The sequence below is a fragment of the Felis catus genome, chromosome D4, assembly GCF_018350175.1.
Source record: "Felis catus isolate Fca126 chromosome D4, F.catus_Fca126_mat1.0, whole genome shotgun sequence".
NCBI lineage: Eukaryota > Metazoa > Chordata > Mammalia > Carnivora > Felidae > Felis > Felis catus.
In genome coordinates, this window is record NC_058380.1 from 24,918,616 (window position 1) to 25,164,587 (window position 245,972).

General features: G+C 38.2%; 3 protein-coding genes, 2 long non-coding RNA genes and 1 pseudogene across 14 annotated transcripts; 2 read left to right on the plus strand and 4 right to left on the minus strand.

Moving 5' to 3' along the window:
* Positions 1-1,449: 1,449 nt before the first annotated feature.
* GKAP1 (G kinase anchoring protein 1) lies at positions 1,450-86,052 on the minus strand. The gene is made up of 12 exons (XM_006939126.5): positions 85,919-86,052; positions 72,433-72,685; positions 70,857-71,000; positions 60,863-60,940; positions 56,721-56,844; positions 54,319-54,341; positions 25,579-25,728; positions 13,940-14,041; positions 9,078-9,141; positions 4,835-4,905; positions 3,966-4,043; positions 1,450-1,772 (listed from the first exon to the last, which is right to left on the minus strand). The coding sequence occupies exons 2-12, from the start codon at positions 72,640-72,642 to the stop codon at positions 1,725-1,727; spliced, it is 1,092 nt and encodes a 363-aa protein (XP_006939188.1). The 5' UTR covers positions 72,643-72,685; positions 85,919-86,052; the 3' UTR covers positions 1,450-1,724.
* A 13,302-nt stretch (positions 86,053-99,354) lies between these two features.
* On the minus strand, positions 99,355-201,162 carry KIF27 (kinesin family member 27). 9 transcript variants are annotated; one of them, XR_006588695.1, is made up of 20 exons: positions 201,025-201,159; positions 194,575-194,943; positions 184,460-184,687; positions 180,293-181,251; positions 172,753-172,896; positions 163,081-163,287; positions 157,435-157,601; positions 155,447-155,550; positions 153,578-153,733; positions 149,368-149,573; positions 144,248-144,445; positions 133,348-133,461; positions 129,745-129,921; positions 121,978-122,193; positions 116,942-117,148; positions 115,382-115,580; positions 112,046-112,210; positions 107,292-107,383; positions 104,038-104,183; positions 99,355-99,491 (listed from the first exon to the last, which is right to left on the minus strand). XR_006588695.1 is itself a non-coding variant. In XM_045043005.1 (20 exons), exons 2-19 carry the CDS (start codon positions 194,870-194,872, stop codon positions 104,127-104,129), a joined length of 3,894 nt encoding a protein of 1,297 aa, XP_044898940.1. In that variant the 5' UTR covers positions 194,873-194,943; positions 201,025-201,159; the 3' UTR covers positions 99,358-99,491; positions 104,099-104,126. The 9 variants fall into 9 exon arrangements, 8 of the variants coding, with proteins under 8 accessions (XP_044898940.1, XP_044898939.1, XP_044898936.1 ...); XM_045043005.1 differs by having other exon boundaries at positions 99,358-99,491; positions 104,099-104,183; XM_045043004.1 differs by lacking the exon at positions 99,355-99,491 and having other exon boundaries at positions 103,886-104,183.
* LOC109493763 lies at positions 99,431-114,736 on the plus strand. Its single transcript, XR_002148122.2, has 2 exons — positions 99,431-99,588; positions 114,441-114,736. It is a non-coding gene; the product is annotated as an uncharacterized LOC109493763 (long non-coding RNA).
* A 65-nt stretch (positions 201,163-201,227) lies between the features above and the next one.
* Positions 201,228-235,287, plus strand: LOC109493764. Its single transcript, XR_006588697.1, has 4 exons — positions 201,228-201,357; positions 230,786-231,792; positions 232,476-232,674; positions 234,413-235,287. It is a non-coding gene; the product is annotated as an uncharacterized LOC109493764 (long non-coding RNA).
* On the minus strand, positions 217,708-231,502 carry CD4H9orf64 (chromosome D4 C9orf64 homolog). 2 transcript variants are annotated; one of them, XM_019815823.3, is made up of 4 exons: positions 231,370-231,502; positions 230,141-230,400; positions 222,451-222,646; positions 217,708-218,530 (listed from the first exon to the last, which is right to left on the minus strand). In XM_019815823.3, the coding sequence occupies exons 2-4, from the start codon at positions 230,312-230,314 to the stop codon at positions 218,298-218,300; spliced, it is 603 nt and encodes a 200-aa protein (XP_019671382.1). In that variant the 5' UTR covers positions 230,315-230,400; positions 231,370-231,502; the 3' UTR covers positions 217,708-218,297. The 2 variants fall into 2 exon arrangements, with proteins under 2 accessions (XP_019671382.1, XP_003995488.1); XM_003995439.5 differs by lacking the exon at positions 231,370-231,502 and adding an exon at positions 230,914-231,250.
* A 3,580-nt stretch (positions 235,288-238,867) lies between the features above and the next one.
* LOC109493574 lies at positions 238,868-242,633 on the minus strand (annotated as a pseudogene).
* Between the last annotated feature and the right edge of the window lie 3,339 nt (positions 242,634-245,972).

Consider the following 245,972-nt stretch of genomic DNA (forward strand, 5'->3'; position numbering starts at 1 on the left):
TGTCTAGCTGGTTCATATAAGACATTAGAAATTTGATTTTGTTCATCACTGGGTTGAAAAATATGGTATCATGGAATATTACCATATATATTTATTGAATTGATTAGGCTCTGATAGTACCTATTCTTTTTTTTTCTAAGTTTATTCATTTGAGAGAGAGAGTGAGAGAGCGTGAACAGGGGAGGGGTAGAGAGAGAGAGACGGAATCCCGAGCAGGCTCCGCACTGTCAAGCGCAGAGCCTGATGAGGGCCTTGAACTCACAAACCGTGAGATCACGACCTGAATCAAAATCAAGATGCGAATGCTTAACTGCCTGAGCTACTCAGGTGTCCCTGATGGTACCTATTCTTTTTTTTTTTTTTTAATAGTTTAATAATGCACAACTAAGGTAATAGTTCTTTAGCATCTCAAGACACTTTCTTCTCCTTTCTCCCTCTGTAGAAGGACTGTTGAAAGCTAATCTCAGCATACATCAAGAGGTGAGTTATAAATCATAAGCCAAATCTAATGGATTCATATAGACTAGAAAAACTCAACAAGGCACTTTTTCTTTTATGCAATAGTGAATATACACTTCAATAAAAGTAAGATTTTTTTATTTTCTATTTGGGGGCTTATGAGGTCTGATGGTACCTATTCTTCATCAAAGGTAAAATTAGTAAAGGTAAAACTATCTTAAAAGGCTTTACCACTTTATTAAATAATTATCCAGTATCTATTCTGTGCCACACAAAGGACTAAGTGCTAGGAATATAGGGAGAAATAAGAAGTCCCAATTCTTTGCAAGGTTCATTTAGCCTCATGTTAGAAGCCAAACATAAAAGCAATGATGACACTATTTTTTTCTTCAAAAAAAAGAAAAAAAGGAGGCCAACACCAGTATTTATGTATTCAACTCTGATGTAAAACAAACAAGCAAAAAGCCTCTGTATTTTTAGGAATCATATTTGTGTTTCACTGACTACACTAAAAAAAGAAAAACATCAATTCCACAAACCACTAATCACTCTAGTGATTGATGATACCAGTGAAAGATCTCTCATTCACTCCTCCCCAACTTCAACACTCTATTCTCAGTGTGTCATATTTTTGTCCTCAAGACATACTGTTCTTTAAACAAATATTTCAGCACAGACTTTGCTCCCTCTGCCTGGAATGCCTCCCGGCAAATTTACAGAATAGAGATCCACCCTGCAGAAACTAGCTCATGCAAGTGTTCTCAATTTCCAAACAATGTGCTATCAACGTTCTAGTCACTCTAATGCATACGTATTTTTCTGTCGTCCCCAGCTTCGATGCCCACAGGAGGGTATCCACCACTTTTCACTCATTTTGTATGTCCTGTAGAGTTTAGCATGCACAAAGTGCTGAGTAAATGGTCACTGAACTTCAACAATCCAATTAATACTACTTTCACACCGTTTCTGAAATTTAAAAACTCAAACATATTAGTGGAAGAGTAAATTTTATTGACTGATGAAAAACTAAAGTGATAAGAAGTATGGATAGTAAACAATAATCAGTGAATTCTGCTGGAATTCTATTTTTCTTCTTTTCACTTTAAGCCAAAAGGACATAAAATTATAGACTGTTAGTGAGCTAATCACTTTAAGTTTCTTCAACAAAAACTGCATAGTTTAGCAGTTGCACAGCATTAAATATATACATTTTTGCAAAACCCTGAAAGTGTTAATTTTTGTGTTGACCTCAAAGGCTAATGCAATCACCTACACTGGTCGGATTCAGAGTTTCTTTTCCCTTTTCTGCCACCCTGTAAAGAAAAATAGGGCAAATTATTTAGGAAGTACCATTTTGGGGGCATTTTCATTTTAAGAATAAATGAGACCAAAGGCATTTTTGAGTATGAGAAGGAAACATTTTTTTTTTTAGTTTGTTGCAAATCTGAATGTGCAGACCACTAAATTATTTTTATAAGGTTATTTTTTTGCAAATGGTTAAAGCAGGTTGTATGAAGTAGTTACTTCTACTTGAACTAGTTTAGACTTAGTAAGACTACCAATATTTTTTAGACCTCATTTGGACTGTCCCAGGTTTTTTTAAAAGTGTAATTTTTGATCACTTCTAAAATAAATAATTTGCTCCATATGATCTGCAAATCTGGTAATTCAGTTATTACCTTCTCGGATAATTCAATTTTTAATTCAAGTTAGTCTTGTTCATATTAGCATCAGAAATCTGATTTTGTTCATCATCAGGTTGAAAAGAAGACTATACTTTTCATATTGCTCAGTGATGTACATGAATCTGTGTTTAATTTGCTCCAAATGAAACTCCGTCTATGGTGTTTGATTTGAGCCAAGCAAAGAGGTAGGAGCTTAAAATATAAGAAGTATTTTACATTCATTATTTTTAACGTATCATTTTCTGCCTGACTCTGATTTAAAAAGCAAATACTCATTGTAAAAATACAGAAAGTACAAAGGTGCAAAGAGGAAAATTAAAATCATCCTGAACTATTCTACCCCTCATTTTAACCACAAAATAATGGTTCCTTACAATAATTTTACAGTTTTCTTCTCCATTTTTATAAATTATGGCAATGATGCCTAAATTTAGTTGATCAACAGAATCACCTAAGTGGTGATATTTTAAAAACTCTGAAGTCTAGACTTTGTCCCAGATCCGTTTATTTATGATTACTAGAAATGGGCTCAACAATCTGTAATTCAAAAAGTTCCTAAGTGATTCTGATGGTCAGCCAGGTTTAGGAACCAGTACTTGGCTGTGGTTAAAGTGGTCAGAGGCCCATGGAATCCAGACCCATTTACTAGTGTTGGCAGCTATTCTCTGTTGCTTTCATCCTTGTTCTGCCTATAACTTCCCTCCTAGCGGTCAAAAACATTTCTTCATCAATCTTTTAAATAAAAAAATCAAGTATGAGAATGTCATGATTCATTCCTGACCAAATAAAAGTTATGCACAGATTTGTCCAGAGAAAAAAAAAACGTATGAAGAGGTTATGTGGGACCTGAGATGTGTAATGCCATGTATTAAAAATAAAATTTATTTCCTGTAGCAGGAAAATACAAATACACTTACTAAAAGCTTTCCTCAAAGTAGATACCCACTCTGCATAGGTACCAATGTCACGTAGCTTAAAACTCTTACCTTGCTTTTCCACAAGATTAAAAAAAAACCCCACACACAAAATGATCAATGGATCAATGATATGACTTTTTCAAAGTCTCCCAGGCAAAGGGAATTCTTCCGGGAATGATGAGATGTCAAACCTGGGGCTGTTACAACTTCTCTGTTCTCCAGGCCAACAGTGGTGGCTTTCAAACCTTTTTGACTATGACTCCCCACATTAATTAACATATTTTATATCATGACTTAGACACACATACATAAAATGCTTTATGTATGTGTGTGTGTATATACACACACACATACATATACACATATACTGAAACAAATAACTGATTTTTTTACTGCTTTGTCCAGAAAAAAATGCTGAATGCCAGGTGTAAATGCAGAAGAAATAACAGAATTAGAAAAATCACCATCAATGGATGCTAAAACCATTTAGTAAAAAGAAAAGGATATTCACACAATCTCCAAGTATCACTTCACATATTTATTAACTATAAAGGGAAAAGATATCTTTACAATAAAGATATCTAGGAGAAACTGCTGTACCCATGTGATCAAATTTATATAATAGGATAAATGTCATTATGTACCTTCCCTCGATATGATTCACTGACACATATGCCACATCACATACCAAGGATTTTTCTGAATTTAGTTAGTACTGTAAATACCAATATCTAGAATGACCCTAACATTTTCTAAAGTGTAAATGATATGTCCAATAATAACATTATTAATATGTTTGGCGAATAGATTTTAGACTGAATAAAATAGTACTTTATTCTCACACAGTATCTATCCTAAGTGTATTATTTGTGATGAGAACACTTTCGAAATTAGAAACGCATACCTGGTATTTGGCTAGTTCTGCTTGTAATACTTTCACTTTCGATCTTTCTTGTTCTAATGCGGCATGAAGTGAAGTCACCTAAAACCAAACATTCAATTTAAAAAAGACTTCGTGTCTTCAGGCAAATACTCTTAATTCTTAACACTTACTCCTGGGGATGAATTTGACTACTAGATGACTAGGGATCACAGGAGAACCACCTTCCCACCACTGAGCACACACACAATTTCAATTAGGCATTTTACTCAGTAGTCTATTAAAAGTAGACAGGAGAAGCTCAATATTCCAAGAGAAAATGACAAAGTAAGGATGGGAAAGGAAGAAAGTCACGGTTCATGACTGGGTAAGTTCTACCTGCCCTTTTTATCTCTATATTTAGAGTTGGCATCAACTGAAATACAACCTTATCCTCCCTTACTCTTCAGGACACACCTAACTTTCTCAGCATGGAAAACAGAATCTTCATCCATCTGCTATTACATAATGATAAAAAAGTGTAATTTATTTTTTTTTTATTTAAAAAAAAATTTTTTTAACGTTTATTTATTTTTGAGACAGAGAGAGACAGAGTATGAACGGGGGAGGGTCATAGAGAGAGAGGGAGACACAGAATCTGAAACAGGCTCCAGGCTCTGAGCTGTCAGCACAGAGCCTGACGCGGGGCTTGAACTCACCAACCGCGAGATCATGACCCGAGCTGAAGTCGGACGCTTAACCAACTGAGCCACCCAGGTGCCCCTAAGTGTAATTTATATCACTTTACTGCAGTGTTGATGGGCTGTATTTTTGTTTAATCAAGTTTCATAATTTAGGACTAAAGTGTAATAGCTTAAGGAAACCAGTCCTGTATATTCCATAGTTTTTCTTACCTGTATAGTTAGCTCATTCTTGATACTTTGTGATTCATCAACTTGCAGCAGTATTTCTGCTTTATCTTTCACTGACAAGAAAGGAAAAACAGCAGTGTAATGTTTTCAGTCACTCAAACACTTGAATAATACTTTAGTGAACCAAGACAGCAGTGCAATTGGGCAAAGATTTGTCCTTGTACTGAATCAATGTATTCCTTAGTTCTATATAGCTCTTATTTTTCACTGGTAAATTCTAATCATTATTATTACTATAGCAGTTTTTCTTGGAAATTTTACATTTTCTGTGGCGTTAAAATATTAATTGTAAAGGTATCTTGAAAGATTAATTTTTTCCAACTATACTACAGAGAACAAGGGCATAAACAATTTCTCAAAGGGATAAAACAAATACTTTGACTAGTCTTAAAGCAAGATTTTAAAAACAACGTAGAATGTTTTTGTTTGTTTTGTTTTGTCAAATTGTCAGGGCGAGCAGTACTGTAAGGCCCACAAAAATGATTATTATCTGACTGTTCATATCAATACAGCACAGTCAAATAAATGTAGCTCATATGATCATAACTGATTACATAAGCCTGTGGACTTTAAAACTATTCCTTTGTTGAGAGGTTTTCCCTCTTTGGGGAAGCACGAGCTCTACATTTTGGTGCCAAGGTTTCCTAAGCCTTAAAAATCCCCACATGGCTAACAACTCCTTAACCCATGGTAATGGCCAATGCATGAAAAACTAACTCCTGAACTCTGAAAACAAGCTAGGAGAAACCGAACAGGTAAGACTGTAATAAATTTAGTGAAGGAGGAAAAGATCAACTACATGAGTACTGATATCACCACAGCTCTACCAATATAACACTGTAATTAAAATGTATTTTTTATAGTTTAATGAAGGTGAGACACTGCATCAAGAAACAAATCATAGGCTCTCAAGATTCAACTTGGTAATTTTTTTTTTTAATTTAAGCAATCTCTACACCCAACGTGGGGCTCAAACCCATGACCTTGAGATTAAGAGTTGCACGCTCTTCTGTCTGAGCCAGCCCAGGTGCCTTTCAACCTGGGAATTTTTATGTATTATGTTTTCTACTCCCCAACCCCCAGAATTACACACACTCACTGAGAACTAATAATTTTTAATAATTATGTAATATTTCAATTATAGTCAGTTTTATAATAATATTTGTTATGAAATATTTGTTTTGAAAACACAAATTTGTTTCACTGAGATTACTGTACTGGGGAACAACTTGAACATAATGCGAACTTTACATTTGCTTGAGCATTATTTCACGAACACAGAAAACTGCACCCATGCACACACCTCAAATATCTCTCAGCTATCTCCATTCCCTGAGTGTTCAGAACTATACCAACTTTCCATCCTTCCACTGCTTCACAGTAAACACAACCTGCAGATCTTCTGAAACCTATTTTCTCAAGCAAATTTCAGGTCTTTCAGGTAAAGTGCCATACTTATTATAGTATTTGTGTTTAACCATTTTAACATGTATAAAACTGTGTTACTGTTTTAATTAGATTCCTATCTTTTTTTTTTTAACACGTCTCTGATGAAGTTTTTTGACTGTTGTGCACTCCTAATCCCACTCCCCCATAATCCTTGTGGTTTTAATTGTGTACTTAGGCAGAAATTGGTGATTGTTAGGAACATATGTTGCATTATAATAGAACTGACTGTATTTACATTCACATTATAAATTTTTTTTTAATGTTTGTTTATTTCTGAGACAGAGAGAGACGGAGCATGAGTGGGGGAGGGGTAGAGAGAGAGGGAGACACAGAATCTGAAGCAGGCTCCAGGCTCTGAGTTGTCAGCACAGAGCCCGAGGCAGGGCTCGAACTCATGAACCCTGAGATCACGATATGAGTAGAAATCAGAAGCTCAACCGACTGAGCCACCCAGGCGCTCCTACATTTACATTATAAATGCTAGAGTATGTATGCTCTAATGTACTCTATTTTTCATGTAATGGTTCTATATAAAATTCTTCTATTAGGATTTTTTAAAAAGTAATCTCAGGCACCTGGGTGGCTCACTCAGTTAAGCCTCTGACTCTTGGTTTGGGCTCAGGTCATGATCATGTGGTTTGTGAGTTCAAGCCTCACATGGGCTCTGAGCTGACAGTGTGGAGCCTGCTTGGGATCTCTCTCTCTGCCCCTCCCTGCTCTCTGCCTCTCTCGAAATAAATAAATTTAAAAAAATTAAAAACATAATAATCTCTACATCCAATGTGGGGTTCAAACTCATGACCTTGGGTTCAAGAGTTGCATGCTCTCCTGACGGAGCCAGCCAGGTGACCTCATTTGGATTTTTTTATAGTATAGCATGGACACTGAAGTCATTTACTGGTAGCCATTTTAAATGATAGAAAGCTTTTATCATTTAACTTTCTTACTTTTCATAAATGTTTCTCTAAATAGAAATATTACTTTGTTTTTTACATATTTAAAAATCATGCATCCAATGTCCAATGATACCCTTAATTTCTTTAATTAGAAATACAGCTCAGATGGCTCAGAGCCTGGAGCCTGTTTCTGATTCTGTGTCTCCCTCTCTCTCTGCCCCTCCCCCGTTCATGCTCTGTCTCTCTCTGTCCCAAAAATAAATAAACGTTGAAAAAAAAAATTAAAAAAAAAAAGAAATACAGCTCAGAGGGGTGCCTGGATGGCTCAGTTGGTTGAGTGTCGGACTTCAGCTCAGGTCACAATCTCATGGTTTGTAGGTTTGAGCCCTGCGTCAAGCTCTGTCCTGACAACTCAGAGCCTGGAGCCTGCTTTGGATTCTGTGTCTCCCTCTCTCTCTGTCCCTTCCCTGCTCATGCTCTCTCTCTCTCACAAATGAATAAACATTAACAAAATTTTTTAATAAAAAAAAGGAAATACAGCTTATAAACAATTACTTTATTTTCATAATTTTATTAAATGATCTGCACAGAACTCAGTAACATGCACAGATCTAAAGTGATTTCAGAATGTTGGTATCTAATTGTGCAAATAATACCTTTCCCCATTATTCTTTAACTTCCATTTCATCATAGTTAAGCTGTATAAATTATATTACAAAAAACAGTAAAGTTATATAACAGTAAGCTTGAATCTATTTCAACACTATATATTCTGTTCAATTGAACATAATTTCTGGTTTTTACTCATACTGTTTTGATAACTGTTTTTTAACATAGTTTAAATTTTGACTAGACAATTATACTCCCAGGATATTCAATTTCTGTTATCTTGCTTATTCTTCAAGGTGATTTTCACCATTTCTTGAACACTATACAGTACTCGTAAGAGATCTATTTGGTTTATCACTGACACTTATTAATAGGGAAAACTGTTTATAGGCCTTAATTTTGTCTGTTCAGAAGATTTTCTCTTATTCATATCTTTCTATATGTCTTTTATTATTTATAATTTCTTTTGCATAAGCTTCATATTAAAAACTTAACACACAGGGGCGCCTGGGTGGCTCAGTTCATGATCTCATGGTTCATGAGTCCGAGCCCCACGTCGGGCTCTGTGCTGACAGCTCAGAGCCTGGAGCCTGCTTCAGATTCTGTGTCTCCCTCTCTCTGCTCCTCCCCCACTCATGTGTGCATGCTCTCTCTCTCTCCCCCCTCTCTCAAAAATAAATAAAGCTTAAAAAAAAATTTAAAAACTTAACACACACTTCCTTTTCTGTTATGAGTGGAAAATCTTCATAGAACTTTCAAGGTAAGTATCATTAGGTATACGTAATCAGGAGTGCAACTGATGTGGGGAGGGGCTTCACATAGCATCTACTTTACTAATCTGATTATTTCTAATCATTTTTGAGTGATTTCCTTGGCTTCCTGCTGGTGAACTACTGCCAAAGTTTAGAGTTTAGAACAAAAGTATAAGGAGTTGGGGAGAAGGAAAACCCAAAATAATAAGCATTCTCCTCTAATAATTAAAAAGAGAATCTTAAGCAAGGTCTATTCTTATTTTCCTGCTGAATGTAGTCCAGTACTTTAGAAGAACGGAAATTTCAAGCTTTCTCTTACCCAAATAGTCATAAACCTGTATAATACTAAGGTGCTGTAAGAGTGACTTGTAATAATAAAATTATCAGAAACAATTCAATTTGTATCACTCTGAGAAAATTTTTAATTTTGTTGAGTTAATAAATCATATATCTTGAAAAATTATCTTCAAATATTTTTTAAGGTTAACTTTTAATTCTAAAAACACACAAATCACTTACTTTCACCTTCCTGAAGCATTTTCAATAACTGTGCATTTCTTGCCTTTACTTCTTTATACTTTGCCTAATAGTCAAAGAAAAAAGATTTAATTTTTTAAAAGTAAATAATGTAATTAATGATTTACTATGAATTATGAAGTTATGAATTCTAGGCTTGCTGAAAGACAGGAATTACTTTTGAAAGAGGAAAATGTATTCATAACTGTCTACTCCTAAATTAAATCCCTGGTACAATAACAGAAATTAATGTTATAGGATATTGAAAAATCAAGGAGAGAGAGGTAAAACTGGACAAAATTTGGGACTAAATTTTCCTGGAGTCTTTCTCTTTTTTTCCTTAAATAAAATCCTTACACAATTCAAAATAATTAGGTAAAAACAAAGAAAAATGATTCACAGCTCTAGACCAAGACTGTCCAGTACTATACTAGAACTTTCTGTATCTGTTCTATACCTGCCACTGTCCAAAATGTGGCTACTAAACTACTGAAAAAGTGCCTAGGTACACTCACATAGTGGTTACTCAATTGTACAGTGCAGTACTATGTCTTCTCACTATTTCACTAACTATATATTGTTAAAGTAAATTTGGATGGTATGAATTAATAATTTACTGAAATACCTTCCAATTCTTTTTCTATTTTTCTAAATGACTTAGCTTCTTCTCATACTACATAATGGCACAATTATATACTTATGAACAAGAGGAACTGTGTTCCCACATTAACATCTTTATTCCAGGGAATTTGCCCACTCCACTACACTTATTCAACATATCTTAAATGAACTTAATTATTTATAAATATTTAACATATTAGTACATTAGACATAACACTATATTTAATACAGTATGGAAAAACAAGAGATCAGCGAAAGAAAGCAGATCAGTATAAGAAACTTGTCACTTCTTCTCTTAACATGTACATAGGTAAGTACAGAAGTTACCGATTCAAAAATCTTTCTTATAAAACATATTTAATGTATTTTAAATCAAGTTCAATAAAGATAAAAATGGCTTTTACTAAATACTCTATTCAGTAAATTGCTGATAACGAACCAGTAATGATACTCAGTAATAACTGCAGTCAATACGTCGAACAGAAGTAAATACCACAGTAAATATAAAAGGAATAGAACTTCTGAGAATCTTAGAAATGAATGAGGGCAGTAAGTCAGATGGACACATGGAAATATGAAGGGGAAAACCATACAAAGTCAACTATAAGTATATTCACTATGAATATAGAAATATATCCCCTAAGAATATGAAACTGTAAGAAATTCTCTCAAGACTTTAATCAATGTTAATATCTTGCTAAAGGCTACCTCAGCTCAATCCTTTTGTCCAAGGTATAGATCAGTGTACACAGAAACACCTCTTATTCCAGGCTTAGAGTCTAAAGTTAGCTCATAAAACAAAAATCGCAAATGAGCAAAATTACCCGTGAAAAATCTTTATATTGCCCATAAAAATAGCATATATAGTTTTGTACATATAACCCTGAATAGCAAATGTATCGATAAAAACAAAATGTATAACACATGTGTCATGCAATTTGTAAGAGCACAAATGAAACATATAGTGCCTTATTAGTATTTTTAATTTCATGAAAAAGAGAGCACTTAAGTTAAATGATACATACGTTGTGAGTCAACTGTGTTCAGCTACATCCTGAACATCTATGCCTACATCTACAGCTATTTCAAACTAAGCATATACAAAATGGGGTATTAGTTCCCACTGCCCAAACCAGCTGAAAATGTGCTCTTCCTCTCACACACAATACCTGTTCATTGTTTTACCAGACTACCTTCACTCAAGGCTTCAGCCATGTGCATTATTCTCCCACAAAACAATTCTCATGCCACTTCCCTTTCTAAAGACCTTTACTAAAATCCAAATGCCTTCAGGCAGCCATTAGAATAGAAGACATCTGCAAATGACATATCTGATAAAGGGTTACTGTCCATATAAAGAAATGATACAACTCAAGATCCCCGAAAACAAATAATCCAATTAAAAAAATGGGCAGAAGACACTTCTCCAAAGAAGACATACAGATGGCTAACAGACACGTGAAAAGATGCTCAACATCACTAGTCATCAGGAAAGTGCAAAACCACAATGACAGATCACCTCACACCTGTCAGAATGGCTAACTTAACAACAACAAGAAACAAGTGTTGGTAAGGATGTGGCGAAAAAAGAACCCTCTTGCACTGTTGTTGGGAATGCAAGCTGGTGCAGCTTGGAAAACAGATGGAGGTTCCTCAAAAAATTAAAAACAGAACTACCCTATAATCCAGGAATTGCACTTGTGGGGATTTATCCAAAAAATACAAAAACACTACTTCAAAGGGATACATGCACCCCTATGTTTATTGCTGCATTATTTACAATAACCAAACTATGGAAGCAGCCTAAGTGTCCATCGATAGATGAATGGATAAAGAAGATGTGGTGAGTGTGTGTGTGCATCTATCTATCTATCTATCTATCTATCTATCTATCTATCTATAATGGAATATTATTCAGCTATAAAAAAGAATGAAATCTTGCCATTTGCAACAACAGGGATGGAGCTAGAAAGTTTAATGCTAAGTGAAATAAGTCAGTCAATCAAACACCATATAATCTCACTCATAAGTGAAATTAAAAAAAAACAAACAAATGAGCAAAGGGGAAAAAAGAGAGACAAACCAAGAAACAAACTCTTAACTACAGAGAACAAATTGATGATTACCAGAGGGGAGATGGGTAGGGGATGGGGGAAACAGGTGATGGGGATTAAAGAGTACACCCACCATGATGAAAAATATAAAATTAAATAAATAAAATTAAAAAAAACAAAGTTTCATAAATTATGAGCAGGAAAAAAAAAAGAACTGCAGTTAGAACCACTAGATTGGTGCTATATGAATATATACTTCAATTCTTATCTAAAAACTTGGCCTAAATATATTTATAAGATATAGATGTATATAGTACCTGACAATTTCTTTTTACCTAGGGCCCAGACTGATGTGAATAAATATAAACTAAATGTTAAAAGCTGTCACCAGAAGGGAAATGTTCCATTAAAAGAATTACATCAAAGAACAAAAAGGTACTTAAATTTCTTGGCTTATATATATATTTTGTTTAGCCATGGTCGACTAAAATTTTACTGCTTTCAATAGTAACTTTAAATTTTAATTTTCAGTTATAAATTCATTTGATGAATAAAAAAAAATCTGTTGGACTCAAGTTGCTAAGATCTTGTTAAGAATTTCCGCATGTTTGTTCATGGCTGATATTGCTCTGTGGTTTTACCTTCCTGTAATAAAATAAATAAATAAAATAAAATCCAATTGCCTTCAAATACTGACCCCAAATAACATCTCCAATATAACCTTTTACAACTTTCCATTTCTCTAAATTTCAGCAACAATATATTTCTTACCATTTCCATGCCTTTGTAGGTACTGTCTCTACCTGGAAACACCATCTCTTCTGTGAAAAGCTTAGCAATTTTCAATAGCAGCAACTAATTCAGTATTATTTCTGTGATTTGGGAGCACTCTGTCAAATCTCTATAAATTCTACAATGTACTACAACTATTTACATGTGTATCTTCCTCATTAGACTATGAGCTTCTTGGTAGCTCATATTTGTATTTCTTCTCTGTGCCTGGCACAGAGGAGAAAAGGAAAAGGAAAATATAAACCACAAGGAGAAAGCTAAGGGAGATGGGTGGATGCAGTCCAAAAAGGTTTTAGCAGGGATGATTCCTAAAGGCATAAGTAGAGGAGAAAGGGAAATGTAAGAACCATCAGAGCTCGAACTTGAGTTATCATTTTTTTTCACCACTGCATATGTGGGGCCCAGAAAAGCACCTGGCACATTATAGGCACACAACAGATAACTGTTGAGTGAATAAATATTAGTCAAAAAACAATGACACTTGAGATGAATAAGAGATTAAAAAAAAAAAGCCTAAGGAAGCAAATCAAAGAGTAATATGCAGGTTTGTGGTTAAAATAAACTGTATAAATAACAAATGTTGACAAGGATGTGGAGAAATTGGAACCTTCATGTATTTTGGTGATGGGAATGTAAAATGTTGCAGGTGCTATGGAAAACAATATGGCAGTTTCTCCAAAAGTTAAACATATAATTACCATGTGATCCAACAATTCTACTTTTAGGTATATACCCAAAAACTAAAAGCAGGGACTCAAATACTTGTACACTAATGTTCATGGCAGCATTGTTCACAATAGTCAAATGGTGGAAACAATGCAAATGTCCACAAACAGATGAAAAACAAGATGTAGTATATACATACAATGGACAATTCAGCCATAAAAGGAATGAAATTCTGATACATGCAAAAAACATGGATGAAACTTGAAAACATTATGCTAAGTGAAATAAGCCAGACACACAAAGACAAAAATTATATTATTCCATTTATATGAAGTACCCAGAATAAAGCAAATTCATTGGAACTACAGGTAACCAGTAGCTGCAACAAAAGAAGAACAGGAGTTATTTAATGGGTACAGAATTTGCTTGGGATGATGAAAAAGTTCTGGAAGTAGATAGTGGTTATTCACATAGCACTGTGAAGATAATTAATGCCAATAAATTGTATACTTAAAAATGGTTAAAATGGAAAATTTAATGTTATATATATTGTAACATGAGAAGAAAATTACACTGTCATTCAGATTTTATATCATTAATGAGAGTTAAAAACCTGAACAGTAGAAATGTTATTTCTATTAATCAAATATTACACATATTTACATATAAGAAAAACAGAAAAGTACCATGTAAGAGAATTATTTTAGTTTACAACAGTAAATAAATACAAACCTCCCATTGAGTGATCACATTTTTCAGCTTCTGGATTTCAGCATCTTTCCTTTCAAGTTCCAACTTTAGTCTTTCAATTCTTCCATCTTTCAGAACTACTTCCTAAGAGAGAAAAACACTATTTTAGAACTAAGATAGTTCTACCATTTCTGGTTTACAATATTTACAATATTTGTGAATGTTTAAGAGGAAAAAGCCTGATTTTTCCCAATTTTAATTCATTTTCTAAAGCAACCCTAAACCGTTGACTACATTTCCACTTCTACTCAATTATAATTGTAATTATTACAGTAAAAGCAAATAAGATATTTATGATTAATCTCAAACTACAAGCATAACAGAATAATATCAAACTTTGAAATATTTCTATACTGGGATAAACATATTAAAAGTGCTCTGTGACGGGGTGCCTAGGTGGCTCAGTTGTTTCGAGCATCTGACTTCAGCTCAGGTCATGCTCTCACAGTTCTTGAGTATATAAAGCCCCATGTAAAGCTCTCTGCTGACAGCTCAGAGCCTGGAGACTGTTTCAGATTCTGTGTCTCCTTCTCTGTCTCTGTCCCCTTCCCTGTTCATGTTCTGTCTGTCTGTCTCTCTCTCTCAAAAATAAATAAAACATTAAAAAAAAAAGTGCTCTGTGACAAGTTGCTATTAGTCTATCTTTAAAACTCAAAAGAATTCAAAACGTACTTATAATTTAAGTATTTTATAAGTATTATAATTTTTATTATATTTTATAAGTATTATTTTATTATATTTTATAAGTATTTTTATAAGTATTATTTATATTATTTTATTATATTTTATAAGTATTATTTAAGTATTTTATAAGTATTATAATTTATACTTATTTTATAATTTATATTTTATACTTGATTATAAAATATAAGTAACAAATAATAATAGAACCCCAAAATTAACAGCTTTTCTGTATATCAGCAATTACTAGGCAGAAAATATAACTAGAAAAACCAATTCCTCTTCAGTAGCTATAAAAAATACCCCTAGAGGCACCTGGGTGGTTCAGTCGGTTAAAGCATCCAACTCCTGATTTCAGCTCAGGTCATGGCCCCACATTGGGCTCGCACTGAGCATGGACCTGCTTGGGATTCTCTCTCTCCCTCTCTCTCTGCCCCTCCCCCTGCTGATGTATGCACATGCTCTCTCTCAAAATAAACATTTAAAAAGTATACCTCTAAAATTAAAATTCATATATGTTTAGGATCTATAAAGAAAATTATAAAATACCAAAGAGGACATGGAACAAAGTATGTTTGCAGATGAGAACACTAAATATTATTTAGGTAGTTCAATAAAATTTCAATTGAAATTCCAGTCAAAACTTCATCCAGGAGAATACAGAACAGAAACAAAACGTTAATGCAATGAAGAGGAATTTGTCTACCGAATAATTGTACACTATACTGCAAAAATAACTAAAGTAGTGTGGTCAGGGCACCTAGGTAGACAGAGCCATTGTGCTAGAAAAGAAATTCCAGAAAGAGACTTAAGATATAAGAATGTTTTTTTTAATGTTTATTTATTTCTGAGGGAGAGACAGACCATGACTAGGGGAGGGGCAGAGAGAGAGAGGGAGACACAGAATCTGAAGCAGGCTCCAGGCTCTGAGCTGTCAGCACAGAGCCCCACATGGGGCTCGAACCCCCGAACTGTGAGATCGTGACCTGAGCCGAAGTCGGGCACTTAACTGACTGAGCCACCCAGGCGCCCCTAAAATGATTATTTAATTTGCACAGTTAACTAGAAGTTGGTAGATGTTATCTCCAGTTTGTAGATTCAGTGGGAAAAAATGACCTTAATTTTATTCACCTGGAGAAAACTACTGATAATTTGTTGTGGTCCTGCTTTTCTAATGATATATACTTTTTTCCTCCAATAATGTGGAAACCGTTCTATGGACCACTTTTTAGCTAAATAAATATGGTGAGCATTTTGAGTTATTCAGTAATAATTCTTATACATTAAATAATTGAGTATTTTAAAACACTAAATTGCTTTCAGTTACCCACATTGAGAAAAAAAAATATTTTAAATGTACCAGTTTGAGATAACATTTCTTTGCTTACTGGCGAAATTGTGTACTTTCTCATGTTTATTGGTTATATGCCTGTCATATGGTTGTGACTGTTTTTTTCCAGTTTCTCATTTACCTTTTGATTTTGTTATAGTATTTTTGTGAAAATTTTTCATCAAGTTAAATCTATCAGTCTTTTCCTTTCAGTTTCTTCTCTTTGGTATGTTCAGAAGTACTTTCCTACTCAAAGATGATAGATATTCATCTAGATTTTCATTTTTTCAAAACTAGAATAGTAATTCATATTATTCCATACTCAGTATAAAACAATTTTGATAAAAGGAAATTTTAGTTTTTTTAAATGTTTATTTATTTTGAGAGAGAGAGAGAAAGCAGGAGAAGGGCAGAGAAAAAGGGAGAAAGAATCCCAAGCAGGCTTCACACTGTCAGCACAGAGCCTGATGCGGGGCTCGAACTTACAGACTGTGAGCCAGCTGAGCCACCCAGGTACCATAATAAAAAGAAATTTTTAAATGATAAAGTGAAATTTCTATAATCTCACAAGAATAAATCTCCTAAGAGTTATTACATTTTTAGTGTATATCCTTCCAAATTTCTTCTTTGCATATGGTATCATAATATTAAGACCCTGTGAATGTTTTATAGTTCTGTATCATTTTTAGTGATTTTGGAGTTTTCAGTTTTGTGAATTTACCACGTGTTTAGTCTGTATCCTGTTGTTGGGCATTTAAATTGTATGTCCAGGGGTGCCTGGGTGGCTCAGTAGGTTAAGCATCCAGCTCTTGGTTGCAGCTTAGGTCAGGTTATGATCTTATGGTTTGTGGCTTTGAGTCTGCTGTCAGTACAGAGCCTGCTTGGGATTCTCTCTCTCCCTTTCTATTTGTCCCTTCCCTGCTCACTCTCTATCTCCCCCTCCACCTCTCAAAGTAAATAAACGTTTAAAAATAATAGGGCTGCCTGGCTGGCTCAGTTGGTTAAGTGTCTGACTTCAGCTCAGGTCATGATCTTGCAGTGTGGGAGTTTGAGCCCCCACATCAGGCTCTGTGCTGACAGCTTGGAGCCTGGAGCCTGCTTCAGATTCTGTGTCTCCCTCTCTCTCTCTGCCCTCCTCTTCTCAAAAATAAACATATATATATATATATATATATATATATATATATATATATATATATATATATATAATAAATTGAAGTCCAGTTTTTTTGTTGTAATAAGTCTTCAGTGAACACTCTGATATTCTCCCCATGTCACTTATCTATTGAAGGTAAATTCCTAGAAGTGCAGTTCTTGGGCCTAATATATATATGTCTAATTTGGACCCACTCCCCTTATTCCTTAAACTAGAATCTTGAAGCCTATCATCCTCACCTGCCACATTCAACCCCCAATAAATACTGTAGATTCTGCTCCCAAATAGTTTTTCCTATGATATACTTCTCTCTATCTAAATTTCTAATCTCAGGCATAATCTTTTCTGACCTGGGTTTGCAGTTGTTATTAAAGGGTCTTTATACCTTTCCTACCCACTCTAATCCATTTTCCACAGCAGTCAAAGTGATCCCTGAAAAACATAAATGTAACATAAATATAAATCTGATAGTCCTGCTCAAAATCTTTCACTGCTTCACAAGGCCCTCCAAGATTAGGTCTCTGTCTTCTACTATCTTCCCCCTCACTAAACTCCAACCATACTGGCCTCTTTCCCCTTCAAATTCAGGTTCTCTCCTGCCTCAGAGCCTTTAAACATACTGCTCTTTCTACTTGGAAATCTCTTACCTCTACTTTTTGCTTAACCAGTTCCCTCCCATCTCTCAAAGTTCATCTCTTTTTTTTTTTTTTTTTCCAAAGTTCATCTTAAGTGTCACTACCTCAGAGAACACTTCCCTGATCCACCAGGGAATAGTCCATATTATTCCCCTTACAGCACTGTGCTGCTTTTCTTTATGGCTTAAAACCTTGCATTGATGTTATATCTGCCTCCTCTGGGACAAGTCCCAGAGAGCAAGAGTCAGTACACACAGCAGCTAGCAGTTAGGTGTAGAGTTTCTGTAGAGTAAGTTAATGTTGCCACATTAGTCATTAGAATAATAGAACCAATTTATACTCTTATGTGACTGTAAGATGATTTTTTGCATTTAAATTTGTTTTGGTATGTGGTGCAGGATGGCAGGGATTTATTTACCTTGATTTTTTCCCCAGTTAGCCATTTATCCTGTAACCTACATTTGTTCTGTAATTCAGCCTTTTCTCACTTCTTTAAAATACCGTAAGTATGTTACAATAAATTCTTATATTCCCTGCTCATGCTCTGTCTCTCTCTGTCTCAAAAATAAATAAACATTAACAAAAAAAAATTTTTAAATAAAAAAAATACTTTTCTCAATGTGGGTAACTGAAAGCAATTTAGTGTTTTAAAATACTCAATTATTTAATGTATAAGAATTATTACTGAATAACTCAAAATGCTCACCATATTTATTTAGCTAAAAAGTGGTCCATAGAACGGTTTCCACATTATTGGAGGAAAAAAGTATATATCATTAGAAAAGCAGGACCACAACAAATTATCAGTAGTTTTCTCCAGGTGAATAAAATTAAGGTCATTTTTTCCCACTGAATCTACAAACTGGAGATAACATCTACCAACTTCTAGTTAACTGTGCAAATTAAATGAAATAATCATTTTAAATAATGTTTAATATATGTTAACCTCTCAAGTACTAATTTTTGCTATTATCATTTCTCCACTTTACAGAAAAATCATACTGTTTTTTTTTTTAATGTTTTATTTATTTTTGACAGAGAGAGAGAGCATGAGCGGGGGAGAGGCAGAGAGCGAGGGAAACACAAAATCTGAAGTAGACTCCAGGCTTTGAGCTGTCAGCACAGAGCCCGACGTGGGGCTCGAACTCACAGACCACGAGATCATGAGCTGAGCCGAAGTCCGACCCTCAACTGACTGAGCCACCCAGGCGCCCCGAGAAAATCATGCTGTTTTAATGTACATTCATTTTTATAAAATCCTGTATTTCAAGAAATAACTTTAAAAAATATCTTCTAAGTAGAAAATATTATACTATAATGAAGATACAAGGATGTAGAAGATAAAGTCCATGTCTACAAGGGATTTGTAATCTGTTATAATAAAAATGTGCTCCGTGAAATGTGCCATAAGAAAAACAAAATGCTGTGTAGTAAGAAAAAGAAGGAAAGATCACATCCAGATTTTCTATGTTTCGCGTGTAGGGTGGGGCAGTGAGAGAAAGCTTCACAGAGAAGATAGCATGTGACATGAACCTTGAGCAAAGCTAGGGAGGCTTGAGCATTCTGTGACAGGTATGCTCTGCTCTAGCTATGAGAAAATCTGGGAAAGAATATAGTTGGAGTTAATTAGGTTGAAACTATATCACAGAACAATGCTTTCCAACTTATATGACAGTGACCCACATTAAGGAATGTTTTAGATCATGACCCAGAATGCACATACATGTCAGTGTATGTATGTATATGTTGTGTATGTGTACATATATGCATTGGAACAAATTTCATAAAATACGAGTAGGTAGATGGTTTATATACTCTTGACACTTTTTTTCTATTATCTACTATATTTTTCTACTATCTATCTATAAATGTACTAAATTGATTTCTGGACCTGTTAAATGAGTTGGAACTCTCAGTTTGAAAAGCACAGACTGAGGACTTTACATATCAGGTCAAGGACATTGTACTTGATTCAACAGACATTGACATTTAAGGGCTTGTGTGGCATGGCGGAGTCACACTTTTTAAAAAGCCATCTGGTGGCAGTGTATAAGAGGAATTACACCTACCATTAGAAGGCAGGAGGCAGGAAGACTTGTCAAAAATTACTGAAATAATACCAGTAAGACATAATGAGGGCCTAAATTAGAAAAGTATTCATGAAAATAGAAGAGAAGATAGATTTGAGAAATATTTCAACGATTAAAAACTCCCAAACCCTGAAAAACAGAAAAGCAGTAAAAGAAGTTTAGAGTCTGGATATCTGGATAAAATGACAGAACCAAAAACAGAAATGATGGAAGTCAAGCCAAATGTTTGGTTTGGAGAGTAAATGATGGGCATGAGTTTGGACATAGTGAGTATGGGTATCAACTGAACAAAAGAGCAAGATATACCACAAGGGCAATTAATAAAACAGCCCTCAAGTCCATAAGACCAAGAGTGGATGATCTACCCAATGCTGGTAATGTTAATGGACAATCTAGTAAGCTCATACCCTGCTACTAGAAGACAATGTTGATACACATCAAGAGCAACACAGATGTTTATATCCTTTGATTTAATTATAATTACTACTTTTAAGAATTTATTTCAAGGAGGGGTGCCTAGCTGGCTCAGTTGGTGAAGTGTGTAGCTCTTGATTTGGGGGTTATGAGTTCGAGCTCCACATTGGGCGCAGACATTACCTAAAATAAAATCTTTAAAAAAAAATGCAAGAAAATAATTCATCAAAAAAATTAAACATAAGAAGATGTCCAATGAATATCAAGTGACCAATTCTCAACCATCTAAATATTCAATAACAGGGCAATGAATGACCGAGTGAATTATACTGTCTTGATTTGACAATATAATGCATGGTTTACAAAAGGGGCTACAAAACTGTATTCCCTATTGTTATAATTATTTTTAAATACTCATGCATGTGGTATTTTCCTCGAAAAGCAGTATTCAAAAATGAGACATGTTGTGTTAAGGATGGTTGAATTAGGAGGGGATGCCTGGATGGCTCAGTTGGTTAAGTGCCTGACCCTTGATTTTGGCTCAGGTCGTGATGTCAAGGTTTGTGGGTTCGAGCCCATGTCAGGTTCTGCGCTGACAGTGTGGAGCCTGCATGGAATTCTCTCTCTCCCTTTCTCTCACCTGCTCATGCTCTCTTTCAAAATAAATAAATCAACTTTAAAAAAAAAATGGTTAGGGACATCTGGCTGGCTCAGTCAGTAGAGCACATGACTCTTAATCTCAGGATCATGAGTTCAAGCCCCACGTAGGCGTGAAGCCTACTTAAAAAAAATACAATAAAATAAATTAAAAAGATGGGGCGTCTGGGTGGCTCAGTAGGTTAAGCATCCAACTTCAGCTCAGGTCACGATCTCGTGGTTTGTGGACTTGAGCCCCGCATCAGACTCTATGCTGACAGCTTAGAGCCTGAAGCCTGCTTCGGATTGTCTCCCTCTCTCTCTCTGCCCCTTCTCTGCTCACGCTCAGTCTCTGTCTCTCTCTCAAATAAAACATTAAAAATTTTTAAAAAACAGAGGTTTATTAGGATTGACTTATTTTCTACCTTTGAAAATTCCTGGCATATTAATGTATAATAAAAGAGGATTTTCACCTTGGCAAAAAGAAGAGTTTTCTTTTTCTGAGAAAGGAGCACAATGGAGAGAGGAAGGAGGTAAAGAGAGAAAAGTATTTTTTATTTAAAACAAAAAAAATTTTTTTTAACGTTTATTTATTTTTGAGACAGAGAGAGACAGAGCATGAACGGGGGAGGGTCAGAGAGAGGGAGACACAGAATCTGAAACAGGCTCCAGGCTCTGAGCTGTCAGCACAGAGCCCGACGTGGGGCTCGAACTCATGGACCGCGAGATCATGACCTGAGCCGAAGTCGGCCGCTTAACAGACTGAGCCACCCAGGCGCCCTGAGAAAAGTATTTTTTAAATGGTCTCAATCTTTTTCTTTTCCCCGTTACACTCAATGATATACTATGAGAAAATCATAATTTTTTTAATTTTGAAAAATTTTGCATATGCAGAAGTAGTCTATAATGACACACATAAGGTAAAAAGAAAATAACCTGAAGGCAGACTAAGAAGTTGAACATTACTTTGGCATTCCCTTCCCTCCTGAGAATATCCACTATTATGAATTTTGTATTGTCTTTCTCTTCCTTTGCTACCTCTTTTACTGCATATATCTGTATCTCCAAACAATATATTAAATTTACTATTTTTTGAAATATATATAAATGGCATCAAACTATTTGGTGACTTGCTTTACTCATTAAACATTGTGTTTTTGATATTCATCCATGTTGCTATTTGTAACAGTAGCCCACTGATTTCTCCTATCCATTTGGTTATTACAAACAACTGACTTTTGAACATTCATCTTGAACATGTCCCCAGGGTTTAATCTTAGGATAGAATTTCTAGAAAATGTGGTCTGCCCATCATCTTCAATGTTAGTGGAATTAGAGAGACTGGTGAAACAGCCCAAACTTTTAGCTATAAAATGAATTAAAATTGGAGGATCTAATGTACAAAATGGTGATTATGGTTGATAACACTATACTGAATAATTGACCTTTTAAGAGGCTAGAACTTAAATAGTCTAAGAAAAAAAAAGGAAATGTGAGGTGATAAATGTGTTAATTAACAAGATGGGAGGAAACTTCCCACAATGTTGAGGTACAGCAAATCATCATGATGTGCATCTTAAATATCTTACAATTTTATATGTCAATTAAAACTCAATAAAGTTGAAACAAATATTGTTGCATCTTTAACATAAATAAATAAAAAGTTAATACCAAATTGTTTTCCAAAATGGTTATACCAATTTATACTATACCACTAGCAGTATGTTACTGTTGTTCTATACCCTTAATAATACTGAGTACTGTCTTAATTCCTAACACTCGTCTTCAAATTCACTCAGTTTTTCCTAGGCACTGTAGTGAAATTATCATCACATATTTTGTTCTCTGCTCAAAACTTTCAAAAATTCTTTACTGTCTATTGACTAAACCAGAAATCAGACCTTTAAATCCTCCACAATACCTTCTAACCCACCTTATCAAGCTTATACCATACTCAATGGTCCTTCTGTTTTAATTGAACTGGTTTAACTTCATTGCCTGCATATTTTTACTCATGGCCTTCTAGTTTCTTCTCCCTCACCTGTGCATAATCAAATTCTACTTTTACATTCCAATACAAAAGCCATTTTCTCCTAAGAGAGCCATCTCTGATCTCCATTCTTGCGAATTAGTATGGCACTTTACCAGCATATATCCTTTTTTGGACATACCATTTTCTACCTTGTACAAAAATAATTATATATTAAATAAGTACAGTGTACAACATGGTCTGATAAACATTTTAAGTCATAACTGTTAATTAATCATAACTCCTAATAACAGTACATGAAAGGCAGGTAATTTCATCTCAATGTAACACAGCTGGTAAGCTACAGAAGCTATAGTTTGTGTGATTAGGTCTCTTTGATTTCAAAGACTGTTGATCTACTCTACTGCACTGTCACTTTAGTTTTACTAGACCATTAATGTTACTTAATCATTTAAGTGAACTTATATATGCCCAAATTTGTTCTACAAAGGGTTCTGAGAAACCTATTTGTTGAAATACACTTAATATAATTTTTTCTATACAAAAATGATCTGAAATGACTTTAAAAAAATAAGATACGGACCACAAAGGGGAAAATCATGGTCAATGAAAAAAGAAACACATATGCTAATGATAAATGTTAACATAGTTTCTCAGACTATACATAAGATTTGACAGTCAAGGCAAGACAGGAATATATTAAAATTCAACACTAGAAAGGAAGAAATTCACAAGTGCTTCTGGGCAGACAAGGATTTCCTGCTACTAAGGTGAAAATAGAGGGGTGCCTGCCTGGGTGGCTCCATCAGTTAAGCGCCTGACTTCAGCTCAGGTCATGTTCTCACCATCCGTGAGTTCGAGCCCCACATCAGGCTCTGTGCGGACAGCTCATAGCCTGGAGTCTGCTTCAGGTTCTGTCTCCCTCTCTCTCTGCCCCTCCCCCGTTCACGCTCTCTCTCAAAAATAAACATTAAAAATTAAGAAAAAAAGAAAATAGATATCATGTGGAATTATGTTAGTGTTATTTATAAACCATCTTACTGCTACATTAGAATAAAAAGTTCTTAAAGGTCTGACTTCTTTTACGTCTCTCTATAACACAACACAGTAGGTGTTTAATTTGTTAAATGACTATCTTAATGAAACAAATAGATAATGTCAACAGAAGAGTAAAAGGATAGGAAACAGGCTTTTAGAATTTGGAACAGCTAGGGTGCTTGAGTGCCTCAATGGGTTAAGCACCCAACTCTTGATTTCAGGTCAGGTCACGATTTCACAGTTCGTGAGACTGAGCCCCATTTCCGGCTTTGTGCTGATGGCTCAGAGCCTGCTTGGATTCTCTCTCTGTCCTTCCCCTGCTTGCGTGCTCTCTCTCAAAATAAGTGAGTAAATTTTTTTTAAAAGTTAGAATTTGGAACAGCCACTGTAGGAATCTTTCAAAGTCAAAATGTACAGACTTGTTATATCATTATATTGCACACCTGAAACTAATATAACATTGTGTACTAATTATACTTCAATTAAAGAGAGAGAGAGATGAACCAAAGGCCTGTTAAGTAGAAATGAAGATATGGCAAAAGTTACATAGCACTTATTTTCAGAGGAGAACATTACACTGTTTTAAAAAAAAACAGGTTGTCCAGCAATACCTGGAAGCCCAGGAATTAAATCAAAATAGAGGAAGTAGGTAATATTGTGAAAGGCAATGCTGTGCATCTGAAAGGGAAGAAGAGAAAATCAAGGAGGAAGGTGTTTGTGGGCACAATACTGAAATTACTACAAGTTCCAGGCTAGGAACAGTTACTGATGGATCAGAGGTCAATTTAAGTTAAAGAACATATTCAAGTTTAAGAACCAGTAAAACAGAAGACTAGCAGTTGTGGTGAGAAAAATAAAGGCAACTTATATGTCTCTACATGATAAGATCTTTACTTTCTTTTTTGGTTTTTGAGTGTTTTTAAATGTGAATAGCATTCTTAGCTTGCGGGCAATAGTTTGCAACCCCTGGTCTACACGTTAAAGTTCCAACTTCTTAGTTCCAAAAAAAGACCTTCATAATCTAAACCCAATCTATTTCCCCAGCCCTGTTACCCCACCTTCACATATCCTGTACATATCTCAGTGCAGAATCTTCTATTTTCTGAATATTCGGTCTATGGCTTATGCAGCTCTGGGCCTCTGCTCTTGCACTTCTCGCAGGCTCCCTCTATTTCTCTTACAGTTTATTCATCATTCAACATCCATCCCAAATGTCAATTCATCAGACACCTTTCACAATTCCCCCAGGGAGGGAGCTAGTACCTTCTCTATTCAAAGCCTCGTGTTTATCGTGCTTCTCTCTCTCAAAGCCTTCATCATGCTGAATGATCCTGTATAGGTCTGCCTACTCCTATCCGCACTGCTCTGAGTATCTAAGTGAAGGACAGTCTCACCCATCTCGGTATTCCCACTCCCTGTTCTGGTGCCTAACAGTACCTAGCACATAGCACACATTCAGCAATATTCAATGAATGGAGGACCTCACACTTGATAACATAAGAATCTATGTGTGATAATGACTAAGATAATACCCTAAAATTGTAGCATCATATCATAATTGGATTCCACTGCTTAAGTTTTTTTTTTTTTTTAAAGGAAAATTGCATCTTAATTTCACTGTGATTTTAAGAGAATTTTCTATTTTACATGCCTGGTTGTGTTCATGAGCTGCGCAATTATCTGTTCCATTATATTCTGTAAGCTGTTCTCTTCTTTTTTCTCTAATAAGAATTTTATGAACATCATCTTCCAGTCTATTGAAGAATCCTCCATCATGTGATAAAGTCTGAGAACTCAATTCCTGTCAAAAATGAATTAGGATTTACTATCATTCAACACAAAAGTGGATGCATTTAATAAACCTAGTCAGCCACTACAAGACTAGAGAATGAAAGAAAAATGGTAACTAAGAGTTAAACAACCATCTGATTCTTTTCTGTCTCCAGAAGATAAATAGTAGAGGCACATTCTTAGATGTCCTTCTCTTCATAGTTTTTTTGAGTTGGGTACTGCTTGATTAAAAAAAAAAAAATTGTCCATATACCATACAATTCACCCATTTAATATGCACAATTCAATGGTTTTTAATATATTCACAGGTGTGCAACCATAACTACAATAAGTTTCATCATCCCCAAAACAAATCCTGAACTTATTAGCAGTCATTCCCCATTTCCTCCTAATACCTTCACCCTTAGTTGTCCGCTGCATGACATTAATCTACTTTTTGTCTGTATAGATCTGCCTACTCTGGACATTTGATATAAATGAAACCATTCAACATGTGCCCTTTTGTGACTGGCTTCTTTCACTTAGTACAATACTTTCAAAGTTCACCTATATTATGACATGTATCAATACTTCACTCCTGATTACCAAATAATATCCTACTGATGGATACACTACACTTTATTTCTCCATCCATTGGCTGATGGACAATTTAGGTGGTTTCCACTTTTGGGCTGTTATGAATAATGCTACTATAAACATTTAAGAACAAGTTTTTGTGTGGCTATGTTTTCAATTCTCTTGGGTTTATACTTATGAGTAGCTGGGACATGTGGTAACTCTATGTCTAACTTCTTGAGGAATTGCCAGATAGTTTTCCAAAGCAGCCACACCATTTTATAATCCCATCAGTAGAACTCATGAGGGTTCTAATTTCTCCACATTCTCACCAACACTTGCCATTATAGTGAGTGTGAGCGGTATCTCACTGTGGCTTTGAGCTGCATTTCCCTGATGGCTAATGGGGCTGAGCATCTCTTTCATGTGCTTATTGGACATTGGTGTATCTTTTTGGAAACACGTCTACTGAGATGTGTTGCCTACTTTTTAAATGGATTGCCTTTTATTTTTGAGTAGTAAGAGTTTTTTCTACATATTCTGGATACAAGCCTCTTATCCAATATATGATTTGGAAATATCTTCTCCCATTCGATGGGTTGTCTTTTCACATTCTTGATAGTGACCTTTGTATTACAAAAGTTCTGAATTTTGACAATGTCCAATTTATCCAAGAAACCATGACCTAACTCAGTTATGAAGATTTACTCATATAATCTCTTCCAAGAGCTTTACTGTTTTAGCTCTTACATTTATGTCTGTAATCCATTTTGAGTTATTTTTTTATGTGTATGATGTGAACAAAGGGTCCAAACTCATTCTTTTGCATGTGGATATCCAGCATCATCTATTGTGAAGATCATTCCTTCCTCCACTGAATTGTCTTGGCACGCTTATACAAAACCAATTGAACATAAATTGGTTTCATAAAGAGTTTCCTTCTGGATTCACTTCTATTATGTTAACCTATATGTTTACCCTTATGCCATACCACACAACCCTGATTACTGTAGCTCTGTACTGCTCAATCTTTTATATTTAAGAAATAACTTTTACATAAATTCTACATACCAGTGATAAAGAAACAAGATTTTATCACAATCTATTCAATTACATTAAATTAGAAATTTTACATGTTCTCCAATAAAAGCAGCATTTCCTCTACAACTTCTTGTCATAAAGACAGAGACTAAAGAAATGTTCCTCTTATTCTCCTTGGTTTCACAAATGTCCCACATTCTTGAGCTGTAACACTCAAACTTTACCCATTTCAGTTGTTTTTGTAAGCAAATGATCCAACAGTTCAAATTCCTTTCCTTTCATATTATCTTAGAAAGCATCTGAAAGAGGGGTGCCTGGGTGGCTCAGTTGGTTAAGCATCTGACCCTTGCTTCCAGCTCAGATTGTGATCTCACGGGTCTTGAGATCAAGTCCCTTGTAGTCAGGCTCTGCTTGGGATTCTCTCTCTGCTCCTCCCCCTCGCGTACGCATGTGTGGCCCTTTGCGGGGCCTCTCTCTTAACATAAACATTTAAAAAAAGATAGCATTTTACAGAAATAAAGATGTGTATTGCTGCTTAAGAAATAAACAAATGGCATTAAAAAGTTTGTGTATCACTTTGCATTTTGCAAAACACACAAGCATCACTTTGATTCTCATTACCATAAGAGATTAATAGAGCAAGACTTATTTTGTCACAAAGTAATCATGGCCTCAGGAAAGTTGAATAACTTGCCCATGAGTCATTCTATTGTTACATGGTACAGATATAACTCTAAGTCTACTGCTTAATAAAATATGTCCGGTATATTCTGGTAAGGTTTTACTTTAAAGCAATAAATACAACAATGCTTAAAACAGCTAAGCTTTGATGGAAGGAATAACATGATGGCAACTAATAGGCCTCTGGATGTCACTTCTCTAAAGAGTACAGTTCTAGTCAACATCATTGTTTTTTGAAGGCTACTACCATTAGCTGTAGAGGGTTACTACAGCATGCCTGTCCCAAAGGTACTCTGTCCTGGAGTATTTTTCAGTGAAGCAGAAAATGTCTTTGTAGAATAAGGATAGAATTTTTCAAAATATAGTTTGATAGGAAACTAGGGAGAAAAGAAGCAAAAAGGAATTACCCACAACTCCCCTTACCACACACACATCCCAACAGAAAAAAGGCAAACATGTGGCAAATGTAAGAACACAGACTCTTTAATAAGTTGAGCCAATTCAATTTCAATTTAACTCAAATACTGAACATCTATTATGTGCCAAGCATACAGTGAGAAAGACAGTATGGTATTTGTGTAAGTATAGCCTTATAGTTCACTGGAACATAACTGAGACTCTAGATCCTAGCTTTCACATTTATGGTCAGTTTTTTAAAAAGGAGTCAAGGTATTCCTTTAAGGAAACAAGAGTATTCTCAACAAGTGGTGCAGGGACAACTGGGCACACACACGCCAAAGGTGAATTTGACTTCTTTTTGCACACTGAATACAAAAATTAACTCAAAACATATCATGGAGAGGATCCTGGGAAGATGGTGGAGAAAGAAGCACCTCATCTAGACAACTGCACTGATAGAATCTATCTGATGTAACTATTTTAGAATTCTGGAATCTGTTGAAGGCTTGCAACTTCCAGGGAAAGACTTAGATGGTAAACTGAGACGAATTTTGGTTAATTTTAGCTCTTAGTACAGTAGCAGCTACTCATCCCCTGTCCTCAGTCGTGTGGCAGGCAGCTGTGTGAAATGTTTGTGGAGCAATTTGCACAATTTATGGGAACTAGGGTGGGCAAAAAAGGACCCTGTCCTCCAAATAATGGGAATCTGCTCTAGTCACTGATTGCGGCTCTGATCACAGAAGTGCAGACAAAGAAACAAAGAGGCAGGCAGCCATTGTAGTTGTACCTCCTCACACTGTTGCAAGCTCCTCCCCCTCTGGCTGAAGTGACTTCCACTGGATTCAAAGGGTTGGTGCCCTTTTTCCCTTCCTTCATATTTTGCTTTTTCACTTTTGGGAGCCAGACATTAAAAACTAGGACACTCAAAAGCAAATGTCTAGAAGGGGAAAATTAAAAAGTGACTGTGCACGTGCAAGGTAAAAGTCCCAGAAAAGACCTAAGAAATTAAGTTTACACCTCATGTTGATCCTTTGAACAGAGATAGCCTACAACAATTTTAAAAAAAAGGTGTGTTTTTTTTTTTTTAAGTAAAACCCACCACTATCCAAGGAAGGAGAATTTGATTTCCAGAGTTACCACATTATTAGTTTCAAATGTCTAGCACTTAACAAAAAAAATCACAATGTATTCAAAGAAATACAAAAGTACAGCCTATTGAGAGGCAAAAAATACATCAACAGAAACTGTCCCTGAAAAAGACATATGACAGTTATATGTGACAAAAACTTTAAAATTCTTTTTTTTTAACATTTATTCATTTTTTTTTTTGAAAGGCAGAGAGACAGAGCACGACTGGGGGAGGGGCAGAGAGAAAGGGAGACACAGAATCCGAAGCAGGCTCCAGGCTCTGAGCTATCAGCACAGAGCCCAATGCAGGGCTCGAACTCACGGACTGTGAGATCATGACCTGAGCCAAAGTCAGCCACTTAACTGACTAAGCCACCCAGGCGCCCCGCGCCCCTATGTGACAAAGACTTTATAATAACTATCGTAAAAAGATGCTCAAAGAACTGAAGGAAGTTGTGGAAAAAATCAAGAAAACAATGTGTGAACAAAATGGAAATATCAGTAGAGACAGAAAATCTGAAAAGATACCAAAAAAAACCCTCTGGAGCTGAAAAGTACATCTGAAATGACAAATTAAAGGCAGAACTGAACTAGCAGAAGAATCAGTGAACTTAAAGATAGGACAATGGAAATTACATAGGCAGAAGACTAGAAAGAATAATTGAAGAAAGTAAACACTCTAAGGGACCTATAGGATACCACCAAGGAGGACAATATACACATTGTGGGGGTCTCAGAAGGAGAAAAGACAAAGAAACAGAAAATATTTGAAGAAACAATAAGAAAATTTGCCATATTTGATGAAAGACATGAGTATAAACATCTAAGAAGTTCAAAGAATTTCAAGTAAGATGAACTCAAAGAGAGCCACACGAAGACCCACTATAAACAAACTTTCAAAACACAAAGAAAAAAATACTAAAAGCAGTAAGAAGTAAATTACCAGATACAAGGGAGCTTCACTGAGATCATCAGCAGATTTGTCTTCAGAAACGTTGGAGTCCAGAAAACATGGGCCAATATATTCAAATGCTAAAAGAAAAAAAACTTTCAACCTTTTTTTTTTTTTTTAAAGTGAGAGAGTACAAGCAGAGAAGAGGGGTAGAGGGGGAGAGAGTCTTAAGCAGGCCCCATGCTCAGCATGAAGCCCAACGCAGGGCTTGACCGCATGACCCTGGGATCATGACCTGAGCCGAAAACAAGAGTCAGATACCCAAATGACTGAGCCACCCAGGTGCCCCATAACCAATTATCTGTCATTCAGAAATAAAGGAGAAATAAAACTGTCATTCAGAAATAAAGGAGAAAAAAAAAACTGTCATTCAGAAATAAAGGAGAAATCGAGACATTCCCAAATAAACAAAAACTGAGGTTGTTTGTAAACACCAGACCTGCCCTGGAAGAAATGCTCAAGGGAGTCCTGACAAGGTAGAAAGAAAAGACAGTGACTCAGAGCCATTCAGAGAAATATAGACCTAAATAAAGGTAAATATATTGGTATGATAAAAGCCGGTGTTACTATAACAATGTATTTAACTAGGTTTTTTTTTTCTAAAGATTTAAAAGATTAATATATTTAAAGAAAAAATAATTAGGGGTGCCTGGGTGGCTCAGTTGTTTGAGCATCTGACTTTGGCCTGGGCCACGATCTCTGGGTTTGTGAGCACAAGCCCTGCATCAGGCTCTGTTCTAACAGCTCGGAGACTGGAGCCTGCTTCAGACTGTGTCTCCCCCTCTCTCTCTGCCCCTCCCTAACTCGTGCTCTGCCTCTCAAAAACAAATAAACATTAAAAAAAAATTTTTTAAGAAAAAACAATTAGTGTAAAAGCTAGTATTACTATAACTTTGGTTTGTAATTCCCAATCTTGTTTTCTATATAATTTAGGAAACTAATGCATTAAAAAAATTTTTTTAACATTTATTCCTTTTTGAGAGACAGAGAGAGACAGCATACAAGTGGGCGGGGGCAGGGTGGGCAGACAGAATGGGAGACACAGAATCCAAAGCAGGCTCCAGGCTCTGAGTTGTCAGCACATAAGCACAGAGCCCAATGTGGGGCTCGAACTCATGAACCACGAGATTATGACCTGAGCCTAAGTCAGATGCTCAACCGACTGAGCCACCCAGGCACCCCATAAAATAATCATTAGTTTATGTTTTGGGGCGTGCAATGTACTAAGATGTAATTGTGTAACATCAACAACCAAAGGGCTAGGGATGGAAGTGTAAAAAGCAGAGTTTTTGTATGCTAATGAAGTTAAGCTGTTATAAATTCAAATTAGAGTGTTATAGCTTCAGGATGTTAAATGTAATCCCCATGGTAATCACAAAGAAAATAGCTACAGAATATACACAAAAGGAAAAAGAAAGGAATTTAAACATTTCACTACAAAAAATCAACTACACACAAAAGACAGTAATTCAGGAAATGAAGGACAACAAAGCTATAGGGCATATAAAAAATAAACAGCGCACTGATAGAAATCCCTCACCATCCATAATTACTTTAAATGTAAATGGAGTAAACTCCCTAATGAAAAGACAGAGATAGGCGGAATGGATAAAAACACACATCCAACTATATGGTCTCTACAAGAGACTCACTTGGGATCTAAAGACACAAATAGACTGAAAGTGAAGAGATGGAAAAAGATATACTGTGAATATAGTAACCAAAAGAAAGCAGGAGTGACTATAATGAATATCAGACAAAATAGACTTTAAAATCAAAAAAGTTTACAAGAGACAAAGCCGACATTATATATTAATAAAAGGTCTAATACAGCAAGAAAATATAACAATTATAAAAATTTACATACCCAATGACATACCCATAAAAATATATGAAGTAAAAACTGAGAGAATTGAAGGGAGAAATAGGCAGTTCTATAGTAACAGTTGGAGACTTCAATAACCCGCTCTCAATTATGAAGAGAATAATTAGAAGCTAAGTAGGGAAATAAAGAACTTAACACAATAAACCAACTAGATCTAACAAATACAGAACACTCTACTCAACAATAACAGTATACACATTCGTTTCAAGTGCACATGGGACATTTCCTAGGACAGCCCACATATGAGGCCACAAATGTAGTCTCAATAGCTTTTAAAAGACAAATTATATAAAGTATCTTTTTAGACAACAACGGGATGGACGTAGAAATCAAAAACAGAGAAAAGTGGAAAATTCACAAAATTGCAGAAATTAAACAACACAGTTTTAAATAATTAATGGATCAAGAAAGAAATCACAAGGGAAATTAGAAAAATACTTAGAGACAAATGAAAACCAAAACACACCATACCAAACCTTACAAGATGCATCAAAAGCAGTGCTAAAGGGGAAACTTATAGCTATAAATGCTTGCCTTAAAAAACAAGATCTCAAACCAACAACTCAACTTTACAACTTAAGGAACCAGAAAAAATAAAAAACTAAACCCAATGCTAGCAAAATGAAGGAAATAAGATTAGAGGTAAACAAAATAGAGAATAGAAAAATAAGAGAAAATCAATGAAACCAAAAGTTTGTTCTTTAAAAAGATCAACAAAATTGACAAATCTTTTTAGCTAGATGGACTAAGACTCAAATTGCTAAAATCAGAGATGTAAACAGGACGTTACTATTAGTTCTACAGAAATAAGGATTATAAAAGAAGACTATGAACAACTATATGCCAAATAAACTGGATAACCTAGATCAAATGAACAAATTCCTAGAAACAAAAGCCTACCAAAAAGAAATCACGAATAATAGAAAATCTGAAAGACTTATAACTACTAAAGAGATGTAATTAGTAATCAAAATTCTCCCAACAAAGAAAAGCCTTGGACCTGATGGTTTGACTGGTGAATTCTATCAAACATTTAAAGGACTAGGGGCGCCTGGGTGGCGCAGTTGGTTAAGCATCCGACTCCAGCCAGGTCACGATCTCGCGGTCCGTGAGTTCGAGCCCCGCATCAGGTTCTGGGCTGATGGCTCGGAGCCTGGAACCTGTTTCTGATTCTGTGTCTCCCTCTCTCTCTGTCCCTCCCCTGTTCATGCTCTGTGCCTCTCTGTCCCAAAAATAAATAAACGTTGAAAAAAAAAACAAAACATTTAAAGGACTAGTATCAATGCTTTTCAAATTTTTCCCAAAAATGGAGAAAATGCTTCATAAAGCAGCATAACCTTGATACCAACACACAAAAACACTTCAAGAAAACTATACACCAATGTCTTTTATAAAGGGATGTAAATTTAAAAAATAAAAAATGTCCCTACAAAATATTAGCAAACAGAATTCAACAACTAATTGAAAGAATTATATACACCATGACCAAGTCAACCCATAGAAAAAGAAAAATATTTGCAAATCATGTATCTACTAAAGGATTCATATCCAGAATATACAGAGAACATCTGAAATTCAATAACAAAAAAACAAAAAACCCAATTTAAAAATGGGCAAAGGACTTGAATAGACATTACTCCAAAGAAGATCTATGAATGCCAATAAGCACATGAAAAAATTTTCAACATCACTAATGATTAGGGAAATGCAAATCAAAACTACAGTGAATTACCACCTCATACCCATTAGAATGGTGTGTCTAGAAAGCAAGTGCTGGCAAGAATGTGGAGAAATCAGAACCCTTGCAAGTTGCTGGTGGGAATGTAAAACTGTACAACCACTGTTTAAAACAAGATGACTGCTCCTTGAGAAATTAAAAGCAGAATTACCATATGATCTAGCAACTCCACTTCTGGGTGTATTCCCAAAAGAATTGAAAGCAGGGTCTCAGAGGTATCTGCACACTCATGTTCACAGCAGCAGCACTCACATTAGCTAAAACATGGAAGCAATCCAAGTGACCACTGACAGACAAACAGATAAGCAAAATGTGGTAAATACATACAATGGAATACTACTCAGCCTTAAAAAGGAAAATTCTGCAATAATGTATAACATGGGTGAAACTTGAGGATATTAAACTAAGTAAAATAAGTCACAAAAAGACAAATACCAAATGATTATACTTATATGAGGTACTTAGAGTAGTCAAAGTCATAGAGACAGAAAGTAGAATAGTGGCTGCTGTGGGGACGGGAGAATGGGGAGTTATTATTAAGTACAGATATTCAGTTTTATAAGATGAAAAGAGTTATTTATGGGGATGGATAGTGACGATGGCTGCACAATTTGAATGTACTCAGTATCACTGAACTATACATTTAAAATTGGTTAAGATGGTAAATTTTATATGTATTTTCCACAATCAAAAAATGGATCATAGGCTTTAAAGGAATAACTGAAACTATAAGGTTTCTACAGTAAATCACTGTGGACTTGGGTTAGGCAAGAGTATTAAATGAAACACCAAAAGCACAATCCATAAAAGAAAAAAATGATAAACTAGACTTCATCAGAATTAAAAACTTCTGTGTTTCAAAAGACACCATTAAGAAAATAAAAAGGTAAATCACATCCTGGGAAAGAATATTTGCAAATCATATATTTGATAAAGGACTTATATCCAGAATGTGTAAAGGAATCTCACAAAACAGTACGACAATATACTTTAAAAATGAACAAAACATATGAATGGACATTTCACCAAAGAAGATGTAAGGCTGGCTGATGAGTACATGAAAAGATGCTCAAAAATCACTAGTCATTAGGGAAATGCAAATTAAAACAATGAGATATATGTTCTAGTATGGCTATCATCAAAACAAAAGACAACAGCAAATGTTGGCAGCGATGTGGAAAAACTGGAACCCTCATACATCACCGGCGGGATTGATAAATGGTACATTCTGGAAAATAGCTTGACCTTATTACCCATCAATTTCACTTCTAAGTATCCACCTAAATGAAAACAAATATCTACACAAAGACATGTATCAAGTATTCACAGCAAATGTCCATCAACTGGTGAATAAACATTTATACAATGAAATGCTATTCAGCAATAAAGTGAGATGAACTATTGACAGATGCTACAATGTAACATGGATAAATCTCAAAATAGACTATGGTTATGATTGCAAAGTTCTTTAAATTTATTATAAGTTACTGTATTGAATTATACACTTAACAAAGGGTAAATTATAGCTCAATAAGATTCTTTTTATTTATTTTTATTATATTTTATTTATTTTGAGAGAGAGAGAGAGAGAGAGAGAGAGAGAGAGAGAGAGAGAGAGAGAGAGAGAGAACACACACACAAGCAAGGGAGAGGCAGAGAGAGGGAGAGAGAGAATCCCAAGCAGGCTCTGTGCCATAGTGCAGAGCCTGATGTGGGGCTTGAACCCACAAACCATAAGATCACGACCTGAGGTGAAACCAAGAGTCAGTTGCTTAACTGACTAAGCCACCCGGATGCCCCAAGACTGTTTCTTTTTAAAAAAGGACATCCATGATAGCACCATTTTAGTTAAAAACTAGAACATTACCAGTACCTTGTTCCCTACATAACAGTAACTGTTAATATAAGTTTAGGATTTATTATGTCCATATTATATTAGTGTATTATGGATGTATTACTAAACAATATTCATTTTGCATGGTTTTTATTATAAAATTTTCACCCACATACTTTACACCTGCATTTAATAATTTTTAAGGTTTTCCTTCACAATTTATCCCACCTCCTTTTGATTTTTACATTCTAGACATCATTTCACCTTAAAATTCACATGCAATTACAAAAAATTTTCTACTTTAACCATATCATCACACTTAACAAAAATATTCTTTAATATTATCTTATACCTAGTTTAAATTGCTTCATAATATTATACCTAGTTTAGATTGCTTCAGTTATTATCGAAATGTCTTTTATTGCTAATCTAACTAGGGTTCAAAATTATATTGGTCATCTCTTAAATCTCCTTTAATCCAGAACACTCCTTTCCCACACTTCACTGTTCCTTCTCCATAATACTTTCTTATTGAAGAAACCAAGCCAGTTGTCCTGCAATTATCCATCTCCTAGATTTGCCTGACTGCTTCCTTTGGGTATCACTTAATTTGTACATGTAATCCCTAGATTCCTAAAATGGAAGTCAGATCTTAAGGCTTACTTCATCTGTGACTTAAACATATTTGGCAAGAATAATTTCTTTTGCTTGATTTTAAGATTTATAATTTGGTTATCACTCTGATGTAGTCTGAGACCTTTCGATCACCGTGCTCTTTTGGATTCATCCATGTTACATATGCCAGGCTCCCAGGACACACATTAAGTATCTCTAGGGCATCTATACCTATGAACAAGTAAACTACTAAATCATAAGTTGTATCAAGGGTTACCAAACTATGGCCCAAAAGAAGCTTGTTGCCTTTTTTGCAAAAAAAGTTATATTAAAACACAGTCATGCTCATTCATTTATGTATTGCCTGTGGCTGCTTTTATACTACAGTGACCAAGTTCAGTAGTTGTGATAAAGATAGGATGTGTCCCAAAGCCTAGAATATTTGCTACCTCGGTTATAATGTATATTCGACTTTACAAAAACACAACATTTATACTAATTTATATTCCCTTCAATGTAAACTGACCTATAATCAATCCCATTCATCTAGAACCTCTGACTCTTAAGATTTTCAAACTTCGTAATTTTTGCCTATCAGGTATTGCAGAGTGGTCTTAATTTGCATTTCTCTGATAGTAGCAAGGTTGGACATTTTTTACGAGATTTTTTTGGCTATCGTATTTCCATTTTATAAAATGCTTGATGTCTTTTACCTATATTTAAAATTTCTATCCTTTGAGATAGCAAGAAAACAAGACAGCCATTTCCTTTTTAATCATGTAATAGTTCTTTCTGTATCTGGATAATAATTTTCTAGGAGTTCTGTTTTGAAAATACTTTCTCTCAACTTTGTTTTGTGGGTTTTTTACTATCTTTTTGCTCTTTTTGTAAATATAAGTTTTGAAAATATAAGTTATTCATTTTGAATAACAATTTACCAACCTTTCACTTTACAGTGTTTTTGTTAAGATTTTCTCTATGTATAGAGTCAAATATATATTCCATATTTTCTAGTTGTATGGGGTTTACAATTAATTGCCTTTCACATAGAAGTATTTAATCTATGTGGAATAGATTTGAATTAATGATAAAATAGCGAAATCAATTTGACTTTTTCCCAATATGACTAACAACTGTCCCTTGCTTTTCCACATGTAAGACATTATAATGTTAACTAATGAGCACATTGTGGAATTAGCACAGGAACAAATCAATCACCGAAAATGCCCAAAAACAGACCACGGCATATGTGGAATATTGATGAATGATAGGTAATACATTAAATACAGTTCTTCTTTAAGGAGCTCTTGGCTATTATGTAGCCTTTGTTCTTCAATATTAGTAATCTGTTGAGTTCTTAGGGGGGAAAAAAGCTTTTAGGATTTTCATTGGAAATGCAAAGACAATTTGGGAAAAATTGTTACTTTTATTATAATAAAGCTTATCCACACAAACAGCATGTTTATCTATGTAGATCATCTTTGTCTTTCAATAAAATTTTATAGTTTGTTCCATATAGTTTCTGCATACTTAGATCTTTAAGTATCTTGTAATTTTTTTTGTTGCTACTGAAAATAGGATCTTTTGGAAAAATAATTTCTCTTTTGCCACTTGCATAAAGAAAATCCAATTCTAAGCTTTTATTTTTTTGAGTTTTTAAATTTGAGTATAGTTGACACACAATGTTATATTAGATTTAGGTGCACCACATAGTGATTCAACTTCTCTATATTCTGTTATGTTCACAAGTGTAGCTACCATCTGTCAACATACATCGCTATTACAATATCACTGACTATATTCCCTATGCTGTGCCTTTTATTCCTATGATTTATTCATTCTAGAAGTCTGTTATCTCCCACTCCCCTTCACCCATGTTGCCCATCCCCGCTCCCCCATTCCACCGTCCTCTGGCTACCATCAGTTTGTTCTCTATATTTGCAGGTCTGATTCTTTTTGTTTCTTTATTCATTTATTAAATTCCATATATGAGTGTTATCATATGGTACTTGTCTTTCTCAGTCCGACTTCTTTCACTTAACATAATACCCTTAGGTCTACTCATGTTAAGCACATACAAAGCATATATACAGTTTGAAGATTATAAAAAATGACATGCTTACAAGTTACTGTCAAGGTATTTATAAAACTCTCCTAGCACCCCAGAAGATTCCTTGCTTCTCCTTTCTTCTCTATTAAGGGGGTGACTATCTGAACTTTCTGTGATAATCTCTTTGACTTTATTGCCTGTCAACCTATGCATGCATCCCTAAACATTAAGTTCAATTTTGCTTGTTTTTGAACTTTTTATGAAATCATGTTGTTCCTGATAACAATAACTCATTCACTTTCAATGCTGACTAGTATTCCATTGACTAAATTTGCCAGTTTGTTATTTATTTCATGGTTGATGGGCATTTAGATTCTTTACAGGTTTTGATCTTAACGAACAATGATGCTTTAAACTCTCATATAGGTATAGTGGTCCACATAAGCACACATTACTACAGAGTATGTACTCGGGAGTAAAAGTGCTGGGTTGTGGGTTATGGGCATCTTCAACTTCAGTTTGGAAAACTAATTTTTACTTACAATTTTTATTTAATTTTTAATTAAATATTTCTTATTGAGGCATAATTGACAGAGCATTATGTTAGTTTCAGGTATATAACATAATTCATTTGTATATACTGCAAAATGATCACCACAGTTATTTAGTCTAATTAACATGTTACCATAGTTACAGAACATTTTTTCTATGATGAAAACATTTAAGATTTCAAATAAGCAATACAGTATTAACTGCAGTCACCATGCTATACATTATATCTCCATGACTTACTTTACAACTGTAACTGTACTTTTTGCTTCCCTCCACCCATTTTGCCTGTTCCCTTACCCCCAATCAGTTCTCTGTTACTATGATCTTGGCTTGGGGTTTGTTTGTTTTTTGTTTTAGATTCCACATATAGGTGAGATCATATATTATTTGTCTTTGACTTATTTCATTTAGCATAATGCCAAAGTCCATCCATGTTCTCATAAATGGCAAGACTTCATTTTTTTTTTTTATGGCTGAATATTCCATTGTAATACATGTACCATGATTTCTTTATCCAATCATTCGCTGGTGAAACTTAAGCTGTTTCTAGGTCTTGGCTCTTATAAATAATGCTGCACTGAACATGTGGATGCATGTATCTTTTCAAATTAGTGTTTTCTTTTCTTCATATAAATACCCAGAAGTAGAATTGCTGGGTCATACAATAGTTCCATTTTTAATTTTTTAAGGAACCTCCATATTGGTTTCCATAGCAGTTGCACCTCTGCATTCCCACCAACAACACATAAGGATTCCCTTTTCTCCACACCTTTGCCAACATTTGTTATTTCTTGTCCTTTTTGATAACAGCTATTCTAACAGGTGTGAGGTGATATCTCATTGTGGTTTGAGTTTGCATTTTCCTGATGATTAGTGATGTTGAGCATCTCCTCATGTACCTATTGGCCATCTGTATGTTTTCTTTGGGAAAATGTCTATTCATATCCTCAGCCCAGTTTTTTAAATGTTATTTATTTTTGAGAGACTGACACAGAGACAGAGAGACAAAGTACAAGCGGGAAAGGTGCAGATAGAGAGGTAGACACAGAATCCGAAGTAGGCTCCAGGCACCGAGCTGTCAGCACAGAGCTTGATGTGGGGCTCAAACCCACTGATCACGAGATCATGACCTGAGTCAAAGTCGGATGCTCAACCAACTGAGCCACCCAGGTGCCCCCCTCAGCCCATTTTTTAGTGAACAACATGTTTGGGCTTTAGCTCTTGAATTGTACAACTTTTTAATATATATTTTGAATACCAACCCCTTATTAGATATATGATTTGCAAATATTCTCTTCCATTTCTTCCACATCATTTTGATGATGGTTTCCTTTGGAGTGCAAAAAGTTTTTACTTTGATGTCGTCCCACTTGTTTGTTTTTGTTGCCTCTGCTTTGGGCATCAAATCCAAAAAATCATTGCCAACAGTGGCATCCAACTTGCCACCTAGGTTTTCTTCTAGGAGTTTTTTTTAAGTTGAAGTATAGTTGACATACAATGCTAAATTCATTTCAGGTGTACAACACAGTGATTCAACAATTCTATACATTACATGATGCTCACCACAGTAAGTACAGTCACCATTCCGTGTTGTAATACAATGCTATATTATTATATTCCCTATGCTTATAGAACTTATATGTTATGTCCTATAACTTTTTCATTTTATAACTGGCAGCTGTATTTTTTTTTCAGTATTTATATGGTCCTTTATTTGCCTAGAGTGTTTCAACCGCTTCCTCACACATAATTTTTTTAATTAATTTATTTTTATTTTATTTTTTAAATTTACATCCAAGTTAGTTAACATATAGTGCAACAATGATTTCAGGAGTAGATTCCTTGATGCCCCTTACCCATTTAGCCCATCCTCTCTCCCACAACCCCTCCAGTAACCCTGTTTGTTCTCCATATTTAAAAGTCTCTTATGTTTTGTCCCCCTCCCTGTTTTTATATTATTTTTGCTTCCCTTCCCTTGTGTTCATCTGTTCTGTGTCTTAAAATTCTCATATGAGTGAATTCATATGATATTTGTCTTTCTCTGATTAATTTCATTTAGCATAATACCCTCTAGTTCCATCCACGTAGTTGCAAATGGCAAGATTTCATTCTTTCTGATTGCCGAGTAATATTCCATTGTATATATATACCACATCTTCTTTATCCATTCACCCATCGATGGACATTTGGGCTCCTTCCATACTTTGGCTATTATTGATAGTGCTGCTGTAAACACTGGGGTGCATGTGCCCCTTTGAGACAGCATACCTGTATCCCTGGATAAATACCTAGTAGTGCAATTGCTGGGTCAGGGGTAGTTCTATTTTTAATTTTTTGAGGAACCTCCATACTGTTTTCGAGAGTAGCTGCACCAGTTTCCATTCCCACCAGCAGTGCAAAAGAGATCCTTTTTCTCCACATCCTTGCCTGGAAGTTGTATTTCTTAATCTCTCCATTTTACCTATTCCTCCACCACCCTCCCCTCTGGCAGCCACTAGTTTCTTCTCTATTTATGAGTCTATTTATGAGTTCTGTTTCTTAGTTTTGTTTTTTAGAAGCCACATATAAATGAAATCATATGGTATTTGTCTTTCTCTGTCTGACTTGTATCTCTTAGCATAACACCCACTAGGTCCATCATGTTATCACACATGGCAAGATTTCATTTTTCTTCCTCCTTCTTTATTTCTTCTTCTTCTTGCTAACTTTTCTGGGAATTTTATGGTTTTAGGTCTTACATTTATATCTTCAATCCATTTTAAGTTAATTTTTGTGTATGGTATAAGACATTGGTCCAGTTTTCCCAACACCATTTATTGAAGAGACTGTCCTTCCCCATTCTATAGTCTTGCTTCCTTTGTCATCCACATATGTGTGGATTTATTTCTGAGCTCTCTATTCTGTTCCATTGATCTGTGTCTGTTTTTATGCCAATAGCATACTGCTTTGATTACTGTAACTCCAGTACAGTTTGAAATCGGGGAGCATGATACTTCCAGCTTTATTGTTCTTTCTCAAGATTGCTTTGGTTATACATGGTCTTTTGTGATTCCATACAAATTTTAGGATTGTTTGTTCTATTTCTCTGAAAAATCCCACTGGAATTTTGATAGAGTGCATTGAAACCTGTACATTGTTTTGGGTTGTTTGGACATTTAAACAATATTAATTCTTCCAATCCATGAGCGTGGGATATCTTTCCATTTATTTGTGCCTTCCTCAATTTCTTTCATCAATTATAGTTTTCAGGGTACAAGTCTTTCAACTCCTTGGTTAAATTTATTCCTATGTATTTTATTGATACAACTGTAAATGGGATTGTGTTAATTTCCCTGATAATTTGTTATTATTAGTATATAGAAACGCAACAGATTTTTGTATATTGATTACATACACTTCATTAGTTCTAACAGTTTTTTGGTTGAAGTCTTTATTGGGTCTTTTCTATACACAACATCCTATCATCTACAAATAGTGACAGTTTTACTTCTTCCTTTCCAATCTGGATGTCTTTTATTTCTCTTTCTTGCCTAATTGCCCTGGCTAGGACTTCCAGTACTATGTAGAACAAAACTGTTTGTAACAAGTCACCTTTTCATAAGCAGTATATACCATTATTTCGTATCCTCACCAACAATTCAAATCATGAGATGCTTTGGTTTTTGCCAAACTGGAGGTTAATTAATATTCTCACTGTGGTTTTAATTTGCATTTTCATGATTACTACTGAAGTTAAACATCTTTTCATATGTTTTAGGCCATATATATATATATATATATGTGTGTGTGTGTGTATGTGTGTGTGTATATATATATATACACATACACATACATATACATGTATGTATATATATACATACATACATATATATATATATATATATATACTCTTTTGTGAGTACTTGTTTTTTCATCCATTCTTCAATTGAGTTCTATTTTGGAAAAAAATCTTTTCCTATGCTGAAGATTATCCTTTCACTTTTCTAATATATTTTGATGGAAAGAAGTCCTTAATTTAATGTATAAATTTGAATCTAGTGGGTTTTGTGTCTTTCCTACCCTAAAGTTATAAAAATATTCCTATATTAGCACCTAAAAGCTTTATAACATAGCCTCTGACTTTTAGGTTTTTGATCCACTGTGGAGAAATTTTTATGTATGATATGAAGTAATAATCAAATCTTGTTTTCCATAAAAATACTCAATTGCTCCAAAATAATTTATTTTAAAAAGTTCATCTTTTACCCAGTACTATTCCACATCACTCTGTTACAGATCAAGGTTACACAGTGGTTGCCCTGTTTCTGTGCTATTTTTGTGCTAATGGCTATTTATTAATCATTGTCCCTATGCCTACTATACTAATTATTAATTTTATAAAAAATCTTGAGGGACACCTGGGTGGCTTAGTCAGTTAAGTGTCTGACTTTGGCTCGGGTCATGATCTCATGGTTCGTGGGTTTGAGCCCCGCATGGGGCTCTGTGCTGACAGCTCAGTCTGGAGCCTGCTTCCGAATCTGTCTCTCCCTCTCTGCCCCTCCCCAACTTGCAACCTACCTCTCTCTCAAAAATAAACAAACATTAAAAAAAATTTATGAAAAATCTGGTATCTGGTTGGGCAAATTCTCCTATCTTTTTCTTCAAGAATGTTTTGGTTATTCTTGGTCCTTTGCATTTCCATATTAATGTTTTACAAGTGCTTTAGTTTTCACTTTAAAAACTAAATTGTCAGGGCGCCTGTGTGGCTCAGTCGGTTAAGCATCTGACTTCAGCTCAGGTCATGATCTTGCCGTCCGTGAGTTCGAGCCCTGCATCAGGCTCTGTGCTGACAGCTCAGAGCCTGGGGCTTGTTTTGGATTCTGTGTCTCCCTTTCTCTGCTCCTCCCCTGCTCACACTCTATCAATCTCTCTCTCAGAAATAAACATTTAAAAAAAAAAACCTAAATTGTCAAAACAAAACAGAAACAGACTCATAAATGCAGAGAACTGGTGGTTGCCAGAGACAAGGGGGTGGTCGTGGGAGACACAGATGAAGGAGATTAATATATACAAGCTTCCAGGGGTGCCTGGGTGGCTCAGTTGGTTGAGCATCTGACTTCAGCTCAGGTCATGATCTCGCGGTTTGTGAGTTTGAGCCTCATGTCGGGCTCTGTGCTGACAGCTCAGAGCCTGGAGCCTGCTTCAGATTCTGTGTCTCCCTGTCTCTCTGCTCCTCCCATGCTCATGCTCGGTCTCTCTCTGTCTCTCTCTGTCTCTCAATAATAAATAAACATTAAAAAATTTTTTTAAAGATACACAAACTTCCAGTTATAAAATAAATAAATCATGGGGATTTAAAGTACAACATAGGCAACATTCTCAGTAATATTGCAATAACTTTATATGGGGACAGATGGTAACTACACTTACTATAGTGAGCAGTCTGTAAGGTATACGAATGAATGTTGAATCATTACGTTATATACCTGAAACTAATGTAATATTGCAGGTCAACTTTACTTCAATTAAGAAAAAACTGAATTGTGGGGTGCCTGGGTGGCTCAGTTGGTAAGGATCCGACTTTGGCTCAGGTCATGATCTTATGGTTCATTAAGTTCAAGACCCATCTGGGACTCTGTGCTGACCTCTCAGAGCCTGGAGCCTGCTTTGGATTCTGTGTCTCCCTCTCTCTCCCTCTCCCTGCTCATACTCTGTCTCTCTCAAAAATAAACAAACATTAAAAAATTTTAATAAAAATTCAAAAAAATAAACTAAATTGTGATTTTGATTGGGATTGCACTGATTTGATAAATTGAGAAAAAGTGACATCTTCATGACAATAAGTCAAGGTATATTCCTCCATTTAAGTCTTTACTCTCTTGCAATAAAGTTTAAAATTTTCCCAATATAGGCCTTCCACATCTTTATTAAATTTATTGCAAGGTGTTATTATAATGTATTATTATAAAAAAAATACTGATTTTAATTACACTGTCTGCTGTTAGTGGCATATAGAAATACAAACAATTATTGAAACTGCATCTTCATTTATAGTGAAAGGAACTAAAGCTAGCATCATAAAAACCTTTTGTCAGCCTCCCTACCAGGAATGCAAAAATAACTTTCCTTATTTCATAAACTCCTATAACTCCACAAGGGTAAAATAGTACATCTACTTTGAAAAACTGTAAGTAGTTTCTTACAGTTGAACATACATACATCAAGGCAACAAAAGACTCAGCATAAGGAATATAGCCAATGATATTATAACAATGCTATATGTGATAGCTACACCTGTGGTGAGCACAGCATAACACACAAACTTGTCAAATTACTATGTTGTACACCTGAAACTAATATAACATTGTGTGCCAAATACACTCAAATTTAAAAACAAGAAAGAAAAATAGGGGCACCTGGGTGGCGTTGTTGGTTTAGTATCAGGACTCTTGATCTCAGCTCGGGTCATGATCTCACAGTTCATGAGTTCGAGCACCACACTGGGCTCTGCACTAATGGCACGGAGTCTGCTTGGGATTCTTTCTCTCCTCTCTGCCCCTCCCCTGCTTGTTCGTTCTCTCTCTCAAAAATAATAATAAATAATAATAATAATAATAATAACAAACTTAAAAAAAATAAAAAATAAGAAAAAAAACAAACATACATCTACCCCATGACACAGCAATTTCATTCTTAGGTTTTTACCTAAGGGAAATTAAACATATGTTCATAAAAAGACTTGAATGTTCATAGGAGTATTATTTATAATTTAAAAAGTAGAAACAACCCAAATGTCCAACTGATGAATGTGTAAATAAAATCAAATACAATGGAATACTATTAGCAATAAAAAGGAATGAAGCACTGATACATGCTACAACATAAACGAACTTGTAAAAACATCATGCTAAGTGTTAAGAAATCTAAAAAAAACCACATTTTGTATGATTCCATTTATACTAAATGTCCAGAACAGGCAAATCTATGCAGACCACATATATTACTTGTTACTTAAGCTGGTGGGGGTGGGGGAGAAGCTGGTGGCTGGCTGGGCAAAAGGGGTATGGGGAATAACTGGTCATGTGCACAAGGTTTCTTTGGGGGTTATAGAAATATTCTAAAATCAGATTATGGTAATGGCTGCACAACTCTAAATAAACTAAAATCGACTGAATTATACACTTAAAATGGATAGCTTTTATTGTATTACACCTAAATAAATTGATTTTAAAAAATGCTCTAACAGCCTTATTCATAATGGCAAAAAATGGAAACTAAATGTCCATCAATAGAATAAACACATTATGATATATTCACACCATGGAATACAACTTAGCAATGAAAAGGAAAAAAAGTACTGATACACACAATATCGATAAACCTTCAACATTTTGGGAGGGAAAGAGCCAGTCCAAAGAATAACATATTGTATGCTTTACTTTAAATAAAGAGGCAAAATTAATCTATGGTGATAGATATCACAACACTGGTTGCCTGTGGGAAGAGGGGGCAGACGAGTACATGAGAAAATGGCATAGGGCAGCAGGGAACTTACTGGTGTGATGGAAAATGTTCTTTACCTTGTTAGGGATGTAGGTTCGTATAGTTATATTTATGTGTCAAACTTCATCAAACTGCACACTTAAGACCTGTACATTCTATTGTGTGTAAATTATACTTCAATTAAAAAAACAAACCTCAATTTCTTTATCCATTCATCAGTTGATGGACATTTAGGCTTTTTCCACAATTTGGCTATTGTTGAGTACTACGTGGCAATGAGAAAGAATGAAATATGGCACTTTGTAGCAAGGTGGATGGAACTGAAGAGTGTGATGCTAAGTGAAATAAGCCATACAGAGAAAGACAGATACCATATGTGTTCACTCTTATGTGGATCCTGAGAAACTTAACAGAAACCCATGGGGAGAGGGGGAGGTGAAGGAAAAAAAAAATGAGGTTAGACTGGGAGAGAGCCAAAGCGTAAGAGACCCTTAAAAACTGAGAACAAACTGAGGGTTGATGGGGGGGGTGGGAGGAAGGGAAGGGTAGGGGATGGGCATTGAAGAGGGCATCTTTTGGGATGAGCACTGGGTGTTGTATGGAAACCAACTTGACAATAAATTTCATATATTAAAAAAATAAATTAAAAAAAATAAAATAAAAAAACAAACCTACCTTCCTATTGAGTCATTTCCTAATTGAAGAACACATCATTTATAGAATAAACTGACAAATATTAATGCTTGATCAACATTCCTTTTAAACTTCCAGGGGATGCAAGGCACCTTTAGAAGAACAGTCTCCCAGCTTTACAGTTTTAAGATACATTAATATATAGTAACATGCAAACCTCAAACGCTCTATCTACATGCGCGATTTCTCTTTTGATACATTTGAGTGCTTTTAACTTATCCAAGGGGAAATCTAAATAATGGCATTATTAAATGAGCTATTATATTAAAGATGACATTATATATGATGTAAGTCTACTTTCTTCTCCTCCCTAAGATAGATCCTGGTAGATTCAAGTCTTAAACTTGAAATATTTACTTATTAAGCCCTTATTATGCTACATATGGGCTACTCTCATGGAACTCATTATCTACTGAAAAACACAAAAATTAACACATAATAATAAATACAATTAAGTGCTCTTCTACAGACATGTCACAAATAGCAAGTATCTATAAGACATGCAGCCACTTCTTCCTCTTTATAAATGGCACACATAATTAATCAATAGTGGAATTTTTTCTTGCTGAGTAAGGATGCAGTCTCAGAATTCTACCTACATGCAATGTTCCATTAAATGGAAGGCCCTAACAATGTGCTTGAACAGACAGAAGAAATAAAATCAATGTGCTTCTGATATATTGTAAAAATATATGGGAGAAACAGACCCAAAAAAGGCTAGAGAAGGTTTTAGTGAGAAAGCAGGACATTCATTCATTCATCAAGCAACTTCCATTTATATTACCTACTATGTGAAGGGAATTAGAACTAACAGGAAAACTAAATCAACAACATATAGTCCCAGACCTCTAGGAACTCATTCTAGAGAAGAAGCAAAACAATGATAAAAGTGTTGAGTGCTATGAAGTACATACAGAATATCCTGGGCATCTAAATAAGACCAGGAAAAAAATGACTCTTTAGCCAAGTTCTGAAGCATAGTTAGCCAAATAAAGATGGAAGGGGAGTGACATCACCAAGACGGCGACATGGGTTGTTCCTGACTTCGCTCCCATCCCAGAACTAACAACTATTCATGCATAAGATACCACTGAGAAAGATGGTAGGGAAGAACACATAGGTAGACAAGGCAGCATGAAAAAATACAGTATGTTCAGAAAAGCTCTAAACACTTTTGCATGCTTCATGCAGGGTCAATCATGACATATGAGAATGATTTTTACAAAGTAGTAAGGGGGGCCACCTGGGTGACTCAGTCAGTTAAGCGTCTGACTTCGGCTCAGGTTATGATCTCACAGTTTTTGAGTTCGAGCCCCACATCGGGCTCTGTGCTGATAGCTCAGAACCTGGAGACTGCTTTGGATTATGTGTCTTCATGTCTCTCTGCCCCTCCCCCACTCACGATCTGTCTCTCTCCCTCTCTCTCAAAAATAAACATTAAAAAAAATTTTTTTTAAGTGTAAGGGAAGGGCAATGGCTGGGAGACTACTGGTTTCATAAATTCTCCTCTACCATTCAATTATTACTATATGCATGTATTCTTGAAGTAAAAATTTTAATTTAATGAAAAATATGCTCTAAAAACATAATGGATAAAGGAAATAATCATTAATAGTTGCTAAAAGCATTAAGGGGAAACTTTATGATGGTTGACAACACTTGAACCCACTGATCAAGTTTTAAAATAAACTTTTTATTTATTTATTTTCAGAAACCAGAGCATTGGGGAGGGGCAGAGAGAAAGAGACAGAGAGAGAGAGAGAGAGAAGGAGAAAGAGAGAGAGAGAGAGAGAGAGAGAGAGAGAGAAAGAGAGAGAGAAGGAGAAAGAGAGAGAGAGAAAGAGAGAGAGAGAGAGAGAGAATCCCCAGCAGACTCGAGTCAACACAGAGTCCAACATGGGGCTCAAATTGATGAACGGCAAGATCATGACCTGAGCTGAAACCAACAGTCGGACGCTTAACCAACTGAACCACCCAGGTGCCCCTAAATTAAACTTTTAATTTTAAAATACTCTTAGATTTACGTAAAATTTTGGATAGTACAATTTCCATATATCTCTTACTCAGTTTCCCCTGTTGATAACATCTTACATTATTATAGTATGCTTTCCCACTAAACAACCAACATTGGTACAATAGTATAACTAGATTCCACGCTTTATTTGGATTATACTAGTTTTCCCCTAATGTTCTTTTTCTGTTCCAAGATTCCACCTGGGATATACTACATTTAGTTGTCATGTCTCCTTAGCCTTCTCTGGTCAATGTCAATTTCTCAGACTTTGTTTTTAGTGACCTTGATAGTTTTGAGCAATACTAGTCATTCAGGTCAGGTATTTTGCAGAATGTCCCTTAATTTGATTTGTCTAATGTTTTTGTTTGACTGGTTTTATGTGTTTTTTGCAAGGAAAATCACACAAGTATAGGTCATTCTCATCACATCATATCAAGATGGCATGCTATCAACATGAAATATCACTAATAATATTAATATTGATCACCTGGTCAAGGTTCTGTTTACCAGGTTTCTACAGTGTAAAACTAATTTTCCTCCCTTTCTGTACTCTATTCTTTGGAAGCAAGTTACTAAGTACAACCCATACTCAAGAAGAGTGGAGGGAGTTAAGCTCCCTCTCCTGGAAGAAGAATATCTACGTAAATTATTTGTAATTTTCTGTATGGAAGATTTGTCTCTTCTCTTTTATATATTTATTCAATCAGTTATTTATGTAAGTAATAGCCAATTCTTCAAGATCAATTTTATTATAAAAATAACCATTCTACATCCCCTAATGTGATATAATAAACCATACCATGTAGGGAATATTTCTGCTTCCCTCATTTCCTCAAAGAAAACTTGAACTTCAATCTGTCAAGCCTCAAAAGCTAACAGTTTATAGGAAAAGCTGTAAAGATGTACCCCAGGATCCCCCAGTAACCATGCGATCTACCATGAGGTGAAGCCATAGATAGCAACTGAGACTTGGGAGAGAAATGAAAAATCCTAAACCTCCATAAATCCCTGGATCCAGTCAACTATGAGGCCAGTTCTTTCCCTAACCTTCCATGGTTTGGTTATACCAATCAAACAAGCAATTCTTTCTTGCTTGTGCTGGACTGAGTTGGGCTTCTTACTTACAACCAAAGAGAACTAACAACAAATATAATAAATACAAATAAGGAAAGGGATGGGAGCAAAAATCAGTTCAGGACATTGAGAAATAGGAAACAGGCTTGAAGAGCTAATGTAAAGCCAGATTTTAGGTGAGGTATTTTGTTTTGTTTTGTTTTGTTTTTAACTTGGTAGAATTTATTTGCTTTTAAAATTTAATGGTCTAACTAGTTTTGGTAGTGTTAACTATGGCGTTCAATTTTTAGCACATAATATTTGGTCACATACTGATCATTTATAATTTTGGAAATGTTACTTTTCATCTAACATAACTAAGGCCTAAAATGAATAAATTATTCTTCCAAACTCATACATCTAAGGTAGACATACAAGAAGCACTGTGCAACAAAAATGAAACAGGCTATGGAGCCAGATAAGACCAGGTTTGTTCCCTAGTTCCCTCACTCATCCATTGCTTTTTATTTTTGATATAATTTTTAAATACATATTACACAGACATAATAAAAAACTTCAACAATTTACACTGGGAAAAGTAAGCCTTTTTCCTATCCCAATAAGCCCTCCTTCCCCTCCCTTTGCTAACCACTATTACAACTTCTTGGGTACTCTTTAGAGATAGTCTATTCAAGAATATTGAAGACTTGACCTTTTAGACTTCAAGACATATGATGATCACTAAAAATTTTAAAGCTACTGAATGGTACCAGAAGGATTGCGGTTGGGAAGGCAAGATAAAAGTGGAGCTAAAGAGAAAGCAGTACCTGTGAGACACTCCACCTTGCAGCACTGGTGTTTAAAAAGACAACATAATAGGGGCACCTCAGTGGCTCAGTCGGTTAAGCATCTGATTTCGGCTCAGGTCATGATCTTGCAGTTGTGAGTTCAAGCCCCATGTTAGGCTCTGTCCTGACAGCTCAGAGCTTGAACCCTGCTTCAGATTCTGTGTCTCTCTCTCTCTCTCTTTCTGCCCCTCCCCTGCACGTGCTCTGTCTCTCGCTGCCTCTCAAAAATAAATGTTAAAAAAATTTTTTCAAAGACAACACAATAAAATTAAAAACAAAAACAACTTTAAGGATCAAATAATGCTCCTTAAAAGGCATGATTAGTTAAGGTTTCTAAGAGGTATATACAAGCACCTATTCTATTATCCATTCTTCTTGTCTAGAATTCTCATGGGATATTCTTGACTATACTGTAGTGAAGAATGGGTAGGGGACTGGTATAGCAGTGGCAGCCAATATGTCCTGGACATTTAACGAAGAAAACTTGTTCCCATCTTCTAGTCCTGACAGTGTCATTTTTATTCTAAATGTTTCATGGTGAGAAAGATTATAAATAATTGGGACTAGAAAGAAAGCACTGAGATTAGTAACACAAAATCAAGATGGATGGAATAAGCAAAACGGGAATGATGTAACCCAAGAACAAGTTTAGTTGGCAGTTAGAGGAATATACCAGAAGTACCCCTCATCATCTATAATAAAATAAAAAATCTTTTCTCTTTTGAATTTTATCCACTAAATACCTGATTTAAGAAGGAATGGATGAGATGCATATTGTTCTCAACAGAAGTTAGGAATTTTAAAGTTCCCATGGGAAAAAAAAAATCTCTTGGCGTAAGTAACATATTAGAGATAGGAAGAATTAAGTCAATTATTGAGTATACACTGTAACAAAGACTCATACATTTTTAGGAGTAGAAAGCAGATCTCATTTCAGACTTGAAATCAGAAATATTTTTTCAGGCTTATTTTTGAACTCTCTGAAAAAGTTCATCTAGATTCCCAGAGCAATGGCATAACCATTGCAACATTTAAATATTCAAGTCATAAGAAAGTGAGTAATACCTCTAATGGAAATGGAACATAACTTTGGTATATTTTTAACAAGTGTCAAAGGATAATGTGAATTACATGTTCTTTTGACCAATTTCTTAAAATAGTTACATAGGAAATAAATTATAATTAGACTGCATTTACAAAAGTAGGAAATGTCTTAATCATTAGGATTATTCAAAGTGAATTTTATTACCTATCAAATTATTTTTAACAGAAGATGATCAGAAAACAGCTGTAAAATATAAAGACAAAATATATGCTGTGTCACATACCTATGCTTGTTTAAATACAACTTAGATTGAATACATTAAATAGATGAGATCCTGTCATTCTGCATTATTTTTTCCTCTTTCAAATCAGGAAAGCAGGAAAAATAAGCATGGAACAGTTTATAAAAATTATTTTTCCCTCTACTAACAGTTGCTGGTAGTCTCTTAGGAATAGGGAGTACCATTTGTACCTGCTTTCTCATTTGCATAAAGTTATCCTCCAAAGAAGTCAATGGATTAAAAGACTCAGTTTTTCAAAAGTACATGTTTTCCACACTTCAGACATACGATGAATACTCAGACTGTATTTGTGGTCATTTAAATTTTAATCTAAGAAATGGTGACTGTGGTTTTTAAATTAAAAAAAATTCTACCATCTGTTTTAATAAATCAATTTTCTGCTTGTGTGCAAAGTTAAGGACTATATTATTACTATAGTCACAGAGCTATTCAGATGTGGTTTTCTTAGAGATGATTTCATTTCTCTGACCTGTCAAGTAAATACCTGAAACAACACCAAAAATGGTCAAAAACCATTTATATACTATAAAGTGAAATCAAGGAACATCTCACCATGAAAAAAAATCAACTGATAGAATTACTAACAAGAATATATACATAACAGAATAGCAAAGCTTTCAAGTTAGTACCTAAAGAAGTGAAAATAACACTAACATTTTATTAGTACTTCCCTCAATATTAGAAGATATTTTATAGTAGTACCTCCCAATTCTAAAAGGTTTGTAAAATCTGGTATTGGAGTCTTTTTAAAAAAAAAATTATTAAAAAAATTTTTTTTAAATCTTTATTTTTGAGAGAGACAGAGCATGAGCGGGGGAGGGGCACAGAGATGGAGACACAAAATCCAAAGCAGGCTCCAGGCTCTGAGCTGTCAGCACAAAGTCCCACACGGGGCTCAAACTCACAAACCACAAGATCATGACCTGAGCTGAAGTCAGGACATTTAACTGACTGAGCCACCCAGGCACCCCTTAAAAAAAAAGTTTTTTTTTAATGCTTATTCGTTTTTTGAAAGACAGAGAGATAGAACGTGAGGCGGGGAAGGGCAGAGAGAGAGGGAGACACAGAATCCAAAGCAGGCTCCAGACTTTGAGCTGTTAGCATAGAACATCCCCACTTTGGAGTGGGGCTTGAACTCACAAACTGAGAGATCATGACCTGTGCCAAAGTCAGCAACTTAAGTCCAGGTGTTCCTGGAGTCTTAAAAAAAAGAAAACCAACCAATAACCCTAGGAAGTTACGTGTGGGTGGTGCTACTTGTGATGGTGAATGGTAAGAGTAGCACATGATACATAGGTATAAACTACAGAATCACAGCTAACCTCATAATTTCCAAAATTCCTAAATATCTTCAGACATGGTTTCAGGATGTTTTTAATAAAGATTGGAGTGTTACACCACTTTTCCCTAAAATTTTAAGCTTACATGTGGTAACCTTTTGGGGTGTGTATGTGTGTGTGTTTGTGTGTGTGTGCGCGCGCATGCACACGCAGACACAAATTAGGATACTAAAGCCAAATAATATACTTCCTTCATGCAAATAGTATTTTCAATCTACTGCAATATATTTTACATCCTTATAATTGCCAGACATGACTGGATTCACTCACAACAAACCTACTATGGGTTGTCCTTTAAATAGCTAGATCTGAAAAAGCACTGCCAAACACCGACTTATTAGTCTTAAAATCATCAAGTATTTTCTAGAATAAAGATGGTTACAATAACACTTACCTCAGTCTTTTTACTAAGGTGATCTGTAAATGAAAAAAAAATGGTGACATTTCACTGAAGAAAATTAACAATAATATTAATACTTTATTAATATTAATAATTAATACCCAGTATGTAAAAATATTCAAACAAAGTAATTGAGAAGACTTTCAAAATTATAATAAGAGTTAAAGAAGTCATTTGGGGGTTGTCTAAAATATCAGATTTCTTCTCTAGGGATAAGATGTTAAATTTCAACACATAATTACTAATTTGCTCAGCTTAGGGACTACGTTTTATATCCCAGTAAATGCCACCCATACCACAGGGTATTATTAAATTTTACACATTTGAATTCCAAATAATAAGGTTTTTGGTTAAAGAATTTTTTTTTTTGGCCAAAGAGGTGAACAAATATATCTAAAATCAAATCACAGGGTATTATAACTGGAAAATTGTACAGATCACTGCCTTTGTGGGGGGAAAAAAGTAGAAGAGTAATCTGGGTCCTTTAAACTTCTTAGTTTGTTTTAAAAATATACATCATAGTGCTTTGATAATAATGTAAAAAAATCCTAAAAAGTGACATATATTTAGAAAATGAATACAGAAAAGAAGGCAATAAGAAAAATACCCAGATCCACAAATCATTGACTTAGTAACAACACAGCATTTTTGGAAAAGGATTACAGAATGAAGAAAGACATAAGGGAGTCCACACAGATACAAGGCTGAAATCAAGTACAAAGAGGGAGCAAGAGGTCTTATTTAAATTACAGATAATCAGGATATCTAATATCTAACATTGCTTCTTATGCACAGCAGAAATTTTCTATTCTCAAGGACTAACAATAATTTAATAGAATAGCATTCTTATGACTGAGAATTTAAAAGCTGGCCCAGTTCTCTAAAGCATTTGTTGATCGGAACAGAGTCTACAAGTATGGTAAATGTCAAAATCACAAGTTTCAGCTCAAACTACCAAATCCTATTTATTTCTAATTTCCTACTTATTCCTAACATCAAAGTCATTCTTCTAGTGTGTTCTACTTAGCATACAATGAGATGCAAGAAACTGAGGAATAATCATAACTTTTTAAATCATATCTTGAAATAGTTGTCTAGCTTCCCCAGAACAGCATCATATTGATGTCTTTCTCAATCCATTTAATAAATTTACATAGTACTTACACTCAAACATATGAAAAATAAAGTTTTAAAAAGCTTTCTTTTCATGTTTCTGACTAGTTTTTAATAATACATCTTATATAAAATCTTTCTTACCAAAACTGAACTCTAACATACACCTGTTTCTTTTAACCTCAAATAAGAAACTTAACATACATCTCTTCTTTTAACTCCTAAACAAACAAACAAAAAAAAACCACTTAATAAGAGAGGCAGACTATAGGAAAAACTGTCTTGATCCTTACACCAAAGCAAAACAATGCTCTAAATGTATTCCAAATTTCACAGATAGGCTTGTTTCTGAAAATTGTAAAGTATTTCACTGTATTTTTTTTTTAGATTATTGCTATCATGTTATTAATCCTAACAGAACAAATGCCCAATGTATTAAGAGCTAAATTCATATGAATCAAATAGATCACTGTGTCAATGAACAAACGCAGTTCATTTTGTCAGCAACTATTCTGACATAAGCACAGCACCGTCCAATAAAATTTTCTGTAAGGATAGTAATGTTCCATACCTGTTCTAATGTAGAAGCCACTAGTTACACGTAGCTACTGAGCACCTGAAATGTGGCTGACACAACTAAGGAATTTTTTATTTTAGTTCATTTTAATTTATATTTAAATAACCACATATGAGTAGTAGCTACCATATTTTACAGCACAGACTTAAGGTTTTCACCATTTCTCACATCAAAAGTAATGTGTTTTATGATCTGCCTTTAATTTATCTTTCTGTTCAATAAAAAAATATAAATATTATAAAGTTTTCTGGTAATAAGTCTCCTAAAAATTTGTATTTTAACTTTCTAAGGTGTAGTTCTAGATAATTTGAAGAGGTTGACCAATAGTGGATGAAATCTGAAGATACTATTCCAGGTGTACTGTAAGTCCAATCACTTTATGTATAAGGACAACAACGTTTCAAGATGACTCAAAGACTACAAGTACAATTTTTATTTTCAGTGAGTTTTAGAAAATGGACAAATTCAAATACAAAAAGATAAATCCATACTGAAGCTTTATGGGGATTTAATGACTGCTTTTAAGTTACACACCCCCTTCCCCCCAATAGTTTATTTCCAAACAGGGCTCCATTTTTCACAATCTCAGTAACACATTAAAAAAACAATTCTTACTTACTTTAAAAATTAGCAAGGAACTTACATCTTACATATAAAAAGACTTAAAATAGTTTCTCTAGCATAATAGATTTCATACATATATTACCTTCAGATTGAAAATCTTTTAGTGATACTGTAAGAGGCCTGTCTTTTCCCTGATGATTCTTTCTTTTATCTTTTTTATTCATAACCTTTGATTGAGTTGAAGCACTTTCAGCATTTTCATACTCCTAAAAAGAATTACCAACAATTAAGCTTGGTTAACACTAGTAAAAAAAAAAAAAAAAAAAAAAAAAATCAACATATCATTAGGTAATATGTTTCTTAAAGTTTTATTTTTTAAAGATAAATAGCAAATTAAAAAGTCAACACATTAGGGGCAGCTGGGTGGCTCAGTCGGTTAAGCATCTGACTTGATTTCGGCTCAGGTCATGATCTCAAGGTTCAAGAGTTTGAGCCCCGCATAGGGCTCTGTGCTGACAATGCTGAACCTGCTTGGGATTCTCTCTCTCCCTCTCTCTCTGCACCTTCCCTGCTCATGCTATCTCTCTCTCTCAAAATAAATAAACTAGCCAAATTGTATAAAAAGATAGCTGTTTTTTTTTTATTTTTCAACTCAATCTCTTGCCTCTTAAACATTAAAATAAAAACAAAAAGCTATACCTTGGTTTATAACCTCTCCTAGTTGCCACCTCTTCTTCTTTATTTCAGGACCAAACTTAAGACAATCATCTATAGTCAACTTCCTTTCTCACCTCCCCATCAAATCTGGCTTCCTCTGTTCTCTGCCACTAAAATTAAGGTCAACCTCCCTCTCAATGCCAAATCCAAAGACATTATTTTTTCAAACACCTCTTAGTTTCCTCAATACACTTCTAACTACTCTTCAGTCTCCATCACTGGCTTCTTTTCTCCAAACTCTTCTCATTATTATTTCACTCTTAAGCTATTCTTTTGCTTTATGACCCTTGTTTCTCAAAATTTAAAGCTCTAATGATACACTCATGATTTTGGTATGTACAGACAACTCAATTGGAATGTTCAGTAAACATCTCCAAGCTAAATATGTTCACCCTGCCTTCCCTACTGGATCCTCTTGTTAAAGCACCTGTTTAATGCTACCATCATCACACAACTCTGTAGACTAGAAACCTGAGTCACTTCTATCTGTTCTTCCTACACACTATATACAAATTAGTCATGAGGTCTTGTTGAGTTTATCTCCTAAAGATCTCTTACATCTGTTCTCTTCAGACCTTCTGCCATTTCTCTATCTTCTGCTGGACATTGCAACACCCTCTAATTTTAGCCCCTCCATCTATCTTCTACACTGCTACAGCATGAGTTTCTAAAATGAAAACCTGAAATAAATCTAACAATTAAAAATATTCAATAGCTCTCTGACAACAGATTTATAAAGCCAAATCTCCTTAACCTGGTGCTCAAGATTCTTTAGATCCTATCCTTCAGAAAGTGTCTCTAGCAACTCCGAATCAACTACGCTATACCCTTTCATACACACATATCCTGTATTCTTGCCACCCCTTCTCTGACAATGCCTACTTTCTCTTGCCTACACTGTGACCTTTTATACGACTTGTAAGACTCCTCTTTAAAAATCCTGTTCTAGGGGTGCCTGGGTGGCTCAGTCAGTTAAGTTTCTGATTTCAGCTCAGGTCATGATCTCACAGTTCATGAGTTCAAAGACTGGGCTGCCTCTGCTGTCAGCACAGAGCCCACTTCAGATACTCTGTCCCCCTCTCTCTCTGCCCCACCCCTGCATGCAGGCATGGGCGTGTGCACACACACTCTCTCTCATAAATAAACATAAAAAAAAATCCTTTTCTAAAACTCATCCCCATCAAAGGCAAAGAAAATTCTTCCATCTTTCTGAATTACCACTGCACTGAAAACATTCATCTGTCAATACTATACACAGTAATTACGTGTACATCTCCCTCTACTAAATTCAAGGGCTGGGACCATATCTTTATCTTTGTATTATGTGCCTAGCACATTTTGGTTACTCAAAAAAATATTGGTGAATGAGTAATAGAACAGAATATAAAATGCCATCCCAAACTTTAGTTAATATAAAGATAGTTAGGCTAAAATAATTACAGTAATTTTTTTTTGGATATTGACTTAAAACTCAATGACTACGTTAATGTAATCACATCAAACTAGCTACTGCATACAAAAGGAGTTCCTCCCTTCTCTGAGAGTCATTATGGTCTGACAGAACCAGTGCTTTTGGGTAATAGGCCTATGATTGTGCTAAGAAAACCGGCAGGGATCAAGATATTTTTTTTTTTTTTTTAATTTTTTTTTCAACATTTATTTATTTTTGGGACAGAGAGAGACAGAGAATGAACGGGGGAGGGGCAGAGAGAGAGGGAGACACAGAATCGGAAACAGGCTCCAGGCTCTGAGCCATCAGCCCAGAGCCTGACGCGGGGCTCGAACTCCCGGACCGCGAGATCGTGACCTGGCTGAAGTCGGACGCTTAACCGACTGCGCCACCCAGGCGCCCCAGGGATCAAGATATTTTATCAACACCATCTACTCTACTCCTCTAAAGATATAGCTAATTCTTTTAGCTTTAGAATCTAGACATGTATCTCACAACAATAAATCATTATTGTATGATAATATTCTATTTGATAAATTTTATCTCTGATTAAGCAAGTCAGGAGAACTTTTTTTTTTACACTTTTCCAGTATAACTGAAAGTCCATTTAAATTATTAAATAGTAGGGGCGCCTGGGTGGCTCAGTCGGTTAAGCGTCCAACTTCAGCTCAGGTCACGATCTCATGGTCCGTGAGTTCGAGCCCTGCATCAGGCTCTGGGCTGATGGCTCAGAGCCTGGAGCCTGCTTCCAATTCTGTGTCTCCCTCTCTCTCTGCCCCTCCCCCGTTCATGCTCTGTCTCTGTCTCAAAAATAAATAAACAAAAAAAAATTATAAAAAATAAATAAATAAATAAATAAATTATTAAATCGTAGTAAAGCTAGCTGTATCCATTTTTCTAGTTGCCAGCTTTGTGCTTAAATGGACAACTAATAATAAAGATTATAGTTAGTCTTTATTAATTAGGGTAACAGGAATAGGGACATGGAAAATGAAACTAACATACACAATGCACAAAGTCCACTTTACTGGCAACTTTCATCCTTTTCCCTTGCGCTATAAATAAAAAGCAAAATCATCTGCTGTGAATTTTAATTCCTCTCCTCCCTTCATCTTAACTGAAGGAGCTGGTGTACAATGACATAGTCTAAAGGCCCATAAGCATGATCAGGGTCATTAATGATCAACTATAATCACAAACTGAATACATTTTATGGACCAAAAAAATTCCCAATACATATAAAAGACTAAAATGTCAAATTATATGAAAATAATAAATGTTCAACTTAAATACAGACACTAGAAGGCAACACTACTTTAACTTAAATGTTCCTATAGTTACAAGCTATACAATGCTTTTCAGCACATAAGCCAATACCACAATTTAGTTACACAGTTTAAGCGTGCAACTCTTGATTTCAGCTTAGGTCTTTTTTTTTTTTTAATTTTTTTTTTAATGTTTTTATTTATTTTTGAGAGAGAGAGAGAGAGAGAGAGAGAGCATGAGCAGGGGAGGGGCAGAGAGAGAGGGAGACACAGAATCCAACGCAGGCTCCAGGCTCTGAGCTGTCAGCACAGAGCCCAACGCGGAGCTCGAACCCACACATTGCGAGATCATGACCTGAGCCGAAGTCGGATGCTCAACTGACTGAGCCACCCAGGCGCCCCTCAGCTTAGGTCTTGATCTCATAGTTTGTGGGACTGAGCCCAGCGTCAGGCTGTGCACTGACAGCGCCGAGCCTGCTTAGGATTCTGTCTCTCTCTGCACTGCCATCCCAGTGTCACCCACTCTTGCCCTGGCTCATACTCTCTCTCAAAATAAATAAATAAACTTAAAAAAAAAAGGAGTGGGAACCTTTTTTTAAGGAAGAATTTCTTAAGGTGCAAGAATTTCTTAAGGAAACATTCCAAATCACCAAAGTTCAGTCTTCATGTTTTTGTTGCCTCTCAAAACTTGAGGAGTAATCTTATAAAAATTTCATAATAATACTGTTATGATGATGAATTTTTAGGACAAGCTTTAAATGGAAAACTTTTATATAAAATTCAGGAAGGATTGGTCCAAACCTTTGAACAATTAAACTTCTGAAATATCTAAATCAATAAATGTGTAAATACCTTTTTGTGCTCTTCATATTCTAATTTACTTAGCAATAATGCCTTCTCAAGATCTGCTTCAAACATTTCAGATGTCAGCTAAAACAAAAAGAAAGTTTCACAATTATGCCACACAAGCAAAAGAACTATGACTATATATACAGAAAGGAAAACAAATGCATCAAAAAATAACCTGGGTTCTCCAAAGTTATCTCTCCATGCCAAAGTAGGGAACCCTGTATTTTACAGAAGATACCAAAGCAAAACTTCCAATTTTGATATTTCTACTTCCCTATTCACTGTCAATTATGTTTTATATATCAATTTTTCCCTTTAGCAAAAAAAACTTACAAAGAAATTGACAATATATTAGATGTCGATGATGGTATCCAGTTTAAGACACAGAAAATTTTAATAGGGATTACTACTCAGAAATACTAAAAAATAACACAATCAGCATTATAAAACATACCATTCCCTTAATACAGATTAATCCATGGGTACAGAAACTTTAAACAGGTGACCAAAAAACTTTAAAAGGTGACCAAATGTCCTGGTATATCCCTGATGTTATAGCATAATTATTCATAGTGCATCTTTTTACTCATATCCTTTTATTTGGTTGCCCTACCTTTTAAGGTAATCTAATACTATAAAAAATGATTCTTTAATTTTTGATCTATATCTTTTGGTTCCTCTTTCCCACCAGTCAGTCTCATCTTAACTTCTTATAATACAGCTTCCATTACCCTCTAATCAAACTACTCTCCAAGAATTACTTTTCTTAATTGCCAAACAGAATTGCTACAGTAGTTGGGTGGGACTTCGGGTTTCCACCACGGAGATAAGGTTATATCTGCAGCTGTACACAGGAGAGTCACAACATAAACTTCCTGGACTTGTGTACATGTATGTGTTGACCTATATGGACTAGATAGTAAAAGCACACATTTAGTGGATATTTCTTGTTTCTGTCTGTTCATAAACCATTCCTTTACTCCTGTGAATAACTGTATTTCATCCCAAAGTCCTATGATTCTAGTAGGACAGCCGGTTATATAATCCTATATACCACCCACCAACAAACCCACACAAAATCCAAGCTACCATCATCAACGACAGCGTGGGGGCAAGGGATCCAACTCTTCTTTTGATCTCCTAGCAATTAAATTTTGAGAACAAACACAAAGCAAGCGGGGTCCAGTCATGTGACAGCCCTCTACAAATGAGCATGTACTAGTTGTACTAGGTCACTCCTCTAAGTGCTCCAGAATTCTTAGTTTCCATCTTCCCCAAGGCCTACTTGTTTGGTTCTTAATTCAGATCTGTGAAACCTTTCAACAAATGATCTCTGCCAAGTTAATCAGAATTATTTCTACTGCTTGATAACAACAACAAAAATCTAAACCAAAACAGAAACCAACTCCAAAAAGGAGTGATATATTTCCAAGCGATAACTTAAAAATTGGAAAAATAGTAACACTGGACACAATGAACTAAAGCTTTTATTCCTAACCAAATCATACCTCTGAAAGCATCTCATCTAAACCTATACTAAGACAACAAAAAGGGGGGGGGGCGGAAAGAGTAGGTTTATCACAGAAAAAAATTAATCTAATTCAGAGAAAAATGCAGTTAGAATTAAAATGGTAAATAAGGGATTATAGCACTAGAAAATACCATAAGCCCAGAGTAAATTGTACATAGTTCTATAAAACAACTAAAACAAACTGAAGGATTAATTCAACCCAAATTAGTAATAATCAAGAAAAATAAACTAACCTTTTAAGTAATTTACCATACAAAGGGACATTCAAAAACAATATACAGTTATAAGGTAAAAAAGAATTGGATTCATGTGTTACACAAGTTTATATCAATTTCTCCACCTAAACTCATAGCCACTGAGTACAAATATTTCTCTGTATGTAAAGCCAAGAAGTCATCCCAACACGGAAAAAGTAACAAAACGACTTGAGTTTATTCTGAACAAAGTTGTTTCAATTTACCACTAAACTTTTAATCCACATTAATGACATTTAACATTTATAAAAATTGCATTTAATATTATTTCCAATATATTACATATTCTGACCGATATTCTAAAAATAAGTTAGCAGGCAGGCAGAAGAGGTTAGAGAGTTGGGAGTCTTGCAAGATGTCATTATTCTTTTCTCCATTAACTAGTAGCACTTGAATATTAAAGTAGCTGATTCCAATAGTATGATAAAAACTAAATGAGATAGAACTTTTAAAGTGAAAACTATGGTTCTCTTCAGCATTTGATTCTAAATAGCAGTTTAGAACTTTTAATTTTTAACATCAACTAGTATACAAGGAAACATAAGTAGGCAAAAATGATTTAAGTTTCAATTTAAGTTTCTAAGAACTAGAACAAATCTTCCAAAAATATCTGTATGATCCAACAGGATAACAGAGAACCTGGGGCGTCTGGGTGGCTCAGTTGGTTAAGTGTCCAACTCTTAATTTCGGCTCAGGTCGCTATCTCAGTTTCATAGGCTCGAGCCCCATATCGGGCTCTGTGCTGGCATTCTCCCTTTCTGTTTCTTTCTCTGCTCCTCTCCCACTTATGCTGTCTCTGTCTCTCTCAAAATAAATAAACTTAAAAAAAAAAAAAAAGGTAACAGGGAACCTTCTATGTGCTTTGCCTGTAGGGCTTTAAAGAAACAGCATATGTATGGGTTTTGCCCTTAAAGAATTTCCACTCCAGTTGGGGACTAACACATATGAAGTGCAGAAAATAGAATAAGATGTTAAAAGTGCTGCAAAAGTGGTGGGAAAAAAACATATACAACAAATAAAATTTAGAGAGGCATACAGAAAAGACATTGATTTAAGTCTGTCCTTAAATGACAGATATAATTTGGACAGGTAGAAAAGGGAATAGAAGAAGTGCAGGAGGAAAGAGCCAAGTGAACAAAGATATGATATTAAAAATAATGTATTATGGGTGACACTGATAAAGAAAGGGGATACCTGATAAAGTGTGAATTCAATACAAGAAAGATGTGGACAAAATCCAGGCTTGGGGAGATCACACAGGTGGATAATTTAAATTCCAATTCCATGGGGGCGCCTGGGTGGCGCAGTCGGTTAAGCGTCCGACTTCAGCCAGGTCACGATCTCGCGGTCCGTGAGTTCGAGCCCCGCGTCAGGCTCTGGGCTGATGGCTCGGAGCCTGGAGCCTGTTTCCGATTCTGTGTCTCCCTCTCTCTCTGCCCCTCCCCCGTTCATGCTCTGTCTCTCTCTGTCCCAAAAATAAAATAAAAAACGTTGAAAAAAAAAATTTAAATTCCAATTCCATGTATGCTAGCTGTGACCTTGGGCAAATTACAGAAGTTCTGTAAATTTCAGTTTCTTCACATATAAAAAAGGAAATAGAAATATCAACCTTACAGAGTAGTTTTCAAGATTTAAAGCTATTAATACATGTAAAGTACCTAGCACAGTGCCTGCCTGCCACAAGAGTTACAAACAGTGAATTAGAATTCCCCTTCTCTATGTTGGAGTATAGTGGAAAATGAGGTTGCTTAGGTAGGGTAGAATTAGATTCCAGACACTCCCTAAAAATTACAGACTAAGGGCAGCTGAAGGAGAAATGCTGATAAAAGTAATTTTAAAGAAATAAACTGAACCCTTATAAAAATAAAGGCTTAGAATCAATGTGTTTGGCTAACCCTCTGTAATCTCAGCATATAGAACCAGAACATAAAAGTACAGAAAATAAAGGCTATATCTTAGAAAAGAATAGCCAAGTTTTAGAAGACTAACTGAACATGAAGTATGAAAGAAGAATGAATTAAAGATAAGTTTTTTGATCCTAGATAACAGGGAGAACGGTAGCCTAAGACTAAAACTTCAAGAAAGAGAAAGAAAACATGATTCTAAATTCTCTAAACATATCTTACAGCATTAATTAATCATAAGACTACTATAAATACAGTTGTCAACCTAATTCATCAGAACACGTACAGGCAGAACAGGGGAAAAGAAGTCTGGGCCTAAAAGACAGATACCAGGCAAGAAAACACAAAAATCACCATGATTTTTAAAAAGTATCTTCTATTAAGCTTGCAAATAGAGAATTCCTCATTTATGAGAAGAGGAGGAAAGGAAGAAAAAGAGGAAATGGTAGGTAGGTACTACAATGCCTATAGGATTGAAGAAAATACTTACATGTGCCCAAGATGGAGTACTTCAGAACCCCTTCCTCTTGGCTTCCTTCATTGACTCCTACTCCTCATCTAGTAGTAAAACATTTTTTTTTCTATTTAAACAAACCTATAGCTCAAGGGCTTATGATCAGTTAAAGAGTATGAAGAACCAATGAAAAACGGAAAGGATGGTAAACATTTTGGAACTAGATTTTTAAAAATTGATCCGTAAGCCTAAGTACCATAACAATTTTACCCATTTTAAATTCAAGCAAAACCAATTCTAAATGAAGAGTTACTCCTCATTTCCCACAGGCATCATGGGAACAGGATTTTATAACACAACACAGAACATCATTCTGAAGACCTCTCACACTTGCAGCCAACTGTTTATTTAGTCACAACAGCAGCAGTGCCCTGTCATCCTCTAACTACATGATCTTCTGAGTGTGGACCACCTATCTTTCACTAATTTGGAAAGCAGAATTATCTTCCCAGAAATCTTCTAATAGTCTTACTGAACATAATTATTTTAAAGGTTGTCAATGTTCTACAAAAATTGGATCTATGTGTACACACTAATTATCAGGTTCAGTTCATTTTAGTTGATGTATCTTGATGTCTTTTGAGTGTTGTTTACATTTTTTTAATGTTTTTTTACTTTTGAGAGAGAGGAAAAACAGAGTACAAGAGGGGGAGGAGCAAAGAGAGAGAGGGAGACACAGAATCGGAAGCAGGTTCCAAGCTCTGAGCTGTCAGCACAGAGCCTGACGTGGGGCTCGAACTCATGAACTATGAGATCATGACCTGAGCTGAAGTCGGACATTTAACCAACTGAACCACCCAGGTGCCCCTTAAAAAAAATTTTTTTTTAGTATTTATTTATTCTTAGAGTGTTGTTTACATTTTTTGTCTGCATTTTTGTTATATGCTCTCTTGTATCTCTAAGGAACAAAACTGGTTTAATCATATACTGAGGGATTAAAAGTAGGAATGAAAACAGAACTATAAACATTGCAACTTATAAAAAACACCATGAATTTTTAAATGAACAGGACACAAATACAGTGAATACAGAATATATATCTGTTTGTGTCAGGACAAGAGCGATACCATATAAGCAACTGAAAAGGAAAATTATAAATAGAAAATTAAGACAGTGACTATTTGAAATTTTGATTTGTTGAGTCAACCTATTTGTTCCTAGCTGCCTGCTATGAGACATGGTCAGACCTGTAGCCTGAAGACACCAGTTTTTGTTTCACTTTCAAAGCACTATTGTAGGAGTCTTTTCCAGAACAAGTACCAAGTAATGCTTTTTCCAGAAGAAAAGTGATGAATTTTGTTGCTAAAGAGCCCCAAAATACAGAGGATTCATTTGAATTTGCACTCCTTATAGAGATATAGAGACACACATGCAAGTCAAACAATTGCCAAGGGTCTTATTATACCAGCCATCAGGTTAATGACAAATAGTATACTCACAAACATAGAACAAGCTATTGGCAAAACACCTTTAATCAAATGGAGTAGAGGATTCAATGTGAAAGAACAATTACTATTGTGCACATGCTAGCAGATAATCCACTTCGGAGTCAGATAAAACCAGTGATGTGCAGTTTGAATCAGTAAGAGGAAGAAACACACAAATTTTGATTGGTTTATCACTAAAAACTTACCATGAGAAGAAATTTTTCTATTCAGTTAATTATTTTTGAGCCATGATGTAGAGTTACAAAAAGGTACACTGGAATCAGTAATATCAGTGTATCATGAATAAAGGAGGTATAACTATACCTGAACTCCACAGATTTATTCCCATGATGTAGAGTTACAAAAAGGTACACTGGAATCAGTAATATCAATGTATCATGAATAAAGGAGGTATAACTATATCTGAACTCCCCAGATTTATTCCCATGATGTAGAGTTACAAAAAGGTACACTGGAATCAGTAATATCAATGTATCATGAATAAAGGAGGTATAACTATACCTGAGCTCCACAGATTTATTCCCAGGCAACAGGTATTACTGAACAGTATGTCTCTTGATCTTAATTCAATATTAAAAGTAGTAAAAATTATAAATATGACCAAATCAAAGCAGGCCTATTCATCTGTTAAAAACAGCTTTACTAAGATATAATTCACATACTTCATATATCACATAAAACTTGTGCATTTCAAGTGCAAAGCATATACCTCCTTCTGATGTATACCATTCTGCAAAAAAATAGGAAATATAACACTATCTTTCCAACTCTGAAGTATGCTGAGATGGATACAAGTCTACGAAATGGAAAATGAGATGCAAACATTTCTTAAGATACTAATATTGCATTGAAGATTATCTCTACAATTTCTAGCAACTTCCATAACATACCTCAGCAAAATATATAATATCTTGAATAGTCTGAACCTATTCTTTCAGGTCACTGTGTCACAACTTTTAATGTTAAGGAAAAGATAAGAATTAGGATCAAAATATGTTCTAGGCAGTTTGCCCCCGTTGGTCTTTTAATGGGTAAATTCAACTATTTATATTTATTTATAAAACAAATTATTTGTCTATTATCCTTTTTCATATCTTATTTCAAAGGCTTCCTTGCATCTTCCTTTACTTTATAACTTCTGCTTATATGGACCAGGTTTAATTCTTTTTCTTCAACTGATTTAAAACTTATAGAATGAAAAGTCTTGTGTATAAATAGTTCTTTTAAATAAAAAAAAAAAATCACACTTGGAACTATGTATCTTGTCATCAATATGAAAAATCTTAAAATACCTATTGGCTTCCCCAACCTACTTCCTTACCAATTTTTGTGTTCAAAAACAGGGGTTCCGTTCCATTTTAGACAAATTCTTCATGTGAATTATGTTCTCATTAATAACAATTTACAAACACTACTGAGAGTTAATTATGTATTGAACTAGCTTCAATGTTCGCCACTGGTACTTTCCAATTGTGCTCTTTATTTAGATTTGTCTTAATTGGCAAAGAGTGTATCTCAGAAAAATTTGCAGAAAGAATAATGGCAGTATGCCTCCTTAGCCCTTGCATGTCTGGGAATATATTTCTTTAGCATTCAAAAATATGACATCTTGGCTAGATACAGAATTCTTGGTCCTAACATTTTAATTCTGCCATTTAAAGTAGCTGGTCTAATTTTTTACCTGTTTTCTCCCATGCATATATTTATAGTATTATTTTTGTGTCTCTTATTCTTAAAATTAAATACTTTTAAGAGAATTTTTAAAGTTTTCCCAAAAAATCCTTTGAAAAAGGCTTAAAAGTTCTTTCAAGCTCAGATTCAAGTCCTTTAAGAAAATTTTTATCAACATTAATGATTGCCTCTATTCTATTTGTTTTAGGGACCCTAACTCTGCCTCTGTTGGATTTCAGTTCTGTGTTCCAATCTATTAGGTTGATTTTATTGGCAAAATTTATCTCAAATTTTCCTTCATACAATTGACTCAATTTTCTTCAGTGTATAGTCTGTTCATTAGTCTTTCTAATGAAATTTTAGATTCTATGATTTTACTTCCCCCAAATTTTTTATTTCACCCACCCCTCTTTTCAACTTCTTTGGCACTTTTTCACCTCACCTTATATATATCATTACTAATCCCCTTGACTTTTACAAAATGGTCTAGCTCCTTGGTTTTTATTAAAAGAACAGGTGCTGTCTATAATCAACTTTTGCTCCCTGTAATAAATATTTTCCAAAGTATGCTTTCACTCTGGAGACTAAGTACAATGTTCTTTTCCTTTCACATGGCACAAACTTCTTCAGCTGTGATGAGATCAACTAAGTTCCACCGTTTGCTCATATGTAGACGGAGTAGATGCTTGTTTACTATCCACCTGGTTGCTGTTTAATGCCAGCTGTCAGATTTTATGCTGAGGCTCTGTGAAGCCAAAGTCACCTTGGTGATTTAGGAGTAGGAAAGTTTGTCTTAGCATAATTTCTCTTTTGTGATTGAAAAAAGTAGCCACATAACAGGCTAGCTTTCTATAGTCAGCTTTTTGTCTGGCTCAGCCCTCAATACTGGAATTTCTCACTGTGCTATTTATTGTGTCAGGGAGAACACCCACCATTCTACAGGCTTTTTGCCTAGTTTAGTCACTGCCTGGTCCCTACTTTTAAAATTTGTTATTCCACACAGTAAAATAGATTCCAAATGGTTTACTGTCCATCTGTTCCAAGGTCTGCCTTTATCTCTTTGCCATTCATCGGTGTTAATTATCCTAGCATCTACTCTACTTCTCATGACCTTGATTATTTTCTGCAAGTGAGACTTTCAAATATGCTACCAGGTTTTCCTAAGTGGCCCATCAATAGCATATCCAGCAGAAGTTCCTCAAAGTTTCTGAGCCAGGGATGATATTCTTGTATAGGGCCAGGGCCGTGTCAACTATTTCCTTTTCATAATTACCTGGTCATTCTGGCAGCAATCAGTAGGGGCAGGAAGAAGGGCAATCAAATATCTGTGCTCAGGTTCCCACATTACACAAAATGGATTTTGGTGCAAATTTGAGTAGTTTTCCTTCATTAATTTTCCAGTGCTCTTAGGGCCACTGGGAGAAATTCTCTCCGGTGAAGACACTGGTAAATTCTATTACTGTCTAAACAAAGTAGATCATTACATTTACACTTGTAAGAATTTGTCATAATAAATGCCATAGAAGGAAAAAAAGAAATAATCAAATAAAAACTAGAGGGTTTAATACAAGACAATGTATCTAGTATCCACTGCCTGGAAATATCTTTTAAATGGCATCTGCAAACAGCTCTTGTATAATAACTGATGCTTGTGATGATGAGCCTAAGGCACTACACAATCCTAATGAAAATGTGATAACTAATACAGCTGATGTGTTAAGAGCACAGTTTAGTATACTCTAAATCTTTTAAAACTAGTAACTGAAGCATGATAGGTATAGCACTCTATTAAGCCAAATATCTGATAAAACAATACCTCTTCCCAATGGATTAAATGACAGTTTAACAAGTAAGCAAATAAGTAACTATTCATTTCTCATACATCCAGTATCTCCTAGAGTACATTCTAGGCTTAGTATGTTATTTTCCTGAACATCACACAGAAAAAGAAACTGACTGGTCTTAAAAATTACCTGATTTGGTTATTACTGATATCTATTTAATAGAAGCACAAAATATCATATAAATAAGTTAAACTAACAAATGTCATATACTATGTTACATCAAAGTTGAAGAGGAAGTTTACCTTCAAAGTTTTTCTTTTTTAAGCAAAACTGTGACTAAGTATTAACAAGAGACCTCTGACTCTACAAATACTCATCTCTTGACATGAAAGAATTTAATCCTGTTGTTTTACCTTCTGTATCTCTCCCTCACTTGTAAAAAGGCATATAAACTGAAAACTCACAAAATAACTGCTTTGAATTACATAAAATAACAAATACATCAACTTTTTCCTAGATAAAAAACAGAGCCTCTCAGTAAAAGCAAAAGATGTGTGAATTAATCCAATACAATATGCTCATCAGAATAGTGTTGTCATGGATTCAGATACACTGCCATTTTAAAAATGCATAAATTTGGGGTGCCTAGGTGGCTCAGTCAGCTAAGCCTCCAACTCTTGATTTAGGCTCAGGTCATGATCTCAAATCATGAGCTCGAGCCCTGCCTCAGGCTCTGGGCTGTCAGCACGGAGCCTGCTTGGGATTCTCTCTCTTCCTCTCTCTCTGCCCCTCCCCCACCAAAATAAATAAATAAACTTAAAAAATAATTAAATAAAAATGCACACATTCATCAAAATACAAAGCAAAACAATCTGATTTACTTAGCTGTACCTGTTCATCTCTTTGCCTCCACTCTTGCCAATTCTCTTCTCGTGAATCCTTCTGCACTGGGTTTGGTAATGAAAGCTCATGGTGAGCATTACAAATGGCATGGGAGGATTTCTGGGGAATTTTCTTAAAAGCAAGATTCCTGAGCTATGAAACAAATGAACAAAAATCATTAAATTCAGTCTACTAATTCTAGAATACTAATGATTTTTTGTTAAGAAGTCAATAATGTTTCTATTCCACTCATTATGCTCAGAGTCACTATTTGTGCTTTTCTTAATCTTTATAAAATAATAACTTCACAGGTATTTAGATAATATTGGTGGGTTTCTAAATGAAACAATAAGTGAAAATGGACTGTATTCTATTATACCATGATTTTAATGATTCTGCTTTACTTAAAGGAAGAAGTTTATAGAAGTGAAAAACAGGATAACAGGTGTACTTTTCACTATGTTGTACACCTGAAGCTAATATGGCACTGTATGGCTTGTGGTGAGCATAGCATAATGGATAAACCTGTTGAATCACTATACTGTACACCTGAAACTAATGTAACAGTATGTGTCAACTACCCCCAAGTAAAAGAAAAAAATTTTTAAATGGGGATAATGATACTATATCATTACTGATTATTACAGGGTTGTTGTGTTGTTATTAACCGTGTCAACAGATGCAAAGTACTTAAAACATACATACGTGACATACATGACACTGTATGTCAACTATACTTCATTTTTTAAAAAAGCAAAAGAGTGGGATTCAAAAAGATTAAAGTTGGGGTGCCTGGGTGGCTCAGTCAGTTAAGTGTCCAACTTTGGCTCAGGTCATGATCTTGCGGTTTGTGAGTTCGAGCCCCACGTCGGGCTCTGTGAGGACACCTCAGAGCTTGGAGCCTGCTTCAGATTCTGTGTCTCCCTCTCTCTCCGCCCCTCTGCCACTCATGCTCTGTCTCTCTCCCTCTCAAAAATAAACATTAAAAAAATTTTTTTAAAAAGATTAAAGTTTAATGGCTTACAAATTTAAAAGTTTAAACAACTCCAGCAACTACTTTGCTAGTCCTTAAAAATACAGGGCCTAGTCCACAAAATAACATGATGAGCTAAAATTGGACTGGCTAAACCAGTCTCAAGTAACAGTCACATCATCATGATCTGAGATGCAGCAAGTGAAACAAGAGATAAAACTATTAAGAAGTTGTTATGGATTGAATTGTAATCTCCCAACAGATATGTAGTAGGCCTAAAACCCTCAGGTGTCCGTGAATGGGACCTCATTTAGAAATTAAGATCTTGCAGAGGTAATCAAGATAACTTACAATACAGTTTCACTGAATGAGAATGGGCCCTAAACCAATATGACTATTGTCCCCACAAGAAGAGGTGAAGACAGAGACACACAAAGGACGCTAAGTCACAGCAGAGGCAAAGACTGAATGATGCAGCCACAGAAGCTAGGAAGAGCCTAGGAAGGGCTCTACTCAGAGTCTCAGAGAGAGCCTGGCTCTCGCTGACCCCTTGGTTTGGACTTCTGCTCACAGTCTATTGGGAGAGCAGACACAAATAGTTCTAATTGTTACCTCATTTGCTTCACTCTGTTGTTGTTCCTTCTTTTTTCTTCTTTTTTCTCTCTTTTTCTCATTTGTAGTTGATTTGCTTGCTTGAGACTTTCCAGTATTCCGACCTTTGCCTTTTCCGGGCTCAGAATCAGAACCACTGCCACTATCTACTTGCAATAGGGCAAAACGAGAAGCAGTAGTGGGAACAGAACTAAGTACTGCTGAGGCCATTGTAACGATTTCTATTTTAAAATACTTTTGTCAAGAATAATTCCTGTAGGGAAGGAGAAGAGGCAGATGAGTAAATATGCTCAGTAAAATCTGTTCTAGATTCTAGAACAACACACACACACACACACACACACACACACACACACACACTTCTCCCAACATTGGATTTAGTAATGGGTTTTTTGGGGGTTTGTTTGTTTTTTTTTCAAGTAGGCTTCACACCCAGTGTGGAGCTCAATGCACAGCCCAGCACCAGGCTTGAACTCATGACCCGGAGATCAAGACCTGAGCTGAGACTGAGTTGGAGGCTCAACCAACTGAGCCACCCAGGCGCCCTTGGATTTAGTAATATTTGGATTCATACCCATAAGGCCTACTGGCAATAATATTCTTTTCTAATTTAAGTAAGCAATATACAACTGTAAAATAGAAAATAGAGAAAAGATACGAGATTTCACAACTATTGCAAGACTACCACCAATAAAATGTATTCATTTTTCCATATATGGTTTTCAAAAATTCATGATTTTTTTTTCTTTTTTAAGTGTACTGCTGTAATATATACATATGTACAGAGAACATGTTAAACCAACATGGTTTACAATGAAGTAGGAATATTTTTTACATTGCAGAGACCCTCAGTCCAACTAACTACATGTTAATCTCCAACTTCCAAGACAGGAAAAAAGGAGTAGAAAAGGAAAAACACTCCTATCATTCACAAAATACTACCTTAAAATTGATTCTGGAGACTGCTACTAAGTCACAGAACTAACAACAAAATAGAGAACCAAAGGAAACTTTTTCAAATCACCTTCCACATTATCTTCTGGTTCACTAGCTTCAGCATACCTTGAGTATACCTATACACTTAGGATATTAAAGGTCTTGCAGTAATATCTAACCCAAATCATTTAGTTTTACAGAGGAGGCAACTGGTACTTAGACTGGTTAAGTGACTTGCCTAAGGTCAATCTGCAAGTTATTGGCAGAGTCTCGACATGAACCTAGGTTTGCTGAACCTTGCTCTCCAAGTTCAAAGTAAGAAGCCCCGTAACTACTAGAAGACTCTAGAAGACTTGGTACTCTTTCAATTTAAAAAAAAAAAAATTATTTTTTTTAATGTTTATTATTTTTGAGAGAGAGACAGACAGACAGACAGACAGACCACAAGCACAGGGGAGGGGCAGAGAGAGAGGGAGACACAGAATCCAAAGCAGGCTCCAGGCTCTGAGCTGTCAGCACAGAGCCTGATGCAGGGCTCAACCCCTCGAACCCACAAACCTTGAGATCATGATCTGAGCTGAAGTTCACAACCAACTGAGTGACCCAGGTGCCCCCAAAAGAACCACATTTTCTTAATAGATTGTGAAATTAAGAAATTTATTCATTTTTATTTTGAAATGTATCAAGTACACAACTCAGTAAAAAAATTTTTTTGAATAAATGAACATTCCAGTTACCCAGCACTAAGATTAACAGAATGTTAACTCACCCTGTGCCTCTCCCCAATAGCATCCAACTCACCCTGTCCAGAGATAATTATCCTAATTTTCGTGTTATTCATTTGCTTGTCTTTATAGTTTTAACATGTCTATCTGGAGGCACAGTACTCATATCCAAACCAGCTACTGTCATTTCCAAAATATCCTATTTTTTCCACAGGTTCCCCCCTATTCAGTATGGTAGAGGACTATGCAAAAGTACAAATACTAGAAGTGAGAATCACTGAGGTCCATTTTGAAAGCTAACCACACACTATAGTTTACATGTTTTCATGAGGGAACGAAAATGAGAAGCATGCATTCAAACTTCCATCTTAACCTAAGAATCCGGAAAATTATTTGGAAAGCTTTCAATTTTTTTGTGAAACAATGCACAAAAATTAAAAAAAAAAAAGAGCTGATATTTGAAGATGCTACCTAGTAGCTACTAAATCAGAGTATTTTTATTATAAAACCATGTTAATACTTATTGCTCCTATACCCAAAAATATGCAAATTAAGATTGAATACCATGACATATAGAGATGGCATCACACTGATAAATTATGACATATTTTTATATTTTTTTAACGTTTATTTGTTATTGAGAAAGAGAGAGACAGAGCAAGAGCATGAGCATGGGAGGGGCAGAGAGAAGGGGAGACAAAGAATCTGAAGCAGGCTGCAGGCTCTGAGCTGTCAGCACAGAGCCTGACGTGGGGCTCAAACTCAAACTGCGAGATCATGACCTGAGCCTAAGTCGGATGCTTAACCGACTGAGCTACCCAGGCGCCCCAATTACGACATATTAGTAGACTTAATCTTTGCTGTAAGCATGAGAATTAAGTTACTACATGGGAGAATATACTATATTACAAAATGAAAAAGAAGTTCAAGACTCAAAAACACTATGGAAAGCATTAATACTGCTTCAACTTTAACATGCCACGTTAAAATCCTTTTTTTAAAAAAAGCTTGTTTATTTTTGAGAGAGAGAGAAAGAGAGTGCGGGTGCTGGGGAGAGGCAGAGAGAGAGAGGGGGACAAGGGATCTGAAGTGTACTCCACACTGACAGCAGAAAGCCCTATGGAGGGCATGAACTCAGGAACCGTAAGATCATGACCTGAGCCAAAGTCAGACGCTTAACCGACTGAGCCACCCAGACACCCCAAATCCTCTAAGTTTTAGTTGCTTTGAGCACTTGAGGTACAAAGATCCTGTACAGTTTTTCAACAACTATTGCCACATTTAATGTTAACTCCTGGGACTATAAATTGCATGTGTCAGCCATTCACAAATACTTACTGCCCCTCCCTGAAGGAGAATTACATACCACTCTCCTACTGAATGGGAGGCATGACCATGTCATTTACTTTGGCCAGTGAAATATAAGCTTTAAAAAGCTTTAAAAGCCAGAATGTGGTTCCTATTTCTGTGATTGTGGAAATATATGCTGAGCTGGAGTCTCCATCAGTCAAGTCTGATGGAGTCTGAAATTACAATGAATAAAATCTCCTTATTAACCTGTAATGGATATGTAGCTTAAGCAAGAAAGCAACTTTGCTGTTTTAGGCTGCTGAAATTTTCAGGTTGTTATTACAGCATAATCTGGCCTTATCGTGACTGATTTCTTGCACAAATAAATGTATTTTCCATTCTAGGACTAATATCAAAACCATGAATTTCACATTTAGATTGTTCTACATGAGCTAAATGTTCACAATTGTCTATCTAAAACATCTTGGGGCACCTGGGTGGCTCAGTTGGTTAAGCGTCTGACTCGATTTTGGCTCAGGTCATGATCTCACAGTTGTGGGTTCGAGCCCTGCATCAGGTTGTGTGCTTACAGTGTGAACCTGCTTAGGATTCTCTCTCTCCCTTGCTCTCTGCTCTTCGCCCTCTTACGCTCGCTCTCTCTCTCTCTCTCTCTCAAAATTAATAACCTTAGAAAATATTTAAAAAAAATAAAACATCTCCACAAAGCTCACAGAAATTTTCTTTCTGTGGCATAGGGCAGAGCTTTCTGACCAACATATCCTCAAATATTGTTTCCCTCAGTCCTTAGGGCACCTAAGAAGACCTTGGAGAATTCAGAGATGCTGGGCCCATCACCATCAGCTGCAGGCAGCCTCGTGTGGTGCTCCCTAGAGGACAGCGCCTGCACATGCTGCTCTGCAGTTATTTGTCAACTGTGAAGAGGGCAGTGCAGGAGCCCCTGGAAATCTACTTCCTCAGACAAGTGTAGAAGGCACCGGTGCCCATCAGAGTAGGCAGGTCCAAGGAACTGTTGGAAGAGTTTGTGTTCCAGGTGCCCCAAATGCAAGCCGCGCAGTACAGGGAGCAGCGGCTGCTGTGAGGAGGGGCAGAGCACAGAATCTCCTAGTGAGCAAGGTTCCAAGTAATGGCCTGAAAGCTCTATGTTCACAAGTGGCAGGTACTTCCTCCCACTTGCCGGTGATATGCCTTTTTAATGGCATAAATCTAGCTGCAAGGTGACTGCTCAAACAATGCACATGCTTTCTGAAAAAGCATTTGCTTTTTCATTTTTGTCATTTAAAATGACAAAAAGAGTTTTGTCATTTTAAACACTTGTAGTTACAAAGTCTTATTGAACTACTTCCATTTTATCACAAAAAAAATTCTTTATTACATTTTCAGAGAAATGCTTTTAAATTCTCTAAAAATATTTTCAATTGTTACAAATTATTGAACAGTTATACAACAAAAATGTTTTGTTTTGTTTTAATTACCTACTCAGCTAAACAAAATTTCAATGAGAACTCAATTTGAAGAAAACATCATCTAAAAGTCTGGGTCAGGAATAGTATATTTTTTCTGATTTCAGGTTTTTTTTTAAATTCTAATTAGTTAATATATATGGTAAAATTGGTTTCAAGTGTAGAATTTAGTGATTCATCACTTACATATAACACCCACTTGTATATTCTTATTTCATGGATAAACCTGTTTAAAAATTTATGTTCATAGAAGGAAGCACAATTTCTCATTAGAAACCCTGAAAAGATTCTGAAGTTTTATATAAATACAACATTTAATATCTTTCCTAATACTTTATATTTTGTCTTACTTATCCTAATCAAATACTATAAAGAAAATGTAACACCTTTTTCCACCCAGCTCTTTAAAGACGCTGTAGATCTCCTCCCAGTTTGGGGACAATGAGATGCTCTGGTCTTTTATGTTTGTACTGCAAAAGTCAGAGGGCAGGAAAGCGCTACCTTATGAGTGCTGACCTGGAGCAAGAAGGCCTAGTCAAACCTGGTCAACTTGCTGCTTGCTTAGAGCTCCTGAGCAATCCACCTGCTTCCTCTGTGAAATAGGGACAAGAGTGCATAGCTCACTGGGTTGTTGTAAAGGTTAAATAATATATGTGAAGAGCTTAGAACAGTAGCCAGTACAGCAGAAGCACTCAAATACAAACATCTACTGGTGTTCTTACTATGATTTTTAACTAAAGTATGTCTCCAGGTCCTAAAAGGCACAGAACTGGCACAAGCTATTTAAAAATTTGGCTAAGCTTGTCTGACTCCATTGCAGAAAGTGTTATGAAACTTAACATCCAGCCCTTCTCAAAGCTAAGGCTTTAATTTATGAAAGGAAAAAGGATTTAGGCACTGAGAAGTAGTGGTCAAGCAGTCAACCACTGAAGACAGTCAAACACCTGAAGATTATGCCTAACAAATGGCAGAAGGGAAACACCCATCTACCTGAAACCCAAGAATCACAGTAAGGACTACGTCTTAAACACAGCAGACAAACAACAAACAATTCCTGAATGAATGTAAAGAAATAATAAAAGAACGACAAAGTGAAAAGAAAGCATTAGAATAGTGTTAACTGAAAAACAGTGAAAAGACAAAAAATGTTTTTCTGAGGAGGCAGCTACCTATGCTACACTTCAGCAACCATGTGTTAAAATACTTTTTTAACTTAAGAATGGATAGCTAGAAAGAGAAATGTTCATGGATAATGTTTCCTTGTTTGGTCAGAGGCAAGGATGTAAAACAGGAGAACAGAATAGGGGGTAGGGAAATGAAACAACTGGAAGGGCTGGATCATCTGTGCTACACGTTGTACTTAAAAAATTGGGCTACTGGGTGGCTCAGTTGGTTAAGCATCCAACCGACATCAGCTTAGGTCATGATCTCAATTCATGAGTTCAAGCCCCACGACGGGCTCTGTGCAAACAGCTCAGAGCCTGGAGCCTGCTTTGGATTCTGTGTCTGTCTGTCTGTCTCTCTCTCTCTCTGCCCTCCCCATATCTCTCTCTCTCAAAAATAAACATTTAGGGGCGCCTGGGTGGTGCAGTCGGTTAAGCATCCGACTTCAGCCAGGTCACGATCTCGCGGTCCGTGAGTTCGAGCCCCGCGTCGGGCTCTGGGCTGACGGCTCAGAGCCTGGAGCCTGCTTCTGATTCTGTGTCTCCCTCTCTCTCTGCCCCTCCCCCATTCATGCTCTGTCTCTCTCTGTCCCAAAAATAAATAAAAAACGTTGAAAAAAAAATTTTAAAAATAAAAATAAAAAAAATAAACATTTAAAAAAAAAAAAAAAGGTAAGAGCTAACACATCATCTACCTCAATAGCCATGAAAGAAATCTATGCACCATGTCAAAGGGTACACTAATTAGTACTTCAGAAGTGGAGGAGAAAGGAAATGTAAATTTTAAATGAAAGAAGGAAATAAAAATATAAAAACAATCCCCAATTTGTAAATATGAATATTATTTCCATACATACCAAAAACAAGGAAATCCATGGGATTACTCAATATGCTTACTGTCTTTTCTACAGTTTTCACTATTTCCCTAAATATTCTATAATGACCATATTTCTTCTATAAGAAAAAAATTCATTTTGAAAAGGGAAAATGGTCATCTACACCTAAATTCAAAAGGGTAAATATAAGGTAATCACTGCAATATTGATTTTTTTTCCTGCCCTGTATCAAAACTTAAAAAGGGCCAACTACAGGTCAGATTGACATTGAGATGCCCCTGGTCTTCATGTTAGTGATGAAGAAGACAAATGACAGACGGCAGTTGTCAAAGACTACACACTTGTAGGAGAACATTACCTGCATTAACAAACTTTTCAGAAGTTACAAAAAGATAGTCATGTTATACAATCCAGGGATTCATTTGAAACCTTTTTTTTTTTTTGTAAACCTTGAAGAGAAAAGGGGAGAAACAGGCAGACCATGAAAATATCAGGCATTTTAAAGACACTAATTCAGGGGCACCTGGGTGGCTCAGTCGGTTAAGCATCCAACTTCAGCTCAGGTCATGATCTCACAGTTCGTGGGTTTGAGCCACACGTCAGGCTCTGTGCTGACAGCTCAGAGCCTGGAGCCTGCTTCAGATTCTGTGTCTCACTCTCTCTCTGCTCCTCCCCTGCTCATGCTCTGTCTCTCTCTCTCATTCTCTCAAAAAATAAACAAACATTAAAAAAAATAAAAAATAAAAATAAAGACACTAGTTCAGGGAATGGCTACAGTTACTATTCCTTCAGAACACTATTCTTTCAGTCTTGTGTCCTAAACTTCTACATCTCCATCTATAGTCACAGCTAAGAGATATTAGGATAAACAGGTTCAAATAGAGCTCTTCTCCCTCCCCCTACTATTTCCCCTTTCTTTCTGTCTCATATGGTCTTTAAAATCCAAATACTCAAATGTCCAGATGTTTATATACCCTTAAGTGACATGGACATAATTAAGATACACAAGGCAAAAAACACACGCCAGACATCCTGTAAGCTGCCAACGTTGGTCAGTCTATGAATGTGGTGGCTAGTGCTGGAAATTAAACAGCCATTTATCTATTACTAAAATACTATACAAATCACGTTGTTAGTCCAGAAATTTAATGATTATTTTGTATATTTCCCCTCTTCCCTTTGAGTCTCCTTTTAAAAATAACTTAAAGGCAGGGTGCCTGGCTGGCTCAGAGCATTTGACTCTTTATTTATTTAAAAAAAATTTTTTTAATGTTTATTCACATTTTTGAGAGAGAGAGAGAGAGAGAGAGAGAGAGAGAGCGCGCGCGCGCGTGAGTGGGGAAGGGGAGAGAGACAGAAGAAGACAGAGCAAGCTCCAGGCTCTGAGCTGTCAGCATAGAGCCCTACGTGGGGCTTGAATTCACAAACTGCGAGATCATGACCTGAGCATTAGTTAGTCACCTAACTGACTGAGTCACCCAGGCGCCCCAGAGAGCATGTGATTCTTGACCTCAGGATTGTAGGTTTGAGCCCCATGTTGAATGTAGAGATCACTTAAAAATAAAATCTTTAAACAAACAAAAAGGCAATCAGAAAGACAAATTAACAATCCCCTCTACAACTACATCAAAAAGAATAAATTTAACCAAGCAGCTGAAAGACCTATACACTAAAACCTATAACACACTGATGAAAGAAATTGAGGAAGACCCAAATAAATGGATATTTTGTGCTCACAGACTAGAAAAATTAATATTGTTAAAATGTTCATATTACCAAAGCAATCTACAGATTGAATGCAATCCATATCAAAACTACAATGGCATTTTTCACAGAACTAGAACAAATAACTCTAAAATTTGTATGGAACCACAAGAGATCCCAAATAGCCAAAGCAATCTTGAACAAAGCTAGAGATATCATGCTTCTGATTTCAAACTATATTACAAAGCTACAGTAATCAAAACAGTATAGTACTGGCATAAAAACAGACACACAGACCAACAGAATAGAGCCCAGAAAACCCACACAAACATGGTTAATTTACACAAAGGAGGAAATACACAATAAGCAAAGGAGAGTCTCTTCAATAAATGGTACTGGGAAAACTGGACAGCCACATGCAACAGAATGAAACAGAACCACTATCTTATATGGATTACTATCTTATACCATACAAAATACTAACTCAAAATATTAACTCACATTTAGAAAGACCTAAATGTGAGACCAGAAACCATAAAACTCCTGTAAGAAAACATAGGTGGTAAACTCCTGGACATTACCCATGGCAGTATTTGTTTTGGATCTGACTCCAAAGGCGATGGCAACAAAAGCAAAAATAAACAAATGGGACTACAAAAAGCTTTTGCACAGCAAAGGAAACCATTATCAAAACAAAAAAAGCAACCTACTGAATGGAAGAAGATATTTGCACAGCAAAGGAACCATTATCAAAACAAAAAAGGCAACCTACTGAATGGAAGAAGATATCTGATAAGGAGCTACTATTCAAAATATATAAAGAACTCATACAACTCAGTAACAACAACAACAACAACAAAATCCAATTAAAAAATGGGCAGAGGATCTGGATGACACTTTTCCAAAGAAGTCAGAAGGATGGCCAATGGGCACATGAAAAGATGCTCAACATTGCTAATCATCAGGGAAATGTAAATCAAAACCACAATGAGATGTCATCTCACACCTGTCAGAATGCCCATTATCAAAAAAGACAAGAGATGTGCCTCGGTGGCTCTGTAAATTAAGTGTCCAACTTTGGCTCAGGTCATGATTTCAGGGTTTGAGTTTGAGCCCTGCATCGGGCTCTCTGCTCTCAGCTCTCAACACAGAGCCAGCTTTGATTCTCGGTCCCCTTCTCTCTCTGTCCATCCCCCTCTCATATTCTCCCTCTCAAAAATAAGACGTTAAAAAAAAAGAAGACAAGAAATAACAAGTGTTGGAAAGGTTGTGGAGAAAAGGGAAGCTTTGTGCACTGTTGTTGAGAATGTAAATTGATACAGCCGCTATGAAAAAACAGTATGGTGATTCTTCAAAAAATTAAAAATTGAACTGCCATATGTTCCAGCAATTCCACTAGTAAGTATATTATAACTGCCAAGATATGTAAACAACCTAAGTGTCCAGTGATGTTTGAATGGATAAAGAAAATGTGGTTTATTTTTTTTTTTTTTTCAACGTTTATTTATTTTTGGGACAGAGAGAGACAGAGCATGAACGGGGGAGGGGCAGAGAGAGAGGGAGACACAGAATCGGAAACAGGCTCCAGGCTCTGAGCCATCAGCCCAGAGCCCGACGCAGGGCTCGAACCCACGGACCGCGAGATCGTGACCTGGCTGAAGTCGGACGCTTAACCGACTGCGCCACCCAGGCGCCCCAAGAAAATGTGGTTTATATACCACACTTACTATTCAGTCACATAAAAGGAAATCTTGCCATTTGTGACAACATGGATAGACCTTGAGAGTATTATACTAAGTGAAATAAATCAGAGAAAGACAAATACCATCTGATTTCATTTATATGTGAAATCTAAAAAGCAAAAGAACAAATAAAACTCATAGATACAGAGAACAGATTGGTGGTTATCAGAGGGGAAGGGGTTTAGGGGATAGGTGAAAAAAATGAAAGGGGTTAACTGTATGATGGCAGATAGTAGGTAACTACACTTATGACAATCACTTTATAGTATATGCAAACAGAAATTATGCTGTACACCTGAAACTAATGTGTTATATACCAATTTTACCTCAACAAAAAAATAAAAAATAACATATGCTAACTTAGGTAGCTGAAGGAAGACAAAAGAAAATTCACAAAACAATTTAAAAAATTTTTTAATGTTTATTTATTTTTGAGAGAGAGAGACAGAGCGTGAGCAGGGGAGGGGCAGAAAGAGAGGGAGACACAGAATCCGAAGCAGGCTCCAGGCTCTGAGGTGTCAGCACAGAGCCTGACGCAGGGCTTGAACCCACAAGCCGTGAGATCATGACCTCAGTCAAAGTCAGTGGCTTAACTGACTGAGCCACCCAGGCGCCCCCAAAAACAATTTAAAAACCAATGTTTCAGGTGAAAATGCACAAGAACACAAATGAGTTCACAAATGTAAATATACAGGCAGCTTGTAACATATAAGTGCAATATTCTATAATTTCTCAAAGACTACCATTAGTAAAAACTATTAATTGCTCTATACTTGAGATGACAGCAATATCAAATTATAGTGAAATCTCCATTTAAAAATATACTCACTATTCAAAAGGCCAATTATTTGACTTATTAAATATTATAGCATACGTTAGGGCTTTCTATAGCAACTGTCCTTCCTCCGATGCTATAACAAAATAAACTACTTAAAAATTTCCTGAACACACTTTTAGTTTTACTTGTTTATATCTTTTTTCTGTTCCCTTCACCTAAAATGCCCTCCCTCTCTTCCACTTACAACTTCTATTCATTCTTGGAGTGCCTGGGTGGCTCAGTCGGTTGAGCATCTGACTTTGGCTCAGGTCACGATCTCATAGTTTGTGGGTTTGAGCTCCACATCGGGCTGTGCTGACAGTTCAAAGCCTGGAGCCTGTTTTGGATTCTGTACCTCTGTCTCTCTCTGCACCTCCCCCACTTGTGCGCGCTCTCTCTCTCTCTCTCTCAAAAATAATAATAAACATTAAAAAAAAAACACACCTTCTATTCATCCTTCAAAATCCTACTCAGGGGCCAGCATCTCTATGAAGCTTTCTCTGACCTGCCTCAAATTAATCATTCCCTCTGTAATATTTCTGTATGTTTATATTTACTTTATTGAATGGATTCCATTAAAATTATCTGTTAACCCTTGTGCCTAGCCACCTACAATCATGATGTCAACATTCTGAAAGTCAATCCCTAACAAAACCACAGGACCGGACACACAAAAGATAATTTCACTGAATTAAAAAAAAATATTTATATTCCCCAAGTACACAGCTCTCTATGCAATATGTGTCTTCAAGAAGAATGCACAGCAAAAGAAAATGCAAAGTGCACTATAGATAACCCCCCATTCCCATAATGCAAATGTGAACGAACAATGATTATTAGCAGTTCAAATTTGTTTCATTAGAAATGCCATTCTAGTAAGTGATCATCGCAACCGATTTTGTTCAGGAAACATATTTAAGAAACATACTGGTTAAAGTGTTGATTAAAAAGAATTAGGATATACCAGGTACTTAATTAAATAAACTCTTTCTAAAAATGAATAACCTAAACTGTAAACAGCAGGATTAATGGTTAGTACTCTCAGGCTCTTCCACCAAAGTTCTGAGGACTACTGCCACTATGACCTCATTCCTCTAGACTGTGAGCTCTGTAGGGTCAAGAAAAATGGTAGCAGTAGCCCTATCTCAGTCCTGGGAACCACAATTAGGGCAATCCAGAATTGACACCTGTATAAAATCCTCAATCAACAACCAAATATATTTCTTTAATAAAATGATAATAATCTTCCATTAACACTATCAACCAGTTTAGCCTAATCAAAAAAAGAAATTAATACAAGGTAGTGGCCTCCTTAAAATATAACTTAGATTTAGGAAAACAGATTGAGAGGAGCCTGGGCGGTTCAGCCAGCTGAGTTACCGCCTCTTAATTTTGGCTCAGGTCATGATTTGAACCCCTTCATGGGTTCGTGGGATTGAATCCTTTGTTGAGCTCCCCACTCACAGCACGGAGCTTGCTTGGGATTCTCTCTCTCTCTCTCTCTCTCTCTCTCTCTCTCTCTCTCTCTCTTTCTCTCTCTCTCTCTCTCTCTCTCTCTCTTTCTCTCTCTCTCTGCCCCTCCCTCACTTGTGCTCTTGCTCTCAAAATAAACTTAAAAAAAAATAATAATAAAATAAAATAAAAAAACAGAGTGAGCATAAAATGAAATGGCACTGAGTATCAGTAATTCAGTACCTGGTGAAAAAAATTTTAACGTATTATTTCATGTTCTGTTCCTCAAGGCAACACAACTAAGCAATCTTTCACTTTGGCTTCTTATAAAGTTCACAACCAACACTTGCCAAGTACATACCAAAACCTTGCTCCCAACACACTTACTACAAACAAGCCACGTAAATTTAATGGGTATGTCCTAAATTCCACTTTTTCTTCATAGTTAAGTACTGCTTCCCTAATCCAATCTGCGCCTAATTTTAGCAAAAAGTACAAGCAAGTACTAAGTGTATTTTCATTTGCTCCAATATGCTTTTGGTCAACTTCCAGTTTCTTGCTCTTAGTCCACAGAGTGAAGTCACTAAATTGGTACCTTATAGATAAGTCTGTTATAACCACTTATAACAATTAAGAATACCTCCCATTAATTAGGGGCGCCTGGCTGGCTCAGTCGTAGAGCACACAACTCTTGATCTCAGAGTTAGGAGTTTGAGCCACCCGTTGGGTGGGTGTAGAGATTACTTAAAAAGTAAAGTAAACTTAAAAAAAAAAAAGAATATCTCCCATTAATTAGGATATATGATTAATATCAACGACGGTTACAAACCTGTTGAGAAATAAAATCTGTATTTCCACAGATTAAGTATTTTTTAATATTTCAATTTCCCATAAAGTTTTTCCAACATTCCTATTGCTGCAAGTCAAATATGTTAAACTGATGATTCAGGTTACAATCACAAGCACCGTTACTACATAAAGAAACAGACAACAGTGAATGATGTAGAAAAAATGTCACTGGCTTTTGAGTAAAAGAAAGATGATCTTTAATTAGTGCTTCTAATGAAAGCCGTAGCACCCACTCAATCGTAAAATCTGACTAAGGTAAGAGTGAAAAATCAAAGAAGCTGAGAGAAAAGACAATTGAACAAGCCATTTTTGTCATTACTGTTCAACATCTACTAAACCCCCCAAAGGCTAGAGATCTGACAAAAATTCTTTGACGGCTGTTCCAAAGAAAAACGGCAAGAAACAAAATTCAAAACCCTTCTCATTTACTTTTCAACAGCTAGCGGGGAGGAGGAGAAGGAGCACTTTATTCAAAAAGTAATACACTATACCTCATTCGTGAACGAAAGCCAAATTTCACCCAGAGGCTGTCAACCGAGGCTCCAAAACTTATTCGCACAAAGTACACGGAGAAAGAAACAGGGCTGGGCGAGACCTAACTCGGGCAGAGATGCGGCTTCCAAACCTGAAAGGAAGAAAACAGCGAGTCCGGTCGTGGCTCCAGAAATTTCCGAGCGCCCGGCTCGACGAGGCAGCGCGATGCCCGCGGCGGGGAGGGGGCGACGGCACCTGTCACCCGGCGGCCCCGCCACCACGGTAGCCCCCGGGCCCGGGCCCCGCGGAGTCTGGGGAGGCGCAGCCACGGCCCGGGCGCCGGGGCCTGAGGAGGCGCGGGTCCCTCTCCGCGCCGAGCCGCGGGGCCGCGGCCCTTCCCGAGGAGCGGCCCTCCCCGCGCCCTCTGCCCAGCGGCTCCGACCAGCGGAGCCCGTCGCCTCAGGCCGAGTCCCCAAGCGCCGAGCCCGAGGCGCACGGAGCGGCGCGGCCGAGGCGCCACCACCGCCTCAGGGGCGCCGGAGCCGTCCCCCGCGAGGCGGGCCCGCCCTCCGCGTACTCACCGGGCCTCCCCGGCCGCCGGCTCGGTCCTCCTCTCCCTCCTCCCCACCGCCGCCGCTCCCGCGGCTCCTGGGGCGGCCGCACTGGGCGTTGGGACTAGGCTGGGTCAAGGGGCAGGGGCGGGGGCGAACTCGCGCCGGGCGGGAGTCGCGCGGCGGCCCCGCGAGCGGGCGCCGGGCACTAACGGGCCCCGCGAGCGGGCGCCGGGCTAGGCGGGCTGGGCGGCCCGCGGAGAGGAGCGCGGCTGCAGGCTGCGGTGAGGGGCGGGGAGAGCGCGGTTGCGAGCCGAGGGCGGGAGGGAAGTCCCGGCGGAGGGGGCGGCGTGAGAGCCGCGGGGCGGAGCGGGGGCGGGGCCAGGCGCGCCCGCCGCCGCGCGCGGGGGTTTGTTTATTTTCTCGGTTGGTTGCGGCGCTGGCGCGTGGGTAGAGGTTCGCCGGTGACGTGAGCGCCCAGAGTTGGGGGAGAGAACCAGAACCACCTGCTGGAGAAGGGGAGCTACGGGGGCCGGGCAGGGTCCAAACGGCTCGCGTAGGCGGCGGCGCCGCGGTCCTCGGGGTTACCGGGAAGAGAAGGGCTTTCCCTGGGCGTTTGGAAGGAGGGAGGCCTCCCGAGGGAATAGGGCTCCAGGCCACTCCCCGCAGTTGGGCAGTTTCACCTGCGTCGCGGAGAGCAATCTGGGGGGCCTTGGAGTGGAAGAGGGTCGTGGGACTTGGTGGACCGGGTTTCACGTCCCGTTAGTGAAGTGGGGATGGTTCTGCAAATCAAGATTTCAGTAACAAGACTGCATCTGCTCTCCCGTGAGGAAAATAACCAACGTTGCTCAGTTTTCTGTAGAGTTACACAGCACTTTAGCGTTCTCTGTCTCTTGGTGCTCCATCAGGTAGTAGGATTCTCATTTTACAAGCCAAGTAACTCACCCAAAGCCTCACAGTTAATAAAGGTCAGAGCCGGAACCCTGCTGTACGGACTTCAAATTCTGTACTGCTTACCATCGATCACAAAATCTCCCTAAATCACTTTGATTTAACTAACAGTAGACACACACACTCCTATAGGTAACATCTGCAGAGTTAGGGAGGCTAAAGATGTTATTCTTGCCTTCAGAGACTAAGAAATAAAGATAAAAGTTACAATAAAAGACAAACCGTGATAAGTGCCTTACGAAAAACACAAAGAGTACTGAAGATTAAAAAAAAAAAACAAACAACTAATTGTGTGGGATATCAGGAAAGAAAAGGCAGCATGGAGGAGGAGGCATTTGGGATTGACCTTGGAAGAGATGGGAATGGTTTCACAGCAAGAAGGATAGCATGAGAACATATATGAAGACTGATAATGAAAGTCATGGTCAGGAAAAGCAAATGGTTAAACTCCAGGACATGTTGAGAAGTGGCACAGGCAAACAGGAATGGGGCCCTATGCCAAGTGGGAGAATTTTGTATTTAATACAGTACTTTGAGTTTTCGTGGTTTAAAAGCCTTCCTTTTCTTTGACATCTCTGTGAATGGATACAGAAATCAGAGGTGGGAAAACTGCCAAATAGACCTGCAATAGGCCAGGTGAAAGGTAATGATGAGTCTGAACTAAAGGTAAGGCAGGAAGGATTTAAAAGAGCTTGGTTAGAAGATGATGCGGAAGCAGCATCCACAGAATTTGGCGATTGATAAATTGGTTTTACAGCGAGAGGGGATAACATGAGAACATATATGAAGGTGGAAGAGGAAAATAGAAGATAGTGGAGGCTTTGAGTTTAGGTAATTGTAGAAGAAATAGAGATAGAAGTAGGAACTGCTTTTTGAAAGATCAGTTGAGATTTGGACACTTTAAGAGTTTGAAAGATTGTTGAGACAGCCAGATAGAGGTGGATAGTAAGAAGTTAGAAATAAAAGCTTTGAAATATAGGAAAGAGGGTTGAACTAGAAAACAGGTTGGTAAGTTAGCAGCCTATCAATGATATCACTGTGAGAGAAAAGAAGAAAACAAAGGGTAGAATCTTGGAGAACATCTTCACTAGAACTTTGCTACTTGAAGTGTGGCCAGTGGCCTAGCAGTACTGGCATGACCAGGGGGTTTGTTGGAAAGGTACAATCTCAGTCCCCCTCATCCCCAACTCGTGCTAAATCAGCATCCTTAACAAGAACCCCAAGTGATTTGTATCACATTACAGTTTGAGAAACTGTGACCTAGGTAAGAGAAGCCAACAAATAAAGAAGGGATCTAATCTAGATGAGGGAAACCAGCAAAGAGAGAGGGAGGAGAAAGCAGGAGGGGAATCAGGATAATGCAGAATCACCAAAGCAAGGTAAATTGGAGTTCCATTAAGGCAGGGGCAGGAAGAAGTGTTTATTGACAATATCTAATACCACAGAGGTTAAAGTGTATGAGGAAAGAAGGTATACTTGAATTTTGTAATTGACTGGTATGATCCTCTGACCGACCATGTTCCCATTGAAAGCTTGGAAATTGCTCCTTTGTGATAGGGGACGACAGCCTAGAAATATAATCCCACCTCCCATCCCCCAGTCCCCACATATATGGGACATATGGAAGTAGGTAGGCTTATGGATTTGATAGAAATTCTTTTCTAACTGCTTCTATTTTCTCTGTGAACTAAGAAGCAAGATCATTCTGGCAGACTGCTAATTGTCCGTCACAGGCTCTTCTCCCCTTGTTCCTGGGCAAACAGACTATATTTTTCTCAGCTTTTCTTCTAGTTAGTATGGTCAAGTATTAAGTTATTGCTAGTGGAATGTGAGCAGAAATGATGTCTGCCACTGCCAGGCCAGCGTGTCTTCATACATTTTTCCTTTCCACCAGCTGGATTGTGCAGATGACTACCAGCCCCTGGGGGTGACAGAGCCACAAGAAAGAAGGTGCCTGGAAGAAAGAGAGCTGCCCACTGACCAGGAACACCCACTACCAATTATCATGTGAGCAAGATATACATTTCTCTATTAAGTTGGAGCTGTAACATTTTGGGGTCTACTTAGCCTCCTCTAGCTAATGTAGTCAATAACTGAAGGGGGGGGTTGGGAGGGGGAAGAAAGGTGAAATAGTCTGACTGTGGGAGAGACAATTGACTAGGGAAGCATAGTAGGGTTTTCAGGCACTATTAAGGGTCTGCCTGTGTGAGTGGTCGTGAACTTACAGTCAGACCAGTCAATATGGTTGTGCATTTTCCTCCAGCCATATTCTGTTGCTTATGTGCAAACACTGAGTAGGTGGTTTGGGATTAACCAGGACAGTGATTCAGCCAGGTAAGTATAAATGGGGAGTGATAGACAAAGAGGCTGAGGGTAGAAGGAAAGGAGGCATCATAATTTCAGGCCAAATAAGAGGTAAGACTATGAGAGGGGTAGGGAAAAGTGCAAAGATGGTAGGGTGTATAGACTGGTGTTTCTGATCAGGTTGAAGAATGGAGTTTTGGTACTCTAGAGAGTGACCTGAAAAGATAAGAGATGGATTGGAGAGGAGGAGCCTTGAAATTAAACTTAGACGAAAATTAGACGTGGGGCTGTAGTTGTCAGCAATGTCAAGGTGCAGGGAATGATCATGATAGTGGGTTGCTGAGATAGCAGATGGCATAAGATCATTTGAAGGGAGCTGGTCAAGGAATTGAAAGACAGGAAGGGTTTGAATGTATTTATCTCAAAAAGAATTATCAAAGGACTGTTAGTCATGTTGGAGTAGTGAATAGCCTTGGAGAGAGTGGTAATGAGCCTGGTACCAAAATCTTCAAAGAATGAGGGGTTGAGTTCTCTGAATTAGGGTGTTCAAGGCCATCAGTGCTTTAGTGTGTTAAACTCTTGCAGAGGTCATGTTTCATTTAAACAGGCGCTTTTAAGTTTTGTGTTACTAATGTGGGATTTGTGATTGCTTCTCTTTGACCTCTCAGATTACAGATGGTAACTGCTTTCTTTAAGAGGAAATGCCCATCTGTCTGTATTATAAAACAAACACATGCTAGGCTTCCCAGTTTAAATGAATGCTTTAAAATTTGTCATAAACTACTCTGTTCTACCTCCAACATATATCCTCAAATAGATACATCAAATGTGATACTAGCTAACTATGCAGCATCAAATAATGGGCTGTAAATGTTCAAAATCTGCATAAAAAACCTTAGGTATAACTTAACAATAAATAGCAATTCACTAGAAACCTGACCAATTGAAAATAACAAGATTACCTCTAGTTTAGAAAATGATGCACCACATTATCTACCTACGGGCTCTGGAGTCAGACTGATGGGGGTTGAATCACAACACCTATCTCATGGGTTATTGTGAGGATAAGATATATAATATATAATATACAATACATAGAGGCATTTAGAAGACTGCTTAGCACATAAAAGCACTCAGTAAAAGTTATAGTTATTGTATCTAATTCTTATGGAATTGTCTATAACTATACTTTGACTTTTCCAACTTAGAAAATATGTGCATTACATCTATACATGTTAAGACCTAACAGTAAGGAGACTTCCAGTTAAACATGGTACATTGAACACAATTTTTTCTCCACTTACTCCAGACACCTCATTAAAATGACAGTGAAGCAGGGGCTCCTGGCTGGCTCAGTTGGTAGAACCTGCAACTCTTGATCTCAGGGTTGTAAGTTTAAGCTCCATGTTGAATGTAGAGATTACTTAAAATAAAATCTTAAAAAAACAGTTAGGCAATAAAAGTATAAACCCATAACATGAACCAAAGAGGAAAAGATCCCTGCTGAAAAAGGATGTCAACAAACCTTAGGAACATGGAAAGCAGATGGATGAATAATAACTTACCGAAACTGAGAAAATTAATACCTAAGCTTTTGGGAGGGGGGGTAGAGCCAGCCAGGGTGGACCCATTCACATCATAGACTCTGATGAGGAAAGGCTCTGAAACTAGAGTTGCCATAACTCTGAAAGCAGAAGTGAAATGGGGCTGAAAACTGAAATTTATTGTGAAAGTTGTATAAAGAACAGTCAGATCCTTCCTTCCCCCGAATCCCTTCTCCCATTCCACACTGCCTTAACTCAGTAGAAGATAGGATGTTTACTTTCTGAAGAGGTTGACTCAGAGCTCCGCTGGATACCAGGCAGAGCTGAGGACAGGGGTGACTCACTCCACAGAAAAGCAGAATTAAATGAAGTCATACATATTAAATCATGAGACATATTTCCCCTGTGTTATTCCCAAATTCAGGTTCTAGGTATTTGAAGAAACCTTCTCACATGAAAGGTCCTAAAATGAACTAACAGAAGAAAGAGAAGTAGAGAGAGTAAGGGGGAAGGAAGAAGGAAGGAAGGGAGGGAGGGAGGAAGGAAGGAAGGAAAAAAAGAAGAAATAGAGCAAATAGAGCTAATGCAGGGAACAGAAAAAGATGTCAAAATGAAACAAAAATCTCAAAAAATTTAACTCACATATGCTCAGGTAGCTACTGGAGGGAGATACCCCACCAAGATCAGGGTGTAAAATAAGACACGGAAACACATAGGACCTGATAAACAGGGGCTACAACAAAATGAGAAAACAGAGAATTCCTGAGATGAAGGTGAAGAGAGAGGTTCCAGGATAACACCTATGTAGCAGCCTGGAGAGTAGCCAGTCCATTCCAACACAGGACGATGGAAGGCTCCAGAAGGGATGTCACCAAGAAAAAACAAAAACACTGAACTGATCGATTACCTAACATGTCTGAACCTTAGGAACAAAACTTCAAAGCTCTGATAGAACATATAGAGATGAAATGGTGACAAGTATAGAGGAAAGTAAGCAACCCCAGAAAGAGGGGATTATAAACTCCAGGGGAAACAAAAGATTGGTGGTGGGCTGTATGACAGAATATTTGATGTTACCTCCCTGGAGGAGAATTGTACTTCCCTGCTCCATTGTGAATTGCAGTGGCCAGTGACATAGGGGCACAGTGAATATGTCACTCCAGCCAGAAGTTTCAGGAGCCTTGTCTCTGTCCTTGAACAGATGGGCATTGTTCAGATAGAGGCTGCCTCTGGCCATGTAAGTCCTGAGTAAAGACACCATGGAACAGAACTGCAGCTGACCTGCCATCAGATAGGCAGTAGAAATAAGAAGTCAACCTTTATTGTCTTAGGCCACTGAGGTTTTGGTGGTAGTTTGTTAAAGCGGCATAATTAAAAAAAAAAAAATCTTTTTTAATGTTTATTTATTTTGGAAGGAAAGAGAGACAGAGTGAGCAGGGGAGGAGCAGAGAGAGAGGGAGACACCGAATCCGAAGCAGGCCCCAGGCTCTGAGCTGTCAGCACACAGCCTGATGCAGGACTCGAACCCATGAACTGTGAGATCATGACCTGAGCCAAAGTCGTACGCGTAATTGACTCAGCCACCCAGGTGCCCCTAAGGCAGCATAATTAATCTCTCCTGACTGACACAACATGGGGCACTGTGTACAACATATAATAGACATTAAAATATATATGATAAATACTGAACAGTGTGATAGAAACATACTGGGCAATTAGTAAATGGCACAAAGTGACTAAAACTGAAAAACTAAGATGTGGCAATAGAAATATGATCTTTCGAAATGTGGAATTAAGTAGCAGAACAACTTTTCTTTGGAAACAGCCATGAGAGTAATGATAGATGGAGCAGGGACTTCTGTTTATTGTCATGAGCCTAGTAATTATTTGACTCTTAAACCATATACATTGTCACTTTGAAAAAAATAAAAATTACATCTTTTAAAAAAATTAATGGTAAGTGGAAGGAGGGGAAGGTTGTATTGTTGTTTTTAATTCAACCAGTTTAACAGACTGACAGTTTATCATCCCACAGAATACTAAGATTGTAAGTAGAACCTAATTTTTGATTAGGACTTTAAAAATACCCTTTTTCCCCCCAGAATATTGAATAAATTGAGGCACTGAAAGCTAACCTTTTTCATTCTACCTTCACACTGTCCACTGCAAAATAGAAATGTTAATGCTATATTTTGATTCAGCTACCTCCTTCCCTTGCCCTTACTGTGATGTTATTTATAGTGTACTATTTATATGAAGTCAAATGTCACTAACTTGAATTTGAAAAATGACCTACATGTATATGGAATTATGTTGTGAAAGATTATTTTATACTTCCAAAAATAATTATTTTTAAAAATATCCTCTTACACTAGACCAAAAACTTTTTTCCTCAGACACCTTACAGTGATTAAAATTGATGTTATGTATAGTTACAGATATATATATGTACATATATATATATATGAATAGAGATATATATCCTGTATATATATATGGACAATGGGTATATATCTGAACTATAGGTGAACAATGGATATGTATCTGAACTATAGTTAAAAATAATATAAATGACTTGTAAATAAATTATTTGTAAATAATTAGTTCTACTTAATGGGTTTGTAGCTCTCTTCTGGTATTTTGTACATCATTTGTCTATGTCTAAAGGATCTGGAGCAGCAAAAGTAGACCAGTCCAAATTGCTGTATAAATTGGACAGAATAAATGTAGTAGGCTTTCCATACTTTGGATTCTTTGGTGTGGGCCCATTGTGGTCTGAGCTGTCTTCCTATCCTCATTCCCAGCCATCCCCCATACCCAGCACTAATTCAGCCATTCAACAGATACTTATTTGGGGTCCCCAATGTATTAGCATGCGGTTCCTTGAGTATGTGATGTTTTCTCCCACTTAGCCTTTGCAAAGTGGTTTCCTGATCTAAAATGATATTCCTCTCCTTCCCATACCTTCTAAAAGCCAACTTTTCCATTAAGATACAAGGAGCACCTTCTTGAAGCCACTCTGGAAAACAGCATGGAGGTTCCTCAAAAAACTAAAAATAGAACTACCCTACGACCCAGCAATTGCACTACGAGGCATTTATCCACGGGATACAGGTGTGCTGGTTTGAAGGGACACACACCCCCCCCCATGTTTATAGCAGCACTATCAACAATAGCCAAAGTATGGAAAGAGCCCAAATGTCCATTGATGGATGAATGGATAAAGAAGATGTGGTATATATATATACAATGGAGTATTACTCAGCAATCAAAAAGAATGAAATCTTGCCATTTGCAACTACGTGGATGGAACTGGAGGGTAGTATGCTAAGTGAAATTAGTCAGAGAAAGACAAAAATCATATGGCTTCACTCATATGAGGACTTTAAGAGACAAAACAGACGAACATAAGGGAAGGGAAACAAAAATAATGTAAAAACAGAGAGAAGGACAAAATAAGAGACTCTTAAATCTGGAGAACAAACTGAGGGTTACTGGAGGGGTTGTGGGAGGGGGGATGGGCTAAATGGGTAAGGGGCATTAAGGAATCTACTCCTGAAATCATTGTTGTACTATATGCTAACTAATTTGGATGTAAATTTTAAAAAATAAAAAATAAAGTTTAAAAAAAAGATACAAGAGGCACCTTCTTGGGGTAGCCTTCCCTTACCCCTAAAAGTTAAAAGCCATTCCTCTATACTCTCATAGTACCCTCTATATTTTTATCAGAGCCATTATATTCTCCTTTATTTTGTGAGCCCCATTAAAGCAGGAACTTGGCCTGTTTTACTCACTCGTATGTCACTACAATGCCAGGCTCATTGTGTACATTCAAATGGTCAAAATGTTATTGTCTGTCCTTCCTTAACATACCATATGCTCTTTGGTGGATGGGTCTGTGATTTATTCACCTTTTTTTTTTTCCTTTAGCATTTAGCATTTAGCATTTAGCAGAAGACCTAGCCCATAGAAATTTGTTGAATAAGTTAGCTTTTTCTGCATTATCATTAATCTTTAAAATATACACACTGAGGACTATATAGAAATATCCTCATGATACAGAGAGATGGGGTGCTGAGGATTATTCCTTTTGTGTTTTACTTAAATAGGAAAAGTACATGTGAAAGACCTAAAACTGGAGATTACAAATGCCAAATTACCTAGCTGTGCTCTATGATCTTACCACCCTTAACCCAGATGAACAAAAATAGAAATAATTCTTGGAGGAATAATTTTAAAATAACCAGCTAAAAATTTATCAACAGAAGCAACAACAGGTTGGGATTTCTGCTCATTTAGTCAGTCTGTATGGGTAAACATTACCTAAATCCCTTGATTTGTGGTATGGTGTATTTCTAACAATCAATGGAAACCAAATTATCAATATACAAAAATCAGTTGTATCCCTACACGTTAGCAATGAACAATCTGAAAGGGAAAGAAAGAAAATAACCCCAGGGCCCCTAGGTGGCTCAGTCGGTTGGGCATCTGACTTCAGCTCAGGTCATTATCTCATGGTCCATGAGTTAGAGCCCTGTGTCGGGCTCTGCGTGACAGCTCAGAGCCTGGAGTCTGCTTCTGATTCTGTGTCTCCCTCTCTCTCTGCCCCTCCCTCAGTTGTGCTCTGTTTCTCTCTATCTCTGAAGAATCAATACATGTTAAAAAAAAATTTTTTTTAATTAAAAAAAGGAAAATAAGTCCAGGGGTGCCTGGGTACATCAGTTGGTTAAGCTCAGGTCATGATCTCATGGTTTGTGGGTTCAAGTGCCGCATCAGGCTCTGTGCTGACAGCTCAGAGCCTGGAGCCTGCTTCTGATTCTGTGTCTCCCTCTCTCTCTGCCCCTCCCCCCTCCCCCCATCTCTCTCTCTCAAAAATAAACATTTAAAAATTATCTTAAAAAAAGAAAACAAGTCCATGTATGGTAGCATCAAAAACAATAAAACATTAAGGATCAGATTACCCAAAGAAGCATAAGACTTTACACTAAAAACTACAAAACATAGTTGAAAGAAAACAAGATCTAAATAAATGGAAAGATAGCCCATGTCCATGGATTGGAAGACATAATACTGTTAAGATGATAGTACTCACCAAATGGAGCTAAAGATTCAATGCAATTCCTATCAAAATTCCAACAGGCTTTTTTTTTTTTTTTTTTTTTTTTTTTTGCAGCAATGCACAAGCTGTTCCAAAATTCATATGGAAACTCAAGGGACCTGCAGATAGCCAAAACAACATTGAAAAATAACAAAGCTGATGGACTGACACTTCCCAACTTCAGAATTTACTACAAAGCTACAGTAATCAATATAGTGTGGTACTAGCAGAAGGAAAGACATAAGCCAATGGAAAAGAATCAAGGGTCCAAAAACAAATCCAAACATCTGTGATCAATTTTCAACAAAAGTGCCAAGATAATTCAGTAAGGGAGAAACAGTTTTTTTCAACAAATGGTGCTGGGACAACTGTATATCCACATGCAAAAGAATGAAGTTGGATCCCTATCTCACATCATACGACAAAAATTAATTCAAAATGTACCCAAGATATAAATGTAAGAGCTAAAACTATAAAACTCTTAGAAGAAAACATACATGTAAATCTGTATGATCTTGAAGTAGGCAATGGTTTCTTAGCTATGACAACTAAAGCACAAACAACCAAAGGAAAAAATATAAATTGGATTTCATCAAAAGTAAAAACTTTGTAATACAAAGGCAACTATCAAGAAAGTGAAGACAACCCACAGAATGGAAGAAAATATTTGCAAATCATAAATCTGATAAGAGACATATCTAGAATATATAAAAAAACTCTTACAACTCAACATTGAGGAGACAAATAATTTTAAATGGGCAAAGGTGTTTGAATAGACATTTCTCCAAAGAAGATATGCAAATGGCCAATAAACACTTGAAAAAATACTCAGTGTCATTAGTCATTAGGGAAATGTGACTTAAAGCCACAGTGAGATACTACTTCACATCTGTTATGATGGCCGTAATAATAATAATAAAAGCAGACAAACAATAATAAATGCTGATGAGCTGATCCTCATACACTGCTGGTGGGAATGTAAAATGATACAGCTGCTGTCAAAAACTGTTTGACAGTGTCTCCAAAAGTTAAACAGAATTACCACGTGACCTGGCAATTTCACTCTTAGGCAATACCCAAGAGAATTGAAAACATATTCACACATTGGGGCGCCTGGGTGGCGCAGTCGGTTAAGCATCCGACTTCAGCCAGGTCACGATCTCGCGGTCCGTGAGTTCGAGCCCCGCGTCAGGCTCTGGGCTGATGGCTCAGAGCCTGGAGCCTGTTTCCGATTCTGTGTCTCCCTCTCTCTCTGCCCCTCCCCTGTTCATGCTCTGTCTCTCTCTGTCCCAAAAATAAATAAACATTGAAAAAAAAAAAGAAAACATATTCACACAAAAACTTGTACACAGATGTTCATAGCATGGTTATTCATAATAGCCCCAAAGTGGAAATAACCCAAATGTTCATCAGCTCATGAATGGATAAACTGTGGTATATCCATACAATGGATTGCTATTCAGCTGTAAAAAGGAGTGAAATACTGTTACATGCTGCCTGAGTGAATCTTGAAAACATTATCCTAAGAAGGCAAATGCTAAAGGATACGTACTATATGATATTGATATGAAATGTCAAGAATAGGCAATTCCAAAGAGACAGACAGTAGACTGGATAGTTGCCAGGGGATGAGGGAAAGGGGAAATTAGGAATGATTGCTAATAGGGAAAGATTTTCTTTTGTGGGGGTGGGGGGGGATGAAAATGTTCTGGAATTAGTATGATTGCACAACATACTAGGTATACTAAAAACTACTGAATTGTGCACATTAAGATGATAAATTTTATGTGAATTATACCTCAATTTGAATTTTTTTTAAGTGAAATGTGATCCTAAACTTGGAAAAATATCATAAGCAATTGTGAGCAAAGCAGTAGATCTGGAGCAGTTTTCTATTTATGGAAGGGCAAAATGGCCCTGAAAAATTAGTGCTCTTGCCCTCTGAAAAAAATGGTTGGATGTGGGGGCTCCTGGATGGCTCAGTTGGTTAAGCATCTGGCTCTTCATACCCACCCACGTCATGATCTCACGGTTGGTAAGATAGAGCCCTTCGTGGGGCTCTGTACTGACAGCGTGGAGCCTGTTTGTGATTCTCTCCCACTTTCTCTGCCCCTCCCTCATTTGAGCTATCTCAGAACAATAAGTAAACTTAAAAAAAAACCGGTTGGATATGATTTCTGTGTTCAGATACAGTTTTTGATGCTTGCTGCTTTTGAGCATGTGTACCTTTGGTCAATTGAAAAGCACTTTTTATGTCTGTGAGTTTACAGCTTTATGTGTGTGCCTGGCTCAGAAGCATATTTCCTTCTAAAAAAAAAAACCTCCTTGGAGCACCTGGATGGCTCAGTAAGTTGGGCATCATTAGTTGGGCATTTGCTCTTGATTTTGGCTCAGGTCATGATGTCATGGTTCATGTGCTCAAACCCCACCATCAGACTCCATGCTGCTGCTTGGGATTCTCCCTCTTCCTCTTTGTCCCTCCCCCATGTTCTCTTTCTCTCAAAATAAATAGACATTAAAAAAAATAAAAATAAAAAACCCTCTTTGATTCTCTTTTCCTTACACTGCTTTATCTTCTCCATAGTACTTATCATTGGAATGTAAGTTCCCTGACAGGGCTAGAGTTTCAGCTCTGTCCTCAACAATAATAGGTTAGTTAGTAGAAAGCACTAAGCAGGAAAAATGCTTTATTTATAAAATAAATACTATGGAAAATTTCAATCTGTTGTATATAGATGCCCTTTTTGTGATGTTTTCAGAATACAAGTAACTTCCGTTACTGGTTCACCCTTTGGAAGAGGCACAGATCCTTCCCCACATAAGAGTTAAATCCCAGGACGCTGGCCCTGGTTCTAAGGGGTGTTTTGGTTTGCTGTGGCCTGGTCAATTAAACTCACACAATCAATTCCTTATACCTACTTCCCCTTCTCCTGGGAGATAGTAAACTTTGTAATAAACCTTAATGAGAAGACCTCAGTACCATTGAAGGTAACTCTTCCAGGGAAAGTGTACATTAGTATTCTTCCCTTCTGATTTATTTGTTCACAATCCACTAGAATACTTCTGACTGTAGGTTCCATTACTCTTCAAGTCTTGGCCTGTTCTTTGATTACTTGGCTGTGCAGGTCTTGGGTACTCTGATCTAAAAAGAAACAAAATATTCTGTAACACTGGCAGATACTTGCAAACTGAGAAGAAGGAGCTTCCCTCAAAATGCATATGAAGGAGAGACCACCATGGTAATGTCAGATTTAATTCTAATCTGCTTCTTGTATATAGTAGCCAAGAGCATCAAATGCCAAACAAAGACTAACTTTGCTGTTAATTTGATCACATACTTATACATGTACCCAAAATTAACTTACTGTTTTAGATTCCTTGAGGGGAAAATTTGAGTTTAAAACATCTTTGTGACTACCAAATGGAAAACATTCTTCTCAGTTTTAAGAAGTTACTTTCTGCCAGATTTCATTAATAACTCACAAATGTAATTGTTACTTAATAAATAAGGAACAAATAGGCAAAAAAAAAAACTGGTGGTTAAAAACCCAGTGAAAACATACTCTTTCGTTCATAACTCAAATTGTCATGAAGCACTTCTTACGCCTATAAAACAGACTCAGCCAAGTCTTTAAAATATTTTCTTGGGAGAATAGATTTCACATGAAACTTTTCCAGAGAACACCATTGTTTCGACTGTTGCTAACAAATGTAACTAAAACTCTGATAATTTGTTTAAAAATATTTTAGGATATATGTATAAGATAAGCAACCACATTTGTGCTAAAATGTCCCACTTTGACAGCCAATTCTATGGAAAACCTACTTATAATTCCATCATAAACATATATGATGCTTTAGTTTTCAAAGTGCTTTCATGTATTTGATAAAGTAACAGACTATGTTCCTTATAAAATTAGCAATTTCCCTCCCAATTAATTTAATTACTTTGAGTTGCATTTGGTAAGATTTTGATTTAAAACACAAGGGAGTGATTCATAAATTGCTTTTTTTTTTTTAAGAGAAGGCTGGTGTTTCAGAAAAATATTATTTAATGCACTCCATTAAGATGTTAACCTGAGTAATTCTGGTCATGTTGTGGTTGTATTTTACAATCGGTGACACCTGGTACTAGCTGGGAAAATGTCCAGTGAAACAGATAGGCTTAGCTCCAGGCTTCAGATGGAACAATTCAGACGCTGCCCAACCCCCAGTTTGATGGGGATTTCAAAAGGAGATCAGCCTCTCAGTATATAAACATGTTGCCCTGTTCGCATTCTTCCCATCTAGAAAAATCATGCTAGAGAGTAAAACAAACAAACAAAAAACTTTGACCATTTTAATACATATCATTTATTACATAAGTCAGCCAAATTCATGGTGGACAGTGAAATGCCACTGCAGACCACAAACAAAAATGAATAACATCAATTCAGCCTCTCAGGCAGGCCAATAGCTGCCGGTTTGTAATCATGAATGGGAGTCTTTTATCCAGAGGTTTTTCAGTAGAAATATTCGAGGATATTTTAGCAGACAGAAAAACTAAGCAAAATGGTTACGTGTTGTATAAAGATAAATCCTGGCAATTTTGCCTACGGTGTTTGTTTTGGCATACTATTCATGGCTCTTCAATGGTAAAATCGCTTAACTTTATTTTCTTTGGTTTATGTCTTGGCTGTTGGAATCTATCCAAAACTGTTTTTTGTAATTCTCTATTGAATAGCTCCACAATTTCCATCCTATCAAGGATGGCTTCTTTTATATAATCCTGAATTTTAGCAATCATAGGAAAAGGAACTGGTATAAAAATTGGGATGTATATTTTCAACTGGCAAATTCAATACTAACTGAGAGTATTCTTCAGGGTTTAGAGATAGCCGAAGATTGAAGTTAAGCTTTAGTGTTGTTGCCAGAGAAATAAAATATATTCTCTCAAAATATTTTTTAAAACTCTTTTCTGGTCTACAGAATGCTTTAAAATAAACCTTTTTACCTAGCGTTCTTATCAGAGCTATTTGAATCCTAGAACATTATGGGAAATGAGGATTAAGTAAGCCGTAATTGTCCTATAATTTGTTGTTGATAATTGGGAAAGAGGGGGGAGGGTCTAAAAAGTGGTTCTTTTAAAAGACTTTCGGATCAAATAAATTCTAACAATATTTACTACTTTGCATTTAAAAAATACTTCCCTTTGTATATACTGTAATAAGCTTGAAAACACATTAATACAGTATACAAATATTGTTTTAAAATACATTTTTGTTCTACTTGGATTACACAAGTATTAACTAATAAATGGAGTTTTAAATTTCCAACAATCATAAGTATGAAACATTTTTTTAAGTTTTTTTAAACATTTATTTATTTTTGAGAGACAGATACAGACAGAGCATGAGCAGGGGAGGAACAGAGAGAGAGGGAGACACAGAATCCAAAGCAGGCTCCAGGCTCTGAGCTGTCAGCACAGACCCTGGCGGGGCTCAAACTCATGAACTGCGAGATCATGAGCTGAGCCGAAATTGAGTCGGACCCTTAACCGACTGAGCCACCCAGGCACCCCTGAAACATTTTTAAAAATGTTTATTTTTTTACTCTTCTGTTGTGAATGAACTTGTTCCTTGGGCATATAAGGATCTTGCTCAGTATTAACAGCCTGTGGGATTGTTGTATTTTTCTTTTAAAGTACTATAGAGGGGACACCTGGGTGGCTCAGTTAAGTGTCTGACTCTTGATTTTGGCTCAGGTCATGATTTCATGGTTCATGGGATTGAGCCCTGTGACAGGCTCTGCGCTCACAGCGTGGAGCCTGCTTGGGATTCTCTCTCTCCTTCTGCCCCTCTCCTGCTTGCTCTTGCTCTCTCTCAAAATAAGTAAACATAAAAAAAATAATAAAGTACTGTAGATAAAACTCAGTAGAAGTGTGTATCACAATTTACCAGTAGAACATAATAGCTAAGTCTAAGTCAATACATTTACACTCAATCATATTACACTGCTAGCATTTCACATAGGGGCTTTTCTCTTGACTCATTATGGAAATTCCTAGGGAAAAAAATATTAAAAGGGACAAAGAACTATGGAAAATATCAAAAGTCAATATTATAACATCAATTTTTTTTGTAAAGTTTATTTTGAAAGAGAAAGCATGTGTGAACAGGGGAGGGGCAGAGAGAGAAGGAGAGAATCCCAAGCAGGTTTCTCACCACCAGCACAGAGCACAGCCTGAGTGGGGCTTGAATTCATGAACCATGAGATCATGACCTGACCTGAAATCAAGAGTCAGATGCTTAACTGACTGAGCCACCCAGACGCCCCAACATCAAGTTTTTCTGAGCTTTCTTTTGATAATTTCTCATGTTCTAATTAACTCCATGTTGGGGTATTGTTGGGGTCAACACAAAGGTCATGATAAAAATCAAACACCATGTATGCACTGCATTCCAAGAGCAAGGAATGCAGGCAGTCCCTCCTGGTGCCAATGACAAAGGGGTGCATTGTTTGTAGAGTATTTAAAACATTGAAACTTATGAAAAGTCAGCTTGCTTTTAATTGTCAGCATGGAGATAAACAATGACAGTGATAAAATATTCCTCCCCGCTGGGCAGATGCCCCTACTGCCCTTTGAAAACACTACTGCCCATACGAGCTCAAAAGTATTACATATCTAATGCACTTGAGATGTTTATTGTGGAAGGATCCATTCCTACATTTCTTTTAAAAAAAATTGTTTTTATTTATTCATTTTTGAGAGAGACAGAGCACAAACAGGGGAGGGGCAAAGAGAAAGGGAGACAGAATCCCAAACAGGCTCAAGGCTCTGAACTGTCAGCACAGAGCCAGACACAGGGCTCAAACCCATGAACGGTGAGATCATGACCTGAGCTGAAGTCAGATGCTTAACAGACTGAGCCACCCAGGTGCCCACCTTTGTCTTCAATTTTTGAAAATTTAAGTGTTGAAGAATGTGTTAGTACTAATGAAGGGAGCCTTTGGCCTGTTATAAATTTAAATGTAAAATATACATAGTTAATATTTTTTAATATTCCAGTGAAGTTGAGAGAAGAATGGTACACAAGCAGACACTGAACTTTCAGATATTGATGCACCAGTGTTTTAAGAGTCACATGTACCTAAGGGAATAAATGAAAGAGCAAAACGGGTCATTCTTGCATTTGATGCATGAGAATTTAGGTTGACTATAGAATCAAAACTCCCACTAAGGATGTGACTCCTTAGCAATTCATTCTAAGACTTACTATAAGACCTCTATTAACTTCTTTCATATAAGACACCTATTCTTTTTTTTTTTTCAAGTTCTTATTTATTTATTGTGAGAGAGAGAGAGTGCAAGCAGGAGAGGGGCAGAGAGAGAGGGGAGTGGAGAGAGAGAATCCCAAGCAGGCTCCACACTGCCAGCACAGACCCCGAAGTGGGACTCAAACTCACAGGCTGGTAAAATAGCTACTCTTAAATAAGCATTTACCACATTATTGACCTGAACTAATACAAATAAGCCAACGACTAATGGCAATAAAGTCCACACTACTGAAGATCATTTGTATTTTTGCTGACTCTTCGGGCAAAGTCCATAAAGATATGAAGAACAGAGGGACCAAAAATCAAAACAAAAACATCACAACCAAAAAACCCACTGGCAAAAGAAAACAAATATTAAAGCACAAAATCACCTTCATTGATATTCTCGCCACCCAGAATTCCCATACTTATACGATTCTCCAACTCTGTTACCTGTAACACTCTGATGTTACAGAAGGAACTAGTACTTTACAGAGGCAAATATGTTTCCTTCCAAATGCTCTAAGTGGAGAAAAACCTGTAATGAACAAAAAAAGAAAACCACACACATATTTTATATACACTCTAAAAGGCAAATACAGTGACAAAATTGTTAGACTAAGGAAAGCATATGACTGAGTAAAATTTATTAGTAGCATTTGTTAAAAAATAAGTTTACTTGCCTTGGGGGAAGGGTCATAATTCTTCTTTCCTTTGTGAGGGCACTAAGCTAGAATGACATGGAAGTTCACTTCCAGAACATATTTATTGTTCAGGACATTACTTATAGGTATGTGTTTGTGTAGGTACGTGAAATCTATTATAGCATATAAAGGATATATGTTTAACCAAAAGGAAGAAAAATTGTACCTTTCTTATTTAGAAGTCAGTTCACATTTGCATTATCAAATCTAATCACCGTTGGTTTGATATAAATTTTTTTGCTTTGTTAGTGCTTTTAGAAAATACTTATTTGCTTTTAGAAAATACTTTTATGTTTCCACAGGCAAAACAAGTATATGTCAATTTCTTAGGGAAGCAAGATTCCAGAGTTAGAATATATTCTTATATGAATAATTTATAAATCATTACTTAATTTATAAGGAATTTACAATTAGGACCTTAATTAATAACTATGCATTCATTAATAAATATATCATTGTTGTGCTTTGTTAAGGCACTGGCCTTTGCCATTATGTGTGTGTGTGTATATATATATTACACATACTATATATTGAGTATATATCCTACAAACTAAAGGCAAAAAGAAGAAACTAGCTTAAAACCAGAATCTGACTTGAAATAGTCTCTGCTTAAAATATATTTTCCAAGTTAGTTTGTAAATTCCTTGTCTAAAGTTGTTTCTCATTGGGCCAATATTGGACATTGTGGTAAGTCCATTCCCAGGTAAGTCCACAGCAGTCTATTTAACCTACATTTTTTTTAATGTTTGTTTTTGAGAGAGAGAGCAAATGAGGGAGGGCAGACAGAGGGGACACCAGAGGATCTGAAGCAGGCTCTACACATTCAAAACAGAGCCTGATACAAGGCTTGAACTCACAAGCCATGAGACATGATCTGAGCCAAAATCAGATGCTTAACCAACTGAGCCACCCAAACACTCCTATTTAATCAACAATTTAAATGAATTTCAGTACCATGCTTAAGAGATACACAAACTAGTCACTGATTTAGAAGTTTGTTTTGTTTTGGTTTTCTTCTCCTCTAGGAACTGGTTTTTAGCAATGAGAACAAGGAACCCTACTCCCCAGGGCCTAGAAACCAGAAAAACAAAACCATAAGTGTTTGAGCACAAAGGGACAGTTTGGGTCTTAGGTAAGAATGGGTAGGGTCAATAACAACAGAGGAAAGGACAAAAGAAAAATATTAGTAGCAGCATCACATAAGAAAAACTGGAGTCAGCAAGGAAGTGGGTGACTCTAATTGAGTAGACATCCATAAGTCAGGGTGGTTTTACTACTGCCCCACCCAAACAGTAATTAGTTTAAGAAAAAATTTTATTTTACAAGTGAAAATGTGGAAACGTAACACAAATGACAACAGCAGCAACAAAAAGTAACAAAATACCTCTGGTCATTATAATGGGATGTTTTCGTGATTAAAAAGTATGATGAAAAAGTACAAACCGTTTGTTGGGCCAATCAGCGTTCAGTTCTTAATTCCAAACTGAAGTTTAGATTATATAGTAAGATCTAGACTAAAAAAAATCATGAAGAAAAGTTTTCATTTACATATTTACAGTCCCAATGCAGTCTGGCCTGCCTGTGTGCATGACCTGACCTAGCAGGCCGTAGAAAAAAATCTCCCAGTAAGCCCAAAGGATCATTAGCTATAGAGCCTCTGGTTAGACGTCAAGTTTATAGTCATACTCCCTGTGACCAGGTATCTTTTCCTTGAAATGCTGTAATGCTTTATTGTTATTCTATTATTGCTTCCCTGTGGCAAGGAACTGCATCCTTTCCCCCAAATCTAGTAGCCTAATGAGACATATGTTGAATAGACAGGGTGGGAGAGAGACGAAGACTTACATTCCATAATATTAGCAAACCAACAATATGACATTCTGAAAACAATCTCAGAAAAAGCAGAGAACCATGTTTAAAAAGTCAAGACTGATCACCTAACCTCTGTGGACACTGAGGACCATAAATTACCTTTAACCATAAACCTAATCAATTACCTTCATCCACAGACCGCATTTTGGCACAGATTTTCAGCTATGCCAAAACATATGCAGCAGGAGACTCCCCTGCTCATACAAGCAATATTTAACTGCATCTCTCCAAAATAACAAACACATATTTATATTTGAGAATGATAATAATATGAACTTGTAAGATATAATTAATGTATTAAAACATACTTTTATATTATATGGCAATATACATTTGATGGATATTTTAGTTTATAATCCTACTTTTATGTTTTGTTCTTTATATATGCCTGGAAAGAAATTTTAAGCAAAGTTATAAGGGGAAATATTTAAATATTCCATTATTTGATACTATGGGAAAACGTGTTCATTTCGTTATTATGGAAATATCTGCAAGTCATTAAAACTCCCCAAATATACCACAGAAGATACACACGTCTATAGTATATAAAATGATTCCTTCCTTCCCTTCTTCCTTTATCCTGAGGGAAGAACTAGTGAGCATAAGCTTTAATTTCTAACAGGTTAGAAAAAGGAATCTTACACCTCTACTAAATTGAAAATTGTATTATCAAATGCCTATGTTTTAAAGTCACTCGGCTTCCTAGCTACTTCAATGGAATCAGGAGTCATAGATCCAACCCCAACTCCAAGACTGGAACGCCGTAGTGATAGTTCCAAGGCAGAAATCTGACGTAACTCTTTACGACATAACTTTACAGATGTGACACCATGAAGCTGTCCTGCGTTTCCCACTGGCTGGATTTGGGGTGATGGTCGACTGTGAGAGTTTATGAAATGATACTCGTCTATTTCTTTTTTATCCTCATTGTTTAGCAAATGCCCACTAGTGGGTGCTAAAGAGCTACAGATTGGAGGTAATTCCGGGGCCTCTTCCAAGAGCTTCTGAGGATTCAGTTGTGTTCTTAAGCTGCTTGCTGAACTGTCTAATTCTCTTTCTCTTCCACTTAACTTTATACTTTCAGTTCTGGATGCCCATTTTAATTCTTCTGGAACCATGACTGCTTCTTCAGGGTTCAGGACTCCATCTCCAGCATCACGATCTTAAAAATAACCCAAAAAGCAAAAAAAAAAAAAAAAAAAAACAAAAATTAGAGATTTCCTCAAAAACAGGAATTTTAATGATATCCTATTATTATCACTCAATATAAATGATGTCTTTCAGATTAAAAAACAATGTTTTTAAATCTTTATTTACTTTTGAGAGAGAGACAGAGTGTGAGCAGGGGAGGAGCAGAAAGAGAGGGAGACACAGAATCCAAAGCAGGCTCCAGGCTCTGAGCTGTCAGCACAGAGCCCGACACGGGGCTCAAACTCGTCAAACTGAGAGATCATGACCTGAGCCGAAGTCAGATGCTCAGCCGACTGGGCCACCCAGGCGCCCTTTAAGTGACTTCTTTAGACAAACAGAAGTGTGAATACGAATTATTATTTCACTTATAGACATTTTGAATGTGAATAGCTGAGAACTTTTAATTCATGGAACAAAATTGAGAAACAGTCACCTACTGATTTTGTTTCTCCTTGGAAACACAGGAGTACTTTGGGCCTCTCTGGTGCCCTTCCATGCCTGCCCTCCACTGGGCTTGCCACTGTGAACCACAGTCCAAACCTTGGCTAAGTGAAGCCAGCATTGGAGAATACTGGCTCTATGTCTGGGGAATCTTTGGGGACATGGCATCATGTGTGTGAAAATCTAATCTTGGTTAGAAGTCCCAGCATGATGGCAGGGTTATGCTCTCTCAGGGTATTCTGGGGATCCACCATCAAAATGGAGGTGACAGTGTATCTCCTCAGTGGGGATACCCTGATGGAATGACTGACAGGAGTGAGCGAAGAGATCAAAGCTAGAGGTCTTCAAATCAAAGAACTATCTAATATCAAAGATAAAAATTTACTTAAAAGAAGTCCATATAGGCCCTAGACCTAATATGATGAAAAATGCCAACTCTAACATACACTGGCATGTGATTAGTACTTTTTGTCCTATGAATACCAAGTTTAAAAACAGAAGTTGCACACTGGCAGCTTCCAAGCCAAATCTGGCCCACAGATGTGCTTTATTTAGCTTATGAAACATGTGACCCCAACATTTTTTTTTATTTTATTTTTCCTTACTGTGTGTATTTTATTTATTTTTGTTTTGTTTCTTTGGGGGGGGGGTTGGTTTTTGTTTTGATAATTATTTTTTCTTTTTAACCCCAACATTTTCAATTGGAAAGTTACATATAAAAATATAGATTTCTGGGGCACCAGGGAAGCTTAGTCAGCTGAGCATCTGACTCTTGATTTTGGCTCAGGTCATGATCTCATGGGCATGATCCTGCGTCAGGTTCTGCACTGTGTGTGGAGCCTGCTTAGAAGTCTCTCTCTCCCCCTCTCTCCCTGCCCTTCCCCCGCGTGCTTTCTCTCTCTCTCAAAATAAATAAATAAACTTAAATAAAGAGACTACTATCAAAAACCAATGAACTGAATACCAAGCCAGCTATGTATTAAGGAAACTGAGTACTAAATGTATAATACTTTTTAGGGAATTCAGAATTTGATATATTTAAATTGCTGTATTTATAATTCAAACAAACCTTGTTTAATGTCATTATATTAGAGTAGCATTTTGAGATAGGATATATACAGTACAAGCTATATCTCAAATAGGATTCCAACTGTAACTTTTTTGACATTTGTATGGGGACAATATTGAAAAGAATTATGCTGTTAATGGTTGTGGGTAGAATTATGGGTGATTTTTTTTGGCTTTGTCTCTATATTTTCAAAATTTTCTACAATAACTATATTACTTTTTAGAGCCAAAAAAATAAAAGTATTTAAGATGTTTCTAGGGGCGCCTGGGTGGGTCAGTCGGCTGAACGTCTGACTTCAGCTCAGGTCATGATCTCATGGTTTGTGGGTTCGAGCCCCACATCAGGCTCTGTGCTGATAGCTCAGAGCCTAGAGCCTGTTTTGGATTCTGTGTCTCCCTCTCTCTCTGCCCCTCCCCCACTCACGCTCTGTCTCCCTCTGTCTCAAAAATAAATAAACATTAAAAAAATTTTTTTTAAAGGTGTTTCTAGGTGGGACAGCAGGTTAGCTGAACTAATATCTTCAACATTACTATCAAGACTAGCCTTTTCAGGGCATCTGGGTGGCTCAGTCTGTGGAGCATGTGACTCTTGATCTCAGGGTCGTGAGTTTCAGGCCCACATTGGGAGTAGAATTTACTTAAAAACGGATAAACAAATAAAAAAGACGAGACTTCCCAAGTAAGTTGGTCAGACAGGTGTCATCACTTTATATATTTTCAAGATTATTTAACTTTTTCAAAGTTTTTTGCATTTGTCTCATTGAAGAGCAGGACAAGGATCCAGGACAAGGATTAAAGCTCTATACCACCATACCACACTGGCATTTTAAGAGATGTCTAGTTGACTCAGTAATACAAACATGGGACACTGAAACATTAAATATCTAATTTCAGATATCTCGAGTTCGAAAGTGGATTTTTTTAAAGCTAAAATGGCCTTATGCTGATTGTTCTGTTCGCTACTTAATACCTGTTTCCATTTCAAATTTTTATAAGTCATGTTTCAAGTACAAGGTTCAGCTATATAGTGCAGGCAGTATTTCAAGTAAATGTTTTAATTATATCAGCACCTCTCCATTACTACCTTGAAAATAAAAAAAAAATGTAGTCTCTTTGGCAGGATCTGCATGTTTGTATCACATTTCTATCTACAACAACTTTTATCATAGAATATTGAACCAGGAGTCGTTAAGACAAAAGACCTTAGACCATGTTCTAATTACTGTTGTGTTTGTAAGTTACTTGACCTAAGTTCCAATTCTCTTCTCTAAAAATGGGATTAGCAGACACTGGCCTACCTTGAGTTTGAGGGTTGAATGAACTACTCATGAAAATGTCCATAAATTATAAATATCATAAATATAAGGTAGTATTAGAACTACTTGTCTAAGATATTACTGTTTTAAACTTTAAAGCTATGTTAATTCTGCTTACATTATATATTCAGCATGTATCTTTTCATTATGCATATATATAATTTTTCACTGGTCTCTTTACAATCTTGTTGTACCCATCTTTAAGTGGTCTTCTTTATAGGTACAAAATAGGTGTGTGTTCCTAAAAGGTTGTAAAGTCAACTTGCATGAGCCATACTTGACTTATTAGAATACTTTCTCTAAAGGAAGGCTAATTCTTTTACGAAATGTAAAATATATTATTTTAGAAATAGTGATTCTTCTCTCATTGGCAGACTTGAGGAGGGTATATTTTAATCATGGCACTTTCTACTTTTGCAAGATTTTGTATCATTTCATTTAGGAAGGTGCTACTTCTACATAACTACATACAATTAGGCAAGAAAGCATCTTTGTCTCAACAGTGAGTTTTATTATATTTTTGAATTTCAAGAGGTATGGTGAAAAAGACCTGACTGATCTTAGAAATATACACAATATACCTTTACTTATAGTATTCACTATTTATTTTACATTTTTGTGATAATCACAACACTTAATTTACGATAATATAGGAAACAACAGCTACCTTAGATTATAGGGTTATTTTAAGTAAGGGGATACAAAAGCCCATGGCACATGACAGCCAATAAATATGTGACATTTCCTTCATACATCTACATTTGTTTCTTCGTTCACTTCCCCTGTGATTCTGTGGCATCCACAGATTAGACAATTTAAAAATTTTAATTCAGTATATTAATATACAGTGTTGTATTAGTTCTAAGTGTACAATACAGTGATTCAACAATTCTATATACTGCTATGTTAAGTGTACTCTTAATCCCCTTTACCTATGTTACCCATCCTTCCACCCATCTCCCCTGTGGTAACGACCAGTTTGTTCTCTATAGCTAAGAGTCTGTTTTTCTGGTTTGTCTCTTTTTCAAACATTTGTTTTGTTTCTTAAATTCCACATATGAGTGAGATCATATGGTATTTGTCTTTCTCTGACTTTTTTCACTTAGCATTATACCCTCTAGATCTATCCATGTCCTTGCAAATGGCAAGATTCCATTCCGTTCTTTTTTATGGAATATTTTATGAATATTCCATGGTATATATGTATGTATATATTTATATATACATGTATATATGTATGTATGTACACATACATACATATGTATACATACATATATACCATGATATATATGTACTGGACACTTGGGTTGATTCCATAATTTGGCTAGTGTAAATAATGCTGCAAAAAACATGAGGGTGCACATATCTTTTTGAATTAGTATTTTCAAACTTTTGGGTAAATACCCAGTAGTGGAATTACTCAATCATATAGTAATTCTGTTTTTAATGTGAGGAAACTCCCTACTATTGAGGAAGTCCACAGTGGCTGCACCAGTTTGCATTCCCACCAGCAGTGCATGAGGGTTCCTTCCCCGCATCCTCGCCAATACTTGCTGTTCCTTGTGTTGTTGATTTGAACATTACATATAGTTCCTGACAGGTGTGAGGTGGTATCACCTTGTAGTTTTGATTTGCATTTTCCTGATGATCAGGACTAGACGACTATTTTTGTTTACCGAGACCAATACAAGTTAAATATCGAATTCTAAATAATCACATCAATTGGAAAAGGCTAAACTCCAAGTCAGTCACCAAATACCAGATACACCAAATACTGTCAGCGTGACAGGTAACACTAAAGGTCTTACGTTCAGATGGTACTTGTTGCCGCCGAACTGTTTCCCCTACCAATTCCTTAAGTTTCTTCTTAAGATCTCTGCTAGTTTTCTTATAGAAATAAAGGTCTTTTTCCAGCTGCTGGATTTTATCTTCATATGTTTTGAAAGTTTCCATAATGCCTTCCCCCTCTTGCTCTATGAAATAGAAATTTACACTTCAAATCAGTTTAAAATAAATGGCTGAAAATTATGTTCTAACATAGTTTCCAGACTATACTTAATGAGTCAGAAGTATGTTACCTGTATCTGGTACCTGAAAGGATTTGTTTTCAGCTACAACTTGGATTCTTCTAGCCTTAGTCACCTTCTCCACCCTACCCCCTATCAATTACCACATTTTCACAATTCATAACTGCTTTTTGAGTAGCACTCACTAGATTTATCCTTAGAACAGCATAAATAAGGTGTTTTCCATTAAAAGTTCATGTTTGGAACCTGTCCATCAGTTGCATCACTTAAAGTTCCTATCAGGAACTGTGGATGTATGGAAAGTCATAGGCTCAAGAAATCTACAGCCAAGCCTCTACCTCTAAAAAAAAAAAACTCCAAAAACCTGTCAAAAGAGGCTACAGAAAGATTAAATAACAAATCAAATACCCATACAAAAAGACAGGAAAATAGCATAAGTTGTAGTTTATGCTACAATATAACTTAAAGCTTCTAATTAATATTTATGAATGTCTAATAAACTGTCCCTATTGGGTATGTTTTAGAATCAGTAAAACCTAGTTATTGACCCTCTGAAAATAAATACTTTCCGACCTACTTTTTCCTATTGGTAAATTTACAAAATGGTCCTACTGTTTGTAATGATCCTTTGTTGTAACTGGCTGTTTTGAAAAATGTGATCTAAGTATATTGGATATTTTAAATTAACTCATTATCTTGTATTTAAAAGTACTTTAGGGGCACCTGGGTGGCTCAATTGGTTGAGCATCTGACTCTTCAGCTCAGGTCATGATTTCACAGTTCATGGTATCGAGCCCCGTGTCAGGCTCTGATTCTCTTTCCCTCTCTCTGCTCCTACCCTGCTCACTCGTGCTCTCTCTCTCTCTCTCTCTCTCTCTCAAAAATAAATAAATAAACTTTTAAAAATACTTTAAATTAGGGGTTCCTGGCTAGCTCAGTGTAGTGTGCAACTCTTGATTTCGGGGTTGTGAGTTTAAGCCCCATATTCAATATAGAGATTAGTTAAAAAAAATCTTTAAAAAAAATCTTTAAAAAATACTTGAAATTAGGGGTGCCTGGGTGGCTCAGTCGGTTAAGTGGCCGACTTCGGCTCAGGTCATGATCTCGCGGTCCGTAAGTTTGAGCCCTGTGTCGGGCTCTGTGCTGACAGCTCAGAGCCTAGAGCCTGTTTCAGGTCTGTGTCTCCCTCTCTCTGACCCTCCCCTGTTCATGCTCTGTCTCTCCCTGTCTCAAAAAAAAAAAAAAAAAAAAGTTAAAGAAAATACTTGAAATTAATAACACCATAAATCAGGATCCTCATAAAGAATACATCTGGGCATCTGGGTGGCTCAGCCAGTTAAGCGTCAAACTCCTGATTTTGGCTCAGGTCATGATCTCACAGTTCATAAGACTGAGCCCCGCATTGGGCTCTGTGCTGACAGTGTGGAGCCTACTTGGGATTCTGTCGCTCCCTCTCTCTCTGGCCCCTCCCCTGTCTGTGTGTGCATGTGTTCTTTCTCTCTCTCTCTCTCTCTCTCTCTCAGAATAATTATTTAAAAATATTATGTCAACTTAATTTTATATACCATATTTAGTTGAAATTAGAAAATTCATAAATTATTAACATTTTGTTATGAAAAACTTATCCCAGCTATAGAAATGAATGATTTTTAAAATGTTATTTGGCTATAGCGTGAGCTTTTGTGGTACAATGCATGTCACTTGAAAAATGCATTAAAAATTCTAATAAGGGGTGCTTGGATGGCTCAGTCAGTTGAGCGTCCAACACTTGATTTTGGCCCAGGTCATGATCCCAGGGTCATGGGATCAAGCCCTGTGTCAGGCTCCATGCTGGGGGTGGAGCCTGCTTAGGATTCTTTCTCCCTCTGCCCCTCTCCTCCACTCTCATGTTCTCTTTCTCTCTCTCTCTAAAACAAAAACAAAACAAAAACCCCACAAATCTATTAAAATATCACTTTATAGAGACTTAAGACAGAACTAAAATAAGGTAAGGAGAGCTGTTTGAATGAAGTGATGTATAGGATCCTGTCAAGGAAATCCTATCATCAGACAACCGCTTGCTAATTAACTGGTTATAGAATTAACTTAGCGGCACACTGTTTCAACACTCAAATTTATATATTTCCCAATTTTCTGCGTGCTCAGGTTGTTTCTCCATTGTTTAACCCATTTCCAGCTATAGATTCACAAGAATCAAGACCAAGCAGCTAAGCAGCCTGGATTGAAGCATTACTAGCATCGCCAGGCAGCGCTTCTGTTGCCATGGCAACTACGTACTGGCCAAATGCCAGGTAACATGAGGACCAACTGCTATGACTGCTCTTTCCACACCAGAGTTGACGGCTGAACTACTGTGCACTGACTAACAGTATGTGTCCACTGATGGTAGACTAATTTTGACCTAAGAAATAATCTTAATGTGTAAAACTTACAACTAACTGAGAATTGTAACAAATATAACTAGAAATCTGACAAAGCCTATTGCTTTAATTTTCTGGAGGGAAAGTAATTTAAATATCAAGGTACTATATCCTTGGGCGACAGAAACTTTTCAACTGTGTACCACAAAGCTAGAAGTCATCCCACATTTGTACATAGAAAACAGACCAACAACAGGGCACCCAGGTGGCTCAGTAGGTTAAGCATTTGACTCTTGATTCGGCTTAGGTCATGATCTTAGGGTTCATGAGATCGAGCCCTGTGTCAGGCTCTGTGCTGGTAGCATGGAGCCTGCTTGGGATTCTCTCTCCAGTCTCTCTCTGCCCCTCCCCCATTCATGCTTGCTGTCTCTCAAGATAAATAAACTTAAAAAAAAAAAAAAACAGACCAACAACAAACTGAGGGGGGTTCTTGTGTGTAGCACTAGGGACAGGCAGAGGGATGGCATTTCAAGCATGAATAGCCCTACATCACAGTCAACTCTCCCCATGTGTGGTAACCCAACTATCCCCTACGTGTGGTAAACATGCAAAGCACAAAAACAAGTACAAGTCGTAACTATTTATTCATGTTTGACTTTTCATGTTGGAGTTTTCAATAATCAAATTCTGTCCTATCTTTCTTTCCTAGCCCCTCTGACACATCATTTTTCCACAACTGACCAGAAGGGGCAGGTACCTTTAAAATGATGTAACAGCAGCTGCAGTTTTTGCTCATGTTCCTTTTGCTGGAGAGTCAGTCTCCGGTCGCACTGCAATTTCAGATGTTCCAATGCAGATTCCAACTCACGAACCATATTATCCCGCTCCAGAATCTTCATTTTAACTTCTTCATTCTCTAAGTGTAGTTTCCGTTCAGTTTCTCGCAAAATGACCACCTAGCAAAGAAATTTTTTGACCTTTTAACTTTGTCTTAAATAGCCTAATATAATAAGCTACTTCTCTCAGTATACCTAAAGAACTCCCTTAGTCCCCATGGAATAACTAAGCGAATGCTTTATAACATACCCACAAAATAACCCAATAGTCTTTTGAGTTTGTTGGGATTCTGAACTGGTTACAAGCTTCATTTTAAATATAATGTGGCTCTATCACCCCCTCCATCATCTCTTAGACATGGTCTCTGCAGTTTATATTTACAATCCAAAACTATTTCTCTAGTCTAAGAAGATAACAGGAACCTAAAGACTCTTGTAACATCCAGGTAATTCCCAGTTTTAACTCCAAAATGGATGTTATAAATAAGTAACAGACTCTTCTGAAACTATAAATACAGAGTTCAGCCTCAGACTGTGCATTTAGTCCAATGGGTTCTTCTCTGCACTGCTGTGAAGTGAAGATACTTCACAGAACTCACTAATGTAATGACCTTCTGTCTAGAAATAAATACTCAGGTTCCCAGGGTCAGAAGACCCACTGACCTTAACCTGGGTGCTTTGGGTTAAGAACCTGTGCTCTAACCCGTGAGCTCTCTATATCAGAGCCTCAGACAGCACCACACCATTTTTCTGCCCTTCGTACCTGTGGTAATAAGGATGCACTCTGATCAATGATAGTAGCTTACTACTGACAGTCATTATTCAAGAAGAGGGCTGTGTATAACATTTCCATTAATTTTTTCATCTTTATTTCACTTGTCTAACAGAACTAGAATTTTATCTTAAAACTCCAGTGTTTTATTTTTCATTAATTGTCTGATATTCCTTTACACTGAATATACCTTTCAGAGAAAAGAGTTATCTGTTTAACACTTCATAATATATACCTTAAGAGAAGACATCGTTCAGGTTAATGCTAAAATCTACTATTATCTTCATTTCAGTTCACAGGTCTGATGATAATGTACAGGTACAACCCCCCCCCCCCCCCGCCCCCAGCAACGAAGGAAAGGGAACCCAAAGTTGGAGGGCCCTTGATTTTTCATGAATGCTGAGGAGCAACAAGCAAATCTAGAATATATCCAAGAAATAGTAACTGAGGAATAGAACTTGAATTCTTCGGTTTTTAAAACTATTACCAAAAGCCCTTCTTTCAAAAGGCCCTTCCAACTTTAAGAACCTCCCGAAGTTGGACATGCACAAAACTTTCAGATGATTACACTCAGTACTGGGAATGGGAAATCATACTTCAACGGTATTTATGCCATCAAATTTTTAGGCCTTTCAATTTCTTAAATGTGAGACATATAAGCATCCTGACCCACCCTTCTATAAGAAAATCCTGTCCCTCAGGAACAAACCTTATTGAAATATCTGAAAAGAATAGCTCTAATCTCAATGGGACTCAGGCAAATTAGTTTTTCCAAGACATTTGCTTCACTACAAGAGAGGTTTTGGAATGAAGCTCTGAGCGAGTTCTGGCGACTCCGGATACTTTCATTCTTGTATTCAATTGCAGCTTCCAAAGCTTCAATCCCTTCTTCAAGTTGGAAAAGAACATGTTCTTCCTAGATGTAATAGAAATCACCCATTTTAAATGTAATACTACAACTTGGACTTGGTCATACACTAAGATCTCAACTATGCTATCGGAGTCTAACGAACATTACCATTTGTCTACTGAATTTTAATAACGTTTATCGAGTGCCTGCAATGCTACACAATGTATGTGTATACACACATATATAAAACATAGAATCATTGAATCTTTGCAATAAACTTTGTGTAGTAAAATGGAAGAGGCAAAAGCTAGGTGAGTTATGAAACGTCCCAAGGTCATACGGCAAATGCCAATAACCAGGAAATACACTTGAACAAAGCCTCAGCCTCCAGGACCAGCACTATTGCCAGGTGTCTCCTTCCACAGCTCCTAAAGTGTATATTATGCGTCCGAGAGATCTGGATACTCCCTAGTATCCCTTCAAAGAGCTATCGAAATAACAGACTGCCAGGAGGGAAAGAAGAAATAGATTTAGAATAAATTATTAAGGACTAGTCATCAGAAGAGAATCTCTTAGGGAGAAAAGATTATGGCATAAAAAAAAAGTAGTGAGAATTTAAGGACATGAAACATTTCATAAAATTCCTATGAGATGTCATTACGGGGCAAACAAAGGCATTAAAAATGGTGGTGGTACAACTTTTTTCATATGCTAGAGAAGATTTCCTTCGTAGGAAGAAAGAAAAACACAACACACCTGATGAATCCCTGTCAGTTCTTTGGACTATCCAAACACATAATATTTGGGAGTGTCCAAATTTCTGGCAAGAAATTATTTTAAACTTGGTGAGACTTGGATAAATATTTCTGTATACCTGTATGTGTGGTGGAGGGTTACCACAACTTTGAGTTCCTTGAAGGCAGACCATCTTGTCCATACTCAAGTCCTTACTGCCTGGCACAGTACCTATCATACAGTTTAAACTCAGTAAGTATCTGCTGAATGAGTTAATGAGGAAAAAGGAGAAGAAAATATTTTCATATGTCTGATTATGTGATCGAAATATTTCTTTCCACTCCTTCCCCCAGCATTTCAAGAGAAAATAAGGTTAATATTTCTGATCTACCTAAAGAATAGACTGACTTTCAGAACTCCTTTTCTGGAATCCAGGGAAAAGGTATGTAATAGCTCATTCCAGTGGGAGGTTGAGTAATACTTATTAAAAAAATTTTTTATAAAATATCTCCTGAAAGAGCCATTTTGTTTCTCTGTGCAATCACTAACCATCAAGGATTTGATGATCTGATAATCACTCCATCAGGAAGAAAATAATATTCACCTTTTTAAGAAAAACAAACTTAAGTCCTGAAAGGTACATTGGTGAACGGATAAGAGGAACCAGAAAATAAAAGTGGACTATCCAAAGAACATATTTAACTTTTGAATGCATACTATGATATTTTCCAAAAACAAATGTGGCAAGAGTTTACTTTTATATATGTCTGAGAACAATTTGGCCCAAATTTAGTTTCTATAGTTTGCATCTAAGTTAGGGAAGTACTGAGATAATATAAGGCAGTATGACTACAGAACCCTGAGGATGGCCCAATCCAGTGAGGCTGCAGCGTATAAATATTCGTGATTCCCTTGAACCCAGCAATAGGTGTGGGTTGGCAAGATGAATGGCAATGGGAAACTGTTCCAGGATGAAAAATGGCCAGGAGGCAAATGACAGATTATCAAGAGTTGACTAATGTTTTATCACAGAGCACTGCTTTTTCACACATGCACCAGGGATCTTGTTAAAATGCAGATTTCTGATTCAGCAGGCCTGGGTGTGGCCCAAGGCTCTGCATTTCTAACAGGCTCCCAGGTGAGGCTGCTGCAGACCCAGAGAGCACACTGAGAGCAACAAGCACCTAAAGCAGGGGGTCTCCAAACAGTTTAGATCACACATCCCTATCAGTGAAAAACCAAAACCAAAAACAAACACACATAAAATAAACACTTTTAAGCACTGTATATACGTATATTTCTATGCACGTTAGTGATAAAACATGAAATTGAAAGTACAAGTGAAATAAACATAATAGTGCTTATATTTTCTCCTATGCCCCTCTCACTGAGCAACTGCTGTGTATTATTAGAAAAATGGAGTTGAAGTATTTTTTTAAATTTGCTTACGGAATTCACCCACAGAACGAAGTATTTGTCTATATTAAGTTGTTGCAGAATCCTGTACTAGGATAATCTAAAATCTTTCTATCACTTCCCATTATGAAAACGGTTTTAATCTATTGTGGCAAGAGAAAATAATTCTAAGCTAGTTTAAAGACATCAAAACAGCCAACTATTGCACCTAGATTTTACTGATGTCTTGTGTCACATCACAATCTCATGTTCCTGATCACCTGCTATTGGCAGATCTGTTTGGTAATGTTAATCTTGGCATTAAGACAGTAGTGAGAGCAGAGCCCACTTGAGACTGACACTAAGAAGAACCAACCTTGTGGAAGAAGGCTGCACGGAAGCTCCCATGGCTGACGGAACCCCACGAATTGTAGGAGGCTCAGCATTCCCTCAAACCAATCCAGACTGGCTGCTACACAGGTATTATGCATGGTGCTGTGTTTTCCCCACAAAACCCTAAATAATGTTTTTTAGTTACAGAATTCTATATGAAATAGAAATGTAGGGGCGCCTGGGTGGCGCAGTCGGTTAAGCGTCCGACTTCAGCCAGGTCACGATCTCGCGGTCCGTGAGTTCGAGCCCCGCGTCAGGCTCTGGGCTGATGGCTCAGAGCCTGGAGCCTGTTTCCGATTCTGTGTCTCCCTCTCTCTGCCCCTCGCCCGTTCATGCTCTGTCTCTCTCTGTCCCAAAAATAAATAAACGTCGAAAAAAAAAATTAAAAAAAAAAAAGAAATGTAAATGTTTCTTGATAGTGACAATGGAACTTCTACCCTTTCTGCAAAAATAATTTGCTCGTTCCCTTCTCCATGCCTTATTTATGGTGTTCTATCTACAACGGCCTTCTTTCTTGTATCTACCAGTATTGTGGTTTTCATAATTCAGCTCAAGTTTCTTTAAATTTTTTTTTTTTAACATTTATTTATTTTTGAGAGAGCGAGACAGAGCCTGAGCTGGGGAGGAGCAGAGAGAGAGGGAGACACAGAATCCAAAGCAGGCTCCAGACTCTGAGCTGTCAGCACAGAGCCCGATGCGGGGCTCAAACTCATGGACCGTGAGATCATGACCTGAGCTGAAGTTGGACACCCAACCGACTGAGCCACCCAGGCGCCCCTCAGCTCAAGTTTCTAATGCACCAAAGTTGCCTTGATGAATCTTCCCCCCACATGATCACTGCATTGCTTTGTATAAATAATATAATAAGTATAGTTTTATTACATTATTATAACTTGCTTTTTTTATGTTCTTCAGGGTTTAGAGTTTTCTTATATTTGTCTCTTTTCCCCAGATAGAGTATGAATTTCTCAAAAGAAGCATAATGCTTTTTACTGTTTTGGTTTCTTCTATAGGGTCTGGTAACAGTCTTGGGCAGGCAAGAATTCCTTAAATACTAATATTACATTTTGCAGTATCTTAGGCTCTCATACCTTTCGATCTACAAGGCCAGGCTCCAATTTAACAGCCCCAGGAGGACAGTCTGATTCTGTGATCCTCTCAGCTACTCATGTTATTAAACTGGGCAGTGAAGCTTATAATGCCACATAGCCCCCAATCAAGTTAGTCTTCAATTTCTTTCATCCACACAGTGAACAACAATCTCACTTATGAAATCTTTGCTCTTGTTCCTTCTTACCCAGCCCCCTTAACTTCCACCTCCCATTTGCTCCAATCTAAAACCATACGAGATTCGGCAAGGTGTGTGATCCCCAGCTACTCATTTTCCCTTAACAATCTTCTCTTGCTTTGGTCATGACAGGACAGCAACAATAAATATTTGCATAGAGGGGCATGTGGGGGGCTCAGGTGGTTAAGCGTATTACTCTTGATCTTGGCTCAGGTCATGATATCACAGTTCGTGAGTTTGAGCCCCATGTCCGGCTCTGCGCTGACAATGCAGAGCCTGCTTGGCATTCTCTCTCTCTGTACCCCTCCCCTGCTTGTACTCTCTCTCTCCTCTCAAAATAAATCAATAAACTTACAAAATATCTGTAGAGAACATGTAGGCTCAAAAATTCATACTTGTCTGATAAAGTAAGGGATAAGTACCATTGCCAACTGATGTAAAATTTTGAAAAAAGAGACAGTCTGGGACAATTGTGACAGCCAATAAATATACTATCTTTTATAGAGTTTAAAAAAATAAAGGTGAGAGGAGCCATAAGCTCTCCCAAATGAAAACTGCAACTCAAAGGTATTTTTATTGGGATTTGAGTTCTATGCATCTACTTGGGCTGGAATATGCTCCTGCAGGCTGGGCCTTTCTGAAGGAATTAACCCTTAATGTCCTAGTCATTCATGTATGTAACGAATTACCTAGTATCGTTCAAGAAAGTTGCAGAGAGGAGGTAGGTGCTCTCTTTGGAAGAACTGAGAAAAAGAGTTCTTCAGCTCATCTGTGTTCTGTGATGTCAGATGAGAAACCCCAGCTGAGAAAGTCCCTACTCAAGGTAAGTGTTAGTTTCCCATCCGTGAAGATGCCAGTAGGAGGCCATGTTCACGGACCCCTGTGTGAGGATATCACAGTCTCTGGTCAAGCATGGCTTATGGCACCTAATGGGTGCCAGCTCAACTCATTACATCTGACAAAGTCTCAAGAAAACAGAGTTTACCAGATTTATCCATTTTTATGTTTAAGTTAACAAAGACGGAGGAAATCATCCAAGTGACCCATCATAGAGCACTTCCAGTTCTAAAGAATACTGACTTACTTCAGGTGACAACACACTACCATTTTTAAGTTTCTCGTCCACACTGTTTCTTCGTCTCTGTAGCTGATCCTTCTCTTTCTGGAGGGCCTGAACTTGTTCAGAAATCTTTATTTTCTCCTCAGCTGTGCTGCGTTGCAGCTCTACATTCTTTTCAGACAACTCTTGGTCCAACAAGTTCAGGCGAGTTGATATTTTCAAACTATCTGTGTTTAAGACCTAAAAAGACACAATCAACCAAACACCCCAAAAACAGTTACTAGAAACCCAAACTGCATATAAATTAGGAAAAACAGAAAAAAGTTACTAACTGAATATATTTTGAGCTTCCACATTATTGTTTTCTCTTATGGAGTTTTTTGGGCTGGGGGGTTCATTTTTTAAAATCTTAAGTCGAATGCCCTTTTTTTTCTTTTTTTTTTAATGTAGATTCCAATGATGAATTTACTGCCAAGTATTGCTTGGCGATACCAGACTACAGAGTATTGGTTTTAAGAGGTAATATTTTTTGGGGGTGTCTGGGTGGCTCAGTCGGTTAAGCGTCTGACTTCGGCTCAGGTCATGATATCACGGTCCGTGAGTTCGAGCCCCGCGTCGGGCTTTGTGCTGACAGCTCAGAGCCTGGGGCCTGTTTCAGATTCTGTGTCTCCCTCTCTCTATGACCCTCCCTCATTCATGCTCTGTCTCTCTGTCTCAAAAATAAATAAACGTTAAAAAAAATTATTTTTAAAAAGAGGTAATATTTTTCTTTTTTATTATTTTTTAAATTAAACTTTTCTTCCTTGGCCTGTTACACAGTTATATGGTCTGTAACTATAAGTTCTCTATAGGTTGAGATTTGGTTTGTTGTTTAAACATATAATTTGTTTCTGCTCTTATTTCATTCTGGTCAGAAAATATGGCCAATTAGAGTAATGGAGATCTTCATTATGGCCTAACTTAAAAGAATTTTTTTTTTTAAGAAAATTTTTAAGGTGCACCTGAGTGGCTCATTCGGTTAAGTATCCAGCTCTTGATTTTGGCTCAGGTCAAGATCTCACAGTGAGTGTGAGCCTTGCGTCAGGCTCTACGGTGGCAGTGTGGAGCCTGTTTGGGATTCTCTCTCTCTTCCTCTCTCTCACGACTCCCTGGCTCATGTTCTGTCTCTCTCAAAATAAACAAACATTAAAAAAAGAAAATTCTTAAAATGGATTTTCATCTAAGTAATTACATGTATATATACCACAGGTTTAAAAGTTTTTAAAAAAGCAGTCTCCCTACCCCACCCTCTTACCTGAGTCCCACTCTCCAGAAACAACTATCTTCAACCTTTCTAGCTATTTCTGCTTGTGTTAATGTCCATGTTTCTAAATAACATAACCAATTTCAAATAGTGCCCACAGATGGACTATTATGGAAGACGAGCACTTGGCACTATTATGCCTCCTCTGCTTCCCCTCCCTCTAGTCTCCCAGTATAAGGTGTATTACAGTTTTATGTTAAATCAATATTCAGTTCACATAGCTTTGTATTATTCACAGCTCAAATGTCTCGTATAAAATTATCATTTTCCATAGGGTATGACTGCTGGTATGTCCTACTAATTCTTCTCCAATACAATTATACAGTTCCTCTCAATACTGTTTTTTTTCACTTGACCAAAACTTATATCAGGTCATCTTTTTGTTCTATTCTTTTTCTGGAAACATTTTGCCTGAAATCTCCATCCTCCTGCTCCAAACTGGACTAGTTATTCTGGAACTTCCTTTTAGTATTATCCCTGGAATTTCCATGTTGGGTCACACTTTCAGCACCCCAAGTCTTCCTTTTTCATAGCCGATGCCCTCATTTTTGTGGAGCATATCCTCTAGTAGTTTCCTGAGAGATGAGGTCAGAGATCATTCTTTTCACTTGAAAATGCCCTTATTGTGCCTTCATATTTGATTCAGAGTTAGGCTCAAAAGAAGTCTTGATTGGAAATAATTTTCCTTGTGAGTTGGAAGACTGCTGCAGGTCTTTTAGTGTCTACTGAAGAAGGTTGAGAAGTCCAATATCATTCTGATTGTTGAGATTTACAAGTGACTCATGTCTTCTATCTGGTAGTTTTCAGGATCTTTTTTTTTTTTTTCCTCAGTATAAACTTCACAGTGATAAGCTTTTGGCACTCATTTTGCAGGCCCTTGGTGACCAATTTCCATCTAGAGTCGCACATCTTCAGTGCTGGGAAAATTTTTTGTATTGTCTTTGATAGTCCCCTCTTCTGTTTTCTCTGTTATAGCTTTCTGAAATTCCATTTCTTGGACGTTGGACTTCTGGATTTATCTGCCAATTAAATTTTTTTTCTCTTATTTTCTATTAATTTATTCTTTTATTTACTTTCTGGGATATTTTCTCAATGTTATCCTCCAACGCTTTAAATTTCCAACAGTTCTCAGGGTGCCTGGGTGGCTCAGTCAGTTGAGCATCTGACTCTTGATTTCGGCTCAGGTCATGGTTCCAAGGTCATGGGATTGAGCCCTGTGTTGGGCTCCGTGATGAGTGTGGAGCGTGCTTAAGATTCTTTCTATCTCCCTCTCTGTCCCTCTCTCCCTCTCGCATTCTCTTTCTCTCTCTAGAATATAAAACATATGTTGAAAAAATTAAAAATAAAATGTTTAAATTTCTAGCAGTTCTCATTTTATGGATAGACTATATAATCTTTCAACACCTTGAGAATATTAAAGGTTTTTTGAAAGTTTTTTTCAGCTCCTTTCTCTATTTCTGATGTCTCTGAGCTTCTTTTTTTCTTTTGGACTCTGACTTTCATGTTAGTAGCATTCCTGACATGGATGTCACATTTAAGAGTTAGGTATGAGGGGAGCGCCTGGGTGGCGCAGTCGGTTAAGCGTCCGACTTCAGCCAGGTCACGATCTCGCGGTCCGTGGGTTCGAGCCCCGCGTCGGGCTCTGGGCTGATGGCTCAGAGCCTGGAGCCTGTTTCCTATTCTGTGTTTCCCTCTCTCTCTCTGCCCCTCCCCCATTCATGCTCTGTCTCTCTCTGTCCCAAAAATAAATAAACGTTGAAAAAAAAAATTTTAAAAAAGAGTTAGGTATGAAAATGCTGATAAGTTCTGTAGTAGGTATACTTCGTCACCATGGGATGTATCTGGGGTCTGGCCACTTAGTTGGGGGCCCCCCAAGGGTGTTTTTAGGTCTTTCTTCATGGACTGTTTCAGAAAATCCAACAATGTCTTATTTGGAAGTATAAATCTGGCTGTCAGCATTTTGGGATCCAAGTAGGTGTTAGGAAATGGCTATCTCAGGATTCCTATGTAGACTGACTTTTATTCATTACCTCTTTTGAGTATTCTGACTTACCGTGACCATCTGCTGTACCTGGTTCAAGCTTCAGAAAATAAACGGTCTGGTCTTCAAAGTGAGAAAAGGGTGGTTTCCTGATGATGTCGTTTCCATCCTATGCCTCACTTCTGCCTTCTGAAAATCTTAGTCCCTTCATTTCGGAGTCTTTTTGTATTCTATGTGAATTCTATCTCATAAAGGTATCATTACTAAAAAAAAAATGTTTTTTTACATTTATTTATTTTTGAGAGACAGAGCACAAGTGGGGGAGGGGCAGAGACAGAAGGAGACACAGAATCCGAAGCAGGCTCCAGGCTCTGAGCTATCACACAGAGCCTGACGCGGGGTTTGAACCCACAAACCATGAGATCATGACCTGAGCTGAAGTCAGATGCTCAACCAATTGAGCCACCCAGGCACTCCTCTCATAAAGGTATTATTAAAAAAAACAAAAACAAACAAACAAAATACTAGGGGTGCCTGGGTGACTTAGTTGGTTAAGGGTCTGACTTTGGCTCGTGGTCTGTGAGTTTGAGCCCCCACTGGGCTCTGTGCTGACAGCTCAGAGCCTGGTACCTGCTTTGGATTCTGTGTCTCCCTCTCTCTCTGCCCCTATCCCGCTCATGCTCTATCTCTCAAAAAAAAAAAAAAAAAAAAGCTCATGCTACAGCTCTCATTCATGTCCCTCTTAAGCTCTCAAGGCATTTGGATTCCAGCCTCTTCTGCTAAGTAAGTAACTACTTACCTATACCTTCCCATCTTACATTTTTTGGTAATCTTTAGTCTTCTGTATCTTTTTTTTTTTTTCCTTTATGGGCTTATAGCTTTTTTTTTTTTGAGTAATAGCTTTATTGAGATCTAATTCACATACCGAACAATTCACCTAATAATTTATTTTTAAAGATTTTATTTTAAGTAATCTCTATACCCAATATGGGTCTTGAACTCCCAATCCTGAGACCAAGAGTTGCACACTCCACAGACTGAGCCAGCCACGCGCCCCTAAGTCCCCGATTTAAGTGTATAATTCAATGGCTTTTAGTATACTCACAGAGTTGTGCACCCATCACCACAATCAATTTTAGAACGTTTTCACTGTCCTCAAAAATAAAACCCCATGCCCCCTAGCAGTCATTCCACTCCCCATTCCCCACTCAGCCCTAAGCAACCATTATTCTACTTTTTGTCTCTACAGACTTGCCTCATCTGCACATTGATATAAATTACATGTACATACAACATGGGTCTTTCGTGACTGGTTTCTTTCCCTTAACACAATGTTTTTGGGGTTCATCCACGTGGTAGCATGTATCAGAACTTCATTCTTTTCTATAGCTGAGTAACATATCCTAGTACGGATATACCACTTTCTGTTTATCCCATTCATTGGCTAATGGGACATTTGAATTTTTTTCATTTTGAGGCTATTGTGAATAATGCTGTTATTATGCACATTCATGTACAAGCTTTTGTGTAGACATGTGCTTTCACTTCTCTTGGATATATACTTAGGAGTGGAGTGGCTGGGTGACATAGTAATGCTATGATTAACCTTTTGAAGAACTGTAAGATAGTTATCCAAGGCAACTGTACCATTTTACAATCCCACAAGCAGTGCATTAAAATTCCAATTTCTTCATATTGTCGCCAACACTTAGTATCTATTTTTCTGACTACAGCAATCCCAGTAAGTGTGAAGGAGTATCTCATCTATGTTTTGATTTGCACACCCCTGATGGCTACTGATGTTTCATATGTTTATTGGCCATTTGTATATCTTCTTTGAGAAATGTCTACTAGATCCTTCACCCATTTTTAATTGAATTGTCTTTTTATTACTGAGTTAAGACTTCTTTATATATTCTAGAGACAAGTCCTTTATCAAGTATATGATTTGCAAACATCTCTCCCCATTCTGTGGGTTGTCTTTTCAACACCAACTTTCTTGGTGTCCTTTGCATAACAAATGTTTTTAATTTTGATGAAGTCCAATTTATCTAATGTTTCTTTTATTGCTTTTGCTTCAGGTATAGCAAAGAAACTATTGCTTAACCCAAGATCACAAGGATTTACACCTTTGTTTTTTTCTAAGGGTTTTATAGTTTTACCTCTTACATTTAGGTCTGCGACTTACTTTGAGTTGAAATCGTATATGGTATGAAAATAGGTTTTTTTATATCACATTCCATGTCCAAAATGCATAGGATTGAACCTTATAAATATTTCTTAAAACACTGGAAAAAAATGTAATCTATTCACACCTTTTGTTCAGAAAAGAACCCAGCAGTATAACATCACCAAGTTTCTCTTCTGTTTCCTTAAAACAATCTTCAAAGAATCAATTTTGCTTTGCTCTGCTGTGGGTTTCATTTATTTGTACTCTCTACTTACCTCAGTATGTTCTTGCTTCCTAAATTTTACATCTTGTTCAAAGTAGAAAACTTCAATTTTTTCCCCCCTGTATCATGAAGTAAACTTATTTTAGGAGAAAGTTTTTTTTTTTTGTTTTTTCCTCTTTTTTCTTTTGTGATATGGAACATATAGTAAAGGTCCCAGTTTATTTTCTTCTATTTACACATTGATATTTAAATGTGTTCATCTCTCTTGCTGTCATTTACATGTTTTGAGGGGTAGCTTTTCAAACTCGGCCCTGACAGGGGCATCTGGCTGACTCCACTGGAGGAGGGTGCAACCTGTGATCTCAGGGTAGTGAGTTTGAGCTCCATGCGATGTGTAGAGACTACTTAAAAATAATAATAAACTTAAAAAATAAAAAAATATATAAAAGTAAAAATAAAACTTGGCCCTTACAGCCAGCGTGAGCAAGCTACCTGATATGGCACCAACAACAAGCCTGGTTAGAGGGGCTGCCCCTATCCCTGGGTGCCAATAGCTATTCAACATGAATGGGGAAAGGAGGACAGAGCAGAGGTAAGTTCAGGTTTCCACACTTGTCTGCCTGTTGTGTTGAGGTGGAGAGGCTAAGAACACACGACCATCATCTCAGATCTTACTGGTCTAGATGCAGCCTGAAAGGAAGGTCTACTAAGAGGCAGGCCATTGATCCTTGCTGTTCAATTACTCAATGTATAGACTGTCCTCGGCCTGATGGGCAGAAAGTCCTCCTCAAGTCTGGGGGAAGCCAGCTTCATTTTCAGATGCTGTTATTGCTATAGTTGAAAATATACATAGCTACATCCAAAAAACGTATCCCCTGGTTCTTCTATTCCTTCCATAATCATTCCTTTTTCAAAACCTGAAATTGAGGCAAACCCCTTCATAAAAATCACTTCTTTGGCTCATAAAACCCACGTTCTCCAGCAAAAGTTCTTGTAAAGGTCCCCAAGTCATTATAATTTGAAAACTGAACAAATCTTCATCACGTAAAATCTCTTTTACAGCAACCCTGCAAACCCCTAACTTTGGGTAGTAGTGATAGCTAGATCATTTTTTTTTAATATTTATTTATTTTTGAGAGAAAGGGAGAGACAGAGTGCGAGGAGGGGAGGGACAGAGACAGAGGGAGACACAGAATCTGAAGCAGGCTCCAGGTTCCAAGCTGTCAGCACAGAGCCTGATGTGGAGCTTAAACTCACAAATGGTGAGATCATGACCTGAGCTGAAGTAGGACGCTCAACCAACTGAGCCACCCAGGCACCCCAATAGCTAGATCATTTTTAAGTCTATTTTCCCAAATTACCAGCGTTCTCTATACAGCATCAAATGGTACAATTTATTTCTTTTTTTTAAACTTTTTTTTTTCAACGTTTTTTTTATTTATTTTTGGGACAGAGAGAGACAGAGCATGAACAGGGGAGGGGCAGAGAGAGAGGGAGACACAGAATCGGAAACAGGCTCCAGGCTCCGAGCCATCAGCCCAGAGCCTGACGCGGGGCTCGAACTCACAGACCGCGAAATCGTGACCTGGCTGAAGTCGGACGCTTAACCGACTGCGCCACCCAGGCGCCCCTCAAATGGTACAATTTATTTCTTAAATATCCACTAAAGTTAATAACAGAGGTTGCAGGGAGAAAAGGAGAGTTACTGCTTAATGGTTATAGACTTTCTGTTTGGGGTAATAAAACATTTTGGAAATAGGGTTAACATTGTGAACGTAATTAATGCCACTGAATCACACACTTAAAAATGGTCAGAATGGCCAATTTTATGTTATGTCTATTTTACCATAATTTTTCAAATACCCAAAAATGTTAATAATAATATACTTGGCAGAACATTGAACCAATGAACATTGAACATTCGACTTCAAAATTGCAATAGATTTTAGTGGTGGTTGTTAAATAAGCACTAATACGCAAAAATACATTGAAAACCAGAAGAGTTTTCTTTTGGTTTCTAATTTCATAGTAGTATGCTTTACTTCTTAGAGAGAAAGGTAATCCTAGTTTATATGGCTTACACCCAGAATCCAAGAGCATAACAAATAGCATACCTGGCTAGATCTCAACTTCTTATTTTCCAGGTGGCTCTTCTCCTGTAACAGGGCCTCCTTCTTACAAACTATGGCCTCTCGTTTTTTTAAATCTTCTTCCAGCTCCTCCAATTCTTGGCGCTGGTTCAGGACTTTTTCTACTTCTTCATCTAACCATTTCTTTTGCTCATCCAATTTCTACATTAAAATTTCAAAGAAACGTTATTACATCATTTGTTTTTCTTCTGCCATAGGATGTATATTGTAATAATGTAATTTCAGATTGGCTAAAATACCTTAAATGAACATTTAAAAACTATTGGTGAGAATAATAAAACAGTGTTCCTGTCTAAAATCATTAGGAAGTGGTGCCAGTTAACATCTTGCTGTGTTTTATAGGGAATTAAGATGTATTCTCCGAACATGTTTGAGTCTGGGATTTTCTAAGTTGACAAAAGGACTGACAATTTTTCCATACATATATTAAGAGGTAATTCTGAGAACAGGCTGGGGGATCTTTTTCTCTGTCGTAGAGGAACATACCTCCATCACAGCTCTTACACTGTTTGTTGCTCTATAGTCTGTCTCCCCGACTGAGTTCCTTGACTGACTGGACAGACTGTCTTTTCTAACTCTCTATCCCCAATGCCTGCTATACTTCCTGGCCCATGACCGGCCTTCAATAAAATGTTATATGAATGACTGAATGAATGCCTGATCCAACTAACTAATCAACGAAGTAAGTAAATGAATACACGGTGGAAGACACATAAAATAGGGCATGGAGATCCACTCTGCACTGTAGCCTGTCAACATCAATTATAAGATAAAATGAGCTGGAAGGAGTTCCAAAACAAGTATCTTAGTATTCTCTCAAATCGAGGATACCCAGAAAGAAAAAAATATGAATGGAATATGACTGTCCAAGATCAGTTCTACCAAGCGCCCATCCACACTGCGGACATGGTAATGAAGCAATGCCAGATAAACAACAAATAATAGGGAAACAAATCATTCAGTACTATTTTCCAGTTCTTCTCCAATTGATGAAAATGGTGCTTAGAAATCTATATTTAAAAAATGAGATGGGGTGTCCGGGTGGCTCAGTCCGTTAAGTGTCTAACTCTTGATCTTTGACCCAGGTCATGATCTCACAGTTTGTGAGACTGAGCCCTATCGGGCTGTGTGCTGACAACACAGAGCCTGCTTGGGGTTCTCTCTCTCCCTCTCTGCCCCTCCCCCGCTTGTGCTCTCTCTCAAAGTAAATAAACATTAAAAAAAACACAAAACAATGAGATAGTGAATATGCATGAGGAAAAGAGAGTGAAGTGGCCAAAGCAAAGTAGATCCAGTGCTATGCAGTCCTCCATCCAGACCTAGAGAGCATGGCCCTATAAGCACTATCACATCCAAATAATATTGAAGTAATATTGAAGCCTATGATAGTAGCTCTACAGTTTATAAGAAACAGGAAGGATATCCCAGAACAATTATAGAGACACTTTTGTTTCGTTATATCCAGCTCTACCTTAGAAACTCCATACAGGAGAACCTATGAAGTCTAGCAATTAGCTAAAACATATTCTATGAACATTCCTTGACTTGGAGTGGGCTTTGAAAAATTAATAACAGATCTTTTGTAAGGTCTATTCCAATAGGAGGGAAACCTGAAAAATCATGATTGTTGCTAATAAATAAATAAATAAATGCTGTGTACAGCTAACTCCCAGGTACCATGTCAGCAAAAATGGAGTGAGGGACTGAAATGGCTCTAAGAAATGTCAGTACTGGCCTCACAGAGTAAGAAATATTTTGGCAGTGCTTTGAAGAATGGGTAGGAGTGCACATAATACAGGTTTTTTAGGGTAATAATAAATGAGTGGATTTTTCTGCATTTGATATAATAAAGGTTATGATTTATACAATTCACTGTACCTTAGTAAGTTTTCTGAAAATTTCTTGATTTGTCTTTTCTCCTTTAATAGCAAAGGTTCCTATCACACAGTTCCTATCACACAATTCAAAAAATACTTCCTTATAAAGGAGCTTCATAACAAATCAATATCCTATTCTAAGCTCTTTGGATACCCATATTGATTACTTTATAATCTTGTTCTTATTTAGGGTCAAATTCTGGAAGGTGGGTTTTTCTTTTGCAGTGTTTAAAAACATGAAGTTTTGTTTTTGTTTTATTAATATTTTTAACCCAATATAGTGCAAGCTGAGGAAATCTTTTTATTTGTTGTATTCATTTAAAATTTGATCCTTAGTGTTTTGAAAAACAGGTCTCACTGCTCTGTGCGTTCCTACCTCTCTTACTCTCCCACATACCCTTTCTGCCCAGAAATGTTATTACCAAGAAGCACAGAATGTCAGAGTGATAGCGCTTAACCAATGTCTAAAACATACTAGGTAAAATAAATAACTCGGAATACATTCATGTCCTCAATTTTACTATTAAAATACATAAAATTTAAGAAAGAGCAAATGAATTTTTCAGAAGGTGATGTATTTAGCATTTGAGTGTAATTAGGTTTAATTGCAGTATTTTTAAGATTTTTAGAATTGCCATTTTGAATTTACATAAAAATACAATTTTGTTTCCTTGAACTTTGAGTTAGTTTACAGGTATCACTTTTTAAATGTGGCACTAAAACAGGGTACTTGGGTGGCTTAATTGGTTAAGCATCCGACCCTGCGGTTTTGGCTCAGGTTGTGATCTCACAGTTCATGAATTCGAGCCCCACATGGAACTCTGTGCTGATAGTGTGGAGTATGCTTGTGATTCCCTATCTCCCTCTCTCTCTCCCCCTTCCCCACTCACTCTTTCTCAAAAATATATAAACATTTAAAAAAATAAATGTGGCAGTAAAACAATAACTTTTAATACATCATATACGGTGCATATATAATTTGGTTATGTTTGAATGAAGGGCTCTGATTTTTAGAAATGTATTGTTTCCATGGGAATAAATACAATCCAGTGAACATGGATTTCATGTTTACGTTCTACAACATTCAAATAAATGCATTCTTTTTTTTAATGTTTATTTTTTGGGGGGGGGAGGGGCAGAGAGAGGGAGAACCACAGAATCCAAAGCAGGCTCCAGGCTCTGAGCTGTCAACACGGAGCCTGATGTGGGGCTCGAACTCACTGACCACGAGATCATGACCTGAGCCACAGCCTGATGCCCAACCAACTGAGCCACCCAGATGCCCCCAAATAAATGCATTCTACTGAAAAAAGAACACAAGCACATTTCTGGATGAGAGAGTAATTTTTTTTTAATGTTTATTTTGTTTTTGAGAGAGAGATACAAGTGGCAGAGGGGCAGAGAGAGAGGGAGAGAGAGAGAATCCCAAGCTGTGCTGACAGCAGTGAGTCTGACGCGGGCTCAAATCACAAACTGTGAGATCATGGCCTGAGCCAAAGTTGGATGCTCAGGTGCCCGAGAGTAATTTTTTAATAACAGAAAAGCTTTGGGAGAAATATTAGAAAATTTGTAGTCCACTGGTAAAGTCCAGTGTTTGAAGATTTTATTCAGAGTACACCACTTTTTACCTCTATTTAAACAACCATCAAAGCAAAGAGAAAGCAGGAAACACTAAACAGAATCGACAAACCTGGAATTGGTCTATACTTCCAAACGAACCTTTTCTCTTTTTCATCTTAAATGCATCAAGGTCCTCAGTTTCCAATGTCAGAGAGTCTTCCTGTTCTGTTTTTGACTTTAGTTCCTGTAGAGAACAGAAATTAAAAACACCTTATTGCTTTTACTTCCTGGCCATCATTAAATATTTATGCAGATAATCATTTTCTTCACATTTACTTTCTTCCTTGTAAAAAGAAAGAAAATGCATAGATGAAGGTTGGGGCTACTGGAGAGGAAAATAATGTTAGCCCCTCATTGAAGCAATAAAATCTCACAGCAAATCAAGGTTTACTAACATCACTTGGTTTTTTTTCATTGTTTGCCAGTGTTATAAATCAGCACAGCAGGTTAAGAGTCTCAAAATTACAAATGTGCTTTTCTCTTCTGCCTTTCTGAGCTCATGACCTTTTAGTTAGTCTCCCCAAGGCACCCATCTGCCACGGGATACTAGAAGTTATGACAGTAGAAATATGAAAAGTAATATTCAGTTTCTGTCATTCAGAAATAGGATTTTGTGCATGAGAACAGCTTTCAAGATAGATGATGGGGGGTGCTTGGCAGGCTGAGTCAGTATAGCATGCAGCACTTGATCTCGGGGTCATGAGTTCAAGCCCCACGCTGGGTGTAGAGATTGCTTAAATAAATAAACTTAAAAAAAAAAAAAAAGATATGGGGCCCCTGGGAGACTCAGTCAGTTAAGTGTCCAACTCTTGATTTCGGCTTGGGTCGTGATCTCATGGTTCATGAGACTGAGCCCCGCATCTGGCTGTGCTGACATCACAGAGCCTGCTTGGGACTCTCTCTCTGACTCTCTCTCAGCCCTTCCCCTACTCGTGCTCTCTCTCAAAATAAATAAATAAAATTTTTAAAAAAGATAGATCATGGTCCTTTATTTTCCATCCACATTTTAAGAAGCCTCAGGAGTTCTCCTGGGTTTAGAGATGATGCCTCTGTCCACCACTACCTTAGCAGGAATAAGGAAGGAGGCCATGAACCAAAGTGGGCTGGTCTGCATTACTATTGCTTATTGGTCCATGATGGATAAAACTACAGAAATTGAAAGTGTTTAGAAACCTTTATAAAATTGGACAGAATAATTTTATGTCTGTTGAATATTAATAGTTACAATAAATAATTAAAAGATTGACTTGTATTGTATATTTTAATTTTTTATTTCATTTTCATTTTAATACTAAAATGGGCTTGACAAGCTAATAATAAAATGAAAACTGCACCTTCTCCACAGGTAATTTCAGAAGTACTGATATAAAGGAAGTAAAAGGAAACTCTATCATGTTCTAGCCCTGGGAATGGCAGAAAGAAAGAAAGAGATGGCAAGAAAGATGTGTGTTCCAGTTTTCCTCCCTCCAAATTTTGGCCCAGAAAGGGGGTGATAAGTAAGGTATATCACTGGGGGCAGAGGGGCAACATGCAGACGGTAGTGCAGAGGACCCACCCACAGGGTGCTGCCCAGCCTCGCTGAAAGAGCAGAAAAGTTCGATCAGGGAAAGAGGGATGAGAGGTGTCTGGGTGGCTCAGTGGTTAAGCATCAGACTCTCAATTTTGGCTCAGGTTATGATTTCACAGTTCATGAGTTCGAGCCCCACGTCGGGCTCTATACTGACAGTGTGGGACCTGCTTGGGATTCTCTGTCTCCCTCTCTCTCTGCCCCTCCCCTGCTCATGCTCTCTCTCAAAAATAAACATTTATTTAAAAGAAGAAGAAGAAAGAAAAAGAGAAGACAAAATGGAAAGAGACTTATCATATAGACTCCTTGGCGTCAAATGATGTGGATCCTGAGAACCAATGACCATTTCCCCATGATAACTGACCCCAAAAGTGAAGAAGAGGACAGGCCACTGGGCTAGCAAGATAGATGGGGACCTAGTAGCCTCAATGGGGATTCATAATGCCAGAGGAGGTGAGATGAAGCCAAAGCAGCTCCATGCTCTAAACTGAAAGCGAGACCAGACTACAAGTTTATGCCAACTCGGGGCTTCATCATTGGGACCCAGCAAAGAAAAGCAGACAAGAGAGAGCACATTCCAGCCAGTCACACCCAAGGACCAACTGAAATTCAGGTGATCCTTTTCTCTTCAACTCCATATGATGCAATAAAAGCTGTATACCTGACCATCGCATACACTGGACTGAATATTCTTATTCAAGAGAGCTGAGAGTTACTTACAGGAAATGGTTAAATTACCAGAGAAAGGTTTGAACAGATTGGACATTTAGTTTGTTCCTAGACTTCCAGCAATTATCGTGATGTGGATTGGGCAGGGTGAGAGGGGTGGTGGTGTCATAAAGAACACAGGTCTGCTGCAGACTAAATAAAAGAAATTTTCTCTGCTCACCTGCATTGTATTACAACTGAATATGACCCTGTTATATTTACCCATTAATTTTTTCATGCTTCCTAGCCTCTCATCCATAGTTATAACTTAGTCCCCGTCATAGTCGCAGCAACGCCAAGATGCTGAAATAAAGGCACCTTATAGTTGCTTGGAGCAGACTCTCTGCCCTTCCTCTTCTTGTGAGTGTACTATAGTAGGTGTCATCCTCTCTACATGTTACTCTAGACGTTATTGCCATTCTCTTACGATATAATCCCTGTTATAATATTAAAGTAACTGTTCACCAGGTATGATGCCAGGCTTTTCATATCTATTTAATTGTCCCATTTAATCCTCACGATAATCTTCTGAGACAGGGACTATTAAAAACTCCATTTGATAGCTGGAGAAAATTGGTGTTTAGAGAGGTAAAAAGCTCAAGATCACACCATGACCCACAGTTTCAAGGGTTCCCACACTTTTTCTTACAGCCTATGCACGGACTTCAGTTAAGAACTTGTACTCCAAGGAGAACCTACACAGACGTCGTGGTATTCTCCGGAAATGGTTTAGTCAAAGGGAGAATGAAGAAACAGGCATGTTGGAAAGTTAGCCCCAAACAGAAGACTGTGAGCAGCTTTTCTGTTTTTGCATGAAGTAGTGGAAACTTTAATATATCTCTGGAATAGACTTTTTCCTTTTTCTGGAATACTCGTTCTCCCTTTACATAGGGTCGTTTCCCTAGAATGAGAGATACGGCTAGAAGAAACAAAACTGCCCTAGATGAAAATGTAAAAAGTTTAAGTTACAGGCAGATTTGCATTCCAGAAGACTATGTATGCACTCTGACCAAAAGAGTTTTCTCTTTTCCCAAAATAGAGACTTAGACAGTGCTATGTCTTGTTGGTTTAAACCATGATGTAAGAGAGCTGAGAAGCTGAGACCCAAAGATCATGTGACTGACAGGCAGACCTAATCCTCACATTGGAGGAAGGACCATAAGAAAGAGACTAGGTTGTTGGTAGTAGAAATGAGAATTGAATAGGTTAAAGATATTCAGAAGATATAATCTATATAGGACTTAGTGGTTCCTTCTTAGGAAGAAGACAGAGTCAAGGATGATTGCTAGCTTACCTATTTGAATGGATTGAAATGTTAGGTAAAGCACATGGAAAACTATGTATTTTCCCCTATGAAGGGAGCAGGGAGGGAATTGTGGTGAGATAAGTAAGGAAGATCATGAATTTAATCTATAAGACAACCTAATGAGGATGTCAATGGTTGGATATAGGAATCCAGAGCTCCAAGTACAAATCTGGGGTTAAGGATTAAATTTGAAAGCTATCAGAGTTAAATTGTAGCCATGGAAAAAGATGAGGTCATCAAAGATAGAACACAGAAGAGGCATAAGCCTAGAGGTTTGGTCTAGGTTTGGTCATCCTGATCATGCAGGATGAACTAGCAAAGACAGAGATTAAGCAGTCAGAGGAAAAAAACAAGAATATAACTTCACAAAGGCAAAGGGGAAAATATTTCAAGGAAGGAAGGAGTGGTGAACTATGCTGGATGCAGCTGAGGTTTTAAGGACTTTAGTGACCGAGAAAGCACTAGTGAATTTCTCAAAAGCTTTGAAGTAGATGGTAGAGACAGGAACCAGACACCAAACTGGAGAGGATGAGAGAATGAATGGAAGCAGAGGAAACAGAAACAGATGCAGTAAACTTTTCCAACCAATTTGGTTATAAAGGTGAGAAGACAGAAAGAGAAAAGCATAAGGTTAAAGAAGGATAATTTTAAGATGAGAAAAATCTAGGGGCACCTGGGTTAAGCATCTGACTCTTGATTTCAGCTCAAGTCATGATCTCACAGTTTGTGAGTTCAAGCTGCACTCTGCACTGACAGCACAGAGCCTGCTTGGGATTCTCTCTCTGCCCCTCCCCTGCTTGCTCTCTCAAAAATAAAAAACTAAATTAAAAAAAAAAAACAAAGGGGCGCCTGGGTGGCGCAGTCGGTTGAGCATCCGACTTCAGCCAGGTCACGATCTCGCGCTCCGTGAGTTCGAGCCCCGCGTCAGGCTCTGGGCTGATGGCTCAGAGCCTGGAGCCTGTTTCCGATTCTGTGTCTCCCTCTCTCTCTGCCCCTCCCCCATTCATGCTCTGTCTCTCTCTGTCCCAAAAATAAATAAACCTTGAAAAAAAAAAAAAAACGAAGGGGGCATCTTGGTGGCTTAGTTGGTTAAGTGTCCAACTTCAGCTCAGGTCATGATCTCAATAGTTGGTGAGTTCGAGCCCTGCCTTGGGCTCTTTGCTGTCAGCATGGAGCCTGCTTTGGATCCTCTGTGACCCCCTCTCTCTGCCCCTTCCCCCTCTCTCAAAAATAAACATTAAAATAAACAAACAAACAAACAAACAAAGATGAAGGGTGCCTGGACGGCTCAGTCAGTTAAGTGACCAACTCTTGATTTCTACTCAGGTCATGATCTCATGGTTCATGAGTTCAAACCCTGCATCGGGCTCCATGCTGACATTGTGGAGCTTTGCTTGGGATTCTCTCTCTGTGTCTCTCTCTCCCTCTTTGCCCATTCCCCGCTCGTGCACACACTTGCACACTCTCCCTCTCTCTCTCAAAAATAAATAAATAAACCTAAAAAAAAAAAAAAGAGAGAAAAAAAACAGATGACTCAGATCAATGGAACAGAATAGAGAACCCAGAAATGGACCCAAAAACGTATGGCCAACTAATCTTTGACAAAGCAGGAAAGAATATCCAATGGCATAAAGACAGTCTCTTCAGCAAGTCGTGGTACAGGGACATGCAACATAATGAACTTGGACCACTTTCTTACACCATACACAAAAATAAACTCAAATAGATGAAAGACCTGGGACAGGGACATGCAACATAATGAACTTGGACCACTTTCCTACACCATACACAAAAATAAACTCAAATAGATGAAAGACCTAAATGTAAGACAAGAAGCTATCAAAATCCTCAAGGAGAAAGCAGGCAAAAACCTCTTTGATCTTGGCTCAGCAACTTCTTACTCAACACATCTCTGGAGGCAAGGGAAACAAAAGCAAAAATGAACTACTGGGACCTCATCAAAATAAAAAGCTCTGCACAGCAAAGGAAACAATCAGCAAAACTAAAAGGCAACTGACAGAATGGGAGAAGATATTTGCAAACGACATATCAGATAAAAGGTTGTATCTAAAATCTATAAAGAACTTAGCAAACTCAACACCCCCAAAAAAAATAATCCAGTGAAGAAATGGGCAAAAGACATGAATAGACACTTCTCCAAAGAAGACGTCCAGATGGCCAACCAACACATGAAAAAATGCTCCACATCACTCATCATCAGGGAAATACAAATCAAAACTACAATGAGATACCACCTCACACCTGTCAGAATGGCTAACATTAACAACTCAGGCAAAGACAGATGTTGGCAAGGATGCGGAGAAAGAGGATCTCTTTTGCACTGCTGGTGGGAATGCAAGCTGGTGCAGCCACTCTGGAAAACAGTATGGAGATTCCTCAAAAAAAATAAAAATAGAACTACCCTATGACCCAGCAATTGCACTACTAGGTATTTATCCAAGGGATACAGGTATGCTGTTTCAAAGGGACACATGCACCCCCATGTTTATAGCAGCACTATCAACAATAGCCAAAGTATGGAAAGAGCCCAAATGTCCATCGATGGATGAATGGATAAAGAAGGTGTGGTATATATATACAATGGAGTATTACTCTGCAATAAAAAAGAATGAAATCTTGCCATTTGCAACTACGTGGATGGAGCTAGAGGGTATTATGCTAAGCGAAATTAGTCAGTCAGAGAAAGACAAATATCATATGACTTCACTCATATGAGGACTTTAAGACACAGAACAGATGAACACAAGGGAAGGGAAGCAAAAATAATATAAAAACAGGGAGGGGGACAAAACATAAGAGACTCTTAAATATGGAGAACAAACAGAGGGTTACTGGAGGGGTTGTGGAAGGGGGAACGTGCTAAATGGGTAAGGAGCATTAAGGAATCTACTCCTGAAATCATTGTTGCACTATACGCTCACTAATTTGGATGTACATTAAAATAATAAAATTAAAAACAAAAAAAGAAAAATCTAAGATGTTTAGTTTTTTTTTTAATGTTTATTTTTATTTTTGAGACAGAGAGAGACAGAGAATGAATGGGGGAGGGTCAGAGAGAGGGAGACACAGAATCTGAAGCAGGCTCCAGGCTCTGAGCTGTCAGCACAGAGCCCGACATGGGGCTCAAACTCACGGACCGTGAGATCATGACCTGAGACGAAGTCGGACACTTAACCGACTGAGCCACCCAGGCGCCCCAAAGATGTTTAAAGAAAGAATCCAGGAGAGGCAACTGGGTGGCTCAGTCGGTTAAGCATCTGACTTCAGCTCAGGTCATGATCTCGCCATCCGTGAGTGTGAGCCCCGCGTCAGGCTCTGTGCTGATGGTTCAGTGCCTGGAGCCTATTTCAGATTCTGTGTCTCCTTCTCTCTCTGACCCTCCCCCCGTTTATGCTCTGTCTCTCTCTGTCTCAAAAATAAATAAAAAAAAATAAAAAAAAAGAAAGAATCCAGGAGAAAAGAAAAAGTTGAAAAGATTGAAGAAAAAAAGAAACGAGATAAAGCACATACTGCTTAGAATAGTATTAACTGAAGATAAATGTTAACTACTGCTATAATAATTACATTATTAAGACTGAGTACTTCAAAGAAATTAAGAAAGTAATTCCATTTACAATAATATCTAAAAGAATAAAATATCCGGAAATAAATTTAATCAAGGAGGTAAAAGACTTGTATAACGAAAATCAGAAAGGATTGCTGATAGGAATTAAAGAAGGGGGGCTCAGTTGGTTAAGAATCAACTTCAGTTCAGGTCATGATCTCACAGTTCCTGAGTTCAAGCCCCGTGTCGGGCTCTGTGCTCACAGCTCAGAGCCTGGATCCTGCTTCAGATTCTATGTCTCACTCTCTCTCTGCCCCATGCCCACTCATGCTCTGTCTCTCTCTGTCTTAAAAGTAAATAAAACATTTTAAAAAATTAGAAATTAAAGAAGACCTAAATAAAAGACACCCCGTGCTCATGAATAGGAAGACTTAATATTGTCATGTGGTGTCAGTATTCCCTAAGGACTCTACAGATTCAGCCTGATCCATATTAAAATTCCAATGGCCTTTTTTGCAGAAATGGAAAGGGTGATCCTTAAATTCATATAGAATTGCAAGGGGCCTCAAATAACCAAAAAAAATCTTCAAAAAGGACAACAAAGCTGAAGGATTTCTTTCCAATTTCAAAACTTACTACAAAGCTACAGTAGTAAAAATAGTATGGTACTAGTATAAGAACAGACATATACACAAATGGAATAGAACTGAGCTAAGAAATATATCCATAATACAGTCGGTTGATCTTTGACAAGGGTACCAAGTCCATTCAATGGGGAAAAAATAGTCTCTTCAACAGATGATGGTGGCACAACTCAATTTCCACATGCAAAAGAATGAAGTTGGACCTCTACCTCGCACTATATACAAAAATTAACTCAAAATCAATCAATGACTTAAGTATAAAAACTAAAACCGTAAAACTCTTAGAAGAAAACAAAGGGGGTAAATCTTTGTGACTTTAGATTTGGCAATAGAATCTTTAAAAGATACCAAAAGCACAAGCAACAAAAGAAAACATAAAATGGACTTCATAAAAAATTTAAAATTCTGCTGCATCAAAAACTATTTTCTTTTTTTTTAACATTTATTCATTTTTGAGAGTGAGAGAGACACAGCATGAGCAGGGGAGGGGCAGAGAGAGAGGGAGACACAGAATCCGAAGCAGGCTCCAGGCTCCAAGCTGTCAGCACAGGGCCTGATGCGGGGCTCACGTCCCCTCAAGTCACAGACCGCGAGGTCATGACCTGAGCCGAAGTCGGACGCTCAACCGACTGAGCCACCCAGGCACCCCTCAAAAACTATTTTCAAGAAAGTCTAGGGGAACCTGGGTGGCTCAGTCAGTCTGACTTCAGCTCAGGTCATGATCTCACAGTTCATGAGTTTGAGCCCCACATCGGGCTCTGTGCTTAGAGCTCAGAGCCTGGAGCCTGCTTCAGATTCTGTGTCTCCCTCTCTCTCTCTGCTCCTCCCCAACTCACGCTCTGTCTCTCTCTCAAAAATAAATAAAAAAAAATTTTTTTTTATCTTGCAAATCTTGCAGACAGGAATTCACCTGCTGTTTAAAAAAAAAAAAGTTTAAAGACAACCTACAGAATGGGAAAAATTTATAAAAGTCATGTATGTGAGAGAGTTTAATGTCCAGAGTACATAAACAAACTCCTACAAGTTAAAAATAAAAAGATAATCCATTTAAAAAGTAGACAAAGGGGCGCCTGGGTGGCTCAGTCGGTTTAGCGTCTGACTTCAGCTCAGATCACGATCTCGCAGTCCGCGAGTTCAAGCCCCGCGTCGGGTTCTGGGCTGATGGCTCAGAGCCTGGAGCCTGCTTCCGATTCTGTCTCCCTCTCTCTCTGCCCCTCCCCCGTTCATGCTGTGTCTCTCTCTGTCTCAAAAATAAATAAACGTTAAAAAAAATTAAAAAAATAAAATAAAATAAAATAAAAAGTAGACAAAGAATGGGGCGTCTGAATGGCTCAGTCGGCTGTGTGGCCGACTTCAGCTCAGGTCATGATCTCATGGTCTGTGAGTTCAACCCCTGCGTCGGGCCCGCGTCGGGCTCTATGCTGACAGCTCAGAGCCTGAAGCCTGCTTCGGATTCTGTGTTTCCCCCTCTCTCTGCCCCTCCCCTGTTCACACTCTGTCATTCTCAAAAAATAAGTAAACATTAAAAAAAATTTTTTTAAAGTAGACAAAGAACTTGAATAGACATTTCTCCACACAAGTTATACAAATGGCCAATAAGAACATGAAAAGATGCTCAACATCATTAGTCATTAGGGAAATGCAAATCAAAACTACAATGAGATACCACTTCCCTCACACTTGGATAGCTATAATAAAAAAGAAACAGAAAATAACACATGTTGGCAAAGATACAGAGAAATTAAAACCCTCACACATTGCTGGTGGAAATGGAAAATGGTGTTGTCACTATTGAAAATGGTGGTTCCTGAAAAAATGAAACATGGAATTATCATATGACCCAGCAATTCCACTCCTCGAACTTAAACAGTTAACTTACAGGTCGATTTTTACCACAGTATGATTCACAGTAGCCAACAGGTGGAAGCAACTCAAGTGTCTACCAACAGATGAACGGATGGACAAAATGTGGTATGTCTACAAAACAGAATAGTACTCGGCCACAAAAAATAATGAAGTTCTGATACATGCTACAACACGGACGAACCTTGAAAACATTATGAAAAGTGAAATAAGCTAGACACAGGCTAAATCTTGTATGATTCCATTTTTATGAAATAGCTAGAACAGGCAATTTAGAGAGACAGAAGCAGATGAGAGGTTACCAGGGCACTGGGGGAAAGAGGCGAAAAGTTTTGAAAACAGCTAGTGGTCTCAGTTATACAACATTATGAATGTAATCAGTGTCATGGAACTAACTGTACACTTAACTTGATTAAAATAATAAATTTCATGTCTATTTTGCCAAACCTTAAAAAAATTAATAATGTAATATGCCCAAACCCACTGAATTGTTTATTTTACATGGGTGAATTGTATGGTATGTGAAGTATATCTCAGTACAGCTGTTAAAAAAAAAGAATCAGTAACTTGGCTTAAATTATGTTCCAAGTCTTGGGTTCAGCTTAACATTTCAATAGAAAAGAGCCCGGTACCTAATGCTAGATGAGTATTTGTTATTGCTGTTGCTAGGATCATGATCCTCCTCCTCTTTTTCAAAAAAGTCCTGTGAGGTAAATATGATTGAGGCCATTTTTGATAAGTATAAACAGACTCAGAGAGGGTAAGTGATTTTCTCAATAAATAATCCAGCCAGGAACCGAGAAGGCTGGGATTTGAACCCATGCTGGCCTGGCCCCAGAGCCCAGGCTGACACCATTAGTTCCTCCACAGCCCAATCCATTCTATAGAACTGCTGGGCATACAGGTCTGATCACTCTTCTGTTCATTATGAATGAAATGGTACTATTTTACCTTGTGCTTTTTCCCATGATGTCACATGGAGGCCAAGCACTTTGGAAATGGGAAATCCTATCAAATGTCAGGTATTTTTTTAGAAAGTCAGCTTTATGTTTTTGACAGCCTCAAGAAAAGTAAAGGTCCTAGTCAGAGAAACTGTTATCACTGTACCTACCTTCTTCTATGAAGTGAAAGCCTTCAAGACAGTACTCAGAATTCAATAAATAGGTTTTACTATGTAAATGAACCAAGCATTAAGTGAATGAGGACAGCAGCCAAGGAAAGGGCAAGGTCAGAAACCTCAGAAGCCAAGTGGCTTCATCAGCCCTGAGCCATTTAACATTTCATACTTATGCTTGCAGGAAAGTATGACAATATTACTTTGATTTTTTGTTGATCCCGCTGAATTTCTGCATCCAGTTGCTTCCTTTTTTCATTTTCTTCTCGAAGTCTCTTTTGCAGCTGTACCTTTTGATATTTCATGTGATCTACATTCTGCTCTAGTTCATTAGCACGTTTCTCATTTTGGATTGACAATGATGCCAATTTCTTACTATTTTGTTGCTTCTTCTGTAAGACCTGTGAGCATATGGAATATTTCAAAATGAAAAGCTGAATCTCCCACAGACCTCAAGTAAACTTAAACTTTTCATTCTATGGCGAAGGTACGCATTTGCCTAGATTTTTGTTACTTTTGATAGGTTCATAATTGTTTTCCACATGTCTACTTTTACAATTGGGCCACCATCATAATTTTCACCAGATACAGAGAATGATGAGACTCCCTGATACAGACAGCCAAACAGAACAAATTTGATGTCTCTGCTTTTTTACTGCGTTTTAGTTTAAAAATGATAAAAATTAAAAGAATATAAAACTGAACTATATATTTAAAGACTTATCTCTGACCCAAAATCTACTGTCCTGCTCCCGACACAAAATTACCAATTTCTTAAATATTCTTTCAGAAATAATTTATATGCATGCAAATGAATTCAGATATATTCTAAACAGACTGATTTTCACCTTCCTTTTTTTCCACTTATCTTAGAGATCATCTCACAGAGATCTGTTTTTTTATGTGATTGCAAAGTAGTCCACTGTGCTCTTCTTTTATAACCAGCTATAGCCTAAATAATTAATCCTGGAGTTAAGATGATCAGTACAGATACCGTTTTCCCTGACCAACTGTTATAATTACCAGTTTAATTATTTGAAATAAAGCTTCTCCTCATCTAGCTCAAATATAATTGAATAGCATAAAAAATGTTGAACATTTACTAAGAGTTTATACTAATATAAAATATCAGTGTTCCAATTTACTCCTGAGCAAACATATTAAACGTGTATTATGTGTCATAGCATTGCACTAAGTACGTGTTACGTTACATAAAAAAGTTAAAGTGAGGTCATTTGTAAATTATGCAAACTACAATTAATTGTTTCCTTTATTTTGGCAGTAAGTTGTCGGCAAAAACATATTTTGTTTAAACTCAACTAGGTATTCACAGAGGCACTGTAACTTACAGCGCTACTGAAAACTGTAGTCTGTGAACCAGTACTAGTCCCACACTCGTTGTTAGCCTGCACCACTAAGCATGCTATCGGATTCAGCTGACGTTGTTTACGTCAAGCCTTTTTTTTTTCCAAATACATAACATTTATTATTAAAAAAATTTTTTTAATGTTTATTTATTTTTGAGAGAGAGAGAGAGAGAGAGAGAGTCAGAAAAGAGCAGAGAGAGAGGGAGACACAGAATTCAAAGCAGGCTCCAGGCTCCAAGCTGTCAGCACGGACCCTGACGTGGGCCCAAACTCACGAGCTGTGAGATCACGACCTGAGCCAAAGTCGGATGCTTAACCGATGGAGCCACCCAGGCGCCCCATACATTAAGACTCCTTTATGAAGGGAGCTATCCTCCAAAAACAATCTGCAGACAAACTACTTTGAGTCCCACCAGCTTGGAGACCACAGGACTCTGTAGTTTCCTATCCCTAAATCTGGACAGTGGCTTTGCCACACTTACTTTTGATAGTAATTGCAATACTGCAGCAAAAATGATAATATTAGCAGTTTGGGGTCTTTCCACATAATACTGAAGGTATAGGTACTGATAATCTTATTTATTTTTTTTAATTTTTTTTTTCAACGTTTATTTATTTTGGGGACAGAGAGGCACAGAGCATGAATGGGGGAGGGGCAGAGAGAGAGGGAGACACAGAATCGGAAACAGGCTCCAGGCTCCGAGCCATCAGCCCAGAGCCTGACGCGGGGCTTGAACTCACGGACCGCGAGATCGTGACCTGGCTGAAGTCGGACGCTTAACCGACTGCACCACCCAGGCGCCCCTGATAATCTTATTTAAAAGTAAGATAGGTTGCTGTCATCTTTTGTATTTATTCCACACATGCTCAAAAGTGCACCTTTAATGCTATTAGTATTAAAGAATTAATGCATCATATAGGTCTCTGTATATATCTTGACATAAGAATACAGATTTTAGGGGCACCTGGGTGGCTCAGTCAGTGAAGCATATGACTCTTGATTTCAGCTCAGGTCATGATTTCACGGTTTATGACACCAAGCCCTGTGTCGGGCTCTGTGCTGACAGCATGGGGATTCTCTCTCTCACTCTCTCTGCCCCTCTCTTTCTCTCAAAATAAATAAATAAAAATTTTAAAAAACCAGATTTTAGATTTTTTAAATTAAAACAATTTAAGTTTTAAAAACTGAAATAACTTTATAATACTAATAAAAACACTAGTATTTCAACATTTAAAAATGGTATGAGGGGTGCTTGGGTGGCCGTTGGTTAAGCATCTGACTTTTGATTTTGGTTCAGGTCATGGTCTCACGGTTCGTGACATCGAGCCCCACATTGGGCTCTACTCTGACAGCATGGGGCCTGCTTGGGATTCTCTCTTTCCCTCTCGCTCTACTCCTCCCCTGCCTGTGCTCTTTCTCTCTCTCAAAATAAATAAACATTAAAAATAATAATAATTAATTAAATAAAAATGGCATGAGATGTTAGCATACTGAAAACTGTTACTGTCACCTCCACTATGAGATTCTTGAGCTATTCTACCTTTTTACAACTTAGTTTCCTCATTTGTAAAACAGGGTAAAAATATTCATTCTAAAGGGTTAAATAATGATTAAATAATACTTGTGAAACATCTGGTATGTAGACACTTAGAAGCTGGTAACTATCATCCTCCTCCCAGCCCCACCACCATCCTCATCATCTTTATCGTCCCCATCCCCACTGGGTGTACATGACACCCAGTCATGACACTGGGTGTACATGACACCCAGACATTTCTAAAACTACATGGGAATCCCGTTTCAGTCCTCGGCTATATGGGATATTTCTTTTGAGCTTAACTGTGTTCTGTGTCTTCTTTCCTTTCCTTATCAGTCCTCTTAGCAGAAAAGAATATGCAACAAGAAACATGGAAAACAAAAAAAATGATAATTCTCAAACCCTATTAATAGCCTTTCACTTAGAGGCATCTGAGTGGCTCAGTCGGTTAAGTGCTCTTGATTTCGGCTCAGGTCATGATCTCATGGTTTGTGGGATTGAGCCCTGAATCAGGCTCTGTGCTGACAACGCAGAGTCTGCTTGGGATTCTGTCTCTCTCTCTCTCTCTCTCTCTCTCTCTCTCTCTCTCTCAATCTCTCTCTCTCTCAATCTCTCCCCGCCCTTTCCCTTCTCTTCTCCCCTACTTGCACTCTCTAACCTTTCACTTAATCTTTTAATTCAATCATTTTAGCTGTGTGAAACTGAACATATAATCTTTGCTAAATCCACAAACAAGGCTTAAACCATACATGTATATGATAAACTACCCCTTTTGAAACCAATCATTCTGGCTATTATTGAGTATAAGAATTACAGTCAGAACTGAAGCTTGGATATAAAACTATGAAATTATAAGTAAAATTTCATAATAAACACAGAGGAAAAATCTTAACTGTTTTGTTCTACTAATATTTTGTTAAAAGGAGTATTTTGTTAGACATTGCAGCCTTAATTTTAAGGGTCAAGAAGTGAAAAAGAACAGATCCCAAGACTCTCTGAGGTGAACTGCTAAATGGAAATATGTATTCTGAAAACAAGTAAGGTGAAGGAAAGTAGCCCTCCTCTAAGTAGTTCACACGTTAAGTCATACTATTTTAACTTTGTGTTGAGAGGCTACTTAGCTAAACATTTTAGTGGGGATGGCCAGATGTTGGAGGTGGCATTAAAAACCCTAGAAGGGGGGCGCCTGGGTGGCTCAGTTGGTTAAGCGACCGACTTCGGCTCAGGTCATGATTTCGCGGTCCATGAGTTCGAGCCCCGCGTCGGGCTCTGTGCTGACAGCTCAGAGCCTGGAGCCTGTTTCAGATTCTGTGTCTCCCTCTCTCTGACCCTCCCCCGTTCATGCTCTGTCTCTCTCTGTCTCAAAAATAAATAAACGTTAAAAAAAAAAAAATTTAAAAATAAATAAATAAAATAAAATAAAATAAAATAAAAACCCTAGAAGGGGGGTTCCTAGGGGGCTCAGTCAGTTGAGTGGCAGACTCTTGATTTCAGCTCAGGTCATCATCCCAGAGTCATAGGACCAAGCCTCTGTGTCAGGCTCTGCACTAAGTGTGGAGCCTGCCTAAAATTCTCTCTTTCTCTCTCCCTCTGCCCCTCTCCCCCCGCTCATGCTCTCTCTCAAAACAAAACCAAAAATTTTTTTAAAAACCATAAAACCCTAGGAGGAGGGATTTGGTTTTTGGTCTGTTCATATGCAATGAACACGGCCCTTGTTGAGAGAACAATTGTGGCACAGTTTCAAAAATAAATAAATAATGCTCTGAATAGGTGAATGACAATTCCATTCTACCTACAGTGGAAACAACATTAAAGTAAATAGATTATGAATGAAAAAAAATGGAGACAACATTCTAGCAGATTCATTATAATCAGACTAACAAAGCACTCTGGTCATCCCAAAAGCATCTGAAGACGGCTTCATTATACACAAAATCTTTCTGTAATGGAATATTTCTCATAGAATACAACTTTTAACGGTGGCCACTTCTGAGGCAATAACTAAATCTGGCATTAGGAAATCAAGGATGAGATGTAGGAGTCAATTACTAACCTTTCGTAAAGCAATCAGTTATGGTTTCAGAAAACTATCTGAAATAATTAGCATTTGTGGCACGTCTACAAAATGCCATATACATCCCAGATGTTTTATATATATTCCTTAATCATCAATCTTTTGTCCTTCAGAAAAGAACACAACTTACCATGGTTTTTGACAAAAAGTTTAAAATAATACACTTTTCAAACAAAGGGTGTAGTACCCAGATAGAAAGCAGGCAAGTCTGCCAGCACACCGGAAAAGAAAAGCTGCCATCCAGTTCCTCCTGCTGGGAAAAATTGAATCCTACTTCTTTCCCAACCAGGTACACAAGCAGTAAACTCCTAAGGAAGTTTGCTCGATCACATTTTTTAAATTACCTGGACTCTTAGCTTTGCGGCGTCCATCTTTTTGCGGAACTCCTTCTGTAATTTTACCTTCAGGGCGATATCAGAAAGATCTTTGTTTTCTAGTTCCTGCAGCTGCTTCTCTGTTTCAGTTAATTCCACTTTCGCCTGTTCTGCTTCGTGCTCAAGTTTTGTTACTTTCAGAGAATACTGTTTGCTTACAGACTTGGCATGGTTACCTTCACCACAGTGATAACAATTAGAAAGCATGTTAAAAAAAAAACAAAACAGCCAAGTAAAATAGCAAAATCTTTAAAATGCTCTATTCTTCAAAATCCTGCTGGGCAGTATATCTATTTAAGGCAGAGCATTACGTATCCAGCTGTCCCCACCCATCTCCATCAAACACAACTTGCCACCTGGCCTCTTAATAATTAGTTGCTCAATGGCTGTTCCTGTCTGGTGCCATTCCGTCACAGGTTCATCTTTGTGTGTGTGTGACATTTCTGATTTTCTGAATTTGCAGTGTAGCTTTGCGGGCATCAAACTCCAGGTAAGAAAATATTTGGGGTGACTCTGGCTTTTTGCTAACTACACTTTGGTTTCTTGCTACCTTTAAATCTTTTTTTTCCTGGTATGAAAAATTTCCAACATATCAAAAGTAGAAAACTAATATGATGAATGATGAACCCCCCATCACTGAGATTCAAGAGTTATTAAGATTTTGCCATAGTTGCTTTATCTATGTCTTTCTTCTGTTTTTATTTGCTTTAGAATTATAAAGCAGGGGCGCCTAAGTGGCTCAGTCAGTTAAACGTCCAACCTCGGCTCAAGTCATGATCTCACGGTTCATGAGTTCAAGCTCCACATCGGGCTCGCTGCTATCAGCACGGTGCCCACTTTGGATCCTCTGTCCTCTCTCACTGCCCCTCTCCCACTCATACACATGCTCTCTCTCTCTCAAAAAAAAAAGCCAGGGGCGCCTCGGTGGCTCAGGTCATGATCTCATGGTTTGTGGGTTTGAGCCCCACACATTGGGCTCTGTGCTGACAGCTCAGGGCCTGGAGTCTGCTTCAGATTCTGTGTCTCCCTCTCTCTCTGCCCCTCCCCCACACATGCTCTGCCTCTCTCAAAAATAAACATTAAAAAAAAAAAAAAGATGTCATCTTACCTATACACACTTCAATACATCTATATCAAACACGGACATAGCCAAAACTTCTTTCACACCTAACAATATTAATCCCTACCTGAATCTATTCAGACTTCCACAATTGTCTCAAAATGTCTTTTACAAGTGGTTTATTTTAATCGCCATCCAAAAAGGCCCACAATACATTTGATTGTTACATCTGTTATGAAACTTTCATTCTAGAGCTGGCCCCCTCCTTTTCCACTCAACTAAACTTGTTAAAGATGAATTCTTTTTCAATGCTTTTTTTATACTTGGAACAGAGAGGAAAAAGAATATAGATATTTCTGTATCTCTCTTCATTCTAAGCTACTAGGCCCTCAAAATTTGGTTTTAATCTCTTCTGAGTAGTCAACTTATCCTTGAACTAGACTAGCAAACCCATGGCAATGGAAAACTGAGTCCAAAGCTCATGGGATGCATAATTATCAGGGCCAGTCTGTTCTACTACACTGAAAATCTCTAATTTTTATTAGTAAAAAGGAGTTACTGAACTAAATGCACTATGAGTTTTCTTCTGTCTCTGTAACTCTCTGATTATTTGACTAACATTAAAATGCACATGACTACTATATTTTAATTAAAGACCCCATATATTGCTCAACACACCAATATTTTATGAGTCACCGAGAAAAAAGGTACAGTGCCCATTATACCAGTTACATGGCAAAATGCCAGGATGCCACTGATGGTAACGGTGCATCCTGATTTCAGAGACATTCAAATGTGAAAGAATGTGATTAGAATTGATGAAATACAGTATAGTTGTCACTTATTGTTGGCTGAAATAGTTGCTACTGGGGGGAAGTCTTCGGTGAGGAGGATTTGAAAAGCAAGCACACGTTGACCCTTTTTCTCGTCACCATCCCTAAGGACAGCTCCAAATTGCCCTTGGTTCTCATAAGTAAGAAGAGGACCTTCTCTGTGTACATTCAGGTAGCCTCTATTTTGAGGCAACCGGGATGAACATACTGGGCTACAAGAGCGTGCTCGTTTAGTGAGAGATCTCATGATGGTGTGACCTATCTAAAAATCATTTATTCCAGAAGGTACATATCCTTAACTTTCACAGGCAGTACCCTGATGGAGAAGCTATTTAAACCCCTAAATCAGGGGCGCCTGGGAGGCTCAGTGGGTTGAGTGTCTGACTTCGGCTCAGGTCAGGATCTCATGGTTTGTGAGTTTGAGCCCCGCGTGGGGCTCTGTGCTGATAGCTCAGAGTCTGCAGCCTGCTTCAGATTCTGTGTCTCCCTCTCTCTCCTGCTCATGCTCTCTCTTCCTCTCTCTCTCAAAAATAAACAAACATGAAAAAAAAATTTTTTTAATCCTAAATCAGTTCCTAGACATTCCTACGAGAGATGCACTGGCATTGATCCTGCCTATGAGGAAGGAACATAGTCAAGCTCAATTAAACATCTGGGACCCCGTCTGGGTGGCTCAGTCGATTAAGCGTCAGATTTTGGCTCAGGTCATCATCTTGCTGTTCCTGAGTTCAAGCCCCGTGTCGGGCTCTGTGCCGACAGCTCAGAGCCTGGATCCTGTTTTGGATTCTGTGTCTCCCTCTCTCTCTGCCCCTCCCCTGCTCACTCGCTCTCTCTCTCTCTTGAAAATAAATAAACATTAAACAAAATAAAAAATAAAAAAACAAAAAACCCATCTGGGACACCTAGGCCTGGAACGGTATATAGCACATTTGTCACTAGGACTGAGGAAGGAAAACACTTTGGCACAGCAGTTATGGAGTGGAGGATGAGAGACACCAGCCAGACAGAAAACAAGCTCATCAGAAAGAGGAGGGAAGTGGGAAGGCAAGTTGCCCTAGGAGCCACCATAATTCATGTAATCTGAGGGTAATTACCGCCTTGGCTTAAGGAAAAGGAAGATATTTCCTTCAGTTCCTTTAAATGGGACCAATGTTCATTGGAACTGAGAAAAAACTCTTATCCCTTCAATTCCTTACTGAATTTCAAAGCAGTCAAAGCTCACACTTTGAGTCTATTGGGGGGGGGGGGAAGCCTGAGATGTGCTTTCCTAGGCAAGCCTGATAACGTAGCTAAGGGTGAGGGGAAGATGTGGGACATATGCCCAACCAGGCAGAATCTGAGACTAAGGGGAAGGGCTAAAAGCTTGGCTCACTGAGAGAATAGCTCTCAAGAATACATCCTTACATCCTGAGAGAAATAAAAATTATCTACATTTAAAATATAAAGTTTAGGGGCGCCTGGGTGGCTCAGTTGGTTAAGCGTCCGACTTCGGCTCAGGTCATGATCTATCTCATGGTTTGTGGGCCCCATGTCGGGCTCTGTGCTGAAAGCTCAGAGCTTGGAGCCTGCTTCAGATTCTGTACCTCCCTCTCTCCGCCCCTCCCCTGCTCGTGTTTTGCCTCTGTCTCTCAGAAATAAAAGTTAAAAAAATTTTTTTTAATATAAAGTTTATAAATAACATTAAAAATGAACTATCCAAGAGAATGAGGACTAATAATTTAAAATAAGTATTAAAGTGGGTTAGAAAACATCTTAGACATATTCCCAGGTACCTAGTATAATGTTTCTTAAAAAGTGGCAAAAAACATTAAATGCCCATAGACTTGCAACACGATACAAAGTCCACAGAATTCTCTCAATTCGCAGATGAAATCCCAATGTAACCACGTTCTTCTGGTAACTAACCTCCACCTACTGGCTATGAAACACACCTTGTTATACCAAATTCTAAGCTACAGTGGATAGTCCTCAGTGTCAAAAACTAAAGTAAATGTTGCAACATCAGAAGCAACTTTAGGGGCGCCTGGGTGGCTCAGTCAGCTAAGCATCCGACTTCGGCTCAGGTCATGATCTCGCGGTCTGTGAGTTCAAGCCCCGCGTTGGGCTGTGTGCTGACAGCTCAGAGCCTGGAGCCTGCTTCAGATTCTGTGTCTTCCTCTCTCTCTGACCCTCCCCCATTCATGCTCTGTCTCTGTCTCAAAAATAAATAAACGTTAAAAATTAAAAAAAAAAAAAAAGCAATTTTAGACACCTTTCTTATATAAGCTGGGTCACAGGACATTATTACCTGTTTTTATTAATTCTTTAATTAGATCTTCCTTCATCTTGATGTTAATTGTAAGTTCTCTCATTTTCTGTTTGGCTTCAGTAAGTATGAGTTCTGAATTCCTTAATTTTTGCAAATTCAACTCTTGACTCTCCTGGAGACATTCAATCTTTAAATCTTTAAAGAAAAAGAAGCAAAACTGAGAAATAAAACTTCCTGCCCATAGAATTTTCCACAGAAGTGGAGTTAAATAAAAGCAGAAAGAAGCAGTCTAGAGGTAGCAGAGGGAAGAGACAAACATAAAGGGAAAGAAAGAAAGGAAAAAATACATGGCAATTGGGACTTTCATTTTCTAGCTGACAGCAAGTTTTAGTCACATCCTGTAGGTTCTGATACATAGGTCATCATTGTCCTTAGGTATGTGATTTGAGTTTTCCTTTAACCTGAGTTATTTAAGAAAGGTATAAAATCTCCAAGTGGACAGAGAGTTGAAATTTTTTCCCACTAACTTCTACTTTAATGGTCATCAGAGAATGTCGTCTGTCTGCACCACGCTACCCAAGGTGTAGTCCAGCACTGTTGGTTACTGGAACATAAGTCAACTATGTCACTGTTTTAATTCAGCGGACTTTTTTCCCCCACAGCAAGACTCCCTCGGTGAAGAAGCTAGTGCACTGATTTACATTCCGGCGTGAGTTTCTTACCTGGCTGTAGACCAGTAACAAACAGCTCAAGGATGGCTACTTGAGTAGCACTTCTCTATACTATTTATACATTTTTTTTAACGTTTATTTATTTTTGAGACAGAGAGAGACAGAGCATGAATGGGGGAGGGTCAGACAGAGAGGGAGACACAGAATCCGAAACAGGCTCCAGGCTCTGAGCGGTCAGCACAGAGCCCGATGCGGGGCTCGAACTCACGGACCGTGAGATCATGACCTGAGCCGAAGTCGGATGCTCAACCGACTGAGCCACCCAGGCGCCCCTATTTATACATTTTTAAATTTATTTCAGTTTTATTTGTGACATAAAGTCAATGCTTTGTTAATAGAACAGGCATAGGCTCTTTAAAAGATAAAATGCTCTCTATTTTCATAGTGGACATATCTATTGTGTTATTTATATTTGCTATGCTCTTTTCTGTGTGTGTGTCTGACCACTCATAGGCCAAGAGAAATGAGTTAAAAATCTCCTACTACAACATAGTTTTGGCAACACAAACATTTTTTATGCTTATTTGATGCATACAGATTCTCATCAGCTGTGTAGTACAACATTATGAGCGCTCAGCAGACTAAGTTGGCTCTAAGGTCACATATATCACTACTGGAAGGCAGGTGTGCCAGGGAAGCAGCAGATACCTGGTACATTATTTAAAATGTATTTTAGGGGCACCTGGGTGGCTCAGTCAGATAAGTGTCTGACTTCGGCTCAGGTCATGATCTTGTGGTCCTTGAGTTCAAGCCCTGAATCGGGCACTGTGCTGACAATGCAGAACCTCCTTGAGATTCTCTCTCTCCCTCTCTCTGCCCCTCCCCTGCTCACACACACTCTTTCTCAAAATAAATAAATAACCCTAAATAAATTATTTAAAAAAATTTTTAATGTATTTTACTGTCATCAATGAACAATGTGAATATCAACTCAAGTTTGGGTACAAAAATCCCCATTCTGAGACATTTATCCTATAACTCTAGCCAGAATTAACTGGGGACTTTTTTTTTTTTTTTTTTTAATTAAGGAGTAGCAAGTGAAAACTTGGAGGGAGAACAGAGAACAAAAAGGAAGTTCTCCTACCAAGTTCCCATCTTTGAGAATTAAATTATTGACTAAAGAAAAAGAGAAGTGTCATAAACATTAGATCTAAATTACTTGAGAAAGTCTGTGTACCTTCATTCCCCAAACTTGACTTTTGTGTTTGATCCTGAATATCATTCAATTCAACAAGAGAACAAACAGAACTTCGCTTCTGAATCCACGAGCGACTTCTACGTCTAAAAACAAAAAAATCAGGATCAAAGGTAACTTGTCTGTTAGTGTTTTCTTTTTTTTTTTTTTTTTATATATGATATTTATTGACAGATTGGTTTCCATACAACACCCAGTGCTCATCCCAAAAGGTGCCCTCCTCAATACCCATCACCCACCCTCTCCTTCCTCCCACCCCCCATCAACCCTCAGTTTGTTCTCAGTTTTTAAGAGTCTCTTATGCTTTGGCTCTCTCCCACTCTAACCTTTTTTTTTTTTTTTCCTTCCCCTCCCCCATGGGTTCCTGTTAAGTTTCTCAGGATCCACATAAGAGTGAAACCATATGGTATCTGTCTTTCTCTGTATGGCTTATTTCACTTAGCATCACACTCTCCAGTTCCATCCACGTTGCTACAACAGGCCATATTTCATTTTTTCTCATTGCCACGTATTATTCCATTGTGTATATAAACCACAATTTCTTTATCCATTCATCAGTTGATGGACATTTAGGCTCTTTCCATAATTTGGCTATTGTTGAGAGTGCTGCTATGAAAATTGGGGTACAAGTGGCCCTATGCATCAGTACTCCTGTATCCCTTGGATAAATTCCTAGCAGTGCTATTGCTGGGTCATAGGGTAGGTCTATTTTTAATTTTCTGAGGAACCTCCACACTGCTTTCCAGAGCGGCTGCACCAATTTGCATTCCCACCAACAGTGCAAGAGGGTTCCCGTTTCTCCACATCCTCTCCAGCATCTATAGTCTCCTGATTTGTTCATTTTGGCCACTCTGACTGGCGTGAGGTGATACCTGAGTGTGGTTTTGATTTGTATTTCCCTGATAAGGAGCGACGCTGAACATCTTCTCATGTGCCTGTTGGCCATCTGGATGTCTTCTTTAGAGAAGTGTCTATTCATGTTTTCTGCCCATTTCTTCACTGGGTTATTTGTTTTCCGGGTGTGGAGTTTGGTGAGCTCTTTATAGATTTTGGATACTAGCCCTTTGTCCGATATGTCATTTGCGAATATCTTTTCCCATTCCGTTGGTTGCCTTTTAGTTTTGTTGGTTGTTTCCTTTGCTGTGCAGAAGCTTTTTATCTTCATAAGGTCCCAGTAATTCACTTTTGCTTTTAATTCCCTTGCCTTTGGGGATGTGTCGAGTAAGAGATTGCTACGGCTGAGGTCAGAGAGGTCTTTTCCTGCTTTCTCCTCTAAGGTTTTGATGGTTTCCTGTCTCACATTTAGGTCCTTATCCATTTTGAGTTTATTTTTGTGAAAAGTGTGAGAAAGTGGTCTAGTTTCAACCTTCTGCATGTTGCTGTCCAGTTCTCCCAGCACCATTTGTTAAAGAGGCTGTCTTTTTTCCATTGGATGTTCTTTCCTGCTTTGTCAAAGATGAGTTGGCCATACGTTTGTGGGTCTAGTTCTGGGGTTTCTATTCTATTCCATTGGTCTATGTGTCTGTTTTTGTGCCATGTTAGTGTTTTCTAATATGCCCTCAAATTAGTTTCCCCAGAACTGACCACAATGTTAAAAAATTATTAATTACATAAACAAGTTTTTTCTATTATTCCTCAAAATAAAAGGATATCTCCCTCAGGCTGAACTCAGGGGAAAATTCATGTTTGTTGCCACTGTGACAGCAAAATCAGGAAATCCAAACACATTCTCTCTGAAAATTAAAATCCAACAGCTATAAAAGCCCTAAATGCAAAAATATTTTCAATTTTAAGATTGATGACTTGTGTTCAAATGCTGGTTTCATAACACATTAGACACAGTAGACAGTGCTTTAGGCAAAACTTATATTAAATGGTAAAGATACATGTTAATGAATAAAACCCCTATATCTATCTATATTTATTGCACCGTATATTATGCTTATGAAATCAGTCTATATTTAACATACCTAATTTCAGATTTCTCTTGGCCTTCTGATTCTTCATCACTGTCATCAGAAAATTGGCAGTGGAGGACTTCATCTTGTTCTTCTATATGACCCAGCAGCATCTGACTTCGTGTTCGAAATCCGGCAACTACTCGATCCAGAGAGTACACAGAAGGACTTGTGTAGACCTGACAAGTGATTACCCCACCCAACAACATAAAAAAGTGATTTTTTTATGTTTATTTTTATCCTATTACTCAAAATATTTTTAAAGAGGTTATTAGATAGTTACATGGAAATAGCCAATCACCGAAAATATCCATTCTCCCAAAAAAAGTCAAAGTAAATTTCACCATGCTGTTTTACCCCATAGACACATACTTCCTTCAGAACCTACACAGCTCTTCCTCTTTCTAGAAAGCTATCTTCAATTATACCTTCATGGAAAACAGTATTCAAAAATGAAACCAAAGAGAGGCACGAGTGAAAGCATCACTGCTCTTAAGCATTGCACGGGTACTTCCCAACAAAAGTGAAACCCAGACACAGTGTGATAGGAGGCAATGACCTATTTGTACTACACTGGAGGAAATCCAAATGCATGTATTCACACTTTACAGGTGGCGGTTAGGGATAGCTGACTTAACGCTCTAAGTGACATAGTTAATATGTATCATGGATAAAGAGATTTTCATGGGCTAGCCTAGGAGCTTTCCATATGATAACATGCTTCTACTGGCAATGCGCCTTCAGCTCTCAAAAAATGACCTTGGAAAACAACAACAGAAAATAGAAATTGCCTTTATACTCTTCTTCTGGTTTTTGTTACAAGTATTTCCTTTTTTTACCACCTCTCTGTAACCAAACCTCAGAGTAATTTCTCAAAAAAGGCAGAAAATAAAATATTAGAGGAAACATTCCATTTATGAACAGATTTCATTAGAAGCTATTAAAACTATGACATATAGTGGAATGTGTATATCACAGAGTATCAAGATTCAAGTGATGGAGGTCCCTCACATAATCCCTCCCAGAAAAGCCCGCCTGATATGGAAGATTCCTTGATACCTGTGCCTCTGTTGTTGGCCACCTAATAAGGTCACATTGGTACCATGATGGACACAGAGTAAAGTTTTCTAGGTGGACTCCCAATCCTGGGGTTTGAGGGAGGGGGGAGGGGAATTATTTACAGAAGAACCAACTCAGTAAGTTTTTCTCTAACAAGCACAATTACCCCGCATGTCCATTTTGCCCCAAAACAAACAGGCATCAAGGTTTCTCTTCATCAGAGGAATGCGAATTATTTCAGGACCAAATAATACTTTCTGTTCAAAGTCAAACATTGTTCTCTAGAATTGTAATCTGCTTTTAAAATTTTTTTCTACAAAAAACCCCAAAGGAGCCAGCCTAATAATGAATACCAAATACATTCTACAATAATCAGTAATATTTACTAAATTAATTCCTTAACAGTCATTCCACCCAATGCAATAAAACCTGGCACCTTCTCACCTAAGTACTGAGTCCTGCTTCCCTTTAGTTGCTTCTGCATTCCATAGCTCCCCGCTTTAGCATTTTCAACCACACCCCAAACAGTACTAATCACTAATGTAAGTACTCAAATAAGCTGATTAATAATTCAGATTAACTGAGGTGTATACACTAGAAGCCAACATTTTATTCTAACCATTTTCTTCCCTAGAATTATATAGCCATAAAGCTAGAGAGAATTTTAAAGCTTACTGAGTTCAACTCTTCTACCCATATTTGGCTCTTATTTATAACATGACCTCTGCTGAAGCATTGGCTGCCGGGGCCCTGGGGCCTCTGGAATCATCTTTGGCAGTTTTTTTTCTTTTTTTTAACATTTATTTATTTTTGAGAGACAGAGACAGAGCATGAGTGAGGGAGGGGCACAAAATCCGAAGCAGGCTCCAGGCTCTGAGCTGTCAGCACAGAGCTCGACGTGGGGCTTGAACCCACGAACTGAGGTCATGACCTGAGCTGAAGTAGGACCCTTAACCAACTGAGCCACCCTGGTGCCCCACATCTTTGGCAGTTTTAAGTGAAGTATTCCCTTAGCACTTCTTCTCCCTGGTCCTGGAGAGTCCAGATTTTTTAAATATATCCCTTAAGAATACTTGGTCGGTTTTCTTAGCATACAGTTGTATGAAGTACTAAAAGTGGTATTCGTTACCTATTGCTTTTATTTCCACTCCATATCAGATTTCATCGAATCTAAAATGCCATCAACTGTAAGAGACACCATTATTTTTATCCCATCAAGAAAGAAAAAAAGCTGTCAAACTATGACATGCCATCAATTATAAAACATACCCTGGCATCAAAGATGATAAAATGTGAAAACAACGTGAGTCTTACTATCAATGAAACATGGCAGATTTTCATCAGTATTTGTGATATTGTATTATACCTAAGCATTGACTGACCCCTCTAATTTTTTTCTTTCCAAAGTGCCCTCTGAGTGGGTATAATACTGGCTCTTGGCCTCAAGTATATCGTATTTACCATGTTAAGAAAGTAGACACCTCTGTTATATTTTTTCTTTAGATTTAAATCAAGATTCAACTTTACATTTCATTTGATGAGCTTTGGTATCTATTGAGACAAAGGAGTTTTTTCTCTTTTTTCCTATTAGTTTGATAAATAATACTAAAACTTTTTCTTTCATTTACCTATATACTACTTAGTTGTGAGGGCCAATTTCTTTAGGAATTCTGCATAAGTAGATATGTTCTATAATTCCATTTTGGTGTTTAACTTTTCAGATTAAGAACTAGTTGAAAACAAATGTGCAATAATAGGAAAAAGTACACAAGATAAATATTATTTAAAATATATTATTTAATATAATAAAACATATTAAATAAACATTTAAGATAATATATCTCAATATATTAATATATAGTTAAGGTAAATATTATTCAGCCATTAAAAATCATGATATGTTATAAAAGAATATTTAATAACTCTCAAATGTTCATGATATATTAAGTGAGAAAAGCCAGTAATGAAAGTATATGAGTATATGCATAATATAACAAATAATGCATTTAAAATAAATAAGATCTTTTTGCTCTTTTCCCTCCAATATGTATACACAAGCATTTAAGAAATATTTTTAAGGTGCCTGGGTGTCTTAGTCAGTTGAGCTGGACTCTTGATTTAGGCTTAGGTCAAGAGCTCATGGTTCATGGCTTTGAGCCCCACATCAGGCTCTGTGCTGACAGCCTGCTTGGGATTCTCTCCCTACCCCTCTCTCTTTGCCCCCCCCCCACACTCATATTCTCTCTCTCTCAAAATAAATAAATAAACTCAAAAAAAAAAAAAGAAAAAGAAAATATTAGCTAGATTTCTGCCAAGGAGATAGAAATCCAGGAGAAAATGAAATGGTATTTCAGATGTCCTCTTGGGAGTAATTTAGTTCATTTCGGTATTCAATATGAAAACTTCCCCTCACTTTTAGAACAAGCAGGACACCAACAAGGCTTGGCATGCCATGTGTCTTCCCACGCAAGCCTGCCTTCTCATGTCTGCTGCAGTAACCAGCCCAAACAAGAAAAGGGGCCTAGATTCTTGGACACATGGTAGGAACAAGAGTTCTTAAAACTGCCCATCATATGACTTTTGCATCTTCTTTCTTTTCCCCTCCTTTTAATGGCTAGCAGAGATCTTTTGGGGTAGAAGGAAAATTGTAAAAACAAAACAAAACTCATAACTTGATAATTTGAAACAATAACCACGGAAGTCGTTATTCCACTCATGCCTGTTTCAGGCCTATTCAAACAACGAGAAATAAGAACAAGGGTCTAACTTTTCTCAAGAGCCCACAGAGCTCTATCTCCTCACAGAGTGTACGTGTGTGTGAATGTCTAGTAAAAAGAAGAAAGAGAGACTGAGAGGGAATAAATATGTACAACTTTTGTAATCAGGGGAAAACAAATGTTCTTTAAAAAAAATAAAAGAGGGGCGCCTGGGTGACTCAGTTGGTTAAGCGCCTGACTTCAGCTCAGGTCATGACCTTACGGTTTGTGAGTTCAAGTCCCGCATCAGGCTCTGCGCTGTCTGACAGCTAAGAGCCTGGATGGAGCCTGCTTCGGATTCTGTGTCTCCCTCTCTCTCTGCCCTTCCCCACTCATGCTCTGTCTCTGTCTCTCAAAAGTAAATAAACATTAAAAAAAATTGTTTTAATAAAAAATAAAAGAATAAATAGAAAATTTATTCACATTACTAGCCAAGAGTTAATAAATAAATCTCTTAAATACAGAAGACGATATATAATTATTAAGTTGAAATCATAGTTATCAAATTTGAATCCTGCAAAAATTTACCTTTCATCCCATATGTTCTATGAAAATTTACTGTGTATTCACCCATAAAGAAAATATCAATAACTCAGGGGCACCCGGGTGGCTCAGTCGGTTAAGCGGCTGACTTCAACTCAGGTCATGATCTCACAGTTCGTAACTTCAAGCCCCGCGTCAGGCTCTGTGCTGACAGCTCAGAGCCTGGAGCCTGCTTCAGATTCTGTCTCCCCTCTCTCTCTGCCCCTCCCCCGCTCGTGCTCTCTGTCTCTCAAAACTGAATAAATGTTAACAAAAAATTTTTAAAAAGAAAATGTCAATAACTCTACAAAGGAAGACTGAAATTAATGAGAACAGTGATTTAAATTTTAAAACTCAACCACTCAGAGCTAAAAACCACACAGGTAAGGATAGCACCTGTCTTACTCTGAAGCACAGAGCCTGGGACACAGTAACGCACCCCACAGGCGTGTGTTGAAGACACAGTGTACCAGGCAGTTTTAGCATCACTATCTTATGTAAATCCTCCACACACACCCACGTTTCCCCCAGTCTGACAGATAAGGAACCGGGGGCCCACATGGGTTTAGGCACACATACAGGTCTACTATACAAAGAGCTTGTGTTCACAGCCAAGCCTACTTGACTACAAAGCCTATGATGCTTCCCATATTTCTTACCCCTTTAATGGTAACCATCACATGGCCTTCGGATCCTTTCCAGTCATAAAATTAATAAATAGACACCAAAATTCATGAATCTGCTACTTAGTCTTCTCCACTAGAGATTTCCATTCCAGTAGAGATTCCTTGATTTTTCATGAGAAATCTGTGTACATATATTTACCACCCACACACATATTTATAAATAAAAATTAAAATGAAACTTCATACTGATCTCCACACAGTCTTGATTATGTCAGCTTGGCAAGACCGGATAATAGATAAATATCATTTTGAAAATAATAAAACAGACCAAATAAATCAAACTAAGCACCCTCCAATCTCATCTCAACTTGGTGTGGTTAAAGACAGAAAAAAATTAATGAAGATATCAGACTAAAACATGAAAATATGAAAATATGATGGCAAAGGATAGCTTTTTCTCCTTGGCGAATACAGACATCACCTTCAACTATTCCTTCCAAATAACTATATATTCTCCTATTTATTCATTTTTTTGTTAAAAATAAGCATGACTGAAAGCAAGAATACACATAAAAGTCCATGAAACCAAACCGAAAAAGAGAAGGTGCTGAGACTGTACAAATATCCTGTGATATTATACATATTTTTTACGTATCAAAACTAAAACCAGAAAGAAATCAATGTTTAGACATTACCTTCCTGGAATCTGATCTGGCTGGGATATAAATATAATGCCCCAAACGAGTATCAAACGGTACAGTACATGGCCTCTTTCCAGGTGTCCTGGTGTCTGGCCCGTCTCCACAAGTTTCTGTAGCTGAAGATGTCATTGACGGATTAAGTCTTGCTAGTTCTTCACTCAGTTGATCCACAAGAAGTTGTTGTTCTATTATTTTTTCATTCTTTGTAAAAGAGAGATGAACATTTTTAAAATAGAGAACCCCAGTAAGTGTGAAATGATTAAAAATAAATTGTACATTGCCCGAACTCATGACTACCTTAACAGAACCATAAAACCTCACTGCTCCACAGACTAGCCTTCTGGTGTTCACCAGACGGTTCCGAGTGATAAAAACTTTTGAATAGCAAGCAGTGACAAAGAGAGACTGAAGAATTAAATACTCAAAGTAAATGCCCCATACATTTTGATTGGTTGGTTTGCCAACCTGAAGCATTCTGATTAGCTGATCTCTATAAATGTTCGGCCTTCCTGAGTGAAATCCAAGCAGTAACAGGAAAGAAGAAAGTTGAAAAGGGGAGAAAGAACTACAAATGGCAGAGGTGGCTGCAAAGGAGACTAACTGGTAACAGGTGCAGTGAAGTGAAAGCCTTTACTCAGGGCAAAAGAAAGCCTAAAGCACAAAGAGATAAAAGATAGGTAGCTGGTAGTCCTGGGAGGAAAAAGAACTGGAAAGCAAAGGCTGAACAAATTGTGTCAGGAGTGTGTGTGTGTGTGTGTGTGTGTGTGTGTGTGTGTGTGTGTGTGTGTTAGCTTTCTATGTATCCTCTAGAGAAACTTTGTCAACTATACCCAATCCAGAAAGCTCTAACATCAATCTCTGTTTTATCAGCACAAAATTATGTAAACAAGAAACTGTCATTCATCTTAATACTTCACACATACTACACTGTTAAATAGGGAAAAAAAAACCCTAAAGTTTTACAGTGCTCATGCTAAGCTATAAGAAAGCAACCTTATTAAAAATTCATATATTCAGATAATTAAAATATATGCCAATGGCATAGAAGTTGAGGCAGGGGGTGTGATATGGAGTTTTTACACTGTCTGGGAAAGGGTGAAAATACCAATAATATTAGACTTTATTAAATCAAGAGTGCATGGTACACTCTCTAGGGTAACCACCAATAACTAAAAGAGTAAAAGTACAACACCTAAGCTAATGAAGTAAAAATAGAAAAATTTAAAAAACACAATTAATCCAAAAGAAGATAAGGAGAGAAAAAGGAACGCAGAGCAGTTAGGATAAGTAAAAACCACAATGGTGGGATTAGAACCACAATATGAAAGGAATTATGTTAACTTCAGAAATGAACTAAGTAATCCAATTAAAAGATTACAATATGTCAGGGGATTGTAAAATTATCTAACTTGCTGCTTCCAAGAAACACAACTAAAATAGACCCACGAAGATTAAAAATAAGGTGGAAAAGAGACACCAGGTAATGTTAATCAAAAGAAAGCTGGTAGAGCTATGTGAATACCTAAGTAGACTTTAAGGCAAAAGCCACTGGAAGAGGTAAAAAATATTAAAAAAGTCAATTCACCAGAATGATGTAACAGTCATCATTTCTATGTACTTAATAACACAGCTTCAATATGTATAATGCAAAAACTGTTAGTACTGGGGGGCCGGGATGGCTCAGTTGGTTAAGCGTCTGATCTCACAGTTTGTGAGTTCAAGCCCTCCGGCCAGCTCTGTGCTGAAAGCTCAGAGCCTGCTTCAGATTCTCTGTCTCCCTCTCTCTCTCTCTCTACCCTCCCTTGCTTGTGCTAAGATAAATAAATAAACAATAAAAAAAGTTGTTAGTACTTCATGGAAAAGGAAGACAAATCCAAAATTGTAGCAAAAGATTGTAACATCACTCTAAATTACTGATATAACAAAAAGACCCAAAAATGAATAAAAATATAGATATGATTAACAAGATTACCACCACCCAATAATTACAGAATACATATTCCTTTCCAGTACATCTGTAATACCTACAAAAATTGGCCTTATGCTAAGCCATGACGCAAGTTTCTTTTTTTTTTTTTTTAACGTTTATTTATTTTTGAGACAGAGAGAGACAGAGCATGAACGGGGGCAGGCAGAGAGAGAGGGAGACACAGAACGGGAAGCAGGCTCCAGGCTCCGAGCTATCAGCCCAGAGCCCGACGCAGGGCTCGAACTCACAGAGTGCGAGATGGTGACCTGAGCTGAAGTCAGACGTTCAACCGACTGAGCCACCCAGGCGCCCCTGCAAGTTTCAATACATTCAAAGGACTGAAATCATATGGACCACAATGCAATTAAGCCAAAAACTCATAAAAAGAAATCCTCCATGTGTTGGATATAAAGTAACTTATTACCCATGAGTCAGATAAAAGTCATAGTAAATATAAGGAAATATTTTGAGCAGGTAAACTTAGGAGGAAATCTATAACTTAAATGCACATATTATAAAAGAAGAAAAGCTAAAAATCAATGAACTAAGAATCCTTCTAAAGAATTTAGGAAGATTACCAGCAATGAAAGTGAATCAGTAATCAAAAAACTCCCAAGAAACAAAAAGTCCAGGACCAGACAGCTTCACAGGTGAATTCTACCAAACATTTAAAGAATAATTCTTCTCAAACTATTCCAAAAAATACAAGAGGAAGGAAAACTTCCAAATTCACTCTATGAGGCCCAGCATTACCCTGATCCTAAATCAGATAAAGACACCACAAAAAGAGAAAACTACAGTCCAATATCCTTCATGAATATAGATGCAAAAATCCTCAACAAAATACGAGCAAACCAAATCCAACAATACATTTAAAAAATCCTTCAGCACAATCAAGTGTGATTTATTCCTGGGATGCAAGGGTGATTCAATATTCACAGTCAATGTGATATATCACATCAATAAGAGAAAGGATAAAAACCAAATGGTCATTTGAACAGATGCAGAAAAAGCATTTGACAAAGTACAATATCCATTCATGAGAGAAACCTTCAACAAAGTAGGTTTAGAGGGAACATACCAAAACATAATCAAGAACTTATATGAAAAATCCACAGAGAACATCAATGGGAAAAACTGAGAGCTTTTCCTCAAAGGTTAGGAACAAAACAAGAATATCCACTCTTACCACTATTTTTTTAAGTTTATTTATTTATTTTGAGAGAGAATGAGAGGAAGACAGCAAGGGAGAGAGGGGCAGACAGAGAGGGAGAAAGAGAATCCCAAGCAGGCTCTGCACTGTCAGCATGGAGCCCGATGTGAGGCTTGAACTCACAAACTGTGAGATCATAACCTGAGCTGAAATCAAGAGTTGGACACTCAATCAACTGAGCCACCCAGGCACCCACCACTTTTAAAAAAATATTTATTTATTTGGAGAAAGAGAGAGGTAGAGAGAGGGGGGACAGAGAGAATGTCAAGCAGGCTCCCATCAGCACAGAGCCAGATGCGGGGCTTGATCTCATAAACTGTGAGATCGTGACCTGAGATGAAACCAAGAGTTGGATGCTTAACTGACTGAGCCACCCAGGTGCCCCTCACTCTTACCACTTTTATGTACTGGAAGTCCTAGCCACAGCAATCAGACAACAAAAAGAAATAAAAGGTATCCAAATTGGTAAGGAAGAAGTAAAACTCTATTTGCAGAGGACATGACACTATATATAGAAAATCCTAAAGACTCCACCAAAAAGCTGCTAGAACTGATCAATGAATTCAGTAGTCACAAGATATAAAATCAAAGTTCAGAAATCTGTTTCATTCCTCTACACTAATTATGAAGCAGCAGAAAGAAAATTAAATAACCCCATTTACGACTGCACCAAAAATAATAAAATATTTAGGAAGAAACTTAACCAAAGAGGTGGAAGACTTGTATAGGTGAAAACTATAAAATATTGATGAAAGTAATTGAAGACACACAAAGAAATGGAAAGACACCCCATGCTTATGGATTGGAAGAATACTGTGAAAATGTCTATACTACTCAAAGCAATCTACACATAGAAGGCAATCCCTATCAAGATAGCAACAGGATTTTTCAAAGAACTAGAACAAACAATCTTACAATTTCTATGGGACCACAAAAGACCTTGAATAGCCCGAGCAATCTTCAAAAAGAAAAATAAAACTGGAGGCATCTCAATTCCCAAGTTATATCACAAAGCTGTAGCAATTAAAACAGTATGGTACTGGCACAAAAATGGACACATAGATCCACAGAACAGAACAGAAACCCCAGAAAAAAAGCCACAATTATATGGTCAATTAATCTTCAACAAAGGAGGATAGAGTATGCATGAAAAAGACAGTCTCTTTGACAAATAGCGTTAGGAACACTGGAGAGCTACGTGCAAAAGAATGAACCTGGGCCTCTTTCTTTCATACACAAAAATAAATTAAAAATGGACTGAAAGCTTAAATGTGAGACTGGAAGCCATAAAAATCTTTGAAGAGAGCATAAGCAGTAATCTCTCTGACACTGGCCATTAGCAACTTCTTACTAGGTATGTCTCCTGGGGCAAGGAAACAAAGGCAAAAATAAACTATTGGGACTACATCAAAATAAAAAGGTTCTGTACAGTGAAGGACATAATCGATGAAACTAAAAGGTAAACCTACTGGATGGGAGAAGATATTTGCAAATGATATACTCGATAAAGGATTAGTATCCAAAATATGTAAAGAACTGATACAACTCAACAACCCAAAAAACAAATAATCCAATTTAAAAATGTGCAGAAGTCACAAACAGACATTTCTTCAAAGAAGACATCCAGATGGCCAACAGACACAGGAAAATTTGCTCAACATCTCTCATCATCAGGGAAATGTAAATCAAAACTACAATGAGATACCACCTCACACCTGTCAGAATGGCTAAAATCAACAACACAAGAAACAGCAGGTGTTAGGGAGATGTGGAGAAAAAGGAACCTTCTTACACTAATGGTGGGAATGTAAACTGGTGCAGCCACTGTGGAAAATAGTATGGAGGTTCCTCAAAACATTAAAAATAAAACTACCCTAGGATCCAGTAATCACACTACTAAGTATTTATCTCCAAAATACAAAAACATTAATTCAAAGGGATACATACACCCTTATGTTTATAGCAGTATTATTATTTTTTTTTATTTTTTTTCCACGTTTTTATTTATTTTTGGGACAGAGAGAGACAGAGCATGAACGGGGGAGGGGCAGAGAGAGTGGGAGACAGAGAATCGGAAACAGGCTCCAGGCTCCGAGCCATCAGCCCAGAGCCTGATGCGGGGCTCGAACTCACAGACCACGAGATCATGACCTGGCTGAAGTCGGACGCCCAACCAACTGCGCCACCCAGGCGCCCCAGCAGTATTATTTTTTTAATGTGTTATTTATTTGTTTGTTTTGTTCAAACGCAAGTTAGTTTCTTCAGGTGTAGAACTTAGTGATTCATCACTTACATCTAACACCCAGTGCTTATGCCAACAAGTGCCCTCCTTAATGCCCATCAACCATTTAGCCCATTCCCCCAACCCAACACCCCATCAGCAACCTTCAGTTTGCTCTCTGTATTTAAGAGTCTCTTACGGTTTGACTCCCTTTCTGTTTTTATCTTATTTTTCCTTCCCTTCCCCTGTTTGTTTTGTTTCTTAAATTCCACATATGAGTGAAATCATATGATATTTGCCTTTCTCTGACTATTTTGCTTTGCATAATACATTCTAGTTCCATCCACATTGTTGCAAATGGCAAAATTTCATTCTGACTGCTGAGTAATATTCCATGGTGTCTGTGTGTATGTGTGTGTGTATTTGTATAATTTGGCTATTGTTGATAGTGATAGCAGCATTATTTACAATAGCCAAGAAATGGAATTTCCTTTGGAATTTCCAGCCTAAGTGTCCACCAATAGATGAATGGATAAAGAAGATGTGGCATTTACACATATATTTACACATATATTACACACATATTTACACATATATATACACATATATATATGATGTGTATATATATGCATATTATTCAGCCATAAAAAAGAATGAAATCCTGTCTTTTGCAAGGACAAAAATGGATCCAGAGACTATAAATGCCAAATGACATAAGTCAGAGAAATACAAATATTATATTATTTCACTCATATGTGAAATTTAAGAAATAAACAAGCAAAGGAAATTTTAAAAAGAGAAAGACAAACCAAGAAACACTCTTTGCTATAAAGGACAAACTGATGGTTACCAGAGGGGTGGTGGGTGGGGAGATGGGTGAAATAGGTGAAGGGAATTAAGAGTACACTTACCATAATGAGCACTGAGTAATGTATAGAATTGTTGAATCACTATATTGTACACCATATAACACTGTATGTAAATTACACTGGGATTAGAATTTAAAACTTAAAAAAAAATGAAACTTTTATCAGCAAAACTAAAAGGCAACTGACAGAATGGGAGAAGATATTTGCAAACGACATATCAGATAAAGCGTTACTATCCAAAATCTATAAAGAACTTATCAAACTCAACACCCAAAAAACAAATAATCCAGTGAAGAAATGGGCAAAAGACATGAATAGACACTTCTCCAAGGAAGACATCCAGATGGCCAACAGACACATGAAAAAATACTCAACATCACTCATCATCAAGGAAATACAAATCAAAACTACAATGAGATACCACCTCACACCTATCAGAATGGCTAACATTAACAACTCAGGCAAAGACAGATGTTGGCAAGGATGCGGAGAAAGAGGATCTCTTTTGCATTGTTGGTGGGAATGCAAGCTGGTGCAGCCACTCTGGAAAACATTATGGAGGTTCCTCAAAAAACTAAAAATAGAACTACCCCACGACCCAGCAATTGCACTACTAGGCATTTATCCACAGGGATACAGGTGGGCTGTTTCGAAGGGACACATGCACCCCCATGTTCATAGCAGCACTATCAAAATAGCCAAAGTATGGAAAGAGCCCACATGTCCATCGATGGATGAATGGATAAAGAAGGTGTGGTATATATATACAATGGAGTATTACTCGGCAATCAAAAAGAATGAAATCTTGCCATTTGCAACTACGTGGATGGAACTGGAGGGTATTATGGTAACTGAAAGTAGTCAGTCAGAGAAAGACAAATATCATATGACTTCATTCATATGAGGACTTTAAGAGACAAAACATGAACATAAGGGAAGGGAAACAAAAATAATATAAAAACAGGGAGGGGAACAAAACAGAAGAGACTCATAAATATGGAGAACAAACAGAGGGTTACTGGAGGGGGTGTGGGAGAGGGGATGGGCTAAATGGGGAAGGGGCACTAAGGAGTCTATTCCTGAAATCATTGTTGCACTGTATGCTAACTAATTTGGATATAAATTTAAAAAACAAAATTAAAAAAAAACCCAAAACTTTCAGAGAAATAAAAAAATTAACAACAAACATTGATAAGCATGTGGAACAAGAGGCATACTCATACAGTACCGGTGTGAGTGTAAATTGGGAAAAGAGTGTGATATTATTTGTTAAAGTTGAAAATTCGCCTTCCCTATGACCTACCACTCCAACTTCCAGGAACAAATCCAAAACAAATGTATGTGCGTGTGCACCAACAGACACCTATGAGAAAATGTCCATCCCAGTAAGGACTGAGTAATGTACAGAATTGTTGAATCACTATATTAGACACCTCAAACTAATACAACATTGTTAATTATACCAGAATTAAGAAAAAAAAAGAGAGTACCTAGCTGGTTCAGTCAGTAGAGCACACGGCTCTTGATCAATGAGTTCAAGCCCCACTTTGGGTGCAGAGATTACTTAAAAAATAAAATCTTAAAAAAAAACAAAGAAAATAAAATAAATACAATGTCCATCACCAAAAAACATTCATTAAGAGTAGAAGAGAAACATAAATTGCCATATATTCATACAATGAAATCCTATATGTCTACAAACCTAAACAGACTACAGTTACACACATGATAGGTGAATCAGAACAAAAAAAAAAAAAACTTTCAATAAAGGCAACTAGATACTAAAGAATATATGTACTGAATGATTAAATTTCTTAAAATTCCAACAAGTAAACCGTAGTGTTCAAGGATATAGAGTAAAACCACAAAGCAAACCAAGGAAAGCAATACTATCAAGTGAGGAAAGCGGCTCTCTCTGATCAGGACCAACTAAGGACTTCTAAGGGGCAGAAAGCTGACTATTTTTTGACAGTTTACTATTTACCAGCTGGTTACCCAGCTGCTGCTCTCTTTGTGATACAACACTGCATGGTACATTGTGTTTTGTTTATGTTTTATGTTTTTAAACTATTATAGAATGAGAAGAGTTAAAAAAGGAAACAAAAATGAAATGTCAAAATCAAAATCTAACTTGTGCTGGATCAGGTTATTCCTCTCTGATAGGAACCTAAAGGCTTTAAATGAAATTAACTGTTTGGGGCTGTGGGAAGTGCCCCACCACGGATGGGGGTGGGGGTGTTCACAGCCGAGAAGTATAATATTTAGGGACATTAGGGAAGCTAAGATAGAAAAGTAGAAAGTTTAACCAAGGTTAAAGAGCAAATCACTGATAAGAGTATAAAAGGATTATCTAATAAATTTTAAAGTATGTGTTTACTTTCCAACTCTTAAAAACATCATGTTGCCTATTACCTTGGCAAACAGCAGAATGGAAAAACATGGAGAAAAGGTAACTGTAATATGATATGCAAATTAAGTTGTGTATCACCTTCATATTTGTGAAAGTCAGGCTAACAATAAAAATGTTTTCTCCTCGGGGGGCCTGGGTGGCACAGTCAGTTAAGCGTCTGACATCAGCTCAGGTCATGATCTTGCAGTCCGTGGGGTCAAGCCCCACATAGGGCTCTGTGTTGACAGCTCAGAGCCTGGAACCTGCTTTGGATTCTGTGTCTCCCTCGCTCTCTGCCCCACCCCACTCATGATCTCTCTCTCTCTCTCTCTCTCTCTCTCTGTCTCTCAAAGATAAATAAACATTAAAAAAAATTTTTTTTAAATAACTGGGATGAGGGGCGCCTGGGTGGCTCAGTCGGTTGAGCATCCAACTTCAGCTCAGGTCAAGATCTCGCGGTCCGTGAGTTCGAGCCCCACGTCAGGCTCTGTGCTGACCACTCAGAGCCTGGAGCCTGTTTCGGATTCTGTGTCTCCCTCTCTCTCTGACCCTCCCCCGTTCATGCTCCGTCTCTCTCTGTCTCAAAAATAAATAAACATTAAAAAAAAAATTTTTTTTTTTAAATAACTGGGATGAAATATCTCCTTTAAAAAATAAAATTAATAAAATAAAATAATAAAACAAAACAAAATACAATACAATACAATACAATACAATACAATACAATACAATACAATGCTATTCTGGGGCGGCTGGTGGCTCAGTCAATTAAGCATCTGACTCTTGATTTTGGCCCATGGTTCGTGACATCAAGCCCCACATCAGGCTCTACACTAAAAGTGTGGAGCCTGCTTGGGATTCTCTCTCTCCCTCTCTCTCTGGCCCTCCCCTGCTCTCTTTCACTGTCTCTCTCTCTCTCTCAAATAAATAAACTTAAAATGCTATTCTTTTAGCCAAGTACTATTCAACTAAATCTACAGCACTAGATAGGTCAAGAAACTCTACCTGCAATCTATTGATGTTTTGTGCTTCTTTCAAAGATACCACGTGTCCTTTGTTTTCCTGGACCATCATTTGCACTTGATTCTTCAGTTCCTTCACCTGCAATTCCTTCTGATTAAATACAACTTCATCAGCAGCCAGTGCACACTGGGAGGAGGGAAAGAAAGCACAAGAGATTCACCACAGAAAGTACTCCAGACAGCCCAGAAAATACCACAAAAACTGGGATTTCATGATGGTTTGACAATGTCTCTCGAAATTTTTCTCATCCTATTCATTTTCAATTTTTTTTGCTTTCTGTAGAAGAAAGGCAGAAACAGTTCGAGGACCTGTCATTGCTATAACCTAAGAATTAATTACCATAAAGATACAAAGACTTTCCTGGTTTTTATTTTCTGAATTTTAAAACAAAAACAGTCACTTGATTTCTAGACTACACTCAGGAGGAGTTATTTTTACAAGTTTGCTAGAATTGCCATGAGATTTTTTTTTTTTTTTTGCCATGAGACTTTTAAATGTGGGTTTTTAAAAATCAAAGAGGTCACGTTTTCCAAACTGACCTATAGAGTTAAGAACACATTTGGATCTTTTAAATAAAGAATATTTGGTAATTCAAAAAAAATTTTTTTTAATGTTTATTTTTGAGAGAGAGAGAGCACAAGCAGGGAAGGGGCAGAGAGAGACACACACAAGATCCAAAGCAGGCTCCAGGCTCTGAGCTGTCAGCACAGTGCCTGATGTGGGGCTCGAACCCACAAGCCATGACATCATGACCTGAGCCAAAGTCAGACACTTAACTGACTGAGTCACTCAGTCGCCCCAAATATTTGGTAATTTTATGCACTTTCACTATGAAGAGACATTTTGAAGATATCTAAAAATATGGTTAAACAAATAGTTTTCTTAATTTCCAATGAATTATGCCTGTTTTCAAATAAACTTGAGATATGCAAGTAATACTTTTAAAAAAATTTTTTAAATTAAATAAACTGAAAGAAATTTAATATTTGTTGAGTGAATTTTATGCTAGGGGCGCCTGGGTGGCTCAGTTGGTTAAGCGTCCGACTTGATTTCAGTTCAGGTCACGGTCTCACAGTTCATGGGATTGAGCCCCGCGTTGGCCTCTAAACTGAGAGTGCAGAGTTTTGCCTGGGTTTCTCTCCCTCTCTCTCTCCCCCTCCCTCTCTCTCTCTCAAAATAAATAAATAATTTTTTTAAAGTGTATTTTATGCTAGATAGTGACTTGACATTTTAAAAATATCTCACTGTGGGGCGCCTAGGTGACTCAGTCGGTTCAGTGTCCAACTTTGGGTCAGGTCATGATCTCACAGTTCATGAGTTCAAGCCCCACATCGGGCTCTGTGCTGATAGCCCAGAGCCTGGAGCCTGCTTCGGATTCTGTGTCTCCCTCTCTCTCTCTCTCTGCTCCTCCCCCGTTCATGCTCTGTCTCTCTCTGTCTCAAAAATAAATAAACATTTATAAATAAATAAATAAATAAACAAACAAACATTAAAAATACATTTAAAAAAATCTCACTGAATAGACATGATTCTTTTTTCATGAAGAAACCAAGAGATTAAAACCTTTTCCCAAGATGACCCAGTAGATAAACCAAACTCCTGACCTTCAATCCCAGGGTCTTTCTGGATCAAACCCCATGTTCTTTCTCCTAAGCTATAGGAAAACACAAGAACAAGAGATGATTTACAAAAATAGTGTTCCCTTTACAAGTAAGATTTAATTCACGAAAACAGAGTATGTACGTGACTACTCAGGCAATGGCATAGAGGGGTAGATGGGTCCCTGTACAGAGAACCCATAGACCAAGGCCAGCCTTGATTTGCCACAGCCTCGTAGCACCACTTAGGGCAAGTCCCTTCTTTTCTCTGCTTGGGATCCTCAAGTGACCAAATGAGGAGAGGACACATGGCCCTGATGGTCCTTATTTTCATATGTTTACATATGACCTATGTGACTTCTTTCATAAAATGAGATTAAACTATAATTCTCATTGGTTAATATCCTCTCCCATGGTAAACTGTACATTTGAGCTTAAAATGTAATTTGTCACGTAGTACTGCATATTCAACTATTTTTACATATGCTTTACAGACTACAGCTATATTATTTATTATTTATTTCAAGTGTTTAACTGTTGAGTAAATTCATGTTCACATACTGTTCTCGTATTCAAAATTTGGAATAAAAATGCAACAAAGTCCTTCAAGAGGTGTTTATTAGGATATGGAGTATTCCAATAACTGACCAATGGCAAAAACCAAGGATTACAACACTACCTGATACAGGAGCACCTGGCTGGCTCAGTGGGTTAAATGTCCAACTTCGGCTCAGGTCATGATCTCATGGTTCATGAGTTCAAGTCCCACATCAGGCTGTCTGCTGCCGGCACAAAGCCTGCTTCAGATCCTGTCTCCCTCTCTCTCTGCCCCTCCCCCACTCGCACGCACTCTCTCTCTCTCTCTCTCTCTCTCTCTCTCTCTCCCCCAAAAGTAAACATTAAAAAAAAATTAAAAACAAAAAAACAGAAACACTACCTGACAGCATCTAACAAGGAGAAGATGGTGAAGTTCAAAGTGACACTTCCTTAGCAAAAATCTGGTGGTAATTCTACCTGCGATATGGCCCACGATCTCCTGTTGGCTAGGAATTTTATTTTTAAGTACTTACCTGCTTGTGTAATAGGCTCAAGGAAGCAGGGCTGAGCAAAGAGAATGTCCATGCCTCTCCCTGCACAGACCTGCTGTCTTGCTAAGTAGTTTATCAAGCTGACTTCACAGTAACCCCTGGCATGTGGCCCCACGTACAGCTACTAAGTCCAATCACTTAGCTGCCACTGATACATAACCTCAGCAGGTGAATAATAGGTGAGAGATAATAATGAGCTAGGTAGGTGAAAAATAAATGAGAGATAATAATGAGCTGCTTTTATTGACCCTTACTCCAGGCCAGGCAGCCTTCTCATCGTTTTATGGGAACTAGTGTTTTAATAATCTTCACAGGAACCCTACAAGGTGCTTGTTATTATTGTTTAATTAGCACAGAGAGGTTAAGTATTTTCCCAAAGTCACAGAGCAAGTAAGCAAAGGAGTTGGAATTCAAATCTTAGAGGAGTTTGGTACCAATGTTCTTAACCACTATGTTATTCTGTCTCAAACAGAAAGTCTAGAAAACTTTTTAATTTTTTTTGTTTATTTATTTTGGAGAGAGAGAGAGAGAGCAAGCAGGAGAGGGGCAGAGAGATAGGAGACACAGAATCTGAAGCAGTCTCCAGGCTCTGAGCTGTCTGCACATAGCCCGATGCGTGGCTCAAACTCACAAACTGCCAGATCATGACCTGAGCCAAAGCCAGATGCTTAACCAATGGAGCCACCCAGGCACCCCTAGAAAACAACTTTTTAAGGAGACATATGGGTGAGGAATGACAGCAATCACTTCTCTATTTGCTATTTAGTGGTATCCAAGATTACTACTCCTGCAAGACTTCAGACCAAAAAAAAAAAAAAAATCTATTTTTTTAATTGGGAAATACTGAATATTGTATCTTTCACACTGAGATTAATTACACTAGCACTTTGAAAGTTCTGAGAAGTCTTGGGATTTTTGTAATCTAGCATTCCCTAAAGCCATCTGATCATGGTGCCCTTTTTCATCAAGACTGTTAATATCCTGGGGCTCCTGGGTGGCTCAGTCGGTTAAGCATCTGACTTCAGCTCGGGTCATGATCTCACAGTTTGTGAGTTCAAGCCCCATGTTGGGCTCTGTGCTGACAGCTCAGAGCCTGGAACCTGCTTCCGATTCTGTGTCTCCCTCTCTCTCTGCCCTCTGCCCTGCTCACACTCTGTCTCTCTCTCTCAAAAAGTGAATAAACGTTAACAACAACAAAAAAAAGACTGTTAATATCCTTGGGAAATCTTAATCTAGAGTACATAATCTAGAGGAAGTTAATTCAGAATTTCCAACAGATGGAGAGAAAAACTTACTACCCCACCATCCTCAATCAGGGGGTTTTATGGGCTTCCATTTCAGCCACCTTAGAAGGATGAAGTACTCCTTACTATCAACTCCTATAGTGCTCCAAAGTTCAAGCTTCCCATCAACTGTATTTCCTGTTCTGCCACTTTATTATGCCAAACAAGAAGGGTCAGGCCTGCTCTATTATGAAGAAGGTAGAGCAGAGTTACTGCTTTAAAAAAAAAAAATCCATGATTTTTGGGGAACCTGGATGGCTCAGTCAATACAGCATGCAACTTTTGCTCTCAAGGTCATGAGTTCAAGCCTCATATTGGGGGCAGATTACTTCAAAACAAAAATTTAAAACTCCATTATTTTAAAGTTATGACTTTAAATGCTTATATTTAAGTATCAGACGTTGTGAGATAGGGTGCCTGGGTGGCTCAGTCAGTTGAGCGTCCAAGTCTTGATTCTCTCTCTCCCTCTCTTTCTGCCCCTTGATTGGAAGATGCACATAACTTAGTAAACAAATATTTTCCAAATGATCGATGGGTGATGATTGAAAATCATGTGGATGAAAGATCCATTCAAAGTACAAGATAAAGGGGAGCCTGGGTGGCTCAGTCGGTCAAACAACTGACTCTTGATTTCCACTCAGATCACGATCTCACAGTTGTGAGATGGAGCCCTGTGACAGGCTCTGTGCTGGGCGTGGAGCCTGCAGGAGAGTCTCTCTCCCTCTCCTGCCGCCCCTCTCCTGCTTGCGTGCGCAAGCACGTGCTCTTTCTCTCTCTCTTAAAAAAAAAAAAGCAAGATAAAAATAAAAATTTTAATGTACAGATCTTAATGTAACAAAAGTAGTTTCTTTTTTTTAAAAAAATTTTTTTTCAACGTTTTTTATTTATTTTTTCAGACAGAGAGAGACAGAGCATGAATGGGGGGAGGGGCAGAGAGAGAGGGAGACACAGAATCGGAAACAGGCTCCAGGCTCTGAGCCATCAGCCCAGAGCCTGACGCGGGGCTCGAACTCCCGGACCGCGAGATTGTGACCTGGCTGAAGTCGGACGCTCAACCGACTGTGCCACCCAGGCGCCCCACAAAAGTAGTTTCAAATCCCACATTGCAAGTAAACTTTAGGATGCCGCTACTTGTTGAGTTTTGGTGCAATAACAAAGAAAAATATCCATAATTATCTGACAATAAATTAAAATGTTCCTCTTTCCAATTACAAATCTAAATGACGCTGGATGTTCTTCATGTACTTCAACTAAAACAACATATTGCAACAAACTGTATGCCGAAGCAGATAGGAAAATCCACACATCCTCTATTAAGCCAGACATTAAAAGAGATTTGCAAAAATGTACAACAATTCCACTTTTATTAAGTTTTTTTATTTCGAAAATAGTTACTTTTCATGAAAAAATGTCTTTATTTGTCATTGGGTTATTATTTTGAGTGAATTAATAGCTTAAATTTTTGTGTTTTAATTCTAATATGGTAAATATCAATAGATACAACCCACATAAACAAAAGCTCTTTAGGGGACCTCAATTTTAAAAACATAAAAAAAAAAAAACCTTGTATGGGCACCTGGGTGGCTCAGTCAGTTAAGTGTCTGACTTCAACTCACCTCGCGGTTTGTGGGTTCGAGCTCCCCACTGGGCTCTCTGCTATCAGCGTAGTGCTATCAGGCCCACTCCAGATCCTCTGCCTCTCTCTCTGCCCCTCCCCTGTTTGTGCTCTCTCTCAAAAATAAATAATATTAAAAAAAAAAAAAAAAAAACCTTGTGAATAAAAAGTTCAAGAACTGCTACAATAGAGGTTTCTTTCTAATACATATAAAGAGGTACAGAGGAAAGATTTCTAACTAGAAAGCTGTTTTCAGGGCACCTGGGTGGCTCAGTCGGTTAAGCATCGGACTTTGGCTCAGGTCATGATCTCGCGGTTTGTGAGTTCAAGCCCTGCTGACAGCTCAGAGCCTGGAGCCTGCTTGGGATTCTGTGTCTCCCTCTCTCTCTGCCCCTAACCCACTTGCATTCGGTCTCTGTCTCTCTCAAAAATAAATAAACATTAAAAAAAAAAAAAGAGGGGCGCCTGGGTGGCGCAGTCGGTTGAGCGTCCGACTTCAGCCAGGCCACGATCTCACGGTCCGTGAGTTCGAGCCCCACGTCGGGCTCTGGGCTGATGGCTCAGAGCCTGGAGCCTGTTTCCGATTCTGTGTCTCCCTCTCTCTCTGCCCCTCCCCCGTTCATGCTCTGTCTCTCTCTGTCCCAAAAATAAATAAACGTTGAAAAAAAATTAAAAAAAAAAAAAAAAGAAAGAAAGCTGTTTTCCTATTTTCAAAAACTGGCAGAATACCTATTTGCCCAACAGAATGCAAACTCCATGTAAGCAGAATAGGTACATCTTGTTTTCCGTGATTTCCCTAGGGACACGAAATCTTCAGGTTTTTGAATGGAAAGTGACAAATGTATTTCGGAACTCAATGTACATATATGTAATATGTACACATGTACATACCTACATCTCTTAAATATTGTCACATACAATGATTTTGTTTGTTTAAAAAAAAAAATCAACATTCCGGGGTGCCTGGGTGGCTCAGTAGTCACTTAAGCCTCTGACTCTTGATTTCAGCTCAGGTTACGATCTCACAGTTCATGGGTTCGAACCCACATCAGGCTCTGCACTGACAGCACAGAGCCTGCTTACGATTCTCTCTCTCCCTCTCTCTCTGTCCCTCCCCCACTGTACTCTCTCAAAATAAATAAATAAACTTTTTAAAAAAACTCAACATTCCACACTCAAGGGGTGAAGTTTTTTTTTTTTTCTTCAAGAACCACTGACCCAAAGAGGGATAAAAACTCAATAAAGTACTTCATTTTGTTTCTGAAATTATGTTTCTCTTCACCCTCTAAATTAATGACCAGGTCCCCAAGATTCTACTTCATAAATATAACAAGTTAAAATACTGAAAGAGAGGGGCAACTGGGTGGCTCAGTCGGTTAAGCATCTGACTCTTGGTTTCGGCTCAGGTCATGGTCTCAAGTTTCCGGACTTTGAATCCTGTGTCAGGCTCTGTGCTGACATTGTGGAGCCTCCTTGGGATTCTCTCTCTCTCCCTCTCTCTCTACCCCTCCCCCACTTGCTCTGTCTCTCGAAATGAATAAACTTAAAAAAATTAAAAAAATATTAAAAGAGGGGCGCCTGGGTTGAGCGTCCGACTTCGGCTCAGGTCACAATCTCGCGGTCTGTGAGTTCGAGCCCCGCGTCGGGCTCTGGGCTGATGGCTCAGAGCCTGGAGCCTGTTTCGGATTCTGTGTCTCCCTCTCTCTCTGACCCTCCCCCGTTCATGCTCGCTCTCTCTCTGTCTCAAAAATAAATAAACGTTAAAAGAAAAAATTAAAAAATATATATATTAAAAGAGAAAGGAAAAAGAGACTGAGCAAAAGGCAAATGAGAATTTACATATAATCCTTTTTAAAAACTTCTGGAATCCCAAAATGACCCTTGCCCAAATAAACGGAGTCCTTAAACAAGTCACTAACGGAAGTGGTGTCTACATACCTGGCATTTCCTAAGCTCTCGCTTCAGCTGGAGAACTGTCACATGCTGTGGTCCTTCTTCCAGGTTGCCGACGCCGTGGCTCCCTCTGGACGAGGTGAACACCGCCTTCCTGACATCCTGGGTCATGTTAAACCACTCCTGCAGTTTGTGTTGCTGCTTTTGGTTCAGTCTGACAGCACCCTTTAAGTCCACCAGGAAGGTAAAGGCTTCCTCTACACAGGTTTGGTAACTCTGACACTCTCCTTGTAGCTGAGCTACTTGTTCCTCAAGAGACCGGATCCTGTTTTTATCAGGAGTCCCCTCTTGATGGATCTGGCTGGTTTGGCTGATGCTATCCTGCTGGCTTTGCAGAGCTTCTCGAAGCAACTTGATTTCAAATTCCATTTCGTCCATACGATCAGACTCGGGGCTGAAGTTTAAGGTGGGTTTGTTTCTAATATTGCGTGCTCTGTTGGCATATTTGAGGGAATTTAAAGACTCGTCAAAATCTGAGGAGGATGGGCTGACGCAAGTGATCATGACAGTCTTGGCACTGCCTCCCAAGGAATCTTTCAGAAGCCGGGTGATTTTAGCGTCCCTATATGGAATATGGGAGCTCTTCCTGCGTGGGTCCCCAAGAGCACTGATTACATTTCCTAAAGCCAACAGCCCACTGTTGATCTGAATGGATTCTTTGAACCGTTCGCCAGTATTCCCGGTTTTAGTTACTCTTTCCGAGCCCGCCAAATCCACAAAGTGGAACTTTGAGACAATATGCCGATGGGAATACCACGATCCATCTTCAGCTGCCTCTGTATTTTTCTCTACTTGACAAATGCTGATTGTAAAAATTGCATGTGATCTACTGGAGTGCTCGTTCATTTGGGTGGTACCTGTATGCCTGGCTGCATTCCCCATCTCCAGGAGACTCATCACCTCATCTGCATTCTCCACGTGACATTCCTTGGCCCCAACAATCACTTAAAATAGCAACACCAAGTTTTTAAACCAAATTTTAATCAAAACCCAGTAGAGTTAAACTTAACCACAACAGTTATTATTTGCTAAACTTCCCAGGCTAAGAACGTGTCTTAAAAAATCAAGAGCATTTCAAACAATAGTGACAGCAATATCATTAAGTAATTTTGGATAATCTCCCAAAGGAACTATTTTAATAGACAGCACTCATTTTGATATTTAAATTCTAAAAGATATTATATATGTGTGTGTGTGTGTGTGTGTGTGTGTGTGTGTGTGTATTAAACAATCTGGTTTCTTTGGAGTCACATATCATACTCAATTCTTTAAGATGAATGAGAAAAGAAAAACCCTTTAATCCAGTATTTTGACTTATAGAGTCTAACAGACTTATTTAAATAGATTAATTAAATATTAACTCAAAAGAATTAACTAGTAGTAGATTAATTAAAAGAAATCAGTTTCTTTTGAGTCTTCAAACCATCCTTAGGTTTAAGGGTTTTGGTACTGTGTGGTCATAACCAACAATACATGAAGATTTCAGTATAAATAAATTGGCTATTCATTTTAAAAACAGGCTTAACCTACACAATATCAGAGTATAAGATAAACAAACATGTTGGCAATTCACAAAAAGCAAAAAAGTTTCTATTTCAACAACAGCAGAATAAGAGCCAAAAATAAACCAAAGCTTACCACCCACACTATTTGTTTATATCCAAACATATTTCAAAAAGAAGAAGGTGGATTTGGGCTTTGAATCAGAGTCATAAAGCTCCTGATTCTGTGCTTGAATTACAGAGCCATGGTTCCTCTTTATTCAGATCCGATTATGTCACTGTTTTCTTAAAAAATAATCATTTTGCTTTCATTATTTCCATCATGACACTTTCTTAACAACCTAGTTCATTGAAAGTTCTAAAGTACTTATACTACCAACAGGGAATGCTAACATATCACCAATTATAAAGTATGACAATGTAACTGTAAATCAAAGGATAACTTTCATAAAGTTTTTTAATGTTAGGCTACAGCTTAGCACTATCCATGGTCCTCAAACCTAGCTGCAAATCATCTGGAAGCTTTATAAAAGAGAAAGTACTGATGCCCAGGCCCGATCAGACAAATTCATCAGGATTTCTGAAAAGCAGGGCCCAGAAATCAGTTTTTTTTTTAACTTTTTAAATGTTTATTTATTATTGAGAGAGAGAGAGACAGAGAGCGTGAGCAGGGGAGGGGTAGAGAGAGGGGGAAACACAGAATCTGAAGTAGGCTCCAGGCTCTGAGCTGTCAGCACAGAGCCCGACGTGGGGCTCGAACTCACAAACTGCGAGATCATGACCCGAGCTGAAGTTGGTCACTTAACCAACTGAGCCACCCAGGCGCCCCTGGAAATCAGTATTTTTTAAAAAGCTTCCATGGTGATGCTAATTGTGCAGCATCCAGGTTGGATGCCAACCAGTGCTTTACACGAAGGAACTAAATAAGGGTGTCAAAGAAATACATTTTGGTTGTGAGTGGAATACCGTATAAAACATACGGCAATTTGTCTTAAGAGCATTTGTCACATCTTTCCAAAACTTTTGCAGGACTGATAACAGCTATTAAGTTTATCAGGGGTGACAGCATATGGGCTATTTTACAATAAATATGTATTATTTTTGTATCTTTAACAAAAAATAAAAACATTCAAGAATTACCTTTTATATGATACAGAAGCTCAAAACACTGGCCTGGATTCTGTCCAGAAAAGATAAACTATACTGAATTATCTAATAAGACCATAGACTACCATGTATGCTTTCTTTCTAAAAAACAAAACAGGGGTGCCTGGGTGGCTCAGTCGGTTAGGCGACCAGCTTCAGCTCAGGTCATGATCTTGCAGTTCGTGGGTTCGAGCCCTGCGTCGGGCTCTGTGCTGACAGCTCAGAGCCTGGAGCCTGCTTCGGATTCTGTGTCTCCCTCTCTTTCTGCCCCTCCCCCGCTTGTTCTCTCTCTCTCTCTCTCTCTCTCTCTCTCTCTCTCTCTCTCTCTCTCTCAAAAAATAAATAAATGTAAAACAAAATTAAAAACAAAACAAAAACCAATTTTTTCAAACATTGAGGAATTCCAGGGCTGCCAAGCCAGGGCTAAAAAGGCAACAAACTTCACTGCCCCCTGCAGGCAGTTTGAACGACCTTACATTCCTACTGCAAGGAGATTCCCTCAAGGGGACACTCCTCAAGCAGGATCCTTTTTCTCCAAGAAGGTTCTACCTAAGTATCCTTTCTTAGAAACACATCCAAGTCATTGTTGTTAATAATAATGAAACTCTGGAAACTGCTTAAATGTCCAACAATGGAATATTAGTTAAAGTATAATACATTTAGAAGACAAATTACCACATGACCATGAAGACTCATAACTTTGAGAAATATTTAATGTTGTGTGAAAATGCTCACCATATAAATATTACATGAAAAAATAAGATGCGATGCTATATGTAGGGTTGCAGTATATTAAAAAAAATTATACATGCATGGGAAAAGAAATCTGGAAGGAAACACACCAAAAACAGAAGTTACTTTTTCTGGGTTCTGGGATTAAAGCTGATCATTAACAACTTTCTTCCTTAAACTTTTCTATGTTTTCAAAATGTTCTATGTTGAACATATAACCCTTTAAATCAGAAAAGCAGGAGGTGCAATTCTTTAAAATACTTGCATTTTGACCCATTCGAACCTTCTCCCATTTCCAAACAAATTGATATTTAATGAGATTAACAAGTTGCTAGCATAGAAAGTCAGGTCTTGAAAAATACAACAAAGTACAGGACAAAATCAAAGAGGACAAAAGGAGAATTCTAGATCAACTTGGACAAACACCAAAGGGAGAAGCCATCTCTAATCTGGGAGAAACTCTGGGAGAAAAAAAAGTACAAATACTAATTTAGCCTATTTCAAAGTCTCACTGATCTTCAGCCCAGAGCGGGAACAATTATAGAATATAAGTATCTTGAATTACAACTTACTAACTTCATCTAACCAACAAGTCTGAACTACTTTTCACCTGGGTGATTTAATGGATATTGGGAATCAAAAAGGTATTCAATTTTAAAGAAAAAACAAATTCCTTTTGCTTCTATGTCTGTTTTAAAGATTCTTTGCAATATATCCAGAAACTGAATTAAATCACATCTTTTTGGTAATGAAGGCAGTCAATGCTATTTACCTGTGTTTCCTTTTTCATCTTCTCGGATGTGAAGATCCTTCATAGATGTTTCCAATTCTAGAAGATCTCTTAGGTCTTCCTTATATACCTCTATATAAGACACTTTGATATTAAAGTCAGTGCTAGAATTTTCAGAGATGTTTTGAAATATTTCTTGGATAGCTCGAGGAATGATACCCTTTTGACCCTCCACAACTGAAGCTAAAAATTTAGAGAAAGAAAGGACATCTGAAAATTAAAATATAAGAAAACCCCAAACCCCAAATTTATAATGTATACATCTATTTTCTTACATTTCTCTATATTACAAATTTTTTAAAACTGTAAACTATAATATTGATGTGTAAAAGTTTCCACAATTTAAAAAAAAATTTTTTTAACGTTTTATTTATTTTTGAGAGAGGGAGAGACAGAGCATTAACAGGGGAGGGTCAGAGAGAGGGAGACACAGAATCTGAAACAGGCTCCAGGCTCTGAGCTGTCAGCACAGAGCCCGACACGGGGCTCAAACTCATGGACCGCGAGATCATGACCTGAGCCAAAGTTGGCCGCTTAACCGACTGAGCCACCCAGGTGCCCCAACAATTTTTTAAATAGTTTTAAAAATTACAAGATAAAGTGTGAAACAAGTCAAAGAACAAATTGGGACTTAAGGTTAAATAAGTTAGGTTAATTTAGAAACCTACCCAGCATTTGCAGCATTGTTCCATAGAAAATATATTTCAGGCACAAAGGGTTGGCTTGCAAATGAACCTTAAAAATAACTAGCTTCCAGGTTGAAAATTACCAAGGTTTACATTTTTGGCAACAAACATCCTGAAAATGTGAACCTCTATTAACTTGGACTACCTTTCACCTAATTTAAGATGCAAGACTGCCATCGTGTGGCAAATAAAGGAGGCTGTAGCTTTTTCTAATACAAGAGAGAGTGAAGATTCTTTTTTGAGAGTTTCCAGGAACTAGCCAATAGCATTACCTATGAACTACAGTGCAATATACACATTGTAGATTATCCAGAATATAAAGTCGATTAGAAACAGCTCATTCATTTCCCACTTCAAAAGATAACAAAACACAGTAATTTAAAACTTACCAAAACACTGAATTTCAAATATTTATCATAAAGCTTCAATAGGTATTTTGGTAACCTAAATGCTATATTTTCAACGTTACACTTATATTCCGGAGACAGCTTCGGAGAGAGAACTTGTAAAGTTTTATACATCAACAGCTATCGTTTAGCTATTGTATGTTATTTAAAGAACACACAAAAGTTTCTAGAGAATGTTCTAGTTTCTGGTACAAGTCAGTAAATCCAAGGTTCTGAGAAGCAGGAAAATGACTATTAGTTTAAATAGGCATCCTATTGAAAAAAAAAGATTATTCTGCCTCAGGGCCTAGCATGGTGCCCTAGGCACTACAAATGCTCAATAAGTTATTTATAAGAGGAAAAAACAGCATTATTTAAAAATCAGACAGCAGGAGTGCCTGGGTGGCTCAGTCGGTTAAGCATCCGATTTCGGCTCAGGTCATGATTTCACAGTTTGTAGGTTTGAATCCCACATTGGGCTCTGCACTGAAAGCTCAGAGCCCGGAGCCTGCTTCAGATTCTGTCTTTCTCTCTCTCTCTCTCTCTCTCTCTCTCTCTCTCTCTCTCTCCCTGCCCCTCCCCTGCTCTCTCTCTCTCTCAAAAGTAAACATTAAAAAAATAAAGTAAAATAAAAATAACAAGTAGCAACAATGAACTATTGGGACCTCATCAAGATAAAAAGCTTCTGCACAGTGAAGGAAACAATCAGCAAAACTAAAAGGCAATGGACGGAATGGGAGAGGATATCTGCAAATGACATATCAGATAAAGGGTTAGTATCCAAAATCTATAAAGAATTTATCAAACTCAACACCTAAAAAACAAATAATCCAGTGAAGAAATGGGCAAGACATGAATAGACACTTTTCCAAAGAAGACATCCAGATGGCTAACAGACACATGAAAAAATGCTCAACATCATTCATCATTAGGGAAATACAAATCAAAACCACATGAGATACGACCTCATACCTGTCAGAATGGCTAAAATTAACTCAGGCAACAATAGATGTTGTCACTTATATATAACACCCAGTGCTCATCCCAACAAGTGTCCTCCTTATTGCCCCTCACCCCTTTAGCCCTTCCGCCCACCCAACACCCTGCTGGCAACCCTCAGTTTGTTCTCTGTATTTTAGAGTCTCTTATGGTTTGTCCCCCTCCCTGTTTACATTATTTTTCCTTCCTTTCCCTTATGTTCATCTGTTTTGTATCTTAAATTCCACATATGAGTGAAGTCATATATTTGTTTTTCTCTAATTTTGCTTAGCGTAATACCCTCTAGTTCCACCCACGTTGTTGCAAATGACAAGATTTCATTCTTTTTGATCGCCGAGTAATATTCCATTGTATATATATATACACCACATCTTCTTTATCCCTTCATCAGTCAGTGAACATTTGGGCTCTTTCCATACTTTGGCTATTGTCAACAGCACTGCTATAAACATTGGGGTGCACATGCCCCTTCGAAACAGCACTCTTGTATCCCTTGGATAAATACCTAGAAGTGCAATTGCTGGGTCATAGAGTAGTTCTATTTTTAATTTTTTGAGGAACCTCCATACTGTTTTCCAGAGTGGTTGCACCAGTTTGCATTCCTATCAGCAGTGCAAAAGAGTTCCACTTTTATTCAACATAGTACTGGAAGTCTTAGCCATAGCAATTCGACAACGTAAAGAAATAAAAGCCATCCAAATTGGTAAGGAAGAAGTCGGTTAAGTGTCTGATTTCGGCTCAGGTCATGATCTCATGGTTCGTGAGTTGGAGCCCCACGCTGGGTTCTGTGTTGACAGCTCGAAGCCTGGAGCCTGCTCCAGATTCTGTGTCTCCCTCTCTCTCCGCCCCTCCTCTGCTCACACTCTATCTCTCTCTCAGAAATAAATAAAAACTGGAATGGAGGAACTATGGTCCATTCCAATTGTAGAATATTATATAGTCTGAAAAAATGAGTAAATTTCTATGACACAAAAGTGAAGAAATGAAATACTTTATATTGTTAAATGCAAAAAGAAAGTTATAGAAATAATGGTATAATAATTCATTAAGTAAAACAACAAGAATAAAACTACATGCATATTTGTAAAATGCCTAGAAAAATGTCTAGAGCACTCTAGAATACTATACATCAAATGGTTATTTCCTTGGGATAAGACTGGTTTTCATTCATTTTAGTTTCTTTTTTTTTTTAATGTTTATTCATTTTTTTATGGGGGAGGCAGAAGAGGAGGACAGAAGATCCTAAGTGGGCCCTGCACCGACAGCAGAGAGCCCGATGCCGGACTCAAACTCACAAACTGCAAGATCATGACCTGAGCCAAAGTCTGACACTCAACCAACTGAGCCACCCAGGCACCCCTAATTTAATTTCTTAAGCATCACTTGCAATTCTTTTTACAATGCACATTATTATAATTTTTAAAGAGCCAGGGAATAAGTTTCTAGAAAGATTCCTTTAAAAATGAGAGAGGACCCAAATAAAATTACTAACAGAAGGGAAGAAATAAAAACCAACACCATAGAAATAAAAGCAAATGTAATAGAATATTATGAAAACCTATATGCCAACAAACTGGACAACTTAGAAGAAATGGATGAATTCCTAGAAACATATAATCTATCAAAACTGAAGCAGGAAGAAATAAAAAGTTGAACAAACCAATCACTAACAATGAAATTGAATCAGGAATCAAAATACTCCCGACAAACAAAAGTCCACAACCAGACAGCTTCATTGTGAATTGTACCAAACATTTAAAAAAGAGCTAATATCCATTCTTCTCAAACTATTCCAAAAAATACAAGAGGAAGGAAAACTTCCAAATTCATTCTATAAAGCCAGTATCACCCTGATACCAAAACCAGATAAAGACACCACAAAAAAGACGACTACAGGCCAAGATCTCTCATGAATATGGATGCAATCCTCAACAAAATATTAATAAACTGAATTCATGGGGCGCCTGGGTGGCGCAGTCGGTTAAGCGTCCGACTTCAGCCAGGTCACGATCTCGCAGTCCGGGAGTTCGAGCCCCGCGTCGGGCTCTGGGCTGATGGCTCAGAGCCTGGAGCCTGTTTCTGATTCTGTGTCTCCCTCTCTCTCTGCCCCTCCCCCGTTCATGCTCTGTCTCTCTCTGTCCCAAAAATAAATAAACGTTGAAAAAAAAATTTAAAATATTAATAAACTGAATTCAAAAATATATTTTAAAAAATCATACACCACGATCAAGTGGGATTTACTCCTGGGATGCAAGAGTAGTTTATAAGCTGCAAAATAATCAATGTGGTATGTCACATCAGTAAGAGAAAAGATAAAAACCATATGATCATTTCAACAGATGCAGAAAAGCATTTGACAAAGAACATCATCCATTCATGATAAAAACCCTCTGCAAAGTAGGTCCAGAGGGAATATATCTCAACAAAATAAAGGCCATATATGAAAAGCCCATAGCCAACAAGATATTCAATGGTAAAAAACAGAGAGCTTTTCCCCTGAAGGTCAGGAATAAGACAAGGATGACCACACTCACCACTTGTATTCAACATAGAACTAGAAGTCCCAGCCATAGCAATTTGACAACAAAAAGAAATAAAAGGCATCCAAATTGGTAAGGAAGAAGTAAAACTCTACTGGCAGATGACACAATACTATATATAGAAAACGCTAAAGACTCCACCAAAAAACTCCTAGAACTGATAAATGAATTGAGTAAAGTCACAAGATACAAAATCAATGTTCAGGCATCTTTTGCATTCCCATACACTAATTATGAAGCAGCAGAAAGAAAATTAAATAATCTCATTTACAATTGCACCAAAAATAAAATATCTAGGAACAAACTAAACCAAAGAGGTGAAAGATTTGTACTCTGAACACTATAAAATATTGATGAAAGAAACTGAAGACACACAAAGAAATGGAAAGACGCTCCATGCTTATGGATTAGAAGAACAAATACTGTGAAAATGTCTATACTACCCAAAGCAATCTATACATTAAATGCAATCCTTATCAAAATACCAACAGCATTTTTCACAGAACTACAATAATCTTAAAATTTGTATGGAACCACAAAAGACTCTAAATAGCCAAAGATACCTTGAAAAATAAAAACAAAACTGGGGGCACCTGGGTAGCTCAGTTGGTTGAGCATCCAACTTCAGTTCAGGTCATGGTATCACGGTTCATGAGTTCAAGTTCCACGTCAGGCTCTGTGCTGACAACTCAGAGCCTGGAGCCTGCTTCAGATTCTGTGTCTCCCTTCCTCTCTTCCCCTCCCCTGCTTGCATTCTGCCTCTCTCTCTCTTTCTCTCTCAAAAATAAATAAACATTTTAAAAATTTTTTAAAAAGGGGGGTGCCTGGGTTGGCTCGTTGGTTAAGCATCAAACGTCGGCTCAGGTCATGATCTCACAGTTCGTGGGTTCAAGCCCCGCATCGGGCTCTGTACCGACAGCTCGGAGCCTGGAGCCTGCTTCGAATTCTTTGTCTCCCTCTCTCTCTGCCCCTCCCCCACTCACACTCTGTCTCTCACTCTCAAAAAATAAATAAAAAACATTTTAAAAATTTAATTAAAAAATGTTAAAAAAAAGAAAGAAAAACAAAACTGGAGGAATCACAATTCCAGACTTCGTTACATTATAAAGCTACAGCAATCAAGACAGTATGGTATTGGTACAAAAACAGACACATAGATCAATAGAACAGAATAGAAAACCCAGAAATAAACCCACAATTATATGGTCAATTTATCTTCAACAAAGGAGGAAAAGAATATGCAATGGGAAAAGACAGTCTCTTCCACAAATGATGTTGGGAAAACTGGACAGCTACATGCAAAAGAATGAACCTGGACCACTTTCTTTCACTATATACAAAAGCAAACTGAAAGTGGATTAAAAACCTAAATGTGAGGCCTGAAATCACAAAAATCCTTGAAGAGAGTACTGCCATTAATCTCTCTGACATTGGCCATAGCAACTTCTTACTAGATACGTCTCCTGAGGCAAGGGAAACAAAAGCAGAAGCAAACTATTGGGACTACATCAAAATAAAAAGCTTCTGCACAGCAAAGGAAATAATCAACAAAATTAAAAGGCAACCCTACTGAACGAGAGAAGATATTCGCAAATGACATCCAATAAAGGGTTAGTATTCAAAATATGGAAAGAACTGATACAACTCAACACCCAAAAAACAAATAATCCAATTTAAAAATGGGCAGAAGACATGAACAGACATTTCTCCAAAGAAGACATCCAGATGGTCAACAGATACCTGAAAAGATCCTCGAGGGGAACCTGGGTGGTTCAGTCAGTTGAGCAACTGACTCTATCAAAAAAATTTTTTTTTAATGTTTATTTATTTTTGAGAGAGAGAGAGAGACAGAGCGTGAGTGGGGGAGGAGCAGAGTGAGAGGGAGACACAGAATCCAAAGCAGGGTCCAGGCTCTGAGCTACTAGCACAGAGCCTGCCACGGGGCTCAAACCCACAAGCCGTGAGATCATGACCTGAGGCGAAGTCTGATGCTCAACCAACTGAGCCACCCAGGCACCCCAGCAACTGACTCTTGATTTCAGCTCAGGTCACGATCTCACAGTTCATGAGTCCGAGCCCCATGTTGGGCTCTGTGCTGACAGCGTGAAGCCTGCTTGGGATTCTCTGCTTCCCTCTCTCTTCCCCTCCCCTGTTCGCACTCTATCTCTCTCAAAAATAAATAAATAAACACTAAAAAGAAAAAAAAAAGACGTTCAACATCTCTCATCATCAGGGAAGTGCAAATCAAAACTACAATGAGATATTGCCTCATACCTGTCAGAATGGCTAAAATCGACAACACAAGAAACAAGTGTTGGTAAGGATGTAGAGAAAAAGGAACCTTCTTGCACCGTTGATGGGAATACAAACTGGTGCAGCTGTTTCCAAACAGTGGAAAAAGAGTATGGAGTTTCCTCAAAACCTTAAAAATAGAACTGCCTAATGATCCAGTAATTGCACTATTGGGTATTTACCCCCAAAATACAAAAACAGTAATTCAAAGGGATACCCCTTTGTTTAAACCCCTATGTTTATAGCAGTGTTATTTACAATAGCCAAACTATGGAAGCAGCCCAAGTATCCATCAATAGATGAATGGATGAAGACGATACCACAGATATATATAATGGAATATTATTCAGCCATAAAAAAATATAAAATCTTGCCATTTGCAAAGACATGGATAGAGCTAGAGTGTGTACTGCTGAGCGAAATAAGTCAGTCGGAGAAAGACAAATACCATATAATTTCACTCATTTGTGGAATTTAAGTAACAAAACAAATGAGCAAAGGAAAAAAGAAAGAGAGACAAACCAAGAAAGAGACTGTTAACTATAGAGAATAAACTGACGGTTACCAGACGGGAGGTGTGTAGGGTGATGGGGGAAAGAGGGGATGGGGATTAAAGAGTACACTTAACATGGTGGGAAAAAAAAATGATTTTTTTAAAAAATAAAAAGATGGGCGCCTAGGTGGCTCAGTCGGTTGAGTGTCCAACTTCGTCTCAGGTCATGATCTCACAGTTCGTGAGCTCAAGCCCACGTCAGGCTCTGTGCTGACAGCTTGGAGCCTGGAGCCTGCTTCCAATTCTGTGTCTCCTCCTCTCTCTGCCCCTCCCCTGCTCATGCTCTGTCTCTCTGTCTCTCAATAATAAGTAAATGTTAAACATTTTTTAAAATATGTATTAAAAAAAATAAAAAGAATAAGAAAACCTAGGGGATAAAATAAAAAACTGTTTCTAAGGGTGTTATCAAGTATAAAGTACTTTAGAGCAGCTATTAATATTTTTTTTAAGTTTATTTATTTATTTTGAGAGAGAAAGAGAGAGAGAGAGAGAGAAAGAGAGAGGGGGAGGGGCAGATAGAGAGGGAGAGAGGGAGAATCCCGAGCAGGCTCCACACTGTCAGTGCAGAGCCTGATGCAGGGTTCGAACTCATAAACAGTGAGATCGTGACCTGAACCGAAATTAAGAGTCTGTCATTGAACTGACTGAGCCACCCAGATGCCCCAAGAATAGATAAACTTAATAACTTTTTCCCTTAAAGAATTAAAATTGTATGTATGGCTTCTTAATAAAAAACAATATAGCTATACTTAAGTCACCAAGCTCTAAACATAACTCCTATTAGTAAAAAGAACATACTGAGTCTTAAAGATCGCAAAACACTTGCCAATTAAAAAAGGGGCTACAGCCCTAAAAAAAACAAAAAAAAAAAACCCCCACAACTTATAACAGAAAATTTGAATTTTTTGAGACCCTAAAATAACCTAGTATCTTTAACCTCTTAATCCTATGTCATACTGATTCTAAAAATGGTGGTGTGGGGGGGGGGGGGGTACTGGGCACTAACGGCCTCTCCATTTAATCTTTGCAATCAGGGCTTCCTCAACTCAGCCAGACTCCAACTCTACCCCTCACCAGTCCCTACATGTAATAAGAGATGTTTCTGAAAGTCACATATTCTATATTTGAGAAGCAGGAAAGTAGAAAATACATTAAGAGTCATTACACGTATACAGAATGTAGCAATAATTTTAGACAATAATATATATGTACAACATTCAGAAGTTTGCATTTAGTAAAAAAAAAAAAAATCAATACAGTAAACAAGTCCTCAAAAGAGGACTTGGCGGGGTGCCCGGGTGGCTCAGTCGGTTGAGCATCCGACTTCGGCTCAGGTCATGATCTCACAGTTCGTGAGTTCAAGCCCCGCGTCGGGCTCTGTGCTGACACACAGAGCCTGGAGCCTGCTTCAGATTCTGTGTCTCCCTCTCTCTCTGCCTCATCCCCCTGGTGTACTCTGTCTCTCTCTCTCAAAAATAAATAAACATTAAAAAAGTTAAAAAAAAAAAAAAAAAAAAAAAAAGAGGACTTGGCATTCAATCCCAGCTGTCACTAGCCCTCTAGCTGAGCAAGCCCTTCAGTGATTGCTCCATGGCTGGAGCTCCTCACTTATAAATAAAGAGAGATGATTTTCAAGGTTCCTTCCAGCTCTACAAGAAATCCTAACAATTTCACCTTTTCCAAACTAGAATTACAAGCAGGAGAAACTATATTCTAAAATATTCAGTATTTAAAACAGAAATCTGTATTTATATGTGAGGTGATGGATGTGTTAACTACATTGGAGGAATCCTTTGACAACGTTTACATTCATCAAATCATCATGATGCACACTGTAAATATCGTACAATTTTATTTGTCAATTGTACCTCTATAAAGCTGAAAAAATAAAATAAAAATTGGCTAAAAAATAGGGGGGAAAAAAGACACTTTAAACCACATAACAAATTCTACCTACTGCCTCTAAGTCTTGGTTGTAAGACTCTGATATTTACAAGTGGACTATGTTAAAAGACCAAAATCTGGTCATGTTAACTCATTTCTTTCTACTTGAAGTTCTGTTCAAAATGACAAAGGTTTGTCAGAGGCAAGGAGTGGGGGAAATGGGTGAAGGTGGTCAAGATGTAAAAACTCTGAGTTATAACTAAGTTCTGAGGATGTAATAATATACAATATTGGTGACTGCAGTTAACAACACTGTATTTTGTATTTGAAAGCTGCTAAAATATTAGCTCTTAAAAGTTCTTATCCAAGAAAAAGAAATTTAGAACTATATGATGTGATCGATGTGAACTAAACTTACTGTGGTAATCATTTTGCAATATATACATGTATAGAAATCATTATATTGTACACCTTGGACTAATATAATGGTATATGTCAATTATATCTCAATAAGACTGGAAAAAAATGGAAAGGGCTGAACACTGAACATTATCTTAAACTTGTTTCCTCAAGCAAATACAATAAAAAACTGTTGACTAAAACACCAATATTTAAAAATAAATCTTTCAAAGATGATGATCTTCTGAACTCATCTGACTATCCTTTATTTCATACAATTAATATGCTGAGCACCTACTATATTTTAGCTTGATTCTAGTGTCTCAAATAAAAGTCAAAGGTAGGACGAGAATCTTACCAACATGGCCTCCTCCAATGGTGTAGGTCTTCCCGGATCCAGTTTGTCCATAGGCAAAAACGGTTGCATTATAGCCCTCAATGAGCGACAACACTAGTGGCTTTATACATGCATTATAAACTTCATCTTGAGTGGAATTCTTGCCAAAAACAAAATCAAAAGTAAAGACTCTATCTCTCCCAATGATAATTTGCTGGGTGTTTGGAATAACTCTCACACAAGCTTGATGATTATGAAGAACTTCTTTGCATAGCAGAGGTCGGATTCTTACAGCAACTTTTACTGGTATTTCTTCCATAGCAACTTAGATTTTACTTAATATTCAGTATCTAGTGTGAGAAATATCCATTTTATGTAATTTCTGGACTCCTGTGTAACAAAATAAAAACAAAATTTAGTTATTGACTTCTCTACCCCAATAAATTAACCATCTTCTCAAGCAAAGTCCATTAAAGCAGGTTTTCCTCCAATATAAGTCGGTTCCAAAGAGTAAATCTGTCTTATAAAAATACACCTATAATTTACAGATGAAATGTCTGGATTTATTGCAAAACAATCTAAGGAGTAGAGGCCAGGAGTTGGTAAATGATGCAGCAAAGTGATAAGTGCATGGGATTCTATTGTGCCATTCTTTCTGTAGTAAAAATAGGTTTCCCAGTCCATTAATCTAAATACTGAATAACTGGAGAGTTAGAAAATTAAGACAAGGAAATAACCGAATAATTGTACACCCGTGTTGAAAGAAAACCCTTTACTAGATTTTATAGCTATGTGCTGGAAAGTAACATCTTTTTGCCACAAATATCAGAAATAAATCCATGAAAATAGTCTCAAGGATTTCTATGATATAACTTGAAACCAAGTTATTGATTATTCAAAAATAATCAAAACTAACTGAAACACTGCTTTTCTACTTCTAAAATATGGTATACTTATTTCTGAAGACTTCTGGTAGAATTAATACATTAAAAAATAAATTGCCCACTATACTTATAAGGAACCTGAAAAATTTTTAAAAATTCCACTTACAGTAGCATCAAAAAGAATATAATACTGGGGTCCCTGGGTGGCTCAGTCAGTTAAGCAACAGACTCTTGATTTCAGCTCAGGTCACGATCTCATGATTCATGAGACTGAGCCCCACGTCAGGCTCTGCGCTGACAACACAGAGCCTGCTTGGGATTCTCTCTCTCCCTCTCTCTGCCCCTCCTCCACTCACATTCTCTCTCACAATAAACTTAAGGGGTGCTTGGGTGGCTCAGTCGGTTGAGCATCCGACTTCGGCTCAGGTTGTGATCTCGTGGTCTGTGAGTTCAAGCCCTGCATCGAGCTCTGTGCTGACAGCTCAGAGCCTCGAGCCTGCTTCGGATTCTGTGTCTCCTTCTCTCTCTGCCCCTCCCCCATCATGCTCTGTCTCTCTCTCTTGTCAAAAATAAATAAGCATTAAAAAAATAAATAAATAAACTTAAAAAAATACATAGGAATAAGTTTAATAAAAGACATGTAAAACTTATACTCTGAAGATTATAAAAGATTGTTGAAAGTAAAGAAGATCTAAATAAATGGAAAAACATCTCATGTTCATGGACTGAAAGACAGTATTGTTAAGATGGCAATATTCTCCAAACTGATCTACAGATTCTATGCAACACCTATCAAAATCTTAGATGGGGCGCCTGGGTGGCACAGTCGGTTAAGCGTCCGACTTCAGCCAGGTCACGATCTCGCGGTCCGTGAGTTCGAGCCCCGCGTCAGGCTCTGGGCTGATGGCTCAGAGCCTGGAGCCTGTTTCCGATTCTGTGTCTCCCTCTCTCTCTGCCCCTCCCCCGTTCATGCTCCGTCTCTCTCTGTCCCAAAAATAAAATAAAAACGTTGAAAAAAAAATTAAAAAAAAAAAAATCTTAGCTGAACTGCAGAAATTGACAAGCTTATCCTAGAATCCATATGGAAATTCAAAGGACAAAGAATAGCTAAAACAATATTGAAAAAGAACAAATTTGGAGGACACATTTTCCCAATTCTAAAACCAAGCAACAGTAATTAAGACATTGTGGTACTGGTATAAAACAAACTAAAAGATCAATGGAGAAGAATTGAGAATCCAGAAATAAACCCTCATATTTTGGGCAAATAATTTTTGACAAGAGTGCCGAGACAATTCAATGGGGGGAAAGAATAGACTTTTCAATAAATGGTCATAGGACAACTGGATGTCCACATGCATAAGAATGCAGTTTGATTCCTACTCACATGATATACAAAATTCAATTCAAAATCATTCATAGACCTAAATGTAAGAGCTGAAACTTATAAAACTCTTAGAAGAAAACACAAGAGTGACTCTTAGTAACGTTGGATTTGGCAATGGTTTCTCAGGTGTAACACCAAAGCAAAAGCAATAAGCTTTATAAGGAAAAACAGATAAAATGGATTTAATCAAATGTAAAAGCTTTATTCCTCAAATATATAAAAGTGGTTAATAAGCACAGGCAAAGATGCTCAGCATCATTAGCCAGTAGGGAAATGCAATCAAAACTACAATAAGATTACTACTCTAACCCCACTAACACAGCTATAATCAAAAAGACATCATATAGCAGACACATGAAAAGATGCCCAACATCACTCATCATGACACAAATGCAAATCAAAACCACAATGAGGTATCACTTCACACCTGTCAGATGGCTAGAATCAAAAAGACAAGAAATAACAAATGTTAGCAAGGATGTGGAGGAAAAGGAACCCTCAAGCACTGCTGGTGGGAATGCAAACTTGTGCGGCCACTCTGGAAAACAGTATGGAAGTTCCTCAAAAAATTAAAAATGGAATTACTATATGGTCCAGTAACTCCACTACTGGGTATTTACCCAAAGAATATGGAAGTACTAATTCAAAGAGACATATGTACCTGTTTCTTGCAGCATTTTTTACAATAACCAAGATATGGAACTATGGAAGCCACCCAAGTGTTAATCAATAAATGAATGGATAAAAAAGACATGGTATATATGGGGTACCTGCGTGGCTTAGTCGGTTAAGCATCTGACTCTTGATTTCAGCTCAGGTCATGATCTCATGATTCGTCAGATCAAGTCCCGAGTTGGGCTCTGAACTAACAGTGCAGAACCTACTTAGGATTTTCTCTCTCCTTCTCCCCAGGTCACACACACACCCTTTCTCTAAAAATCAATAACTTTAAAAAAAAAAGATGTGGGGGATATAAATATACATAGTAAAACCTTGGTTTGTAAGCACAATTTGTTCCAGAAACAGGCTTGTAATCCAAAGTACCTGTATATCAGAACCACTGGCTCAGCTGTGATCATGTGATGTTCGGCATCATGTACTACTTGTATTGCAAGACATCACTCATTTATCAAGTTAAAGTTTACGAGAAATGTTTGCTCCTCCTGCGCAACACTCACAGACCAAGTTACTCACAATCCAAGATTTTAGGGGGAGGAGGTAATGGAATATTACTCAGCCGTAAAAATGAATGAAATCTTGACATCTGCAACAACATGGATGGACCGAGAGGGTATTATGCTAAATGAAATAAGTCAGATAGAGAAAGACAAATACCATATGATTTCTTTTTATTTCTTTTTTTTAAAGTTTATTTATTTCTTTTAAGTAATCTTTACATCCAATGTCAGGCTTGAACTCACAACCCTGAGACCAAGAGTCCCATGCTCCACTGACTGAGCCAGCCAGGTGGCCCCCATATGATTTCACTTATATGTGGAATCTAAAAAACAAAACAAACAAAAAGCAAAATCAGATCCATAAATATAGAGGACAAACTGACAGTAGTAGAGGGTAGCAGGATGGGGGATGGACAAAATGGGTGAAGGGGAGTAGGAGATAACAGGCTTCCAATTATGAAATGAATGAGTCTTGGGGATAAAAAGTACAGCATAGGGTCAATGGTCTTATAATAGCACTGCATGGTGACAGATGATAGCTATATTTGTGGCAAGCATAGCATAACATATAGACTTTCTGTTCACCTGAAACTGAAGTAACATTGTGTGTCAACTACACTTCAATTTAAAAAAAGGCTTCAATTACAAAAAAAAAAAGCAACTCTTGATTTCGGCTCAGGTCATGATCTCATGGTCGTGAGATCAGGTGCCGTGTTGGGCTCCACACTAGGTGTGGAGCCTGCTTGAGGTTCTCTCACTCTGCCTCTCCCCCACTCGCTCGCATTTTCTCTCTCTCTCTCAAAAAAAAAAAAAAAGGATATTAATATATTTAAATTTTTTTAAGACAGTTCAAAATAAGTATTAGGATGTATAGAATATGGAACCTTCACATACTCCCAATGGAATTGTAAAATGATGCAGCCACTTCGGAAGAGTCTGGCAGTTCCTCAAAAACACAGAGTTATTATTTGACCCAGCAACTCCACTCTTTGGTATATACCCAAGAGAAATAAAAATATACGTTTTTATGAAAACTTGTACATGAACGTTCAGTCTTGGTAGGATAAAGCTTACACCATATAAAAGCTAAAAAGAAAATGTAACAAACAGTCTATGATAATTTTCAAGTGCAGATAATGAAAAATAATCAGTTTGGGGTGTGGCTGGGCTCTTTCGAGAAGGAGAGTCTTGAACACTATCATTAAGTAACCTAGTAGACTATTAACAGACTAAAATAACATTTTCGGCACTACTTGCTATGGAGATGATAATGAAGACATATTTAATATTCACTAGCCTTTAAAAAACTCTGCAGCAGTACTGCAGATTATAATTTCGTGAGTGGGAAAGTCTGAAAAGGATCACAGTAACAAATACATTAGTCTACTAAAAGCTCAGAGAGTAAAAAAAATACCAGCTCCCTTGGGCTGTAAAATCCCAAAACAGAGTCAACATGCTATGTGTAATGGTCAAAACAAAGAGATGCACCCCACCTTGTCACTTTTAATCATTCTAGTTAAAACTGGCTGTGAAAAAATACTCATATGTATGATAAATCCTTTCTTGTATCCTATATGACTCCACAGTCACTTGGTACTGGAAACTTTTCCAAAGAAACTATGAAGATGCTGAATAAGTTGGTTCTCTCAAATGTCTCTGAACATCTATATTTGAAGTTTTTTATCATACAGATTAGCTTTTTAAAGTTTGTTTATGGCATCACATTAAAACAAAAGTCATAGTCTATGCTAAGTCAAACCTAACTACTTCCAACAAAACTGCTAAAAAAAAGGTGCAGAATGCAACTGGGATATTTTCACTTTCTTGGTTTTTGCAATAGGAAACAATTTTGCTACAAGGGCAAATGAAATTCTATTCTATTCCAATAAATAAAGGCCCTTAAACATATGGCTTGCAAAAGAGTAATATTCAAGAATTTAAGCATTTAAAAAATCCATAGCATTTATACTTTAGATTCTGGTCAACTGCAGTAACCAGAAGCATGTGTATTGTCTCGCCAAGAAATGTAAAGAAAGGGGAAATCTGATTGGTAATATTTAGGCATACTCAATGGAGTTTTGAAATTGAGTAAAGGCAAGAGAATCTTTGATCAATGATGCCATGTCACTGATCAAAAAGAAGTGTCTTTTAATACTGTTTCTATCCTGTGCCCACGGCTTTTCAAAAGTAGTGGATTGTCTAAAAATTGTGGTCTGTTAATTATATTTTTGTAAGAAATTTCCCAGCAAATTAACAATGAATCACAAAAGGATCTCAGAAAAGGTCCCAAATGCATAAATGACTAGATAAAGAATATAGAAAGTGAAGTGGAAAAACAAAAATTTGACAACTTGGAGGGGGCGAAGTGTTATTTAAAAAGTGTTTTGGTGTGCCTGCCTGGCTTAGCCTCGGAATCTGCTACTCTTGATCTCCGGATAGTGAGTTCGAACCTTATCTTGGGTGTAGAGACTAAAACAAAAAAAAAAGTGTTTGAAACAAAGAATTTGGGTACCCTCTCTTTCTCAATCAAACCTGCCTCTGAGGGAGAGGGCTTTCAGACTTCTACAGCGTTGCACCAAAGTTTCAACATCCGCAACGGAAAAAGGAGACCAGCGACAAAACGAAACCCCCAGGGGGGATGGGCTTTCCCATCCCGTTTAGCTCCCGAAGTTGGAAGCACCGGCACAAAAAACACACAGGATCAGCCTCGGCGGGGCTCCCGTCCGGCGTTCGCTCACGTCCCTAATCCCCGGGCCTGTCTACCTAGGGGGACCCAACTTCCCCAAGCCGTTCTCCAGGGGTCCCAGCAACGACCTCAGCCCCCTCCAACGCCCTTCCTCGGCTTTGCCCGCCCCGCAACCGCCCCCGACCCCGAGCCGTCCCGCGGCGGCCCCTGACGCCCGACCCCTAGGCGGCGCCCCCTCCCCGAAACGGCTAGAGCGCGGGCGCTGCGGCACTAGGGCGGGAGGGCGCCGCACCGCACCCGGCCGCATCAGCCCCGCCAGGCCGGCACGCCACTTACAGACCGGCTCGAGAAAGCCCTGATCTCCGGCGGCGAGCACAGTACAGGCCTCCCCAGCTTCGCTCCGCCGGGCCGCCGCCGCCGCCGCCCGCGCCTTTTGTTGTCGCGGGTTCTCCCGGCAACGGCGAAACCAGCAGCCAGCGCGCCCCCTCCCGGCCGGCCGTTGCGCCGCGCCCCCGACGAGCCCCGCCCCCGAGGAGCCCCGCCCCACCGAGAGGAGCGCTGCGCTGGCCGCCTAGAGACCACCTCCAGGTGTGGCTACAAAGCCAACTCGCAGGGGACTGCTTTCAGCGTGCCGACCGAAGTCACTCACCACCAGTTTGTAAACTGAACGTAAGAAAGATTCACGTTGCGTTTCCATATTTTAGCTGCTAATTCAGTTTATTTTTATTGAAGTAATGTTCGTATAACATACATCAAGCCGCTTTAAGGTGTACATGAAGGCATTCTCAATGCTGTGCAACCATCACCTCTGGTTCCAAAACATTTTCATCACCACAAAAGGAGATCCCCGTGTCAGTTTGCAGCCTCTCCAGTTCCCCTCTGATGCAGTCCCTGGCAACCACTAATCTACTTTCTCTGTCTGTATGAATCTACAGATTGGGGGCACTTTGTATTCAGGGTATCATACAATTTGTGGCCTTTTGTGTCTGGCTTCTTTTGCTAAACAATGTCTTCCGGGTCCACCCATGTTGTAGCATGTATCAGTAATTTTATTCCTTTTGATGCTGAATAATATTCAATTGTGTGGACTTACCACCTTTTATTTATCCACTCATCTCTTGATGGATACGCTGGTTGTTTCCACTTTGGGCTAATATGAATAATGCTGTTAGAAACATTCATGTACAAGTATTTGTGCATGTATTTGTTTAACATCTGTTTTAGTTCTTTTGGTATAGACCTGGGATCTGGGTCATATGGTTATTCTATGTTTAACTTTTCTAATTTACTTAAAAAAAATCTTTTTTTTAATGTTTATTTTTTTTTCAACTTTTTTTTTTTTTTTTTTTTTTTTTTTTTTGGGACAGAGAGAGACAGAGCATGAGCAGGGGAGGGGCAGAGAGAGAGGGAGACACAGAATCGGAAACAGGCTCCAGGCTCTGAGCCATCAGCCCAGAGCCCGACGCGGGGCTCGAACTCCCGGACCGCGAGATCGTGACCTGGCTGAAGTCGGACGCTTAACCGACTGCGCCACCCAGGTGCCCCAATGTTTATTTATTTTTTTTTTTAATTTTTTTTTTCAACGTTTATTTATTTTTGGGACAGAGAGAGACAGAGCATGAACGGGGGAGGGGCAGAGAGAGAGAGGGAGACACAGAATCGGAAACAGGCTCCAGGCTCTGAGCCATCAGCCCAGAGCCTGACGCGGGGCTCGAACTCCCGGACCGCGAGATCGTGACCTGGCTGAAGTCGGACGCTTAACCGACTGCGCCACCCAGGTGCCCCAATGTTTATTTATTTTTTTTTTAATTTTTTTTTTCAACGTTTATTTATTTTTGGGACAGAGAGAGACAGAGCATGAACGGGGGAGGGGCAGAGAGAGAGAGGGAGACACAGAATCGGAAACAGGCTCCAGGCTCCGAGCCATCAGCCCAGAGCCTGACGCGGGGCTCGAACTCACGGATCGCGAGATCGTGACCTGGCTGAAGTCGGACGCTTAACCGACTGCGCCACCCAGGCGCCCCCAATGTTTATTTATTTTTGAGAGAAAGAGCATGAACAGGGGAGGGACAGAGAGATTGGGAGACACAGAACCAGAAGAAGGCTTCAGGCTCTGATCTATCAGCACAGAGCCCCATGCTGGGCTTGAACTCAAGAACTATGAGATCATGACCTGAGATGAAGTCGCTCACTTAACTGACTGAGCCACTCAGGAACCCTTCCTATTTACTTTTAAATGCCTCAATGCCTCCCATTTTTAATAGCACAATCTAAGTGTTTTCTCCCAAGAGATTTTTCTTTTCTTTTTTAAAGTAATCTCTACACCCAACATGAGGCTTGAACTCACGACCTTGACATCAAGAGTCGCATGATCTACTGACTAAGCCAGGCAGGCACCCCTCACAATCTAAGCATTTTTTTTTAATTAAAAAAAAATTCTTGTTTTACATCTATTTATTTTTGAGAGACAGAGAGAGACAAAGCACAAGTGGGGGAGGGGGCAGAGAGAGAAGGAGACACAGAATCTGAAGCAGGCTCCAGGCTCTGAGCTGTCAGCACAGAGCCCAACGCAGGGCTCAAACCCACAAACCATGAGATCATGACCTGAGCTGAAGTCGGACACTCAACTGACTGAGCCACCCAGGCGCCCCACAATCTAAGCATTTTCAAAAAGCATCCCTTCTCTCATGGAACTTAGAAGTGAAGGTGGAAAAAAAAAGTGCTTAGTTATTAAATTGAATTACAAGTATCCCCTGCTTTTCAAAAGTTCACATTATACCTCTTGGCTGAAAGATCTACATTAGTTACCTCTTTTCATTAACCGAAGAAATCTGAAGAGGATTTTCGCTTTTATGATAAAAGGCAAAAGCCACAATAGGTTTGTTTTGCAGCCAATCTTTACAGTATAGAGGCAGCAGGCACCCGGGAAACAAGAGTGGCCCCACCAACTGCCTTCAAGGGAACTATACTGAGCACCTCAGCATCAAGCCCCCATAGCTTTGAACTTGTCTGTGAGCATCTATGCTTTATCTCGATTTATTTTGTGCATCTGTTAGCAAGATGTGCCCTAAGGTATCAGAAAAGAATTAAGAGAAGGTATTTTGGGGTGCCTGGGTGGCTCAGTCAGTTAAGCGTCCAACTTTGGCTCAGGTCATGATCTCACAGTCTGTGAGTTCGAGCCCCGCGTCGGGCTCTGTGCTGACAGCTCAGAGCCTGGAGCCTGTTTCTTATTCTGTGTCTCCCTCTCTCTCTGACCCTCCCTCATTCATGCTCTGTCTCTCTCTGTCTCAAAAATAAATAAACGTTAAAAAAAATAAAATAAAAATAAGAATAAATAAAAATAAAAGAGAAGGTATTTGGGGGTCTTGGAATGCTCAAAATTTTTTCCATAAAAATTAAGGGTAATTGCTTGTTTGCTTTACACCATTTTGGCTTACAAAAGTTTTTGCAGGACCATGCTACTTCCGGGTAGCAGGGAAACCTGTATTTTGAATTTTTAAAACCCAAAGACGTGAATTCACTAATTATTTTGAATCTTTAGAACTCCTTTTTAAGGAGTTCCCCAAACTGTAAAGTGGGTACCAGTCATTGTCTGGTAGTTCCCCAAATTGTAAAGTTCCCCAAACTGTAAAGTGGATACCAGTCATTGTCATCTCCTCCCACACCATCCAGGATGACAGCAGAACAAAGCTAACTCCATTCCAACTCCAACCCTATCTCCTTTCAAAGTCTTTATAAGTGGGACTTGGGAGTGCCAAGGAGAGAGTCATGGGGTCTCGGCCTTGTGGCGTGGGGAATAGAGGGTTCACACATGAAAGGCTTTCCTACTAAGTCAAAGGAGGCTCTAAGAGTGACCCAGAGAGCTGCACCAAGAGGAAACTGGCCTTCTGGTGTCCTTCCCGCGACTAGGGGTAGAGGCTGGTTAATGGGCCTCTGTGCCTCTCTAGACTGAAGCAGAGCAGCTGAATGCGGCAGGTGGTTGGCACTGGAATGGAGCAGCCTGCACTTTCACACTTGGCAGGGTGAGAACCTATGATTTCTCCATGTCTCCAGTCTTGCCCTCACAAATCCATCCTCCACACCTTCTCTAGTGATCTATGTAGGACACAGATGTCCTTTTCCTGTAGCCTTTCTGTGATGCAGCCGAGCACAGAAGCGCAAGAGCACCTGGCTCGGGGAGGCCCAAACCGACCAGGTTCGGCCACTGGACGCTGACAAAACCCAAAGGCAGAGAGACTAGTGGTGGTGAAACAGGAAAGGAATTTATTTCAGTGAGGCCAACACTGGGAAGACAACAGACTAGCATCTCAAAGACTGTCTCCAAAGTGCTGAAGATATTTCCACATTTAAATAAGGGAAATGTGGGTCAAAAGTTTGGTGGGTATGTGCAAGTAGGCAGTGAAGGTCAAATTAATCATTGTCTTGGGGTCAATCACGTGGGGTTTTGCTTGCTCAGGGCAGTCCTTATTGCTTGGGGGGAAGGGGGTAGTTTCGATTCCCATCAGGGGATGCTTTGCTCACAGGATCCTTTGCCTGAGTTAAGAGATAAGCTGGAAAGGGGAACGTGGGTGGCTCAGTTGGTTAAGCATCCAACTCTTGGTTTCAGCTCAGGTCATGATCTCACAGTTCTTGGGTTCTCGCCCCACATCGGGCTCTGCGATGACAGCATGGAGCCTACTTGGGATTCTCTCCCCCCCCCCCCGCCCCTCCCCTGCTCACACTCTTTCTGTCTCTCTCAAAATAAATAAATAAACTTTAAAACGCAGGGCAGGGGGGGAGATAAGCTGGAAAGAAGAACTTAATTTGAAAGTTTGAGGTCAAAATGGAGGTAGTTGAAGTCCTCTTTCAACGCCATGGAGAATATTACCTTTTAACAGCTGGAAAGGAGAGACACAGTTTTGCTGAGAAGATGCTTTGCGAGTCCACAGCTGGGTTTGAGTTGGCTGGTACCCAGGCTTCAGGAAAGAGGATAATGTTGCTCATATGAGACCAAAAGAAGAATTATTTGAGTGCTCTTGAGAAAGAATGAGGAAGATGGAGGAAACGGAAGGTGTTGAGAGGCTCAGAGAAGAAGGAGAGGATAGCTGCTGAGGGAATTCCAGAGAGAACAGAAATGGCCAACAGGGATCTTTAGGTTGTATGCTGAGAGGTGTGCAGCATGGACCCTTCCCCTCTCTCTCCTGCAAAATCTTTAATAAAGTCTGTATTGCTAACTGAGGCATTGTGACAGAGGGTTGTTTTGTAGGGACTTAAAAGATATCCTAGTCCCAGGGCACCTGTAATAAAAATAAGCATATAAACAAACAAACAAACAAACAAACAAATAAATAAATAAATAAAAGATACGCGAGTCCTCAAGTCCAGTCTAGTGCTAGACAAAACCAGAGATTGACCATGTGGACCTAGAAGGCAGATTACAAGAAAGCTGAAGTCTGGCTTGCATTTCAGTGACATTTTACTTCACTAATAAATCAAGCAATGCAAATTAAAACAACAAACCATTCTCACCTGTAAAGTTGGCAGCAAGTTTTCATAATGTAAATGCAAATATTTAGGGAGACAGTCACTTTTATACATAATCGCATCTCTTGTCATCTTCCTAAGAAAATAAAGAATCATGTGCAAGAATGTTTATTATACTATTTGTAATATCAAAAACTTGGAAATTACATATATGTTCAATGAAAGGGACTGATGAATTAATAGTGCATTTAAAAAAGAATCTTATGTACTCATTGAAGCTCATATTTACAAAAAATTGGTATAGGAGAATGGTTACAGATTAAGGATACAAAATAATATCAACTTTTCTCACCTGAAGAATCGGGATAAAACTTGCCCCTACTTCATAAAGTTGTTGTGCAGTTTGAAAGTAGGAATAAAGCACATAGAACTCAAAAATTGTTAGGTAGCTAGAGGGGTACCTGGCTGGCTCCGTCAGTGGAACATGTGACTCTTGATCTCAGGGTTGTGAATTTGAGCCCCAGGTTGGGGGTAGAGATTCTTTAAAAATAAAATCACTTAAAAAATTGTTAGGTAGCTAGAATGATAATTTTCTCAATTTTGTTCAGGGGAGAAAGACATATAAAAACACAAGATAGTAAAAATATTCAACAAAATTCACTGAAGTGGTAACTGTCAGCAACACTGGGTTAATGGTCATTTTTTAAATGATATTCGAAATACATCACTGATCTGGGTATTTTTAATATTTTTAATGTTTATTCATTTTTTGAGAGAGAGTGAGTGTGAGTGGGGGAGGGCTCCAGGCTCTGAAACAGAGCTCCAAAACAGGCTCCAGGCTCTGAGCTGTCAGCACAGAGCCTGACATGGGGGCTCAAACCCACAAACCATGAAATCATGACTTGAGCTGAAGTCAGATGCTTAACTGTCTGAGCTACCCAGGTGCCCCTAAAGGTTATTTTTATAGTTGAATCAATTAGAGTCTTCGTTCCAAGGAACAGAAACCAACTTGGGTTTACTTAAGAAAAAAAAAAAAAACAAAACTTTGTTGAAGAGTTTATCATTAGCGTGCTTTATGTTATGAGTAACAGAAACCCCAAGTCAGATTATTTTGAATTAGAAAATATATTTCATATAACTTCAGATAGTTCATGTATATAGAAGTGAAATGTCAAAAACAATTGTCTTAGAACCAATGAAATAGGACAAACTCCCACATATTCATGGGCTTACTTGAGGGGTTCTCTATTCTGTTGCATTGATCAATTTTCCAGAATCAGCAGAGACCATGTATTATTTTTTGTCCACACTATTGAGCACAGTCAGTGTTTAACAGAGAGTAAATATTCAGATGCCTGGGTGGCTCAGTTGGATGAGCTTCTGACTCTTGATTTCGACTCAGGTCATGATCTTATGTATGATTTGTGAGATAAAGCCTCACACTGGGCTCTGTGCTGACAGCAAGGAGCCTGCTTGGAATTCACTGTCTTCCCCTCTGTCTGCCCCTCCCCAGCTCTCTTTCTCTCAAAACAAATAATAAAATTTTTAAAAATTATAAATAGGCTCAGATCTCTGGAGAAGGATCTCCTCTGAGTCTGCTGGTGTAAAATAAAACTCAGATCCACCAAGAAAAAAAAATTATAAATAAATAAATAAACATTTTTAACTTTTTTTTTGTTTCTGTTTTTTTTTTTTTTTTTTTTTTTTGAGACAGAGAGAGACACAGCACGAACGGGGGAGGGTCAGAGAGAGAGGGAGACACAGAATCGGAAGCAGGCTCCAGGCTCTGAGCTGTCAGCACAGAGCCCGATGCGGGGCTCGAACTCACGGACCGCGAGATCATGACCTGAGCCGAAGTCGGACACATAACTGACTGAGCCACCCGGGCGCCCCCGCATTTTTAAAAGATAGTAAATATAAAGCTCATTGCAGAGATTCAATAAGTGTTTACAGAAGTTAAAAAATTAAAACCAGGGGTGCCTGGGTGGCTCAGTTGGTTAAGCATCTGACTTCAACTCAGGTCATGATCTCACGGTTCATGGGTTCGAGCCCCACATGGGCTCTGTGCTGACAGCTCAGAGCCCAGAGCCTGCTTCGGATTCTGTGTCTCCCTCTCTCTCTGCCTCTCCCCTGTTCACGCTCTGTCTCTCAAAAATAAATAAATGTAAGAAAATTAAAAAAAAATTAAAAACAGAAAACAAGTAATTTGCTCAAGGTTACATGGTTGATAAGTGACAGAGGCATGACTGAAGCCTGGGTGTGTCAGATGACAAAGTCAACACTGCCTCCCCAAAGATTGAACACAGGTGTCGCTCTCTACATAATGTATCCCTCTCCCTTGCTTACTCTCTAACAGTGTATTTGATCAAATCAGGTCCACATGTAGCATTCAGTTGATATGTCCCTTAATTATCTTGCATTCAATGACAGTTATCTTCTACCTTCTTCAAAACTGTGGTAAAATACACATTACATGAAATTTTCCATCTTAACCATTTTTAAATGTACGATTCAGTAGTATTAAGTGCGTTCACCATTGTTATGCAGCCAGTCCCCAGAACTCTCTTTATCTTGCAAAACTGAACCTCTATACCCATTAAAGGTACTCAAGATTCATTCATGTTGTAGCATGTGTCAGAACTTCCTTCCTTTAAAGGCTGAGTAATATTCCATTATACAGATATACCACATTTTGTCTCTTTACCTGTCTCTCATTGGATACGTAGGTTGTTTTCCAACTTTTGACTATTGCAAGTAATGCTGCTATGCACAAGCATGTACTACACATTATCTCCTCAAGATCCTGCTTTCAGGAACACCTGGGTGGCTCAGTTGGTTAAGTGTCTAAGTCTTGATTTCGGCTCTGGTTACGATCTCACCGTTTATGGGATCGAGTCCTGCTTCAGGCTCTGTGCTGACAGCATGGTGCCTGCTTGGGACACTCTTTCTCCCTCTCCCTCTCTCTTTCCACCCCTTCCCCAGTCACACACATATGTGTGTGCATGTGCTCTCTCTGTCTTTCTCTCTCTCAAAATAAATAAATGAACTTAAAAAAAAAAAAAGGATCCTGCTTTCAACTTTTTTGGGTATATACCTAAAAGTGGAATTGCTGGATTATATAGTAATCCTATTTTTATTTTTTTGTGGGACTGCCATACTGTTCCCACAGTGACTGTACTGATTTACATTCCCACCAACAGCACACAAGGCTTTCCTTTTCTCTACGTTTTTGCCAACCCCCATAGTTTTGAAAAAAATATATATTTTAAAAAATTAAATAGCTTTTTAAAAAAAAACCTTTCATCTATTGAAGAAACAGCACCATTTGTCCTTCAGAACACTCACATTCTTAGATCTGGCAATCGCATCTTTGTGTTGTCATTTAATTTTAACTTGTTCCTGTATTTCCTACATTTCCTGAAAACTAGCAGTTAGATCTAGATTCCTGATTAGATTCATAGTTCAGTGTTTCTGGCAAGAGTAATTCATACATACAGGTCTGTATACTTCCTGTTGTAACACACCAGGAAGCACATAATGTCTGCATATTCCACTTTGAGCAATGTTAACATTACTAGTGAGTTCACATGCCTCCAGCCTAATCCATCCATTTAAAAAGTTCCCCATCAACATTTTACCTCATGGCTTGAACAGACATTGATGATCATTTTCCAGATCTATTATTTCACTGGGGATTCCAAAATGGTAATATTATAATTCTAATTTTCCTTTTCACATTTAGTAGCTGGAATTATTTTATAAAGAAGAGTTTCCCAGTGTGGACATTCCTCAAAAAATTAAAATAGAATTACCCTACAACCCAGCAATTGCACTACGAGGAATTTAATTTATCCAAAGGATGCAGGAGTGCTGATTCGAAGGGGCACATGTACCCCAATGTTTATAGTAGCACTATCAACAAATTATGGAAAATTATGGAAAAAGCCCAAATGTCCATCAACTGATGAATGGATTGAGAAGATGTGGCATATATATATATATATATATATATATATATATATATACCATGTGGCATATATATATATATATGTGGCATATATATATATGGCATATATATATATGTATATATACCACATATATAAGAAGATGTAGTATACACACACATACACACACACACAATGGAATATTATTCAGTGATGAAAAATGAAATCTTGCCATTTGCAACAACATGGATGGAACTGGAGGGTATTATGGTAAGTGAAATAAGTCAGTGAGAGAAAGACAGATATCACATGATTTCACTCATATGTGGAATTTGAGAAACTTAACAGATGATCATAGGGAAAGGGAAGGAAAAAGATAGAAACAGAGAGGGAGGCAAACCATAAGACACTCTTAAAGACAGACAACAAACTGAGGGTGGATGGGGTGGGGAAAATGGGTGATGGGCATTAAGGAAGGCACTTGTTTTACGTAAGCCATGAATCATTGAATTCTGCTCCTGAAGTCAAGACTACACTGTATGTTATCTAACTTGAGAATAAAAAAAAGGAAGAAAGTGCTCCTGGGTAGCTCAGTTCGTTGGGCGTCCAATTTTGGCCTAGATCATGATCTCCCATTCCTGAGTTTGAGCCCTGCATCTGGCTCTGTGCTGATAGCTCAGAGCCTGGAGCCTGTTTCAGATTCTATGTCTCCCTCTCTCTCTCTCTCTCTCCCTCTCCCCCACTCACACTCTGTCTCTCTCGAAAATAAATAAACATTAAGAAAAAATAAAAAAATAAAAAAATAAAGAAGAGCTTTCCCTCTATGGGGTTAATCTGAAAACAGTACAGCAGTCAGTACAGGAATGACAGGATTCGTGCTTGGTTTTTTTCCCTTCCATTTATTGATTTTGAGAATAATGAATTGGTCCCTAGCAAGCTCTAAAGTCAACCAATAGGGTTTCTTCTTTTGGAGTATGGTGATTATAAACTCATAGATTTTTATATTTTTTACTTACTGTCCAAAGACCATTTTCACTCTTCAGAGTATTTCTAGACTTCTTATTAAACACCATTAGGAAACCATTATTGTTTCTTTTCGTTTTAACTCAGCCTTCATCAAAGTTATTGTGCCTTAATAATTGAATTCCATTCCTGCAACCAAAGAACACTAATTAATTCACCTAAAATAATCCTCAGTCTATCCTGAGAATGCTAAAATAGGAATAGTGAAAGAAGGGAGTTACTAGGTTTTTCCCACCTTCAGACAGGAAATTGAATTAGTTGCTTTCCTAGACCAATTCAGAATGCAGCCCTACCCCTTTCCCAGCTTTTCTTCGGCAGAGTTCCCAACTTGAAATGATCCTCATCTGCTGAAGAGTTCTGAACTTCCAAAGGTGCAGAACACAAGGTTTGGGGGCTGCCTACCATTCCTCTTCTTCCTACCTTCTCTATTTCCTCAAGAATTGCCCCTGTTCTACCTGCTAGGCCAGCCAATCACTTGGCCTTTGCCCCAGGCCACAGCGGGGACACAGTGGTAGGGGACTTGGGACTCAAGCCAGGCTCAGCAGCCAAGCCCCAGGCTTTGGCTTGTGCTACTGGCAAAGATTTGCACTCTGTGACCTGGAATCACTAGCTGTTAGAGTGAGCTCTTCCAACAGTGCAAGAAGAAAAACAAGGTGTGGTCTTTGTGCATTTTAATCTCTGGACCATAACTAGGTATGGGGAAAGCCAGCCCTTTCCCTGGACTTATCTTTTTTTTTTTTTTTTTTTAAGTATTTATTTATTTTTGAGAGAGACAGAGCGCAAACAGGACAGGGGCAGAGAGAGAGGGAGACACAGAATCTGAAGCAGGCTCCAGGCTCTGAGCTGTCAGCACAGAGTCTGACGGGGGGCTCGAACCCACAAACCATGAGATCATGACATGAGCTGAAATTGGATGCTTAACCGACTGAGCCACCTAGGTGGCCCTCTTTTTTTTTTTTATATATATCATTATACATTTCATTTTTCACTAAGCTAGTTTCAGCCTGGTTTCTTTCACTTGAAACTAAACCCAATGGGATAAATCAAAACAGAAAGGGGCGGGGGTGCCTGAGTGGCTCAGTTGGTTAAGCAACCAACTTTAGCTCAAGTCATGACTTCACGGTTTGTGAATTCGAGTCCCACATTGGTTCTCTGCTGTCGGCCTGGAGCCCACTTCAGATCCTTTGTCCCTCTCTCTCCATCCCTTCCCTCCTCTCTCTCTCTTACTCTCAAGATAAAGACATTTTTAAAAAGCAGAAATGAAAAGGAAAAGAAGGAATGTAGTTTATGGGAAAAAGAGAAACTTGGATGAATGCCGTAATAATATATTTCTCCAAACTTCTAATGACTTTAGTCAGTGAATTTTATACCAGAAAGAAATCCTGCAAATGATTTAGTCCCACCATAAATTTATTAATTTTTAATCTTATATTCAATATTCTTGGGGCACGTGGGTGGCTCAGTCTATTAAGCCTCCAACTTGGGCTCAGGTCATGATCTCATGGCTTGTGAGTTTGAGCTCCGTGTTGGGCTCTGTGCTGACACCTCAGAGCCTGGACTTTGCTTCGGATTCTGTTTCTCCCTCCCTCTCTGCCCCTCCCCTGCTCATGCTCTCTTTCTCTCTCAAAAATAAATAAAACATTAAAAAAATTATATTCAATATTCTTGAGTTAGATAGGAGCTATTTTGCCATATTACTTATTCATACCTGTATTAGGGTTCTCCAGAGAAACAGAAACTAGAATATATAGAGAAATGGAGATAGATATATAATCTATATCTGTCTATCTACCCGTCCATCCCTCTAGAGAGAGAAAAAGTGAGGCTTATTCTAAGGAATTGGCTCGTGTGATTGTGGGAGCCGGCAAGCCCCAAACCTGATGGGCAAGCTAGCAAACTGGATATTCAGATAAGAATTGATGTTATGGTCTTCAGTCTAAAATCTGCATGAGCAAGTGGGGAAGTGAGGCAGGGTTTCTACGTTTCAGTCTTGAGGCAGAGTTGTTTCTGCTTCTGAAAACCTCCGTTTTTGTTCTTAAGGCCTTCAAATGATTGGATGAGGCCCACCCATTTAATAGGGTATAGCTGCTTTACTCCTCTATTGATTATAAATGTTAGTCATATCTGAAAAATATCTAGACTGGTGTTTGACCAAACCACTGGCCACTGTAACCTAGCCAACCTGACACATAAAATGAACCACCACAGTCTCATCCTTCCTCATCCTATAAATGATTTGAGGCATGCATATATTTTATAAAATGATTTAAAAAGGAAATTGGGGGATGCCTGGGTGGCTCAGTTGGTTAAGTGTCCAGCTCTTGTTGCTGGGTTAGGTCATAGTCTTGTGGTTGGTGAGGTCAAGCACCGCATTGGGCTCTGTGCTGGCAGCGTGGAGCCTGCTTGAGATTCTCTCTCTCCCTCTCTCTCTGCCCCTCCCCTGCTCATGCTCTCTCTCTCAAAAATAAATAAATAAACATTAAAAAAATAAAATAAAATGAATAAAAAGGAAATTGGAACCAGAACTAAAAAATCAGAGTCAGATTATCCCATTTCGTATGTAAATTAAATAGACATAGAGATTTTAACTGATTTGTTCAAAAGCTGATGACAGAACCAAGGCAGTGAGCATATAATGAGTCCCCTGAGGGCAACCCCGGGCCCTTGGATCTTAACTCCAGACATTTTATACTGTGGAGAATTCACAGTTCTGGACTTCCTTACTTTGAGGGTCATTACCTCCCATGGTTTGAGAGCAAATAAAAGAAATGAGCAAATAAAAATGTTGTCTAGGCTGTGACAGCCTAATTTATTTCCAACCAATTACCCAGGCACAAGAAAGAATTGATGGTGACAACATTCAACCTGAGGTCTGTACTTTAAGAAAACACTGACATTAAGTTTCTCCAAACTTTTCTTTTTAACTTTTTTTTTTTTAACATTTATTTATTTTTGAGAGACAGAGATAGAGCATGAGCGGAGAAGGGGCAGAGAGTGAGATACAGAATCTGAACGAAGCAGGCTCCAGGCTCTGAGCTGTCAGCACAGAGCCCGATGCAGGGCACGAACAAACCCACAAGCCGCGAGGTCATGACCTGAGCCCAAGTTGGACACCCTACCAACTGAGCCACCCAGGCACCCTGAAACAGGGTGCTGTCGAAAAAGACCACCAGACGCCGAATAGAAGCGAGGCAAGATTTTATTCACGGCCGGGCCAAATCTGATCTCCTGATCTTAAGGAGGAAAGTGCAGAGAATGGCCCCGAACAAAGGTAGTAGTGAGCTTATATGGATTTTAGCAAGTCAATATGTAAACAATTACAATTTACAACATTTCATGGTAGCCAATTATATTGTGACACACAGACGTTAGTTTGGGCGGGAACCTATCAATTTAAAGGTCTTTGTCCTAAGAGGGTTTAAAATGATCAATCATAGTTTAGACACCTAAGATGCCGCGGGGCAGCGAGTACGTGACTTTTTACATGTTGGTCTTGCCTAGGCCAGATCTTGGTAGAAGGGGTGGGGGAGCATTTTGCATCCTAAATTATCTATTTAGCAAGCAGGCGAGGTTACAGAAGTGAGATAGGGCGGTTAGTAATTTCCGATAACCCTAGTAGGGGACTGTATAAGCCTTTTATCTCAATTATTTATGAAAGGTGAGTTTAAGCCGAACTTATATATAATAAGCTTTCCGATATCTTATAAATTGACCTATTACACGCCCCTCTCCAGCCTTTTGTTTTTTGAAATCCCCCACCCTTTTATGTTCTGGGAAACAGTTTATCCAAAAGGACCACCCTTCTCTAAGTGACTTAAATAAGATTAACTATTGAGTCTCATGTCTCCCTTGTTCACCTGTGACAGGGTCCAACACGTATCTTTTCCCTTTTGCCTAAACCTGCTAACAAGGCCAGACACAGCCTCTCCCAATTCCTCATTCTTTGTATTGTTAATGATTACCTAAGATTAGAACTGTCTGTCCCCCTGAAACTAGCTAGACACGGAGATAATCACTGGGAAATCCTGTCCAGTGAACTGAAACTTCTGGTTGCAAAACAACCCCACCTGTAAATCCCCCCACCTGTAACTTGTCTACTGCTCCCTATAAAAGGCTAGGCCACCATCACCCTGCCAAGGGACTCTAGTCTTTGGATCTCGGGTGCCCTTCATATTGCAAATACTGAACAAGATCCATTCCCTTACTTGTTCAGGTTTTATCTTTGATAGTGGCATCGAAAACCAAAGTTTAAAAAAATTTCTTTAATGTTTATTTTTGAAAGAGAGAGAGAGAGAGAGAGCGAACAGTGGAGGGGCAGAGAGAGGGAGGGAGACACAGAATCCAAAGGGGGCTCTGTGCTTACAGCAGACAGATAGCCCTATGCAGGGCTCGAACTCACAAACGGTGAGATCATGACCTGAGCCTGTCGGACGCTTAACCGACTAAGCCATCCAGGTGCTCCTAAAACCAAAATTAAAAAAAAAAAAAAAAAGTGATCTAAGAGATCTGGGAGAGATGGATCACAGACTCACAAGGAAAAAGAAGGTGCAGTTGCCTCAGGGCTGATTCCTAAATAGCATACTGTGGCTCATAAAACCTGTACCTCCTCAACCAGGTTATTAAACTATTACCCATTCAGCTTCAGGGGAGGGAGAACAGTGAAGGAGCCCAATAAACGATTTCTGAATTCAATCGAATGAAATCTATTAATTTCTTTAGCACTAATCAGGGGGAAGCTAAAGGCTGCCGAAGGGACAAAAACAGCCCCTGACGAAGGCTGGCCTGGTACAGCTCCACGTGGTGTGCTCCTGCTGAACACAATCCCCCAGAACACCCACATCAGACAAGGTTACTACCCAAGACTATGATAAAGTGAGGTGAAATAAGGCCCCTTGATAAATGTGTCCAAGCACAGACAAAAACAAGGCCATGGTGCCATGCACGTAGTACCAAACGTGCTTCTATCTTGGCTAAAGTGAATGACATCTGTCTTACCAATTTCAACTTTTTCCTCACTCTAGCCTGCCCTCCTTATAGACAAGATTTATTGAGATAGCCAGGGGTCGAATTGCCCGTTTTCTGACAGCGCCCAATCTAGAGAGAACGTGGCTTCTTAAATCCTCCCCCTTGCTTTGGCTGGAGGACACTGACTTGGTCCCATGGCTAACGTACTTGAGTTTACACAGGCAAATCATCTGGCGGCCACTGAAGAATTAGTGAAATATGAAAGAAAAAAAAAAGGCCAAAATGTTTTTGAACTTGTTACAAAGCAAAAGCTATTAAAGGAAACCGAGTCATCAAAGAATAAGAACTAATGCTCCAGCTATGCTAGTGACAGTAAACCAAGTGGTCTCTAGATGGAGGGCTCTGATGAGGGGACTCCCGGGGCTGTGCACATGCACATTAACTATCTTTCAGAGGGTGTTTAGAATGAATCAACACAACCAAAACAAGAGACAAAAATCAAAAAAAAAAAAAAAAATTCCAGATCCTATTTCGATATTCTTATCTTCCAGAATGCCAGTGGCCAGCTCCACATTCATTATGTTCCCCAGACTACCCTCAAATCCATCAAGAGTGGTTATCCTTGCACCAGACCCACAAAACCAAGAATGTTAGAACATTACTATTTTGCAATCCCCAGTGAAATAATAGGTCTGCAAATTGATCAGCAGCTGTTAAACACATCAGGTGAAATGTTATTTAAATTCTTAGCCTATATCAGGTATGAAAGTTCCAAAATCCAGGCATGGTGGTGAAAACTTGCTATTTGCCGATATCCATCCATACTTCTTCCAGAGCTTAGCTGGTACACAACGCCTAGAATACAGACTACTTTCCTGCCCTCTCTGGCAGTGAGTTGTGGTCATATGACTAAGTTCTAGTCGGTGACACGAAAGCAAAAACGCATGTGGTAGCTGCTAGAACCTTCCTGGCAACACTTGCACTCTTCAGCTTCATTGCTTCTTAAGTCCTGCTGCCTAGATTAGAATGCAGTCATTTTGGGTCATGAGTTCAAGCTATGCTCAGTGGCACAAGAGCTGCCCTGCAGCTGCCCTGCAGACTTCCCCTTTGATGTCTCTGGCCAGAATGAGATTAGATACCCACTACTAAAGCAATCATAGGCAGAGGATAGGATTATCACGAGTAAACCATTCATATTCAGTAGGGTCCACCTTTGGAAATGGGGATGGGATCACCTTCCCTGAGTCACGTAGGGGAGGGGTGGAAACAGAAGGACGGTGGTACAAGTTGTGCAGTGCACAACAAAGGGGGCTGGGAGGGGCGTTCACCTTCACTCATTGCCACTTGTAGGCTTATTATGATCAATTTTCAGCAGATGGCAGTAAAGTGCTTGGGGAAAGGATGTCTTTTTTCTCATTCACACAAAGTCAGGGTGAGCTGACAAGGTTGGTAACTAACAAAAACCAAGATTACGTTGGAAGGAAGGTGGGGGGGGGGTAAAGGTGGGAAATGAGTGCTTGGTAGATACTGAGATTTCTGTAACATAAAGTAAATAATCAAATCTGTAAACCTTTTAAAATTATATGTAGTAAATTCTATTTTAATGAAATTATCCATTCCAGGCTTACGAAAAAATTTTAAAATCTTTATTCAATTTCAGTATAATGGCTCTGGAAAAAAAAAAAAAAGAATTCTAGACAGATATCCTAAGCTGCAAAACCCACTGTCAATACCAATAAAACATTTAAAATTAGCTGTCAAGATTGATTTGTACAAGAGCAGCAGCATTCAGACAGCAAAGACCCTACCCCCCCACCCCCCATCATATCACATGATTAAGGTATGTAGGAAATTACTACATCTTGAGGAAAAATACCAGTTGAGTGGATGAAATATTATCACTGAAGAGTAATCACATTATAAAGCATGATTCATTTTAAGAAATCTGAGATTTAAAGAAAGCATTACAGTTCCTTCACACTCCTGTCATATGTCCACAGAAAGAGAAAATATGACCAAAACTCAACAAGAAGGCAAAGTTGGGAATACAGAGTGATACGTCAGGAAACATTTTTTTTAAAGTGAGACTTGGTAATCAATTTTCTTGTTGCTATAACCTCTGCCACCTTCTCTTAGTACCAAGGCACAACTGTACAAGTGATTATGGGATATAAAAATGCAAGGAGTTTTCTTTGGGTCAGTTTACACTTTGGATCAGTAATAAATACAACGCGTGTGATGAAACGGAATTCCCTTCATATCTTCCCTGTGGTCACGGGCATAGTCCCACAAGTAATAATCCAGAAGAATGGAATTGATCTCGCCACTGGTTTTTTCACCCTTGTTTTCAATAAGCTCCAGAAGACAATCCCGGATCAGTTCAACACACCACAGTGAGCACCCTCTGATTTCCACCTCTTGCCTGTTCCCATACGAGAGCATTTCTCCTGCAAGGGGGGAAAAACAGAGCAGGAAGTACTAAGTCAGTGATATAAAATCTACTTAGACTTTAAACCACTTCTAAAATAGGCATTAATTCTAAATTACAAGTTCCACAAGAGCAGGGACCATGTCTGGCTTGTCCTAATATTCCTGGGACCTAGCATAGCACCTTGTACATACTAGCTCCCCAATAAATATTTGCTACATGAATTTGGGGTAACCATAAATTTAAAAATATGATGACAAGATTATTAAATTCTTGAAAACAAAGGATTTAAAATTGGATTTGATAGCCAGGAAAGAAATAACAAAATTTGGAGGACTCCAAGGGGACCAAAAAAACAATACCTCCCTTCCCCACTTGAAAATTGAACATTGTTGGCGCACCTGGGTGGCTCAGAAGGCTGTGTCCGACTTCAGTTCAGGTCATGATCTCACAGCTTCTGAGTTTGAGCCCCGAATCGGTCTCTGTGCTGACAGCTCAGAGCCTGGAACCTGATTTGGATTCTGTGTCTCCCTCTCTCTCTGCACACCTCCCCCCCACCCACCCCACTCACGCTCTGTCTCTCTCTCTCTCAAAAGTAAATAAACATTTAAAAACAAATTGAACATTGTCTTAGGTACATTCTAAATGCATCAAGGAGAACCCAGGAAATCAAAGTTGTTAACCCGAGCAAGGAAAACCACCATTGTTCTTTGGATTCAGGATCATTCCACCAGCCCTGCCTTAATATGTAGCCAAGAGCTCCCACAGGACTTGCAGTCTCTCCAGTGCCCCACTCCGGGGTGTATCTGATCCTGCAGGATGGGCATTGACTATGTTTTGCCACTGAGACTAGAACTGGGCTCAACAACTGAACTGCCTGTAAGGATCAGAGAGACAGAGTAAGTGAAGGCAGCAGCTAGATGCAAACTGGTGAAGTAGAGAATGTGTGCTGCCCTATCTAAAGGTAAGTCCACATTTCTCTACTTTTACAAAAGTCAGAAAGCTTGATTTTCATGTGAAACCTGTCAAGTGTTAGTAACTAATTACAAGTGCTCAAAACACTGTCGAGTCCAGGGCACCTGGGTGGCTCGGTCCGTTAAGCAGCCAACTCTTGATTTCGTCTCAGGTCATGATGTCACAGTTCGTGAATTCAAGCCCTGCTTAGGGCTCTGAGCTGATGGCAGAGAGCCTACTTGGATTCTCTCTCCCTCTCTCTCTCTGCCCCACCCTGCTCATGCTTGCTGGTGCGCGCGCGCGCGCGCTCTCTCTCTCTCTCTCTCTCTCTCTCTCTCTGTCAAAAATAAATAAATAAACATTTAGAAACAAAACAAAACATGGTTGAGGACAAACAAAACACACCTGCAGGTTACATTTGGCCTCTGGCCACCAATCTGCACCCTAGCACAGAGCTTCAGAGTACCTAAGAGGCCCTGTGATCCACTGAAAAGTAGGGCAATGCCCCAGCCCCACTAGGTTCCACTCTGTCACCTCCAGTCTTAAATGGTATTGCTTAGGGGCGCCTGGGTGGCTCAGTCAGTTAAGCATCTGACTTTGGCTCTGGTCATGATCTCACGGTTCGTGAGTTTGAGCCCCATGTCGGGCTCTGTGCTGACAGCTCAGAGCCTGGAGCCTGCTTCGGATTCTGTGTCTCCCTCTTTCTCTACCCCACCTCTGCTTGCATTCTGTCTCTCTCTCATAAATGAGTAAACATTAAAAAACAAAATGGTGTTACTTATATCCACTCCATCCAGTAAATAACTATGTTGAACTGTGTCCCCCAAAAAGTCACATTCAAGTCTTAACTCCTGGTACATGTGAATGTGTCCTTACTTGTAAACAGGATCTTTGCAGATGTGATCAAGTTAAAATAAAGTCATACGGGATTAGGGTGGGCCTTAAATGCCATGACTGGTGTCAGCCCTAGAATCACAGTGAAGAGTATAAATTTAGCCAAATTGCACAGTATTTATAAATGGTTAAAAAAATATGCCTTTGATGAAGAGGGGTTAAAGATAAAATGGACAGAAAAAAAACATCTAAATTCATACTACAGTGAAGAGACCACATTTATTTAAAAAAAAAAAAAAAAAGATAAAATGGACAGAAATCTGGGTAGGTCTTCCAAGGGTTGCCCTGGAGATATTCAGAAGAAAAGAGAGGAAAAACAATATAAGTGTGTAGCACAACTCAAATCTGGAAGAAGTATCATTGAAGGCCAGTTAAGGAAGGTTCTACCTCATCTAGTCAAGCTACCTGGTTCTAGATTTCACTTTAGTTTTTAAAACTTAGTACTATACTAGTGTGTACTCCTTTATGTTTATAGTTTGTTTCTCTAGTTTGCTAGGAAAGTACTTTTGGAAAAAAATCCAACTTTGCTTAAATAAACTAAGAGGCAGAGAAATTAGTTCGCGCTACGTCAGACTGGCTAAGGATGAAAGAACAAGCCTTTCAGAAGCTGGAGAGTTGCAGCTGGATGCCTGGGAAATGGCCTTGGGAATTGAAGTGGACGGCACAAGAATGGTCAGACAACTTTGTTCAGCTATGCCGGTGATCCCTCCTCAGCAGGGTTTTCCTCACGGTAGCGGAGACAACTGGGTGCTACATACATTCAGAAGGAGACGGACAAATTATGAAGAGCTGGAAAAAGCTAGGCGGAGGAGGCAGCATTTGAGCTAAGCCCCTGCGGGTGTGTAGGATCTGAATTGGAAAAAAGAGAATTTGGGTGAGGGAAACCAGGCAAGAGCATGTTTACAGATAGGGGCGAGCAGTGTATACACCAAAAAAAGATCAGCTGCATATGGCTACATGGAAAAGAAGCCCTGAATGCTTAAATGTTTAAGGTATCCAGCAATTAATGATCCAGGATGTGAGCATTATGACATAAAATAGCTTGTGATGTTTCAAATGAAGAAACAGAGGGACAAAATGGATGGCCCAAGGCAGCATAAAAAACTGGTAGAAACAACCACAGCAACAATGGTACCTTTATATTCTGTGTTATTCCTGTTTTGGGTGATTGAAATTTATTTCACAAGAGAAAGTTAGGCATAAAAACTACTTGCTTCTAAAAATAAAGAGTAGCTGAAAAGATTGCATCCCAAAGAGATAAATTAATGTGAAAATTATGTAATTATTTTTCTTATACACAGAAATGTTTAAAACACAAAAAGCTGGGGCACGTGGGTGGCTCAGTCAGTTAAGCATTCAGCTTCAGCTCAAGTCATGATCTCACGGTTCATGAGTTCGAGCCCCGCATTGGGCTCTCTGCTCTCAGTGTAGAGCCTGCTTCAGATCCTCTGTCTCCTTCTCTTTCTGCCCTTCCTCCATTTGCGCACTCTCTCTCTCTCTCTCAAAAAATAAGTAAATATTTTAAAAATAAAAAAAAAAAACACCCAATTTTCACACAATTATCTATACTCATCTATTATAATAAGGCTCCCACTCTTGAGAATGATTCCTCAAATCCAATAATGGTAAATAAATAAGCCTAGAAAAGTCAGTCACTTAAGCAAGGTAACCCAGTGGCAGACCCTGGGGACTCCTGACTTGAAACCCACTGCATATTCCCTATCTCTCAGCCCACCTCATATTTCACAATATAGTGTGCCCTTCAGTGCTTAACTAACACTCTTCAGATACTGCACCTACAGGACTTCAGTGTTGCACACCTTCATGTCAAAGAAATTTGGGTTTCATTTTATTGTGAGGCCTTGAAATTATAATGTCCAAACGGCACAATTTCCTACAATATCCATATTCCATTGCAGTGTAAACAACAACCAAAAGCAATTTTCTCTGTATTTCAATTACCCTAGCATTTTTCTTTACATGTGCTTTTAACACTAAACAGTGCTTTTTTATTTTTATTTTTTTAAAGGAAAGGAGAACTTCTATGAAAGAAACTAGATAAGAAAGACTGTCTTAATTAAGTTGGCAAACCTTTGAGAAGCTTCTCCAGCAGTTCCTTTGAGTATTTCAGGGCTCCCAGGTGCACAAGAACCTGAGGTAATCTATAGTCAGCAAACATGGTGATACTGGAGATGTCCTTAAAGCAGCCGTCTCCTTCTCCCTCTAACACACTCCACGTATCTGCCACGAGGATTTGGGCCCGTTTGTAGAAAGAAATTTTCTTCCCCTGATGAATGAAAAAAATATAAATGCTACCTGGGTATCTGAAAGCTTTATGCATGCTATAAAAAGAAAGGCACACATTGAAAACATTTTTCAAGGGTGCAATAATTTTACTGTTGGTGAGAATTTATAGACCTTGACTAGAAGAAAAAGGGAGTCTAATAAATATTAAATTATCTTTCACTCCAAATTTACTTCCTAGAATTTCAAGGCACATAAAATATAATTGTGGTAATTGTGGTATTATTTAGTGTTTCTTTTCAATGACTTTACTTCACATACATATTTCTGCACCACTATAACCCACCTGCTTATTCTTTTTAATGGCTAGACAGTATTTATTTAGACAGTTTCTTAAATTTTTCTGATTAGAACATAATTCCCATTAATTGTGTAAAATACAGAAGAGTATAAAGAGGAAAACAATCATCCTTAAACTCACCTCTGAAGAGAATCACAACATTCATTTTTTAAACTATTATCTTTCAGATTAACTTACTTCAGAGATAAAGGCATAACTGCTGAACAGCCAGAATTTATCAAGCCTACCTTTCTGGAAACAGTCAATATCAATTTGTAAGCCCACAGAACAAAACTACCTTCCAATTATATTTACACAAGGAAGAAACAAATTTAGCCATGCATTATAGGATATCGGGTTATAATTTAACTAAAAAGTTCTCCATAAAAGTACAAATACAGATCAGCATAAACTATGGAAAAACACAGATAATTAGAATCTACTCCTAGTCCTAATACCAAAGGTAATAATCTCAAATCATCTTTTATAACTGCTTGTCTGCTAAAGGAAAATAATCAGTATTACTGGCTCCCAAAATTTGTCCTGACCACCTTGGAGAATGTGTTAAGAGAATGGAAGTAAGTAAAAAATGAAATTAAATTCTTCAAGGAAAGGCTCCATATGAAAATTCCTTAGGATGATAATACAGATTCCTTTACTTACAAGCAAAACAAAACAAAACCAAAAAACACTTCCAATGATACTTTGTCCCAGTGAGAAATAACTTAACATTGCCTGACCTTAAGGTATACCCACTGCAATCAATCCAGACCTACTTTTACTAAGTAAATTGTTTAAGGCCACCTTTAAGAAATTCAGTATTTTGGTTTCCAGGGCAAACACATATGCTCATTTTCTGACATGATGTAAAGTCTGTAAATTAAATTGAATACTGCGGGGGGGTGGGGTGGGGGTGGGGGTGGGGGTGGGGTGGGGGGTTGGAACAAATCACCATTAAGAAGTATCCCTACATCGTTTGGGAATAACATTCTCAAACCTATCAAAATATGACAGGCTGGCAATTGTTGGACTGGACTTACATTTGGGAACTAGGTTTATATTCAAGTCTAGTATATTGACGAGCAAGACATAAAAGTTAATATACAAAACAAAATTGTGGGGGCACCAGGGTGGTTCAGTCGGTTAAGCGTCTGACTCTTGATTTTATCTCAGGTCACGATTTCACAGTTTATGAGATCTAACCCTGTGTCGGGGTCTGCGCTGACAGTGCAGAGCCTGCTTGGGATTCTGACTCTCACTCTCTGCCCCTCCCTCACTCGCACACATGCTCTTTTTCAAATTAAATAAAAAACATTAACATTTTTTTAAAAAACAAAATAGAAGAAAACCCAGAATAAAATTGGATATCAGACACAATTAATACAGCATGCTTTCTGTAATAGATAAAAGCTATTGTCTCCTGTTTTTAACAAGATTCACAGATCAAACTAGAAAAATATAAGAACCAGACTTCTGTAACAAAATCAGTGCTAGCATGGAACAAAACATAAATTGTCACATCATGACCACTGTTGCCATGGTAGCCAACTAGGATATCACAAAGATTAGATTATAATACCTTAAAATGAAAAAAAAAAAAAAAAACAAAAGATTCAAGTGAGGAATCTAAAAACAAATTCAAGTCATCAATAAAACATTTTCTTAACAAGCTGATACGGTTTGAGTAATCAAATGATTTTAGTAATCAGTCTTCATCTCTAAAATATTAATTGATCTCACTGAAAATACCAGCAAATCCAAAATAACAATTCTCTATGTGTTCTATAATATTTCTTTGTGAATATTTTCAAAATAGTAACTTCATAAAAAATTATCAATGAAAAAAATCCATGACCATGAGTTGATTTTCTTCAACAAATTTATCATGAACAAATTAGAAAGGTCAAAAATTACAAATGTTTAAGAGAAACATAAAATGTTATTGATTAAGGTATCAAAAAAGTTCTTGTTTTCATGTATGTTTATCAGTATGTCAGAGTAAAGACTATCACCTAAGGAAAGCAATTTATTAGGACTTTTAACATGGTTACCAAATAATCTAATTCAGAGCTGCTTTGGAAGTACATATACAGTATCTGAATTCTAAAGCTTCTTGACTGACTCTAGAATACAGCCGGGTTAGGAAATCCCTAATCTAAATCTGTCTGCATTTAAACTTTCTAATTTTATCAGTTTATTTATAATGTTTAAAAACACAAATGATAATCTCAGTAAATAAATATCGACGAAAAACAATTATGACTATTTTATGCAACTTGTTGAAGATTTAAAACATAGCAACCAATACCATAACCATGTTATGAAGGGGCCGGGAAAAGGGCATTCTCATATGCCGCTGCTGATCATCTTTGTTATTATCTTTTTCGAGAACCGTTAGCATTTTTATGTATTACAAGTCTGAAAATCCAGGCCATGCTCTGACTCAGCAATTCCACTACTAGGATTCCATTCTAAGAAAATAATTACAAGTGTTAAACTATTGTGCAGTATTGCTTATTATCACATACAACTGAAAACAACGAGACATAAAATTCAACTTAAAAAATAAAACTGTGGGGGCGCCTGGGTTGGCTCAGTCGGCTAAGCTTCCGACTTCAGCTCAGGTCACGATCTCGCAGTTCGTGGGTTTGAGCCCTGCGTCGGGCTCTGTGCTGACAGCTCAGAGCCTGGAGCCTGCTTCAGATTCTGTGTCTCCCTCTCTCTCTGACCCTCTCCCGTTCATGCTCTATCTCTCTCTGTCTCAAAAATAAATAAACATTAAAAAAAATTTTTTTTAAATAAAAAATAAAACTGTGAATCAAATAGAATTACTGTGGTAAAACAGTTGAGCAAATAAATATGGGATTGGATAGCCATACAGTGGAATACTGTGAAGTCATTAAAAATGGTACTATGCGAGGTGTGTGGGTGGCTCAGTTGGTTAAGCATCCAACTTTGGCTCAGGTCATGATCTCATGGTTTGTGGGTTCAAGCCCCACATTGGGCTCTGCATTGACAGCATGGAGCCTGCTTGGGATTCTCTCTTTCCCTCTCTCTCTCTGCCCCTCCCCCACTCACGCTTTCTCCCTCTCCCTCTCTCTCTCTCTCTCTCTCCTCTCTTGTAAAAATAAGCTTTAAAAATATTTTTTTAAATGGAAAAAAATTGTGCTGTGAAAGAACTGACATAGAAAAGATGTTCATATGTTGACTTTTAAAAGTTTATACAGCATGATCCTAACTGTCCCCAGCCCATGGTATAGACATTCACACAAACACACACATGTAGAAAGACCAAATTATGAACAGTGATTACATCCTGGTAGAATAGAGACTGCTTCTCTGTACTTTTCTTTTTTTTTAAATTTTTTTTTTTCAACGTTTATTTATTTTTGGGACAGAGAGAGACAGAGCATGAACGGGGGAGGGGCAGAGAGAGAGGGAGACACAGAATCGGAAACAGGCTCCAGGCTCCAAGCCATCAGCCCAGAGCCTGACGCGGGGCTCGAACTCACGGACCGCGAGATCGTGACCTGGCTGAAGTCGGACGCTTAACCGACTGCGCCACCCAGGCGCCCCTTCTCTGTACTTTTCAAATGCTATAATAAACATGTTATACTCTTGCAATTAGAAAATTCTAAAAAATGAATAAAAACATACATTTGATTTTAACACTTTCTGAAATTCAAAAGTAGTCCCAAAAGGTCCAGAATTCCTCCAGATTTGGAGTTAACTTCTCAAAGTACTTCAATTATTTATGTATCTTTTATTTAATTAACTAACTTTTGAAGATTTTACTTTTAAGCAATCTCCACACCCAATGAGGGGCTCAAACTTACAACCCCAAGATCAAGAATTACACACCCCAGGTGCCCCTTATTATTTACATATCTTTTTTTAAATTTTTTACGTTACTTATTTATCCATTTTTACTTTAGAGAGAGAGCGAGTACAAGTGGACAAGAGGGGCAGAAAGGAGAGAGAAAGAGAGAATCTTAAGTAGGCTCCATGCCTAGCACCAAGCACAACACGGGGCTCTCCAGCCCACAATCCTGGGATCATGACCTGAGCGAAAATCAAGAGTCCAACGATCAGGATGCCTGGGTGGCTCAGTCAGTTAAGTGTCCAACTTCAGCTCAGGTCATGATTTCATGGGTCATGAGTTTGAGCCCACGTCAGGCTCTGTGCCAACAGCTTGGAGCCTGGAGCCTGCTTCGGATTCTCTGTCTCACTCTTCTCTCTGTCCCTCCCCCACTCACACTCTGTCTCTCTCTCTCTCAAAAATAAACATTAAAAGAAAAAATTAAAAAAGGAAAAAGAGTCAGGGCTCAACTGATTGAGACACTCAGGCGACCCTATTTATGTATCTTTTCAATGAATATGTAAAGATAACTATAAAATGGACAAATTGAAGCATTTAGTGAGTACCCACGACATGCTCAGCATCATGTTAGAAATCATAGGAAATATGCTGCTTTTGGGTAACACTAATGACAATCTTTTGGAAAAAAATGAAAAAGTGTAATACTCCTTTAAGAAAGTATCAGAATCCTTAAGTATGATTTTTGTTACTTTTGGGGGATTTTTTTTTATAAGAATGTTTTCTTTTTACTTTTTTATAATTTTTTAAGTGTTTATTTATTTTTTAGATGGAGAGAGAGACAGAGCACGAGCAGGAGAGAAGAGAGAGGGAGACAGAATACAAAGCAGGCTCCAGGCTCTGACCTGTCAGCACAGAGCCCAATGAGGGGCTCGAACTCATGAACCTCAAGATCATGACCTGAGCCAACTGAAGTTGGATGCTTAACTGACTCAGCCACCCAGGCGCCCCTATAAGAATGTATTCTAGAAATAAGTACTGATGGGAAATGGTTCAGGTACTAATACTCATTTTAAAATATGTCAGCCTTAAAATTAATCTATACTCTGGTACAATTTTTAAAAATTGAGGGGCACCTGGGTGGTTCGGTCGGTTGACCGTCGGACTCTTCATTTCAGCTCAGGTCATGATCTCACAGTTCACGTGCGGCTCTGCGCCGACAGCAGGGAGCCTGCTTCAGATTGTCTCCTTCTCTCTCTCTGCTCCTGCCCCTGCTGACACACGTGCACAAGTGCTTGTTCACTTGTACTCTGTCTCTCTCAAAATAAATAAACCTTTAAAAACATTTTTGAGCTTTTCAGCAAAGCAAACCATGTTTCAAATAAAATAGAAACTCAGCACATTTGCTTACTAACTTGGAATTATAAGCTACAAAAAAAGTTTACTCTTTCTTCCACAAAAACAAAAACTCACGACAACTTCAAAGCAAACTATATGCTGTCATGAGTTTATTCCATTCTGAAATCATGTTAAATTTACTCTTAGCCCTTTCTACAACCATGTCGATTCTGGAATACATGGATTCTTAGCCACCTTTGATTTCTTTTATACACTAATACATTTAGATGGCCTGAAGGATGCACCAAGGAACTTGATCCACAATTTCTTTAAAAAAGGCTGAAATGACACACTTTAAAGACAAAGATAAATCTCAAAGTAACCTCTGCATTAGCAAAATGCTTAGAACAAAATGAAATTCAGCAGTGGCCTAGGGCTTCTTTTCTAGGAAGTGCCTCTGCCCCACTCAAAGCCCCTGCAGCCGCACGTAATTGGTCATAATCCATGCCAATTCAATCAGCGTTTGACCAGGAATTTTAGAAGGTACCTGAGAGAGGGTGTCTACTTCTCCCTCTCTCTCTGGTGGCTGAAGCAATAGGATACAAATTCATGAACCTTTTCTACTTCATGGAGAAAGCCAGCCTGCAGTCAGAGAAATATGGAGCCAAAAGAAACAGAGACTGAATCCTGACGGCACTGAGTCCCTGACCCTAGGTGTTCCTATCCCTAATACCCATCCCAAATTCTTCATTTTGCTTAAGCTTTTTATAGTTTTGTGTCTGTCTCTTGCAATTAAAAGAATCTTAACAACACCACCACCACCACCAACAAAGGAATCTTAACATATATAACCAAGCATCTCTCACTTTACAGGAGAATTGAAATGCTAGCTATTTATTTCCTAAGTGAAATAAACCAGTTAACCTTTCTGTTTAGACTTTGGTTCCTGGTCTGCAAACAGGACAATAATGACCCTTGTCCTTAGGCCCACAGAGCTCTTCTATGGATCAAATGAGAGTGTACAGGCAAACACCCTGTAAATCATCAAGAGCAATTTAAACAATATTATTGGTAATTGTTAGTTGTTGAATTGTGATTTCAAAAGGGTAGCTTAAAAATGTCAGTGTGACTTAAGCATTCATTAACTTATTCAATAGATTTATATTATGCGATTCCTCTCAAGTTGCTTTCACTTCTATGTCAGTGACATAAAATACACAATGATAACAAATTCTAAAAGAATTTTACAAAAACAGGGGCACCTTGGTGGCTCAGTCAGTTGAGTGTCCGACTTCACCTCGGTTCATGATCTCACAGTTCATGAGTTTGAGCCCCATGTCGGGCTCTGTGCTGACAGCTCAGAGCCTGGAGCCTGCTTCAGATTATGTGTGTGTGTGTGTGTGTGTGTGTGTGTGTGTGTGTGTGTGTGTCTGCCCCTCCCCCACTTGTGCGTGTGCATGCTCTCTCTCTCTCTATTAAAAATAAATGAACCTTAAAAAAATTTTTACAAAAACAGACTCTGGGTGTATACTGAGGGGGTATACCAAATGTTAGCCATTTTAAAAGTACATCATCTATTTAAAGTAAATAAAGAAAATAACACTGTTAAAGTACTCTGTGTGAAAAAGAAAACACACAGTATGTATATATACATTAGATCTGCCAAAAATTACCTTTTATTAGAGAGAATTTAGAAATATTTTCTGATTTTCATCCAATGAACTAAATTTTTGGAAGTTCCAGAAGTCCCTCATTATTCCTGAGTAGCAACATCATATTGAAGGTCCAGTGTTTTTTATGTTTGAAACATTTTAAAAGGACAAAGAAAAAGGAACAAAAGAATAAAGGAAACACACTAACTAGAAAACATAAAAGAAGTAACCTCTTTGAAACACTACTGAACAATTTTGTTCCTGTTCCTTGTCCACAAGGAAGGAACTTCAAATTTTAAGTGTTTATTCTCAAAAGTAGTTCTGGAAGTAAAATAGTTAACTAGGAGAAGATAATTAAGAATTCTAAAGTCTCCAACAGAAGCAACTCACCTCATACTGAGTCACATCTCTGTAAGAAGGAAAGCTTTCGACTACCAGGTGCATTAACTTCTGAGCGCTTTTTTCACTTTTTCGGACACAATTAAGAAAAGAGCCTTCAAACTTCTCAAGCAGAATTTTCCCGGTTTCATTAAGAATCCGATGCCTCTCTTCTATCAAAGGCATGGGAACGTCCGTGTCAGAACGGAATATGTGCTGAACCTGATCCAGGGTCACTGTGGCATAGTAGGAAGCACTAGTTATCGGGATCCCTTAGGGAGAAAAGAAAATGCAGAGGAACAATGTCATACTTTTATATTCATTAGACCCTAGCTTTTACAACATACAATAGGAGAGCAAATGAGTGTTACAGGAATGCACGAAAAGTGGATGAAGAATTCAAAAATCAGAAGCATTTATTTTTTATTTACTCATCTGTATTTATTCATCCGTTTCTAACAATTGTCATATTATATCAGATGTATTTTGACTGCATAAAATGTTATAGGTGTCCCTTTGTTCTTCAGATGTCATGAAAGTGACATTCTTTAGAAAACTGACTTTTATTCTTAGCTGTGCTGATGATAAACATTAGGATCATTTCTCACTGAGAATGGACTTATAGCCAGCCTCCTCTCACACTTCTATTTTAAACAGAGAAGAACTGCTTCACTTTAAGCAATGAAGAACTTCAAGTTGGGCGTATTAACCCAGACGCCGGACCCGCTCCTTGGGACCCTCCCGCTGAACCCAACCCTGCCTCAGGTCTGACAGGGGGCACTAACCTTCGTCGAGGGCTCTGTTGACCGCGGCGCACAGGGCCCAGTACCCGCTGTACGTTTTCCCCCTGTACCCCACCAGACATTTGTGCTCCTCATGCTCCGACCAGAAGGAGAAGTTGAGCGTGTCTGTCACGAACACCCAGTTGACCGCGGCCTCGTCAGCCGCCCTGGGATTCAGCTCGTGAAGGGCCTTCCAGCCCCCCAGGCGCAGCTCGGGCCCCGAGGCCTTGGCGAGCAGCAGCTTGGCCACCCTCCGCACGCCTCCGCCGTCGATGAACACATCCCGACTGTTCTCTGCAATGAATTTTGCAGACTCCCTGGGAGGAAGGGGCCCGTCCATTCCGCCCCTCCCTTTGGGACTGGGGAACGTCGCTTTCACCCGCCCGCTGGCCAAACTCGCTTCCCTCTCTGAGCGGGGGAAGGGCGCGGGTCCCTCTGCAGCTCTCCTTTCCTACCCACCTTGGGATCGCTGCCCTAACGGGGTACCGCCCTCGCCCAGCCGCACTGAAACCGGACAGGGCGGCCGTGTTCTGGGGCCCCTCCCTCCACCGCACTCCCAGGCTGAACAGCGGAGGCCACGGGGCCGCGCCCCCGGCCGGGACCGGAGGCACTTCCGGGAAGGCTGCCCCGCCCACTCTCGCCCAGGCGCGCGTCTGGGACCCGTTTCCGGTTCCGAAGACCCGGAAACTGCCCGGAGGGGTCCGGCGGGAGCTGGCAGGCAGTTTTCCTCCCTCCTGCCCTGGCGTACTGCTCCGCCATTTTGTGCACGTTTGCACCCTCTCTTCGGGCACGTGGTACTGCGGCTTGGCGCGGTGGCCTGAGTCGCGATGACTGCGAGCGGCGCGCCCCGTTGCCTTCGGCTCCGGCCCCTCGCCACTCCGGGTGGGTGACGTGGGGGCAAGACGCCCTCGGCGACCCCAGCATCCGGGTTCCTGGGCCGCGACGAGCGTGACGGCGCCAGTCGTTGCAGGGGGCTGAATCGCCCCCAGGCTGCGACACGGATTGGCGGGTCCCCCACAACCCCATTTCCCAGGCACGCCTCTTGCGCTAAATTCCTGGCCCATTTGGAGGCCATATGGACGTTTAGGATTAGTTGGGAAATTTGGAGAAATGGATGAGAAAACAAGTGTATTAAATTGTTAGGTTAACATTATGTGCCTGGAATTGTGCTTACTTACTGACTCTTTTAGTCCTGGCTGTGACAAAAGCGGCCGTTGTGTTCCTTGTTTTGAGAGAGCTGTATGGTTCAGTGGTTAGTCCCTGGTGACAGCAGTGTTCTGGGTTGAGATTCAAACCTTTGTTCATCAATCCCCAGCTCTGGGGCACTTTCTGTGAACCAAACTCACCAATGCCAACCATTCAGGTCAAGTATTAGTGGCCCTGCTGAGGAGACATTTTTACAGGAAGTATCGCCTTACAGACCCAAACTTAAAAAAAATATTTTTTAATAGGATGAGGAGAGAGGCACCCAAGTCAGTTTAGGGATGATCCAAATTTGCCTAGTGATGAAAATTTAGTATATGTATTTTCATATAGAACAAAAATGTATTTTTGTTCTTCTTCAGAGACTTAAATCTCCATGGATAATATGAAATGTTCACACCTTGAAACTCAACTATTAAAAATAATCAACAGTAGTCATCTCTAGTTATTGACAGTAAGGAATATTGGAATTGGAAAATTTGGGGAGGATTTGGAATTTTTAAGTTTGACAACTGTGCCCCCAGAGAAGCAGAACATTATCCCTCCAGTTTCTTCACTTTGGTAAGAAAAAAACTTTAAGGACTTCACTATGATTTGCTTTTCCAGACAAAGTCACCAGCACATTAATATTGTTGTTGAATAAATGTAAATCTGTTGACTTGGGATTTTTCCTGTCTACCCCAGCAGCTCTAAGTCATGGGAGTCAAAGAAATTGATTAGCAAGAAAAATCTAGCAATCTCAAAAGAATCCAGGACGGTTATATAATTTAGGCTGTTTTCTCTCATTGACAGAAAAAACCCAACAATTTAAATTCCTACTATGTTCAGGATATTGAGTTAAACACTAGGAGTAATATACAGGAGTAAAACATGCTTCCTTCCCTCAACTTCTTGTTGAGATAAATTATACATTTTGCGCAGTAGGTGGGTTTATTTTTTTAATATACAAGGTGTTGAGGGGCACCTGGATGGCTCAGTTGGTTAAGCATCCGACCTCGGCTCAGGTCACAATGTCACGGTTCATGGGTTCAAGCCACGCGTCGGGCTCTGTGCTGATGGCTCAGAGCCTGGACCCTGTTTCAGATTCTGTGTCTCCCTCTCTCTCTGCCCTCCCCTGTTTATGCTCTGTCTCTCTCAAAAATAAATAAACATTAAAAAAAATTTGTTTTGCCTTCCCCCGCTCCCCCAAAATATACAAGGTGTTGGGAATACAAAAAGGGAGTCCTTACCTACTCAGCATTCTTTCCCTCCTTCCTTCCCAACAGAATCCTGATGTTGTTCAGGAATCCCTCTTACAGCTCACTTAGCTCAGCATCCTGAGCTCCAGGAGTGGTCTGGACTGGTCTAAGGACAATTTCACCCTCTTGCAGGGGACTGGGTTAGGGTCATATATGTTTCCCAGTTCACCTCAGTGAATTGCAAAGATAGGTGTGTAGGATGCTTCCAGAAAAGCTTTTCCAGGAGAACTTAGAAAGTGATTCATGCTCCCTCTGGACGTGATTGAGCTTGGATATGAGGTGTGAAATTGCTACCGTCCTTTTGACGGGCAACCTGTGTGTGAGGTTAACACACGGAGGAGGCAAAAAGAATAGCAGAGTAATGGAGCTGGAGTGATGAGATTATGTCAACTTGTTTTTTTAAAGATTTTAAAAAAATGTTTACTTATTTTGAGGTGGGGGGCAGAGAGAGAATCCCAATCAGACTTTGTGCTTTCAGTGCAGAGCCAGATGCAGGGCTCAATCCCATGAACTGTGAGACCATGACCTGAGCCAAAATCAAGAGGTGGACACTTAACTGACTGAGCCAGCCAGGTACCCCTGAATTATGTCAACGTTTAAGTCTATCTCACTTTTGGATCTCGTTATGTGAGTTAAACTTCCTTATAGTTTAAGGCAATTTTGAGTTTTCTAGAACTTCTATGAAAGCTTCCTATCTTACAGGTAGCAAATATAGATGTGGTTGCTGACGTCTCATGATCTGGTGAGGAAGGCGGACAATCAAATGGCTGGGTAGTATTGTACTTCAACAGAAAACCAGGCTATAGTGACTAAATAAAAAGGGGATTTTCCTATATAATAAATCCAGAGGTAGGCACTCCAGGGCTGATGCAGCCATTTGAGAATGTCAGCAAGGAACTAGGCTCCTTGCTTTTGGTCTTACTCTCCCTCGTATATGACTTTTGTCTTTATGGTTGTAGGATGGGCATTGTGTCCACAGAAAGGATGATGAAAATAAAAGGGCAAAGAGCCAAAGGAACAGGCTGGCTGACTTTATTTCTTTTGAAAATCTTTGCCAACAGCTCTACGCACAGGCATAGGCTTTTGAAGACATCAAGATGACCTCTAAATACTCCCTAAGCTTGCATTTTCAAGGTTAACAGAGGGAGGAGCCTTGATCAACGATGTTCTGTCCCCATCACCTTTCCCTCTACTCCTAAACAGTATCCAAGCTAAACTGTTCTAGTCATCAAGAAGGCCATCATTCTGAATAGCTACATTAAATGTCAAGCTTTGGCAACAATCACTGCTACATCTTCTGTTTTCTGTCATGATAAGGTATGGCAGAAACTTACAGCAATAGTGAGTTAATGGGGCACTTGGTTGGCTCAATTGGTTAAGTATCAGGCTTAGGTTGTGTTGTCAGGGTTCTTGAGATCAAACCCCATGATAGGCTCTCTCTGAGCTGGAATCAGAGAGCTTGTTTGGGATTCTCTCTCTTCCTCTCTCTACTCCTCCCCTTTGCTCCTCCCCAGCTCATTCTCTCATTCTCTCTCTCTCTCTCTCTCTCTCCCTCCTTCCCTCTCTCTCTCTCAAAATAAATAAATGAGCATGAAAAAAAGAAAAGAAAAGAAAACAGCGGGTTAAGAGGTACTCTGGAGGAAAAGTTGCAAAAGTTGGCTAGAGCACCGTATAGACAGTAGACATTGCTAGAGAGGAGGCTGTAGTTTTTCATACATACAGAAGGAGGAATGTAAAATGGATTTTTGAAGATAGGACATCTGTATTATTTTCATTTCCCCTGACTCTATTGAAATGATCAATAGACTAAAGCCCCAAGAAAGGTTAACAGAAAAGAGATGGTTCACTACTGTGTAAGTTTCCTCTGTTTCTTTTCTTTTTGATTAATCCATTTATAGCATTTAAAATTGACCACTTCCAGGGCACCTGGGTGGCTCAGTCGGTTAAGCATCCGACTTCAGCTCAGGTCATGATCTTGCAGTCAGTGAATTCGAGCCCCACATTGGGCTCTGTGCTGACAGTTCAGAGCCTGGAGCCTGCTTCGGATTCTGTGTCTCCCTCTCTTTCTCTCTGCTCCTCCCCTGCTTGTGCTCTGTCTCTCAAAAATGAATAAACATTAAAAAACATTAAAAAAAATAAGATAAAATTGATCACTTCCTTGAAATTCATCCTTGGCTTCTGGAGCATTATATTATCCTGGTTTTCTTAGTACCATTTGAAGTTCTTTCTCTTCTTATTGTGTGTAAAGTGTTCCATCTATAGGCTTTGGCTTAGGAACAGAGTGGACTCTTTATGGTAAACACTATGAGTCTTAAATAATTCAATTTCTGTTTTAAAATATTTAGTTATTGGGGCACCTGGGTGACTCAGTCAGTTGAGTGTCTTAATTTTGGCCCAGGTCATGATCTCATGGTCATGAGATGAAATCGAGCCCTGCGTGGGGTTCTGCGCTGACAGTCAGATTCTCTGTCTGCTTGGGATTCTCTCTTTCCCTCTCTTTCTACCCCTCCCCTGCTCTCTCTCTCTCTCTCTAAATAAATAAACAATAAAAAATATTTAGTTATAATGGAATAAATATATCATCTTCATGATATATCAATATCATTACAGTTCAAAACCAATTTAGAAATTTTTGAACCATGGGTTGCTTTTAACGAGTGAAATGTATATTTCCTACTTAGGAGAAATCACTAAACATCATAAGTATCAGTGCAGAGCTTCCAGCTGATGAACATTTAGAGATTCAGGGAGATGGGGCGCCTGGGTGGTTCCATCAGTTGAGCATCTGACTTTGGCTCAGGTCATGATCTCACGGTTCGTGGGTTCGAGCCCTGGGTCAGGCTCTGTGCTGAATGCTTGCTCAGAGCCTGGAGCCTGCTTCAGATTCTGTGTCTCCTTCTCTCTCTACTCCTCCCCTGGTCGTGCTCTCACTCTCTTTCAAAAATAAATATATGTAAAAAAATTTTTTTCAGAGATTCAAGCTCTGTGCCCCTTCCCACATAACTTGCCTTATATGTCTCTTCTATCTGGTTGTTCCAGAGCTATATCCTTTTTAACAAACCAGTAATCTATTTGTTTCCCTTGCTGTCTAAACAACACAAAAAAGTTGTGGAACAAATCACACAGTCCTTGAGAGGTTCTCTGAGTTCCATTAATGCTCCTTTACAAGGTTATGCACAAGACTTAAATGTCATCAAAGAGGTGACTTGAGTGATGTCGGTCATCATCAGTTCCTGCCGGACAGATTGTCTTGCACAACCCAAACTTGGTGTGTGCACTGCTTTACAATTGATATCTCTTTGAATAATCTTGAACTCACCACTTCAGGAAACAATGTAAAATATTGATCAAATAATCACCTTCTCTAGCTCAGAGTTGCTAGAAGCTGAAGCTGAGCTGTCAGTGGAATGGGTTCTGGAAATTGTCAAGCAAGAGGTTGTTGCACAGACAGTTGGAGAAATTTCCAGAACCCAAATTCAAATATGTGGAAGAGAAGCAGCAGGCCTTCTAGTTATTTTATTTCTGGGAAACAGAAGTAGACAGATTGCCTGGTGTATCTGCTATTAAGGGGGATCACGCAAATGTGTTTCCCTTGCATACTTTGATTTGGAGACTTGGTGCCAGTTGGTAATAAATCACTCAGCTAGCCTGTAGGGCAAAAATAGTGAGCAGAGCAGGGCGGGGTCGAGGGGGAGGAGAGGACACTCAACAATAATGAATGTAAAAGCCTGCTTTTAAAAAAAGTACAAAAAAGTAAACAGATACAAAGGAATATTTATTTTGAAATGGGGCAGGATTTACCTGGGGCAGGGATTAAGTGCCGATGTTTTATTTCTGAGGTGCAATCTGAGGATATCGACAGTGAAGGAAAGGAGAAAGGAAGTTTCAGATGGAAAGTAATATAAGGGGATGTGATATTGTGCTAGCCACTGCTTTGTGGCGAGCCTTGGAGAGACACAGCTAGTCTTAGTGTAGGAGCGTGGACACAGTCTATGTTATATGGGACAAACTATAGGGAGAAACTGCCTCAGAGCCGTTTGTGAGAGGAAGAGAGAGGAATTTCCCATCTGTCTGTCTCTGTGTCTCTCCCTCTTTTTGGATATTTTAGGATTTTAATGTCCTTCACATATGCAACATAAAATACTGACCATGGATAAACAATAGGGGGAAAGACTCTTAAGCAAAGATCTTCCAGAACTCACAGCATCATTCTGGTCAGACAGTATAAAGAGAACAAAGGATAAGGAAGTTTAACAGAGAATTTTAGTTCAATGGCTTACCTAATTAAAAAAAATTTTTTTTTAATTTATTCTTGAGAGAGAGACAGAGAGAGACAGAGCACGAGTGGGAGAGGCGCAGAGAGAGAGGGAGACACAGAATCCAAAGCAGGCTCCAGGCTCCCAAGCTGTCAGCACAGAGCCTGACACGGGGCTCAAACTCACGAGCTGTGAGATCATGACCTGAGCCAAAGTCAGACACTCAACTGACTGGGTCACCGAGGAGCCCCTCAATGGCTTACCTAAAACATAAAGAACCAACTATCCAACCTTCTCTTCTACCCATTGGAAGGAAAGCAAGAGTGAATTGGAGAACTTCTAAATCATTTCTGTGAAGCAGCTTAAAAGGTGCAGGGCAGGGTGAGGGCCACAACTGTTACTAATGTAATGTTATAATGCACAATGTCAGGGACTCTGAGAACTGTATTCTTAGAAATATAAATGCATAAAGATATAAACTATTTGGTATTAAAACAGATTTTGCTATATAAACATATGTCACTTTTATCTCTTTATGAGAATAACAGGATAAAGAAAGATCCCCAGTTTGCCCTTTAGCTTAGAACCCCTAAACTACTCACCACACAGTCAGTGTAAACTTGAATTAACAGATGTAGAACCCAGGAGACCCCACTATGTCATTTTGGAAAGGATCAAGATTCGGTACCCAGAGGACCCCATTCACCCTGCTGTGTCTTTGTGTGTCTCCAGAAGCAATTACCTGCAATTTGCATAATTAAGTCCACAGACAAGTTTGAATACTGGGATCCAGTTAGAAAAAGTAGCAACAAAGATACCATAAACAAAAAACACACACACACACAAAAGGGAAAGACAACATAAACTAGATTTTGTTAGCAAAGCAAGAGGAAGATTCTCTTAAATGTTTCCAGTTCAAGTCAGAATTAAGGTGTCTGTTAAGTCCCACCAGCTTTGCAGAGCTGTGAATGTTTTGCTGTTCTTTGAAAAAAAGAATCCTGGGGCGCCTGGGTGGCGCAGTCGGTTAAGTGTCCGACTTCAGCCAGGTCACGATCTCGCGGTCCGTGAGTTCGAGCCCCACGTCGGGCTCTGGGCTGATGGCTCGGAGCCTGGAGCCTGTTTCCGATTCTGTGTCTCCCTCTCTCTCTGCCCCTCCCCCGTTCATGCTCTGTCTCTCTCTGTCCCAAAAAATAAATAAAAAAACGTTGAAAAAAAAATCCATAATAAAATTTTCATTCAAGAAAAATACCATGTTTGTTAACTTATTGTAGCCATTCCCAAGTAGCTTTAAATTTTGTAGCTTCTTCAAGGGCAGAGTATATATCAGTTAAGTTGTGTTCATAGCTGTAGTAGAAATAAAGTAAGGGAGCACCATTTCTAGAGTCTGTGGCTAAAGGTTCAGGGTAGGGAATGTTCACATTTGAAAGCTATGTCCTAAATTAGCAGCAGTATTTGGAGGCTTTGTAAAATATGGACTTTGCCACAGGTTCAATCCCTAGACTGCAGAAAATTAGGAGATTGCCTCCATAGGAATGTACATAAACGGGGGGTGGGGTGGGGAAGTGAAAGCTAAGAGGTACAATCCTGTGGAGTTTTTAATATTATCAGCTTTAGTATTTCTATGATTGTGTTTAAAATTGACACAAGATTCTGTTTGTAAAGTTATTCTTTATTTCTCTAGACTCTTGGGGAAGTGATGATTGCCTTGATATAAGTCATTTTCCTTTTGATTATCATTTTCAACAAAAATTTATGTTGGAATATGAACTTACTGTTGAAGCTGTCCTCACAATTACATTACTATCATGTGGTTAGAAATGTATATCTGAGATAAACTTATTAAGTAATTAAACCTATTAACTGTTAATAGTGAAAAAAAAAATGTGTTCATAGCTGATGCATCTCCAAAGAATTTTTCATGAAGGCTGCCAGGTTCTAAACATCTTCTTTCCTGTCAGCATTATACAGAGAGGCTGGATGCCTCCCACAGACCCACACCCTTTCAAGGAGATCACATTGAGTTCAAGAACTTTAGTGAGTAATCTTTTTTTCCTAAAGCATCGTCTCCTTTGGCATTGCCAATGCAGAATGGAATATTCATCTTGCTTCTATTCTGGGATCCACTGGATATACATAGAATCCTTGAGACTTATCAATAATATCATAAATCATTTGTGCTTTGATGGAGCTGAACTTCTCCACGGCTGTTCTTAATCACTCCAGGACCAAGCCTATGACACAGATGCTGAAACACACAAGGGTGTTGGATGTGGAAATCACACGAAACTAGGAAACATCCACCAGCCTGGATAGGAAGTTTGAGGGCACGTAGCAAACCAGCACTGCTCCCTGGACATCAGAAATCAAGGCAAGCTCTACTCTGTGCATGGTCTCGTTGGGGCAGCGATGTACATAGGAGGTTCCATGGGCTTGGATCTGGAATGTTCGCATAACTCCCAAGCTTAGGATAGGCAATATTCACATTCCTAAACTTTTAGGCTTCTTTTGCTGCCTTAGCTAACCAAGCTCCTGTCATCTCGTAGGTAGCACACCTCTCTGACCAATCAGGTTTAAGAGGACAGCAGTGAACTGGCCTTGACATGCCTCTTTGCACAGAACTAATTTTGTAGTTGTCTGGAACAACTGACAATTTCCACACAAGATTTTCTGTGTTGTTACTAATCTTAGCAGAGGCTGATGGCCTGTGGCTCATTTCAAGAACACTAGTGCCAATTCCAATTGTACTCTAATAATTCTTCTTGTATCTCTAAAAACACTGAGTACAGCAGCTTAGTGGCTGGGGCAAAACTGACCACATGCCTGGGGCAGTCCACTAGGCATCTGATCCACTGGGCGAGTCGGCTGGAGGCCACAGATCACCCGGCGGTGCGTCTCTCTCCTTGCTCTTATTTCCCTTTGGTCAGAGTTCTCTCCTCCAGAGTTGACTCCTCTTTCATTCCAGATCGCATCATCCAGCCCCTTTGGTAGCTGCTCCAGAAGTCAGTTCCCTTCTCTGTGACATAGGGCATTTGATTCAAGTCTGAAAGGGGAGGAAAAAGCCAGAAACTTGAGGCAAGTTATTGCACTGAATGTTCAGTGGCAGCCTTGAGAGAGCCTGGCAATGATTGATTTATGCCCCAGATGGCATAACTGTGAAGACCCAAGTGACATTGGTTGGCAGCAGTGGCAGCTGAGACCCGTGCTTTTTATTGCCACCCCCACCCCCCCGAAATTAGCAGTGCTGCCTGCACAAGATAAGCCTCTTTGACTGATGGGCTGCATGTAACAGCAACTGTCTAATTAATTTAAGCAAAAAGAATGTTTTGAAAAGTTATGAGAAAGAAGAAGTGAAGGATAGAAGAAGGGGAGGCTGGGGAACCAGTTTGAGAAACTGCCCAAAGTTTTCTTCTACTAGTGCTGCTGAGAAAACTCACCATGATCATTGTAACTTGGCTTGCAATCAATCATTCTGCTCAAGATTTAAATTCCCAGGTCAGGCAAGCCTTGGTAAAATGCCTACTCTCTTGGTGTGATAAGGACTCTCCCAAGGACCAGGATATAAACAGCTGAGAGAGAAACCTCCAAAAGCAAAGCTGGGTCCTATTAGAGAGGTCAAAGTGAAGCTGTGTTGTTTAACAAAAAGGTACATTATAATTCATTCCTATGGCTATTCAGTATCCAAATAATTGTTTGCATATGTATACTTTCAAAAACACTGCTAGCAAAATGCAGTTACTCTTTATAAAAAATTCTCATCCCTTCCAGAGAAGGAGAGAACTCAATGTCTCATTACTTACTGCATCAAAATCTAAGTCAGGGATGTCTCGATCGTGTAAATTTCTGCTCTTGCTCCAGCTCAACTGTCTTAGATCAAGTCCCTAGAAGCAGAGCCCTGGTCAGGAATTCTTGTGCCAGTGACTCACTGGAGGAATGTTCTCAGGTGAAAGGAAGCCAGGGAAGCAAGCAAAGGAATCATGAGTGAAGCCATGATTTGGTCGCAACTGGAGATTAGTGTCAGCTTGATCCCACAGAGTTCTGGAGGCTGAATTGTACACAAAATTGGTGCCAGTTTAAAACACAGGTATGAATCAATAATCTAGATAAAGCTACCTGATCTACCAGGTGAAGGCTCCAACCCAACTGAGGCTACCTCCACCTAGAACTTATGGTTTGATTGTATTTGCCTTACTTTTCTTGCCTTTTACCTCTTGACTTCTAGGGCTCTCAAATTCCCATATGCCCTCTTTCTCTATACGTTCCCATTCCCATTGATGGTAGAAAAAAACCACATAAACTTGCCAAATTAAATGCAAGTTGAGGTCTTTTCCAGTTTTATATGGTCTAATTTAAGGGAAATAATTATTCGGTTAAAGGTCAGACCCCTTATTAGGGATTTTTTTTTTTTTCTAAACAGTCTTTTACCTCTACCTTTCCAAGACCTCCCAGAGGTCTGCTGGGTGCCAAGGGTATAAGGTGTTCTGATAATAGGAGTAAAGAGCCTTTAGCATCAAGTGGTCTCTGCTCAAGCTGAGGTGTAGGTTTGTTTGGGATCTTCTGGTGTCTGACTTCAGTTACCACTGAATGGACCGAAGCTAGTCTTAGCTGGTTTCTCAGCACTCGGCCTAGCTTTCTTCTTGACTAACTTGATCTCATTTTGGCTTTCATCATGAATATTGACAAACCTTTGAAATTCTGCTGTCTCTATCCACCCCCTGACTAGGCTATCTTCCTTACAGCCTCTGATATGCAATAACCTTCCTCTTCACTGTGATGACCCCATGGCAAGCCCATTAGCACTCAACTGGTGTCCCTCTTATGCCATATGGGCATCAAAGGGAATACTGTGGCGTGTGTGTGCAAATCTCAGGGTTTCTCTGTCCCAAAACATGATTGCCTCAATTTCTGCTCTGCTTTACAAGCCCATGTAGTCATGGGGACACTTTGCAGGGCTCCAAATAGTGAGGTTTAAGCCTTCTCTTTCAGCTTCCTAGTCAACCTACCTGGAGTTCCTGCTTCCACTAATCATCCTCTACTGGATGAACCCTAGGGAGGTTTCTGAAGGACCTAGCTGGTACTTTATATTCTGTTCCTGCCTAATCTCTCTTTACTATCTAAATGACTTTTGCTCTGATGAACAGCTGTCATATGCCACGCTCCCCCCCCCCCCCCCCCCAAACCTCCCCGGCCTTGGCCTGACCCCACAGACACTTTTGTTCTAAGTGAACTGGCCCTTCCCTTCCAGGAGGCCTATTCCTTAATGATAGGACTTCAAGGAAGAAGGGGGAAAAGGGAGATAGGATGACTGAAAGAAAATATTTCTGAAAGGATTCTGGAAGGTTTATAGTTCTGGTGACATACTTTTTCTCTCATAACTACAGGTGTGGGGGTTACAGGTCTGAGTTTGGGGGAGCAGGGGGCAGCGGGAGGAGCACGGATTCTGGGCAGAAAATGAGGTGAAGACTAGGAAAGTTTGAGGTCACAGGAGACCTGGTCTATCAGTTAACCACAAGCTTGTTGCTAGTGCCTGTTACTCATTTGGCAAATGGGAACCCAAGCCTACAAAGCATTTACATCTTAGATTTTCCAATGTCCTTGACTCAAATTAGCTCCCCATTTTAAATACAGACAGATGTGAAATGTTTAATTTTCTAGGTATTTTTTTCCCTGAGGTCGGATTTCTTCCCTGACTGGAAGTGCTGAAGCCTGGTTTGGGCAAATGATGGCCAGCTGTGTACACAAGCGGCATCTGCTAAGAGGTGAAAGGGATAGAATTTTGGGCTAACACAATGGGATTTCTCTAGTTTTAATTCTACAGTGTGTCCAATCTGCTTGTGAATGTATACACCTATATGTACAAACACACATTAGTTTCTGCTTTCCTAATCATTTTTTTTCCCCTAGTAGATGGTTACTGAACTGTCTCTCCAAAAAAATGGTTTCTAACCACTGCATCCTTAGGGCCCACCGCTGTACCTGTATACGTTGGAAACTAAATACAGTTAATGAAAAGGTATGGAAACATTACTATATATTGCTGTATTACACTGGTCTTTAAACTGTTCAGTTTGTTAAATATGCAGATTCCTGGTACCTCTCTCTGGAGATTGTGACTCAGTGGAACTGAGGTGTGGGGGTCTAAATATTTTTAACCAGCACCATTGGCGATTTTAAAGGTAGTCCTAGGAACAGTTTGAGAAATACTGATTAAGCTTTTTGTAAGTTCAGTGCCTCCATGAAGAAACAGTTCATGTCATCTCTAACTTGCCAGCAACAGGCAAACCTTGTTAATAGGAAATGCAAAATATTTATAATGGATTTAATTTACATTTAGCCATCATCAAGACTGAATCCCTTTCCAAAAAAAATCCAAAATCCAAAAAAAGCATTAGACACTTAAAATCCTACTTTGTCAACAAAAACATTTTCATTGGCCTGTGAGAGAAAATTCAAAATGTCCCTTTAGTAGCAAGCTTCACATTCGATTTGTTTGTGGAACAGTGATTCCATTTTGAGCACAAACAGAAGACACTGTAAACAAACCACTAAAATGATTAAGAGAAATATTGCCATGTTCATTTCCCTCTTCAGTCTCTAAGCATTCCAGTAGTTATCAGTGATCAAAGATTTAGAAGTAACTACTAGATCGTTCAACAAAATTGAAATATTTTACATTACAGTCTCATTTTAAAGGCAAAATTTGAATGGCAGGGAAAGGTTTTAAAACCTTCATTCCTGAAAAACTTTGGTGCAAGCTACATGATTTCCAACGTTTGTTGGCATTTTGGTAGTAACTTTCAAAATGTTAAGTTGAAAACATTTTAGGAATCTCATGTTTAAATTTTTAAAGCTTTAACAAATCAGCGTATGTACTAGTCACTTCTTATAAAATTGGTTCAACGTTCCATTTAAGGGAATTTTAAGCTTCATGTTTACTTCTGATAAATTACTCAACCTAACTCAATTTCTAGCCCATATTCCAACACCATTTACAAATATGTGGCAACACAAAAGACCTCTCCCTTCCCAAGTGGTACATCCAACTTTCCAATGGCAGATATTCTCTCATCTATTTAATTTTTTGGTAGGTTTATAGGTTCAAGGTCAGAATCCTTTGTAAAAGGCAAAAGTTAAAACCCTTTCACACTAATAATCCAGGAGTAACTTTTGAATGACCAGAGTGCTCTGAAAGCCAGTGTTCTCCAGGGATGTCCTCCTCCAGTAAGACTAACAATTTGACTAAGTAGCACCTGTTAATTTTTCTGTAGGGGAAGGGCTCATTTCAACAGAAGGTTGTACTACCCTAAACAACTCCGCATCAATCACCCATACTTAAAATACCCAAGGGGGATGCTTAAGTAACACCCATGTGGCAATACAGCCTAATTTCTCCTTTTGGGAAACTACACATGTAGCATTCATTCAGTAGTTTTAAATGATGTTTTGACACTTATTTCAGTTATCAAGGGAATACTCAATTCCTCTCCAAACTAAAAAAGGAATGAAATTCTGCCTTTAAATGATGCTTGCATGCACGTACTACTTAATGTACACTCCAGAAAACCCCCCTACTTCATCTATATGTCCAAGTCTTTTTTCCTAAACCTATAAAAGCAGAATTGCATCCTTGATTGTTCTCTGTAGACTTCAACTGTTCTCATGCTTTCTAGACAGTCGGAGGTTAACAGAAATTTTTAGAAATTTATGAGCCAGGAACCATACATAGTAAGGCAGTTGTTACATTATCTGTCAGCATTTTCAATCATCAAACTAGAGCTATTTTAAAGATAAAAACCTAAGAAATCCAAAATTTCTCGTAGGCAGTGTTGAGAATAGGAAGATCTGTACAACTGGATAATCATGACTCAGCTCTCATTATGCTAGACTCCCCCTTTTAACAAATTAAAAGCTTAATCACTGGGATTTTATATTTACCACCCCTGCCAGACTTCATTTATAAATGCTAGAAACACACTTCACACAAAAAAAATATAATTTAAGATTACTGTATTTCCTTACAAGAGGAACGTTTGAACAAATTTTACAGGTAGTCAATCAACCCTTGTTCAAATTGGGCACACATCAAATCTAGCATTATGGGAGTTTTATTTATTTGGAAGTGAACTTTTAACTATCAATACAAATGCCAAGATACTACACAAAACATCCACAGGAACTTTTTTCATCGTTTTTTTTTTTTTTTTGAATTGTTCACAAACATTTCCTACATAGTCCAACATACAACAGAGAAATGGTACATCTTTTTCCTTCAGTTTGCATACAATGGAAAAACAAGAATATATATATATTTTACAAAGTTTAACTAATAGACACTAGCAGGCTGACAGTTTGTCTATAGGTGAGAAAT

Coding starts and splice junctions, on each gene's coding strand:
- GKAP1 (XM_006939126.5), bottom strand. CDS start 72,642: ATGGCCTCAGCAGTACTTAGTTCTGTTCCCACTACTGCTTCTCGTTTT. Junction 71,001..72,432: donor AACAGAGTGAAGCAAATGAG/GTAACAATTAGA, acceptor TTTGTTTCATAG/CTCAGGAATCTTGCTTTTAA. Junction 25,729..54,318: donor ACCTTAGTAAAAAGACTGAG/GTAAGTGTTATT, acceptor CATTTTTGACAG/GAATTGAGTTCTCAGACTTT.
- KIF27 (XM_045043001.1), bottom strand. CDS start 194,872: ATGGAAGAAATACCAGTAAAAGTTGCTGTAAGAATCCGACCTCTGCTA. Junction 181,252..184,459: donor AGATGAAAAAGGAAACACAG/GTAAATAGCATT, acceptor TGCTATTTTAAG/TGATTGTTGGGGCCAAGGAA. Junction 115,581..116,941: donor TTTTCAGATATTTCAATAAG/GTTTGTTCCTGA, acceptor TTTCTTTGCTAG/GTGGTCATTTTGCGAGAAAC.
- CD4H9orf64 (XM_003995439.5), bottom strand. CDS start 231,250: ATGGACGGGCCCCTTCCTCCCAGGGAGTCTGCAAAATTCATTGCAGAG. Junction 222,647..230,140: donor GAGATGTGACTCAGTATGAG/GTGAGTTGCTTC, acceptor TTCATTCATCAG/GGGAAGAAAATTTCTTTCTA. Junction 218,531..222,450: donor GCTGGAGAAGCTTCTCAAAG/GTTTGCCAACTT, acceptor CCCCCCTTGCAG/GAGAAATGCTCTCGTATGGG.